At 35.8% G+C, this 288,358-nt stretch overlaps 1 long non-coding RNA gene, 1 other non-coding gene and 1 pseudogene across 2 annotated transcripts; 1 reads left to right on the top strand and 2 right to left on the bottom strand.

The window, feature by feature from the left end:
- Nucleotides 1-51,519: 51,519 nt before the first annotated feature.
- LOC147915785 (uncharacterized) lies at nucleotides 51,520-171,292 on the top strand. The gene is made up of 3 exons (XR_015553727.1): nucleotides 51,520-51,630; nucleotides 107,825-107,939; nucleotides 170,667-171,292. It is a non-coding gene; the product is annotated as an uncharacterized LOC147915785 (long non-coding RNA).
- On the bottom strand, nucleotides 147,699-147,805 carry LOC147915786 (U6 spliceosomal RNA). The gene has a single exon (XR_015553863.1). It is a non-coding gene; the product is annotated as a U6 spliceosomal RNA (small nuclear RNA).
- Nucleotides 171,293-237,441: 66,149 nt separating the features above from the next.
- Nucleotides 237,442-287,527, bottom strand: LOC101391590 (glucose-6-phosphate 1-dehydrogenase pseudogene; annotated as a pseudogene).
- Between the last annotated feature and the right edge of the window lie 831 nt (nucleotides 287,528-288,358).

Genomic DNA, 288,358 nt, shown 5'->3' with positions numbered 1-288,358 from the left:
TCAGTACTTGGGTTGCTTCCACATCTTGGCTATCGTGAATAACACTGCAATGAACATAAGGGTGCATATATCTTTTCAACTTACTGTTTTTGTGTTCTTTGGATAAATACCCAAAAGTGGAATAGCTGGATCACATGGTGGTTCTATTCTTAACTTTTTCAGGAATCTCCATACTGTTTTCCATAGTGGCTGCAACAGTCTAGATCCCTATGTATCTAAGGAACACTCATTCCTTTGAAAGAGAAATGGTCATTAGAAACTACAACCTAGACAGTTGGGGTAATCACTGCTACTGAATTGGCATTGATTCTGGATCTTTATAGGGGGTAGTATTAGTAAGGAATGCAAACATATGCATATATATGTTTACCGTGAATATCATATATAACTTTTACATATGTTTATTTTACTTTATTTTTAAATGAAAATACATATTGAGTTCATATTTATATGTCCAATTCAAATTTATGATTACAATATTTTGTCTATTTCAGAGTTTTAATTAATATAATCTGCATTCATAATATTTTTCTCTTACAGTACAACTCTTATTTGCTTACAATATTAATATAATTGCTTACTTTTTCTCAAATTCATATATATGTATAAATGAATATGTATATAAACATACATACGATTCAGAGGTCTATATTCATATATATATTAATATAACTAATATATTCAGAATAATATCAATATTATTACTAAAATATGGTTATGAAAAAATGTTTAAGTCTTTCTTACAGTTCATTTTGTTTTTAGCTTATATCACACTAAGGATGTGCAAATTACTCTGCTGTAAAATATCTTAGAACAATTAGTTTCTCTGTGGATAAGCCATCAACTCAATACCCAGTTAAATGCATTTGTTTCAGTTTGCTTTTGGTTTTTAGAAATTATTTTTTTAAACTATTTTATTGAGGTCATATTGGCTTAAAACATTGTATAAATTTCAGGTGTACACTATCATATTTTAGTTTCTGTATAGACTGCATCATGTTCACCACCAATAGTCTAGTTTTTATCCATCATCATACATATGTGCCCCCTTACCCCTTTAGCCCTCTGCCCCCCCCCACTCTCCCTCTGGTAATCACTGTTTTCTGTATCTGTGTGTTTGTTTGTTTATTTTCCAAATATGAGTGAAATCATATGGTATTTGTCTTTCTCTGACTTATTTCACTCAGCCTAATACCGTCAAGGTCCATCCATGATATCGCAAATGGCATAATTTTGTCTTTTTTAATGGCTGAATAGTATTCCATTGTATACATATACCACATATTCTTTATCCATTCATCCGTAGAAGGGCACTTGTGTTACTTCCATGTCTTGGCTATTGCAAATAATGCTGCAATGAACATAGGGGTGCATATATATCTTTTCAACTTAGTGTTTTTGTGTTCTTTGCATAAATACTGAAAAGTGGAATAGCTGGATCATAAGGTATTTCTATTCTTAATTTTTTGAGGAATCTCCATACTGTTTTCCATAGTGGTTGCAACAGTTTATATTCCCACCAGCAGTGTATGAGGGTTCCCTTTTCTCCACATCCTCTCCAACACCTGTTATTTATTGTCTTGCTAATTATAGCAATTCTGACGAGCTTGAGGTGGTATCTCATTGTAGTTTTGATTTGTATTTCCCTAATAATTAGTGATGTTGATCATCTTCTCATGTGCCTGTTGGCCACCTGTATATCTTCTTTGGAAAAATGTCTGTTTGTATCTTCTGCCCATTTTTCGATCAAGTTTTTCATTTTTTTGTTGTTGAGTTGTATGAGTTCTTTATTTTGGAAATTAACCCCTTGTCAGATATATGATTTGTTAATATTTTCTCCCATTTGGTGTATTGCCTTTTTGTTTTGTTGATGGTTTCCTTAGTGTCAAGAAGCTTTTCTTCTGATGTAGTTTCATTTGTTTATTTTATTCTTTTGCTTCCCTTGCCTGAGTAGGCATGGTATTCAAAAAGATACTGCTAAGACTGATATCAAAGAGTATACTGCCTATGTTTTCTTCTAGGAGTTTTATGGTTTCAGTTCTCACATTCAAGTCTTTAATCCATTTTGAGTTAATTTTTGTGTACAATGTAAGATAACGGTCTACTTTCATTCTTTCGCATGTGGCTGTCCGGTTTCCTCAACGTCATTTATTTATTTTTATTATTTTATTGAGGTCATAATGGTTTGTTTACAATATTGTGAAATTTCAGGTGTATATTATTATTTATCAGTTTCTGTATAGACTGCATCACTCTCACCACCAATAGTCTAAATTTTTATGTGTCACCATCTATATGTGCTCCTTTACCCCTTTTGCCCACCTGCCAACCCCCTTCCCCTCTTATTGAAGAGACTTTCCTTTCTCCATTGCATGTTCTTGACACCTTGTTGAAGATTAGCTTTCTATAGATGTGTGGTTTCATTTCTGGATCTCAGTCCTGTTCCATTGATCTGTGTGTCTCTTTTTCTGCAAGTATCATGTTGTTTTGATTACTATAGCTTTATAGTATATTTTGAATTCAGGGAGTGTGATAACTCCAACTTTGCTCTTTTTTTCTCAGGATTGCTTTGACTGTTTGAGGTCCTTTGTTGGTCCATAAATTTTAGGATTCCTTCTTCTGTTTTGTGAAAAATGTCATTGGGATTCTGATTGGGATTGCAGTGAATCTATAGATTGCTTTAGGTAATACACACATTTTAACTAGGTTTATTCTTCTACTCCATGAGCATGAACTATCTTTCCATTTCTTAATGTCTTCTTCGATTGCTTTCAATAACGTCTTGTAGTTTTCAGTGTATAGGTCTTTCACCTCCTTGGGTAAATTTATTCCTAGATATTTTATTCTTTTTGTTGCAATCGTAAATGGGATTGTATTCTTGATTTCTCTTTCTGCTAGATTGTTATTAGTGTATAGAAATGCAACTGACTTTTGTATGTTGATTTTGTATCCTGCAACTTTACTATATTTGTTGATTATTACTAATACTTTTTTCATGGATTCTTTAGGGTTTTCTATATATAGAATGTTATCTGCAAATAGTGGCAGTTTTACTTCTTCCTTTCCAATTTGGATCCTTTTTATTACTTTTTCTTGCCTAATTGCTCTGGATAAAACTTCCAGTATTATATTGAATAAGAGTGGTGAGAGAGGGCATACTTGTCTGGTTCCTCTTCTCAGAGGCATAGCTTTCAGTTTTTCACCATTAAGTATGATGTTGGCTGTGGGTTTGTCATGTATGGCCTTTATTATGTTAGGTACTTTCCTTCTATATCCATTTTATTGAGAGTTTCTACCATAAATTGATATTGGATCTTTTCAAATGCTTTCTCTGCATCTATTGAAATGATCATGTGATTTTACTCCTCATTTTGTTAATGTGGTGTATCACATTGATTGATTCACAGATGTTGAAGCATCCCTACATCCCTGGAGTAAATTCCACTTGATCATGTATTTTAAAGTATTGTTGTATTTGATTTCCTAACACTTTGTTAAGGATTTTTGAATTTATGTTCAGCAGCGATATTGGCCTGTAATTTTCTTTTTTTGTGTTGTCCTTGTCTGGTTTAGGCATCAGGGTAATGTTGGCCTTGTAAATGAGTTAGGAAGCATCCTGTCCTCATGAATTTTTTGGAAGAGTTTAAGAAGGATAGGTATTAAACCTTCTTTGAATGTTTGGTAGAATTCACAAGAGAAGCTGGCTAGTCCTGGATTTTGGGTTTTTTGAAGTTTTTGATTGTTGTTTCAATCTCTTTACTTGTGATTGATCTATTCAGACTCTCTATTTCTTCTTGATTCAGTTTTGGAAGGTTGTATGATTCTAAGAATTTATCCATTTCTTCTAGATGATCCAACTTGTTGGAATACAGCTTTTCGTAGTACTTTCTTTTAATCCTTTTTATTTCTGTGATGTCTGTTGTAATTTCTCCTTTTTCATTTCTGATTTTATTTATTTGAGTCTTCTCTCTTTTTTTCTTAGTGAGTATGGCTAAGGGTTTATTAATTTTGCTTATCTTTGAAAGAACTCGCTCTTAGTTTCATTGATCCTTTGTATGGTTTTTAGTGTCTATTTTGTTTATTTCTGCTCTGATATTTATTTCCTTCCTTCTACTGACTTTGCCTTTTATTTGTTCTTCTTTTTCTAGTTCTTTCAGGATAGTGTAAGATTGTTTATTTAAGATTTTTCTTGTTTCTTAGGTAGGCCTGTATTGCTATAAACTTCCCACTTAGTACCACTTTTGCTGCATCCCATAAGTTTTGATATGTTGTGTTTTCATTTTCATTTGTCTCCAGGTATTTTTTGATGTCTTCTTTGATTTCTTCATTGATCCAATACTTGTTCAGAAGCATATTTTTTAGTCCCCACATATTGGTGACTCTCCCAGCTTCCTTCTTGTAGTTGATTTCTAGTTCTATACCATTGTGTTTGGAAAAGATGCTTGATATGATTTCAATCTTCTTAAATTTACTGAGATTTACTTTGTTTCTCAACATATGATCTATCTTTGAGAATTTTCCATGTGCAGTTGAGAAGAATGTGTATTCTGCCGTTTTTAGATGGAATGTTCTATATACATCTATTAAGTCCATCCGGTTTAGTGTTTCATTTAAGGCCACTGTTTCCTTGTTGACTTCCTGTCTGGATGATCTATTCATTGATATAAGTGGGGCGTTTTTGTTGTCACAAATTATTCTTTTTTTGTGTTGTGAGTTTGTAACCAAATTGAAGCAATTAGAGTTATTTTCGATGCTTTCTTTCCCTTTATACTTTATGTTATAATTAAGTGTTTACTAACCTATTCTGATATAGAACTGCAATTTCCTGACTCTATTTATCTCCTTGCTCAAAGCTTTGTAAATCTTGCCTTTTTGTTTCATGTAGGAGGGCTCCCTTTAACCTTTCTTGTAAGACAGGTCTATTGGTGATGAACTTCCTCAGCTTTTGTTTGTCTGGGAAAGGTTTATTTCTCTGTCATATCTGAAGGATAATTTTGCTAGATCAAGTATTCTTGGCTGATAGTTTTTGTCTTTCAGTATTTTGAACATGTCATTGCACTTTCTCCTAGCCTGTAGGGTTTCTGCTGAGAAATATACTGAAAGCCTTCTGGTGGTTCTTTTGTAGGTTATTTTCTTCTGTCTTGCTGCCCTTAATATTTTTTCTTCATCATTGACTTTTGACAATTTTAATATTATATGCTTTGGAGAAGGTCTTTTTGCATTGAGGTAATTAGGAGTTCTATTAGCTTCATGTACTTGTACGTCCAGTTCCTTTCCCAGGTCTGAGAAGTTCTCAGCTTTTATTTCTTTGAATAAGCTCGCTACTCCTTTTTCCCTCTCTTCTTGCCTATTATCCTTGTTACTTTTCCTAATTGAGTCAGATATTTCTTGAAGAATTTCTTCATTTTTTTTAAATCTTAGTTCTCTCTCCTCCTCCACCTTAATCATTTTTAGATTTCTATATTCAAGCTACTAATTCTCTCCTCCATATTGTTTGCTCTATTTTTAATGCTTTCTACATTATTTTTCATCTCAATGTGCTCTTCATCTCCAGAATTTCTGTTTTTTTGTTTGTTTTTAGAGTTTTCATCTCTTTCGTGAAGTACTCCTTCTGTTCAATAATTTTATTCGTGAGCTCACTGAACTGTCTGAGTTTTCTTGTAACTCGTTGAGTTTCTTCATGACAGCTATTTTCAATTCTCTGTAGTTAAATTGTAATTTTCTGTGACTTCAACTTTGGTTTCTGGAGAGTTGTCATTCTCTTTCTGTTCTGCCATGTCACTGTAGTTCTTCATAGTATTTGACGAATTGAGCCTGTGCTGGTGCTTTTATGGTAGTAGCCACCTTTCTTCTTTGGAAACAGCTTTTTTTACTTTGGTTCTGAGTTGTTGCTGGTTGTATTTGAGAGCCTTAACTTTCTACCCTCCACTGTTTCTACTATAGGCATCATCAGTGCCCTCCTAGTGTTGCTTGTGCCTCTGAGGTTGCTAGTGCCTTGCTGCTTATGATGTCATTGCAATCTCATGTGTTACCCCTGGGGTCACCAGGCTGCAAGCACTTCTGCAGCTTCTGGGGTCACCTGGGTCTCATGTTCCTGCACTGATTCTCCATAGGCTCTCCATGAGCTCATATGCTGCTGCCCCTGCACTACCTGTGCTGCTGCTCCCAGGTTGTCTGAGGATGCTGGCTGCACCACTGCCAGAGAAACTGGGTTCATGGGTGTCGATGTTGCTGCCAGGGACCCAGAGACTTGTTTGCAGCCCCTGCTGCTGTTGGAGCTGTTGTTGGGAGTTCTGCCACCGGGGGCTAGGTCACCAGTTCTGCTGTGGTTCCTGAAGCCTCTGGTCACAGGTTCCACCTGCCGCCACTGGGGGGGAGCAGGAGCTAAGCAGGAGAGGTTGTTGTTTCTGCTTGCTCATGCCACCCCTGGTCTCTGGCTCTAGCCAGTGTGTTTTGAAAACTCAGTTCAGGGCAACTGCCTCAGCCAGGAAAATCCAAGTTTTGTATACTTTCCCCACTGTTGGAAAGACACTGTCAGGGGTGGGGGAGGGAATGTGCATGCTGGATCCAATGGAGAATGGTAAGGGAGCAAGCTGTGCCTGTTTTTTCTGCCCCCATAGTGTTCACTTGCAGGCATGTGGGATGGGCAGAGACACCTATTGTTTTTGCTTCCCCAGCTGCTCACAGTTGCATGAGCCAGATCTTCTGGGGGAGGTGTAGGGACCAAGCCACACCTGCTGTTTCAACTCTCGCAGTCTCTATTCACAGGCACATATGCTTGGCCCACTGGGGTGTGGGTAGGGACCAAGTGGTGCCTGCTGTTTCTGCTCTCACAGCGACCACTGGCAGGCACATGCATGCCAGCCTGAGGATCTGTACCCTGGATTGCTGCTGCCAGGGGAGCAGAAGGGGGCTTCTTCCCTAGTTCCACTGTCTCCGGGGGTCCAGTCCATCCATCTTCAGATGTATAGATTCATGGCTCTCTTAGGCATCCTGTTGTGCTGTGTAGGGACTCCTCTGTTGGTCAATGTATGTCTGATCGGTTGTAACTTCAATAGGAAAGACAAAGGGAATAATTCACTCTGCTATGATGCTGATGTGACTCCTAGAAATTGCTTTTTTAAATATTGATTTCATTTTGTTTTGTAATTGTATAAAATTTACTTGGTCTCAATGTCATATAAAAAATGTAGATTCAAAGATGCTGAGTTACCATGCCTGTTCTTCCACCCTATTCCTTCTGTATATGCAACTACATTTTAAAGTATTCATTTTATCCATTGCATTTCTTTTTCTTTGAATTCTCTGCTCTTATTACTTTTCATTTTTTCCATATGATTGTAGGTCTTTGTATTCTCTTTTTATAAAGTTTTTATATATTAGGAATAACGTATTTCTATGATATAAGCTGCAATTATATCTAGTTATTTATCTTTTTTCATATGCTTATGAAGTAATTTTGCCCTTCAAAAATTGTGCCTTCTGTGGGGTTGTTGTTTCTTTTCTCTTTTCTTTTCTTTCTCTCTCTCTCTCTCTCTCTCTCTCTTTCTCTCTCTCTCTGTATCTCTGTCTCTGTCTCTCCCTCTCTCTCCCCTCCTTTCATTTCTTTTTATTTTAGGTCTGTGAAACTCATCACTCTTCCTTTGTCTTTTCAGCATTTTGAGTCATAGGGAAGTTTTGCACAATCCCAGTGTGTAGAAGAATTCACCAATATTTTCTTCTGGTATTATATAAAGTCATTTTATTATATTGTGTCTGATATACTTGGATTTTATGCCTGGAAGGTGTTTGGTATAATCAATTTGATCTCAAGTGACTATTTCTTTCCCTTGATGATTTGAACCATAACCAAGTCTCTCTCTTGGTCTACACAACTAACAGGTCTGAAATTTAATACCAACTGTTGCTAAAAAAGTATTTAGAGAGAGGGAGCACATGCTGCCACTGTAGCTTTCTTATTCATGGGCCTATTGTGCAGTATGGGGGCTGCTGAGGATAGAGACTGGCTGGCCACCACTAGATGAATATCTCTTTCCTAATAACTCTGGTAGAAATCAGTGTAAGGTACAACATCTGAACAGTCTGTATTCACATACCTCTTCCCCAAAACCGCCTATGTTTAATCTCCTAATCTATGCCAATGAGCAAATATTTGCCATTTACCACTAATCAAGAGTTTATGTATATTCTTATATCAGACCACATCTCCATCTATACAACATAGATGCCCAAGTGCACTACTTAAAATTCTACCTACCTGGAGGATTTGTTCCCTCATTATTTTCCTTTGCCATTACCCATAAATAGAACTTCAATTTAGCTCCAGTATTTTTTGATTCCACCATCATATCAAGTTGAACCACCTATGAACTTATGAGCCTGGTCCAAGTTTTATTCTTCCTTTGTCAGTTGGTCATTAACAAAGTACATGAGGCCATTAAATAGTGAGCTAAGAGAGAGAAGTCAGTGCAAAAGTGAGAGGTGACATAGGTTTCTGGACCATCTACTTGCATAAATTGATTGTGCCCTCTGGACTTGTTTGGTGTGATCCTCAAATGTAAATTTCATAGTGTGATGAATTGATGCTATACCTATCTGACCCTATGACTTGGTGTATCTGATAGTTCTGAGCTTATGAGAACAGATGCAATCCCCTAAACATGTGATGCCCATTGTTAGGCACTCAGTCTCTTATAGGGCCCAGTAGCATAACACAAGCTCTTCTTCAAGTGGTTAATGGTTCTCTGCTGCAGCAAGAACAGCCCTGATCCAGAGCACTCTGGGTATGCATTGTGAATCTCTTATTTGGACTTGTCCTAGACTTCACACAAAATCCTTATTCATCTCAAGACACCTCTAGCACCACCAAATCTGTGGGGTCTTATGGCCAAAGCAGCAACATAGCTAGATCTATTCCTGGGTGCTCTTTCTCTGAGCCTACTTCAAAACTGACAGCCTTACAAATTATCTTATTTATAGGCTAGAACAATATTACTAAACGTGGTATATACTGCCGCCAAAATCCAAAAGTACATACAAAACACTGTCTTTTTCTTAGAGGTAGGGAGTACAAAGCAAAATAACTTCACCTTAATTTTAGAGTGCATATTGTGATGTGGACCAGATCATTATCATATCAAAATAATAACCAGTATGGAGGTACCGTAATGATCATGGTTTATCTCTCATTCTTAGCACCCATGTTTTCTACCAAATTATTTGTGATGCTACCTCACCAAATCCAATTCATATGATATTATTAAAACAGAGAACCACAATGATGTTCTGCTGGATGCCAAGATGAAGAAGATCTCCTCATCTAGACAGGATAGAGTTAACCTAGGATCATGAATTTTGTGTATATCTTCCCTGGTGAATTTGAACTACTACTTTAATGCTCTTTCTTTTGAGGGATTAAAAAAGAACACATTTTTCCAGATCAATAAAAGCTTACCAAAAGTTAGAGTATATATTGATCTTTTCTAGTAATGATATTGCATCCAGCACAGAACTGCAATAGGGTTTCCACATACTTAATTTTATGGTTGTTCTCTATCACCCACCAAGATCCATCTGTTTTCTTTTCAAGAACCACATAAGTGAAGTAAATGGAGGCTATAATAGAGTCCAATACCACTGAATTCTCTGTGTCTTTGAGGGAGCATTATCCTGTGGTATCCCACTCAGGAGGTCATTTTACTTCTGACTTACTATTTTTTTCCAGTTAATGGGGATGTGGAGTTTTAGGGCATCTCATATATCCTTTCCTTCCATTATGAATCACATCTCAAAGATTAGAACCAATGTGAGGTTGTGCCAGCTGCTAAGTGTATCTATCTAAATTATGTCCTTAAGTCCTGGGGGGAAAGTTAGGTAGTTCTACAGACTCATGGGATTCCCTTTGAAAGGAACTTGGATCAGGATTCCATTTATCATCTGGGCATCTCTAGTCCAATGGGTAAAATATAATGGCATTTTGGTTCCCCTAGAATCAAGGTAAACTTAGTTTCTGTATATAAATAGCCTTGATGAGATTTGGGTATTCTTCTTTATAATATAGTGACACAGGTCACTGGCTTTAGGTCCACCATTGGAGAAAGATTGAGGAGATAATAATTGTGCATAATTGTAGTGGTATTTTATGTTCCTTTCACAGGGAACTGGATTATCCTTTAATCAACAGTACCTGGGGCTCACTCTGGATATTAGAAAACAAACTATGGTTTTCTATTGTGGTTACTGATATTAGCTTTCTGTTCACCAGATCTTCATGATTTTTGATTATAGCCTCAGTGTCTCCCCATCGATCTCATCTGTAGGACACAACAGTCTATTAATTATCACCCCAGATTCCTGTAGGTCACAATCTAATGGTTGCCATCTGGTGTAGTGGCCCATTATGGTAAGTAATTATGTCCACCTTGTTCCTGATGGTTAGGTGCTAGCAACTTATCTCTCCAATTTTATAATGATATCTGGGATGGTTAATTTTATATGTTAACTTGGTTAGGCTCTGGTATCAAGATATTTTATTTGGTCAAACATTATTCTAGATGTTTCTGTGAAGGTATTTTTTAGATGAGATTGACACTTAAATCAGTAGACTTTGAGTTAAACTAATTACCCTTCATAATGTGGTTAGGTTTCATCCAATTAGGTAAAAGTTATAATAGAAAAATGACTGACCTCCCACATGTTTATATGTAAATAGAACTGATAGGGTATGTATATAAATATATATACATATAATCTCCTGTTGGTCTATTTCTCTGAAGAACTCTAACTAATACCTAATGTCCTAAATTCATAATGCTAATTAGCAAAGCCTCCAGTGTTGATCAGAAAAAAAAATCAAATAACTTAATTGTTTATAGTGGCCATTTTGGAGAGAGGCTTCCATCAATATGAGGAAAAAATAGCAGAATCCCTTCCATCTTGAAGTGTGTGTGTGTGTGTGTGTGTGTGTGTGTGTAGGGTGAAGTTGGCGGTGAGTTTAATGGGTAAAGATGCCAGGGAATATGGTAGTTACAAGTTTTGTTCACCAAATATTTCCATTTTTCTCCTCTTCCATAACACAGCAACAATGCACCTTCCAAGCCCCTTGTGGTAGGGTAGAGCTATAGGACCAGTTTTGGCCAATGAGCTTGGGGTGGAAGTGATATTTCTCACTTTCAGGCTGGACAATTAATTGTCAATGCAAATCTTTCTTTGTTCTCTTTTTTCCCTTAACTGGTAATATTTGAAATGTTCAATCAGGTTCTCCACTGTGGAAACCTGAGTGACTAGAATAAGCACTGTTATAGGTGTTGGATACATTTTACAGGGAAGAAATAGATGTTTGTGGATTTAAACTGTAAAGATTTGGGAATTGTTTGCTACCACAACATAAACTAGAGTATACCGACTAATACATAGAATGTGCATGCAACTGCACATTTAGAGGGAACTGGTGAGGATTAAGTTCCATGGGTTCTGATTTAGGACATCATTTCTAACTCAGGAAAGCACAGAAAAGCAAGCAAAGCCAGAGGCTGTACGAGAGAGCTGAGTCTCAACGCTGTGAAAGCATAAATGAACGCCTATGAGACTGGGACCAAAATGAGCCTTGGTGTAAGTGCCCCTTCAAAGAATCTTATCTCAGAATAAAAACAGGAAAAGTGAGAGAGTGGATTAAAGGGCCAGGGAGGATGGGCATAATACTTTTGGATTGTTGAATTATTCTAATGTATTGAATATCACTTATTTGCTTATGCATAATCTAAACCTAATCTTTGTCCATGAATTCAACAGATATTCTTACAGTGCCACACAAAATAAGGGGAACATACATTTAAATTAGGTTTTGGACATCATAAAATGATTTGAGTCAAGATAAATTCACTAGATTGTATGTATCAAATATTTTTAAATAATGTTAAAGTACTTTAATTAAAAAGTGGAAATATAAAATTTATTTTGAACATGCAAATTATTTTCCTTTCTTTTTTTTTGCTAAACAACTCTCATTAGAAGGCTTGTTTGCTATTTATTTCTTTGCCACATACATATTGTACCTCTAAAACTCTTACTACGGTAAACAGAAGCTATCGACAAATGATAGAAATTGACAAGAGCATGAAAGACTTGTGTGATTTGTAGACTTATAGGTTCTGGTACGAGAATTGAAAATAAGTGGTTATTTAAAATTCACTATCAAAGTAAAAATAAATAATAAAATTAATCATTTTACTACTATGTTTATTGCACTGTATATATTTACTCTGATGTACTACTTCAGAACAATTGCAATGAAATACATCGTTTCTTTCTTTAAAGTATAGTTTCTTCTTTACATGTATCTGGCAAGGTTATTTTGAACTCAAAAGACATACAATCCCCTAACAGAAAGTTGGATTTTGGCACCAGTGATAGTATATCAATCCATCTTTCTGAAATAAACTTCATATAAGAGACAAAGTGGTTTCCTTGAAATTGTTAATGAAATCCATCATTCTAATATATATATTTTAGTCTTTGAATTTTGGATGACTTAGTAAGCAATTGCTTTTTTTTTTTTTTTAAAGATTTTATTTATTTATTTTTTCCCCCAAAGCCCCAGTAGATAGTTGTGTGTCGTAGCTGCACATCCTTCTAGTTGCTGTATGTGGGACGCGGCCTCAGCATGGCCGGAGAAGCAGCGCGTCGGTGCGAGCCCGGGATCCGAACCCGGGTCGCCAGCAGTGGAGCGCGCGCACTTAACCACCAAGCCACGGGGCCGGCCCCAGCAATTGCTTTATGAAATTAAATTTCACAAGAATTTTTCCATTTTCTAGAAAGCATAATATCAGGATGACAATTGAATTTGTAGTCTTTTATTTGATATAGTGCCATGTTATCTATATTGGAAAGATATAGATAAAATCCTCTGTGAAGGAGTTTAATGATTCTTAACATTTCCTTTCTTGTACTCATCAGGTTTTCAATATCTTTTTCTCTCTTATAAGTTTTCTGACCATCAGTTTTCTATCATAGGTAAAGGAATAACAATTCTAGAAATCAGCAAGACCATTTTAGCTGATGAAGGCAAAAACGGATGTCTTGCCATGCTGCTTTAAAGCTAAGTGAGTGTTTCATTCAGATAAAATACTAATCTTTCCGGATTTTTATATTCCTATTTTGTGTCATATATTTTAAAAATGTATTTTTATAAACATCAGGAAGTGGTTAATCGTACTGTGAGGTTTCGAAAAAATATACAAGCCATATAATAACTACTTTAGGTCAATATTTGGCCTATACAATGGTGCTACATAATTTTACATACATAGTAAGGGTCCTACTTATATAGAGAGAAGTGAATGTAGAGTGTGCATAAATAATGGTGGTTTCAGGTAACCTAAGGCAAGTATGTGCCATTTGTGGAAAGATATGGGCTGAATTGTGTCCCCTCAGAATTAATATGTTGAAGCCTTAATTCCTAGTACCTCAGAATGTGACTGTGTTTGGAGATAGGGTCTTTAAAGAGGTAATTAAGTAAATGAAGTCTTTAGCATAGGCCCTCATCCATTAATACCGGATTCCTTATAAGAGGAGGAAATTATTGTGGATGTGAGGCTCTGCCTTCATCAGGATCTGAGGGTGAGGTGTCTCGGCTTTCATGGGTTCACTATTGGCGAATTTAGACCATAAGAGCAGGAATTAGGAAGAGGCAAAGGAGAAGAGGAGTCACTCGAGTGGTCAGTTGGTCAGTTATTTAGGTACCAGGGCTTTCTAAAAGGGGAACTTTATTGGGGGGGGGGGGCCTGGTTCCTTATTTAGTTGGTTTCTTAGTAGCTATGTCATGTAGCTGGCGATATGTTTATTTGAGACGGACGTCTTTGAAATGGATGCCTCGGCAATCAAAAGCTTAATGTCAGGCACTTACACTACAGTAATGATGGCCTCGTCAAATCAGTTTGTAATGGTTCCTTCCTCTTCAATTATTTGGAAGAGTTCAAGGAATGGTGCTAATTCTTCTTCAAATGTTTGGTAGAATTCACCTGTGAAGCCATCTTGTCCTGGGCTTTTTTTTCTTGGGAGATTTTTGCTCACTAATTCAATCTCCTTGCTTGTTATTGGTCTGTTTAGATTTTCTATTTCTTCATAATTTAGTCTAATTAAGTTGTGTTTCTAGGAATTTATCCATTTCTTCTAAGTTATCTAATATTTTTATGTGTATAATTGTTCATAGTAGTCTCTTAGGATCCTTTTTCTTTTCTTTTTTTATTTCTATGACATCAGTTGTAATGTTCCCTCATACATTTCATATTTTTGTGATTAGTCTTTTCTTTTTTTTTTAGTCTATCTAAAGTTTGTCAATTTTGTTGATCTTTTCAATAAACTAACTCAATTACTTTGATAGTTTCTATAGTTTTCCTAATATATATTTCATTTATTTCTGCTCTAATCTTTATTATTTCCTTTCTTCTGTTAACTTTAGGGTTAGTTTGTACTTCTTTTTATAGTTCCTTGAGGTGTCAAGTTAGGTGTGGATTTCAGATCTTTTTCTTTTTTTAATGTATGTGTTTATTGCCATAAACTTCCCTCTTAGTACTGCTTTTACTCTATCCCATATATTTTGGTATATAATGTTTTCCATTTTATTTATCTCAATATATTTCTAATTTTCCTTTTGATTTCTTCTTTGACCCATTGGTTGTTCAAGAGTGTGCTGTTTAATTTCCACATATTTGTGAATTTTTCAGTTTTCCTTTTGCATATCATCTATCCTGGAGAATGTTCCATGTGTACCTGAGTGTAATATGTATTTTGCTGCTATTGGTTGGAGTGTTCTCTATATGTCTGTTAAGTTCAATTGGTCTATAGTGTTGTTCAAGTCCTCTGCTTCTTTATTGATCTTCTGTCTGGTTGATCTATCCATTATTGAGAATGGGGTATTGAAGACCTAATTCAATTATCTTACCATATTATTGTCTTACTGTCTATTTCTCCCTTCAATTCTGTCAATTTTTGCTTTATATATTTGTGTGGTCTGCTATTAGGTGCATATATATTTATAATTCTAACATCCTTTTGGTTAATTGACGCTTTTATTTTATGTAACATCCTTCTTTGTCTCTTGTGACTGCTTTTGACAGTTCATTTTGACTTTAAAATCCATTTTGTATGATGTAACTATGATCACTCCTACTCTCTTTCATTACCATTTGTGTAGAATATCTTTTTCCATCCTTTTACTTTTATCCTGTGTCTTTAAATCTAAAGTGAGAATCTTGTTTTTTTATCCATTCAGTCATTCTATGTTTTTTGAGTGGGTATTTTAATCCACTTACATATAAATTACTGATATGGAAGGACTATTGCTATTTTGTTCATTGTGTTCTATCTGTCGTATAGTACTTTTGTCCCTCTTCTCCTCTCTTGCTGCTTTCATTTGTGTTTCATTAATTCTTTTGTAGTGACATGCTTTGATTCCTTTCTCATTATCTTTTGTGCATATTCTACAGGTGTTTTCTTTGTGGTCATCGTGGGGATTACACAAAAGACCTTATAAAAATCTATTTTAAGTTGACAACAACTTAACTTCATTCACATTTAAAAACTACTTTTTTACATCTCTGCCCCTATACATTTTATGTTATTGATGTCACAAATTACCTTTTAAGAATTTCTATCCAATAACATAGTTTTATAGATATAGTTTTTTTGTGTGTTTTTTAGCTATTTTATCTTTTAAATTCTACACCAGAGTTAAAAGTGATTAATACCCCACCATAATAGTATTATAGGATTCTATATTTGTCTCTATATTTACCTTTACAAGATAGTTCTGTATTTTCATATGCTTTTGTGTTGTTGTCTAGCAGCCTTTTATTTCAACTTGAAGAACTCCCTTTAGCATTTCTAGTGGTCTAGCGAGTCTAGTGGTGATGAACTCCCTTAACTTTTGTTCATCTGGGTAAGTCCTTATTTCTCTTTTATTTTTGAAGGAGAGTTTTGCTAAATATATTATTCTTGGCTGGAAGTTTTTTTCCCCCCAGTACTCTGCAAGTGCTACCATTTTATTCTTTTCTGACTTGTAATGTTTCTGCTGAGAAATCCACTGATGATATTATGGGAGCTCCCTTGTGCATGATGAGTCACTTTTCTCTTGCCACTTTCAAGATGATCTCTTTGTCTATTACTTTTTACAGTATGATTATAATGTGTCTTTGTGTTGGAGTCAGGTTTATCCTGGTTAGAGGATTTGAGCTTCCTGAATCTGGATGCTCATTTCTTTTCTCAGATTTAGGAAGTTTTAGGTCATTATTTCTTCAAATAGGCTCTCTGCCCCTGTCTTTGTCAGCATGGGCTGCTATAGGGGAATATCATAGACTGAGAGGCTTATAAATAACAGAAATTTATTTCTCACAGTTTAGAGGCTAGAATTCTGAGATCAGGGTGCCAGCATGCTTGGGTTCTGGTGAGAGCCCTTTTCCAGGTTGCAGACTGCCATCTTATCATTGTACCTTCACAGGAAGAGGTGAGAGAGCTCTCTGAGGTCTCTTTTATAAGGGCAATAATCCCATTTATAAGGGCCCCACCCTCATGATCTAGTCACATCCCAAAGGCCCGCCTCCTAATACTATCTCATTGGAGTTAGTACTTCAACATATGAATTTGAGTGGAACACAAACATTCAGTCCATAACGGCCGCATTCTCTCTTTTCTTCTTTTGGGATTGCATAATGCATATATTGGTCCCACAAGTCTCTCCAGTTTTCTTCATTATTTTTTCTTATTATTCTTCTGATCAAAAATTTCAAATGATTTGCCTTCCAGTTCACTGATTCTTTCTTCTGCTTAATGAAGTCTGCTGTAAAACCCCTCTAGTGAATTTTTCAATTCAGTTATTGAAGTCTTCAGCTCTAGAATTTCTATTTGGTTCTTTTTTATAGTTTCTATCTCTTTGTTGGTATTCTCATTTTGTTCACACATCATTTTCCTGATTTCATTTAGTTGTCTATCTGTGCTGTCTTGTAACACATTGAACTTCCTTAAGATGATTACTTTGAAGTCTTTGTTAGGTAATTCATAGTTCTCCATTTCTTTAAGATTACTCTCTGGAAATTTATTTTATTCTTTTGATTGGGCCATGTTTCTCTGTTTCTTTGTATGCTTTGTTGTTGTTATTATTTTTTGCTTGGATTTGGGCATTTGAACAAACAACCACCTCTCTCAGTTTTTATGTACAAGCTTAGTACAAAAGAAGACTTCCATCAGTTATCCTGGCTAGAGATTCTTGGGGCCTCTCAAGTCTTTTCTGGGGATGCATCTTTTCTTGGGGTATGCATGTAATTTCCTAACTAGAGTGGTTTGCATATTTCTTTTTCAGGAGCTCTTAGTCCCTTGCTCCCTCTGGTGTCAGTCTTCAGTACTGGAGTTTCTCTGGTGCTGCCATAAGCTGCTGAGCTCGCCTTTGTTCTTAGCAACTCCAGACATGGAAAGCATGCTGTTCCCCATGAGTGCTCTGAGTTAGGCAAGACAGAAATCAGTACCTTGGGAAGTCCCCCAAAAAGCTGGAATGTTGGACATACATTCTGCTCTTTTTTTCCCTCCTATTGAGAGATAAGCTAAGCTACTTTGTAGTATTACTGCCTCAGGATCCTTTGTTTTTCTTTTTGGCCAAGCAGTCTGTGAGGGCCTTCTTCTGACACTAGCTCTGCAAGCAAGTGCATTCCCTAGATACAAACGCACAGAGTCACAAGCAAATGTAAGTTCCTGATATGACTTCCTCAATGGCCCTTGTGATAAGCAGTCTCCCCCACCTCTCAGGGCCTTCTCCCCGTGCACTCCTTAGATTAAGTCCCCTGTGGAGCTTACCTAAACCCCACTCTCTTTGGTTTGAATTGACCAATCTGGCCTTAGCCCAGGAGCCCCCAAACACTCCACCCACAGACCTTACTGAAGGCATGTGCCCTGGATCCTGTCTTTCTCTGCTTGCACCCCACCTTGACCTCCTTGTGTGGCTCCTCAAGGTATGCCAGACACTTCCTCCAGGACCTGTGAGTAATAAACCTCTCTATTTCAATTTCTCTTGTGGTCTTTTGTTGAACAATGACTCACCATCCAGCACTACTTAACAAATATTAATTTAACAAAGTCATAATACCTCCTGAGGAAAAAGCCACAAAGTGGGCATATTCCCTCAAATGCACTGAGCTCTGCTGACTTGGTGGAAGGGTTATCATGGGTGAAATACCATAGCTGTTCTTACCCATTTCAATGCATTTGTTCTTGGCTTTGCACTTGCCTTGGGTACTGTGACTTCTTAATTAGTTTCTGGAAATCTCATAAAAGCTTTTTGGACTATATATTGTTGTTAAGTCAATGTCTCTGTGAGGGAATGAAGTTTGGATCTTCCTATTCTTCCATATTGCTAATCTGAATTCCTAATCTTATTTTTTAAGACAAAAGTCTTAACAGCAGTCAGAGAGAAACAACACATTACCCATAGGGGTAAAACAGCTTGAATGACAGTAGATTTATCTCCAGAAACCATGGAGGCCAGAAGGAAGTGGCACGTCATTTTACAAGTGCTATAAGAAAAAACTGTCAACCCACAATTCTATATCCAGTGAAAATACTCTTAAGGGATGAAAAGGAAATAAAGACATTCTCAGATGAAGGAAATGAAAAGAATTAGTCACCAAAAGACCTATCCTAAAAGAATGGTTAAAGGAAATTCTTGAAACAAAAGGTAAATTATAAAAGAAGAAAACTTGGAATGCGAGGAAGTAAACAAGAACAATGCAGAGTTAAAATATGGGTAAATAGAATAGACTTTCCTTTTTCTCTTGAGTTTTTTAAATTATGTCTGATAGTTAAAGCAAAAGTTATTGCGTTATCTGATATGGTTCTCATTTTATGCAATGAGAATATTTGAGACAATTATATTAAACAGGGACAGGTAAAGTAACTTAAAGAGTGATAAGGTTTCTACATTTTACACAAACTAGTGAAACATCAACCACAATAGATTGTGATAACTAATGTACATACAATGTACTACCTAAAGCCACAACTAAAAAATCTATAAAACAAGGGTACATACACTCAGTTAGTGGTGACCATCAGTTATGGGTGCTGAGGGATAGAGGGGTGAATATTTTATGCCTATAAAGGATGGTATACTCCTATAAAGTAAAGGAGTAGCAGGACAGAGATCTTTGTGGTTATGAAATAGTTCTGTATCTTTTTTGTTTCAGTGTTCACACATATCTGCACATGTGTTGAAATGGCATATGGTACCGATGCCATTTTTCTGTTTTCATATTGAGAAATAGAAAGCAGAATTCAAATGAGCATAGATTGAGGAGTAAACATCCCTTACCCTTTTCCACAGAAAGAGAAAATGTCTCTGAACAGGCCAGTGTATTAGCCAGCTCACACTGCCATAAAAAAACACCATAGACTGGAGGCTTAAATAATAGAAATGTATTTTTCATAGTCTGGAGGTTTGGAAGTCCAAGATCAAGTTTTCAAGCAAGGTAAATTTCATTTCTGAGGCCTCTTCTCCTATCTTGTAGGCAGCTGTCATCTCGCTGTGTGCTCACATAAGCTCTTATGTGTGTGTGTGCAGAGAACGAGAGAGCACTCTCTCTTGTGTCTTCTTATAATGGAAATAATTACATCATGAGGATCCTACCCTCAGAACCTCATCTAACCCTAATTACCTCCCAAGGGCCCCTTTCCCAAATACTATCATATCAGGGCTTAGAGCTTCAACATAAGAATCAGGGGGGGGAGGGGGGGGACACAAAAATTCAGTCCATAATAATCAAACGCAAAATTTGTGTGACTTAGTGTAAAATGAAAATGTGGGGCCCCTATGTCCAAAAAGTAGGAAAAATGTGCCATTAAAAGTACTAAAATATAAAATTTTCCTTTCTTCTGCTATTCTCTCTCTTGTCATGTGTTTTTATACTTGTAAAGTCATTCTAAGTAAACAAAATTAAAAAGTTAAATTATTAGCATGAATTTTAATGTTTATCTTTATTTTGTGCAGTAGTAGTTTTAAACGTAAATATAAGAGCATTTAACTGGTTTGTAGAGTCACTGAAATTGCATAATTTTTATTTCATAATTTGTATATGTATACTTATTTTGTTCCTAACTGAACAGTGGAAACATTACACAAAATTAATTCAAGTGTTTTAACTTCACTTACCAATAGGCAGACACTCTACTAACACTCTCAACCTTTGGCCTACAGGTGAGTAAGAATGACTGAAAGGAAAAGGTATCATAAGTAGCCCAATATTTTACTTCCCTTCTCTGTCATCATTTTCAGTGTAAGTTTGGCAGTTTTTGTAACATGCTTACCTTGTACTCACTTTGAGTCACACTGAACTGCCAAACATCATGGGTCCACCAAAATTCTGAGCTCATGGTACATGATGAGTGCTGTATGTGAATGGGGAGACAAGAAATAGCTGAAGACACACATATTGAGAGTATTTCCTCTGTTAATGTATACGTTCCATTGCCTCACTGGATTTCACTTACAAAACACAAGTTCAAAGATAAAATTATTAAGAATTTTAAGATAGCAATAGCAGAACATTTAACCAAATGTGGGATCCTTCTGAGATCCTCTATAACATGGCAATTTACTTATTTAAGCCAACATCATAGAGAGAGTCTCTCACCGCAGGCAGAGCACAGGCTTCTTTTATGTGTTTACCTAAGTCAGGACCATCTAAAATAATCTCACTTTCGATTAGCTCAAAATTAGCTGATTTCGGACCTGAATTACATCTACAAAATCCTTTCCCTTTTGCCGTATTCTATTAGCTAGAAGCAAATCATAGATCCTGCCCAATCTCAAGGAGATTATACAAGGTATGAACACCAGGGTGTAACAGTAATGGTAGCACCAATGGTCTGACATCCACACCAATGAAGCAGGCTTGACTCTGACTATAAACCCTGTATTCCCCACAGATAAGGGCTCCAGATTCTCACTCCCAGATTTTCCCTCCCCTTTCATTCTTTGCCGTATTGGAGGGTAGGATGAAAAAGGAGTACAAACTCTCAGGTGACCTTAAGGGGAGAAGATTTACTGAAGAACTCATATAAAATGTCAAGTACTTAGAGCCTTTTTTATTTCATGTTTGGACCTTATACACCTAATTGGGGTTTACTAGAAAATGCCCCCTACTATACCATTATGAACATTTTCATTTAATTTCTTAGAATTTTGTGGTGCAAACCTTCTTATAAGCAATCATCATTTTAGTAGCAAAATCATTCAAAGAAATAAATCTGTCCTTTTTTTGTATAACTATATTTTTACTAGAAATTGCTGTGAGAAATTTCTATTGATTTTTTTAAGTGCGAGGATATAAAAGTTTATATTTAAAACATTTTTGTGGGGGCCAGCCCCGTGGCTTAGAGGTTAAGTGCACGAGCTCTGCTACTGGCAGCCCGGGTTCAGGTCTGGGCATGCACTGGCGCGCTACTTCTCCGGCCATGCTGAGGCCGCGCGCCACATACAGCAACTAGAAGGATGTGCAACTATGACCTACAACTATCTACTGGGGCTTTGGGGAGAAAAAGGAGGAAGATTGGCAATAGATGTTAGCTCAGGGCCGGTCTTCCTCAGCAAAAAGAGGAGGATTGGCATGGATGTTAGTTCAGGGCTGATCTTCCTCACCAAAAAAAAAAAAAAATTGTGCTTATAGGGAATTGAGAGTCTACAATCACATTAAGGTTGATTTACTCTACTGGTCAAAAAGAAGTGGATATGATTATTTTTTATTATATGCTTGATTTGTAACTGTTCTGACTCAATGAGATTTATTCTTCAAATACTTTATAAACATGTTTCAGAATAAACTCAAGATGATATTTAGAGAATTTTTGAGTAATTTTTAGTTCATCCTCATTTGCCTAATGCTTTAGCTTCAACTAATTCAGAAAGCTCATTTTGTAAGGATCATGGTGAAATATTCTGGAGAAAATATCATCACAAATATTTTTCAGTACATTAAAATAGAAAAAACTGCAATGAATACATGGAAGCTAAGGAAAGATGAAAAATACAAAGGCAGATACAATTTTAAAGAAAGTAAGATTTTCAAAGGCCCATAAAGTGGGTAAAATATAGATCTAGCACATGAACATTATCTGCTAGCTTCCAACTTACTATCCAATTATAAAACTGTCATTTACCATCTGTCAGACTCCATGTATGGACATTTGTCTCTATGATGAGTCACTGCAGGGACCTATCAGTACCACCATTACTTTATTTAACGAGGATCCTGTTCATGTACACCTTCTCCTGACAACTTGTGTCCATATCATTCATTATTGTCACCTACAATCAAGTGAGTGAAGGCTGCATCTTATGTAGCCATTTCTTTAGAACATGTAACAAATGCTAACTTCCAATAATTCATATAGAGAGAGTCAATTCTTCCTCCAGGCTTTCTCCAATGGATATTTTGCATAGGTTTAATAATATCACTGAAAATGTATGCTTTTCCAAACCATGATATCCCAAATTGTACTTAAACTACCAGGATGATGTTTGTACATAAAATGATTGAGTAATCTTACAATATGAGTCTTGTGCAAATGAACAAGATGGTTCTGCTACATCTAACATCCTTTCACATCCATAGATGTAAAACCTTCCCCAATTCAAGTACATGACAGATCTCAGACCCATCTTTAGTACTTTAGTATTAGTAGAACATAATGAATGTTCTACTAATAAACAAAGAAAAGCCATTTCATGTAGTCCTTGTTATTAGGCTAAAGCCTTGCAATTTTTGATATAACCTATTCTCACTGATGCTAGAGCATTCTTTGGGAACTGCTAATAAATTGTAGAGTTAAATAATTTAAAGGAAAGTAGAAGCTAAGAGTAAATTACACTCTTAGTAAAGCACAAAGTTCTAAAAGTTAACCAATCAGATTAAAGGCACATATACACCCTAATATTTCACAGGCTCTAACAGAGTATTCATTAAACGGCATACAAAAAATCAGTGCCTTATAGACTGAACAAATATTTTTGTTACATCAATTTCTCAATAGTCTTAGTTTCTATGAAATCTCATGCCAAAACAATGTTTTGTCCTTTTCCCCTAAGTTTTAAAAGCTGGAGAAATAGTAGATAAAACTTGAAGAGGAGCAGGAATGCACTGCCATAGCAAAGAATACATTTTAAACAATGAGACTTCAGTGAGCTGAGGGTCTTTGTGAGCATAAAAATATGTGAGTACACAGTCATGCGCTGCATAACAATCTTTTGGTCAACCTCAGACTGCACATATGACAGCGGTCCCATAAGATTAGTAACACATAGCCTAAGTGTGTATTAGGCAATACCATCCAGGTTTGTGTATGTACTCTCTATGATGTTTGCACAATGACAAAATAGCCTAACGATGCATTTCTCAGAACATATCCCCACTGTTAAGTGGCACATGACTATATATGACAAAGTAAGGAAAGCACTGGTGAAACTAGACAGTATCTTAAGGGAGTTTTCTGAAGTAAACTTCTCCAAAAAGGAATGCAAGATACGATATGCTACAAGATTGTACTACCTCTGTTGATCTCTAGTACAGAAGAAACAAGTATGAAGCAGTGTTGAGGAAAGGAGACACCTGTGTCTCTAGTCAGATTTTTTGCTTTAACCCAATCATTTTGTAGAGAAACAAAGAACACATTTAATCATTTTCAACTATCAGTTAAAAAAAATGAGTGGGGAATGTACACTAAAATCTGTCCTCTCTATGTACTTGAGAATATGGAAATTTTAGATGCAGCAATATTCAAAGTTCTCTCTCCAATTCTATACTTTCCCTTTATGTTTGTTTTATCAGGTTTCAAACATTTAGTGAAAAATTATCCATCATGTTATTTCCTCAGACTAGCAAGTCTGAAAACATCATCAACCTGTTGTCTTATTGGTCTTATTGTCTTTCTGTGCCCATAGGGAAAAAAAAAAGGTAGACTTCAGATAAGAGTATCTAGGATGTAATTTTATAATTTATCTATGGCAAGAACTAGCAAGATATCAGTCTTTCAACTTGTCATTCAATGAAAACAAAAAATGTTTGCTCATTTTTAGAGTTTAGGGAAAAAGATCAGGCATTTTTTTCAACGCCATAGTAAATGAGTAACAGGAACACGTATTAACAGTAAGAATATGTTTAATACAAACTGAATTCATTCATTCAACCTTCAGGAGCCCTTACAATGTGCAACTGTGCAAAGTCATTAGTATGAGAATGGTGTCAGCTTGAGGAACATAAGATTTAGTTGGGTAGATAAGTGAAAAAGTATAAAGAGAAAAATCTGCTATAAGCACAGAAAAAAGCATACTGACTCTGCTTGAGGGAACTGGCAAGAACTTCTTGGAAGGTATTAATTTTGTTCTGTAACTTAAAGCATGAAAAAGTTTGCTAGTTAGAAAAAAATTATTAGAATACTTTTTGCTTAAATTGGAAACCAAATTTCAGCACAGTGGTCTATTGCTTAAGAATCCTGGAGATCTATTTTTATGTCCTATACATAGAGTTTCCTAATAATTAAAAAATAAACATATTTATAAAATTAGAAAATAGTGTTATTATTTTATTAACATTTCTTTATATTGAATATTTAATGCCCATGAATTAGTGATTGAATTAATATTAAATAAGCATTAAATATTTAAAAATTTTGAATTTCAAGGGAAAATTCAGTTCAAAGCCTTCATCAACTTTAAGACACCTAAAATTAATTAACTCAATTGGGCTTTGATTGATTTTAAAGAATATAGGTCAATCTGTACTATAAATTGACTGAATAAAGGGAAAAAATTATCTTTTGAAAGAGTGTGAAATTCAGGTACACCATCTAAACTACTACAGTCTACATAGATTCTTTATTTTTATTTATATACATTGCTCAGAAATCAGAATAGTTTGATTACACTTAAAAGAGGAATTAAATCTTCTAAAATCTCCTTGGAAAGATAGAGCCAGTAAATAGACTAACAAAAGTATCAATCTAGAAGCTATTGAACTTGAAAGATAAACCTATTGAAGAATAAAAATCACTGTTTTATAAGACAATGGTTAACTACAACTCTTGACTAATATGGAAACAATTTGCTTTATAAAAATTTTAGAATATAAATTAAAAAAACACAAAAAATCATAACTAAGATGTGTGCTAAAATGCCTGTTATTAGTAGGAAGCACATTACTTGCTGGGTATGAACTCATACCAAATAAATTTTCTTTTTAGAAGGTTGATTATATTATCATACCAAAACTTGGTGGATTCATGCAACAAAAACTTTTTATATTGTTCACAAGTCTGTGGGTTGACTGGGCAGTGGGCAGTTCTGCAGATCTTTGCCAGGCCTGGTTGATCTCAGCTTGGCTCCTTCATGCTTCTGTGGTCAGATGGCAGTTTGGCTGCAGGCTGGCTCCCATAGGACAGCTTCACTCACATGACTGGAGGTTGGCTAGCTGTCTGCTGGGACAATGGGAGTCTCAGGACCAATTGTGTCTCATCATCCAGCAAGCTAGCCCGGGCTTATTCTCATAGGGGCTGGGCAGCAGTCCGAGAGAATGAGCTGAAGCATGCAAGGCCTCCTGAGACGTATGTCTCTTCCACTGCATGCTATTTGTCAAAAGAAGTCAAAAGCCCAGCCTAGATTCAAGGAGTGGCAAAAGCATACTGATTCTATTTCTTGATAGGAAAACCTGAAAAGTCACATTGCAAATATGAGTGATTATAGGAAAAGGAATTACTTTAGCCATTTTTTCAAGCAATCTACCATTTTATGTTATTAAATATTTATGTCACTGTCTATATTTTGCAAAATATATTGAAGGAAGCAGGCTATAGATTATACTCAACTCTGAAATTACAAAATTTCACATCTGCTTTATAAAATGCAGGAATGATATGGGTTACAAAACTAATGTACCCTGGCATTGTGTGAATTTATTTTTAAAATGAGTGACTAACTCTCAAAATATGAACGAGAAAATACAAACACTGACCAGAGTTTCAGAGTGACTGCAAGAAACACTCTCATAGACAAAGGGAGCCTGCAAAAACTCTTATCTAGAGAAGTTCCACTATAGAAGAGAAAACTACACATTTGTAAAAGTATGTTAATTCCGCTAGGAATTATAGTGAGAACTAGGCTACATTATACAGATATAAACTAGCAACTTGTAAATTTTAAAAAAGGCTTTAGTGACACAGAAATTTATACCTCTGTATAATGTTATATTATTTCCCAACCCAATTTAGATGAAATTAAGCTTTACCAAGATGAGAAGTATATCTACTCTACAACTTATAATCACGACATGGGATGGAATATTAAACAGCAAGAATATGAAAGTGAGGAAGAAGGTGTTATTCTTTTCTTAGGGATTTTTCTTCATTGAGAAGCACAAAGCAATTGAGTTGTAGGCAATTAATTGGATCTATGCTACTTATTTTATGTATTAAGTATTATTAAAAATATTATAGATGAGTTTTTACTATAATTCTACTAAAAACAGCAATTACATTGTGCTTGGCACTGTGCCATTTCATATGGTCTTCACAGTACCACTTTAAGGGTGGAGAATATTTTTATCCACATTTTACACAAGAGTAAATCAAGCCTCAGAGAAGTGCACTTTTTTTTTTCACAAGGATTGCATGGTTAGTAACTGGCAATGCCAGGATTCAAACTTTAGCAATCTAAGCCCTGAAAATGTATTCTTAACAGTTACATAATGGCTTTTGAATACTACAGAATAATACTGAGGTACACTAATTAATTTCTTGAGGTTTGCCTATCTTCAAATTTGGCTAAAATAAATGATTAACATAAATGACAGAACCTAGAGTGTACACAGCTGATATCAGTATGCAAGTGGGCATGTACCTGAGTGCATTCTGAAGGCAATTTGACATTATCTTTGTACTCTCTCTCTCCTCTCCCCTCTTTTCTCCTTTACAACATCTTGTGCCTATATGCTGCATTTGGCATAAATTTTTCTCTGACCTACTTTCCACTTTATTGTCTTATCAGTTGTGTGTAGTGTGTACTAGACTCTACACAACACCTAAATTTTAAATTTAATTTATTTATATTATCTATATTTCTTTTTTCAATTCTGCATCCCTAAATATATATTCAATTTTATCCTTTATGTTTTTAAACATAGCCTGGCTATTTCATTTCTTGTCTGTTAAGTCCAATATTTCACATATGTACAGATCCTTTTCTGTTGTCTGTTGTGTCTACTGGTTCTTTATCATAGATGTAGTTTTTTGTGTCTGAATATCTTTGATTCTGTGTTTGATATTGCATTTCAAAATTTATTTGCAGGAATAACTTGAGACATAAAATGAAGATACATTCCTCCAGAGAGATTTTGCATTTGTTTCTACAAAGTTCGTAGAGACACTACTAGTCCAGTGACTCATCAAATTTTAACGTCATATCAGAAATTCATCCCAGAGCCATAATATTGCATGTGTTTTTTATCATTCACTCTTGCATTGAGGGTTTAGATCTTAGCTGTCCAATCTTATCATGGAGAGGGTTTCCTGCTAGAGTCCTTACTTGCACAAGCCCCAGGACATTATTTCAATTCCATTTGTCCCCTGAGGACATCAAACTAAAGGTTTTATTATCCCTTAATCTGTAAATGCCTTTGGAGCAAAAAGTGGTATCTGTGCCTGTTCTAGTGTTCCTTTATTTTCACTTTTAACATGGTAAACTCTTACTCCCTTGTCATTGCTTTCACGCTTTTAATAAGGATTTGGGGTGTTTATTTGTTTTTCAGTAATTTTTAGTTGGGAAAATTATTTGAACTACCTAATCTGCCATTTTTATAAACTGGAAATTTCTGAATTCATATACTGAATGATAAGGAGGCATATTGAAAGGAAGAAAAGATTAAAAGTCTGGTATATCTGAAAGAGAGGAATGAGACTAGTGTTGGAGAGAGGAAGATGGACACAGTAAAGGGAGACTGGAGATTCCAAAGACAGATGTGACAATTTTATAACTTTAATAATTAACTTCATCTATGCTTTGGAATAAATTCTCTTTGGATTTAATTTTTTTTTCTTCTTTGCTGAGGAAGATTGGCCCTGAGCTAACATCTGTTGCCAATCTTGCTCTTTTTTCTTTTGTTGTGAAGAAGGTCAGCCCTGAGCTAACATCCGATGTCAAGCCTCCTCTTTTTTGCTGAGGAAGACTGGCCCTGGGCTAACATCCATGTCCATCTTCCTCTACTTTATATGGGACGCCGCCACAGCATGGTTTAACAAGCGGTGCATCGGTCCACGCCCGTCATCCAACCTGGTGAACCCCGGGCTGCCGGAGTGGAGCGCATGCACTTAACTGCTTGCACCACTGGGCTGGCCCCAATCTTCCTCTTTTTTTGCTTGAGGAAGATTAGCCCTGAGCTGACATCTGTGCCAATCTTCCTCTATTTTGTATGTGGGTCACTGCCACAGCATAGCTCAGAGTGGTGTAGGTCTGCACCCGGGATCCGCACCTGCAAACCCAGGCCACTGAAGCAGAGTGCGCTGAACTTTAACCACTTGGCCACAGGGCTGGCCCCTGTATTTAAATTTTTATAGCACTATTGCCTTGTTTTGAAAAAATGAATGTTAAATGTTACTCTATATTTACACTGTGAAAGTAATTCATCATACTTAAATTAATTGTGTGTATTACTTGGAAGGTTATTCATGGTCAGTTGAGATAATAAGTATTTTATTTGTACGTCAATAACGAAATCTTTTTTATTTCTAATATCCATAGGTTTAACTCAAGCAAATTTTCAGATCTTATTGCCCGCTTAGGTCTAAGATCAATAAATAGTATTTTTGTTTAGGAATAAAGAGCAGAATGACCAAATTTTTGTGAGCTAATCCAGTGGCCTTTTAAAAAATTATTTAGTGCTTTTTTTAGTTTATGCATATTTTTTGATATTCCTACAAGCTATTGGTAAAGGGAAATATTATAGAGAGTTGAGAACTAATATTAAATTGAAGAATATGAAATATAGTTAAAAGAACATTCTTTTATGCCTTGATTGTAGAAGTTAAAAAGACGAAGAAAGTATGATTGTTATTTCTGTTCTAAATAAACGAGACATAAAAAGTTCTGATTTTTAAAATAGTTAAAAATACAGCTCAAGAGGGATGAACACCATGCTGCAAACCTAAGGAACAAGAACCTCAGCAAAGTAGCAGCCTTAATCCCTGTGGACGCCAAGTGACGGCGCTGACTGTGCAGGAGTGGCACTGTTCCGACGTTAACACAACCAAACAAAAATCAGGCAAGTGCTCTGACTGAAACAGAACTAAGTGGGATGGTGGTTTGTTGTCGTTTTTGTTTCAGAAATATTTTACTACTCTGAAAAAACTTCACTGCTAATAGATGCAAGTTACATTTGATTTAATATGGGTATTTAATTCTGTTATTATCATACGTTCAAAACTGTGTAAATATACCCTTGGTTAATCATATAATGAACACTGGGAAAGCACTTGACACCACGATTGCTGATACTATGTTGCCTTCTGTCTACACTGTAAGAGAGAAGAGCCACATGGGCCTTGTGGAGAAATTTCTAGAAATAAATTAGAATCAATGCTATTACGGAATCCTAAAATATTTCATTAACATCAAAGAATAATCCACACTGGCTTTATATAATAATCCATTGTCCAGAAAAGTAGCTTAGGCTTGGGTTCAGGTTATTGGTTTTGGTGGAGGCACAAAGGAGAGGTGCTAAAGAAGTGAGGGGCTGATATGGGGCAGAATTCTCTGGAATGAGGACCCAGCCTAGACATGCTGGGAAAGTCTCCTTGGCACTGCTGGGAAGTAGGTGTGGAATTCGGTATCACCCTGTGGTAAAGAATGCCCAATCTGGATCCAGACTGCCAGGGTTGGAATGCTGCCTTGCATTACCTAGCTATTTGATCATGGGCAGGTGGTTAACTTTTCCTCAGTTTCTTCAACAGAATAATAAAAGAATACTTACTTCATTGTTTTGCTCCATAAATGTGAGGTATATAAAAGAATACACAAGAGGTATCCATAAGTGCAAAATGATTGTCCTAACACTGAAGTTTTTGGGTGCCATAGACAACACAATTTCCTTTAGCCTACTTTTCCTTACTTAAGATCCCTTCAGATATATTTCTATTGAAATTATGAAGCTGGGCTATATTGCTGACCTAAAATTTAACATTGCTATTGGACATGGCTCTAGCATTTGCTTTTGAAGTGTATTACGATCTTCTAAATATGCTCTCTTTACGGTTTTTCTACTCCAAAATCTGTGATATATTTGAATTACTATAATTAAAATAATTCAAGTTACAATTAGAAAGACTACAATGAAATAAACCAAAGCTTCTTGAACACACACAAATTTTCCTAAGTTGAGCAATAAGAAGTAGTCACATTTGCATGGATTTTCTCTTTACTACTTCCAAAGTCATTCTCTAATAATATAACCACAAGAACTGTTTCCTAAAATGGCTTAATTATAAGATGTCCGAGACACTGATTGATTGCTCCACATAAGAAACCACGGATTTACTTCTCTCTCTCTTTAAAACAGGTTTTCTGGGGCCAGCCCTGTATCCTAGTGATTAAGTTTGGCACGCTCCACTCAGGTGGCCCAGGTTTGGTTCCCAGGCGTGGACCTACACCACTTATCAGCAGCCATGCTGCAGCGGTGACCCACATACAAAATAGAGGAAGAACAGCACAGATGTTAGCTCAGGGAGATCTTCCTCAGCAAAAAAAAAGAAAAAAAAATCATTTAAAACAGGTTTCCCATGTTTCAGTTAAGAGATAAACCAACTCTAATGTATGCTTAGAAGTGCCTGACAGCAAGTGTAGTGTGTTTATAGAAGACACTTGAACTGATTTGATTACATACATAGAATTTTCAGCTGAAGAACCAATTCCAGAGTCATAAGTTCTCCAAGCTGGATAGGAACATTTCAATGAAGGTCTTAGCTCTCTAGTCCTCCCTCTACCCATTGCCTCTGCACTACAACTTTTTAGTGACTTTCCGTTGTGGACAGGATGACGTTCTCTACTCTTCGACACTAGGCTCAGCCATGAGTTTTGTTTGCTTTGGTCAACGGTTTATAATCAGATATAATGCAATCTGAGACTTGAAATGGGTTTGTGCACTGGGACTTGCACCCTTCGGACTCTGCTATCTCTATAAAGCCTTATCTGTCTGGGGCGGATGAGAGAGAAGTGGAGCAGAGCTGAGTCTTTCCAGTTACCCCAGCTGAAGGCAGCCTAAGTCGGTCAACAATTAGCCCACCCCCAGCCTTTGGAGTGGCAGTTGCCTATCCAACCCTCAGCTAGCCCTAGACATGTACGCATATTGCATGTCACTGAGATTTTGTGACAGTTTTGCAGCATTACTGCAGTAACATCTAACTGATACATTATAGCCAAATATCCACCCAATTCAGTATTTCCATTCAGCACGTATGGCAATCTGAAATAATTTTACAGCATGAATTCTCCAAATAAACCCAAGAATATGAATAACCACAAAAGCTTATTGAGACATGGAGAAAATAATACACAGCTCTGCAAAGATTTGTGTTTGTAAAAAGGTTACTTCATTGACTGACTTCTGAATACTGGAAAGTACAGTATTTAAGGCTCAAGTAGCAGAGTTTGGAAATGATGGATACCAACACAAAACAGTTTTTAACCTACATGTTCTGTTATAACATAGCTGATATTATTTCTGCATTTTGAAATTAGATGCAAAATTACCCTTACATTAAAATTTCACACATAAAATATGTGTAAAAATAAAAATATTATTATGATCAGAATTAATAAAGCACTGCAATATACAGCTGCAATTTTAATCCCTATGTCTGGATCATGATTTTAGATTTCCATATGTGCCTTCACGTCACACTTTATCAAGGACACACAGACATTTTTCTATACTACATTAAGCTTAAAACACAGCTTTTTATTATTATTTATGCAGAGCACATCATGCATGTAGAAGAGAAGGCCACCTATCAAGTGTGATTTAGAAACTTGACAATGCCAGAGACTGTTCCTGAATATATCTCCCATCGTCTTATTGTAAAGCTTGAAATTATACCTATTAGAGTCATTGCTTTGGGTGAAAGCACTGTTCTTTGAACATTCCTTAACAATATTTCTGCAAGAAGAAACATATGAACTCCTTAGCCTCTTTTGCATATTAACAAGCATCTCTTCATCACTTGGTATGGTAAAGAGAATAATGGCATCCCAAAGATGTCCACATCCTCATGACCAGAAGCTGGGAATATGTTATGTTACATGGCGAAGGGAAATTAAGGTAGTAAATGGAATTAAGGTTGCTAATTAGCTGACTTCGAGAGAGGGAGAATATCCTAGTTTACCTGGCCAAGGCCAATATAGCCACCAGGGACCTTAAACATGGCAGAGGGAGGCAGAAGAGTTAGGGTCAGAGCAGTGCAATGTGAGAAAGACTCAAGCAGTCATTGCTGGCTTTGAAGATGGAAGAGGGGCGTGAACCAAGGAATCCAGGAGGCCTCTGGTAGACGGGAAAGGCATGAATACAGATTTTCTCCGAGAGCCTCCAGAAAGGAATATAGCTCTGCCCACACCTTGATTTTAGCCCAGTAAGACTCATTTTGGAATTCTGACCTCCTCATCTGCAAGATAATAAATTTGTGTTGTTTTAAGCCACGAAGATTGTGGTAATTAGTTACAGCAGTAATATAGAACTAATACACAGGGGGAAGTGGGTAAAAAACCTGAGGGAGTAGTTCAAAGTTTAGGTAACAGTTGATGGAGATATGTGAGAGAGTCAATAACATTGTCAGAAAAGGTCTGAACTGTTGCTTGCCTTCGAGGCCAACCCCAGAGAGGATTTTAGCACGGCTCTGGGTAGCTATGTCATGTAGTCATCCTAGGAAGATGAACAAGGAGGGAAGAAAGAACTATTCTGAAAGCGTTAAGAGGTATGACTGAATGAGCTGAAAATGTAAAAGAATAGAATTATACTTACTATGCAGTACTGTTGGAGATAGAACTTAAATACACTATATACCCACATTGACAAACACACAGACACCCACGAGGTTTTAAAATATATTGATTAAACTAACTATGCATTTTAAAAATCCAAAAAAGGCTATGATAAATTATTATAATCCAAGAAGTCTAGCAGTGTCTACAGAGGATGTATTATGTATTGTTATGAGATAGCTCAGCTACAAAATAACTGAAAGATAGATATTGTCATGCTTCCTATTTTTTAGATTATAAAATTAAGTTCAGGACGGTGGAAGGACTCATTTAAGGGTTCACAATTATTAACTGGGAAAGCCAGGCTACAAGTCCAGGTTTGCCAACAGCCCTGGCTCATCCAAGGGAGTCTAATTATTATGGACTATGGATCCCTGAAATGTCCAGGGAAATCGGCGGGCATGGGAATCTGAGAAATTATGTCTTTATTTTTCCTTCTTTCTAATTGAAATTTAGTATTTTTCTATTAATGAACCAAGGCAACAAATCACAGTAGTATTATGAGTACCCGTAATTTTGTCACCAATAGAAATCATAGATAATTTCATATGACTTTACAATTATTGCAGAAATCTCAAATATCATTTACCTTTACCACCAACTTAAAATTATCAGAACTATGGCTATATCTCACTATTTAATTTATTATTAAAGATTCATAAATGCTACTATATAACAAATTTATATTTTGACATTTATTTCAATAAACATACAGTTGTCCCTGGTATCCATAGAGGATTGGTTCCAGGACCCCCACGGATACCAAAATCTGTGGATGCTCAAGTCCCTTGTATAAAATGGCATGGTATCTGCATACAACCTATGCACATCCTCTCGTATACTGTAAATCATCTCTAGATTACTTATAATATCTAATACAATGTAAATGTTATATAAATAGTAGTTATACTGTATTGTTTAGGGAATAATGTCAAGAAAAAAAAAGTCTATACACGTTCAATACAGACACAGCCATTGTAGGTCTTTTGATTCCATGTTGGTTGAATCTGCAGATGCAGAACCCATGGATACAGAGGGCTGCTGTAGTTGCCTTCATGATTTTGTATTATGGTTTGTGTGTGTATATATACATATGTTGTTGTTCTTGTTGTTATTAATTACTATTATCATTATTCTGAGAGTGGTCACTAGGCTTCACCAGGCTGTCAAATGCATCCATGGCAAAAACATAAAGTGATCAGGAGCCCCACTCAACAGTTATCTTTCTATCATGTTACTCGACTATTATGAAAGTGTTACATTATACTAAATATTTTTTTGTTACTTGGTTCATTACATTACAAAATGAAAATGTTTCAATTTAAATCATTCTTAAATGCAGTCTGAGTCCAATATGGACAATTTTTGTTTTGCATTTGTTCAACTATATATACATAAATTACCTATTCCTTGATTATGCACATATAAAAAACTGACAATAAAATATGCATCTGATAAAATAGATATTAAATACAACTCTCCAGACTCATTTCACCAGTCTTAACAAATACAATTTATCACTGTCCTTTGGGAATCGTAAACATATGAAGAAGACACATAGTAATAAGTTATGTCCATATCAGAGATAAAATAAACAACACATTCCACGTGAGAATGCCAATATTATTGAAATTTGGGAAAAGAAAATTTTCTCAGCTATCTATTCAATGAAATTGTAATTTCCTCTTATTTTCCCTAAATATGGTAAAATAATTTGCAAATGAATGCCTTGATTTATATGACATCATTGACTATCCTGATAGCAAACGTTTAAACTTTGCCTAGTAATGCAGAACAAATAATGTTTGATAATGGACCTAAAGCCATTTAACCATTGATCAGTCTCACTTCAAAGAGGTTCCTCCTTAATTCCATTGCTCTGTTTCAAAGGCCATTCACTGAATAACTTCATGACAAAAATGCCCCACCAAAACCCAGCTCTGGTCTCCCTCTGTCACTGGTAAGTAAAGTAGACACTTAAATTCATAGAGATCCTGATTACTGTTTCCTCCTTCACGCATAAGGAAAATGGGCAGCATTTCTGATTTCCCTCAGCAAGCTGGGATTACTGTGCAACTGGTCAGAAATATTATTTTGATGATTTTTTTGATTCTCTCTTCATTTCAGATGCTCACATTTTAAGACGAATGTGGAAAAAATGGAAAGTGCCCAATGAAAAGACCAAAAAATGATTAAAAGAAGGATGATTTATGAACAAAGATTAAAGAAATTGAAGTTAGTCCAGCACAGGGAAGGCGGAGAGAAAAGTGAATAATTGTTCCAGGTACCCAGTGAAGAGTGATCATCTGACATCAATAGACTTAGATCTGTAGGGTTCCCTGTTTTACTATAAAAATATACTATAAATAAAGGGAAATTTACCTTTAATTGCCCTGCTCCCCAATTTTAGCATGTTTTATAAACAGAAAACAGAGTAACGTTGACCCTTCAAGGCACTGAAGGGGATGGATTAACAGAGTATTCATGCAGAGGGAAGGACTGAGTATGTTGATTGTATCAGGTAGGATAGCTTTGGCTGTACCTCAAATTAACTTGGCATAAGTAATGACAATATTTTATTTTCTCACATAATCAGAATATGGAGTGGCTATAAAGTTGTTGAATTCAGTAGCATAGAGATAGCATCACAGCCGCATCTCTATGTTCTGCTGTTCTCTGCACGCAGCTTACCTTCTTTAAAGATTGCCAGATGGCTGCTGTATTTCCAAGCATCACAGTCAGATGCTTCTTACAGCAGCAGCAGAGGGACTACTTCTTTTGACGTCCTTCATTTTCAAGGACTTCAAACACTTGCATCTACTTACTGGTCAGAATTGCATTGCATGCCCCCATCTAAGTCAAACAATGGAAAGGAAAACGCAAATCCTATTACTGATTTATATTTACTATGAGTCAGTCTCCATGCAAGTTGTGCAGTAAAGGACAGATTCACTAAAATTTTACTTTTCTATTAGAGAGGAGGAAGAGAGAATTGTGACAATAAAAAACATCAACATTGGCTAAGTAGTGGTTTATAAACAGAAAATATGGGCAAATTGGTGGCTGTAAGACATGTTTTCCTCTTGCTAGAAACATCTTCTAACAAAATTTAGAGATATTTTTAATTAAATTCTTACTAAATGACAGACAATGCTCTAACTGTCATACCCACATTAACTCATTTAATCCTCACCATTACCTTATGATAGAAGTACCATTATTATCTCCGTTTTACAAAGGAGATACTTGAAGCACAGAGAAGTGAAGTAAGTTGCTCAAAGTCACACAGTAATAAATACCAGAACCAGGATTTGAACCCAAGTAGTTGGCTCCACAGCCAAACTCTTAAAGACTCACTGTGTTATATATCAAATAGCATATAGGTGTGTTTATTTACTAGTCTTATATTTTATGCAGGATTTCAAATTAAATAGTTGGGAAGATAAACATTCTTTTGCTTTCAAAGTTTGAAGTAAGGCTTATTTTGAACTAATATTTTTGCTTCCAAAAGCTAAAAAGGCAGTACAAAATGTAAGAAATTTCTGCTAGAGGGTATTAGAGACCTAACAAGACAATGAAGAATTACTGATCTAAGATCGAGAAGAGATCCTAGAGAGGACGTCTGGCATTTATGTACTGTAGTTAGTGGAGAGTATATTCTGATCCCAGAGTGGGTGACTTCGAAGTTGAGAAGCCAAGTGGCCCATTTGAAAGCCTCACTGGACAAAAGGATAACGATGGGTGTCCAGGGCCTGGTTGGATATGTGTGGCTCTAGCGGCACCAGAAAGACTGCACTTTAGGAGTTAAGCAAAACAAGAAATTATACAAAAATTCCAGGGATTGCATTTTAGATGCAAGTAATCTCAACTCCTGCAACTAGATGAAGAGGATGCTAGAGAGAAAATGTTACAAGACACCTGGTACAAGCAAAGGAAAAACTCTGGAAGAAGGCAAAATCATTCTATTTAAATATGAAATCAAATTATTTCTATAATAATTTTGAAAATACAATGTTTAGCAAACTATACAAAAATACACAGGCAAATAAGGAGTAAATCAACATGAAATAGAAGGAGCAGAAACCACAGATAACAGAAACTGACAGTCAGGGAAGCAGATAGTCACAGATATAAAGAACACAGTGGTCAGGTTTAGTAGCAGATTAATACAAATATATCAGTTTTCCATGGCTGCATAACAAATTTTGTGGCTTTAAAATAGCACCCAATTATTACCTCAGAGCTCTGTAGATCAGAAGTCTGGGTACAGCATGACTCAGTTGGGTCTTCTGTTTAGTCTCACAAGACCAAAATCAAGGTGTGGTCGGGCTGCATTCCTTTCTGGAAGCTCTGGGGATGAATTCACTTCCAAACTAACTCATGTTGTTGGTCAAATTCCATTTCTTGTGGTTGTAGGACTTGCTGGCTGTCAGAGGGGTGCTTCCCTAAGACACTAGAGGCCTCTGTCTGGCCCATGTGGGTCCCTACATTTCAGAGCCAGCAAAACAGCAGGTCAAATCCCCCCCCTTTTTTTTTTTTTGTGAGGAAGATTAGCCCTGAGTTAACATCTGTTGCCAATCCTCCTCTTTTTGCTGAGGAAGATTGGCCCTGGGCTAACATCCATGCCCATCTTCCTCTACTTTATATGGGAAGCTGCCACAGCATATGGCCTGACAAGTGGTGCCTTGGTGGGCGCCTGGCATCTGAACCTGCGAACCCTCCAGCTGGCCGCAGAAGCGGGGTGCGCGCACTTAACTGCTGCGTGCCACCGGCCGGCCCCTCAAATCTTTTTTATACTTCAAATTCCCAGACTTCTTCTTTAGCAGCATCTCTCTTCTGCCTAATCTCTCCTGTCTCAGCCAGAGAAAGTTTTCTGCTTTTAAGGGCTCATGTAATTAGATTGGGCCCACCAGCTAATCCAAGATAATCTCCTTATGTGAAGGTCCATAACTTTCTTCCCATTTGCAAAGTCCCTTTTGTCATGTGAAGTATTCACAGGTTCCAGGGAGTAAGGCATGGACATTTTGGGGGTCATTCTTCCTACTACAACAACTGAAGGGAGAATTATTTTCAGTAGAAAATACCTATATGAAATTATAGAAAGACAAAAGGATGGAAATGCAAATCAGGGCCACGTAGCACAAGACAGAGAGTATCACACACATTTAATGAGATTCCCACAAGAAGAGGAAAAGAGAAGACATACGTGAAGACATGGTGTCTGAGGATTTTCCCAAACTAGGAAAGGCGTCAAGGCCCTACTCTCAACCCCAAGCAAGGGAAAGAGAAGGAAAACCACACATAGGCACAGCACTGTCAGACTGAAGAGAAAATTCTAAAGGAAGTGGAGGAATAAGAGATCTACATACAGAGGGGCAGCAGTAATAATGACCGTTGATTTCTCAGTATAAAAAAATGGAAGCCAGTAAAACAACTGCCAGGCTAGATTCTCAAACACAGCAAAAATCTTCAAGAATGAATATAAACAACTCTTTTTCAACAAAAGTATAGATGAGTAAATCCTGATACTGGGTAAGATCTCTGATGTGAGGTTGATTTACAGTATAACCCTTTTGTATTAGGCAAAATCCATTTATTATAAAAGGAAAAAGACTGAAGGAAATTTAAAAAGATAAGAGAATAAATGAATAAAATAGAAAATAAATATGAAATGAAGAAGATCAACAAAGCCTAAAGTTGATTCTTGAAAAGATTAGATAAATTCAATAAATTCTTGATGAGATGAACAACAGAAACAAAAAAAATGCATAAACAATAAACCTCAGTAATAAAACTGGGGAGATGAATACAGTTTCTACAGATATTCAAAATATAAAATAAGGATATTATTAACAATTTTAAGCCAGTAAAATTGAAAAGTTAGAGGCAATGCTCAAAGCCCAGAAGAATATGTTCTATCAAAATTCACAGACAAAAAGAGAAAAATTGCACTTCTTATACTTGTTAAAAGTATTAAATTTCACAATTATAAACCTTTCCTCAAAAATAATTTCAAGCTCCTGAGGCTTCACCAGCAAATCCTATCACACATCTAAGAAAGACATATTGCCTATTTGATACTTATTTCCAGAAAACAGAAAAAGTGACAACACGTTTTAACCCATTTTATGACATGAAAAACTTTGATGTGTAAATCTTTTAAAGATATAAGATGAAAGTGACACTCAACAAATCTCTATAGACCTAGATTCAAAAATCCTAAAGAAAATATTAATCAGTGTTGGAAAGATAAAAAGTTTATTTAGGAAAATCAGCTACATTTCTAAAACTGATAACAAAAAAATAAAACAAAAATACACCTTTGGTAATTGAGAGAAATTAACGTGGAGATATACTATATGCCATAATCATTGAAATACTTAATATTTAAAGATATCGATTCTCTCTGAACTGATCTCTGCAAGAATAACAATTCCAATCACAACAGTAAAAGGTTTTTTGTTTGTTTTGAGAGGCAATTGACATGCTGATTTTAATATAATTATGGAAACAAGGGGTGAAGAGTAGTCAAACAATCTGGAAGAAGAATAAGAGGGACGATTGCCATAAATGATGTTGAGATTTATTTTAAAACTTGAGTAATTTAGGTTCAGGAATTGACAAGGAGAGGTGGAATAAAACAGAGCCCAGGAATAGGCAAATGGATGTATAAACACAAGGCAGCATTGCACAGCAATGAGGAAAGACAAATCTTTAAATGTTATATTGACAATTAGATATTCCTTACCCTCTACTCCCAAAGAGAAAAGAAGAATGAAAAAAATAAATCAACTTGATCCCTATCTCAACATTCACAAAAACTCAATTCAAAGTGAATACAGATCTAATATAAAATCAACACAAAGCTTTTAAAATATAATAGAGGAGAATATCTTTGTTATATAGAGGGAAAAAAGATTTTTAAGTCAGACACAAAGTTATGACCATATGGAAAATGATTAATTATACTATGTTAAAAATAAGAATTTCTATTCATCAAAAGATACCAGTAAAGAAGTGAACAGACAAGCCAAGAATAAAAAATTATATTTCTGACACATGTAATCAACTTATGTCATCCAAGGAAATAATTTATGAAGGACTCCTCTAAACCAACCAACCCAAAATAAAAATGGATAAGAGACTTGTACAGGCTCTTCACAATGGAGGATTTCCAAATGGAAATGTGCTTGACCTAGTTAGTCAAAAAGAGATATTCAGTCTCAGTAACAATAAAGGAAATGGAAATAAAATCCACAAAGCAGTACTGCTACACAGTAACCACAATTGCTAAAAGAGAGGAGATGTGATACAACAGAGACCCACCTACAGTTCTACTGGGTATATAATTTAGTCTGATCAGTTTGGGTAATACTCTTCTTATCTTATGACCCAGAAAATCTACTCCTAATTATATATCCATCAGAGATACTTGCACATGTGCCCAGAACAATATAGGTGATTCTCTAAGATGCAATATTGAGCTAAAGCCAGCCATACAATGTCCATATTGTATAATTCTATTCATTTTAGATACATGTTCAAGAAAAAAATTGTAAAAGACTTCTTTTAGTGGAAAGAAGTGGAGTAAGTAGTAATTGTGAGGGAAACAAGAAGGGAGGTTCTTCTAGTATACAGGTAACTGTATTTTCTTGACATTGTTGATGATTACAATAAAGTTATCTTTTAAATTAGTTGTTGAGGATACACTTCTATACAGCACTTTTTTGGGTATACATTTCTATACAGTCATGTGTTGCTTAACGACTATGATATAATCTGAGAAATGTGTCATTAGGTGATTTCATCGTTGTGTGAACATCATAGTGTGTACTTACACACACCTAGATGGTACAGCCTACTACACACGTAGGCTGTATGGTATAGTCCATTGCTCCTAGGCTACAAAATTCTACAACATGTTACTGTACTGAATACTATAGGCAATTATAACACAATGGTAAGTATTTGTGTATCTAAACATAGAAAAGGTACAGTAAAAATACAGTATAAAAGAAAAATGGTACACCTGTATAAGGCACTTATCATGAATGGAGCCTGCAGGACTGGAAGTTGCTCCAGGTGAGCCAATGAGTGAGTGCTGAGTGGACGTGAAGACCTAGGACATCACTGTACACCACTGTGGACTTCATGAACACTGTACACTTTGGCTACGCTAAATTCATAAAACATATTTTTCTTTCTTCTGTAATAAATTAACGATAGCTTACTAAAACTTTTTTACTTTATAAACTTTTTAGTATTTCTTTAACTTTTGAATCTTTTGTAAGAACACTTAGCTTAAAACACAACCATATTGTGCAGCTATACAAAAATATTTTTTCTTAATATTCTTATTCTATGAGCTTTTCCTATTTTTTACATTTTCTTTTTTTTTTTTTTTACTTTTTAAACTTTTTTGTTAAAAACTAAGACATAAACACACACGTTAGTCTAGGCCTACATAGAGTCAGGATCATCAACATCACTGTCTTCCACCTCCACATCTTCTCCAATTGGAAGGTCTTCAGGGGCAATAACACACATGGAGCTGTCATCTCCTATGATAACACTGCCTTCTTCTGGCATACCTCCAGAAGGACCTGAAGGTTTGTTTACACCAGCCTCAGCACAAACGTGTGAGTAATGCATTGTGCTACAACATTACAACAGCTATGCCGTCACCAGGTGATAGGAATTTTTTGGCTCCATTGTAAGCTTATGAGACCATCATCATATATGTGGTCTACTGTTGACCAAAACATTGTTACCTGGTACATAACTATATATGTCATCTATCACAATACAAAGGAACATAAAAATTGTTGGGGAACCAGCCAGGTCCTATATTAATGAAAATGAATTTAAATCACAGTGGCAGTTTGTTTTATAATTGTGGAATGTCGTATCTCAATGCAACCTTGGAACTCATAAAATCAACCCATCTTGACATTCAGAAAGTTACACACTTTCCAGTAAGTATTGCTTCTCCGTCTTTGAAGCAAATCATATATAGAAAAAATATTCCTGTTTTGATCTGATTCATTTCAGGATCACTTAAATCATGATGATTGAACATTTGCATATGTTCTAGATTAAAAGATTTTTGCTATAACAGGATGTGGAAAGCCCTGCTCTCTCATTAGACATTTTCTGTTTACCTTTTGTTTTGACTCTTTTGCTTTAGCAATTACACAAACAAATACCAGTATTTTTATTCCGTTAGTGGGAACAGGTCATTATAACTATGATTTACTGATTTTACACCATCACTATGAGAGTTTAATAGCTCTTGTCAGTAGAGCTTTCTCTCCCTCATCTTGAAAACTTCTGTTTCTCGGAATGAGTAGTTGTCAACATCGGTTTGTCTCTGTGATCCTGAAAAGATTTCTCCCTCTCCTCTATTCCTTTTGCTTGTAACACTTGTTTCTAGCCAGCTAGAATGAAAGCAACTTTTGAATGAACAACAGCTTATTTGGCATTCAAGTTATATTAATGTAAAGAAAATGCATAGTGGGAGATAAAGAGGTCTAGAGTGTCAGTAAAGAGTCACAGGGTTGGCATGTAGAGATGCCTGAATGCTACCTGCTAAAGGGGACCACATGGGAGGCCAATGATGCCTCCTTCCATTTGGAGATATACTCTTAGTTATTGATTGATAACTTTTAGTGGAAAGTCTAGCAGAAGGAAGCATGCATATATCCAGAAAATTTAATGAGTTCTGAGTTGGCATACTCCACCATGAACCAGGGCACTTGTGAACAAGATCCTACAGAAACAGTGGTTTGGGGGTTGTTAACATCTAGAGTTAGTGGTGTTTGAGGATAATGAAAAGTCTCAGAACACATACTTGAGTGGAACTTGACATTAGCAAAACTCCACCCTCAATTACATTAGCATAATCAAAAAGCAAAAGAGAATATTACTGACTTGAATGTATGTTCCATAGTATTACTGCTTGGGCTACCATAGTAGAATACGACAGAATGGGTAACTTAAACAACAGAAATTATTTTCTCACAGTTCTGGAGGTTGGAAGTCCAAGATCAAGGTGCCAGCAGGGTTGGTTTCTGGTGAGATCGCTGTCCTTGGCTAGCAGATGGCCACTGTCTTGCTGAGTCCTCACATGGCCTCTTGGCTATACATATGTGAAGAGAGAGAGATCTCTGGTGTCTTTTCCTTTCTTATAAGGAAGCCAGTCCTACTGGATTAGAGTTCCATCCTTATGACCTCATTTAACCTTAAATGCCTCCTTAAAGGCCTAATCTCCAAATACAATCACATTGGGATTAGGACTTCAACTTATAAATTTTGAGGAAACACAATTCAGTCCATAACACCTACAAACAAGAATAACAAGAATTCTTTATCCTCAGAAATGTGAGATGCTATTTGTATTATGGTTAATATGTTAATATATTTCAATTTTTGTTAATATAAAAAATGTTCAAGAGTTTTTTATGTATTTACTGAAAAAAGCTCAATAAACATATCTCCCTAGCAGTTCCTACTACAAATAAAAAAGGACCATTTGACATCAATTGGCTATTCAGAGAGGGTTGTCACAGGGTTTCCTACCACAAACTGAGCTCAGAGAAAAATTAGAAGGAATACATGAGTTTTTCTTTCCTGGATTGAATGACAGTTTTATGATGTGACTCAGCTGCAGTCAATAAGCTGTGGTTCACCACAACATCACTGATTTTCTTGTCTCTTTTTTCTTGGCTTTATAATCTATGAGTGTGACAACTACTGATCATACTCTCAGTGCAATCAACCTTGGCATTTTACCAAAGGCAAGGTAGTTTTAAAAATATTGTGCTTTAATGTAGAATTTTGAAGCTGATATTAAATATGAACAAACCAGAACACCATTCAAATGCGGTAAGTAAGGCAGTTCTATGGAAAATATAATTTAAAATCACAAAGTTCTTGATAAATTATGATTACACAGAAGAAATGTAAAATAGTGTGGTACAGATATATGAAATATTATCAATTACCTTATTTTATTTTATGTCTGGTAACCTAATCTTCACTATCAAATGTTATTCGTTCTTTCACAAAAGTTTATTGAGTACCTGTTATGTGCCAGGTACAATGTAGATACTGGAATTAACAAAAAAGTAAAGAAAACCAATTACCTGAATTCATGAAGCTGACATTTTATCCTTTCAATAGTAACCAAATATATTATGACTGGAAACATGGAAAGATACAATTAAATTCTAGGACTTGTTCCCTACTTTAAACGACCCAACACAAATGAAATTTGGCATGGAAGTAGATGAAGATGAATGACTAACAATAATTTAGACACTGTCTAATCAGGTACATCTGTACTAAATATGAATATGACTGTGTTTATATAAGCATATATGATATATATACATTGTGCATACTGTACATACGCCCAAATTAACTATAGACTCAAAGAATGAGTCCATTCTGATAATCTCCTTCAACTTTTATGAAGTTTATAAACAAACTGTTTATCACGTCTGGGAAGAGGTCATTAACTTCTTGAAAATATTTTTTGACTCATAGTTAACTCATAATCTCCTGGGAAAAATTATTTCAAAGTTGTTTTAAAAATATTACTAACAGGGGCCGGCCCTGTGGCTTAGCGGTTAAGTGCGTGTGCTCCGCTACTGGCAGCCCGGTTAGGGTCCCGGGCGCGCAACGAGGCACCGCTCGTCAGGCCATGCTAAGGCAGCGTCCCACATACAGCAACTAGAAGGATGTGCAGCTATGACATACAACTATCTACTGGGGACTTAGGGAAAAAAAGGAGGAGGATTGGCAATAGATGTTAGCTCAGGGCCAGTCTTCCTGAGCAAAAAGAGGAGGATTCGCATGGTGTTAGCTCGGGGCTGATCTTCCTCACAAAAAAAAAATATATACATATTACTGACAGACTTTTTCAGATTACTAAAGGAATTCATGCTCTAAGTTGAAAAGAGTATATGAAAAAATTAGGGAGGTAATGAATTGTATAAGAAAAAATATCACCTCAGGATATTCCTCACGAGAAAACCAATTAAGATGTTTTCGTATATCATAATGGATCTTGCATGCATGTATACATGCACAAATTTTATTTTTATAAAAACTTAGTCATGATATTCAGATATTTTAAAACTCTTTTCCCTTTATAAAATACTAAGAAATTCCTAACATATCAAAGATATAACTAGATAAATATTTTGATTGGCTTATGATTCCATTTTTTTAATAAAACACAATAATTAACCAAGCTATTGTTTTTTTGTTTTGTTTTGTTTTTTGTTTTTAATGTTTTGTTTTGTTTTGTTTATTGCAGCAACATTGGTTTATAACATTGTATAAATTTCAGGTGTACATCATTACACTTCTATTTCTGCATAAATTACATCATGTTCACCACCAAAATACTAATTACAACCCATCACCACACACATGTGCCGAATTATCCCTTTGACCCTCCTCCCTCCCCACTTCCCCTCTGGTAACCACCAATCCAATCTCTGTCTCTATGTGTTTGTTTATTGTTGTTATTATCTACTACTTAATGAAGGAAATCATACGGTATTTGACCTTCTCCCTCTGACTTATTTCACTTTGCATAATACCCTCAATGTCCATCCATGCTGTCACAAATGGCTGGATTTCATCGTTTCTTATGGCTGAGTAGTATTCCATTGTGTATATATACCACATCTTCTTTATCCATTCTTCCCTTGATGGGCACTTAGGTTGCTTCCAAGTCTTGGCTATTGTGAATAATGCTGCAATGAACACAGGGGTGCATGTATCTTTACACATTGGTGTTTTCAAGTTCTTTGGATAAATACCCAGCAGTGGAATAGCTGGATCATATGGTAGTTCTATCCTTGATTTTTTGAGGAATCTCCATACTGTTTTCCATAGTGGCTGCACCAGTTTGCACTCCTACCAGCAGTGTATGAGAGTTCCCTTCTCGCCACATCCTCTCCAACACATGTTGTTTCCTGTCTTGTTAATTATAGCCATTCTGACGGGTGTTAGGTGATATCTCATTGTAGTTTTGATTTGCATTTCCCTGATAGTTAATGATTTTGAACATCTTTTCATGTGTCTGTTGGCTATCTGTATATCTTCTTTGGAGAAATGTCTGTTCAGATCCTTTGCCCATTTTTTAATTGGGTTGGTAGTTTTTTTGTTGTTGAGATGCATGAGTTCTTTATATATTTTGGAGGTTAAGCCCTTATCAGATGTATGGTTTGCAAATATCTTCTCCCAATTGTTAGGTTGTCTTTTCATTTTGTTGATGGTTTCCTTTGCTGTGCAGAGGCTTTTTAGTTTGATGTAGACCCATTTGTTTATTTTTTCTATTGTTTCTCTTGCCCAGTCAGACATGGTGCTTGAAAATATGTTGCTAAGACCGATGTCGAAGAGCGTACAGCCTATGATTTCTTCTAGAAGTTTCATAGTTACAGGTTTTAAATACAAGTCTTTAATCCATTTGGAGTTAATTTTTGTGTATGGTGTAAGGTAAGGGTCTACTTTCACTTTTTTGCATGTGGCTATCCGGGTTTCCCAACACCATTTGTTGAAGAGAGTTTCTTTTCCCCATTGTATGTTCTTGGCTCCTTTGTCGAAGATTAGCTTTCCATAGATGTGTGGGTTTATTTCTGGGCTTTCGATTCTATTCCGTTGATTTGTGTGTCTGTTTTTGTGCCAGTACCATGCTGTTTTGGTTACTATAGCTTTGGAGTATATTTTGAAATCAAGGAGTGTGATACCTCCAGCTTTGTTCTTTTTTCTCAGGATTCCTTTAGCTATTCGGGGTCTTTTGTTGTTCCATATAAATTTTAGGATTCTTTGTTCTATTTCTGTGAAAAATGTTGTTGGAACTTTGATGGAGATTGCATTGAATCTATAGATGGCTTTAGGAAGTATGGACATCTTAACTATGTTAATTCTTCCAATCCAAGAGCACAGAATATCTTTCCATTTCTTTGTGTCTTCTTCAATTTCTTTCAGCAATGTTTTATACTTTTCCGTGTACAGCTCTTTCACCTCTTTGGTTAAGTTTATTCCTAGGTATTTTATTCTTGTTGCAATTGTAAATGGGATGGTATTCTTAATCTCTCTTTCTGCTACTTCATTGTTAGTGTATAGAAATGCAACTGATTTTTGTATGTTGATTTTGTATCCTGCAACTTTAACATATTCGTTTATTACTTCTAAAAGTTTTCTGGTGGATTCTTTAGGGTTTTCTATATACAAAATCATGTCATCTGCAAATAGTGACAGTTTCACTTCTACCTTTCCAATTAGGATCCCTTTTATTTCTTTCTCTTGCCTGACTGCTCTGGCTAGGACTTCCAGTACTATGTTAAATAGGAGTGGTGACAGTGGGCATCCTTGTCTGGTTCCTGTTCTTAGAGGGATAGCTTTCAGTTTTTCACCACTGAGGATGATATTAGCTGTGGGTTTCTCATATATGGTCTTTATTATGTTGAGGTACTTTCCTTCCATACCCATTTTATTCAGAGTCTTTATCATAAATGGATGCTGTATCTTGTCAAATGCTTTCTCTGCATCTATTGAGATGATCATGTGATTTTTATTCTTCATTTTATTAATGTGGAGTATCACGTTGATTGATTTGCGAATGTTAAACCATCCCTGCATACCTGGAATAAATCCCACTTGATCATGGTATATGATCTTTTTAACGTATTGTTGTATGCGATTTGCTAGTATTTTGTTGAGGATTTTTGCATCGATATTCATCAGTGATATTGGCCTATAATTTTCTTTTTTTGTTGTTGTCTTTGTCTGGTTTTGGTATCAGGGTAATGTCGGCTTCACAGAATGAGTTAGGGAGCTTCCCCCCCTCCTCAATTTTTTGGAAGAGTTTGAGAAGGATAGGTATTAAGTCTTCTTTGAATGTTTGGTAGAATTCACCAGGGAAGCCATCTGGTCCTGGACTTTTATTTTTGGGGAGGTTTTTGAGTACTGTTTCAATCTCCTTACTGGTGCTTGGTCTATTCAAATTCTCTACTTCTTCTTGATCCAGTTTTGGAAGGTCGTATGATTCTAAGAATTTATCGATTTCTTCCAGATTGTCGAATTGCTTGGCATATAGCTTTGCATAGTAGTCTCTTAGAATCTTTTGTATTTCTGAGGTGTCTGTTGTAATTTCTCCTCTTTCATTTCTGATTTTACTTATTTGTGCCTTCTCTCTTTTTTTCTTGGTGAGTCTAGCTAAAGGTGTGTCAATTTTGTTTATCTTTTCAAAGAAACAGCTCTTGGTTTTATTAAATTTTTCTATTGTGTTTTTGGTCTCTATTTCATTTATTTCTGCTCTGATTTTCATGATTTCCCTTCTTCTACTGATTTGGGGCTTGGTTTGTTCTTCTTTTTCCAGTTCCTTAGGGTGTATTGTTAGATTGTTTATTTGAGACTTTTCTTCTTTGTTGAGATAGGCCAGTATTGCTATAAACTTCCCTCTCAGAACCGCTTTTGCTGTATCCCATAAATTCTGGCATGTCGTATTTTCATTTTCATTTGTCCTCAGGCACTTTTTGATTTCTTCTTTGATTTCTTCATTGACCCAGTCGTTGTTCAGTAGCATTTTGTTTAATGTCCTCTTATTTGTGGCTTTTCTGATTTTCTGCCTATAGTTGATTTCTAGTTTCATACCGTTGTGGTCAGAAAAGATGCTTGGTATTATTTCAGTCTTCTTAGATTTATGGAGACTTGTTTTGTGGCCTAATATGTGATCCATCCTGGAGAATGTTCCATGTGCTTTTGAAAAGAACGTGTATTCTTCAGTTTTTGGATGGAATGCTCTGTATATATCTACTAGGTCCATCTGTTCTAGTGTGTCATTTAAGGCCAATGTTTCCTTATTTATCATCTGTTTTGATGATCTATAAATTGGTGTAAGTGGAGTGTTAAAGCCCTCTACTATTATTGTGTTACTGTCTATTTCTGTTTTTTGTCTGTTAATAATTACTTTATATATTTAGGTGCACCTACATTGGGTGTGTAGATATTTATAAGTGTTATATCCTCTTGTTGGATTGTTCCCTTGATCATTATGTAATGCCCTTCTTTGTCTCTTTTTACAGTTTTTGTTTTAAAGTCTATTTTGTCTGATATGAGTACCGCTACCCCAGCTTTCTTTTCATTGCCATTTGCATGGAGTATCTTTTTCCATCCCTTCACTTTCACTTTGTGAGTGTCTTTAGGTCTGAAGTGTGTCTCTTGTATGCAGCATATATATGGGTCTTGTTTTTTTATCCAATCAGACACCATATGCCTTTTAATTGGAGCATTTAGTCCATTGACGTTACAGTAGCTATTGATAAGCATGTCCTTACTACCATTTTTTAACTTTTTTTTTCCTCAGTGTTTTAGTAGTCCTTCTCTGTTCCTTTCTTCTTCTATACAGAATTGATGGTCTCTTTAGTTTGACCTCTGTCTGAAAGCTCTTCTCTTTAACTCCCCTCCTCCCTCCTTTTATGTTTTTGATAGCATATCTAACCTCTTTTTTGTGCATTTGTATCCATTACGTTCTTATCATGGAAATAGATAATTTTTCCTATTTGTGGTCTTCTCTTTTCCCCTTAAATCAGTCCCTTTAACATTTCTTGTAGCACTGGTTTCTTGGTGACAAATGCCTTTAATTTTTGCTTGTCTGGGAAATTTTTGATCTCTCCTTCCATTTTGAATGATAACCTTGCTGGGTAGAGTATTCTTGGCTGTAAGTTTTTTCCTTTTAGCACTTTAAATATATCATGCCACTCTCTTCTAGCCTGTAAGGTTTCTGCTGAGAAGTCAGCTGATAGCCTTTTGGGGTTTCCTTTGTATGTAACTTGAAGTTCTCTTGCGGCTTTAAGGATTCTCTCTTTATCTTTAATTCTGGACATTTTGATTATGATGTGTCTTGGTGTGGGCCTCTTTGGGTTTATCTTGTTTGGGGCTCTCTGTGCTTCCTGTACCTGGATGTCTGTTTCCTTCGTTAGGTTAGGGAAGTTTTCATCTATTATTTCTTGAAATAGATTCTCTGTCCCTTTGTCTCACTCTTCTCCTTCTGGGACACCTATAACACGGATGTTAGTGTGCTTGATGTTGTCCCAGAGGTCCCTTAGACTGTCCTCACTCTTTTTAATTTTTTTCTCTTTTAGCTGTTCAGCTTGGGTAATTTCTTCTAGTCTTTCGTCCAGCTCACAGATCCATTCTTCTGTATCGTCTACTCTGCTTTTGAGTCCCTCTAGTGAATTTTTCATTTCAAGTATTGTATTCTTCATTTCTGATTGGTTCTTTTTTATATCTTCCATTTCTTTGTTGACATTCTCACCGAGCTCATCTATTCTTCTCCCCAGATCAGTGAGCATCCTTAACACTCTTTGTTTGAACTCTCTGTTGGGTACGTTGCTCATTTCTGTTTCACTTAGTTCCTTTTCTGGGGTTTTGTCCTGTTCCCTTACTTGGAATGTATTCCTTTGCCTCCTCATTTTGCCTCTTTCCCTGTGCTTGTGTCTACGTATTAGATAGGTCAGCTGCATCTCCTGCTCTTGGATAGATGACCTTATGTAAGTGATGGCTTAGGAGGCCTGCAGTGTGCTTCAGTTCTCAGTTCTCAATGTTCCAGGGGTGACCCCTATGTGGGCTACATGTGTCCTTCTGTTGTGGCCTGTTTGCTCTCCCTGTAGGTGCCCAGAGAGGCCGAGTTATGCTCCTGGCCAGCTGTTGTAATGCTCAGCTGCTTGTAGTCGCTGTGGGCCCTTCAGTCTCTTTATCAGGTGTGGGGAGCCCCAGCACAGTTGGCTGCAAGTTCTAATACCACATTTGTGTTGCAGTATTTCTTTTAAGTGAGTAGGCCCCCAGCATGGCATGTTGTTAGGCTCAGGGCCTTTCAATTGCTATAAGCCTCCAGCCTTTAGGTCTCTTGTCAGCTCTCTGAGGATTGCAGCTGGGTGGGGCTGGCCTCAGGCACGGGAGCACCCAATTGTTTCAGGCTTTGGAAGGTGGGGCAAACCCCCTATGTGGGTCTTTGAGAAGCACAAGTCTTCTGCAGCTGACAAGCCCTGCTGCCCATAGGTCCACACACACAGTCAACACAGTCCTGCCCCGTGTGCACTCCCCGACCTCCCGAAGTGGACCCAGTCTCTCCACAGTGGGAGCCCCACACACTCCACCACTGCCCCACACTCTCCACCCGCTCCTTGTGTGCGCCCTCCTCCACTGAAATCAGCTCAGTTGCCAGGCTGCAGAGAATCCAGTCACCAATCTATGCAGGCCCACAAGTTGCCTGAGGGCTTGTTGTTGGGTGGGGCCAGTTGCTAGGGTGGGCTGCCTGCCCTGGCTGAGCTGGATTAAATTGGTGCTCTAGCGGGTGGGGCAGACCCTGGGCTAGCAGGCCTCAGGGAGCACTCCCATGGCGTCTGTGTCAGCACGCCCACACCAGGCCACAACAATGGCCGCCACCAATGTCCCAGTCCCTGGAGAGGTCTCACCTCTCACGAGATGCACTCAGGGCCTATCAGGTGAGTCTCTTTTCACGAAAGCACTATGCACCTTTCTTGTGATTTTAGGTTTCTTTCTGAAATGGGTGAGTTTGCGCGTGGGCCCTTTAAGAGCCGGTTTTACTTTCTTTGTGAACCAGCTTTTCTGGTTTTAGTAGCAGGCAAAGTCAGATATGTGCCGCTTGTCTCCATTGAGCTGGGTCCACAAAATGCCCACAGCGGGGGCGCTCCCCGGCTCAGGTCTCCGCGCCTCCAGGGAGGCGGGCTGCTCCCAGGCGGCCGAGAGGCGCTGCAGCTTGTGAAGGCGGCGTTTTTCCTCTCCAGAAGGGAGTTTCTGCCTCTTCTACCTCAGTTAGGATTGTCCGTTATTGCAGGAGTTGCTCTTATCCAGTTTTCAGTTCTGTCTCAGGGGTAATTTTTCCATGAGTAGTTGTAAATTGGCTGTGTCCGCGGGAGGAGGAGAGTTCAGAGTCTGCCTACCCCGCCATCTTGACTTCCTCCTAACCAAGCTATTTTAAAAAGAAGACTTTTAGTGTACTAAGCAATATTCCTGTGGTCACTTCTTGTGCATACCTTTTTATATTTTAGCTAATAATTTCCTTTTATCAGTTCTTGGAAGTAGTAGAATTAGTCTTAATAAATTCTTAAACTCTTTTGGAGTTGTAGTATTGATAGATATTATCAAGATTTTCTTTAGAAATATACTTACATGAATTTAGAAGTTTATATATTTAAAACCTGTAAATATTGTACAAGAGTATATTTTCCACATCCTAAAGTAGACAGGGACTTAACTATTTTAATTGACAATTAAATGCATAATAATAGTTCATTGAAATCTGCAGTTGTCTCTTTGATTAATAGAAATTTTAATGATTTTTTGATTTTTTTTCTTTTTCACTTAAAATGTCACTTATATGGTATATCAAAATTCTTATATTCCATGTGATTGATCTAACTCCTGTTTTCTACTCTAAACCACTTTAGTATTTACTTACTGTTGCTCCACAAAACATTTTAATATATGGTTGACCAAATCTCTACTATTTTTCCAATATAGCTACTTTACCTATTTCTCCTTTAAAAAATACTTTATAAATATTGAAATCCTATTGATATTATTTTTTAGATTAAATTTATATATTTGAGGAGAATCAACATCTGCATAAAACTGAATCTACTTATTGACAACTTGGTATATGTCTTAGATATTTTATATATCAAAGATATATTGCAGGAGAAATTAGAATAAATCCAATCTGTTGAAGTCTTGGGGAAGGAGATAATGGCTTTTGGATAGTGGTTTGAAGTACAAAAGGACTTGCTTTGCCAGACAAAATTAAAGGATATGATAAATTTAAAGTCATAGAGGTTGTAAATACATATTAAGATCCTTTTTTTTGAGTTGCTTACCAAATCAATTTTTGTGGATGAACAAGGCAATAGTTAATATAGTTAAGATTATTAAGGATTATTCTCCTTATTGCATGGCTTCAGACAGACTTGGCAAATAAAGTATGAATTCTAGATGTACAAGTTCAACAAAGCAAGTTTAGCTGAAAATTGAAAATAAATTATATTCTAGCATTTTGCCTGTAATTAAAAGTTACCAAATATCTGAATGTGGGCCCACATTTCAGGCTAGAAACAACTGACATTAAGAGGTCAAAAAGAGTGAACAAATCTACATAACTAAAGAAGACTGCCCAATAGAAAAATGGGCAAAAACTTGAACAGGTAGCTTACAGATATCCAAATTGCCATTAAACACATGAAAATGTGTTTAACTTTAAGTCATTAGGAACATGTAAATTAAAATAAAAATAAGAAGTTTCAGACTTTGGCAATGGTGGAATAGGTTGTCAGACTAAACTTCCTGCAGACAACAAGTGTAAAGCCTCAAAAAAAATCTATTTGAAGGCACTGTAGTGTCACTATAAGAAGGCAGAAACTGGAGAAGAGTCTACCTGAGAAAGACAGAAATTATATTTAAGGAGATTTATGGGTTTGCAGCTTTTCACCTGAGGGCACTCCCCAGTGCTTACAGCTGGAGCAACAGAGCCAGAGCCTTAGTGACTAGAGGTGTTGGTAAACAATGGGCTGGCATAGCAGCCACATTTTCAGTGGAGTAATCCTGAAATGAGAAAGCTACAGAGACTTTTAGCCCAAAAGGATACTTAAACACTTGCAGGGGCCACAAAGGTAGAGTGTGCATGCCACAGCTTGCTGGGCCGCTTCCAATGCAGCCTGTTGGTTTGGACCCACTCATAGGATGCCAATTTGCAGGTTAGCCAATATGAAAGACCAAGTAGAATGCCAAAGTGAGGCATGTACTGCCTCCAATTCCCAAAGAGTTCAATAAGCTGTTGGGTCTCCTTTATCGGAGTGGGGGTCAAAGAGTTTTTCCTGGACAGCTGGAGGGACTTAGCATCAGGAACCCATCCACAGAATCCCAAGGAACTTTTTTTGGCAAGCAGACTCCCCAGTGTTGTCAGAGTTTATCAGCCATTCTTGCTGATAGATGTGTGATAATATGACATCAGGGCCTTCAGACTGAAGCTCTGACTTGCCAATCATCAGGACATCACCTATAGAGTGAAATGTTGGACGTCGGAGGTGCCGTATATTCTGACCCATCCACTGGTGGCAAATGGCAAGGGAGTTTAGAGAATTCTTGGAGAGAACTGCAAACATACATTGGAGGCCATGCCACATGAATGTAAGTTAATCTTGGTTCTTGGTTGCCAGTGATATAGAAAAAAGGCATCGTCAATGTCTGAGACAGTGTGCCAAGTGCCATCAGTCTGTGTAATGGATTCAGTTACACTCAACATCGGGAACGGCTGGGACAGTAGGAGCAACAAGTCGATTCAGTTTGTAATAATCCTCTGTAAGCCTGCAGCTCCTGCTTTTTTTTATTGGCATGGAGGGCTATTGCATGGAGATATTGTATCTCTTCTTAACTCTACAGCTTTAAGTCTTTAATCAGAGCTGTGATTCTCCATCTCCTCCAAATTGTTTCTGTTGCACCACCTGGGAGGGAACAGGAGGAAGTATTAGTAATGATCTACATGTCCCAATAGCACTTCTAAACCTGTGAATCTAACCAATTTATCATATCCCCTCTACCATTTTTGGGATGGAGAAGTACAAGTATATAACACGTTAATTTCTACCGTATATTCAGATATAGCAGTAATAACAGCAGCACATTGAGCTGGTCCAAAGGGCTCCACTCATAAGGTCACCTTAACCTCCCTTCCTCACTGTGATCCTTGAGCAAACCCCATCAGTTGAATTCAGATGAAACCTTCCCCCATAAGACTGGGCACAATAGCAACTTGGGTTCCTGTTCCGAATGGAGTCATATAAGTTTGATTTTCCCCTCTCCCTCAAGTTCTTGCATATTTGGACAGGTACATATGTCCCTCAGTTCCCCTTGGACACAGATAGACCTCAGCCTTATTCCTAATGACCTTTCTCCTTAAAGCAGCTGAATTCAAGGTACAAGTGTTGAGAGAGATCAGCAGGTACTGAGGGAGAGAGGGGCTCCATGTCAGTAAGCAAGGTGCAATCACTTTCAGTTTTGAGAGGCCCGATGGCTGCCCACAGCATGAAAAAATAACTTCCAATGTTTTTGGTCTACGCATTGCCCTATATTCTCATTGCTGATACCAGTTATTTAAATTTATCAAATGTATGATTTTATGATTTGTTAAACATCTCTATCAACCAGAAAAGTTTATATAAAAAAAACTATTGATACTTACTGAGCTGTATTTCTTCCATTTGCTTCCATTGTTCTCTATACTCTACCTTCCTCTGTGTCTCAGAAAACTGAACTATAGAGGCTGTATCAGTGTATGCTTTATCCTCCAGCTTCCTATTAAGTTCAGCCAGAGGTGAGCACTGATAGAAGGTACACAGAGAAGAAGAGAAGTAGGAGAGTAAGGTCAGTATACTTAATACATGACTCCCTTCACGCAAGATTGCTCAGGTGGGCTATGTCCTTCCCTGAGGTCAAATCTCCTGTTACGTGGACCTTTCAACCTACTCTTTCTTTCTCTTGCGGTTACTTCACCCTGAATTACTGCCCTACATCATGTGGTTTTCCTAAAACCTGGCTAATTCTTTGTGAACAGTCCTTCATAAAACATCTCTCTGAATTAGCCAAGTTGAGAGTGCTTATATTCTTCCTATGGGTGAGACATATTTTATTCATCTATGTATATAATTTTAATATCCACTGTAAAACTTTGAGGGAAGTATGATTAGTATTGAAGAAACTTTGGCCTACAGAGGTTAAATAACTTTCCCAAGGTGATAGAGCTTGAACTCAATGTTAGTTCTGTCTAACTCTATAGCCTACATTCTTTCTACTTAATAAATGTGATGGTAACAATGGATGTTCCTCCTTACCAGCAACGTGCAGTATATCATCTTGCCATTACATTTAGATTTTATTTTTATCATTGCTCTGAAATACATTAATTGGGAAATATCACAAAATTTATAAATATGCAAAATCTAACATGTAGGAAATAATTCTTAAACTTGACAAACACTAGAATATACTTGAGCTCGTTTTTTATTCTCAGAAAATCCATAAAATTACATTCCTTCTTAGATCAGAATCATTGATTTGAGATAAAGAACACTAAACTTGTTTTTCCATATTTACTTTTTAAACATCCAGGTGATTTGGTGTGATTTAAAATTTTAAGAGACAGGTAGTATCATGACAGTACTATGAAGTACGGAAAACAGAATGCAAATGCTAAAAGATTTTGCTGTAGACTAAATCATTTTGTATATAGCCGATCGTATCCTGTTTAAATATCATGTTTATATCCAAGCACTTTTATTTTAAGCATGTATACTTTCCCCAAGGAATAGTGTTTATATTGCTATCTAGCTTCTTGTTATTACAGTTGTTTCGAATTCTGACACAAAATACTGACCTCTGAAGCCCTTTTTTATTAAAGATGCCTTGAAACTTGTTTCTTCCTATTATATTAAATTAGGATTTTCCTTCTTCAAATAGCATACTAGTGTGTTTGCCTAGCAGTAAAGATTCTATTCTATGCTCAAAGGATTCATAACTTTAAAAAAAACCCAAAAAACAAAAACAAAACTGAATGTCAAGGGAACAGAATATGAAGCCTGTGAAAGGAGAATTCATTTCAATTCTTTAATGCCCCTTTCCAGCCAGCCTAGCCAGCACTAAGGATCTCGTAGAATATTATCATTCTATTTGTTCTTCCAGTAATTTAATTTGTCTCCCTGAACTAGAATGAGGAAGGGTAAGGAACTAAACAATAGTGATTTTTCTAGAGATCAAGTCACAAATAAAAATCAATTATTTGTTTCAAAATGCAAATCTGATTATGTCATCTCTGTCTTTAAAATGTACCAATGGGTTCCATATGCTCTCAGGATAAAGATAAAACAAAATCCTTCCCAAAGCTGATAGGCTCTTTGACTCTGCATTTTCCCTCGTTGGTGCTCTTTCAGCTCCACTATTATGCAGTGATCCTTCCTCATTCGGGGTCTCTGCATATTCTGTTACTCCATCTGGAATGCTCTCCGCCTACTCTTCAATTAAATTTTACGCCCTTCTAATCTCAACTCAGCTTTTCCTTTCTAATCATAGTTTAGGTCATGCCTCTTGTTCTAAGCTCCCATAAAACCATGTTTCATATTTTTAAAGTACATATTTCAATTTGTATATGTAGATTCATTAGTGTAATTATTGTTTTAATGTCAATTTCCATGTAGAGTAGGTAAGCTCCAGATACAATAGACTGGTCTTTAGAATGCCCTAAATGTGTTATTTAGATATTGCGCAGTCCAAGTTGAAGTGGGGAACATTCCTGATATCTCATTCTTCTCCTTAAATTCAGGTCTAAAAACTCCCAGCTTGCCTTGATCTCTGACATTGTTAATCAACTACAAAAAAGGGAGGGGGAGATAGGAGAAGCAGCTCAGAAAATAAGTTAAAACCTTCACATTTATCATTATCTCCTCATTCTGGGATGTCATGAGAAATGCTATGAAACTATTTTTATAATTATATTGCCAACATGCTCTGGGGTTGATTCCGAGAATGAACACTTGAAGGGTAAGGAGAGAAGAATCCTGTTTCTTAGTTGCAGGTCAAATACATGGAGTTCATGAGTGTCTTCTGGATCTAATATGAAGGAATGTTTCAACATTAAATCTTATTTTAATTATTGTCTGTGTGCCGAACACTAGACACATGCTTTTTGTATGAAAGCAAATCAGAAAGACATTTTATATTATGTAACGTATTATGTTACATTACAGGCAGGAACTACAGATGCAGAAGTCAGTTTATTTCCTGAGGAAATATATGGGGTGAGGAGAGGTTCATGGGTAATACGATATTTAGAGTGAGACCTACAGATGATTAGGAGATAGGCATGGTGGGGAGGGTGTAGGAGTGTTGGTGAAGGGTGTTCCAGGCAGAGTGATTAGTATATGCCTCATCTAAACATGAATCTGACGGATAAAATGGCCTGGAAAAAGTCAAGTATCTCAGGAGTAAAAAGTGCAAGGTAGACAGTGGCCTGAGTTGAAGCTAGAAACACTGATAATGAAAGTCTTTTAGAGGGATTTTTACAAGTTATGACATGAGTTTGTACTTATTATTACGAAAAGGCATCACTTAAGCAAGAGAGTGAGGTTATTAATCCCTATTAAATATCTCACTCTGGGTACTTTGTAAAGAATGGATTAGAAAAGGCAAGATTGAAGGCAAGGAGAGAATGCACAATTCTGTTGCTTTATTTTTTATGAGAGATGCTTATAATCCAACAGAGAAATGTTGGCAATGAGGATGGATGGTGATGTGCATTTGCAGCAGATATTTTGGTGGTAGAGGGGACAAAACTTAGGGATTGATTACTCAACGGTGTCTCCTCCTCCTTGAACTTCTTGTATAGCCAAAGACTAAGAAAGGTTAGGTTGTGTATATAAGCTATCCAAATATGGCCGGTGAATACTAAAGAGCATACATGATCATGCTACCGAATATATGAATTTATATTCAGTATATAATATATGAATTTATGAATAATACTGGTGGGGATAGGTTGTTGATGAGAAAAATTACTTTGTGGAGGAGGTATAATTCTCTCTTTCCTCCAAAAAAGAGAGAGTTGGGAAAGTTATGAATCATTATATGAAAGTACTTAGAATATCTGGACATAGTTCAGTCATGCGCCACATAACAATGTTTTGGTCAACAACGGACCGCATATACGACAGTGGTCCCATAAGATTAGTACCATATAGCCTAGGTGTGTAGTAGGCTATACCATCTAGGTTTGTGTAAGTACACTCTATGATATTCACATGATAATGGAATCGCTAACGACATATTTCTCAGAACATATCCCTGTCGGTAAGCAATGCATGACTAGAAACAGTTTATATGTACTTATTATTAATTCAGATAGATGATTACTATTTCACAGACCGGTGAAAAGGGTCAACTTTATTAGCTAAATTGATATTGTACTCTTGCACTTGTTCCTCTCTCAGTATTTTTTCTACCCTTTATTGGTGACATTTGTGGTCTGTGTTGTGATTTATCTTCTGGAATATTTATTGCGTTCAGCCAAAGCTGCTACTTTTGCCTTTGTTTTGGTTTTTATCTTTGCACACCCAGTGCCTTATTTTCATTTTTCTTATTGAAGAGGAGAAAAAAACTTACTGACTATGTAATTTTATATCCCTAAACATATCTAATGGTCAATTTCTTCATATCCGACATATAAGACTGTCAGTAAAATTACTTAAAATAATATATGTGTGCCAAATTCTTGACTGACAGACAATAACAAGGACTATTGTTATTCAAGAAAATCATGGGAAAGGATATAATGCATAAGGTAAAACAATAAGTGAAATAATCTGAAACCAGTGAAGGAGCATTTGGGCCACATTAATAATACTCAGTATTCTTATTGCTTTCATATTTAACTCACTTAAATTTTTAATAAGAATATACTATTTTTATCATTCAACAGTTGAAAAATTCAAGGCATAGAAATATTTAGTAAATTGTTCAATGTCAAAAAGCTGACAGGTAATAAACTCAGTCCATCTAATTCCAATCAATGAAGCTAATGTATGTTTACTATATATTGAAATATATTTAAACAGCTTTCTAAACACTCCATAATAAGTATGTGCCAGCTGCTGAATTCAAGTCAATCAGTAGGCAATTGCCATAGAAAACCCTCCTAACTAAGGCTATCTGGAAGTATTATAACATGAGCTTTGTGGCAAGAAATGTATCAACAAATCATGTTTCAAAAAGTAAATTAGATTTTACTTTTCTCAACTTCTTGTATATATATTCTACCACTGGTATCTACAGGCAAGGTAACTCAGGAAATTTGTGCTATAGAAAATAATTAGAAAAGCTGTTTTAAATATTAAGAAAAAATAATGTGTTTGACACACCAGGGAGCTAACAAAGCAGTGAATAAGTCTGAAGAAAGAAAGAAGCATAAAATAGTAAATCTCACATTTGGTGTCACTTATGTCCTGGGGACCAAATACATATTTCTCCAGAGGTGGCCAAAGAATTGAAAAGCTGAGCAGACCTATACAAAAATTCATTGGATTAAAAAAGGCAAATTTAAGTTCAGGGACTACCTACAAAGAGCACTGGGTAACCGTTCTCTCTCACCACCTTTGGTCTGTGGCCCAGAGAGGCTATAAAACAGGAGTAAGAGTGAACTGGAAATAAATTGGCCCTTCCAAAGACTGAAGGCCTGATTGTATCAAAGTAATCTGGAATTCGTAGCAATTCTAGCTTGCTACCTGAGGCAAAGGTAAATCCTTTAAATGATAAATAACACTATACTAGGCCTCAAATTATGTCTATATTTTTTTCACACACAATATTAGGGTTACAATTTTTAAAAAGAATAGGCATATGAGGAAATATGATCACAAAAGAGACAAAAAAAGAATTGAAACAGATACAAAGTGTATCAGAAAATTGAGGTATTTAATATAGACCTTAAAATACTCAGAGATATATAAAACAAGTCTGATGACATTAGCAAATAAGTAGAATATATAAAAAGCAAAACAAATGCAAACTCTAGAACTAAAAAATCAGAAATTATGAATTCAGTGGATGGAGATAGGGCCAAGCCTAACAAAAAGCAAGAGTAATGAGCTGGAAGACAGGTCAGAAGAAAATATTTAGAAGTCTCAAGACACAGAAAAATATAAAATATAGAAAATAACCTAAGGGACATAAGTATTATAACGTAAAAGTCAAAGGTACGTGTAAAGGAAATCACAGAGGAAGACAGGAGACATAATGGGATGGAAGTAATTGAAAAGATAATGGCTTTCCAAATTGCAAAAGATAACAAAGCACAGATTTAAGAAACTCTATAAACACCAAGCAGGAAAAAGAAAAACAAAAACAAAGAAAACCATACCTAGGCATATCATAATTAAACTATATATATATATATTTAAACATATAAATGAAAGAAAAAATCTTTGAGTGAAAAAAGTATGTTTAAAGAGTCAATAATAAGACTGACACTAGTTTTCTCAATTGAAACAATGTAAGTCAGAAGACAATGAACTATTATTTTCAATGTGCTCAAAAAGTTAACTTTTTTTTTTTGCTGAGGAAGATTCACCCTGAGTTAACATCCGCTGCAAATCTTCCTATTTTCGTATGTGAGCTGCCACCACAGCATGGCCACTGACAGACAAGTGGTATACATCTGGCCTGGGAGTGAACCCGGGCTGCCAAAGCAGAGCACACTCAACTTAACCACTAGGCCACCGGGGCTGGTCCTTAAAAATTTAATTTCTAATGCAGAATCTATAGCCGGCTAAAACAACTGACAAGAATTAAGGTGAAAAAAAAGACATGTTCAGAAAAATAAAGAGGAAGAGAAGTTGTTACCAGCAAATTTACATTAAAGAAAATATTATAATGTTCAGAAGAAAAATGATCTCAGAAGGGAGCTTGGAGATGCAAGCAAGAATGAAGAATAACAAAAGTTATATGTGCATGTAATGGTAAGTGCCTCGGGTAGTTAAAGAAATAAAAATAATAATAAAAATATTTTGTAGAGTGAGTCAATGCAAACATATGACGATTTTTCTTGTAGGATGCAAGAGTAAGCTTCTATCAAAGTAATCCTCATGCAGATAATAACTATTCTGAACAAAATACAGAAAATTGTTTATGCCTTTTAGCCCAAGAAGGATAAAAATCCCAAATTAATCAACATTTCAAGAACTAAAGAATGTGACCCATTCTCAACAGAAACTAAAATCAACAGCCCAAATGTTGAAATTAGCAATTAGCAGACAAGGATTTTAAAGCAACTATTATAATTATGCTTGATGAGGTAAAGGAAAATATGTTTTCAGTTAATTAAAGAGTAGGAAGTCTCAGGAGAGAAATAGTAACTATGAAAAAGAAGCCAATGGAAATTCTAGAGATAAAAAAGTACAGTTTCGGAAATTTAAAATATATCATTGGATGTGCATAATAATTGAATGGAGAGAACAGAGAACAGACTTAATAAATTGGAAGAAAGACCAATAGAAATTATGCTATTTCAGGAAGAGACAAAAATAAACAATGTCTCAGGGAATGATTGAACAATATCAAAACAGCGAACATGCACAGACTTGGGGTTCTAGGGAGAGAACAGAGTGGAAGAATATCTGAAAAAAATAGTCTGAATTTTTCCTAATTTGGTGAAAAAATAAATTTACATATTTATGAAGGTCAGCAGACTCCAAAAACAATAGATATGATGAAATCCATGCTTAGGTTCATCATACTCAAACTGACGAAAACCAAAGATAAAGAGAAAATCTTAAAAAGCAGAAATAGAACGTGACAGGTAAATGATAAATCTAAATATTTCCTAATTTCTCATCAAGAACATTGGGAGCCAGAAATCAGCAGAACTACTTCTCTGAGATGCTGAAAGAAAAATTTATCAAGATAAAATTCTATGTTAGGCACATATTCTTCAAGAATTAACGTAAAATAAAGATACATTCACATACAATAAATCTATAATCTGGATATCGTTTATTTCTTGTTCTTCCCTATTGCACTGATTAGCACCCCAGTATAATGTTGAATAGAAGGGGTGAGAGCAGACATTTTTGCCTTGCTCCTGATCTTGGGGAGAAAGCACATAGGATTTTAAAAGTGTCAGCTCTAGGGTTTTGTAGGTGCCTTTGTCAGGTGGAGGAAGTTCCATTCTATTTCTAGTTTGAAAAGAGTTTTAATCAGGAATAGTTGGATTTTGTGAAATGATTTTTTCATCCTCTTTGAGATAATCACACAATTTTACTTTTTCAGTCTGTTAAAATGCTGAAATATATATACTGTTTTTTAAAATTTAAATCATTCTTGCATTGCTGGTATAAACCCCATTTGGTCATGGTGTAGTATCTTATTTACAAATTGCTGGATATTCTAAGTCGTCTAACTCATAAGATGCTGTAAAGAATGTTTTTATTTATGTTCCTGAGGGATATTGGTCTGCGGTTTTCTTTCTTTGCAATACTTTTGTCTGCTTTTGGTAGCAAGTTAATGCTGGCCTCACAGATGAGCTGGGAAGCATTCACTCCACTTAAATTTTCCTGAAGAGTTCGCTATTTCATCCCAAAATTTTTTGTATAATTTACCAGTAAAGCCATCTTGGCCTATGGGATTCTTTTTGGGAAGGTTTTTAACTATAAACTATTGTTTGTTGAGTGAGATTTGATTATATGTGTCTTTTGAAGAACATGTTCATTTCATCTAAGCTGTTGAATTTATTTGCATACATTTATTGATAATATTTTATTTTATTTTTAATATCTATAAAATCAACAGTAATTTTAACTCTCATTACTCATAGCGCTAAGTTCTGACTTTTTTCTTGATCACTCTGGCTTGCAGTTTATCAATTTTATTGATCTTCTTTAAGAGCCAGCTTTTGATTTCATTGATTTTCTGTTATTATTATGTTTTTCATTTCATTTGTTCTCATATGTTTATGCTTTGCATTTCACTTGCTCTAAAGAAATTAAGGTGAAAATTGAGGCCATTAGGGGCCAGCCCGGTGGCGCAGGAGGTTGGGTGCGCACGTTCCGCTGCGGCGGCCCGGGGTTCGCCGGTTCGGATCCTGGGTGCGCACCGATGCACCGCTTGTTAGGCCATGCTGTGGCGGCGTCCCATATAGAGTAGAGGAAGATGGGCATGGATGTTGGCCCAGGGCCAGTCTTCCTCAGCAAAAAAGAGGAGGATTGGCATTGGATGTTAGCTCAGGGCTGGTCCTCCTCACAAAAAAAAAAAAAAAAAAATTGAGGCCATTAGTTTTTTCTTTTTCCACATGATCTTTAAGTGCTATAATTTTCCATCTAAGTACTACTATGGTTTCATCCCACCACTGTTAGAAGTTCATGACTTCATTTAAATAATTCTTAGGAACCAAACTGGGAGGAAAATCTGTTGCCCACAGTTCTGTTTACACAGGCAATAGGGTAATGGCCCAACTCCTCTGGCTTTTTCAAATGTCACCCTTATAATAATTACCCTGCTGATTTTCCTTGCCTTAACTACGATTTTCTAATTTTCTGATCTTGCAGATTTTCAGTAGTTTCTTGAGAAACACACACACATGTCATAACTTGGGCTCAGTTAGCAGTCATAGCTCTGGGATGAGATTTGGAATTTGCAGAAATTTGGGATTCTTTCCATTAAAGTCAGAATTAGGCTTTCTTTTCCACCCTTTTATATATTTTATGGACTAGGGCAGGTATGCCTACACGGAAGGTCCTTGGACGAGCAGAGATCTCTGTCGCCTCATGGTCAGTTCACTTGGAAGAGATGCAGTCATGCTCTAGTTATTCTTCCCAAATTTATCAATCATATCAATTGCTCCAACCCTGCGAATTAGTAAAAGGGTAAAGCGAGGCTAGAAATTGCACATTATGGAGCTTGCTCAACATAAAAAGAAGCATCGGGAATGGAGAAAAATGATTTTTCCAAGATTCCCTAGTTTTTTTCTCTCTCAGTTTACCTATTGAGATTAAACATTAATCTCAAGCCTAAGGTTAACCAGGATTGGGGCTTTCTCCGGAAGCAGAGGCGATCACTTCTGCTTTCCCCTTTTTAAATCCATACTGCCAAAACCAATAACTTCTCTTGTTATATGTTACTGAGATTGTCAGCTAGATTAGATTTTGCCTTAAAAATCTCTGAAATGCATCTGAACAAAATATTAATTCTTTTAACTTGAAGACGACTCCATTTTCAAACCTTAACTTCATTTCCTGTTCTATTTCTCAACTCACATTATGTTATGCTACATGATACAATATGCTTATCAGAGGTTTTACAACAATATCAAATAATATCATAAAGACACTCTAATGAAAATGCACAATGGCACTGTAGGAATACAACAGCAGTTACAAGATGCCCACAAATCTTAGAGCAAAATTAAATCCTAAGAAGCAAAATCGTTTGCAAGTTAAAGTTTCAATACCAAAGAAAGTAAATTCTGAGATCAAAACTTTTCCTTTGTGAGTTAAAAAGACCTTGCTCTCTTTTGCTCCCATCTCCTTCTTATTTTTCTTAACTTCAACTGGAGAAGTTCTGAGTACCTGGTGAAAATCAGGATCATTGCAGCTAAGACTTCCATGGGTTTGGCTGTTGTTCTTTTCGAAGAGCTAACTTTGTATTAATTCAATGTTAAGTCTCAAATGGGCCTCCATTGTAAAGACTCTAAATAATTATTAGGGGATATACTACCAAAGTGCTGAAAACCTTCAACCACGAACTTTTAGAAAATAAGGCAAATCCCGATCGTTAGAATTTTTACCCAGTGAAGTTATCTTTTATGAATTTAGTAATGCCACAAAGACTATTGAAAACTCTCAAAGGTAGGGCCGGCCCCGTGGCTTAGCGGTTAAGTGCGTGCGCTCCGCTGCCGGCGGCCCGGGTTCGGATCCCGGGTGCGCACCGAGGCACCACTCCTCCAGCCATGCTGAGGCCGCGTCCCACATACAGCAACTAGAAGGATGTGCAGCTATGACAGACAACTATGTACTGGGGCTTTGGGGGAAAAATAAATAAATAAAATCTTTAAAAAAAAAAAAAAAAAAGAAAACTCTCAAAGGTAAATAAGAGCAAATGGAAAATATTTTATTTTCCTTCACTAGGTTACCAGACACTTAATGATAGTTGCCTAGCATTACAAGCAGTAACTACAAAGTCAAATAAGGGGGAAAATTCTAGAAAAAGCTTATCTTGATATATACAAAACCTGTTAACTCCATTTCACCTTTGAAAATCATTATTCTTGCACTGAGCACTAAATTCAGTATGAGATCTGCTATAATGCTTCTGCCTTACATGTAAATATCCAAACCTCATGTGTGTGGGAGGAGAGGACCTGTGGCAACCCTTGAGCCATGTGGAAGAACCACATGAATTCGAGGTTATTCCCTCCACTATTCCCCAGGGTTCTCTGATGGCTCCTCAAAACATCATTGAAAAAGAAAGATCATAATTATGGCAGACTAATAATACCACATTTATTTCCCAAAAATGCCATCAGAACTTTGCACCTCACATACTTGTGCTCTGTTGTACATATGATACTTAGATATATGATTTATCTATTTAAAGACTCCTCTGACAGTCCTAGACAAGAAATTCAATAATAGTAGCAAACGATGGTCAACCCTATAATGTCTAAAATTCCTGGATACACAAAGTCTCTCTTTTTCTTATATTTGAATCTTGTCTTTGCTATGCTTCCTTACTGTGACTTTATGACCTCAGCATTTCTAAGGCCTGAGGCCTTGAAAGTTAAAAAATCAAGTGAGATAGATAGATAGACAGATAGATTAGATAGATAGATAGATAGACAGACAGACAGATAGACAATAATTTGTATTTTCCAATATGTGGCAAAGGGCCACAAAAATTTAAAGTTTATCATCCTTACCATGCAATAAGTTTTTCTATTCTGCTTCTATTTTGCTTCCCCAATTTTTACTCCTTATGTATTTCTTACGGATTAAAGGCGAATTAACTAGATAGCAGGGCCTTTGATATTCGGCTCAAAAAATTGCAGCCCACCTGCCTTACTCCGAGGATCAGAGCACAATGCTGCCAAATTTACTGCTTAGAGGAGAGCAGTGGAGATTCCATGCTTTCTCCTGACCAGCCTGCTTACAAAAGAGGAGGAAGGGTTTGACCCTCCAGCAATTTTGGCCTAGGGTTGGTCACCACACAGCAGGGAAAGCCTGCCTCTGTGGCAGGGAAATTTTCTGGACAAAGGAAATAGAGGATCTGAGCCCAGCAACTCCTTTTTTCCCTAAGTGTACTTATCAGAGAAGTCTACCTCTTCTGGGTGGAGAAAGTAAAGGGGCCATGAGATGCTGGAAATATTACACTAACGGAGCTTCTACAACACAGAAGGACAAATATCCAGAGAGAAGATGTGTTCCCTCCAATAGTGCCAAAGTTCTTTCAGTGGAAAGCCTTGGAAGCCAAGGGCTAGATCAGTGACTGTAAGTCACAAATAATTTATCTACATCTTCTCCTGGAATATTAAAACTTGTAGGAACTAACATAGTATCTAGCAATACCTAGTGGGGATAACCTGCCTACACATATACTTTATCTAGTGCAGGATATTGGTACATCTTAGACTATAACTCAATAATCAACTCTTGTTTAGGATTCTTTTCACTGCATCATACTGACTCATAAAACTTCAACGTAAATTAGCTATGCTAGAAGTATAATGAGATTATGAAATGTCTAATTTGATGGTGTGTTTTATTCTGAAGCATGATATAACCAAAGTGAAGAACATACCAAAATTTATCATATACATTGAAAACTTTCAAATTTAGCTGATTCATACGTAAGAACCACCCCAAACAGTATGGCAAGTGAGATGAGCTACAAATTAACCAATTAACAAAAGATGGGAATAAATTATCTAGAACAAATGTCAAATATAACTTTAACGTCCCTAAAGAACTGAGCGGAAACTAGAGAAATTGAGTGTGTATATCACATTTTAATCTCCTATTTTAGTTAATAAATATCTTATTGGAACAGAAAGATACATGAAGAAAGTAAACACATTAAAATATAGATATTGCAAGAAAAAGATTCAAGTTATTAAATGTATATTTATATAAGTATTTTGTATAATGATGAAATTATGTTTTCTCATATAGAAAAGATGACATTTTATGAAGAAGAGAAGGCTGTATTTCAGGAAACTTCATCTCTTTATCAAGAGGATTTTAACTAGGAAGTTGAGAAAAATTCTGGGGAAAAACAGAAAAAATTTAGTGGAGATGCCCATCAAATGCATTCTTCATTTCCATCATTGTGTTTTTGATTACTCACATTTCCTTTTGAATATTTCTTTGATTTCCATCTTTCTGCTTATGTTACTCATTTGTTCTCACATTTTGTGTTGTTTCCATTAGAACCCTTAAATACTAGTCAGAGTTACTTTAAACTCCCTATATGACAATTCCAATATCCATATCATATCTGAGTCTGCTTCTTATGCTTGCTCTGTCTCTTCATTTTGTTTTTCCTTGTCTTTGGTTATACATTGTAATTTTTTGTTGAATGCCAGATACGTTGTGTTGGATAATAGAAACTGAAGTACACAGGCCTTCAGTGTGGGGATTAGTGTTAATCTGGCCAGGAGTTGGGCTCTGTTTAATGTTGTAGCTATAGGTGCCAAAGGCTTTAAATTCCTCTAGTGTCCTTATTTTTGCCTCCCCTCTTGATTTTGGGCTTCCCGATGCACTCCTCCTTAGAGTTGGCGTCTTGTAGTTCTTTCATCTTAATCCACTGTTTTTATACTGGAGCCTGGTTGTTGTGGTGGTAAATTGTGGGGAATGGGGAGCATTCTATAATCTCCCAATTAAATCTCAGTCTTATAGTGGGCCTGTGTCTCAGGGCTGTTACCTTCAGTAGTATTTCTCCAGTGGCATATCTTTTTTTTTTTCCCTCCCTGTCCTCTATTCTCTTCAGCCTCTAGATTCAACTAACAGTTTACATGTAACTCAGAGGACAGATGAACATGGTAAACATACAAAAGAAATTCAATCAGCAAAATCTTGAATGTGAGAAACTTTCCAAGACATCATCAGGGTTTTTCAACAGATAAATTCAAGCAAAAAATTAAAAATAAGAGAAAGACAGAGGGAGTTACATAGATAAAAAGAAACTAGTATGGACATATTAGAAAAAAGTAAATTATAATGAGTTTATCAATATTTCAAGTGCTATATCTATAAGGAAAAGTAAGTAAGTTTTACAATAAAAGTCAGATGTGATCAATCCAAGAAAGGGAGGAGAGGGTTGTGATTTTGAGGTGGCAAGTAGAGTGCTTTTGTGGTGTGTGGTAAGATCACATCTCTTAATTTGGGTGACAGTTACAACAACTTATGGCAGTTTATTAATGGTATATTTGATTCTTGTAGCTGTTTTTGTATCATATTAATTTAAAAAATAATTAAAAAGGAAGAGAAATTTTCTTCATCCGTCTTCCTTCATGTCAGCTGCCTGGAAAGTGGAGATAGCTGTTAACTTGAGCCATTGTATAGAACCACAGGGTGTTACCAAGACTAGAACCATAACTGTATTTCTTATCTGCCTACTTTACGATTCCTTTAGGACAGAAAGAATTAAACTTATATCTTGTTTGAGCCACTGTTACTTCATATTTTCCTAATCCTTGAAGGAAAATCTAATTCCAACTAATACAAATTCTTTGACAAAATTAAACAAATAAAAGAAGGTTCTTCTAGTTTATAAAACACTTTAAGTGGGAAGAGTGTAAGACCTATTTAGCGCCTTACTGTTTTTCTGTAATGCACGAATCTGGGTTATTAAGCAATAAATGTGACACTTTAACGCAATAGATTTCTCACCAATGTTTGGTAGAAAGGGCATGAGAAATATATAACTTAAAGTAAAGATAAATTTTGATTAGTGGAATAAGAAGGATATGAAGAATAACACTATATATCAGAAAGAAAATCCATTATTCAAAATGCAGGTCTTTCATAGTAGGACTGTGGTGTAGGGCCTTTTGCTCTAGAGACAACAAAAGAAATGCAGCAATGATAACGTTATGGACATGTACCAACATTTAGAACATATATATGATCAGAGATTACAAAACTAAATAAATAGAACAGTTTAGTAGAGCTAGGAAGATCTCAAAATATGCTCTGGCAATGCAGTCAAAATTGGTCCCAATGAGAACAGTAAATCAATATGGTTATTCCAGAAAGCTCTTCAATGGGCTTTTTGTTTGTTTGCTTGTTAAATACTTATGGAGGATAAAAACGATCTCACCACCATGAGTAAACCATGAAAAGTTGAGCAGCCATATAAGAGAAAGGCCAGGCAGCTAAAATAAGTACATACTTAACTGAGGCTTACAAAATACTATATCACAGAAATATTTTTTTAAAGTATTCTCCTCTAGGAGTGAAGTGTACAGCAAGAAAGGAATGGGTTAAATAATCTAATAATATTATAATTACATAATATATACTAATATAATAAAATATTAAACATTTGTTTTTTCTTCTCTGTGAAAGATTACGTTTAAACCAGGAACTATATATCATTGTTATTACAAAGACACTGAATCCAAAGAGGAGTGAGATGATAAAGTGAATCAAATATATAGAAGTTTCTTCTAGAGCCAAGGAAATTCCATTTTATGGCAACCAAAGCACTTGAATATGTGAATTCCAAATCACTGTTGTTAAACATGGATAAACTGCACATAATGGTAGAGATTCCAGAGCACGGATATGGGCCAATCTCTCTTTCTCAAGCACACAGACACACAAATATAATGTACATTTGTAATCATACCACATATAGTTTTATAGAAATTTCTTTACCTTTTTTTTACTTTTCATGTGCATTTCTCTATGCTATTTAACATTCTTCAAAAATGTTATTTTAATGTCTGTATTTTTCTATTTGAATACTCATAATTTCTTTAGCAAAGTAGTGGATCCTGTGGTGCACCACCCAGATCACCCTATCAGGACTGATCACTTAGTTCCCCATCCCCTAACGTGTTGATGACTGACTGCTCTCAGCTCTGTTCCTATCAGTACCTTCAGCCCAAGAGACTTGCCTCATCTAAATTCCACCCTTCCCTTGGGGCAGTCTGCATCTAATGACTCTTTCATATGGAGTATAAAGTACCAGCCCCTGGCCTTGGGATGGGACAACTCCAATGGATCATGCAAATTCCAGTGCTCCCTGTCGAGTGATCTCATACCTCTGTTATGACTGCACTACAGTTCAAAAACTGTCGATTGTACTTTCCTCACCACCTACCCCCACAGATATTGATCCTGAAGGCAGTATCCATTAAGCTTCTTGTACACAATTCCACCTTTCAGAATCTGTTTCTCAATCTCAAACAAAGAAAACTATCTTTTCTCCATACTTTACACTTTGAGAGTTGGCAACCAAATATACATGTACCCTACAAATCTCTCAAGGCTGGGATATCTCTCATGTCTCCCAGATACATGACACAATGCTGAGTAAACTGAGGGTTTCTGAGAAAACTTTCCCTTTCCTGATAGAGATATAACCTCATAGTATTTGCCTTCTTGCTTTTCTTTCCCGTAGCAATGAAAAGGGAAAGTAGCCATTAGCAATCATGTGGCAACTAACATAATATTGATAGTCAAGGTGCTAAGGATGGAAGAACAGGAATATACAGATAGCTTTGGTCCTTACAGGGTGGTTGAACTACTTACCTTTAGACTTCTAGTTAAATCAGATAAAATACGTTTCGGTTTGCTTAAGCCAATGTAGTAGGGATATTTGTTGCATACAACTGTAGGTTATAACTGAAACTCTTTAGTTTTTTAGATATTTAATTTGTTTCAAGTTTTTTCATGACTAGAATTAAAAGTGTTGAATTAATTGTGGTCACAGGTCTGTTTCTGCAGACTTTGTTATTTCCTCCTGATATACTATTAAGTATAAAATGACTAAGTGCAAGGGTATGAACATTTTAATATTTCTAAATATGCACTGCCAAAAATGTCTAATGTAGCAATTCATCCTACCTCCTAAGGTAGATTAGAGTTCTCATCTCACAAAACTATTGCCAGTATTATTACCATTAATATTGCTAATTTGATAGATGAAAAATATCTCAAAATTTCAAATTTGGAATACTGCTTATTAGTGAAGTTAAGAACAAAGTTTTTTTGTTTTAGAATTTCCCAAGAATGAATGAGTGAATGAATGAATGAATGAACCAATGCCATATATGTGTCAGGATTTGTTTTCATTTCTGGGTTATAAAATGTACAATACAAACACAATCCTTTCATCACGGAGTTTATATTCTAGTGGGATAGAAGAAACAAATAAACAAATAACACATTACACACCAGATAGCCATAAAAACTCTAACGATGAATAAAGCAGTGGAGGGAGGTAAAGAGTGATCAAGAGGAGCTATTTAGGTACAGCAATCACGGGAGGTATACTTGAAGAAGTGATATTTGATCAGGGACCTAAATGCAATGAAGCGGTCAGCAAAGTTAAGATAATGGGGATCGAGTATTCCTGGCAAAGTAAACATCGTGTGTAAGAGAATGAGAGAGAAATGACCTTCTCAGTGTAAAAAACAACAGAGGCAGCAGCAGCAGCAACAAACAAGTTCATCATGTCTAAAACAGAGTGAGAAGGGGAGAGGATGGAAGGACTTGAATTCAGTGAGGCAAGGACCAGATCACATAGAACCCATATATCCTGTGTTATGGGTTGAATTGTATCTCCTAACCCCCAGTACCTCAGAAGGTGACCTTATTTGGAGATGGGGTCTTTACAAAGGTAATCAAGTTAAAATGAGGTCATTAGGGTGGGCCCTAATCCAACATGACCGCTGTCTTTATAAAAGAAGAAATTTGAACACAGAGACAGACACACATAGAGGGAAGATATGGGAAGGGATGCAGGGAGAAGATGGCCATCTACGAGCCAAGGGGAGAGGCCTGGAACACATTCTTCCCACAGCCCTCAGAAGGAACCAACCTGCTGCCTTGATTTCAGACTTCTAGCCTCCAGAACCATGAGACAACAAATTTCTGTTGTTTAAGCCACTGAGTTTGTGGTACTTTGTTACCACAGCCCTAGCAAACTAATACACCATGTAAAAAGTTCTATTTATCCTATATGCAGTAAAAAGCCATTGTATGATTTTTGAGCAGGAGAATAATATAATACAATTTACAAGTTAAAAAATAAGCATCATTTCTGTTCACTATTTGGAAGATTAAAACAAAAGCAGAAATTTGGAATCAAAGGAGGGAAATCATTAGGGAAGAACTGTGATAATCTAGGTGGAAGACGATAATGTCTTGGAAAAGAGTAAAGCACTGGTCGGCGGTGACACACAAGTGTTGGCTCAAGCATTTTCAGTCTGAAATGGTCAAGCTATGCTTGACACATCTCTAAGCAGAGGTGTGAGTTTCTCAAACTGCTGGCTTTCCAGATCTTGTTTGAGAGAACATTTGAACCAGAAGCAGCACCACCCATTTTGGTGAATTGAGTAAAGCCTTTCCTTTTTGATGCCTTTTAGGCTTGAACCCAACCTCTTTATGTACCACCTAAAGAAAATGAAATGAAAACTGTTTGAATGAATTTTCCCCATTGCCCTTCCTTTTTAATCCTAAAAACACACATATTAGAAATTAGAATCTTATGATGAAAATCTCTCCCCCTTTTCTGTTTTCCCAATTTCCAAAGGTTAAGGGGGAAAAAAGTCTCCAGGGTGTCATGCCTTCACTCGTAATGTGTGGTGGTACAATGTGTCAGGTAGATATTCGTGGCAGAGTTGAGAATTTGAAAAGCGGACAGATTTGAAATTTATTTTTAAAGCTTGTTGATTAGTAGAATATGGGCTGTGAAATAAAGTAAGGATTCAAAAAATAACAGCTACATTTTTGTTCTGAAAATTGACTGGGTTAGGAAAATTTTGGAATCTACAGATGGATGGGATAAAAAGTTATTTTTGACATACTATATATTTTAATATGTACTAGACGGCCAATTGGTAATGTCAAGTGGGCTATCAAATAAAGTCTAGAACTCAGTGACAAGGTCAAAGCTGTAGGTATAAATTTATGAGTCATGGTTGTACATTGACTTTTAAAAGTCCTTAGACTTATATGGAATTACCCAGGAAGAGTAACTGTAGATAGAGCGGGAAAAAAAGGCTGTGAACTTCATCTTAGAGCACTACAAAATGTAAAGATTGGTAAGAGGACACAATAAAGAAAATTGAGAAAATCATGCTTTTGCCTTTTTAGCATATTGGGATCCAAAATCAGTTCCAACGAGTGGTGTGTGAGCATCTGACAAAGGGTAGCAGTGAAAAATAAGAGACAAAGAAACAGAAATTTTTATGAAGGTGATGATTCATAGTCTCAAATCCTCAAGAGATGTCAACAAGAATAAGAGCTAAAATAGGTATTTGATTCAGCAACTAGCAGGTCATATCTTATGCAAAACAGAACAAAATCAGCCAAGTGATGGGGGCAGAATGCAGTCTCCTGTAGATTGTGGGAATTATAAGTGAATATAATTTATGATCTCAAAAACTTCCTCAGTAAAGGAAAAGAGCAATGTGTATAAATTAGAAAGAAGTTCTACTTACGTGTATGTGAAGACGTGAGCATCTTTGGAGACTGAAGGTTTCAGCAGAGGAGTACATTTATGTTTGAAGGAAACTTGAAGGAAATATGATCTTATCTTTATACGGGACATTCATTCTCTGATTCACTTATTACTTGATTCAATAAGCATTTTTGAAGGCCTGTTATATGTCAAATATTACTTGAGGGGCTGGGGATATAACAAAGGGAGATAACAAGCTTTAATTTCAATTGAAATTGAGTTGGGGGGAGTACATTTTCTTCTAGGTAAGATGGAAAAACAGGTACTATATTTACACTCTGGCGTCTGAAAAAGAACTGGACAAAATGAAGCAGCAGTTTACCAGACTTAGAAAAAATACAGTTTAGGACCATGATCCCTGAAACAGGGGAAACAAATGAGAGGAAGCTTACCATTGCCCCACCTCACCTCCTGGAGCTGGTATCTCTGCAGTGCCACAGGGATGGGAAACCCAGGTGGAGCCTGGATTCTCCCAGAGTTGAGGAGACAGAGCTGGATTCTGGAGATGCCACGGCTGCTGGCATTCACTAGGCAGACTGTCAGACAGGAGAAAGCTGAAGAGAAGGAGAGCTCTGTAGTTCTGCACATGGTCCTCTCCCAAGTCTCCAGTTGAATATGGAATCAGTCTATCTATATGAGGAAACCACCCAAAACTGGGGAAAGCACCACCTGGAAAAAAAAAGCTGAGGCAAAAATCCTCTGAGCTAAAACACAGCTGGGAATAGTTTGTGTTTCCATCAGCTAGAGTAGAAACACTTGGAATTCAAGGGAATAGATTAGAGAAAACAGAATGTCATTGCCTAAGTAGTGGTGCAAAAGTTAGCCCTACCTTAAAGACTGTTATGGCCCACATGGTAAATACTAAAGCAAGAATTGCAGAAGAGGACAATAAAACAGTTATTTTAACTGTATTCCATATATTCATGAAACTAGAGGAAAGACTAAACATGGTGTCAAAAATAAACAAAGCAAGACACTAGTTGAAGTGGTCAGGACAGATTTTAATCAGTGATATACTATTGCAGTAGGTAAGTGGGTTCAGCATGAACTAGCTCAGCTTGGATTTGTACAGAAGTGACTGGACATTTTAAAAGGAGAGTGAGGGGGCAGAGGGTGGCAACTGTGGGGGCTTGAGCAGAGTCAGGAAATTTATAAAAATGGAAAGGAGGGGTTGGTCCATGTGAAACCCATCTGGGCTTGCTAACTGGTGCTTATCGAAATGGGCTCCTACCCTCCCATGGAGACTGGGAAACAAGGGCCCTGTCTTCAGGTGTTGGCTAGAATAAACTAAATTTTTTTGGCAGCCTTGAGTTTTCTTGGGCAAGCAATTCATGAGGGAGAAGGATCATTGCAGGAATGTAGCTTTGAGTTGTTAGAAACTATGTTAAAGTTTATTACAGTCTTTTAATAGGTGTGCACGTGTGTGGGTGGGGAGACGGACAAAATCATTTGTGCTGAGAGTCTGCAGTTCTTATAGGCCAAGGTGGAGGCCCAGTTGAGAAGCAGGATGAGAGGAGCCTGACTAGCCTTTCTTTAAGGAGAGAATTACTGTTAGTGGTAAGTATGGAAATAAAAGATCTTTTTTAGAGCCAAATCAAATTCCTAGAAATAAAAACCACAGTGTCTGAGATAAAAAAAATATTAGATGGAATTAATGGCAGATAATACATAGGTAGAAGTAAAGATGTAAAACTTGAAGACATGAAAATAGAAACTGCACAAAATGAAACACAATGAGAAAAAAACTAAGTAAAAATAAAGCATAAGTGAGCTGTGAAACAGCCCCAAGTGGTCTAAAATATGGGAAAATTGAGTCCCCAAACAAAAATAGAGAAATAAGTAGATAAAAATATTTTTTTGAAAAATGACAAAAATGTATCACATTTGATGAAAGCTATAAACTCACAGATCCAAGAAGTTCAATGAAACACAAAACAAGAAACATGAAGAAAACTATAAAAAGGCACAAAACAATCAAATTGCTCAAAATCAGTGATAAATCATAAACACAGTCATAAAAAAATGCACATTAAGCATAAAGAACAGAGAAAATGCTAACAGCTGACCTCTCATCCTAAACCAGGCACAGCAGACAGTGGAGCAAAGTTTCTAAAGTAATGAAAAAAAAAAACTGTCAGCCTAAAATTCCATGCCCGTTGAAAATATTTTTAAATATGAAGGTAAAATTAAAATTCTTTCAGACACGTAAAATTTGAAAGAATTGATTATAATCAGTCCTGCCGTATGAGAAATATAAGTTCTTCAGAAAAAAGGAAATGATACCACAGGGAAATCTAGATCTGCTCAATGGAATGAAGAGTACTAGAAATAGTAAAAGTGAAATATTTTTAATATTTAAGAAAATAATTGTGTAAAAATGTAATAATGTATTGTGGGATATATAAATGTGTAAAAGTAACTACATGTAAAAGTGACAATAATGTCAAAAGTTTGAAATGGGAGAAATAGAAATATACTATTGTAAGGTTCTTATACTATATGTGAGGTGGCATAATATTAGCCAAAGGTAGAATGTAATAAATCAAAGGATACTATACTATATTAAAGGGAACTATAAATCCTAAAGCAACAATAAGAGAAATAAAATAGAGTTGGAGCTAAGCCAACAAAGGAGATAAACTGGAATCATAGACTATATGTAGTAGGAACAAAAAAAATATTGATGGCATGAAAAGAAAAGAATATACTCAGTTAATACAAAAGGAGTAGAAAAAGAATAAGTGAAAAAAGAACATATAAGAAAAATAGAAAACAAATAGGAAGATAGTAGATTTAAACTCGAATATATCAATAACCATACTAAATGTAAAAGTAAATGTAATTATCCCAATTAAAAAGAAAGGATTTTTTAGTTTGGATAAAAAAACAAGGCTCAGCCTATGCTGCCTATAAGAAAAATTACATAAAATATAAAAAACACAGATGAAAAGTAAAAGGGTGGAAAAAGATACGTCACGTTAACACTAATCAGAAGAAAGTTGGAGAGAATGGAATGAAAAAGAGGACCATTCCCCTAACTGGATTTTTTCAAAATAAAATAATAGACACAATATGTGTATTAGCCAAAATGGACTGGGCTGGGTGCAAAATAATCCCCAAATTTCAGTAGCTTAAACAATAATGGTTTACTTTTTGTTCAAACTTCATGTCCCATGTGGATTAGAGGAGGACTGATAATGCAGCCGTGATCCCAGGCATTGTTGGTAGTTACTGCAGAGAGAGAGACCTGGAGTGTCTCATACTGGGAACCAAATGCTTAGCCCTGAAGTGACTCAGCCCTTCCACATGCAACTCTTTGTCCAGAACTGCCAGCAGTTACAGTAAGTTAAGAAAAGAACAACAAAACATCTAGCTATATATGCAATGATTTATTATTACGTACTCCATGGCCAGCACAGTGTATGGAATGCAGATGGCAGTACATGCAAGGAGGAGGTGATAGCGTTAGTTGTGATGATGGGGGCTGATTTTCAATGTTTTCAATCTCCACTAAATTGCATATGTTATTCTGTTTCTCAAAAACTCTTAATTACTTGAAAGTGAGGAGATTAAAGAACAGTGACTTTACATCAAGCCAGCACATGTGTGAAAAAATATAAATATTCCTATAATCATATTTAGTTTTATGTAGACTATCACTGAGAGGATAAGAAAGAAACTGTTACTAGTAGTCTCTGGAAAAGGAACAACTGGTATAAGATTGGTGGGGAAGCAAGACTTCCTTTTCATTGAATACTATTTTTAAAGGTTTGAATTTTTTTCTTAAGTATACATTACTGTTATGGGTTGAACTGTGTCCCTCCAAAATTATAAATTGAATTCCTAATCCCCAGTAACACAGAATGTGACCTTATTCGGAAATAGGGTCATTGCAGATGCATGTGTGCCTATGCCCAAATTTCCTCTTTTTTATAATGATGCCATTAATTTTGGATTAGGGGCCACCCTACTCCAGTATGACCTCCTCTTGTGGTACTTTGTTATGGTAGTCCTAGCAAACTAATACAATTACCCATTTAAAAATAAGCATTAGGGGGCTGGCCCGTGGCTTGGCGGTTGGGTGCGCACGCTCCCCTACTGGCCGCCAGGGTTCGGATCCGGGCACACGCAAACGCACCGCTTCTCTGGCCATGCTCAGGCCGCGTCCCACATACAGCAAGTAGAGGGACATGCAACTATGACATACAACTATCTACTGGGGCTTTGGGGGAAGAAAAAGAAAAAAAGGAGGAGGATGGGCAATAGATGTTAGCTCAGAGCTGGTCTTCCTCAGCAAAAAAAGAGGAGGATTAGCATGGATGTTAGCTCAGGGCTGATCTTCCTCACAAGAAAAAAATAATAATAATAAGCATTAGGGGCCAGCCTGGTGGCAAAAGCAGTTAAGTGTGCACGCTCCCCTGCGGTGGCCCGGGGTTCACCCCTTCAGATCCCCTACACGTACCCACACGCCGCTTGTCAAGCCACGCTGTGGCAGCGTCCCATATAAAGTGGAGGAAGATGGGCACGGATGTTAGCCCAGGGCCAGTCTTCCTCAGCAAAAAAAAGAGGAGGATTGGCAGATGTTAGCTCAGGGCTGATCTTCTTCACAAAAAAATAAAATAATAAAATAAAAAATAAAAATAAGCATTAAAATAAAGAAAACAGATGGATAATTAATGTTCAGTATCCAGCAGTACTTCAGAAGGAATAGAACCAAGAGAACATGTTGAGTTATTCTAGGAAAGGAGGAAATACAAAACTTTCACTGAAGTGGCAGGGAAGACTGGAAGGAAGGAAAAAGGTAGCAATATTGTCGGACTTAATTGAAAGAATTTATAGCTGAAACATGAAGACACACATTTGTTGAGAGACTGGGGTATTGTTGTTGGATATGCGCTTTGTTTTTGGCTGTTATTTGATTTTTAATTAAGCCTTCACAGGGGCCATCTCGGTTCTTAAAAGTGGTTGGATGTTTGACATTCATAATCTTGCAATAGCATTCACTGACACAGATCTCGTCTGATTAAATGTGTGACTGAAAGGAAAGAACATTGGGCCAGGAGTTAGAACACCTGGATCACATCCCGACTTTTATTACTTGGTTGAATTATTTAAGTGTTGGAAAGTGGTAACTCTTTGGAAACTATAAAAAGTTATGCAAATATTTCTGCTTGATACAAAGGTATTATGGGTTTCTGTATTACTGTCATTTCTTTATTGCTTTGAGTTATTAGTAGTTGTTTTTTTAATCGTATCTGTATTATTTGCATCTGTGCTTGAAAGCTAGATAGGGATGGAGCTACTTATATATTTCTTAGCTGTAATAAAATGTGCTCCTAAAATCAACGTGAACTGCCTTTTTATTTTTATATACTATAAAATTGTTAGTGCTCCTCTTAGTATTAACACATTAATATATTTTGAAACAAAGCAAGACATTTCACTTCATAGAGAAGTTGACTATAAGCTCTTTGGCACCATGATAATCTTACTGTCAACTGGATAAATATTCCAAAGCTAGTTTCATCTGTTGTTTGCTTTCCTTGACTGTTTTAAAATTATTTCCACGTCAAAAACTTTGCTGCATGTCTGTGTTTTTGACAAGTTATGTTTGTGAAATATTTTTTAAAGGAATGAAAGCAAAATACCCATTAATTTAATGATTACTTCTCCAGCTGCCTATTTATTATTTTTATTAATAAATTATTTAGATTATACATGGAAAATTACTTCATTTAACACAATGCCATAAAACAAGGAATTGAAGCTCACTTAGAGAGAAAACTTCAATGCAAGCATTATTGCCAACACTTTCCCCAACTGTAGGTTTTAAGAATTTGAAGAAAGAGAGCACACATCAATTAGGAAGATACCTCTCTTCAATGCATAGCGATTAAGGTAGTAAGCTTAAAGAGAAAGCAACAAATAGGGAGATTCAAATTTCACTTCTAACGTATAGATTATTAAGCCCAGTTATTTAAGACCCATGTGTTAGAGGAAATTGTAATTCCAAAGATTAATTTTCTTATTTCTTTCGATGTGAATATGTGAAGTCAAGAAATATGCTTACCTCTTTCAGGAAATGGGCCTTATTTCTGGTTTCTCTTAATATCGCTGGAGAATGACCTTTCCCAGATAATTAGGTTTTCCTGTTAACTGAAGTCTAACATTTTACTACATCTGGGTGTTATTAAATATAATGAACACTGAAGTTCCTTCTCTTAATAAAATATAACTGAAATCAATTAAAATTACAGTCCCCAGGGTCATAATTTTGAAAATAAGTTCAGTATTTTTCTATAAGATAGTAGATGTTGATGCTATTGGACATGGGGTAAATGTTAGTTCAAGGTGATCTGAAATGTTACTTCTTTGAATTAAAAAAAATCCTTTGTGAGATATTAAGACTTTGCTCATTTTTTATCTTCTTCACAGAAGTGTAATATTTCCCTCTATGAAATATCATATGAATATGCTATTGAATTAGAGACAAAAATCGCTTATTGCTAATTTCCACTAGGCACTAATGTTTAATGAGACTATCACATGTCATTCTAGAATACAGTAATGACTTCCACAGCTATTGAGGCAGTATACAGAACTCCATGATCTTTTCTTGTGTTCACTTATATTCCAAAATGCATAGAATAGTGCCTAGCACATAATTGAAGTTGATCAAATATTTTTTAGACCAACATCCTCTGGAGTTTAGCCATCAGGTTCAAAATTTTACTCTGCTGTTTTGTAATATAAGTGTCTATGGGTCAGGTACTTAACCTCTCTGCGTATCCATTTCCTCATCACTAATAAGGTTATCATAGTAGTTCCTATCTCATAGGGTTATTGAAAGGAATTATTGCACTATACATTCATAATTAGAATAATATATTGGAGATGGGAAGTGTTAAAATTATTAAATATTTTATTCATTATTATTGAATAGTTTAGGTTCTCTCAAATGCCCTGGCAGAAACCAGAATGCATTACCCTACTCCCAGTAATGTGCTTCTGGGGATTGGGATGGATGAGTGGTTAGAGCGTTGTTATATAACTGTGGAGACATTTATCTTCTTTATTCTCACTTTGGCCCTTTCTATATTCTACTTTCATGGTCTGTGTTTCTAATTGTCCTGGCTCTGAAACATTTTTCCACTCTTATGGACTCCATCTCTTGATTTCCCATGGTTTGTTGTTTTTCTTCACTTCTCATTTGTCTCTCTTTCTGATATTTTTATCACTATTATACATCAGTCCTATGCACTTTAAATGCAGCATATTGCCAGAAAGTCAGTCTCCAGATAATTGAGGTCTTCCTGTGCTTAAGTTCTTTGGGGATTCTTTGGCTCCTGGCTTTAGTTAGATGAGCTGGTAAATCTTTGTAGAGCTATCTTACTGTGGGCTAACACCAGGCTACTAGCATATCATATAATTAAATGGTTTCTCTATATTTTAACAACCAGATGTCATAATGAATCTTGAAGATGGTGCATATAGACATGGCAATTTATTTCTTAATGCATTTTTTATGGCTGCCATTGCAGGAAGCTGGAACTGGTCCTGACTGAGTGCATTTGATGTCATTAAAACATAATAGAATTAATGAATAAGCAGTACATAAAAGTCCAAAGCCCAACATAACAAAATCAGATAATATAAGCATCACAATATATTTGATACATTTTTATTTCTTTACCAATAATAACTCTTATTAGACAGTATATTGTCTATTTTGCAGAATTGTAGGGCTAAAAGTTTGTCTAACAAAAGAAAAGTTATCTAATGCTTTAAGGGAATCATCCCACACTGAAAATCAGTCTCTCAATCTCTCTCCCTCCCTCCATCCCTCCTCCTCCCCTCCCTCCCTTCCCCCTAGCTACCCAGGGATCACCTAAAATTGAAACAAATATAGAAGTCAGTTTAGTCGTGAGATTTAATGTGAGGTTTGCAACTCCAGAAAGTGCACAAAGAAGTTTACTTGTGGGTACAGAAAGAAAATATCAATGTCTTATTTCATTTGAACTTATATTTTGAGGTACTTAAAATTAAATTTTATATTAATACACTAATACATGAAGATAGTTTATAAATGAAAAATATCTTATATGGCACTATGTATTAATTTTTTCATGATGGAGTACACTGTCAAAAGGATTTGGGGAGCCAGCCCTCATGGCCTAGTGGTTCAAGTTCAGCGCATTTCACTTCAGCAGCCAGTTTGGTTCCTGGGGGTGGAACACCACCACTTGCCTGCCGGTAGCCATGCTGTGGTGGTGGCTCATATAGAAGAACTAAAAGGACCTAAACTAGAATATACAACTACGCACTGTGGCTTTGGGGAGGGAAAAAAAAGAGAGGAAGATTGGCAACAGATATTAGCTTAGAGTGAATCTTTCCCACCAAAAAAAAAAAAAAAACAAAGATTTGGAGATCAATAAAGTGGGAATAGTTGAGAGTTATAATATGTTGTAGATATGCATTAGTCATTTATTCCAAAGTCTTTTCTGAGTTTGAAAGGTCATGATGTATACAGCCTTGTTTCTGGGCACACACTTTTTGTAGAGGTAAATACATAGAGAATCCACAAAGACCATGGGAGAAAAAATGCAATGGGTTCACCAGAAGAAAGAAGTAGCAATCCGTAGATGAAACAGTCTGCCCAGAAATATTGACACATCAGGTAAATCAGGTTTTTAAAGTTTAATATTAATATTTTAGAATGTTCTTACTACATTCACTACAAAATATGAGGATTAAAAGAGCATAATATTGCCTCTTCAGAAATCTTTTATATGAAAACTTACTACACATTTTTCACCAAAAAGCACTGGATAGTGGAATTCATTCATTCATTCAACTATACTAGGTGCTGGTGATAAGGATGATTAAGCCTCACTGTTTTCAATGAGTTTACAGGCTAAATAAAGAGACTATGGAATATGATGAATAAAACAATAGTATTTAAAAAACTATATAAATATCTATGAAATATTTCTGAATAGTATTATTTAATTTTATATAAGGCCAATATATAGGAAAGATAAGCTTGAAAACTAAATTCACCATCACTATAATTTTAGCAAATCAGAGAACTGGTCAGTAACCAGAGGTCAGTTGTTAATGGTTTTACCAAAAAAATAAATATATGTAAATAAAAGCACAAATTAACTGTTTGCTTTTGGAGAACATTTTCAAATTTTGAAATAACTGATTTAAAATGAATTACATAGGAAATATGATACAACCATTTTATCTGACATTTTCTATGCTATTAGGATACTTATATACTTTTGATCACATTAAATTCTGTTCTACAATTTGTTAACCTAAAAATAAAGAGCCAAAATGAGAAGCAAAGAGGTGTTTATTTGGGATCAAAGAATTGCAATTCAGGGAGCACAGACACAGGTAGAAACCCAAACAGTGCACTGCTAGGGGGTAAAAGTCAGAGGCTTTTAAAGGCGAACAAGGGAAGTTGTATTACAAAGAACTTTAATTGGGGTTGGTACAAAAAGCTAATCTTGACTAAACATAATTGATTGCTCAGGCTTTCGCTAGAGGGAGGCAAAAGTCTGTCACTGAGACATGTTGCAGGTGTTCTCAAAATATTTGTAACTTGATTCAGTTTAAAAGTTCATGTTCTGCCTGATGAGGACACGCATAAGGTCCATTTCCTTAATGGATTCCCAGCTCCATTTTAAAGCCCTTAAACTAAGTGACTTCGTTTTGTTTCACATTTCACATTTTCCCCTTTTGATGGAGATTTTGCTCTGAAAGCATTGCTGATCAACCATAGATTTGTTTAGACCCATGTTACTGGGATATACCTATCCCAGAAAGTCACGTTCCATGTTGGGGAGAATTTTTTTTTTTTTTTTTTAATCTCCCATGGTTATGCCAAGGAGTTAGTGTCATAAGAGGCCACATTTGAGTAACAAGAGGCAGTCAGGAAATCACTCTTAGGCAGTTGCCTCTCCCAGGAATTGCATTCAGTTACCTAAAGGTTCAGGTGAATAAGCCTTATCTATCATTTTAATACCTTGAGTGACCATAATCTTGGTGTTTGTAGAAGTTCTGGAGCAAATCTGAGTGAGTAGTAGCATAAGAAGTTTAAATATAAGCACACAATAGCAAAATCCCAATAATAATCACAAACCATGTTTGAAATCCTGATCTTATCCAAGTGCCTACACCTGCAGGAAACCAGCTGAAAATATCAAAAGGGAACCAGAGGGTATCATTAAAATACATTGAACTGGGGAGGTCCTGTGCTAGTTTTCTAATTTTCTGGGTTCTGACTCAACTTCACCAGAAGACTTGATCCAGATACAGAAGGAGGTGTTGGCTATGGCACAGATGCTTCCCTGTTCTGCAAGGAGATAACTGAGTGCTCTTTGATTATCTAATACAAACTTTGCTTGGAGATCCAGGGATCATTGTTGTTGAGCCAAGGCTTGAGCAGTAGAATTCGCTAGTTTAGCTATGGTTAGGGATAAATTTTTTATCAATTGGTCATTATGGACTGCACCAGTCCAAAGGACAAATCCTTGGGCAATGGTAATCAATAAAGAGTAGATGGGGTGTAAAAAGGGGGGGGACCAAGTCTCACCTAGAACTATGAGATTGCAGTTGAGTTATTCTTTAATAAGAACTTGAAATGTAATACTGTGGTATCCCAAAAGGCATTGTCCTGCCATATGCCACTGTCATTCATATGTCACTGACATTCATAAGCCCATGGTTCCCCACTGTAATCACACACTAAGGTGTACCCAGAAGGGGCACATAATATGACACCAAGAGTGCGGTTATTCATATTCTCATTGGCAGATATGAGCTTAGGGATAGGTTCTAACCAAGGATCAGTGCAGCCATTACAGCCCATTAAGGGGCTAGCTAACAAGTATTTGGCCTCATTGCAACAAGAGGCTTGACATAGGTCCTTTCCAATGGGGTTGGAGTGCTGTCTTTCTCTGATGACACTTCCAGAATATCCAGTCATCAGGCTCTAGGCTGTGACCAAGAGGATCCTTTAAATTGGAATCTGAGAAAGCTTCTTTAATCTGTTGATGATAGGCTTGAGTGTAAGACATTAGAGACTTATAGTAGCTGGTAGAGACTTATAGTAGCTGGTCATACCAGCATAAGATAACAAGGGATCAGCAGAAGGTTGTATACCAATAGACATTGGTCTGCCGGTGACTATCTCTGGTGGAGTGAGTTTATGTTTTCCAAAGGGGTACTGCAAACAGTCTGCAAGACCAAAGACAATACCTGAGGCCAGGGGAGTCCAGTCTACAGGTATATAACAACACCTCAAAGACCATTAACAGCACTAGAATCTAACATCTACATAGGTACAAACACAATTTTTCTCTCCATAACTATCTCCCTTTTTATCAAAGGTAATCACAATAAAACTAATTTGTTTGTATTAAACTTGGCATGATTATTTATATAAATGCAGCAAGAATAGTGATTGACCATACAAGCTCTTTTTTAAGATTGCCTTGCTAGAAACTTGAAGGCAAGATATCAGGCCAATTTTTTTTTCAAGGAGTTTCTTAAAGCTGTCTGGTCATATCGGAGTCTATGTATATCTCTCTTGAATATGACATTCCAGTCAAAGCCATCATAATGTAACCAATATTTCCAATTGTGTCCTGTTAAAGGAGAACAGATTTTTATTGAACTGATGCAAATACATACATTGTCATGAAAAATAAGAATATTTAATATGAGTTCCCAAGTTCTGGAATAATCAAGTAGAGATAAAAAGTAAATGTTTCATCTTTGTTCACAAAGGTATCTTACCAAAGAGAAAAGATGTCTTTAAATCTGAAAAGAACAAAATATTAGAGCATCCTCCTTGGTTCATGCAGTCCCATGTAACTAATATTTGTTCTTCTTGGATCCAGTTTTTCCATTAGTTTTCTTGACTTTGTCTGATGACTGAAGGTGATAGGGACAGTGATAATTCCAAGAAGTTTGCAAGATTTTCATGAAGGCTCATATGATTTGCCCAGTAAAGTGGGTGCCTCAATCACTGCAGACTGTGGAAGGTATACTAAAAGTGGGAAATACATTTTTTAACAGTTTCTTTGCCACTAGGAGGGCCTTTAACCCATCTGGAGGACATACATACAATAACAAGAACATATTGATAACCCATACTAAGTTTTAGTTGAATGAAACCCAGCTGCAGATGCTCAACGAGTCCAGAGAGAGGAGGTCTGAGGCCTCTAGTGACAGAAATAGTTTTTCTTAATGCACTATGTTGGGTGAAGCAACAAAAAAACCAAAAAATGGGGTTTGCCAGAGAGCCAGGTGGCTGTCTTGGGTTTCCCATAGCTCTGGCTGTTCATTTAGTTTACAGCCATTGTCTACCCATCTTAATTTCTCTGATTCAGGAGCAGACTATTACCATGTTACAAGGACATCAGATGGCAAAAGTCTGGCAATGAAGGGCTGTTCTTTGCAGAGGCAAAATTGACTTCATCTACATGTGCCACAATCTTTATAGATTCTATTGTTGCTGCCTTTACATGAAAGTCAGCTAGGGCATTTTCCTGAGGCTCAGATTCAGTCCTTTTAGTGCAAGCCTCAATTTTGGTGACAAAGACCCAGTTCAGGTTTTTGACTTTCCTTTCTATAAAACATTTTTGCAAAAGTATCAGAGTAACTATAAATGACAAAAGACTTATAAATGATTCATGATAATGTAATTGAAAAAAGAAATTTAGTTATTTCTGTGACATACAACATTTTAAAATAATAACTAGAATTATGACTGACAACATTATACCAGGACATATCAGATTTTTAGGAATGTCACATAATTTTTAGAATACTTACATTCCTATGCAAATACAACAAAAAAGAAGGCTTAATGTTACTTCTTGTTTGACAGTGTTTCCCATGTAATTCAACATATCAAATGAGCCTAGTTACTTTAACACATCATTTGGAATATTCAGATCAAAAAAGAATTCATTTAGAATCTGATTTGGGGAAGTTTCTCAAAAATATCAAAAAAAGGTTTTAAAACACTTGGTCAAATAGGATCATAGGTCACTGTGAAATAATAGTCAATTATCCGTTTAACCCTTTAACCCTAGAGACAATAAAAGACTTTCAGGCAAATACACAAAGTTAAATGGTTGTAAGAAAATCCTCAGCTTTTGTAGTTAAAGACGTGATAAACACAACAGGAAATTATTTTGATACAACATAAAATCCCTGCCTTTTAGATAGACTACTCAAAAGTAAAGAAAAACCTTTCACAATCTCTTTATCAAGAGCAGACCAAAAGCCCAAGAAAATCTTGTCCTTATAACAGAGAGAAAACTGAATTCTAATTTTGTACCAGCTTACTTTTGATATTAAAACTCATTTACCTAATTAAATTCATTCCCATCTTAGCCAGCTTGACTATGCATAAAGCTTCTTTTCTCAGGTTTCCTTTTCCACATACCTTCTATAATTTTCTTTCTTTCTTTCTTTCTTTTAATTGCGACCATATTGGCTTTTAACATTGTGTAAATTTCAGATGTACATTATTATATTTCACTTTCTGTATAGTTTGCATCATGTTCACCACCAGTAGTCTAGTTTTTACCTGTCACCATCCACAGGAGCCTTTTTACCCCTTTTGCCCTCCCCCAACCCCTTTTCTCTGGTAACCACTAATCTGTTCTCCTTATCTATGCATTTGTTTGTTTATCTTCCACATATGAGTGAAATCATACAGTATTTGTCTTTGTCTGACTTATTTTGTTTAGTATAATACCCTCAAGGTCCATCCAAGTTGTTGCAAATGGCACGATTTTATCTTTTTCTATAGCTGAGTAGTATTTCATTGTGTGTGTGTGTATATATATATATATATATATATATATATATATATATATATATATCACATCTTCTTTATCCATTCATCTGTTGATGGGCACTTGGATTGCTCACACATCTTGGCTATTGTGAATAACGCTGTGATGAATGTAGGGACGCATAAATCTTTTTGAATTGTGTAATTTTCTCTTTTATATTCAGAATTTATCCTTTCCTCTTTCTCATAACCAGTTTTACTTTAGGACAAATTTACTTTCTTAACAAAAACATCTTCTTTGATGTTTTTGTTTTGTTAAGAAAGAAGTAATTTTGTTTTGATGTTTTGTTAAGAAAGAAGTAATCCTTCTTTTACTGAAAACATATGCTTTCTTATAGCAAAAAAATTTTTTTGAAAAGGAATGGGTGGAAATTGAATTGCCTGTAGAGCTGCATTTCCAGTGATGCAAAGATTTGTAAGATGTAACTTAAAGGACATCATAGGTTGATCCATCCCTCTGAATAGACTATCCTCAATTTGCTTCTTTCCCTCTAGGTATAGAGGTTTTCTTTTAGCTTAGGGGGGAAAGCTTAAAAAAAAGCTCCTATCAAGCTCTGAATATTAGCTTCCCATTTGGCCAAATTTCTGATTATAAAGTTATTAAACCCTTTCAAATATCTTATCAAGTTTCAGTTGGGACAAAGAATAAACATTTCTGGCAGTATTAAACAACCCCATTAATTCTAATTTTAGTTTCCCTAGGGCTGTTTAAGGGAATAACATAGCAGTTTATCAGGAAAACCCTCAGAGTCTCATCAACTCCGGGAGGGGCCCATATAGGGGCTCTCATTTGAGAATAGATATGAGGGTGTCTATAAGGCCATTAACTTGGAGGGCTTTTGCTTATAGTTGTGTAGTCTTCTCTTTTACATACCTCTTATACGTTTATTTTTTTCATTAATTTTTTGCAACAAAACTTTCAATGAAGCTATTTTGGAATTTTGAAGCCTTTGCTTTTAAGTGCACTTTTTAAGTGATTTTATCTAATTAGAATGTTCCTTCTAATGGCCACTGTAATTCCCCTGATGGCTGGCAGCAGTTTGGTAGGACTGTAGCAGCAAATGGATTGCAACCCCCATTTCTGCCCAGCCATGTCCAGCTACAAATTTGGTGTAACCCACGTTTCTGTCCAACCATATTTTGGTGCCCCAACCTGATGGTTATCAAGTTAAACTCTCAAGACACGAACAAGCTTACTAAAATTTTGCCATTTTTGCAACTATTTATAGCTTCCAGGACGATACTTCTTAAGCAGGTGTGCTGGAAGGTGGCATGCTTGACGCTTTAGAAATTAAAGATATTATTTCCAGTCTTAAATCCATGGTTCTCAAGTCTAGCGGGCAAAAAAAAAGTTTTGAAAACTCAAAAGAGCCCCAAAGTAGCTATTGTAATTTTAAATCATCCTTAGTAAATTTGTTGCATTAAAATAGACATTTACTAGAGAAGGGACCATAATTTTTGAGCATAAAACCAACTGTTGTGCCCGAGGGAAAAATTTTTCAGGGATTTTTTTTTAGAAAATGAAAGACCTATGGTAAAGAAGAATGTACAAACAAGAATGACAATAAGGATGACAATAGGAAAACCCCTCAATTATGTACATGCCAATCAGGGGAAAATATTCCCTGCCAAGGGAAGCCCCTCACGACGGCAAGCCAAAAAAGCTACACCAGCCCTGAGATATTCATCTTCTGGGAAGTTGTTCCCAATCCCAAAGGAAGGCACTGACTTCAGCCAAATGGAGGGAAGTCAGCCTTGAAAGCATTGAGGATTGAAGGAGTCCTTGATCTGGGGAAGTGGTGAGTGCAAGAGTCTTGTGTAAGTATCATATCCAGTTGCAGAGGATGCAATCCACGAAGGTGAGATTGCTTCAGGTCCCACTTCTGGCACCATGTATTTAACCCAAAAATAAAGAGCCAAAATGAGAGGCAGAGAGGCATTTATTTGGGATCAAAGAACTGCAATTCAGATAGCACAGATTGGGGTAGACACTCAAATAGTATCCTGCTAGGGAGTAAAAGGCAGGTGCTTTTAAAGGCAAACAAGGGAGGTTTGCATTACAAGGAATGTTAATTGGGATTGGCAGCAGAAAGCTAATCTTGGCTAAACATAATTGATTGCTAAGGCTTTCGCTAGAGGGAGGCAAAAGTCTGTCACTGTGATGAGTTGCAGGTGTTCTGCAGTGTTCTCAGAATATTTGTGTCTTGACTCAGTTCAAAGTTTATGTTCTGCCTGATGAGGACAGGCCCATTTCCTTAATGGCCTCCCAGCTCCATTTTAAAGCCCTTAGACATAACTGACGCTGTTTTATTTCACATTTCACAAATTCAAGAAAATGAAAATTTTCTTTAAAAAGATAAAGACTTATGAGAAAAGTTAAAGAAATATAGGATGGTTATTATCAAAAAAACAAAAGACAAAAAGCGTTGTCAAGATGTGGATAAAAGGACACCCTTGTACACTGTTCATAGGAATGCAAAATAGTGCAGTCACTGTGGAAAACAGTAAGGAAGTTCCTAAAAAAATTAAAAATGCAACTTCTATTTGATCCAGCAATCCCATTTGTGGGTATTTATCCAAAAGAATTGAAATCAAGGTCTCAAAGAAATGTCAGCACTCCCATGTTCATTGCAGCACAATTCACAATAGCCAAGATGTGGGAACAACCTAAATGTCCATTGACAGATGAATGGATAAAGAAAATGTGATATACGCATACAATGAAATTTTATTCAGCCTTTAAAAGGAAGGAAATTCTGCAATATGCCACAACACAAATGTACCTGAGGACATTATGCTAAGTAAAATAAACCAATCCCAGAAGTACAAATACTGCCTGATTCTACTTATATGAAGTACCTAAAATAGTCAAACTCATAGATTCAGAGAGTAGAAAGGTGGTTACTGGGGCTGAGAGGAGGAGGACATAGGGAGTTGCTAATCAATGGGCATAAAGTTTCAGTTATGCAAGATGTATCAGTTAGGGTTCTTCAGAGAAAGAGAACCAAAAGGATAGATATAGACAGATAGATAGATAGATAGATAGATAGATAGATAGATAGATAGATAGATAGATAGATAGATAGATACAGATACAGATATAGATTTATTATAGGAATTGGTTCACATGGTTATGGAGGCCAAGAAGTCCCACAGTCTGCCATCTTCAAGCTGGAGAGCCATGAAAGCCAGAGGTGTGATTCAGCCTGAGTCTGAAGACCTGAGAATCCTGGGGCCAATAATGTTAAGTCCTAGTTTGAGTCAGAAAGCCGGAGAACCAGGAACACTGATGTCTGAGGGCAAGAGAAGTTGGATGCCTCAGTTTAAGCAGAGAGTAAATTTGCCCTTCCTCCTCCTTTTTCTCTTATTCAGGCCATGAACAGATTGATGATGCCCACCTGTATTGCTAAGGGCATCTTCTTTTTTGCAGTCTACTGATTCAAATGCTAATCTCTTCCAGAGACACCCTCACAGACACACCCAGAAATAATGTTTTACCAGCTATCTGGGCATCCCTCAGCCCAATCAAGTTGACTTATAAAATTAACCACACACAAGAACACTATATTCTAAAGATCTCCTGTACAATATTGTGCCTACAGTACTGTACACTTAACAATCCGTTAAAAGAGTAGATTTCACATCAATGTTCTTACTATAATAAAATAAAGTAATTTTTAAAAAGATAGCACTGACCACTCTTACAAATAAAACAAAAATTTCAATGGCTTATCAAAATGTATGTGTATTTATTTTTAATAGAAAAATCTAAATGAGATATTCTCAATGCAGGCAAGTCTCTTCTAAGAAAGATTTCATGGACCTAGACTCCTTCCTTTTATCATCTTGTAGCATTGTCATTTCCAAAATGTGGCTTTCAAGTGTGTGGTGCTCATATATATCAGGCCAGTAGAAGAAGAAAGAACAAGGAGGCTTGTGCACCGGTGAACTGTATTGACCAGACCTGGCTCTAGAACCTATCACTTCCATGCACATTCTAAGTAAGTCCCATGGCCATATCTAACTGAGAGGTAGGCAGGAAAATGCTGTCTAGTTCTGTGTCAAGGAAATAGGTGAACAGTAAGCCACTCTCTGCCACCAATATTGTTTGGTACAATTGGAATTCAATGCAAGTTTTTATGGGATTGGTTTTGTAAGATTAAACTTATCATAGGACATAAAGATTGTCTAAATATGAAGTAATTCTCCATGATGATATATGATAGCATTTTTATAGTTTATTAACTTTTAACTCTGAGCAAAGCTAGAGTAATGTTGGGATTATTTGTAATTGTTGGTAACTAGTTAGTACAACAACCTGCTTGAACATATTGTAGAGAATGTGGCGTACTGTATGAAAGATTGACATTTTTCAATATTTTGATAATTTTTAAATAGCAACATGACATTAAGTTGGTGGTAAAATCATAGACCTTTTATTTAGGTGAATATTTTCTTCCATTGTTCAAACTCTCCTTTCTCTGACTTTGCTTGTCTTCCTTTAATATGATGAACATTTCTCTATTTTAGTCACAAGGTGGCATCAAAACTCATATTGACAACTACATTAGGAAGGAAAAAGAATTTAGTCAAAATTAGGAATTTCTCAGGGAAAATAATTAAAAACATTATGAAAAGAAAAAAGGCAGATGCTATTAAACTCAAATACATAGTGATAAATTTCAAATAAAATATGAAGATTGGACTCTAGATTATGAGCAACAAAGGAGTGACTCAGGGAAGTTAATGGGAGTATATCTGACCATTGAAAATGGAATAGGATTTTCTAGAGCTCTCTATTGAAATAAGAATAAAACCCAGATAATACTTATACCTCCTTGAGATCAAATGCAGTTTCTGGGATTATTATTTTTTATTTTATTTTTCAGAAAAAGTTGAACCAGTGGTAGTAAAAAATGTCCCATTCTAATCCATAATTCTAAAGCATGCTACAATAATAGAAAACACATTTGCAGATGGACAGAAAAACAGAGATAGATTGTAATATCTCAAACTCATTTGAGAAAAAGCAATGGCAACTATCCATAACATTTGTATTATTCTTTGTTCTCTCACAGAAAAAAAAATACAACATGGTCAGAACCTACTATTTTAATCATCTATAAGGAGTATAATACTTTTAACAAAGCTTCGCTTGCATTTTGGGGGTTACTTGGTGCAGGAGGATAATAATAAACATTTTAAGATATCTGTTTTTCTTTTTTAATATGGGAAACTATGAAAGGAAGAACAAATACTTGACTATATGCATTTAGTTGTTTACATTAACAAGATTATCTTGGATACCTATAATTTAACTTGCATGTTTTTTTGAAAATGTGACTCATGAAGTTTATTTTTATTTTAGGATGACTGGTGACTTAATTCACTGAATTTGTGAATTCATTGATAATTATACAATTAATCTTTCTGACATGATTTATATGTAACAGTTAGATTTCTAGCTCAAAATATTTTTTTTAAAAAAACAGAATATCCATCATTTTCTTTAAAGTTCAACTTAAAATTTACCTCCTCTCGGGACCCTTACACCAATCAATCCATCTATTTGAGAATTAATCATTTTCCATTTTACTCATCAAAGTTTAAAGTAATATTACCATGTTTTCAAGGAATTTTGCCTGTTCTCCCTGTCATACTACTCCTTAATACTTTTTTCTGTTAATCTTAACCACATTTATGTATCAGGCCTAAAGCAAAAAGGCCTATAGAATTCAGTGCAATGATCAATGAATATTTTTATTTTATTTTGTTTTATTTTATTTTTATTTTACTGTGGTATGGACACAACATGAACTCTAGCCTTTTAACAGATTTTTAAGTGTACAATGCAATGTTGTTAGTTACAGGCACAACGTTGTACAGCAGGTCAGTGATAATTTCACAAGTCACGCCAACTAGGAGAGAGTATGAAAATGCCCCACTGTAACAAACTGGCTACTCTGTTCAACCCACTGTTTCACAACTGCCTTCCATTTATAAGAAAGTAAGAGTATTCTTTGGGATGTTAAAAAAAAAAGGAAAAAATAAAAAAGCTCTTCTTACTTCTCACACAGGAATATGTTTTCCCCAGTTGTTTCTATCATATCTGAATGCATAGCTCTTTTCAAAAAATGCATGTATGACAATTTTCTGCCTCTACCTACTCCTTCTTCCATAGAACACTCTCTTCCTTTGAGTGCCATAATTCCACAATTTGATGTTTTCATTATGTCTCTCCAAGGGCTCCTCTTCTCCTTCTTGATCTTTCAGTTGTGGAGTCTCTCAGAGGTCTGTCTCTTATTATATGTTTTCTATCTTTGATAGGTCACCCACTCCTAGGGATTCAATAGTCCTCTCTTCTTAAAATGTATCTAGACTACTGTTACTCTTCTGATCTCTAGGGTAACGTATCAAATGGCCTACTAAAATCTCCATTTCAATTTCTCGAATGCATTTATATAGAAACAACCAGAATAGAACTCATGATCCCTCCCAAACCTTGAACGCCTCCATAAATCAATAGCAATGCCCTATCAGCAACATACAACAGCTAGGACTCACAGATGATACCTCTATCTCGTATGCTCTCTGTATTTGATTAAATCACCTGGCTCTGCCTTTCTACCAAAGTATCTCAACATGTCAACTATTTTTATTTCAGCTGCCACTATCATGGTCCAAACTACCACAAATTCTCACTTTCCTGTTTCATATTATTCAATTTTCAATTGATTGAAAATGAACTGAGAATAAAGTAAAAAAAAAAATCTTTAAAGACATCTACTCAAGCTTTGCAATTTGACTCTGTCCATCTGTCTTGCCTAATTATGTATACTTCTTCTTGGCTCACTCTGTTGGGCCATACTGGTTTCAATTCAATCCAAAAAACAAATTCTCTTTTCCTCAGCTCTGAGCCATCAAAAACGTATTTTCCATCTACACCTGGAAAACTCATTCAAAACTGATCAAATCCTTATATGTCACTTATTCAAGGAAATCTTCCTCAATCTTCTAATTTAGGCTATTTATACTCAATATAGACTCTCATGTAAACCTACTCTTCTTCATTGTGGCTTTCACTACAATTGAGTCATTAAATGACTCTTTTCCTGCCCAAGTTTAAATATTTATCCCCAATATTTATTATATTTATTATAGTATCTGATACATAATAGATGCTCAATAAATAGTTGTGGGATGAATTAATTGATGAACAAAAAAATAAGTTTGCCAGGCACACATTGAATCTTCAAGCTTGTTAAAAAGGTTCATTTCTTCTTGCACCACCAAGGTCTTTTCCTTTTTGCAGGGGCCAAGTTGAGTGATTCTGTAACTGGATACTATGAGATTTTGATTGAAATCCTTCCCTGTGCCAGAAGTTTCTTAATGGTGCAAAGATTACAACAGACAGAACTCTGATGATAATAATGTTACTAAATTCTCCAGGGACCATTCAAAGAGCGGCTCATTCTAAGCATGAGAGCCCTTGTGGCACACCTGAGTGAAGGTTCTTAAATCTGGCTGCACATTAGAATCACCTGGGGAGCTTTGAAAAACTACCAGTACCAGGCTCCACTCTTGGCCATCAGGTTTTATTTGCTGTTTTTAACATTTCCAGGTAATACTACCATGCATCCTATTTTAAGAAGTATAGCAGTGGCTCCCAAACATGACTGACCATTAGTATGTTTTGGAGTTATTTAAATAAAATAGAAAATTTTCAGACCCATCTCTGGAGTTACTGATTTAGTTGATCTGGAATGAGGCTAAATAGTATGTATTTTAAAAGCTGCCCTGGTGATTTTGTTATTTAGAAAAGATTTATGAAACACTGATCTATAACGATGGACCCAGTATTGAATTTTATCAATAAAAATTCCTCTGAATCCATTATCTGAAAAGGCAAAAAATAGAATTTATAGCATAGAGCAGGAAAGCTCTGCTAAAAGAAACATATTTTTTGCCAATGATATCTCTTCTACATACCATTTTATAAGTTCAAAGATCAGTTTTCTAAAATTAAAGCAAGCGAAGAAGCTAATTTAGGTTTTGGAGGGTTTTAAAAATTTTCTCTCAAAAATATATTAATTGATGGTATTAGTAGGTAGTTTTGGCTAGATATACTAGCAATTTATTATAATGAGGAAATGTAGAATGATGGTCACAGAAGTCCCACCACTTGATTTGACATTTTTCTAAAATGTATATATGATTAAAATCTTAGTTTAAGGTGAACAAAATATTTTACCCAAGAATCATTTGCTGTAAGAAACAGAAATATATTCAAATTAACTTAAGTTTAACATGAAGTGGGAGGCGATGATGATTACTGAAAACAAATGAGACAACTATTACAGAAATGGAAGGGTTGAAAACAAAAAAGCATCAAATTTATTTATTTATTTATTTAATTGAGGTGGGTTTATAACATTCTGTAAATTTCAGGTGTATGTCATTATATTTCAGTTTCTATATAGTCTGCATCCTGTTCACCACCAAAAGTCTAGTTTCCATCCATCACCATACCTATGTCCCCCTTTACCCCTTTAACCCTCCCCTACCCCCTTCCCCTCTGGTAACCACCAATCTGTTCTCTGTATCTATGTGTTTGTTGATCTTCCATATTGAGTGAAATCATACAGTGTTTGTCTTTCTCTGACTTATTTTGCTTAGCATAATACCCTAAGGTCCACCCATGTTGTCAAAATGGCACAATTTCATCTTTATTTATGGCTGAGTAGTATTCTGTTGTATATATATATACACCACATCTTCTTCATACATTTGTCTATTGATGGGCACTTAGGTTGCTTCCAAGTCTTGGCTATTGTGAAAAATGCTGCAATGAACATAGGCATGTGTATACCTTTTTGAACTAATGTTTTCATCTTTTTTGGATAAATACCCAGAAGTGGAATAGCTGGATCATATGATATTTCAATTTTTAATTTTTTGAGAAATCTCCATACTGTTTTCCATAGTGGCTGCACCATTTCCATTCCCACTAGCCACATATGAGGGTTCTTTTTTCTCCACATCCTCTCCAACACTTGCTATTTCTTGTCTTTTTAATAATAGCCATTCTGATGGGTGTGAGGTGACATCTTAATGTAGTTTTGATTTGCATTTTCCCGATAATTAGTGATGTTGAACATCTTTCATGTGCCTGTTGGCCCTCTGTATATCTTCTTTGGAAAAATGTTTGTTCAAATCCTCTGCCCATTTTTTGATTGGTTGTTTGTTTTTTTGTTGTTGAGTTGTATGAGTTCTTTATATATTTTGGAAATTAACCTCTTATCAGATATGTGATTTTGAAAATATTTTCTCCCAGCTAGTAAGTTGTCTTTTGATTTTGTTGAGAGTTTCCTTTGCAGTGCAGAAGTTTTTGGTTTGATGTAGTCCCATTTGTTAAAAAAAGTGTCAAATTTAAAGGAGATTAGACATGGAAAGGAAAGAATTAAGGTTAATCTCTCAGTCTTTCTGGAGTCTCTTGGATTCTCTTTATCTGCTTTTCTTTGCATGTCTGACTCTTTCTCTCTCTCCTTTGTCTTTCTCCCTCTCTCCTGCCCCCTTCTCTTTTGATTTGCTCTTTATTCTTTTCTTGAACAGAGCCTACCTCTAATTTACCACTGAATATCAGATCAAACTATTAAGAGAACAACCTGATCAACCTGATTGGGTTCTGAATAGCCAATGGATTGGTTGATCTTGGTCCTGATCTATTTCAATAAGATGGCCTAAAGGGGAAGAATTATGCCCCCTAGGCTTTTCAGGAGAAAAATATATACACAAGAGAGAAGCAGTTATCTGTCCTTCCCCTCAAGAGAGAAGGGTTGAAAAAACTGCTCCTTTGACATGGGATAGAAAGGATCCCAAACTTTTGGAATGTAAATATCCCTTTCCAAGACCTAGATAAACCCTAGATGTCTCACTTCTTTGAGCCAGAGATGTCTCCAAGTTTGTGCTTTATCTCTTTTGAAATATAAATACCAAGAGAGACAGCATTGCATAGTTCCTAGTGCCTCGGTAGATTAACATAGTGTAAAAGAAAAAATTTGCACCAGACATTTGTTAAAAATGGCAAAACAGATTTATTTAGAGTTACTGCAGTAGGGGAAAGAGACGTTAGAATATAGCTGAGCTCAACTCTGAATACAGCAAAGACAGCTGGGGACTTACAGCCAACAAGCAGAGTGAGTGGTCAGTGAGTAGAAAGTTATTAACAGGAACTTGATCAGATATTGTGCGGGATCAGAACTGGCCACCCCAAAATGTGTCTCTTTGGTTAAGGACAAGAGACTCAGAAAAAAACTTTGACCTTCCCCCTAACTGCCTAAAAGAGTTTAAGATACAAGGCCTGTCCAGGAAGGTACTAATACCATAAGATAACATTGTTTACAGATGGCCCAGCAAACACTTGTTTAACAAACGTCTATATTTCCATCTCCATGTAAATTGCCTTCCTCACCTTTGAAGCCCCAAACCACTACCCCCAACATCTTCCTTTGTCTTTAGCTGAAAATGGTATTTAAGGCGGTGGCTTGCCATTCTGTTGTTACTCAGCTTTCCTGGGTTTTTCCATGTATACATGTTATAAAGCTTTGTTTGATTTTCTCCTGGTATTCTGTCTCATGTCAATTTAATTCTTAGACCAGCCAGGAGGTAGAAGAATTGTCTTTCTCCCCTACGATATCAAGAGTAGGGAGATTCTTGCTAAAATGACTTAGAATTCTTACTAAAAGCAGGCCAAGGACATAGATATTAAGGGTGGAAAATGAAGAACCTGATCAAATATCAAAGGTGGGGATATTATTGCTAACCTGACTTAGCAGAATTCTTTGCTAAAATTGGACAGGCCAAGAGCAGGGCAGCAGGCCCAGATGGAGGCCTAGGAAAGAAGAGGGACTGGAGGAACCTGACTAAAATTTGATTAAAGAGGGAGTCTTTGACACTAGGGAACTACTCTGACTGTAACCATTTAGCCCTATTAGAAGTTAAGAGAAGCTTTATTATCCTTTCATATCAGAGCAATATATTAGACAAATGGATACAGATCTAATTTTCATGACACACGAATAGTAAAATGTTTCTAAGGGAAGTGAAAGCAATCATTCCCTATCAGTATGTGGTCTAAATTTCCATGTCCAAGCAGTACTAAGAAACCCAGGGAAGTTCTGTTTCACTAGAGTATGGGGACTTGAATTGAGTGGGCTATCCCAGAGCGAAACTTGAGCTAGTCCCAACTCAAAACAAACAAAACTTTTAATTTTCCTACAACCTAAAGGGGTAATTAGATATTTTGTGGCGATATTTTCATAAAATCAAAATAACACATTAATTTAGAAGACAGACCAATTAGATTCATTTCTAAAACATCAAAAAGTATTCTTTGTTTTTGATATTCCATTTCTAGCTTCTAAAATGGATAAAGATTATTTTTGACCAATCGATTTCTAGAAAGTAAAGTTTGATGATACCGAGTTTAATGAATTAAGATGCTTTTGACTGCAAGTAACAGATTAGCTGTCCAAAGTGGATTAAGCAATAAAGTTTTTTTGTTAACTCATATAATAAGAACCTATTGTATATGGTTCTGTGATTTGTGTGACAAGTTGGCAACATCATCCAGAACCCAGATACTTTCTAATCTCTGCTCTGCCATTTCCAAGTTGTTGGATTTTCATCCTTATGTCTATCAGTGTATGGTAGCAACATGACTGCTTCAGATCTAATGATCACATTTTCATACCTGACAAAGAGAGCAATCTCTCACTCTGGGGCTTTCCAGCAGATGTCTTCTTTTGGCTAACTTAGTCACATATCTAGTAACTGGCAAAAGAAAATGAAATTGTAATTACTGGTTTAGGCTAGAGATGATACATCACCTTGACCTGAGCACATTGGGGTTCTGTAAACAAAGGAAAAATGAGAAATCATCTTTAGAACAATAAGGTAAACAACAGTGACTTCCACACCAGCATCAGTTAGGGTGTGGAGAAATAGGTATTCTCATCAACTGTTAGTCAGCAGGAGTATAAAATCTCAGACAATTACGTACCAATGTTCCTAAAAATTGAAAATGTAGCAAATGTCATAGAAATAAAGTTAATTGTTGGTGATAGCAACAAATAGAGAATAATAAAATCATTTTCTGAGAGATATTTACTGTCAGATATTGAAGTGAACAGACTGATGACTGACTTACATTTTACAGAATATAGCCTGGATGAAGTGGCCTGAGGCTATAGAGTAGGGGCTCTGAAAGTCAAGGGATCAAAGATACATCGTAATGCCACATGAGTGTTGGTAAGGGGTTGTCTTAGAGTTGACTTGAGAGTTTCACCTGGAAAGAGAAGAAGGCCTCAGCTGAAAGAGTCTGGAGGTTTACAGGCAGATGGCCATGGTTGAATAGCAACTAGCTAGAGAAATGCATGCAATTCAAGAGAAATGCAGGCAAGAAATGTCTAGCAATATGGAGGCCTTTGCAGAACAAAGACACTCCTACCAGAACCAATTTCAGCATCTGCTAAGCTCAGAGAACATGGATGGTAATTTATGAGCATCAGTCAAGTAAGATCTTTCCAGCTCCCTTAAGTCTTCCATCTTTCTGTACTATTTTGACCCCATGGAGTTCAGAAACCACACTTAGAAAGCCAGGATAGAAGAAGAAGGACAATGTGAAAAGATAAAAAGACAAAGAAGCTGACTACCCCCCTTCCCTCTGTTCGCAACCAACCTGTAGCCAGCCCCAACCAGGGGAAAAGAGAAGTTTTCAATTGAAATAAAATAATACTAAAATGAAACTGGGGGACTGGAAGTTACTAGAAGAGTTTTGTTATCTGAGTGAGACTAGAAAATTCATGAGTTTTACACAAGATTCCAGGGAAAAGAGGGAAATAATTAGTTACACAAATAATGTTTAGTAGGAGAGTGGAGAAAAATAAAGGCGCCTACTAATTCATCTAGGAGTATAGCTAGTTCTTTATTCTCTCATTTAATATATATGTTATACGTAATATATATAAGATACATTCATATGTACATTATACTTAGAAACATATAAATAGGTATGTAAATTTTTTTCCTGCAGTAATCACAAAAAACCTTTCAAATCTGTTGTTTTTGAAGGAGTATGGAGTTGTTTTATTTTGTAACTTAGGATTTTTCAACTATATTTATGTATTATACATATACATTTATGCATATGCATACACATTTTGTATATGTACATACTTTATATGTACGTGTGTGTATGTGTATAGGAGCATATGTAAGTGTATACATGCAAATTTTTTTAAGGATTAAGAGGATGAAGTTTTTGTGGTCACTTTGGGGAATATTTTCTTATTTTACATTGCTGAATTAAAGAAAAAACTAACAAATAATGTTTTTAAAAAAATGAAGAAGGTAAAGGAGATAGAAGATGCTCTTCTTGGTCATATAGAGATTCAATGAAATTGAAAGGGAACTGGATCATTCTCCCTTACTCATGGAGTAAAAGTTATCTATATTCAGGGTAAGCATATAAAATATCTATTGGATTTGTCAAAGATTAAGCTTAATTATACATATTCTACATTGTTGAGGATCCAAAGAAATTATATATTTTTCCAGCATCAGATCCTGAGGGCAGTAGAGAGGTATCACAGTGTAAATATCAGATTATTAAGATTGCAATATTTTAAAGATAGAAACATTCTGGGCTGTGTATATGTCAAAGAATTTAATTATTCAATGTTTCAATAGATGATTAAAGAAAGACATATTAAAGGAATATGCTCTCATTGCTGTGAAGAAAATAATGCAAATTAAAATAATAGAGGAAATATAACTTCTGTTCTTGGCATTTGTACCATATCTGTTTGAAAAACAGAAGGATAATTTTATACATATTGTATAACATATGTGATTTTAGTTCTCCAAGCCAGATACACTGCCAATCTGTCTGCAAACACATTTCTTAATCCCGGAAAAGAAATGTGTTAAAGATTATAAATTATACATAAATGGATATAAAAAAGTAAAAGGAATTTCCGGAAACTTGTTTTTCCTTTCATTCAAAATTTTAATTAAATAAATAGGTATCTAATCCAATGTTCTATACATTTTCTGGTTCCATATCATGTCAGTAGTTTGCCCATAATATTTGTGCCATGGTGACATCATACATAGAAATATATAGCATTTATTTTTTTATTTTTACTTTTTTATTGAGATACAATTGACATATAACATTATATTAGTTTCAGGTCTTGAACATAATGATTCACTATATGTATATATTGTGAAATGATCACCACAAGAAGTCTAGTTAACATCAATCACCCCACATAGTTATACATTTTTTGTCTTGTGATAAGAACTTTTAAGATCTCTTCTCTTAGGAAATTTCAAGTATACAATACAGTATCATTAACTATAGTTACCATGCTGTACACTACATCCCTAGCATTTAGTTAAATAATACACACGTTAATTAGCCAGGCTCAGTCATTGATCCGAGGAAAATTTAAATCAAGAGAAATTAAGTGATTCGCCCAAAGTCGCACAATTAATGGCATAGCTACTACCCTCAAACAGGTTTCTTTCTCCCATTAGAGCGTGGCTTAAAAAGAAAAAAATATATATATATATCTATATATATATGCATATACCAATGTTTCTTTGTTCATCAACATTTTTTACATGTCCCAGCACCCCAGTTTTGTTTTCTTTTTTCTTTATTAAAGTTTATTGAAGTTTAATATGCACAGAGAAATCATAAGTGTACATACCAAAACATTTTCACAAAGTGAATACGCTTGTTAACCAGCAGCCACATTAAGAAATTAAATATTACTGACATCTGAGAAGACTCTTGTTTTTGTCCCCCAGTCACTAAAACCCTACAGTAAATCACTGACCTGGGTACTAACAACATAGGTTATTTTTTCTTGTTTTTGAACTTCATGTAAATGGTATAATTTAGTATACACTCTTTTGTATCTGGCTTCTTTAACGCAACATAATGTCTGTGAGATATATACATATGATGGTGTGTAATTATAGATAATTTATTTTAATTGCTATACATTTTATTTTATGAAAATATCACAATTTATTTATCCACTCTACTCTTGACAGGCATTTGAGTGGATTCTAGCATTCGATTGTTAAATTAATGCTGAACCTTCTTGTGTGTGCCTTTTATTATACATACATTGACACACATATTTATATATATTAGCTTAATTCTTTCTTTCTTTCCTCTCTCTCTCTCACGCTCCTCTCTCTCTCTTTCTTTCTCTCCGTCTCTTCTAAGCTTTCTATGGCAAATCTAAGGTAGCCTTTCTGTAGGGCTGGTCTAAGCCCACTATTAGGGTGTTAAGCTATTCAAATGTCTTTATTGAATAATCTATGAGATTTTTCCACTCTGGCTATTGGGTATTTGGATTATTCCATCCCTGTATGAACTCCTAGGAATTGTTTGGTTTAGAGAACACTAGTTATTTTTCATTCTCTCACAGTTATTCTTTGCCAGACCTCATGCAGTTTCTCCCTACACATGACAGAAGACTCAAAGGTGACTTTATGCATAGTTTTGGATTTCTTTTCTGTGTTACTCTCTTTTCTCTAGTACTTACCTACAGGGGCACTAACTGACATGCCCTATCTTAACCATGTGTCCTTCTGGCCCCTTCTGGGCAGGATGCCAACCATCCAGTATTGTAACTGTTTCTCTCAAAGAACATCACATTCTGAAGGAACACAGAGCCCTTCTACATGAGCTACCGATCCTTGCAGTGCTGGCTATGCAAGGACAGCCCCACTTGGCAAGCATGTAGCCTTTGTTCCCCTGCATATAAAAGCAAGCCCCTCCCTGTTCAAGGTAGCGGGTGCAGGTGCACAACTCAGTCCAGCCTGCCACCAATGGACATTCCCCATAAGACCGAATAAACCTTTATGTCTCATAAGCCGTCTCTGGGTCTTTTCTTCAGTCTCTCTGCAACCTATCCCACACTGCTCATGTAACTGGGCATGCGGCCAAACAATTCCCAAACACTCATCTCTGTCTCCTCAACTCAGTGAAATCACCAGGCTCTACTTTGCATGCCTCTCACTTTACTTCAGTCCAGAAATTGCCTTCCAGCAGAGAGCCAGGGTGATCATAGGGTTTATCTTATTTATTTCTCTTTTCTTGGTGTCATGGTCCTCTGCAGCATTTTGCTCAATATCTGAAACAGTTGTTTCATATACTTTGCCAATTTTTCTAGTTGTTAATGGTGTGGGAGGAAATCAGACTCCATAATACTACTTCATTCATGGATGAACATGGATGTATCCTTAAAATTTTTTTATGTATAATATGATATAGAGTTAAAAATTCATTTTTTTCCACGTGGATATATGAAGTATCCAGTACCAATTGTTAAAAATTACCATCTATCGTCACTGTACTACCAATGTCAACTTTATTATAAATGAAATCATTGTGTATATGAGGTCTGTTTCTGTCATCTTTCTTCCGTTTCTTTGAACTATTTATAATTTCTTAATAGACATTCAGATTTTCTATTCCTTTTTTGAAAATTTTGATGAATTGCTTGTTTCAAGAAACTTGTCCATTTTATATAATATTCAAAATTGTTGGCATTAATTTGTGATATCATCCCTTAGCTTTATAATTTCCATAATATCTTTATAGAATGTGGTGGTGTCACTTTTTTCTTTTCAGATATTGGTAATTTATGCTTTTTCCATTTTATTCATAATCAAATCTTGCTAGAGATCTATCAATAGCATTCAACTCTATAAAGATCAAAGTTTGGCTTTGTTTATATTTTTTTATTATAAATGTTTTTCTACTTCATTAATTTCTGTAGCTTATTATTTCTTTCATTTTTTCTTTTTTTGTTTTTCAGTTTACATTGTTCTATCTTTACTTTTCTGAGGCAGTCATTTAGATCACTGGTTTCCACATTTTCTTCATTCACATGTATGATTTAATGTTATTATTCTTTCTTTAAACATATTTTAGCAGCATCTCACAAAAATTAAAATACTGTATTATCATTAAGCTAAAAATACATTTTTCCATTTACATTGTGATTTCTTTTGACCAAGGTGTTCATTAAAATTCTTCTGCTTGGGGCCGGCCTGGTGGCGCAAGTGGTTAAGTGCGCGTGTTCTGCTGTGGCAGCCCGGGGTTCGCCGGTTCAGATGCCAGGCACGCACCAAGGCACCGCTTGGCAAGCCATGCTGTGGCAGCGTCCCATGTAAAGTGGAGGCAGATGGGCACGGATGTTAGCCCAGGGCCAGTCTTCCTCAGCAAAAAAAAAGGAGGATTGGTAGATGTTAGCACAGGGCTGATCTTCCTCACACACAAAAAAATTCTTCTGCTGATTTCCACAAATTTAAAGATTTTCTAATTATCTTTTCATTGATTTCTAATTAAATTCCATCTTTCTCTAAGAACATAGTCTAATGAATTCAATTATTTAAAATTTGTCAAAGCTTATATTATTGGCTCAGAATATGGGCATTCTAAATAGTCTGCATTCTCTTAAAATTAGTGTTTTATACAGTTTTTATATAAATATTGTGTTTTATACAGTATTTTATTCATATGTGTTGTGTTTGTATTCATGTGCATAAGTACCTCAACAAGGTCAGGTGGTTTGGTAAGAGTGTGGTTGACATCTATACTCTTGGTGATTTGTCTGCTGTTTCTAAGTATTTATTGAAAGATATGCATTAAAATCTTTCACTCTGCCAGGAGAGTTATCTGTCTCTCCATTTAGGTCTGGCAATATTTGCTTTCTATACTCTGTAGCTAAGTTAGTATGTACATATAAATTAAAACCACAGGGCCGGCTCTGTGGCTTAGCGGTTAAGTGCGCGCGCTCTGATGCTGGCGGCCCGGGTTCGGATCCCGGGCGCGCCCCAAGGCACCACTTCTCCGTCCAGCGCGGGGCCGAGTCCCACGTACAGCAACTAGAAGGATGTGAACCTATGACATACAACTATCTGCTGGGGCTTTGGGGGGAAAAAAGTGAATAAATAAAATCTTAAAAAAAAAAAAAAATAAAATAAATAAATAAATAAATAAATTAAAACCACAGTATTGTCCTCGTGAATAGAAATCTTATTGTTATACCATGTCTCTATTTCTTGTAATTCTTCCTGCTTTTAAGTTTACTTTCTCTGATATTAGCATATCTCTGATATTAACAAGTTTACTTTCTCTGGTATTAGAATAGTTGCCTGGTACATATTGGCATGTCTTTCTCTGTCCCATAATATTTTCCTAATATTTTATTAGAAAAAATTTTAAACATACAAAAAACTTAAAAGAATTATCCAGTAAAAACCTATATGCCCATCACCTGGATTCTACAATTAATATTTTTATATATTTGTTTTATCACATGTATATTCATGTATCTAATCTTCTGTCTTCTTTAGTACTCTTACTTTTGATGTATTTGAAAGAAAGTTGGAGAAATCAACAAACTTTACTGAACAACACATATGCATGCTTGTCTTTAGGTAGAAATTAATAATCGTTCATGTTTTTGAAATTTAAATACTGTGAACTACACAAATATTACGTGTACCGCTTGATGAGTTCTGTAAAATGAATATACTTGGGTGACCCAGTAGCAATTACATCAGGTAATTGGAATTATAGAGGACAGTGATGTTATGGCCAGGATGTCATGAGAGTTTCCCATAAGTTGGTTGTATTTCTCAAAAAAGAGATCTCATCCATCTCTGTTACTAAGCTTCAGGAACAACTTTCTATCCTCAGCCTTTTAGCCTTTGGCTAGTAAAACTGTCCTATTGTTACAAACTCTGAGACATTATACCAATCCTTACGTTCTCTTTACATTTGGGCTACACCTATGTTTTACATAGGTATAGTCCTTTTATTAAACCTTTTATAAACTATCTTCATTTGAGTGTACCATATTTTATCTGCTGGTAACTTAAAGTTGCAGTAATTGGTATCAGTTGTAGACTCAAAAGCATATGCTTAAAATGAAATTATGGATGTATTATTTAATTTTTGATAAAAATTTCACCAAAACTTAGCAGTTTAAAGAAACCATTTATTTAACTTAGGATTCTGTGGATTCGTAATTCGCGCTTGGCTCAATTGAGCATCTCTTCTATTAGTTTTAGCTGGGCTCATTCCTGCATCTGCAGTATACTGCAGGTCAGCTATGTGACTCTTTCTGGAGTGCGATTGCCTATCAGATGGGGTAATGAGGGTAACTGAGCCACATGTCTTTCATTACCGAGCAGGTTAGCTCAGGCTTCTTCACATGAAAGGGGTATATTATGGACTGTTTGTTTGTGTACCCCTCCAAATTCATATGTTGATGCCCTAACCCCCAAGGAGGTGGGGCCTTTGGAAGGTAATTAGGGTTAGGTTAGGTCATGAGAGTAGAGCCCTCATAATGGGATTAGTGCCTTTATAAGGAAATGAAGGGACCAGAGAGTGGGTATCAATCTCTCTCTCTCTCTCTCAGCGTGTAGGGATATAATGAAAAGACAAGAAGATGGCTGTCTGCAAACCAGGAGTGAGTCCTCACCTGACACCAGATCTTTCAGCACCTTGATATTGGACTTCTAGCCTCCAGAACGGTGAGAAATAAATGTTTGTTGTTTCAGCCATCCAGTCTGTAGTATGCTGTTATAGCACATGAACTAAGACAGGGTGGAAGCAGTCCTGAGTGCAGCAACAGAAAAAAATCTCCAATGTTCAAATACTTCTTAAGACTTCATTTGCATTATCTTTGCTATTATCCCATTGACGAAAACAAGTCATGTAGCCCAGCACAGAGTCAGGTGGGGAGGGTGAGGACACAGGGAACATGATCAAATTAGAGGTGATTATTTCAATTATCTATCATATGCTGTTTGGATTACTCACATATTCAAAGAGCTCTGGGATACTCTTTTTTTTTAGGTGAAATGGGATTTTAATAATCTATAGCTCAAATTGATCAGTACAAAAACTAACCCCAAACCTGTCTTACCTGCAAAAAAACAATGTCTCAAAAGTGTTTGTTGAAACTTTTAAACCATTTTATTCTCATAATTCTGAAACATTTATAAAGGTAACATAATTGCAATCATCATACAGTTAAACAAACAAAGAAAACTACAAAATAACACCAATGTTTAAGGGGAGAGCATAACAATGCACTATTTTCATAAACAGAAAGATTAGTGGTAGTAAGAAATGCAAAAACTAGAGGAGGGCTAGCTCCAAACAATTTGCTTCAGGAGCTAGGCAGTGGGGATTTGCGTGTGTGTGTGTAAGGGCGGCAGTGATTAGAATTATGTAGTCTCTTATATTCTAATATAATTTAACCCTAAGTATATTTTATATTACATGGATATTTTTCATCAGAATTTTTTTTTTTTTTTTGCTAAGGAAGATTAACCCTGAGCTAACATCTGTGCCAATCTTCCTCTATTTTGCATGTGGGTCACCGCCACAGCATGGCTGACAAGTGGTGTAGATCCGTACCCGGGATCTGAACCCGCGAACCCAGGCCACCAAAGCAGAGTGCATGGAACTTTAACCACTAGGCCACGGGGCCGGCCCCTCATCTGAAATTTTTAAAAAATAATGCAACAATAAATTATCTCATGAGTATTAGAAACTCATGTCCATGAAACTATCTCTGTTGGTGATTTTATGCTTCAAAAATGTAATGCCAAGTATTTTTTTTAATCACTCTTTTCTTTTCCAAAAGATAAAAGGCAATTTCCATTATCTAAGGGAAGCATATAAACTTTATAGCTGAAAAGCAAGACCAGTAATCTTTAATTATCCCTCGACTCTAGGAAATGTTCATTCTCATACAATACAGGATATAGCAAACTTCTTCAGATGCCACTCTCATAATCCTACCAGATACTTCTCCCTTTGAGCTAAAATAAGAGACAGACACTCTCATCACTCCAGTAGTTAGTATTTAAGGTACTTGTCAGTAACAGTGCTTTCCATAATAAATGACATGGCAGTTTTATACAACTTATAATAACAGCAACAAGAACTAACATTTTTTAACAAGTTTCTGTGTACTGGGCATTTTTCTAAGTTATTTACATGTACTAGTCATTTTAATCCCCATAATAATCCCATAATATAGGTATATTTCTAACCATGAGAGACAGAAAGTTACATAATTTCCCCGAAGGTTATATATATCTGTTCTTTAATTATTGATCTAATCTATCCATTTCTTTCCAACCCAGTGTTTATCCTCCCAGCCTTGGTCTGCCTATCAGAGCCTGAAGGAGCATTTGAAATCTTTTTAAATCGAACAACAGATATCTATCCATAGGCGCCGTACAATAAACCCTCTTCTTTGGCTTATTCCAATTCCGGGCTAAGGTACTAACATATTTATGATACATTTGTTATTGAACTCTTTTCTCCGAAGTAATTTTACTAATATACTTTAGGATTAGAGAAAGTAGTTTCAAGTTTTCTAGATCAACCTCTGCTAATATAAGGGATGTAGCTGTGTAGAGAAGCATATCTTAGTGCTGGGGAGAATCCTTCTGCAGTCTTAATGTGCATGATTTTATAATGACCTCATCTCTATAAAAATAATTTTTTACCTATATTTCTGAATTCATATTATGCCACGTTCCTCCTGGCTACTAAAGATCAGTTGTTTATACCTGCCAAGCTCTTTTCTGACATAGATACTTTGCATGTGCTCCTTCTTTTTCTGCCTGAACTGCTGTTCCCCAGTTCATTGCAAGTCTCATCTTGACAATTATCTACTCAGAGAATGAAGACTGGAAAATCTATCTCAGTGGAGAGCAATAATTTGTTTCTTTTCAATTCTTCCCAAAGAAAATGAATATCATAGTATGATTGCTTAACCATCAGAAAATTGCATTTATTTAATTACCAGAAGGTTGATTGCAAGTTCAAAAATAATAGAATATGAGCTTAATGAATGGAGGGAAAGCCAGAATTCATGGAAGCTTGATGTTCAGTTAAATTTCTAGCTTTCTTGTTTAATTAAATAGAACTACTAAAAATAAAATAAATCTAAAAGTAAGTCCAATAAGCACTTGTTAATTCAGCACATTTTGTACATTAAAAGGATAATCATACATTTGTCATTGACCTATGTTCCAGTAGTAGATCCTCTGTTATAGAAGAAATATGTAAGCATGAGAGTTAAATCAATAATAATATGATAGAAACCAGATATTAATATATTTGGCCCCTGTGAGATAGGCTGCTAAGATGATCCTTATTTCCCTCACCAAATCAATGTAAATATACTGTAGCATCTACCTCTGCTACTTCTCTGAAGTTTTTCTTGAAGAATGGTTGTAAATAGGCTTGAGAAAACATAGAGCAATCACTACATAAAAGGAATAACTAACCTTTGGGCCCTGCTTAAATTTATCCTTGCTATATCTCTTCTACTCAGTGATAGAGAATCTAGGAATTACTCATATAGGCTAATTTATAGAGATAATCAGATATAGAAATAATCATTAAAAAGAGTTTGGTATCTGACTATTTTCCATGTCTCTCAAGTTCCTTTTGTTTTTGGAGATACTATATTTAGGCATAAGAAATCAATTTGTAAGAATAAAATTTGTTCTCAGAGAATTAACAACAACATCGAGTAGACCCAATTCAGCAATAAAAGGGAACATACAAAACAACAAAGTTGGATTTCACAGATGTAATGCTCTATGAGGGAAATCAAACACAAAACAAGTAAAACTATATTAAACAATTTAATTGAAGTCCTACAATGGGCAAACTAATTTATGGTGTTAGAAAGCAGAACAGAGGTTACTTGGGGAGGAAGATTGACTGAGAAGAGTCATGAGGCAGTTTTTTGAGTGGTCAAATGTTCTATATCTTGAGAGGAGTGTGGGTTACAGTTTTGCTTTTGTCAAAACAGATTAGATTTATGATCTGTGCATTACAATGTAGATAAATCATACCTCAACAAAGAGGTATGATTACATTCATACAAAATGTGGATAAGCAATATTCATGTGTGTGCTTTGGTTTAGATGGCCTTTGATTGAGGAAGTCAGCCTCTAGAATGGAGGTTTGCTGAGGAAGGGCTCTATCTGCACCGGTTCTGCATTAACTACAGTGGGCATTGTTCATCTTTTGTTTCCATTTGGCCAAGATTGTCCCTATTTATGTATATTTTCCTGATGGATTAGTTAATCTTAACTTCTGATAACCCTCAAATGTGTCCCAGTATGGAAGATAAATAATATGGTCACATTAGAGTTAATTAGCCATAAGAGGAAGCAAAACCCCAGTTGGCTTGGCCTGGTCCTCAGCCAATTTAATGCAATTTGCATAACCATCTTGTTCTCATTTACTAACTCCTAATCCCTAGTGCTCATTATCAGAAATACCTCCTGAGACATTCTTACACTTTTCCCCAGTCAACCCTCTATTTGCGTCTCTTAATGTGCACTTTCAGATCTTTATTCAATTAAAAGGACTACCCTGAAAATCTGAACTTGACAATCAAATAATTACAGGAGGCTGATCACGTTGTTTAAACTCAATCAATGCAAAATGCTAATAACATCTTCCTCCATGAACCAGCTTCTCCTATGATATCTAATATTGTACCTAGTTGACAGTGTGTTAGAGTCGCTTAACAAATGGACCTAACATATAATGGGTCAACAAAAATAAAAGTGTGTTTCTTGCTTGTTGTTTATTTCTTGGTTCCTAGTTAATGGGGAAGAGCAGTCTTTTGATAGCAGTCTCTGCCCCATGTGTTGATAATCTTTTTGTTTATTGAGATATAATTGATATATAACATTACATTAGTTTCAGGTATACAACATAATGATTTGTTATTTATATATATTGCAAAATGATCACCACAATAAGTCTAACATCTGTCACATACATAGTTACACATTTTTTTCTTGTGATGAGAACTTTTAAGATCTACTCTCATAGCAACTTTCAAATATGCAATACAGTATTATTAACTATAGTCACCATGCCGTATATTACACACCTATGACATTTATTTTATAACCGGAATTTTGTACCTTTAGAAGACCACGCTCATAGATAATCTCTTTATTGGTCTCCCTAATTCTCCTTTTTCCTATGGTCCATTATTCATATCACAGACAGAGTAGAATTCTAGTAAAATGTATCACATTGTTACTTTGTTGTTTAAAACTTTTCTTGGATTCCCCACTAGATTTATGATATACTCCAAATTCTGACTGACAGACTGTAAAACCCTAGATAGGTCCTCACCAACCCCTCACACATTATGCTCCAATGACATTGGCCTTCTCTCCATGCCTTAAACTAACCTAGTGGGTTCCCAGTGTAAGGTTTCTCCATCCATAAATTATAATGGTTATAAGTGTTATAATTGTGTTCAACAATGGGTAACCAAAACTTCCATCACAATGGTTTAAAGGAAAAAGGGGTTTCTTTGTCTCATACAGCAAAAATTTAAGGGCAGTGTGTCTAGGAATGATCTGGAGGTTCGATCATATCCTAAAAGATTCAGGATCCTTTTAACTCTGCATAACCATGTTTTGTGTCTCTCTTTTATTCTTATGGAAGAAAGATGGCTGCTCTACCTTCAGGCATCACATCCATGTACAGGCAGGATTAAGGAGGAAGGACCCAAAGTCTTTTCCCCGTAAGCATTTGTCCATATATTCTGATAGGAAAGCCCAACTTTCATATTTCCTCCTTCATCACATTGACACCTCTGGATGGAAAGAAGGTTGGACTTTTTAGCTTTTGCAATAGTAGAAGCAGGAACAAGAAGTGTTGTAAATAGTTTTTGAGTCACCAATTCACTGCACCTTCCAAATCCCAGACCTTTACAACCCTATTTTCTGCTAGCCATTCAGTTTTAGATTAAATGTCACCTCTTAAGAAAGGCCTTCTGTGCTGCATATTTTCCATGTGCCACTCTATACCATTCTTTACCTTGCTATGTCCCTAAGAGACTGATCTTTGTGGATTTCCTCAATTGGATTCATTGGCCTTTGACTTTGATTAAGGAAAAAATTTGGAGAATGACAAAAGGCTGACCTTGGTTATTCATCTCCTATCTCCCTCCCTGCCTATCCTCAGGTGTTCTCTTTCGCAATGTCCTTCAGCTCCTCTCTGTCACTCATCTCCTACAGCTGCTTTTTCTGGGGTTCTCTGACTGTTTCCTCTACATACCTCTTCAGACTTGGGGTGGTAATGGCTCCTTAGTTCTTAACCCGAAGGATCTTATCCAATACTGTTAGTTTTTCTTACTCCTGCCCTCATCTTACTTTATAAACAGTCCCTCTATTAAACTTTGCTCAATTGCCTTGTTTGTGTGGGCCATTTATTTCTTGCCAGCATCTGGCTAGCATACTTTTAAAGCTACCATGTCTAAAGTAGGTCTCAAGTAGCTTTCAGTCTCATCACCCTATTTTAATGACCAGTGCAGCACTTACTACTATCTGAAATGTCTTGATCATGTATATACTGTTTACTTCCCTCTAGTAAAAAGTAGCCTCCTTGAGAGTTGGTACTGTTTCTGTTTTGTTCACTGTTTTATTTCCAGTACCTAGAATACTGACTGCCACAAAATATTTGTTCAAGATTTGCTGAACGAATATTAAGTGCTAAATTTATATTTGTTGATTGAATGTTGCCTAGAGTGCCTCTTTCTCCAATAACCCCAGCCCTTCTATGCACTGAGCTCACCTTTATGCTCCCTACAGTTTCACCAAGAACGTCTCAACATACCCAAAGTATCTGCAGTTGAAGCCTTTCCTGGACTTCCAAACTCCTGCTTATCAAAAAGTTTATGATAGCTTCTGATTTCTATTTGAATCCTCTCATGAAGATTTCTGAATTAATTCCTTTTGTCTTCACTGCCATCAGATTGAATAATCTTTGGCCACGTAAACTATCACCAAGCAGGGAGTCTATTTCAGAATGAAAGGAAAAGCCATGCATTAGCAATGTGATTGCAGGTGATAAATGACACAAAGGATACCCGTACGTTTACTTAGTTGTGGACAAACTGATGCATTTTTTATTCTCATAACTAATATGGCTTTGTATATGTCATAGTTTCAAATACCATGTCAAGGACTGCTTTCTTGCATGTTCAGGAATGAATTAAACATTCCATCACACTTCTAGGAGTATTAATTGATTCACTTTCTGCTCAAGGCAGTTTCTTAATAACTACCTTTCATTGAAATACTCTCATACCCAGAAATTAAGATTGCACAGAGATTAAACTATGCTCTGAAGAGTGAACATTCACACCACAAAACAAAACAAGCAAATTTCAGAGTTTAGGATTGACAGGGTGTATGTCTCTTGGAAAAGACATAAACAAACTGTAATCTAACACGGTTATAACATTTAGGATAATCACAACTTAGTTTAAGTCTGCCATATGAGGATTTATCTACCTTGTCATATTGTTATTATTATATTTTATTACCTCATGTTTTGGGTGGAATGTTTTCCTTCCAATTAGTAGTTAATAGTGTGAACATGGAAGGATATCTTAAGAGATATCAGCTTGAACTTATTGGAAAAAACAGGGAGGTAAGAAATGCTATGTGAATTTATGTTTGGATGCATAAGGTGATGAACAATAAAGACAGTGCTAAATAACTCCAGGTTTACGGTAAAAATAATCAGTAGCTTCTGAGAAGAGCCAACATAGAAGGATAAAGATAAGAGTGATTTTTATGAAATATTTACAGGGTTTGGCCCGTCTGTGATCAGCAGCTTGACTGCTTGCGATGTCTCATTCTGTTTAACTTCTCTCTCCTCCACAATTGCGTATCACTTTTCAGGGAAGAATCATCATTTATGCAAAGGCGGGCAGAGGATTAACATGCTGTCCTGCTCACCTGATGCTATAGTGGAACTTTCAGCAAGGTACTCTCTGACTCTTGTCCCACTATAATTTCAAAACAAGAGATCAAAAATAAAATTAGAGGGGGCTGGCCCCGTGGCCGAGTAGTTAAAGTTCCACATGTTCCACTTTGGTGGCCCAGGTTCACAGGTTTGGATCCCAGGCATGCACCTATACCACTCATTAAGCCGTGCAGTGGTGGCGACCCACATACAAAATAAAGGAAGACTGGCACAGGTGTTGGCTCAGGGCAAATCTCCCTCAACCAAAAAAAAAGAGGAAGATTGGCAATAGATGTTAGCTCAGGGCAAATCTTTCTCAGCAAAAATATAAATGAATAAATAAAATAAAATTAGAGAAAAGTATTCCAAAGGACACTGAAGAGGTAGAAAGAGAGAAATTAAAGCAAGAGCATGATGTTGATAAATCCATTTTTCAATTAGGTGCTACCTCAGTGTATTTAAAACTTATATTAAATTTTGAAGTAAATGGTTAGTTTCAAAATGACAGAACAATTCCATTCAACTTCAAATGAAAATTGGGTCTATTTTTTTTCTTTTTATTCTTTCCACTTCTCTTTTACTTAATTACTGTTTTCCTTTGTGTGTGTCTCTGCTTTTCTGGTGCTATCAACCTATAAATTGGATGCATATGGAATTCCATGGCTCACTGAGTTTTATACCACATAACTTCACAGGAGGTCATTAGCAGTGCTATTGACCAATTAAAGGATGGTTTATATTTTTTGCAGGTTGGGCAGCTCACTGGATCTCCCCCTCCTTTCTGATTCACTCCACGTCAAGACCTTAGGATTTGCAAGTGTGTATATATAGTGTGTTCCAAATAGAAGGCATTTATCCAGCCAGCTGCATGTTGCTCATGGCATGCACCACATTTCATGGTGTGCAAAGTTCAGAACTGAGAAAGATATAATCCTTCTATGTGCAGGGACCACTGCATACTTTAAATTAAACCAAGAAGAAATGGAGATCAAAAGATAACAGAGTTTTGTATTCTCACTAAGCAGGTAAATGACTCCATGTAGAAGAGCCAATGAGCCACGTAGAAAGCACATTAGGATATTTCTTCCTCAATTTCTCACAACATGCAAGTTCCTAATTTACAGAATAATACAGGAATTGAAAACTGTAGGAAAACATTTCCCTCTACATAACTTTTTGAAAACAGTTTTTGGACATATAGAAAATAGAAAATTACCATAACAGAAAAATCTTCCAAAATTATAGTTTATTATATATAGTGTGTATATCTCATATATGTTTTTTTAAAGTAATTTTTAATGCAAAGTAACGTATAATAGGTAAAAGCAACTAAATAAAAATAGTCCATCACCCAAATATAATCCTTTTTCATATTTTGGTAGTCTACTTCCTGATCAGTCCCTTACCTATCTTTTTAGTCACTAATTTATCTCTCACAAGCGTGAGAGGGCTTTTTTTCCTTTTCTCGAAGTATGTCTTGCTAAACTATGGGATTAGAGGTGGGAATAATCAGACTTAGGGAGCCATAGGTCCATCATATATGAACATAATACAACTGTAGCACTTCACCAGGTCAGTTTTCCCCAACCTAGCATACGCCATCTAAAGATGATGTATTGCTTTTTTATTTTTACTCAAAGATCAGAAAGCTCTCTCAGAGTAACATAGGAATAGAGTAGGAATAGGGCAGAAAGCAAATTTGCTCATTCTCTTGTACCACAGTACTAGGAGGATTGCACAGCCCACCTTCATTGCCCTATTTCAAGCATTCAGTATTGGTGTTGAACGCATTTCACTCAGGAAATTGCACAGAAAGAAGAATCTGAGCCTTTGAGTCCAGCACTTCAGGCATCAGCCAAATGCAAATGTAGACTTTCCCTGTCTGCACGTTAACTCTGCAAGACAAGTGAGCAAAGATTCAGAGGCCCCTTTCATCTTTCCAACAGTGAGAGCTGGTTTTCAAGTTATCTGTGAAGTCAGTGTACTCAGTAAAGGTAGCAGACGACAGATGCTATACCTCCAGATACACTGAGATGAGTGTCACCAGGATAAGCAGAGGATTTCTTTAGAATTTCCTAAGATCTCTGGTTTCTAATGGGTTTTAGAGGTAACCTACCTTTGAAATACGCAAATAACTGAGGAGTGGTTTGAGAGACACTGTAGAGTAAGAGGTAAGGATCTGGACTCTGGAAGCAGACTGTCTGGGTGTGTATCCCAGCTTCACCATTTATTTACCACGTAGCTTTTGGCTATTTAACTAGCCTCTCTAAGTCCAGTCTTTTCTTACTGTAAATTGGATGTGATATTAAATGTCACCCCCGGGATATTTTAACTTCCTCATTGCTGTATCCCTACCACCAAATGTAGTCCTAGGGACACAGTGTGTGCTCAATAAGTATCTGTTATATGGATGGCTGAAGAAATTAAGAGAATTTGGTAAAGGAAAAGAAAGTATCTATTAGATATATTTATATGGAGGTCATTGGTAATGCTAATACCAATTAGGTAAGCACAACATCAGTGTCCTAGGGAGACTAGAAACTAGAAAAAGAGTGTGAGGTGATAAAATCAAATTTGGAGTAATATGTTTTAAAAATATGTTAAAAGAGGAAAGTAACTAGCATGGAAAATAGGGGTTAGGAGATGTTTTATGCTTTATAAAGGAGTTGAGTGATTTCATATATTGAAAAATCAGTAGAAAGGCTGAAGATAGAGAAGATCGTGAGGAGTACAAAAGGCGAAATGGGATACATAGCTGCATTCTTGACACTGGAGTCTGACCCCTCCTAGGAGGACAAATACATTCTACTGGGGACTGAGACAGAGATGGTTTTAAGGGAATCAATTTCAGACCCTCACGGTCTACATGTACTTGTTCCTGAAGTCAGTGCCTGATCAATTTTCCCCTGGTTCCTTTCATAATCATTCTCCTCCTATTCACATCAAGGCACATTGCTCCAGGGAATATACATGTCCAAAGGAAAACACAATTCCCAATATTGGTGTAGTACTGAAAATAATGAAAGATTCTTATGACCGGGTAGTAAATTACTCTGCAATCAGAAGTTTTCCAATTCTCTACTTTAAAAAAATTGTATTACCTAATAGAACTGTCAGCTGATATATCATTAAAAGTAAATGTCATAATATATCCCATAATGAATTAGCATATCACTTGGAAGGAGGTTCTCAGACTTTGTAACAGCATATAAAAAATAGTGATAGAACTCATGATGAAATGACTCATTCTAGCAAGTGAATTAATACATTTATTTTAAAGCTCCATTCTTCTAATTATATGGTAAATTTCCAATTAAAATTTTCAATAATAAATATTATAAATGTTTGCTTTATATTTAATTTTTAAATTGTCAGTTTGATTAATTTGTGGTATTATAATAGTGATGATAATTCAAACCAGAAGAAAAAATTTCACTCCTAGAGACTTATGGCAACAAGACTTTAAAAAAATAAAAAATCTTATGTTGTGTATAAGAGTACACATTTATTGCCAATTAATAAGATAATTAAAAAAGTGTTACTATAAGGTAAACATTTTGGGAACAAAGTAATGAAAATACAAGTTTATGATGACAAAAGGGAAATCATCAACTTTCTGTTTATAGAGACCCGCTTGTTGATTGGGTTCACTTGTACTTTGTTAAATATGATTAAAAGACTAATATAACATATGCATTTTAAATTATGAAAATTTGCACTGCACTGGAAATTAAGAGTATTTCAACGATTTTAACACACAATAAAATATTATTACTTAAACTTAAATATATGTGAGGGAATGCACTGTTTTTTAAACATTAATATGTAAAGGAATTTTTAAAATTCTTCTATCAGACACACAAAATAATCTTTTGAAGACTACTAATATAAACCATTACCAAAGTGGTTGATAAATTTCTTCCATGGGAAGAAAAGGGAAGATGGGAAGTTTAGGTGCAAATGGAGCCATGGTGGATGATGAAGGAAGAAAAAACTTATAAAAGTTTTTGTCTTATGGCTTTAATTTTTTCAATGAAATCAGTAGCTGTAAATGCTGGGAGAGCTTTTATTTTAGTAAAATAAGTCACACTTTGGTTTAGATGGTGAGGAGAAAAGGCAAGGCAAGTGACTAGTGTTGGGAAGATTTAAAGACAATTAGACACTTACGAGATTTCTCAGGTTAGAACAATGAAAGAGCAATGACACCAATCTCTTTTATACAATGTGACATTTTCCCAAGCAGTTCTTAGAACCTTGGGTTAAACCCAGTTACACTTAGCACACTGACTGCTACATAACACACCCACAGCAGAATGGAAAGATGGCAGAATGGCTTCAGATACAGTTAAGATTTTGTAGGGCTGTGTTTTGTGTGATGAAAGATAGATTATAACCTGATTTCTGCCTCCAAAGACCTCATAAACAAAGTTGTAAATACTTGAGTTGTACTCTACAGCAACGTTGCAAAACTATCATTGTTTCAGAATCCACAAAAGAGAGACCCACAGAAGAGAGGCCATGGTGGAATGATGTCTCATTCCAGTCAGTGAATTGAGGGGAATTGAACAAGGGAAAGAAAATCAACATTGCTGAGCACCTACTATATAGGCAAAGTGTTTAATGTTCATTATCTTATTTAATTCACAAATAAACTTATGAGGTAGGTACTGTTGTTGCCCCTTCCCCGTTTTGAAAGCAAGGAAACTGAGGCTCACAATGGTTTAGTAAATTACCCTGTGCCACACAGGTAGTATGAAACAATACTGAGTCTAGCCTAAGACTTTCTGATACCCTAATCATCATAACAATCCTACACAAGAGCAAAAAAAAAAAAAAAAAAAAAAGAATAAACTATTTACTAAGTCAGATGGGGTATACCACTGTGGAAAATCCAAACATACCTGAATTATGGTGGACTGTCTTCATTAATGCTCTGTAATCTGGGCTGCAGAGCAGGCAGCTGTTAAGTATTCATAGCTCAACTGACGATGGCATCTTTTTGAGTTTTTTTCCTAAGTGTTCAGAATTTAAAATTACTACTGAAGAGTTATAGAGAAAAAGGAATGTTTTTTCCTTGCTTGATTATGAGACATGCATTGCATTATTTTAGTTGCTGTCAATTAAACATAAATGAAGCCATGATTTCTAAATCCGTAAAATCACATTCTAAATTGGGATACGGGCTTACTTATTTTATTCTCATCTCTGACACACTTTAATTGATACATAACAAAATTAAAATATATCAGTGGGACACAGGGAAGTGAGCTGTTAGTTAATTGTAAAAATGAAATGTCTTTCTCATTGAGTCTCTCTTGTAACAGACTTGATGACAAGTAGAGTACTTTATTAATTTCATGGATGTGTACAGAGTAAAACCAGTAATTAAAATGCTCATTCACAGAGCCAGCTTATTTATATGCAGTTCTGGCTGTCAAGCTTAACATTCATTAAATTGAGAACAATACATAGGAGTATTACAGCAGGATTCATAACATGATTCAAAAATTACCATGGGATTATAGAGTCATATTTTGGAGGTTTTTAGACAAAACTGGGAGAGGAGGATGATTTTGGTGATATGTTTTCTACTTTAATCTTGTCTAAAGAGAAGTATTATTATGTAATTCCTCCAATAGTCAATATATTTTGGATTGTGCTACAGAGTAAGTGCAACGTATATTCTACAGTAAGGATATTTAAATGTTTTATTATTGGTATGTACTTACACCAGTATCTTAAACCCAAAACAGACTGAATAATTATTTTCCTATATGAAATGTACTGTTGTTGTAGTATATTTATATAGAAGCATAAGAAAAAAATCTTCATAAATTGGAGAAAATGAAAGATGTGTGTTACTGATCTAATATTTGATAATTTGCTCTCCCGTTGATACTGTGTTCATCTTTATTTTCTTCATCACTATTTTCTATCTAGCTCAAGTGATTCTGAAGCAACTATAGTTTGATGTATCATTCTAAGATTACTCAAAGAAGCATTTGTTAATTTCTCCACAGTAAAATACACGTATTTTGAAATTCTAGTGCAAGTTACATGTTTAATTAATAGAATAACAGATAAACATTTTTATAACATAACACAGATAGGTTCCCCCTTGCTTAAGGACAATCACCTATAGCCTGATTTTAGGTAGGAATTCTAGATTCAAAAAACCAGATTATATTGCTTGACTGTAAATGCTTAGATGTTGTCATGCATGTGTTTTCTTATTCCTTCATTCTAGTTCAAGAGTTATATGGCCAGGAAGCTGCCAGTACAGACTTATTGGTTGGATGATGTAATAAATGGGCTAAATGGGGTGAAACTCTACTTCTCCAATCACATTTTTAAACAAAATAATTTTTCAAAATGAACCTTATTATACACATATGACCAAAAAAAAACAAAACTAATGGTAAAGAATACTACTTGGGAGGAAGTCAAGATGGCGGTGTAGGCAGACTCTGAACTCATCCCCTCCCGCGCACACAGCCAATTTACAACTACTCATGGAAAAATTACCCCTGAGAAAGAATTGAAAACTGGATAAGAGGAACTCCTGCAACAACGGACAATCCTGATTGAGGTGGAAGAGGCAGAGACTCCCTTCTGGAGAGGAAAAATGCAGCCTTCACAAGCCACAGCGCCTCACGGCCGCCCGGGAGCAGCCCACAGGTACGCAGCCCTCCCTGGAGGCGCGGGGCCCTGAGCCGGGGAGCGCCTCCAGGGCATTTTGTGGACCCAGCACAATCGAGACGAGTCACAGAATATCTGACTTTGCCTGCTACTAAAACATTGGGGAGTACCAACCAGAAAAGATGGTTCACAAAGAAATTAAAACCAGCTCTTAAAGGGCCCACGCGCAAAGTCACCCATTTCAGAAAGAAACCTAAAATCACCAGAAAGGTGCACAGTACTTTGGTGAAAGGAGACTCACCAGATAGGCCCTGTGTGCATCTCGGTGAGAGGTCAGACCTCTCCAGGGACTGGGACATTGGCGGCAGCCATTGTTGTGGCTTGGTGTGGGCGTGCTAACACAGACGCCACTGGAGTTCTCCCTGGGGCCTGCTAGCCCAGGGTCAGCCCCACCAGCTAGAGCACAGATTTAATCCAGCTCAGCCAGGGCAGGCAGCCCACCCTAGCAACTGGTCCCACCCAACAACAAGCCCTCAGGCAACTTGTGGGCCTGCATAGACTGGTGACTTGATTCTCCACAGCCTGGCAACTGAGCCGACTTCAGTGGGGCAGGGCATGCACAAGGAGCGGGTGGAGAGTGTGGGACGGTGGTGGGTGTATGGGGCTCCCACTGTGGAGAGACTGCTTCCAAAGGTTGGGGCACGCACACGGGACAGGACTGTGTTGACTGTGTGTGTGGACCTGTGGGCGGCAGGGCTTGTCAGCTACAGAAGACTTGTGCTTCTCAAAGACCCACATAGGGGGTTTGCCCCAACTTCCAAAGCCTGAAACAATTGGGTGCTCCTGTGCCTGAGGCCAGCCTCACCCAGCTGCAATCCTCAGAGAGCTGACAAGAGACCTAAAGGCTGGAGGCTTATAGCAATTGTAAGGCCCTGAGCCTAACAACATGCCATGCTGGGGGCCTACTCACTTAAAAGAAATACTGCAACACAAATGTGGTATTAGAACTTGCAGCCAACTGTACTGGGGCTCCCCACACCTGAGAAAGAGACTGAAGGGCCCACAACAAGTACAAGCAGCTGAGCATTACAACAGCTGGCCAGGAGCATAACTCGGCCTCCCTGGGCACCTACAGGGAGACCAAACAGGCCACAACAGAAGGACACACGTAGCCCACATAGGGGTCACCCCTGGAACATTGAGAACTGAGGGGAGCACACTGCAGGCCCCCTAAGACATCACTTACATAAGATCACCTATCCAAGAGGAGGAGACGTAGCTGACCTACCTAATACGTAGACACAAAGACAGGGAAAGAGGCAAAATGAGGAGGCAAAGGAATACATTCCAAGTAAGGGAACAGGACAAAACCCCAGAAAAGGAACTAACTGAAACAGAAATGAGCAACCTACCTGACAGAGAGTTCAAACTAAGAGTGTTAAGGATGCTCACTGATCTGGGGAGAAGAATAGATGAACTCAGTGAGAATGTCAACAAAGAAATGGAAGACATAAAAAAGAACCAATCAGAAATGAAGAATACAATACTGGAAATGAAAAATTCACTAGAGGGACTCAAAAGCACAGTAGAGGATACAGAAGAACGGATCTGTGAGCTGGATGAAAGACTAGAAGAAATTACCCAAGGTGAACAGGTAAAAGAGAAAAGAATTAAAAAGAGTGAGGATAGTCTAAGAGACCTATGGGACAACATTAAGCTCACTAACATCCGTGTTATAGGTGTCCCAGAAGGAGAAGAACGAGACAAAGGGGCAGAGAATCTATTTCAAGAAATAATAGATGAAAACTTCCCTAACCTAACGAAGGAAACAGACATCCAGGTACAGGAAGCACAGAGAGCCCCAAGCAAGATAAATCCAAAGAGGCCCACACCAAGACACATCATAATCCAATGTGCAGAATTAAAGATAAAGAGAGAATCCTAAAAGCCGCAAGAGAACGTCAAGTTACATACAAAGGAAACCCCATAAGGCTGTCAGCTGACTTCTCAGCAGAAACCTTACAGGCTAGAAGAGAATGGCATGATATATTTAAAGTGCTAAAAGGAAAAAACTTACAGCCAAGAATACTCTACCCAGCAAGGTTATCATTCAAAATGGAAGGAGAGATCAAAAATTTCCCAGACAAGCAAAAATTAAAGGACTTTGTCACCAAGAAACCAGTGCTACAAGAAATGTTAAAGGGACTGATTTAAGGGGAAAAGAGAAGACCACAAATAGGAAAAATTATCTATTTCCATGATAAGAGAGTAATGGATAGAAATGTACAAAAAAGAGGTTAGATATGACATCAAAAACATAAAATGAGGGAGGAGGGGAGTTAAAGAGTACAGCTTTCAGACAGAGGTCAAACTAAAGAGACCATGAATTCTGTATAGAAGAAGAAAGGAACAGAGAAGGCCTACTAAAACACTGAAAAAAACAAAAGTTAAAAAATGGCAATAAGTACATACTTATCAATAGCTACTTTAAACATCAACGGACTAAATGCTCCAATTAAAAGGCATAGGGTGTCTGATTGGATAAAAAAACAAGACCCATATATATGCTGCATACAAGAGACACACTTCAGACCTAAAGACACTCACAAACTGAAAGTGAAAGGATGGAAAAAGATACTCATGCAAACGGCAATGAAAAGAAAGCTGGGGTAGCGGTACTCATATCAGACAAAATAGACTTTAAAACAAAAACTGTAAAAAGAGACAAAGAAGGGCATTACATAATGATCAAGGGAACAATCCAACAAGAGGATATAACACTTATAAATATCTACGCACCCAATATAGGTGCACCTAAATATATAAAGCAATTATTAACAGAGAAAAAACAGAAATAGACAGTAACACAATAATAGTAGGGGATTTGAACACTCCACTTACACCAATGGATAGATCATCCAAACAGAAGATCAATAAGGAAACAGTGGCCTTAAATGATACACTAGAACAGATGGACCTAGTAGATATATACAGAGCATTCCATCCAAAAACCGAAGAATACACGTTCTTTTCAAATGCACATGGAACATTCTCCAGGATGGATCACATATTAGGCCACAAAACAAGTCTCCATAAATCTAAGAAGATTGAAATAATACCAAGCATCTTTTCTGACCAGAACGGTATGAAACTAGAAATCAACTATAGGAAGAAAATCAGAAAAGCCACAAATACGTGGAGTATTCAGTAACAACATGCTACTGAACAACGACTGGGTCAATGAAGAAATCAAAGAAGAAATCAAAAATACCTGGAGACAAATGAAAATGAAAATACGACATGCCAGAATTTATGGGATACAGCAAGAGCAGTTGTAAGAGGGATGTTTATAGCAATACAGGCCTATCTCAACAAACAAGAAAAATCTCAAATAAACAGTCTAACAATGCACCTAAAAGAACTGGAAAAAGAAGAACAAACCAAGCCCAAAATCAGTAGAAGAAGGGAAATCATAAAAATCAATGCAGAAATAAATGAAATAGAGACCAAAAAAACAATAGAAAAAATTAATAAAACCAAGAGCTGGTTCTTTGAAAAGATCAACAAAATTGACAAACCTTTAGCTAGACTCGCCAAGAAAAAAAGAGAGAAGGCACAAATAAGTAAAATCAGAAATGAAAGAGGAGAAATTACAACAGACACTTCAGAAATACAAAAGATTATAAGAAAATACTATGAAAAGCTATATGCCAACCAATTCGATAATCTAGAAGAAATGGATAAATTCTTAGAATCATACAACCTTCCAAAACTGGCTCAAGAAGAAGTAGAGAATTTGAATAGACCAATCACCAGTAAGGAGATCAAAACAGTAATCAAAAACCTCCCAAAAATAAAAGTCCAGGACCAGACGGCTTCCCTGGTGAATTCTACCAAACATTCAAAGAAGACTTAATACCTATCCTTCTCAAACTCTTCCAAAAAATTGAGGAGGGGGTGAAGCGCCCTAACTCATTCTATGAAGCCCACATTACCCTGATACCAAAACCAGACAAGGACAACACAAAAAAAGAAAATTACAGGCCAATATCACTGATGAACATTGATGCAAAAATCCTCAACAAAATACTAGCAAACCGCATACAACAATACGTTAAAAAGATTATACACCATGACCAAGTGGGATTTATTCCAGCTATGCAGGGATGGATTAACATTCGCAAATCAATCAACGTGATACACCACATTAATAAAATGAAGAATAAAAATCACATGATCATCTCAATAGATGCAGAGAAAGCATTTGACAAGATACAGCATCCATTTATGATAAAAACTCTGAATAAAATGGGTATAGAAGGAAAGTACCTCAACATAATAAAGACCATATATGAGAAACCCACAGCTAATATTATCCTCAATGGTGAAAAACTGAAAGCTATCCCTCTAAGAACAGGAACCAGACAAGGATGACCACTGTCACCACTCCTATTTAACACAGTACTGGAAGTCCTAGCCAGAGCAATCAGGCAAGAAAAAGAAATAAAAGGGATCCAAATTGGAAAGGAAGAAGTGAAACTGTCACTATTTGCAGATGACATGATTTTATATATAGAAAACCCTCAAGAATCCACCAGAAAACTTTTAGAAGTAATAAGTGAATATGGTAAAGTTGCAGGATACAAAATCAACGTACAAAAAACAGTTGCATTTCTATACACTAACAACGAGGTAGCAGAAAGAGAAATTAAGAATACCATCCCATTTACAATTGCAACAAAAAGAATAAAATACCTAGGAATAAACTTAACCAAAGAGGTGAAAGATCTGTACACCGAAAACTATAAAACATTTCTAAAAGAAATTGAAGAAGACACAAAGAAATGGAAAGATATTCCGTGCTCTTGGATTGGAAGAATTAACATAGTTAAGATGTCCATACTTCCTAAAGCCATCTACAGATTCAATGCAATCCCTATCAAAGTTCCAACAACATTTTTCACAGAAACAGAACAAAGAATCCTAAAATTTATCTGGAACAACAAAAGACCCCGAATAGCTAAAGGAATCCTGAGAAAAAAGAACAAAGCTGGAGGTATCACACTCCCTGATTTCAAAATATACTACAAAGCTATAGTAACCAAAACAGCATGGTACTGGCACAAAAACAGACACACAGATCAATGGAATAGAATCGAAAGCCCCGAAATAAACCCACACATCTATGGACAGCTAATCTTTGACAAAGGAGCCAAGAACATACAATGGGGAAAAGAAAGTCTCTTCAACAAATGGTGTTGGGAAAACCGGATAGCCACATTCAAAACAATGAGAGTAGACCCTTACCTTACATCATACACAAAAATTAACTCCAAATGTATTAAAGACTTGAATGTAAGACCTGAAACTATGAAACTTCTAGAAGGAAACATAGGCAGTACGCTCTTGGACATTGGTCTTAGCAATGTATTTTCAAGTACCATGTCTGACTGGGCAAGAGAAACAATAGAAAAAATAAACAAATGGGACTACATCAAACTAAAAAGCTTTTGCACAGCAAAGGAAACCATCAAAAAAATGAATAGACAACCTAACAATTGGGAGAAGATATTTACAAACCATACATCTGATAAGGGGTTAATCTCCAAAATATATAAAGAACTCATGCATCTCAACAACAAAAAAACTACCAACCCAATTAAAAAATAGGCAAAGGACCTGAACAGACATTTCTCCAAAGACGATATACCGATGGCCAATGGGCACATGAAAAGATGTTCAACATCATTAACTATCAGGGAAATGCTAATCAAAACTACAATGAGATATCACCTCACGCCTGTCAGAATGGCTAGAATTAACAAGACAGGAAACAACAACTGTTGGAGAGGATGTGGAGAGAAGGGAACTCTCATACACTGCTGGTGGGAGTGCAAACTGGTGCAGCCACTATGGAAAACAGTATGGAGATTCCTCAAAAAATCAAGGATAGAACTACCATATGATCCAGCTATTCTACTGCTGGATATTTATCCAAAGAACTTGAAAACACCAATTTGTAAAGGTACATGCACCCCTGTGTTCATTGCAGCGTTATTCACAATAGCCAAGACTTGGAAGCAACCTAAGTGCCCTTGAAGGGATGAATGGATAAAGAAGACGTGGTATATATACACAATGGAATACTACTCAGCCATAAGAAACGATGAAATCCAGCCATTTGTGACAACATGGATGGACATTGAGGGTATTATGCAAAGTGAAATAAGTCAGAGGGAGAAGGTCAAATACCTTATGATTTCCTACATTAAGTAGTAGATAATACCAGCAATAAACAAACACACAGAGACAGAGATTGGATTGGTGGTTACCAGAGGGGAAGGGAGGAGGGGGGAGGGTGAAAGGGATAATTCGGCACATGTGTGTGGTGATGGGTTGTAATTAGTATTTGGGTGGTGAAATTGATCTAATCTATGCAGAAATAGAAGTACAATGTACACCTGAAATTTATACAATGTTATAAACCAATGTTACTGCAATAAACAAAAAATTAAAAAAAAAAAGAGTACTACTTGTATTTTCACTCATTAAAAACTATTTATTAAATTTTGTAATGTGAAAATAAAAATTTACTAATTGATACACCTGAAAGATATAATTCATCTGAAAGAAAGTTTCTCCCAGAAGGCCTGAGAACCTCCTTTGATCATGTAATTACCTTGCAAATATTCCTTGTAAGAAAGGTTAGAGAATTATTTCCTTCACTTCTTTGTACATTCCACATGTGAAAGCGTTTGTTGTGCTTGAAGAATATCTCAAAAAGACAGCACTAATTTCTTAAAGAATTAGAAAGATTAATGTTTAGGATGACTGATTTTCATTTCAATCACTGTTGAATTTGCATAGCAAATTAATTTATTTTGTAGTATTTTCAGCAACTGAAAAAATAAATATTGTTTAGCGATGTCTAAATAGCACACAAAATTAGCACTTGAAGATAAACTGTGTGGGATCTAAAAAAAAGTGCAAAACAGCATCTGGAAAGCAAATGAGGTAACAAAGCGTATATAAAAATAAGTGAAAAACAAATCCTTTGACCAGATAGCTTTCTAATTCTATTGCTTGAGGAGGAACCATTGATCTAAAACAGAAGTTCTCAAACTTTTGGGTCTAAGGAATCCTTTAAATTCCTAATATTTACTGAGGTCCCCATAGAGCTTTTGTTTCTGTTGGTTATATCTATGGATATTTACCATTTTTATAATTAAAAATAATAATTAAAGAAATATTGAATGATTGATTTAAAATAACATTAATAAACTCAGTAAAGGTTAACATTAATTATGTTCATGAAATTTCAAAACCAAACAAAAAATTACAAAGAAGAGTGACATTGTTTTACATTTTGCAAATCACTTTAATGTCTTATTTAACAAAATACAACTGGATTCTCATATTGCTCTTTGTCTCTACAAAATGTCATAAAATCCTTTATACAAGAAACCATTTTTTTCAAGTTATATCCCCAGAGCCAGGCAAAGAATAAATTATCCATATATCTTTTATGAAGGAATGAATCAATCAATGAAATCATGTTCAAGTGTATTGCTTTTGTTCTTGAAAACTTCCTTTGACAAGATTATTCAACGCATCTTTCAGGTTTCCTGCCTCATGGAATGCACTCTGTTGATTTGAAATCTGATACTAGCATAACAAAAGCAAAATGGTTCTTCAATTTGGTTGGTTTTCTAAAACACTTCTACTCCCTGTTAGATTTTGACCTGCATGCAGGAAGAACTCAGTGAGCTGAATAGGCACAAGATGATTATCTGTTGATTGCTAATTATTTAGTGTATAAGAATTCATTGTTAAATTTACTTCCAAATCACATTCCGCAATGCCAGGTGTCACTAGTATACTGATTAGGACATTCTATTGCTTAGCCCTGGAGAACTGATTAATTGTAGGAAAAACTCTCACATATTCAAATATATTGTCAAACATATGTAACACATTACAAGTATACGATTAAGTATCTCACATCCATTTCATTCTTAGATTCTTTTTTTTGGACTGGCAATGAACCAAAAGATTATCTACTTTACCCCCACTTAGTTTTCACATAAGACTAATTTTTTCTCAGAAAATAAGATCTTAATAGAAGTCACTGACATTTTACATAGATATTTACTAAGTTTCTAAGAGATTATTTTAGACAGAATTCAGTTCGGTGGGTTTTTATTTTGTTTGTCTTTGCTGAGGAAGATTCGCCCTGAGCTAACATCCGTTGCCAAACTTTCTCTTTTTGTATGTGAGCTGCCACCACAGCATGGCCACTGACAGACGAGTGGTGTAGGTCCATGCCCAGAACCGAACCCAGGCCACTGAATCAGGGCATGCCAAACTTCACTACTAGGCCACCCAGGCTGGCCCTGGTGGGTTTTTTTTTTTAAACATGACTTTTCCACGGAAAAACATTTATTCTCTTTTTTGTTTGTTTTTTGTTTTTGTGAGGAAGATCAGCCCTGAGCTAACATATGCCAATCCTCCTCTTTTTGCTGAGGAAGACTGGCCCTGGGCTAACATCCGTGCCCATCTTCCTGCACTTTATATGGGACACCGCCACAGCATGGCCTGACAAGTGGTGCGTTGGGAGCCCGGGATCCCAACCCCGGGCCACTGCAATAGAGCGCGTGCACTTAACCACTGCGCCACCAGGCCTGCTCCAAAAAACTTATTTTCTAAGAACTATGCTTACTTTGCTTTTTAAGATATTCAGCTGAAGAATATACACGTGGCTGTTTAGTGCCTTATTTCTATTAGAAATGCTATTCGTGTTTAGTAAGCTTAGTACTATTTTATTTAAAACTAAATTAACATTTTGAGCAATGAGCATACTGTTTACTAAATTACAATTGCATTAAATTAAACCAGAAAGTGATCCTCCTGAAACTCCAGCTCTCAGTGCACAGACTAAATTCTGACTTGGTGTTTTCTAAATTCAGGTGGAAGAACTTTATTGCTCCACCTAATACCTGCACAGGTGCAGACTGCAGGGCAAACGTTTTAGAGAGCAAATAAATGAAGGTAAATCAGCTTCCTTGTCATTTACATCTTTCCATTTGGAAGTCAGAATTTGAACTGAGGGCAATTTTCAATCCATTGTCACCTCATTTGTTTGCGAAATATCCTTGCCAAATTTACCCAAAGAAAGATGTATGGGTAGTTTATTTTTAACATAACATGGGATGTTTTTCATATGAGCTACTCCCCCCTATTATAAATACTTTTAATTGAAATGTCTAGTTTCATTTTAAAACATGTAGCAATATTCTTAAATTAATCTGAAAATTAAAAAGAAATCGTTATTTTTAGGTTTCTATTGCAAAGTAACATGTACCTCAAAACAAAATATAACACATAAGACAGCATTATGTGTATTCCAATAGGCCAAAAGATGAAACAATAGTTACTGAATATTATATAGAAATTTCCAAAGATGGTTTTATCTGAATTCAATCCAACATTCATTTGGCCCTTCTGTCCCACTGAAATAAAACAATTTTTATTCATTTATAACTTAAATAGGTAAAATTATATTTCCTTATTCTGAGATATTCAGCAATTTTTTATGAGAAAAAATAGTCACTCAAAGCAATATACTACAAACTGACCTTTCCCAGGCAATAAAGTTTGTATTTATGTATATGTATATGTGTGTTTCTATTCTATTCTGTTCTATTCTATTCTATATTAGAAAACTGATAAATTACTTTATCTCCTTAAGCTGTGATTTCTTCAATGGGTGTCACAAGATATAATCAGTTATATGTGTTAGGAAAGTATTTAAAATAAAAGCATATTGCACCTTAGGTATTTGTTTCTCAAATCTTTTTGAACTTATTTTATGAATTGAACTTCAATGCAAATTTCCAAGGACTATGAGAAAATTTTCCCCATCATCTTAATCTTTGGATTTAGAGTCATATTCTAAAACTCAATTTGATTAACCAAAATTATATTCATCAGACATGATCTTAAAATATTTTTGTTGTTTTGAAAAATGTAGTCAAAGCTAGGGGCTGGCCTGGTTATCTAGCAGTTAAGTTTGCATACTCCACTTCGGCAGCCCAGGGTTTGCAGGTTCAGATCCCGGGAGCAGACCTATGCACTGCTTATCAAGCCATGCTGTGGCAGGCATCCTACATATAAAATAAAGGAAGATGGGCACAGATGTTAGCCCAGGGCCAATCTTCCTCAGCAAAAAGAGGAGGATTGGCAACGGATGTTAGCTCAGGGCTAATCTTCCTCACCAAAAAAGACAAACAACAAAAATGTAGTCAAACCTCAAAGTCAAAAGTTTGCCAACACTGATAATATTTTTTAAAATAAAATTTTATAAAAGCTATGGGTTAAAAGTTCAGAAATATGTTGAGAATCAATGCTATCATCCTAAGACACATACTGACTTTTATTAAAACGTACTTTTAAAAGTATAGATGGATTTGGAAATCTATTAGGTTTGGCATAAGGATATTAACATGATAATCAACTACAAAAATATATAGCAAGAACTATTAAAAACAGCACTATTCCAGGAAGGTAGCAAAGGCTTTTTCATTTTTCTTGCTCCCAGAATCACTATAAAAACAGAAATTACTGCTGGTATAGGAAATTTTAAAAAGGCATTAGAAAAGTTTGCATATCTACAATCCTTAAATCCTTCTCTCACTTTACGTGTCTAGAGAATGGGGCAATGGGAGGAAGATGCTCTGGGGAAGTAAGAAGGCAAGTGACCTGGTCTGTTCTGCTTCTAAACTTACTAATGGTAGGCTTCTTTGGAAACAAACTAAATGGTTTCTGTTAGCAGGAGAGTCATTATCTATGGAATGCTTACAGGAGAATGTGTCTGTCTTATGATAAAAAAAAAGTGTATACATATAATTTAAGTAATAGAAATCTATGAGTTATGGCTCTCCCTGGAAAATGTCCTATGACTTGTTATTATCTCCAAAAGTATGGAGATGCTTTATAAACGATACAGCACCTTCTGTGAACTTGCATAGATGTATGATATGAAGAGAAGCTTGGGAGTTAAGCTGTTCCATATGTGTATCTTGGTTACCAGTACTCATGAAATTCTTAATAGAGCTTGATTTTGGAAAAGATCTTATAATTTGCATGAATCTGATTTGACATTCTGATCCTTCGTGTTATATCAGATAGACACTGTAAGCAGAATTGTCTTTCAGACTTTTAAAACTGAGTAGCTACGACACATTATGGCAAGAAAAAACGGAGGGTTGGAAAAACAACATGAGGACTAGATGCTAGGATTTCTGCTTATCCATCTGTGGCATGAAGTGACTACATTTTTGAAGTAGGCTCACTAATGAAATTTGGAAACAGACTTAGACCCAGTGGATCTCTCTAAATGGATAGAGTGAGAAACCAATCCAAAGGGAAATTAATTAAAAAAAAAAAACAAAGTTGTGTTCTCTGGCTATTGTTAGCATCTCTAGTAAGAGCAAGACTTACAAAAATGTAGGAGATGTATGCAGTAGAAAAGTCAGTGTATCAGTTTTTCCGGTCACTAGAAGACCTTCTCACTCATTCCTCTGGAACTACTGGGAGAGAGAGAATCTTCACCGGCAAAGTAACTCAGTTAAAGCAATTGATTAGCAGAAAAACAATAGACTGAAACTCTAGACTATAAACTGAAAACTGAACTATAGACTTTAAACTTTAAACTGAATTGTAAAACTGGAGACAAGAACTATAGACTGGAAACTAAGCTGAAACCAAGTTCACGCTACTCAGAATCTCATGTGTTTTCTGTTGAAATTAGGACATTTTACTGAAAAATGCCAGCAAAGCCTGTGAAATCATTTTGGGCTTGGATTCTTGAAGTTAGTGATTGGGGCTTTCTCACAAATTTTAGATCTTACTAAATTTATGAAATTCTTTGGGTTGCCAATTGGTCCTCAACTGGCCTGCACCCTTTTGTGAGCAGATGCTTCAGGATGATATGACATAACCTCCTGCAGTGGGAGAAGGCATGGTCAACAGCTGTCCTCTGAGAAGGGTAACTTGTCCCTAACCACAAAAGTAGTATTCCTTCCGATATGGTTGAAATGCTACAAGTACAAGCAGTCTTAGATGAGCTCTGTGATGATTAGAGAGACAAACTTAATTCAGAGCCACTGACACAGATGAGGATATACTGATATAGGGTCTCCTCAGTATTGGACGCCTTACTCTTAGCAAATCAAGAAAGCATTCCTGAGGCAATAACTGGCTTGCTGGTTGGTTATCATATATGGGATGCAGGAAAGACAAAAATTTCTTTGCAACAAAAGAAAGTGGGTACAAAGGGAGAAATAAAAAACTGGGGGGAGTAACATGAGGAAACAATAGCCAGATGATCAACTTGGTTGACTGGTAGAGATGGCTTTTAAAGAATGGGATTTAAAAATGGGGAATTGAGGGGGCTGGCCCAGTGGTGTAGTGATTAAGTTCGTGTGCTCTGCTTGGGTGGCCCAGGGTTCGTGGGTTCAGATCCCGGGTGCAGACCTACACACCGCTCATCAAGCCATGCTGTGGAGGCATCCCACATACAAAATAGGGTATGACTGGCACAGTTAGCTCAGGGATGATCTTCCTCACCAAAAAAATAAAGGGGGGAAATTGGTAGGATATTCATTAAAGGATTGTTAGTGCATTATTAATGTTTGGAAGGTGAGGAAATAGTTCCAACCCCACACTCAGCTCTTAAAAGCAGCAGGTCAAATATCTGCTAACTATCCTAGTTTACAGGAATTCAAATCCAAGTATGAGGATGTGATTTAAGAACACTTGAACAGGGGGCTGAATTTATCTTCTCAGTTAAAGCCACAGACTCTGAAAACTACCTAGTTTGATGTTGAGATCTGCTCACTCAATCCTACATGCAAAATTTGGTTGAAATGACGTTGGTGAAGGTATGTAAAACTTCTTCATTGTTACCTATGGGAACTCAATATACAGTAATCCTTAACAGAGATAGGAAAGGCACTCTAAAAGGATAAAACTGGAATGAATAAAGATATGGTATTGTGGAAGGAACTAATGTAGGAATGAAGTTATTATTCAGAAAGTGTGACTGGAGATGCTATTTGGTGGTGAAGTCACCTTAATCTGCATGATAATGCATGCTTGGGATAGATATTATATGTGAATAGCCATGCTGCCTTTACCCATCTTATAGGGGGCATTGCTGAGATCACCCTTCACCGACTTCTAATTGGCCACTCTAAATGGGAATCTTTAGAACCGTCGGATACTTTCTTGGTAGTAAGCATTGAGTCATACAGAATTCTAAGAGGATAATGTAAGGTCATTGCTTTGACTAGGGAAATGATTGGGTGAGAGTTTTTAATATCCCCTAGCTCATATTTTAATAGTCTTACCTAGCCAGTGCACAAGGCAGGTACTTCCTAGAAGGTAACTATAAATTATCAAATATTAACCAAGGTGTTTCCTCTGAATACTAAACTGTAACTATGTAGATAAAGACTATGTAGGAAGTACAACAGGTGAAGGAGAGCTTGTATAACATTATAGATCTGGCTACCACTACTTTATGATCACAGTTTTGAAAGACAGTTAGGCAAAATTTGTGTTCTTATGTAATGGAAAGCCCAGTATACATTTACTAAGTGACAAAAGTATATCTAAATTTCATGGTATGTTGGCATAATTTTGTGGGGCAGGGTTTGAGTTGAGCTGGAATTGAAAACCCTTGGGTGCAGGTCAGTATACGACATTAATGATATCATGGTAACTACATTCCCAGAGGAAGAGTTTTAGGAGGAGGTAAGGACCATAGTCACCTTTGTGACAAATCATGTGTAGCTCATAAACCCTGCTGAAATTCAAGGACCAAATGATTCTGTAAAATTCCTGGAAATTAAAAGAGCCAGAGCAACCAAATCTAACAATCAAATTATGAGAAATTAATTATTATTTCTCAAGACTCTGCTAATAAAGAACATTAGAGACTGGCAAGTTTATTTGCTTTTGGCAAAATTATCATCCTCATCTAGGAATCTTATTGTCCCCTCTTTCTAAAATCAACATAAAGAAGTCTGAATTTACATGTGGCCCTGAGCAGAAACAATGTTTTATAGAGGTAAATGGCACAGGCACTCCAACTAGGTACTTAACGATCTATCTGCTCAGATAACAGTAGACAATATATGCAGATGGGAGCGTTTGGCCTAAATTGAAAAATGCTACCAAGTGGAGGCTTTCTGGGTTCGGGATTCTAAGCTACATGAGGAAGTTATTCATTATACCTCATTTGAAAGGTAATTGTTGGCATATTACTTCCATTAGTCAAGACTGCTCTCATTATGAAAGGGCATTAGATAATTCTGAGGTCAGAAAATTCCATCATGTCTTAGAAGATGTCAGAGAAGCATCAGAATATGGAACGGGCAGTGTGACAGAGTTTAATTTTGAATTGGAAGTGGTATATTCATGAACACAGTATAAGGGGTAAGTTGTGGGGGGTAGAGGGGGCAGTTTCATCATATATACAGGGTGGTTGCTTCATTGCACATAAGGCCAACAACAGAGCACTCTGAGGACCTCTGCACCCACACTGCTGTGTGGTCAGAACCCTATGATTCTCTCCCAGCTGTGCCAAAGTAAACTGCCTGGTTCACAGATAGAATCCATGGATTAGGTCCATGCCATTTGGAAATCAGCAATAGGTCCTGCAAATGCTAAAAACTTCACATAGGGGGCAAGGGCAAATCTGAAGAGTGGGTGGAGCCCAGACTGTTTATTTTTAAGTTGATGATGAGTTGGGCGACAACACTAAGGAAAGTATTTAGACATTCAATGGCTTTGCTGTATGGTCAGGCATAAGGGACTCAGATAAACTGGATAATAAAGAACTTGCCTGTTTGAGGCTGGAGAGGATGCAATTACACAATTTGTATCTTTCCCACCTGAAGTAACACTTGAGAGAGTAGATTTCAGGTGCTATCACCACAAAAAAGTAAGTGTGAGGAGATAGATATGCTAATTAGCTTGATTGTAGTAATCATTTCATATCAAAACATGATGAACACCTTAAATATAGGCAATTTTTATTTAGAAAATTAAAAAAAGAAATCTAAGAAATAAAAAAAGCTCAGATTATCAAATCAAATTCACAAAAATCATCAATCTTATCTAACATGAAGTGTTACAAATGTTAATAATAATTTCAAGGATACAGGCAATCAAGCAAATGAGACAAAGCAAAGTGGTCTAGGACATCTCGAGTATTCCATAGGTCCTTCCTTCTCACATCAGACCTATGCTGCCTGACTTAGAACAATATACGATTCTGAATGTAAGGATTTTAGGAATTCCTCAGAAATATTTGCATTATGAAACATCCCAATATTTTTTTGATCTCAGAGATTTGTTTACTCACGAGTTATTTTCTAGAGAGATGTGCCTCATAGATTCTTTGCTTATTTACTGTAAGTAATCTTCAGCACAGGACACTCTGCTAAAGACATTCAATAGATAAGATCTCTTCCACCTGAGAAATACCACTAGTCTATTTACCCAGAAGTTCAAGTAACCGGGTGATCAGATGCATCGCTTTTTCTTTTCTTTTTGCTGGGGGAATATCCTCCAGTAAACCAAGGGAATGGATCACAGGCCAGCTGCTTTAACTCCTTCCTCTCATCATCTCATGAAATTTTTTTTTAATTTTGCCTGGTACACTGTACTAGGCCTGGGTTCAAATTTTCGTGTATGCAAGAGATGTGCTACAAATGCCCAATAAATGACATTTAAACAACTGCCTTTGAAAAAGTGTACTTATAAGGCTTATTTAGGTGTAATTCTAACACCTTCCTAGGTAGCTAAATTTAGCTAGCTCTGAATGTAGCCCCATTACTCAATGGGAAGGAAAATCCAGATTCCTTTCATGTCAAAACTTATGATATCTGCCTAGAAGTGGGGCTGGGGAGAAGTGTGAGCTAATCTGCTGTAATTATCATCTTTGTATGTAAACAGTATTTCTGCTGAGCTAGAAAGCCCAACCATGGAAAGGTGGAAGTTAAAAGAGGTAATAAATGGAAAAAGTAGGAAATCATAGCATAGGGGAAAGGAGGCTCTTAGAAGTCTATTACAATCACAGGGGGAGGCAATCATTCCATTTTCACCAAATGCGTGAAGGACTGTAATAACACTCCTACCTATCACAGATATGGTACTGACTAATGACCAAAGTTGGGAAAAACTGGAACTGTTCTCTCTGGAGAAAGGAAAATAGACTATTGCTGAATTACAAGTTCCATCTAAAGAGTTCATCTCAATAATCTTTAGTAAAGGAGTGACAAAGCACCCTCTGATGATGCAACTTTCAGGAGTCAAATACAGCTATTACCTGGTTCACAGCTCATAAGCCGTATTTATTAGTTTGGTTAATTATCATATGATCTGAAAGAAATATTGCCAATAAATTGGACAGAGCAGAAGAGGCTGAACAACAAAGCTTCTACACTCTGAGTGGCTATAAATAAAGATGGAACATTGTTTGCTGAGACAGCAGCCTCAATAGGATGAAAAGCAGAATGAAGCTCCTGACCAGCATGTCACTACTAGTCTGTGAAAGTGAAGAGAATTTATTCAAAGACAATGGAAATGGAATGTGGACAATTTCAAAAGAAATGGCTTTGGGTGTGATTTGGTGGCTCAAAGTTACAGATAACTCCATTCCACAGGATGAAAAAGCATTTATGGGAAGACTTACGATTCCCCCAGCTAGAGCTGTTATAGGGCTTAGAATGTACCCAAGTGACAGTCACATGAGACATGAGATGTACAATATTTTTTGGTGCACATCATGTTTTTAAATAGTATGAAATCCATTAGTGTTCAATGGCAATGGCATACATGACGGCTTGATCAGCACTGGTCCCACTGTGACACGGGTATGTTAGGAGCTGGTCTTAGGGTACTGATCAGTTATTTTAGGATTTTCATCATGATATAAAAATCTTGCAAATGCTCATAATGATACAAGAGGGAGATCTCTTCTAGGAGACAGGACACAGCTGGAAATTGGTTTAGAGAGACAATAAAGATCTAACTGAATGGATAAATAGAATAATGACTCTAATGGAACATCACTTCTGTCAACAATGCTGAGAGCAGGCTTGTAATCTCACCCAGGGAAGACTATTGGATATTGTAATCACTATGGAATGGAATGTATTTAAAGTGGCTGGGAGTTTTAGAGAGCCAAGCTAAGGAAGACCAACCATGGGAAGTCAGTGGTAAACCAAAATTATGGCAAGTTGTCACTGGACAGTATGGTTTATTGTCCTCCAGATGAAAATAAAATTTGTCTTACCTATGGTACAATTGATTGTGATTGCAAAGATAAAGGGAGATATTAAGCGAGGTAGATGGTTGATGTTATGGCACAATGACAACTGAAAGTTGCTGATTGTAGAAACTTACTTTACAATCTATAGTTACATCCACAGACCGGATGGAATCCAGAATTGACAAAATAATATCTTCTACTCACCACTGTAGTCACTGGGAATGTGTGGTATGTGGGAAAATGTTGCTTCTATTGGAAAGGAATGGAAAAAGACATTCTAATCATATTAATGTATGATGCGGCAAATGTTATTTTAATCTCTCTGATACGGTTATATAGTGTAACAAAGGATTTGTACATTTATCAACAGAACTAAATAAAAACAAGTATTATGTAGACTAGGAACAAATAAACTACTGCCTTTAGGCCAAATATGGCATGTACCATATTTTTCTACCATCCATGAGCTAAATATGATTTTAGCATTTTTAAATGGTTGTAAACAAATAAGCAAACAAGCAAACAAAACAAAGAAGAACAAGTAAAAAAGACTATGACTTACAAAGCCTTAAATATTCACTATCTGGCTGTGCTAGGCTAAATAATGGCCTCCCAAAATGTCCATGTCCTAATCCCCAGGACCTGAGAATGTTACCTTTTATGGCAAAAGGGACTTTGCAGATGTGATTAAAATCTTAAAATGAAGATTAGAATCTTAATCTTAGAATCTTAAAATGGAGAGATTGTCTTGGATTATCCAGTAAGACCCATGTAATCACAAGGGTCTTTATAAAAGGGAAGCAGGAGATGAGAGACTGTAGGAGATATGAAGACGAAAGCAAGGGATTGTAGTGATCACAAGTCAAAAAATGCAGGTGGCTACTAGAAGCTGAAAAAGGCAAGGAGATGAATTCTCCCCTCAGGATCTCCAGAAGGAACTAGCCCTGATGACACTTTGACTTTAGCTCTGTTAGATTCAAGTCAGACTTTTGACTTGCAGGACTGTAGAAGAAAAAATTTATGTTGCTTTAAGCCGCTAAATTTGTGGTAATTTGTTACAGCAGCAACAAGAAAACTAATACACAAGCCCTTAGAGAAATAGTATGGATGATGGGGGGAAAAAGTAATTCTTCTGGTAAAAGAATGTCAAAAGACATGTGAGGGGATATGGTCAAGATGAACAAGCTTTACAGAGGGAAATCCTACTCACTATTGGTTGCTCTAATTATAGTGTTCGTTGGGGTGTTAGTAAGCATATTTTTTTTTATAAAATACTATAGAAAATGTTGAAAACTAATAATGAGAAATATGTTGCAAGGAGATATTGACCAAATTGAGAAAAGGAATGTGAAGGAAGTTGTTAAGCGGCATGTATACAATCCATTTTCTCCTTTTACTGTGGAGAGGTCCTGGCACATAGACAACCAACCAGCCTGGATTATTTCAAATGGAGCATGGGTTCTTCCAAATACTGGTGCCCAAAGAGGGATCAAGAGAACACCAAGAGAGAAACATGTGCAATAGGTGTTTCACTGGTCTCTGGTTGAAAATACATCCTATATGTCTATAAAATGTTGAAAATAAGAAACCCATGCACGTAACACAAACATAACTTCAACCAGCTACACTCTGAACTCCATTCCTCTAGTTTCACAAAAGGTTCAGAAAAAGTATTTTCCTGGCTAAATGCATACCCATAGCTATTTCAGGGAACTCTAAGAGACCATTCAGTTCAAAGCAAGAATAAGACCAATTAGGGTAAAACTAGTTTTAGTTCTATCAGCAGCAGCAGCCCTAATGGTAACATAAGGGTTAACAAATCAATTTAACCTTTCTAAATTAATTTGTTATATTACGTTCTATTGATCTTTTCTAATGCAAATGCATTGCTGGCAAAATACATTGGAGATTTGTTTGACCTCTTTATTGTTGTAGGATATGGCAATTAATTTTTTAATTGAGATTCCAATTAGCTTTCTGCTCTTACAATGTTTTACCTAAATCTTCCTTTAAAGTTCCCCTAAGGTTACCAGAAAAAGATCATCTAAGCATGACTGTATTAAAAGGTAGAAGTAAAGAAAACATTACTTACGTTGTGTACAAAATTGAGGTTACTCCAGGTTAACTGAATCAGATTCCTTGAAGAGATAAAGATGCTCTAAATCATGAAGCATTAATCAGAAAATTCTAATTGAAAAACAGGACCACAGTAGTCTATTATAAAAGGAGAGAAAGTGCCAAATTAGCACAACAGAGCAGGGAAATCTGAAAGAAATTTTACAGACCATTGCCATCATGACCCTTGTAAAAGTGTTTCTAGAGAAAAAACAAAGAAGAAAGCCCCAAGGAGCAGGTTTCTTGATTAGGACCACCCAAGGAGAGTCTGTAACAAAAGAAAATTGAGTTCTGTAATTGGAGGTGGTTTGCATGTAAAATTTTCAGATGTCCCTGCAGACACCAAGACAGGGGGTGAAGTCTCAGTAATTACTGAAGGACAACTGGGAGGAAGGTTACAGGAAAATATTACAGACATAACAGTGGAGTGAGAACAGCTTTCAAGTACAGCTCTGTAACAATCCCAGCTAGTACCAACCATTCAGGTTAAAAATTAACAAGTACATTAAAAAGCTATCCTGTTTCTACTGCTGATCTCCCTGGCATTTACTGACCTTGAATAAGATGATGAGAGAGTGGCTGAAAAATAAAAAGAAAAAGGTGGGGCAATCTTAAAATGTCCCTTGTATGCTCAAATCAAACCATAGGACATTCACAGTAAAAGGGAACACCGCTAAACCCGCCTAGGCATTTTTCAAATCTGAATCCCTCAGCTCAGAGGGTTTGGAAGAGCGAAGAGAAAGAAGAGAGGTGTAATGTGAAACCCCAGGGTATCCCATTCTTGTTATGGAACCAGGTTTGTTTTTGCTGGTTGCCCAGAAAGTCAAACCCTGAGACGATGAGATTGCACCATAGAGAGGGTTTTAACCACAGGGCAGCCAAGTGAGGAAGCAAGAGAATGAGTCTCAAATCCTCTCCCTCGAAAATAGGGACTCAGAGATCTTTATGGGGTAGGGGGCAAGGTGGTCTGAAATGTGGAGATAGATGATTGGAGGTGAGGAGAGGTGAGGTAATTGGTGATCTGTGCAAGCGTAGTCAGACTTCATACCTCTTCATGGGAGGCATGTTCACAAAATGGCAGCACCAGTATCACCTGAAGGTGGAGTTTTTAGCCTCTTGACATCAACGGACACCTGCACAGGCCCAGTTGATGGGTTGGTGGCCTCAACTGGCCTGAAGTGGACAAGGGGTTCTAACTCCTGAAAAACAGCTCAAACACCCATTACCATGGTGACCCAGGCTCCAGGGAGATGTCGTCTACAGGAACCTAGTGGGAGTTAGATAGTATATTGCCTAAACAGCATAGTTAGCAATGGGTGGGGGAACAATTTAAAAGCTATAATCAGTAATTACAAAAAGGAAAAAAAAAGTTAGTTACTAGCTACTTAATCATCAATGGCTAAGTGTTCGCCGGTTTCATTCTCATACCTAAATCTCTACCCTGAGGTCTTTTACACTTACAAAATGAGAGACTAAAATTGGATTAAATTGTAACTTCAAATCAAGTTTTCATTAATTTGATATCTCTAAGTATACAAATTCTAAGCAAGTTTTGCTTGTTGTGAAGGGCATTAACAATTTATTATTTAAGCATTTACTTTTGAAAAGGAAAAAAATCTGACATAATTTAGTTTTATATTGCCAACATGTTTGATTATCCCTTTATATCTGTTCTTCTTGTACCAGGCATATTGAGTTTTTTGGCTTATAAAAAATTGTGTGCTTTGGACCAGACCACATTTTAATCTTAGATATGATTCAAACATCAAAATTTATCATACAAAAGCATTAATAATTTCACAGCAGTTAGGCATTTGCCATTGTCACTGAGGCATTAAGGTTTAACATTGAATTACTACATTCTATCACTAAATTGAGCTAGTTTTTGGCATATTCCTAATTCATGCCAGTTTTTAAAAAAATCTAATTAGCTATATCATTGAGAAAATTCTGAAGTCCTCAGATTCTTCCATTTCTAAGTACAAGTCAACACTTAGGTTAATTTAGCATATCATAAAGCTGCCATATAATCCATGGTAGTATTTTTATCTCTTGGAAACTGTCAAGCCAATTTTAATAATCAAAATATTTACTTTATCAGGAAAAAGGATTTCAAAGCAAGATGTTTAGTTTATATCTCCCTGGAGAGGACAGAAGTTTTAATGTACATGTATTTTTATTAGACCACATTTGAAGAGGGATTTAAATGGAAAATGCCATGACCTAGCAGACAACCTAGCCGCTCTTTCTTGTCTTCAATCCATTCCCATAATACTTGTTTCTCTTTGGGCAGATAGAATAAAGTCTAGTAATGAGTTATCTTATAAATGTGTTAGTCGTGGCTTTACAATTAAATCATAAATTCCTTATATTTAGGGTTTATAGCAAGACTTCTTTATAAACTTCAGCTGTCAGACAAAGAATTTATTTAAAATTTAAGCTCTTTATTTTACTTTTGGAATATACTGAATAATAGTTACTGGAACATGTGAGGACATCTTCATGTGCTTTCACGGGATCGTTCAGTTTATTCCAAGGCGAGGAGTAAGGAAACTCATCATGTAGTATGAAAGGATTTGGATTTTAACCGTGTAGACAGAAGTGTCTTAAGAAAACAAAAAGAGAATTTGTTAGGATTTTATATGGTAAAGGCTACAATAAAAATAAAAAGATTAAACAGTCTCTGGTAGGTTAGATTATTTATTAGCTATGCAAAAGTGAATAAACTCGACCTAGTATAATTCCAAGTGTTTTATGAATAATAAATTGTTTACGTTAACATCATTCTCGATCATGTAGGAAATTAGTGTTTGATAAAAATTATGCTCTTCAGTGTTCATTCTTATAGGAATTTCTACAGAATGAGATGACATGTCTCTCTACTTAAGAACCTTGTAATCCAGAAGTAAACCTACAAGCAAATCCAAAATACAGACACAAGAAAACAAACTTAAAGCACTAAATTAGCCATAGATTTAAATGCAATGCAGTTTAGGAAACAAAAAGTAATTGGGCAGAAATTTTTCTATATGAATCAAAGAAACTATTCTCTGCTGGAACTTATCTGGAATGCCTACGTGTAGGAGACAAAATAGAGACTTCAAAAAGGGCAGGGAAAGTATTTGAAGCAAAATTATCTACTTAGGAAAAATAATAATGATCATATTTAGGTTATAATAAAGGAGAAAGAAAGTTATTTGTGCTTAAAACCCAATGGTGAAGTGTTTTGAACTGTTAGGACAACTAAGGTAATAGGAAGCCGACTAAGAAGAAATATTGAAGTCACAGACTAAGAGTTTTCAGGGGCAACTGGGAGTCACTCTAGAATTCCAAAAAAGGAGAATGACTAGTTGATATAAAAACGCTTAAGCCTGATAATTCTTATGACTGTATGTTGATAATTCAGGCAAAAATAACAAAAATGCCCTTTATGGAGCCATGTATAACTAAAAGTTTTAAGAGTGCAAAGGGGTACACTGTTATTGGAGACTATGTGAAAAGAGAAGAATAAGTATGAAGTCGCCTAACTAGTGATTCAAACTTTTAAATGGATAGATATACTACATATATAAAACATGTATATATACGAAGTATATAATGAAATATAAAATAGAAAAGGAAAACTAATTCACAAGATAAGAATTTTATAATAATGATTGAAAATTAAAATGTGATTATAATGGGAAGAAAACATAAATCTGAGAAAGTATTCAGAATATTCTCAGAAGGTTATTATAAATAACAACTATGAATGTTGATATCTCAACACGCTTGTTGGAGGAGGTGTGGGACCACCAAAAGAGAGAGCTAACTACTACAGAATAGATGTTGTGAGAATTCTCAGAAGCATGGAATAGTTTGCCTCCATTTTGTATTTGGTTGCAAGCATTTTTCTTAAAGCTTGAAGGTCTCTAATTAGAATACAATAAGAAAAGAACTATAACCCAGGAGAAAATCTTTATAGCAGATGGTTTTTGAGAAATTTCACTGTAACAAACATGATAAGTCTGTAAAAGAGAAATACTGGGGCAAAAAGTAGTCAAAATCTGTCTTTATTTTTAAATTTGAAAGTTTGCAACCCTGCATTAATCTTAAATGTGTCTAATATTATTATTTTATAATATTATGAAGAAAAAATTTCTTTAGGAAGACTAGACACTTTTATATCATATAATATACTAAATAATAGTTCCTTTTAAATTAAACAACTTTTTATTACCCGATGGATATATCACTAGGCTTGGAATTAAAACAATGCAATAATATACTGCTTTCATCTGTAATTTGTTAACGGATTTCCAAATATGTGACTACATAATATATTAAGTGAGGAGAGTATCAATTATAAAAAGAAAATGCACTCGAAGAATGCCATCTGTAGTTAAAAGTTATGCTGGAGTTTCTTAAATTCATGGTTTTAACATTTACATTGGAAATTAAATTAAATATCTTTATCTTAAAAATATTTGAGTTATTTTTAAATGTCAGTGTAATAAATTATCTTCTACGGAAATTGTATATAAATCACATAATGTTTCTTTCTCCTGCCCTCTTATATTATTACATTCTTTTAGTGACTTACCATGGGAATATAATAAAGAAATAAATGTATAGTGGTAATAGAAGTTTTTTAATTTTGGCTTAGTGTCAAACAGTTTCATTAATGTATTAATTTCATATGCCTCAAATTTGGATAGCCATGTCTTAGATCAAAAACTTCATAATATTTATTAGATATTGAAGGGGATCAGAATACGCCACCCCAAAATATTCCACTTTGGCATAAGAATTGTTTTGAGCTGAACACAATTAGCTCTCTGCCCTCCTCCTTTCTGTCTAAAAGCAAGACATAAATTTCCATTTGTAAAGGTGTCTCCCTCTCCTGTACCAGGAAGAGGAGGATGACTCAATCACTGAAGACAACTACTATCGATGGAGAAGGCATCAAGTAGAGGCCGCATAAGAAGCCTTACTAAATAACTCTTATCTTCCATTAGTTACCCCCATATATTTACCTTTCCCAATTTATTGCCCCTAGAAGCACAATCCCCCTTTCTTTGTCTAGTTACTTCCCACAATTTATTGCCCTTTGTTAAAATGATATATAAGACCCCAGGTCTAACCAATTCTTGGGGGTTTCACTTCTTTTTTGTGATGCTCCCTGTATATGCGCAAAATAAACCATTTTCCTGTTAATCTATCTTTTATCAGTTTGACTCACAGGCCCCAGTTACTGAACCTAAGAGGGTAAAGGAAAGGGAGTTTTTTGGTTGGTTTTTCTTTATTACTTTCTCTACAATATTAAAGGATGGTGAAAAAAACTATACTTTGAGTAGGAAACGAAGTCGAGAAACCCAAGATAAACCGGATTGACATTTCTCTCTCTTTCCATATCTTGACATGTATATTAAATCTCTTATTAAAAAGAATAAATCCTCATTTTCTATTTCATCAACACCTAATGGGAGAGAACCCTCTCCGGGAATATAATAGGTCAGAACAGAGTCATCTGGAATGCTTAGAGAATAAGCAGACAACATAGGGAAGGCCAGATAATTCAGTTTCAAAGAGAAGGTAATATAAGGAGGCAACAAAATACAGTATGGCATAATGATAGAGAAAGAACATCATACTGACTAGGCAAGATTACTGACTGAGCCGCTAAAAATCTATGTGACCTCATTTTCTTTTCTTAACAAATGTTTTTTGGGCACCTGCAATTGCCAGACATGGATGTGGATGATATACATGTACTTGTAAACACTTTACTTAATTTCTGCATATCTTGATCAAGTAACTGAGCTTCTATAAGCTTCAGTTACCTTGTATGTAAATATGTTAATACTAGTAAGTAGCTCTTAAGGTTGCTATGAGGATCAAGAATGCAAATATAAAATCTCTATATGAGTCCCACAATAAACAACAGATATCATCGAGAATGATTTTGGATAAAGGTCTATAGTTCTCATGGTACTGGATTGTGCAATTTGAAAGGAAATAGCATACTTGAACAGTATCGAGATGGTGACCTTGTTGCTAGAGCTGATGTCTGGAGATTTAAACACAAAGAATAAAGAAGTGGTTAACTTATTAATCACTCAGAACAGACTCCTGAACCTCTAGCTTATACTTCAGTGCAAGGATTAAGTTTGGCACCAAACTGCCTCAAGTTTAAATCCCAGCTCTGATTCATATTGACATTTTAAACTTTTGGAAAATTTTTAATGTTGTGAGCCTCGTATTTCTTATCTGTAAAATGTAATACTCATAGTACTCTTGAGATAAGGCATACAAAGCATTTAAAATAGTTTCTTGCACTTAGTAATGATCTTTAGTATTGGCAGTGGTCCATCACTTTTTTTTTTTTTTTTTTTTAAATATGGAACGCTTCACGAATTTGCGTGTCATCCTTGCGCAGGGGCCATGCTAATCTTCTCTGTATCATTCCAATTTTAGTATATGTGCTGCCGAAGCGAGCACCATCACTTTTGAAAATTATATGCCACAGTTTCCATCTTTAGAGCCAGTGTCCCTAGGGATACTGAAAACTCATAGAGTCTATGAAAAATCAATATACAGAGAGCCATTAGTTAACTTCTAACTTCCACGTAGAGTAGATATTGATAATAGCCTCTGGAGTTCAAGCTCAGATGATCTCAAGTCCCCTCCTTAACCATAAAACTACCAAACTAGGTTTTTTAAACAATCCCTGACTATAACCAGAATTGATCCCAAACTATGAGATGGTACTGAGATTAGCCAGACTCCAAGTGGCACCAATTGCAGTGATTTTTAGAAATTTTGTGAAGTTATTCACTGCTATTTATTTAAAAATGGAAAATTTCTATTGTTTTTTAATAGTACAAGTTGCCAAAAATTCTGCTTTATTTTGTCTTATGTGTGTTTGTCTTGTAGTTTTAAAAGTGTATGTTATCAGTAGAGATACATTAGCATTTTCTTTGTTGGCTATTTTGTTTGTTACATTTTCCTTTTAAAATTTTTAATTTTACTTCTAATTTTTATAACAAAATTAACTTATATTTTCCCATTTTATTGAAATTTTATTATTTTTTAAGGAATGTTAAAACAAGCAAATGACTAGAGGTATTGGCTAAATAAATTTCGACCTTTAAATATCCAATGTGATCAGCATAATGGTATTGTAAAGGAAGCAGGAGAATTGCATTCTAGTTCTGTCCTGTCATCATTAACCATCTAAACTCTGAACCTCATAATAAAGTCTCACTATTCTCATTGGGTAGGCAAGGAGGGTGAAATAAGGGCTTTTTGCTACTCCCTGTTCAGGAAGGAAGATTGTGAGGGCTGTTCCCAGGCTATGAGCTTTGCCCTGGCAACCATCACTGTCTCTGCCTCTGTCTAGGGTCACCTGACACTCTGAACTAAATGACTTGTCACATTGCTTCCTATTTACAGAGGCTGGCAGTCTCTGTAGATAAAAGAATATTGCCTATGTCCCAATTACCATAGGAGAACAAAAATGAGTCGTGTAATTGTAATGCTTCTGATGATGATAAAGTTCTGATTGATTTTTTAGAGAACATGACAATGCATCAGAATCTTTAATTGAACAAATCCCAGTTCAAACATCAACCCAAACAAAACAAACACAAACAGTGAAAACAAGTAAGTATATTTAGGAAGTAATTTAAGTAGTTTATGAAGTCTCAAAACACTAGTCACAGTTTACATTAGTAACAGCTTTCAGTAAGAAAAGAGACTTATCAGAGAATTGCTATAAGAGAATAATAATTTCCATACATTTTGGAGGATAATAAATCTGTCTGGAAATTTTTCCCCCAACATTTTACTGTAAAAATTTTCAGAGAGAAAAGTTGGCAAAATTTTTACAATGAAGACTTCATATATCCACCAACCAGACTCTACCATTGCATTTTATCACGTGTGCTTATCACATAACTATCCGCTATCCATTCCTTTATCCTTTCATTACACCATCTCATTTTCTGTTGCATTTCCAGTCTCAGACGTGTCAGTTATTTCCTTTGAATACATGAGCATGCACATCATAACATAATTAATATGTTTATAGCTTTTCTTTTGATATAAAATTTATATACAATAAAATGAACAAATATTAACTGTTTATTCCCTGAGCGATGACAAATGCACACACGTGTGTCTTAGAGCTTATAATGAGCAAACAGGGAGAGTAAATTTTAGATTGTTAACGTTTAGCAAAAACACTAAGACTAATAATGGAGTTTAAGAAGCAGTATTCTAAGGTTGAAATTTTTTCAAGAAAACATATCTAAAGAATTTTCTGCATCTCTGAAACTACTTAAGTAACTCAACATGACCTGGAAAGGAAGCAGTGGGAGAACAGGAGAATGAAGTACATGTGCACATTGACCAGATTACCAACATAGCAGCAGTACTAAGGAAGAAGTAAGCCATAGAAATCCATAAGCTGGCAAACAAAAAGAAGAACAAAAATATTTTTCAACTTGCAAAATAAAATAACTCTTTGAGAGAGATTCTCCAGAAAACAGAAGAATCATTCCTGAACCTTGAAAATATAATTCAAAATAGGTCAAATTTGCCAGAATTGATAACTAACAGTGATATGTGTCTTAGGTGGGAGATGAAAAACTTTGGATTCCCTGAACTTGATTTGAAGAAATTCAGAGAAATTCTCCCTGGACATCAACGTCAATATGTTCATTAGATATGTTTTTATATCATCCCAGTTACTGCAGGCAGCTTTTGACAATGTTTTTTAAGATTTTATTTTTTTAGAGCAGTTTTAGGTTCAAGGCAAAACTGAGGGGAAGGTACAGAGATTTCCCATATACCCTCTGCCCGCCCCCCCACACACATGCATAGCCTCCCCCATTATCAATATCCCCCATCGGTGAGGTACAATGGTTAACAACTGATGAATCTACATTGACAAATCATAATTAGAGTCCATAGCTTACCTTAGGGTTCACTCCTGGTGTTGTACATTATGTGGGTTTGGACAAATGTATAATGACATGTGTCATTATTATAATACCATACAGTGTATTTTCACTGCCCTAAAAATTCTCTGTGTTCTGCCTATTCATCCTTTCCTCCCTTCAACCTTTGGCAACTACTGATCTTTTTACTGTCTCCATAGTTTTGGCTTTTCCAGGATATCATATAGTTGGAATCACATAGTATGTAGCCTTTTCAGATTGGCTGCTTTCACTTAGTAATATGTATTTTACTCTATGTCTTTTCAAGGTTCAATAGATCATTTCTTTTTAGCACTGAATAATATTCCATTGTCTGGATATACCACAGTATATTTATCCATCCATCTACTGAAGAACATCCTGCTTGCTTCCAAGTTTTGGCAGTTATGAAGAAAGCTGCTGTAAACACCTGTGTGACAGTTTTTGTGGGGACATAAGTTTTGAACTCCTTTGGGTAAATACCAAGGAGTGAAATTGCTGGATTGTATGATAAAAATATGTGCTGTTTTATAAGAAACCACCAAACCGGCTGTACCATTTTGCATTCCATGAATGAGAGTTCTGGTTGCTCAACATCCTTGACAACATTTGATGTCAGTGTTCTGGATTTTGGTCATTCTAACAGGTGTGTAGTGGTATCTCATTGTTGCTTAATTTCCATTTCCCTGATCTGATGACAAATGATGTAGATTTTTTCATATGCTTATTTGCCATTTGTATATCTTCTTTGGTGGGTGTCTGTTAAAGTCTTTGGACCATATTTTAATTGAGTTGTTTATTTTCTCATTGGTGCATTTTAGGAGTTCTTCGTATATTTTGGATAACAGTTCTTTATTAGATGTGTCTTTTGCAAATATTTTCCCCCAGTATGTGACTTGTCTTCTTATTCTCTTGACATTATCTTTTGCAGAGTAGAAATTTCTGATTTTAATCAAGTTCAGCCTATCCATTATTTCTTTCACAGATTGTGCCTTTGGTGTTGTAACTAAAAGGTCATCGCCATACCCAAGGTCATCAAGATTTTCTCCTATGTTATCTTCTAGGAGTTCTATAGTTTTGCATTTTTATTTAGGTCTATGACCCACTTTGAGTTAACTTTTGTGAAGAGTATAATATCTGTGTCTAGATACATTTTTTTTTTTCCATGTGGATGTCCACTTGTTCCAGCACGATTTGTTGAAAAAACTCTCTTTGCTCCATTGGATCCATTGTGTTGCCCTTGCTCCTTTGCCAAGGATCAGTTGACTATATTTATGTGGGTTGACAATTGTTTTTAAACTACATGAGTCATCATTTTTCCAGCCTCCAATAGCAGTTTCTTCATTGCTTTTCCAACATAGACTGTTTATTTGCCATTTTTCCCACCTTCACCAACTATTTCCTTGTGTTTTCCAGCCTTCACCTCCCACCCAGTTCCACAGACTATGCCATGTATTTTAGATTTTTGCTATATTCCCAATTCTAGTCATCGATTTTTTTGTTGGTTATCTATTTCTCCCTAACAAACTACCCCCAAACTCAGGGACCTTAAACAATCATTTACTTAATTATAATTCTGAGGGTTTACACTTTGGGGGATATTCAGTTGAGATGCCTCCTTTCTTCCACATAGTGTTGGCTGGGCTTTTCATGTGTTTGGGCTTCCACTGGAATGATGGGTTGGCTGGAAGTACCAGCACTTTTTTCCATTTGCTCTCATTTTCCAGGAGCCTAACCTCACTTTTTCACATGTTCATGGAAAAGTTTCCAAAAATAAGAGGGCAAGTCCTATAGCACAAGGAATTTTCAAGTGTCTGCTTGTCATATATGCTAATATCCCAATGGCCAAAAAAAGGCTCATGAGCAAATTCAGAGTCAATGTGTAAGGGGATGGATACAGGAGGTATGATTCATTGGGTGCTATTACCTTAACAGTGTACCACAGATAACATTTAGAAATGGCAGAGGCCAATGGCAGCATTTAATCAGAAAAGGCAAGATCATTATGGTAATTTTAATAGATTATGGATGTAATAAACTTTCACTGTAGTTTCTCAGGGTAAAGCAAAATTCGTAATTATTTGATAACTTCCGATAACTCTGAAGAACCTTGACCATCCTACAATCATGATGTTTCAAAGTGTTGACAACAGTGTGCTTAGAAGCTCCAGTAATCCAGGAAGTAGCAATATTCTACATACCTGGGTAAGAAATATGAACGCCAGAAAGTAGGAAATTAAGCTCGGGAACACTGAGGGGCTTGCCATCTCTGAATTTTCTGGAGGTCCAATGTCAGTCTATACTCCTAGAAGTGAAAGATGAGGTTCTGCCTCTTGTGCTGGCTATCACTAAGAAATAGCCACATAATTTGCTGCACCTTTTTAAATTTTTGATGCAACATTTACCATATTGGTTGTGTTGCTCCTCTACATCTGCTGAAGAACCTATCAGACTGCCTGCTTCAGGTGGTTCCCAGGACGAAAGAATGCTGTTTTTTCATATTGCAGGGGAAGCTGAACTGCCACTTGAACTTCACTTTCACTCCTCAGCAGATAGCATGGAGTTCAGACTATCAGTGGAAGGTTTGTAGGCATTATAGTGCCTGTAATATGCCCCAGTGTACAGAAGAAAGGCCACGCAGTGTCTTGTTGAAAAGCAATGTTCCCTTTGGCAAATAATTATTCAAGCTTTGCAGAACAGTTGCTTGTTGAGTTTTACAAGCAAGACAGAAAGACCTAACCATAGGACACCATGTGATGATTGAGTTGACCAGCCCAAAAGAATGTAGATATTATCTTATCTTCCAAGTCTCACATATGTGCGCATGCAGCAGAACTCCATCATTAGGTGAAATTAGTATATTTAAGATCAGGCTACAGCAGGTTCTGACAGCAGTGTAACAGCACAAAAAAGTTACATTAGCTGCTCATATTCCTGATATACCTATTTCTGCCCGTATTTTCAAATAATGTTTCAAATGATTGTTACCTAAAAAGAAAATATTCATGTCTGGTTTATAATAAATCATGCAATATATCGTGCTATTTGTCAGAAGCAGACTACCATAACATAGCATTCCCATTTAGGAGAAGCCCTGAAGAACAGTAGGGGAGAAAAATCATTCGGGCAGATGGAACTTGGAATAACCCATCAAGTTGTTTATTTTGCTTGTAAAGATATATAGACAGAGGTATATTTATAGGTTTTTCATGATTAGTTACAAACAAGGTTGCAAGATGGTGAGGAAGTTGAAGGAAACAAGTTGGAAGGTTCGGCACAAGGAGCCCTCAAACTGAGGTAAATAAAAAGCCCTCTCAGAATGCATCCAGGCTTTGGCAATATTTCTAACCCATGTGGGTGCTTAAAAAGGGCTCCTCCTTCAGAAAAAACTCTCAAAAATAAAATAACATAGGTAATATGCTGTAGATTTATAGCAGCCATCTTTTGAAACCATATCAGTATCAGCTCAAAGAGCTCATGAATATAATGGCCATGGTGGCAGGGACAGAGGTTATGCATGAACTCAACAACATATCCTCTTCAGCAAACCAGAACTAGCCTCTACTCCTGCTTGCTGCTTAATTTTTGAACAGAAGAGACAAATGCTGCATCCCTGATATGGCACCATGCCCTGGGATGTACCAGCCTAGCATATCTGGTGGTATGTTGAATAAGTGGATCCTTTTAATTACTAAAACAAACATTTATTCTTGATATAGATTCTCTAATTTTTCCAGCCTGGTATCCCGGTTAAAGATTTCACTGCTTAACTCAAAATAGTGCTAGAGGATCCCCCATTATAGTCATGTATCACTTAATGATAGGGATAAGTTCTGAGAAATGTGAAAAAAAGAAAAGGACCTTGGATACTTGGGGGAAAAATTTTCAATTTCAAAAACTTTCATTTTCAATTAATTTTTGCTAGCCTTGTTCATTTACTCTCCCCTAAACAAATCTCAAATTTATTTATCTCCATGTTAGTCTGTAAAAGTTGTTGCCATCAAAACCCAATAAAACTACCACTTACTTTGGGAAAGCTATTTCTAGCCAGTGATGATGTTTCCTCAAAATTCCAATACTTTCAGCACATTAGTTGTCTCTGCATATTATCAATATTTTGATATAATACATATTGCATTTTATATAACATTTAATGGATTTTTTACATGTCCTAGCATAACAAAATCCAAATTCTCTCTTTTGATTTTTTTCTTGTACACAAACAGGAACACAGTAATAGGTGTTTACTGTATGTGTTCGGTAAATATTTGTGGAATGTTTTAATTATTTTTTTTAAAGGTTTTATTTATTTACTTATTTTCCCCCCAAAGCCCCAGTAGATAGTTGTATGTCATAGCTGCACATCCTTCTAGTTGCTGTATGCGGGACGCGGCCTCAGCATGGCCGGAGAAGCAGTGTGTCGGTGCGCGCCCGGCATCTGAAGCCAGGCCACCAACAGCGGAGCGCGCGCACTTAATCGCTTAGCCATGGGGCCGGCCCATGTTTTAATTAATTAATTTAGAAAATGATACATTTTGAGCAATCAATCTCATGCTGTGTCTATCTTAGGTTATAGCTTAAAATCTAGCCTAATAGTTGTGATTAGAATAAAAATTATATACATAGAAACATAAACACATACACATAATTTTAATTCAATAAAATTTAAAACTCCAATGCATATGTTTAAATAATGTAGTTTTCAAAAACTTGTACAAATATTTGTACTAGAAATACATAGATTTATGTACATTCATATGTATGTCTATGATTTATATTAACTATAGTAACAGAAATATAAATAACATAAAATATATAACAATTCAAATAAACTGCAAAAATTATATTTTTGATACATGAGAAAATTTGAACATGAACTGGGTTTAGTTCATATTGAGGAATTTAAAAAAATTTTGAATGGGCAAGAATGCTGTTGGGGCCCAGGGCAGGCCACCCCAAAATATCCACAATAACATATTAATTATTTAGAATTAAAGTTACTTGAGAAGGAAAAAGGGCATTCTGACCTCTCATCTCTGTTCGTCTGAAAGCAGGAAATAAATCTCCCATGTGAAAGGTGCCCTCCCTGCATCCTTATCACCAGAGCTGGGGAATTCAGGGCTAAGAAGCCTGCATAAACAAACCTTGCTGATTTACTACCTCAAGCCTAAACTCTATTTAAACTCCTCACTAATTACGGACCCCAAACCTAAGTTTCTTTGTCCCGTCAATTTTTCACAAATTTATGTTTCTTTGTGTAAAAGATATATATACTTCTTGTTTTGTTCACTCTCAGAGCATCATTTCTCTATGATCTCCAATATATATGTATTAAACTGGGTTTTTCTCCCGTTAATCTAGTCTTGTGTCACTTTTACTATTAGTCCAGCCACAAGAACACAAGACTGGAAGAAAGGGGACTTTCCCTGCCCCAACAACGCTATCATGGTTATATTAAAGAAGAATAATATCTTGTAAGGTATAAATATTTGATTAAGTGTAAAATAAATAGTTTTCTTGAATTTGCTTTTAAATTCTCCAACAATAATGGATTAACACAGGATCGGTTCAATTACAGCAATTATTACAGCTCAGAGATAGATACAAAAGGGTACATTTATTATTCACTCTAGTTGTGTGTGTGCTTGAACGTCACTGTAATAAAATGTTTAAAAAAGTCACTCATACATAAATTGTAGTAGTTTAGTATGAGAACATAAAATAATCATTAAAAAACTGAGTGGGCAGGTGATTTTACAAATGCCTATTTGCTTTACAATTCAATAAAATAATATTTATTATACAAAGATGAAAACTCCAAGTCCTTATGTTTTTTTCACATATGTTAAGGAGAAGAAAATAAATGAGTTCAGGCTGAGAAGAAATGTATTATATAATTTAAAAGGTCTCCTTTTTAGGGGCCGGCCCCATGGCTTGGCGGTTGGGTGCGCGCGCTCCGCTGCTGGCGGCCCGGGTTCGGATCCCGGGCGCGCACCGACGCACTGCTTCTCCGGCCATGCTGAGGCCGAGTCCCACATACAGCGACTAGAAGGATGTGCAACTATGACGTACAACTATCTACTGGGGCTTTGGGGGAAAAAGTAAATAAATAAAATTAAAAAAAAAAAAAGGTCTCCTTTTTATATGTTGGAAAAATAAGATTTGTGTTGATGCAATGTTTTTCTATTCACTTGCTTAAATTATGTACCTCAAAAGGCCAGTTCAGTTATTTCCATTGAACCTGGATTTTCACGTACTAGCATATTGATGAGCGCATTGACTTCACATCAACTCTAACATTTCAATCGTTTATTACTAAAAAAAGACTTTGTTCCCTACTCGATATCCTTTTCTTCTACCAATAATGGTAACGTTTGAATATATTACAAGAATGAGTATTTTTTCTCATATTTACCTTTTTTCATATTTACCATGCTCTATAGTTAAGATTTCATATGTGAAATTCAGAATTATGTTTACTTCAGCTTAAATGAAAGTCTTATCCTGAAACTTGTGCTTTGACCTCAATGATTTCGATGTAAATTTAGCCGATATGTGTATTTTATCTAGAAATGATAAAAGGGATTTTGGTAGTTTTTCTTGGATTTCTCTAACATTATCCTTAGCATATTGTGTGTGTATGCTCTAGCATTTTTAAGCAGTTTACAATTTAATAAAGAAAAATGGAAAGATGATATCAAGCCTTTTGAAATTTAAAAATACGACAGTGGTAGTTCTTTTTGTTATAAGCTCATGTGACTGACCATGGTGGGAGTGAGAAGAGGGACAAGGTTATCAATAACTTTTTTCTTAGCAACAGAATTTTAATATGAACAAGTTTTGTTTTTCTTACTTCTTTCTTGAATAAACTGTAAATAATCAGGATCATTTACAACAGAAAAAGGAAATAAATATGTGTCATATATCACATCTGAGAAGACTTAGATGCCTTCCAACATTCTGTTGATTTTACAGTCAAGATGCAATCTTTCAATAACTCAAATGTCATCAGAGAAAAAAAACTTTTCCTGGGAAAACATCAAAGCAAAGCAAGTTTCATTGGCTGGAAATGTAATACTAGAGCACAAATACCAGTTATTATTAAGAAAGCACTTACAGTTAAACTTTTAAAAATATTAGGACAAGTAGCAGAGAATGATGAGACATATATTCTCATATGTGAATATACTGTCTTTATACGTATTACAATGTCTTATGTTTATAGAATGTCTTTAAAACTCAATTCTGTCTTTAAGGTAAGAAAAAAATAAACTTAATAGAGTTCTGAGGAATTTTTCTTATATTTTGAGTGCTTGTGTTAATTGACCAATTTCCTAAGCTTCAAATGATTTAATAATGATGTGTTGAATAGTTTTAAAATTCATTCCATTTTCTATTTTTGTTTGTTTCCATTATGTTTTTCTAAATGAGTTCCCAGTCCTTGCTTCCCGATTTCCGTTAGAGGTACCATCATTTTAATGCCACCCAGATGGAAAACTCTAAACCACCTTAATTTCTCCAGCTTCCTTCACTCCCAGTCAGCATTCACCCCATCACAAGCCTTGTTCTTCTGCCCTTCAACATATTTCTTGAATATTCCTGTGCTTTTAACCTCTGTGCCTAGTAGCCTTGTTCATTACCTAACAAGGTAGGAGCTGGCACTGAAAGTTACTTAAATCTGGATTGTTAAATTCTCGAACAATTCCATTCATATTTTATCCTCTCCTACCAACTCTCAAACCATTCTGCCTACTTCGTCCTTGTCAGAAACTTTCTCAGTACCTATGCCTGCATCCAATGGCTTTCACTCCATGACTACTCACCACGGCTCCCTCCCCCTTCCAGCCATGTTTGCATACTTGAGTGAACATCCAAACATGAGTAATATTCTACCTGATCTAGAATATTACTCAATAACCAGTATAGCTGCAGCAACTGAATAATTTCTTTGTCACCTAAACTGCAGCAGTTTTCTGTTTTATTTTTACATTCCTTCACAAAGGTTCTGTTATTATCTTGGCTCCAATTCACTATTTTTCTTTCACTGTGAATGTCTTTTGTTTTCTTCTCTGCTACCAATGACTCTTTCAATAGATCTAAGTCTTCTTCATTGTCTTTCTAATGTAAGTCATTTTTCTTTAAAGAACTATGTTATAAAACCAAAATATACTGAATCAATTTTGGTTTCTGAATAAAGACTTAGACAATTCTTAATGTGAAAACTAAGTGAATTAAACAGTGTACTTGTTTATTTTACAATAAAAGGAAAAAGCTGAGTTTACTCCCTGAATAACATTCAATAGAATAAAATGTCCATGTCCATGTGTGCATAAGGTTGGATTTCCATTATTATAGTACATTCAGGGAAATTAATATTTATCACTGTGATATTTGAGGCAATGCAATTGTCACTTCCATAAAACTAGCACATGATCCTGAATTTAGTTTTGAATGATTTTTCTATTCCCTTAGTACCCTCTGACTAATACACTAATAATATTCATCAATCATGCTTTCTATTATCTATTTCACTGTGTAATACCCTCACTAGTGTAAAATACTTGAAAAGAGAACAAATGGTTTTGCTTTTGTTTTTTGGTTGTTTGTTTCATATTTTAAATCTCATGCAGTAAAGTGCTTAGCATGTGAAAGATGTCCCACATATATTTGTCAGATGGATGAATGCATGTTTGAATAAATATTAATCTAGTGAATTTTTCCTCTACTAAGAGTAGATGTTTCCGGACTGTGTGATTACATTTTGAGATTACGGAAACCAGAAAACCAAGCTATATTACAAGTTAGCCTAGGCACTGTTTAATAGTCACTTTCATCAAGCACAGTCTTGTTCACTTGTTTATTGTTTATTTTTTTGATCAAAGAAACGTATATATATACCTTAGAAAATTCTACAGTGAGCAATAGCTCCTTCTCCAAATCTTCTCACTTTTAATTTTCTTTTCCAGAGCCAACTACTTTATCGTTTACCTGGGTTAGTTATTCTAGTCTTTACTCCCATATCTGTGAATAATATGCTTGTACTTTTATATGTTGATTTTTATACTTTTGATCTAATCTATTATCTTCTACTTTTATAGTGAGATTTACCTCATTTACACAACCCTGCAACTCTCATCTCCTTCCTTTTTCCCAAAATAATTATGATATTCTCAGTTCTTCCACTGGTCATCACTAAAACTTCAAACTACATATTTATATTTCTGCTTCTTGTGCCATCTCTTATTGGCTAAGATAAAACATATTCCCATGGTTTTCTGAACCATCAATCTTACTGTTTACTCTATTGAATTCCTTATCTACTCTTGAAGTCTTTCAAAGTTTTGTTCCCTGTGTTCCAAACTGTGATGCTTGCTCTCTAGTCCTGTTACCCAGGTGACATCTGAAGACTTCTGTCTCTCTCCTTATGGATCCACAGTTATGGGATCTCATACATAATTCTTGAATTATTCAATTTTTTTGAAAACATCCTTAATAATCCCCTAAAAAGTAGTACATAGAAGATAAACTTTGTCTTCTTACACTTCTGAAAATGTTTTTATTCTGTTCTTACACCTGATTGTTGAAATATAATTCTAAGCTCAATATAAATTTCCATGAGAATTGTGAACACCTTGCCCCATTTTCTAGTATTTGATGTTACTGATGAGATATTAACATTGGTCTTATTCTCATTATTTTACAATATAGCTATTTTTTCCTCTGAATACCTTGAGAATGTTCTTTAACTTAGTATAATATTTCACAATAATGTTCACTAGAATTGGATTTGTTAGGGCTTAAATATAGTAGTTTCACATAAATAACAGCTACAAGGATGTTTGGTTTTTAAAAAACGGAAAGTTTGATGTAGAGTGAACACATAAATTTTAGTTCAAACTGGGAAATTTGAGAGAGTAGAAGGAAGCACTCAATAATTATGCTCGGATAACCAGGTCAACTAGGACAGTCCTAGGCAAAGCAGAATACATATTTGCCATGATTACAAGACACGTGAAAGTTCTCTCTTCACATATAAAGATTTCTTGTAAAAAAGAAGGAATAAATAAGCATAATTTAAGATTGAAGGTGCTATTCATTTGAAAAAAATTTCCTCTCCTTTCTCTTAACTCCTCTCCTGGGGCCCTTTGTTAGATGCTTGATATCCTGGCATCTATTTCCTTATATTTTATATCTCTCTGGTTTTTTGTACATAATTTAGTGGGTAATGAGGAGCAATTGAGGGGTTTGAATAAAGTAGTGATATTATTAGTGATGGGTTTAGGGAATATTAATTATTTTCTTAATAATGATGTGAAGATGGATTGGAGGAGATAGCCAATAGGCATGTGATACCATTAAATCATTCAAGCAAACGTGCTAAGATATGAATTCAGCTGGTAGCAGTGGGACTGAAGAGAAAATTGGAATGGTTTGTCTTGGGATGTAGTAGATAATGCTTAGGAAAAAGTTTCAAGAGGCTACTAAACATTGTTGTGAGAAGCAATTCTCCCTGCAATTGGAGATACCAGAGTTTAAATGTTTGTGCTATCAATATCTAGCTTTATATTTTCATACAAATGGAATGAAAATGTTCAGAGAAACTTGTAGTTCTCTGTGTGCTCCTCTTCAGTTTAATTTCCTTCTTTCTCTCCCCAATAATAAGCACTGGCAATCATTTTATTTTTATCATTTTAGTCAATTTATTTTCATAGCGACTTGATTATACTAATGAAGGACATAGAGAATTATTCTGTATATTATTTATTTATGTAAATTATACATGTATATGCTATTCTGTGTGTTGCTTTTTAGTATTCAATTTCATATTTTTTGAAAACTGTCCACATTGATATCTGAAGATCTACTTTTATTGATTTGAACTGTTGAATATTATTGTCTATGACTCTATATCACTTCTATACCCTACTGTTGATATGGATTTATGTTGTTTCCAGATTTCAAATTTACAAACAATGCTTCATCAAGTGTTCCTTTCCTCAGGACTGAGACACTCAGTCTCATTCCCTCATCTCCTGGGAGTGCTGATGCTCAACAGCTTTCACCCAAGTCCCTCTGTGATATTTGCCATCAGGTGGAGAGACTTCTCATTCAAGGATATCTCCCATTCCCATGACTGGTCCATGTGGGACTAGCCCCAATTGCGGACAACTTTAAAGAGCTACTTCAACTCTAGATCATAGTTGTTTGTCCCTCTGCAGAATCCTATCCTATCCCTTCCTTCCCCCACTGGTGTTGACCCTGAGATGACTCTCCGATAAATGTTGCACACAAATCTCCCTCTCAAAGTGCTTTTCAAGGGACCTAAACAGTTGGCACCAGAAGTGGTTTAAGAAAGCAGACTCTAAAATAGGATTTTGGAACTGGGTCATCCATCAGCTGCCTGGTAATAAAAACCCCATCATATATGGTAGTTAGAGAACACATAGCCTCCAGCATGTGCAACTGGTGTGATTATTAAAATTTTACTGGAGGTGAATTACATTAGTAGCAGAAAATGCCCTGGTGCAGGCAATTTATCAGGCATTTGAGAAATACTGGAAAAAATAATTATAAAGATTATAGAATGAAATGGGCTTTACTGGGTATTAATGATGAATTAGAAAAAAAAAGACCATGAAAGGATGAGAATGATTAATCACTAATTTATTGCAAAATGTGAAAACCAGAGGGTCTCCTTGATAGCATATGAAGGGACTCTCATCTCCTGCTAACAGAGGTCAGAAAAAACCTTCAGGCTTAGCACTTGATTCTAAGGGTAGTGTTGCTCCGGAGAAAGTTGAAATCTCAACAATGATAATTATGCTATATCAATGTCAGGACCCTGATTGGAAAATGGTGGAATTATTAGGCATGGGATGGGGAAATCTGGGTCATTGCACTAAAAACTGTAGGCTTCCTCTATTAAATGCTAGTGATTCCAGCTTCTGTGAAGATGATGCAGATGCCTCTGCTTATCAAGGCAATACTTCCTTCTAATCTTCTCACACTCTTCCTCTGGTCTACCAGACCAATTAGAAGGAATAAGTCACAATATATATCAGAGCCAGATAAGCTCTGCGTTTGCTAAGAGAAGAAAAGGGCTATAAGAGTATAGATCTGTGGGATATTGCCAAATATCCCAGTAGGAGCCAGGAGAATACATATGGGACTGGAGAGGCGTGACATAAAATTTGGCAAAGGCAATCTTATCAATATGAAAGCCTTCTTCCATGATTCAGAATATAATATCCTAGCAAGAGACTCCAGGAAAATGTAATAACAAACTGTTAAGATGGCCTTTAGGAGCTTGGAGAAAGTTACAGCCCGTAGTATATCAAAGAGAAATGTCAAATCTACCATGAGAGATGTTGAAGGAAGGAATAAAAAGATTCAAAGAAGTGGGCATGCTTGAGTAGGTATTATTACATAAGGGCAGAAAAACCCACCAGATGAATATGGTGCCTGAGTGGTCCCCAGAAGACACTTACTTTATCAAAGCGATAAAGAATGTATTGGTGCTATGGACCCTGAGAAGGTCAGTGGTGGATGCTCTCTATAGGCCACAGCTGACAGTATGATATGCCACTATAGAATTATAGGATTGACAGAATCCTGAAATAATAGAGGCCAAGTGGAGGTGCTTCACCATCAGAAGTACAAGGTGGCCAGGATTATCAGAATGAGCAAAAATCTTCAGAATTTCAGAGTATCATTATCTATAGAGAGAAAAGGAGTTGGTTAATATAACAGCATCCCCAGGGGCAAAATAGATGAGTTTCTGCGTAGAATGTGGTTCAGAAAAAATCAAGGATGGATAATCAGGAAACTATGGCCAACCACTCCAAATAAAGTTATTATCTTTTGCCAGTTTCTGGATCTGTGCCAGTTTTCAGACCTGGAACCTATTGAGTCTAAGAGAAGCCTGGTCCCAAGATGCAACGATCTTGCAACACCATGACAAGGACATTTGATAATGAGTTCTAAATCCTTTCCAAAGGGTTATATGTCCTTTTACTGTGGTATTCATATCTTGGGAAAGAGGAATACCCAAACATTTGAGGACTATTGGACACAGGATTCAAGTTAATGTTGACACCAGAGGATCCACAGAATTTTATGGATTTCTATTGAGAGGGTGTGTATCGGGACTAGGTAATAAATTGAGTCTGTGATAAAATCTGGTTCACAGTATACTCAATATGTCTACAGAGCCCCTGGTGGTAATTCTCTGATTGCCAAATGCATAATTGAAATGGATGTATTCAGTAAAATGTCAAAACCCCATATTGGTCTCTGGGGTATGAACTATCACAGGTGAAGGTCAGTTGGAAGTCTCTGAAGTTACCTCCTTCCCATCCACAAATAAAATAAATCAAAACCATGCCATATTCTGAGGGAGAAGCAGAGATTAGTGCCAGTCTTAAAGACCTAGAAACAGCACTGAATCCACCATGTGGCCCATCAAAAGCCAGATAAATCCTGGAGGAAGATAATTGACTACTGCAAACTCAAACCATCAGTGTCCCCTCTTATAGCTGGTATGCCATAGATGATATCTTTGCTTGAACAGATTAACACAGCATTAGACACATGAAATGTGGCCACTGATCTGGTAAATGTATTCATTTTCAGTCCTGTTGATAGGAGTTTCAGAAATAATTTGCATTTACTTGAGACAGACAACGGTCTGTCCTTACATGGTTTCATGGGCTTGCCCCAAGGCTATGTTATATCTTCTGTCCTCTGTCATAATGCACTCTAAAGGGCCCGGGAATAGCTGGACGTCTGCAAGAACAGCACATTGGTATACCCTAAAAATAACATCATGTTAATAAGATTTATGAACATGAAGTGACAAGTCTATTGGAGTCCTTGGTAACACAGACATACTTCAGAAAGTGCGAGACAGATGAAGACCAGGATATTGCCACATCACTGTAGATTTCAGAGTAACTGAAGGTCTGAGGTATTCGAGAACATCTCCTGCAAATAAGGGGCATATCAGTGCATCTTGCAATTCCTACCACTAAGAAGGAATCACAATATCCAGTAGGCCTCTTTGGATTTTGGAGAAAGCATGGTTCACATTTAAGAATACCATTCTGACCCATATGCCTAATGACACAAAGTGCTACGGTCACGTTACAAATTATACTGTATATGCACCATAATCTCTTTCTATACTCTGAAATTTTCTGAATTCCAAAACATAACTGATGAGATTTCATTTCTACGCCAATTATATTTAAAATGTAATAAAACTCATAAATATATTATTTTTAAAATGGCAGCAAAACCTGAGTTCTCTTGGGGACATTATTTAATATAATTTATTAATCTTATTTCTAAAACAAGGATATTATTCTAAAAATTCTTTGAAGCAATACAAATAATTTGGCCATTATATAGTTTATTTTAATACATATGAATTATGTAACAAAGATAATGATTTGGAAAGGCAGAAGGAAGAAAAGACACACAGAATAAAATCGTTAAGGACTTATGGTGCCCCAAATTCTATAGCCTATAAATAAAGCTATCTTAACTAGCTTCGTATGTATAACCAAGCATACGTGGTAAAATCATTGATCTTTTAGTATGTCAATTCATTGGTTTTACCCAGGCATTGACTTGATATCTATTATTAATCCATGCTGCTTGGCTTCTGTCTTGTCATTTTTCTGTTCTCTAACTCCCTCTTCTCACACAATCAATAGTTTTTAAAATTTCAATTTAATTATTTATTTGGTAAATAATTGTTCTGTCCAATAGTTTTGTGTTCATATAACAAATGGCTGTATTGAGAGGGTTAAGCATTACTTCCCAGCTCCTTTACACTAATGGTTTATTTAGGTAAAGTAGAGTGTGAAGTGAAACAATGAGGAGTGTCTGTGTGGAGAGACCCTTCTGAATGAGGAATAATTAGTGGGGTGCATATACAGAAATGTCATGATAAAAAAATCTCTGAATTTCTCAGCATGTATCAAACTCTGCAAATTAAGCTCTCTATATAACCTCCAATTATGCCTTTTAAGTGAATATAATATTAATATTAAACTTCTGATTGACACCACCATTTGTCACATAGGCCATCCTACGTTTAGTGCTCATTTGCAATCATCATCCATATAGTTTTTAATCTATTTGTTATAACTTTCATTTATTGGATAACAATTATGTCATTTTATTGAGGGTATGGTTTATATGTTTAAATGCAACCTATCTATAATATGCAATATTTCAATGACACATAAATGACCACTTATAAACCAGCACACTAACAAAGAGAACAAATGATTAATTAAAATGATACTACAATTAAAGTATTTAAAGAAGATGCTTTTGCTATACCTGGGTCATGGTACATGAGTGTCTATGATATTATTTTATGTAATTTTTTGTATATTTTAATATTTTATAATAAAATTTTTGAATATTTCTCAATATGTAAGACAAAGATGTTCTCCCAAATTAATTGGACCAATGTTTTTATATAGAAATTATTCTCATAAGGCTTTTAATATCTAATTTTACATTTTACAGTATTTCTGCTAATAATTTTTTCACTTGTGGTTTCATTTGTGGTCATTTGTAGTTTCATTTAAGAGACAATAGCACTGCAGTTTGTGAGGAATAGTCCAAGTACCTATTTTTTTCCGTTAAATTAACTTCATGGCAATTTAATAGAAATAGTAAAGAACTACTATATTTGTAATTTAGCATTTATATACTGTTGTATTCCATCTGGTCTAAAAGGTTCTGCTCTGTTTTATTAGCTGGAATCTGAAATGCTACATGTCTCCTCCTTAGTACTAATTTTGCACCTATGTTCTCAAATACATTTTTTTGAAAAGTGCTCATTGTGATTTTTATTCTCTCTCTCTGTCTTTCTCTCTGACTAGAAACATGCTGTGATCTAGTAAGTCATAAAATCCTTTCATTGTCTCTGGGTTTCCTAATATATGTATTATTTTCTATAAATCTACTTGAACAATAGCCCTCAAACATGTTCACCTCTCTCATATTTTAGACACCTTAATCTAATCAAAATGTTAAGTCTGCCTTGGAATTGGCCACTACAGTCAAAATGTATTGGTAAAGATGTGCTGATTATGCTATATTCTAGAGAGATCCACAAAAACTGGAACCATTAGGACTTCCTTCCAATCTTATGAAGCCTGCTCATCAAGTGTTGTTCTGCACCGCCACTTTCTCATAAATCAACTCTTCACATATGTGTGTTGTAGCTGAATTCTTTATTCTGTTTCAATCACCAACTGTCTATCTTTCTGACAGAACAGCATTGTCTCAAATGGTATAACTTTATAATAAGTCTTTTTCTCTGGCAATGTAAGTGCCACAAGAAAGTTCTTTACCTCCAAAATGTCTTGGTTATAGTTTCTGCTCTGTATTTCCATATAAAACTTAAAAACAAGTTGTCAGTTTCAAAATAACAATATCTACACATTTCAATTTTACTTATCTTTTCAACAAATGGTGCCAGTCAATGACAATCTATAATGAAAAATTGAGTCTTGTTCCAAAAATTATGCTACACATAAAAATCCATTCCCAGTAGATTGTAAATTTAAATGTTAAAGATAGAATAAATCTTGTAGAATAAAAACATTACACATAAGTCAATATTTCTTAATGAGTACCAATATTAATAAATTGGACTACATTAAAATTAAGAACTTTGTTCATCATTGAAACACCAGTGAGGGGGAGTAAGGCAAGAAAAAAAAAAGGATGAAGCAAAATATTTGAAATACATAATATTAACCAAGGACTCTCCCAGAATATATCAATACAGTTGAAAAGATCTAGTGACACAAACATTCACTTCAAAAAAAAATTCAAATGGCTAATAAATTTCAGAAACAGTACTCAACCTCATTAGTTATCAGAAAGAAAAAAATAATTAAAACCACAGTGCAATCTCACTATGTTCACAATAACCAAAATTTTTCCAGAAAATATTTTTGTGAATCTAGCATTAACTTGACACCAAAGCTGTAATAAAATATTACTAGGCAAGAAAACTAAAGTCCAATAACACATGAAACTAGACACAAGGATAAATAATAAACTTTTAGTAAATTGAATCTAAAAATATGAAAGAGCATAAAATAGTATGACCAAGTGTGGTTTAATCTATGGAAGTCAAGGCTGTTTTAATATTCAAAGATTAATTGATGCAAAGAAGAACTAAATAATGGAGAGATATTCTATGTTCATGGAAAACTAGACTCAACATCGTCAAGACGTCAGTTATTCCCAACTTGATCTAGAGATTCAGTGAAATCCCAATCAAAATCCCAGCAAGTTATTTTGTGGGTCTTAACAAAATGATATGGAGAGGCAAAAAAGCTAAAACAGCCAACACAATATTGAAGGAAAGAACAATGTTGGAAGACTGACACTAACCAACTTACTATAAAGCTACAGTAATTGAGACACTATGGACTTGACGAAAGAACAGACAAATAGATCAATGGGACAGAATAGAGAGCCTAGAAATAGATGCACATAAATACTGTCAACTGATTTTTTACAAAGAAGTAAAGGCCATAAAATGAAGCAAAGATAGCCCTTTCGACAAACAGTGCTGGAACAACTGGACATCCATATGACAAAAGTAGATCTTACACTCATCACAAAAATTAACAGAATGGATAGTAGACCTAAATAAAAATGCAAAACTATAAAACTCCTGGAAGATAACATAAGAGAAAACCTAGATGACCATGAGTATGGTGATGACTTTTTAGATACAACACCAGGGACAGGATTCATGACAGAAATAATTGATAAATTGAACTTCATTTAAATTAAGAACTTCTACTCTGCAAAAGACAATGTCAAGAGAATGAGAAGACAAGTCACAGACTGGGAGAAAAATATTTGCAAAAGACACATCTGAGAGACGACTGTTATCCAAAATATACAAAACACCCTTAAAGCTCAATAATGAGGAAACAAACAACCCAATTTAAAAATGGGCCAAGGATCTTAAGAGACATCTCACGAAAGAAGATACACAAATGGCACATAAGCATATGAAAAGGTGCTCCGCATCCTATGTCATCAGATAAGAGAAATGAAAATTAAAACAATGAGATACCACTATGCATCTACTAGAATGGCTAAAATCTGAAACACTGACAACACCAAATGCAGGCAAGGATGTGGAGTAATAGGAACTCATTTATTTCTGATAGGAATGCAAAATGGTACAGTAAGTTTGGAAGGCAGTTTTGTGGTTTCTTACAAAACTAATACTCTTACCATATGATCAATCCAGCAATCATGCTCTTTGGTATTTACCCAAAGGATTTGAAAACTTAGGTCTACACAAAACCTCCACATGGATATTTATAGCAGCTTTATTTATAATTGCCAAACATGGAAGTAACCAAGATGTCCTTCAGTGAATGGATATATAAACATGGTACATCCAGACAAGGGAAAATTAAGCAGCATTAAAAACAAATGAGTTAACAAGCTATGAAAAGATATGAAAGAGCCTTAAAGGCATATTACTAAGTGAAAGAAGCAAATCTGAAAAGGCTACATACTGTATGATTCCAATTCTATGACATTCTAGAAAAGACAAAACTATGGAGACAATAAAAAGATCAGTGGTTGCCAGGGATTGGGGATGGAAGGAAAAGAATTAGTAGGTGGAGCACAGAGGAATTCTAGGGCAGTGAAAATACTCTGTATGATAACCATAATGATAGATACATGTCACAATACATTTGTCCAAACCCATAGAGTGCAGAACACCAAGAGTGAACCATAATGTAAACTAGGGACTGTGGGTGATTATGATATGTCAGTGTAGGTTCATCAGTTGTAACAAATTTACCGCTCTGGTGAGGGATGTTGATAATGAGGAAGGCTATGCATGTGTGGGGGTAGTGGGTATATGGGAATACCATCTCCTCAATTTTTTGTGAACATAAAATTGCTCTAAAAAATGTCTCAATGAAAAAATTAATCAATATTTATTCCCATATTAACGTACTAATTAATAAAAACCATATTATCATCCTAATTTGTGCAGAAAAATAATTTGGCAAAATCTAACATCAATTTCTGATAAAAAGTCAGCAAACTAGGAACAATAGAGAGCTTCACCAACATAATGGGACATCTATGAATAGCATACAAATGATATAATTTTTAACAGCAACAACCTAACTCCTTTCCCTCTATAACTGTTCTACTTTTAACAGCTTTATTGGTATTTAAAGGACATATGCAAAACTGTACTTATTTAAAGTGAACAGTTTGATGAGTTTTGACAAATGTGTTCATATGTAAAACCTCAACACAGCCCAGAAACTGAATATGTGTGGGTGACCCCTTCCAAATTTTCTCATTCCTTATAGATCAATTTGTATTTTCTAGAATTTTAAAGATTTTATTTATTTTATTTTTTCCCCCCAAAGCCGCAGTGGACAGTTGTATGTCGTAGCTGCACATCCTTCTAGTTGCTGCATGCGGGACTCGGCCTCAGGATGAACGGAGAAGTGGTGCCTCGATGCGCACCCGGGATCCGAACCCGGGCCACCAGCATCGCAGCGCGCGCACTTAACCACCAAGCCACAGGGCCGGCCCTATTTTCTAGAATTTTATGAAATCAAATAATAGAATATATTCTTTTGTTGTTTTTGTTTGGTTTTGTTTTTTCACTCAGCATAATTGTTTTGAGATTTTTTGATGTAAGGCTACTTCTGTGCCTACATGACTTATTTATTGATACCTTTCCAATTGCATAATACAGTTATACCAAGCCTATTGCAATTTGTTGAGTTTTTTTTTTTTTCTATTTTCTATTTCTTCTTTTGCACGATCTGTTTACTTGGTCTTGAAAGTTCTTCTTTAGCTACCCAAAAAGACACTAAAATTCTTAGAAACCTAGTAAATATTACTTACATGTGATGCCTTCCTATAAAAGCTTGTTCTTAAAGTAATACTTCCCTACTCAAAGTGTCTCTACCTCTTATGGACTACTATTTTAAAATTAATGTGACAGTAATTCACACACATATTTTTATTACTCCATAGTAATTTCACTGAACACAGAATCCAATTTTTTTTCACTTTTCCATTCTCAGTTTAGTATAGTTCTTTTCATGCAGGCAAACCCAGATCCTTTAAAATTGAACAGAATATTATTAAAAGAAATAAAATCTTTTTGTAAAGAGAGTGTTATGGGCTGAATTGTGTCCCTCAAAATTCATATGTTGAAGTTCTAACCCCCAGTACCTCAGAATGTGACTGTATTTGGACATAAGGTCTTAAGAGATAACTAGTTAAAATGATGTCTTAGGGTGGACCCTAATCTAATATGACCTCTGTCCTTATAGGAAGAGGAAATTTGGACTCAGACACATACAGAGGAAAGACCATACGAAGACATGGGGAGAAGATGGTCATCGATAAACTAAGGAGAGAGTCCTCAGACCCTGCTGAAACCTTGATTTCACACTTCGAGCCTCTAGAATTATGAAAAAAGAAAATTCTGTTGTTTAAGCCACGCAGTATGTGGTACTTTGTTAAGACAGCCCTAGCAAACTAATGCAGGAAATTTCTACTGTAAGCCACTAATCAAATGATAGATTATGTCTATTTTGTCAATATTTAGCAGTGAAAAATTATCCATAGCCTAAAAAGCATTGCTTCCCTTTTCTTAGCAGTTTTGCGTTAGCCGTCCATATCACATAGACTTTTGCATATGAATTCTGCCACCCAATACTGCATGGAAGCCTAACGTTTCATTCAAGTTAACCGGAACAATTGGACAAATTATGTTTTGTAAAATAAGGTGCCTATTACAATTATCTGTAAAATTTGTATGTTACATGCTTCTGTTGCAACTTTTAAAAATTTAGACAATCTCATTTATATTCAGTAACAATGTCTGAATGAACATATCTGGTTGAGTTGAGTCTCAGTGCTCCAAACACCTTAATGGTTCTCTTTAAAAATAAAACCCGTTTAGTGTTTTGAGAGTTTGCTTCTGATCATATTTACTTCCTTTACCTCATAAAAATTAATCTTCACTTAATCAAAGACAGCTATTAAACACATGAATTAGAGGAGCTTCATCTTGCAGATCGTCACACCAATCAAATATTACTATGAGGACATGAACCCACGATTGATAATAACCATAAATTAATCAGTAGGTACAATGAATAATTCATTCCTGGTGGATCCCTTGGTTTGCTATCCTTTCATTTCTCTCAACTCAGTGCTCTAGGAGAATCACTGGGAAGAGATTTCGCCTGACAGCAACACACCTTTGTCTCTGCGCGGGAGTTAAGGTGGTTGTTTCATCAGGGATGGCCGCTGTTCTCATTTTACTCTCCTGAATGTTGACTCTGTTCTCATTTTACTCTCCTGAATGTTCATGGGCACAAAAGCGTTTACAGCGCTTCCTGTCTGTGGTCTACTGGCCTCTTTTGATTAAATACATGTTTAATTCATTTTTAATATATCAAAACATTTAGAATTTATATTAAATCTCAACATCAGTAAAGAGGTATAACAGGATATACAGGGGAGGAAAAAAACTTTTTTTTCCAACACAAGAATATAATAATTAAAATTTGCAAGCTAGTTTTCTCCTGATGGACTTTTATATTGACCATAATTGATATAGGTAATTGGGTAACCGAGAACCTGAAACATGGTCAAAAGTAAAAATTAGGAAGTGACCAAAGAGTATACCAAAATCTGCAAGTGCATCAGGAATGAGTGCCCGCAAATTGGGAACAGGAAGAAAGTCACACGCGGGTGTTTTAAGTTAAAGCAGAAAAAGAATAAGGACACATATTGGAATGACAAGTGTCCAGCATCGCATAGCTAAGAAATGTGTTCAGGGACCTGGGTATCAATTGCAGCCCATCTGATGATCAGGAGATCAGAAGATCAGGAGAGCAGAAGCAAGGGAGGGGCCTTCCTCCAACAAATTGTACTTACCATTAATGGATATTTCAATTCCAGTGAAATAACTTGATAAGTCCACAAAACTAGAAAGTTTAGTAAAGTCTGCACTTAATGTCTGCTCTCTCAGTTTTTAGTTTTTGATGTTTTTACTGTGCTACAGTTGTCACACTCTAACCATATTTAAAAATATATTTTTCTCCTGGGACGGAGACTGACCAGAGAGCATGTACTTCTTAGGTCTTGCAAATAGAAGATACGTGATAAAATGTGAGTTTAGAGTAGGAAATAATGGCAGATTTTGACAGTCTTTTTATAATATGTCTAATGATAACATTACTTGAGAATATATACATAATAATGATAAATGCTTGTGAATAATTTGAAGATTATATTGTCTTTGTCCATTAAGAACAGATATGATAATATGACTGTAATATCTCTAAAATCCATAATTGTATCTAACTAAAATTTTATTATAGTTGGGGGATTGACTATTCTATACCTTTTGGAGCTAAAAATGTGTTAGGGTTAGAAAAAGCAGCAGATTCCAAGTCTGCCTAGACTGACACTCTGGGTCCAGTCTTCCATCCAGGAAGGAGCAAGTGAAAACAAAGGCTCAGATGACAACTGGAATACCCCAAGCTTATAATAAAGGGCAGCTGATTACCATCAGTGAATTGCTATGAGGGATGAGGGGGTCAGCTTTTGAGAGAAGTATGGAAGTTAATACACAAAAGATGGAGCTGGAAATCATGAAAAGACTTTGCAGCAAGCCCTAACAGCAATAAAAAAAAAAAGTCAAGCATATACTATTAAAAAATAGGTGAAATTAAAAAACGAGAAAACAAAAACACCTCAGTCAACACATCAAACGTAGTTCAAATTTTATTGTACTAATTTTATCTTCTTTATAATTTACAGTACCTCAAATTAAAAACAGTATTTGAATCAAAATATGCTATATTATCAGTAACAATACTTTAAATTCCTGTTTTAATTTTTAAGAAAAAAATTAAATAATAGATGCATATTTTAAAAGAGTAAAGACACTGAAAACTAACTAGAAGAACCACTCAATATTCCACCTTCTTAGACTAGCCTTTGACAATATTAGGTGAATCATCCCAATCAACTGTTCATGTACATACAGACAGAAGCGTCGTTAAAATGACGGAGAGGTAGGGAGATAAAGAGTTTGGCAGGAATCGTTGTTCTCAAATGGAATATTTCTCAATATGCCCGTTGGAACTAAAATATGAAATATAATTCTATTTGAATGCGTCAGAAACAACAGAAATAAAAGTAAAACTGAGGTAATTACTGAATTTTAGATAAATGTTTCTTCAAAAACAAAAATATTACTTTATACTTTACAGAACACATTTTTAACATAAAAACCTGAAGAAAATATTATAAGTTATCATATGTTTTTCTGTGACAAATTTCAGTTTTAGACATTGCCTATTAATTTCCTGCTATGAAATATGAGGTTATATGCACGCTCCTCAACTCATCTGAACTATAAATACTGACTTTATTAGAAAATATTTTCACTGTTACCAAGATTTTGTCTACTTTTTTGTAACTATAATGTATATATTTTTTCATTTTTACTCTATATTTTAACATTCAATGTTCATAACCAGTGCTTTTATCCTAGTTTTTCTATTCCTGAGTTCTTCACCTTGATTTATCTATTGATTGGCTAGATTTCATTATCAAGAAAGGTTTTCTTTGTTTTCAAGAAGGGCTTAAATGTGCTATATTCCTTGGATTATTAAAAGTTTAAATATCTGTTTGCTATCTTTCACTTGAAAGAAATTCTTGGATCCTATAGTCTTTCATCCAGAACCTTGTAGATGTTTTCATATAATCTTCTTTAATAAAATCTTAAAGTGGGGGCCGCCCTGGTGGCACAAGCCGTTAAGTGCTCGCGCTCCGCTGCGGCGGCCCAGGGTTCGCTGGTTTGGATCCCTGGCGCGCACTTACGCACCGCTTGTCAAGCCATGCTGTGGCAGTGTCCCATATAAAGTGGAGGAAGATGGGCACAGATGTTAGCCCAGGGCCAGTCTTCCTCAGCAAAAAACAGGAGGATTGGCAGATGTTAGCTCAGGGCTGATCTCCTCACAAAAAAATAATAATAATAATAATAAAATCTCAAGGTGAAATGTGAGGCCAACCTGAGTTTTTTTCATTTACAGATTATTCCAGTAGTTAATTTTTCTACTTAGGTTTCCATAGGTTTTCTTCCCTATATGTCAGCCAATTTACCTATATATACCTGGATACCAGTCATTCTGTATCTTTTGTCTTCATACAGAGAATATTCCTTTGATCCATAGTTTCAAATATTTCTGTTTCAGGAAATTTGAGGCAAGTTTTCCTCTATTTTCTTAAAGAAGAAAAATTCTTATAATATTTTTGAATATATTTTATTTTGTTCTACTTCTCTGCACATAATTTGTGTGTAGATCAGATCTTTTTCACCTATTGTTCATGTTTATCATATTCTATCCTATCTCTTATTTTTTGTTATTTTCTGTTTTGATTATGTGTACATTTAGTCTTCCATATACTTGTATGTTTCTTGGTTCAATATTTTCAAAATTCTTTCTTTTTAACTTTTCGCTATGAAAAATTCCAACCATATTCAAAGTGGAAAGGATAGTATAATGACTCCCATCCTATCACTGAGCTTTAATAATTATCAACTCATGACCTACGTTCCCATTTATACAATTATCAAGCCAAATTGGATTATCTGGAAGCAAATTCATAAATCTGGACTAGCCTCATGAGTGTGCAAACTTTGTAGTCATACAAATTCTCATGCTTTGAAGGGCCCCACACTTGGTTTAATGCTTTGATATCACTGTCTTGAAATTTGCAGTCATTTTCAAAGGAGCAGCCCTGCAGCCAGTCTTGATCCCTATTAACTCTGATCTGAGATTTGCACGATTTTAGAGCATATAAATTACCCCAAAGTAAGATTTAGTCCTTTAAGATATGCTAATGATTTTATTGCTAAGAATAATAGGGAATTAGAAAAGAAGTTGTAAGATTTTTATTTGTGATATCATCACACACACTCTCTTTAATTTTGACTTGTGCCCTGTAAGGGAAGACAAAATTAAAGATGCCTGCAAAATTTAAGGGAAAAAAGGTGATATACTTTAAATTACATTGAATTGGGGTTAGAAAACTCTAGTTTACATTCTGGCATTGTCATTTATATGTGAGTCTCAGCAAATCATTTCCTCCTGTCCTATTTTCTCATTTGCAAAATGGGTAACATAATTTCTATCACATAAAGTTATTAGAAGACTGTACATAAAGTATCTTGAAGAGTGCCTCACATGTAATAGATGTACGACTTATCTCATTTTTTTGTATTTTTATAATAGGAAATGTTTTGTGGTTTGGATGTTCTGAGTAATAAAAAGGACAGGGCTCTTTAATAGGGGTTGAACATGAAACAGATTTCTGGGATGTTGCTAATTATGTGCTGTGTTAGTGATAGCAAATAATAGTAACTAGAGAGAAATGCAATGTGTGTGAGAAAGGGTAGTCTTAAGTAATTACCTGTCCTTTCCATCGTCTTCCATTCTAACCAAACACTGAACTGAGAAGCCAGAATAGAACAGAAGCAAACTTGGAAAGTATAAGAAGCTTGAAGTAAGTGATTATAAATAAGTTTATGATTACAAATAAGAAAACAGCCAGGAACCAAGGGAGGTTTGCCAATGTATAGCCAAGGGCACATGGTAAGAAGAATTAGCTGAGGATGCCATTTCTGGCACTTATTGTCCGTGCTAATTTTGAACGCTTCTGTCAAGAAGCATTCAAAACCACGACCATGGACTATGTCACAATCATTACTAAAAAGAATTATCTCTTTATAAAACAGAAAAACAAAATATTTGTCTATAACTATCCATCTGCTTGTGTGTATGTATATATACATATGTATGTGTGTAACACTATATATATATATATATATATATTTGTGTGTGTGTGTGTGTGAGGAAGACTAGCCCTGAGCTAACATCTGATGCCAATCCTTCTCTGTTTTTTGCTGAGGAAGATTGGCCCCGGGCTAACATCCGTGCCCATCTTCCTCTACCTTATATGGGACGCCACCACAGCATGGCTTGACAAGCAGTGCGTCAGTGCACGCCCGGGAGTGAACCTGCAAACCCTGGGCCGCCAAAGCGGAGTGCATGCACTTAACCGCTGTGCCACCAGGCTGGCCCCAAGACTATATATATTTTTAAACAAACATACAATAGAAGATGTACTAAAATGTTAATAGATCTTATGCCAAAGTGGTAGAATTTCATCTTTCTTCAATATATTCATCTGTAGTGTTAAATTATTTATAAGAAGTAGGTTGTTGTTAGTGCCGTGAAGTCAATTCCAACTTTTAGGACCCTGTGTGTAGCAGAAGGGAACTCTGCCCAGCCTTTTTCAGCAATCCTCTCACCTTCCAGTGCTATATCAGACAATGTTCCACTGCTATTCTAGAAGTTGGTGGCCAGGTCCTTCTTCCTAGTCTGTCTTAGTTTGGAAGTTCCACTGAAACCTGTCCACCATGGGTGACCCTGCTGGTATTTGAAATACTGGTGGCATAGCTTTCAGCATCACAACAACAGGCAGCTGCCACATTATGACAACCAACAGACTGGTGGGGTGGTTCTCTGACTGAGAAATGAACTTGGGCCACAGTGATGACAGCACCGAATCTTAACCACTAGACCACCAGGGCTGGCTACAAGAATTAGGTAATACTTATATAGTTAGACTATCAAGGAAATACATTTCACTGTAAAGAAAAATAATTTCACTCTAAAATCAGCCATTTTTTATAAGGCTAAACACACTGATTACATTTTAAAGTTGACAATGACAATAATCTATTTCATAAGTCTCTAGATACTATGGGTCAATACAGTACAATCCTACTATATAGATATAATTTAGAATTATATATAGATCAAGAACAAAGATGAAAATGACTTTTCCCACTGTTGCTGTGTGTAGGAAAATAAAACTATTATGATGGGAGTGGTCAAGGAAATTTGGGACCCCAAAGGCAGGTAAAACTTGTAAGAAGATATTTTAATTGAGTTTTTATGAGCTGACTCCACGGCATCAGTTCTAAGACTTGTCATCCATGCTACAATACACAAATCACCACTGTATGATGGGCTATGGGAAGTTGACAAAGGGAGGCAAGAAATGAGAAGACTAAAGGGTTCCCAGGGGCCAGTTATTCTCCAAGGAACTCAGTAGAATTCATTAAAAACTGTGGGCTGAGCATTGCACTGCTCCCATTGAAGAACAGTTTTGAGAGCAAAATATGGTGACATTAGTCCAGTGGGAAGTGAAAGAACTTCAGAAATAATCTGAATCTGAGGATTTATTTGATCCACGGGAACGTAAGCATCAATTCCAAAGTGAAACCTGTGCCCACTGCATCGAGCAGAATACAGCAGATTCCTGTAAGGCAGTTCAGAGCCATAAGCTTCATGGAATACTCTGCACTAGCTTCCTGCCCTTAGAAACTGATGGCCAAAATCCAGAGGAGATATTAGTCATGTCTAATAACTTTACTGGTAGAGAATATGTTTATATGATATGGCACATTAGGCACATACCATTTCTCAGGCACTTTGGAAGTGATAATTTTACTATCTATTCAGAATTCAGAGAAACTTCCACCACAGTATGAGTTTCGGCCCTATGAGATGAAGAAATTCAATACTGTATCAGCCATGTCCAAAGGGAGACACCCAAGAGGACCTGGAAGTTTAACTGAATGCTGCTTAATATGCTGGAGAAACTTCTTCCCAGAGGATGAGGGACAATGGAGCCAATATGCAGAATTCCCAGTGCATGCCTGTGGTGACATTATGAATGCAGGTATTGGTTTTCCTTCCTGTTTCTTAACGTTTAGGCAGGAATCTAGGCTATATATTGATCACTGCTTCCAGCTGGTTGAGAGAAGTAAGGCCCTGAGATACTTTACTCAGTAAGTAGCTAACCAGAGGTGCAAGTTGCAGGAATAATTTTGGTTAGCTACTGACATTATCTAAAGCAATATTAGAAAGAAGAAAAAGCAATGAAATGATGTCAGGCTGACATAAAAAGCACTAAAAGAACTTTCATTAGTCAGTATGGTCTCTAGATTATGCTGTGATAAACAATAAACTCAAAATGTCCACAACTTAAGGCAACAATGTTTTGTTTCTGACTCATGACAAAAGTCCATTGTGCCACCTAATGACTTTTCTCTGCTCCATCTTCCTCCTGTTAAGTAGGCTGATGAAATGGCGACTCTGGGAGAATATTGCCCTGTACCACGAGAAAGGGAAAGAGTACACCATACCTAGAAATGTTTCACATCACTTAAGCTCACATTTCCTCGATCAAAGAAAGTCATATAGCTGTGACCAACTTCAGTGCATCATATAAGTGCATTTCTGCCTCATGCCTGGAAGGAGAAATGGAATATTTGAAACACCGCTCATGACTACCATAGAAAGGGACCACTGTTAACTACTATAGTACTGTCAACTTTCAGGTAAAAGAAACGATATCTGAAAAATCTACTCTCTTTCTTGTATTACTTGTATACAAAATGATAAATATTGAGACAGGCTAGTTTGTTATCTACTGAAAAATCAATTGCTCACAGATAAATTCAGAGGGTAATGTTCTCATTTATTCTATCCTTTGTAGAGATGTGCCCAAGGGAGGGGCCAGTTTCTCAAAGAGAAAGTGTATGTTTTATCTCCTTCTTCTTCAGAGATGAGAGAAGAATTGAACAATAAGATACTTTAGTAAAAATGGAACTTTTCTTTTTCTGAATTGGAGAGAAAGCTCATTTACGCTCAGAGCTAGACTTATACTAATATTTTGAGGCAAGATACACACTTAACGATAAGCCAGAAGTTTATAGGGGTCCCAGAAGAATTAAGACCTTTGAAAGCCATAAAGAGGCTCAACCACAGGTAGAGGAGTCATGAAATAGCCAGTGTATAGGTTCATCTCCACTACATTTGAGGAGCTTGTAATTGACACAGTCACATGCTGCATGGTATATGGAAGCTACTGCTCTGACAAAATGTGTCTAGGTAAGAGAGTGTCTTTATCTTCAGCATGGTGGGTAAAAAACAGGTGGTATGGTAGAAAGCCTAGTGAGAATAGTAGTGCTCTAAAAGTTAATGAAATAGAGTGTAACAAAAATACTTACTTAAAATATTGTTGAGGGAAGAGGTATAGTCAATAAGAGCACTTGACATTTTCTAAAAAAGAAACAACATTGATATATCAGAATTCAAAGAGATAAAAAATTTCCCTTTTAACTGAAATCTGTTAACACAAAAAATGCACAGATCTCAAGTGATCAGTTCAATGAGTTTCAACAATTGTATACACCCATGTAGCCATTATCCAAAATAAGATAGAGAGTATTTCCATCACCCGGGAGAGTTTCCTCACACCTCTTTCCAATAAACACTCTCCTCCTCACCCAAAGGAACAACTTACTGACTTCTATCACCACTGAGTAGTTTCACATGTTCTTGCATCATATATATCTACATTTCTATCTACCTACCTACCTATCTATCTATCTAATAAGTATATATAAGTATATATTATTTGTGCTTGGCTACTTTAGTCAATGACATTTATTCATGTTATTGACTATATCAGTAGTTTATTTCTTTTACTGCTGAGTAGCATTCCATTGTACCATTTTACCATAGGTTGTTTATCCCTTTTTCTGTACTTGACATTTGGGTTTAGGGATATTATGAATTAGCTGCAATGATAACTCTCACACAAAACTTTTTCATGGATATGTGCTTTCACTTATTATAGGAAAATACTTATGAGTGGAATTGCTGGATCATAGTGTAAAAGATGTATTTAACTTTGTAAGAAACTTCCCCCTTTCTTAGCTTTAAAAATAGGCTCATGAGGGGCCAGCCTGGTGGTGTGGTGGTTAAGTTCGCGTGTTCCACTTTGGTGGCTGGGGGTTCGCGGGTTCGGATCCCAGGTGCACACATGCGCACCGCTTATCAAGCCATGTTGTGGCAGGCATCCCACATATAAAGTAGAGGAGGATGGGGCATGGATGTTAGCCCAGGGCCAATCTTCCTCAGCAAAAAGAGGAAGATTGGCAATGGATGTTAGCTGAGGACTAATATTCCTCACCAAAAAAAAAAAATAGGCTCATGAACTTCACATAAACTTACACATTTTATTTTCATAAAGAATTCTGTTGAGAGAAAAAAGACTAATAAGTATAAAAAGGAAATCTCCCCCTAAAGGAGGTCATTTAGTTCCTGTCCTAATAATAAACTAGAAAGAAGATAGAGGAACTCTCCTTCTGGTCTATTTCTGGGGACAATAGATGAGGGTCATCTGGTCTGAAAATGGGAAAGAGAGCTCTATCGGATATGTTTTTAGTGAAGGTTATAAGGACTGGAGAAAGAAGAGTTTGTTCCTTTTGGGGGTGGACCACATGAAAAGAAGAGTGAGGGGCAAAGGACAGCTATAAAAAAACAAAACCAATGCCTATAGACTGTCTATAGTTTTGGTCAGTCTGGTGTATTCCAGGTATCACCTAAGCTGCTTGTAAGGTTTTTATTTCTTCTCTCTGGTGAAGCGATACACTTTCAGTAGCCTCCACTCAGCACACTGCCCCTGGGTCATTTAGAACTGATTGTCATTTGTGCTTTGCAATTTTCTGATCCCTACTGAAAGTCTTATATGGAGCTTCCCCCTTTCAGTGGCTTAGGAATGTATAATCTTTCTAACCTCCAAAACAGAAGAGAGGGTCTGGATTCTGAGAGGAGTACTAGTGGTTTGAAAAGGAAAGTCTCCATCGTGTGTACCTGACTAAGACTCCCCTGTGGTAAATGCTTCACCCCATTACACAGAGCTTTGATATTTGGTTGGTATTTCTGGATCCTAGAGGTCAATACACAAGCTTTTGAATGACTCTATTAATGTAGATTTACTTAAACTTTGATTCTTTTCTCAAGTAAAATGCAGAGCAGAATTGTCTGTTTTGTGGAATGCAGCCACTACTGCTTTCTGTCTTTATGACTATAGAGAGAGAGCCAGCAAAAGAATATGTTGGCTGAAATGTGAACATTTTTTTTATAGCCAATTGAGAGGTTCTTGTTTAAAAAAATCCAATCAACAGGTGGTTTCTCAGTATTAATTTGATAATGTAATATAAATAATTTTTCATTTGGATCAGTAATTGATCTAGTCAACAACTGATTTTTTTTTTTTTTGGAGGAGGGTTCCATTCAAACTATAAAGATTTGGTCTATGTCATGCAGGGTTCCTGATGTTGTAGAAATAACTTCAAAGCAAGTTAAGGCAACATTTCCTGGATATACCTAACAAATTAGGTATACCTAATACCACTACTTGGCTTTTACCAAAACAATAAAATTCAATGACACATCATTATTCACTTAGAAGGTAAGGACATTTAACACTAAAGGGATCATTTAACAAGAGGGCACTCTGGCAATTTAATGTTGTGTAGATGAATGGAGCTGAATGAAAACCAAAAGTATCACCTATGCATAGAAGAATGTAGTAATGGTTGGTTTTATTTTACAGCCATAAATAATTTTAATCTTCCTGAAATGAATTGGCTCTTATAAGGATCATAAATGACTTTCACATTGACAAATCTAATAGCTATATCTCATCATATTATTCAACTTCTTAGTAGCCAAATTTGATTTAGTTGACCACTTCTTCCTAAAATCATTTTCCTCTCTTGGCCTCTTTGACTTCACACTCTTGTCTTTTCCCTATTACTTCATTACGTTCCATGTCTCGGGCCAAGTTCCCTAGAAAACAGAACTTGAAACAAAGATTACGTGCTAATGTTTTATTAGGGGATGCATTCCAAGAAAGCAAGAGTAAAGGAAATTGAAAGTGAGAAAAGAAAAAGGGAAAAGCAAATACAAGGAGATAAATTACTAAGCTGAAGACAGTTTGTCAAGAAACATAGCTTTTTTAAAATTTACTTTTCCCCAAGGAGGACATCACAGGAGAAGAACTTTATCTGAGATCAGTGCATTGTCAAAGAAGAGACAGCAAATTATCTATCAACTTATCCAGTGTCCTGTCACTCACTGTTTGAAGTCTGTCCTAAAGGAAATCACTTCCCGGCACTTACAGTATGTGTTATCCAGCCTCTCTGGGCAGTTCATGAAGACAGAGCTTCTGTGGGTGCAGTCAAGTCTGACATGGATTCTGGAGTTGCTGAGGTCCCAAGCTTATCGAGTACAATGGAAGCCATGCTGCAGCCAGCTCTTGCCTCTTAGGAAGAATGGAGCAGTCTGAGATAACGTTATGGTGCCAGTGGCCAGAGTTTATTTTCTTAGTTCCAGAAGCATGGCAAGCAGTCAAGACCAGGGAGGTAGGCTGCGGCAGTATGGATGAAATGAATACTTTTTTTATTATTCTATTGGAATCCCTTTATGGCTTTCTAGCTTTCACTCTTCTTTATTTTTTCCTAGTAGTAGTTGATCTAGAGATTGAAATATGCACCTGCAACTTACTCGAGTCTACCTTAGAGACACAGGCACATAGGGGTTGGCAAGGTTTAATGGTGGAGAATCTCATTTGTACTCTGAGCTCTGGATGAGTAAAAGGCAGTGATTGGCGGCTGCTAGAAGCAGACTTGAAACCCACTCACACCTCAGACTTTATCTGATATGCAGCAGAAGGTGTCTGTCATAGGAGGAAGGGCAGGAAAATTGCTCACTCTTGGAAAATGACCTTTGACAGGAAAGTTGTCTGCCCCAAGGAGAAGTGCAGGAAATTCTCCCTCTTCTGGTCTTAGGTGAGACTGTTACACTGGCATTAGCAAAAGTCATGAAAAAAGGTCTGCTACTGGAAGATGGGCAGGAAAGCCACTCATAATCAGGATCTTTTACTAACACAGTGGAGAGATCTGCAGGAAAAGTGGCGCAGGAAAAGCGAATAAAAACTCACCAACATTCCAAGACTAATAAACTAACACTAAGAGCAAGGCAGCAACAGCCAACAGCTTGAGGGTTTTGTTTTTTGTTTTGGTTTAAACAACAGAAATTTATTTTCTCACAGTTCTGGAGGCTAGGAGTGGAAGATAAAGATTTGTTTCTACCAATGGCCTGAGGGCCTCTCATTGGCATGCAGATAGCTACCTTCTCACTGTGTCCTCACATGATTGCCCCTCAGCCTCCTTGTGTCCTTATCTCCACTTCTTATAAGGATATTAGTCATATTAAATTAGGGCCTACCCATACGACCTTATTTTACTTAAATTACCTCTTTAAAGAAATTACCTTTCTCCAAATACATTAACATTCTGAGGGTTAGGATTTCAATATATAAATTCGAGGAGGACACAAATCAGTACATAATAGAGGGGGTGCTAAAGAAAATGATCCAACAGTTGTAAAATATGCTAGATAAGTGACTGACAGAAAGACTTCAAAGAAAACTTAACTCAGTTTACTCTCTCAAGAAAGAACTTTTCTCAGAATTGATTTTCCTCAAACTCAGTACTCATTCTTCCCATCAATCTGTTCTTTTTTCTCCCAGCTTTATTGAGGTGTAATTGACATATGATATTCTATAAGTTTAAGGCTTACAATGTGATGACTTGATACGTGTATATATTGCAGAATGTTTACCACAACAGGTTTAGTTAACACGACCTTCACCTCATATTATTACCATTTTTTGTTGTTGTTATGATGAGAACATTTTAGATTTACTCTCTTAGCAACTTTCAAGTATACAGTAGAGTATTATTAACTACAGTTACCATGCTGTACATTAGATCCTCAGAACTTTTTCCTCTTACAATTGCAAGTTTGTGCCTTCAGACCAACATCTTCTCATTTTCCCCACCACTCAGCTCCTGGAAACCACCATTATCCTCTCTATATCTATGAGTTTGGCTTATTTTTTAGATTCCATAAATAAGTGAGATCATACAGTATTTGTCTTTCTCTGACCGACTCACTTCATTTAGCATAATGCCCTCAAGGTCTGTCTTTGTTGTCACAAATGACAGGATTTCTATATAATATATATATATATATATATATATATATATATATAATATGATATATAAATATATTTTCTTGATATTGACATATATAACATACATTGCTATTTCTTGATATGGATATATATATATCACATTTTCTTTATCCATTCATCCATTGATGGACACTTATGCTATTTCCATGTCTTGGCTATTGTGAATAATGCTGCAATGAACATGGGAGTGCCATTTATATCTTCGAGATAGTGATTTTACTTCCTTTCAATATATACTCGGAAGTGGGATTGCTGGACCATATGGTAGTTCTATTTTTAATTTTTTGAAGAACCTCAATACTGTTTTCCATAGTGGCTGTAGCAATTTACATTCCTACCAACAGTATTTAAGGGTTCTCTTTTTTCCACAACTTCACCAGCATTTATTATCTGTCTTTTTGAAAATAGTCATTCTAATGGGTGTGAGGAGTTTCACAGTTTCAGGTCTTACATTTAAGTCCTTGTTCCATTTCAAGTTAATTTTTATGAGAGGAGTGGTCTTGAAGAAGATCTCTCTGAGTTGAATTTGTTTGGGGACCTATAAGCTTTATGAACCTGGATATCCAAATCTCTCCCCAGTTTTGGTAAGTTCTCAGCCATTTTCTTTTTCTTTTATTTATTTATTTATTTTTTGGTGAGGAAGATTGTCCCTGAGCTAACATCTGTGCCAATCTTCCTCTATTTTGTATGTGGCACGTCCCCACAGCATAGCTTGATGTGCGGTGTATAGGTCCATGCTAGTGATCCGAGCCCGCAAACTCCAGGCTGCCGAAGCAGAGCCCACAAACTTAACCACTACACCATCAGGCCAGCCCCCCATTATTTCTTTAAATAAGCTTCTACTCCTGTCTCCCTCTCTTCTTCTTCTGAGACTCCAATAATATGTTGTTTATTTTCTTAATGATGTCCCATAAGTCCCATAGGCTTTCTTCATTCCTTTTCATTCTTTTTCTTTTGCTCCTCTGCCGGGATGGTTTCAAATAATATGTCTTCAAGTCATCGATGCTTTCTTCTGCTTGGTCCAGTCTGATGTTGATGCTTATCTACTGAATTCTTCAGTTCAGTCATTGTATTGTTCAGCTCCAAAATTTCTGTTTTGTTCCTTTTTATGTTTTCCATCTTTTGTTGAACTTCTCATACTGTTCTTGTATTATTTTCCTGATTTCATTAAATTGTTTATTTGTGTTCTCTTCTAGCTCTTGAGTATCTTTATAACAATTATTTTGAATTCTTTGTCAGGTAATTCATGCATCTCTATTTCTTTGGGGTCAGTTACTAGAAGTTTTCTGTGCTCTTTTGATGGTGTCATTCTTCCCTGATTATTCATGATCCCTGTAGCCTTGTGTAGGTGTCTGTGCACTGACTGATTTTGGTAAGTAAAGATCTTCACCTGTAGGTGGGGGAACACTGGAGTGCGCTGTGACCCCAGGTCTAATGGTGCAGGGTGCCAAGTGCAGAGGCATGTGGGAGCTCTGGTTCCAGGCAGACATAACGTCTTGTTATCTCAGGCTGCTGGGGTACACAACACCAACAACTGCATGAGCCTTCACGAGTGCTATAGGGGGTCTACAGTGGCTGTAAGGACTGTAGGAGTCCTCAGCATTGTCTCCAGTCCAGCAGCTAGGGACCAAGGCAGGCAGTGGTGGTGGCCAGAGCTGGTGGTGTGCACACACTCAGCTGCAGGGGCTGGCTGCATGTGCCTGTGTACTGGTAGTGGCTGGTTGTAGAAACATGTAGTGGCAAGGGTCACAGTCAGCAGCAGGGGCCAGGACCAATTGCAGGCGCATTAGTAGTTGTGAGTGCCTTTGTTATTGGGGTGCATTCCTGTGGCTGCTGGGTATCACCACAGCTGTACACACAGCAGTTGAGGCCAGTGACAGGAGTTTAGCTGGTGGTGTACAGGTGCACGGCTAGAGGGAGTAGGTTTAGGTAAGCCCAGCAATGCAGGCCAATGACAGGAGACAAGGCCAGATCCAGGATCACAAGCAGCTTGGAGACCTTGGCTATTGTGTGCACTCTTATGGCTGCAGATTCTTGCCATGGGCACACACGTGGCAGTGGAGGCCGCTGATGGGAGTCAGATTGGCTAGCTCTGAGAGCTCACCTGGCTGTGGACATCAGCTGCAGGAGTCTAGGCTGGCATCTTGCACGTGTGCAGTCACAGAGACAGAGCTGGCTGTTGGTATGGATCCCAGGCTCCAGTGGGGGTGGGAGTGGGAGCAGAGTGGGGACTAACTCAGGTGGCTGGCATCTGCAAATTTGAAAACCTGTGGGCCAAAAACCTTAGTGAAGTCTGCAGTGTGTCCACGGCAGCTGTGCTGCCTGTTGGTTTGTTCAGCAGTGAAAGCTGCTGGAGTCCTATGCAGAGCAGGCCACTGGGAACCACCACAGTCGCTCCTACTATGTTGTTGATATTGGTAGCCTCTGCCCTATTTCCTGGTTCCTGGCCTTCTCTAGATGTCTTAGCCTTGCCAGTCTCTAAGTAGGGTGAAACTGAAGGGAGTCCTTTATGCACTGCCCTGAAAGGCTGGGGCAGCTGGTCACTCACCTACTCTCCCCTTCCCAGCGAGGGAAACTCTTGAGCCAGGATTCCCCTCTTGGGAGTGCTGGGCTGGGAGATGGGATGATGCAAGTAAATGAAGTTGTTCTTCCTTCCCTTTTTGTACTATGATTTTCAGATATTTTATTCCACTGTGTTGCTGAAGCTTCTTAAGTAGACTCCTGAGTTCTCCCAGAGCTGTTTCTGTTCATGAATAGCTGTCTAATTGTTGATTTTTGTGGAAGGATAGAGGCTGGGATCTCCTACTCCAGCATCTTGGTGGCATCGCTCTCCTGGAGTAATCTGAAGATGCTAATACTGAAGGAAACCATGACAGCAAATATCCAAACCCAGCTCAGCTCAATTCCCCATGCTAAGAGTCTGACACAAAAAGAAGCATACCCACATCCAGTCAAAAAAATGATTTACCTCAATCTCTATTTTCCTTTTACATACCATCTCCAGAATTCAAACAAAAATTACAAGACACATGAAAAAAAAAAAATGGCCCTTTGTTAAAGCATGAAGGAGTCAATAAAGCTAGACCCAAACATGGCCTGGGTATTGAAACTAACAAATAGAGATATTGAAATTCCTGTGAATAATATATAAAAACATCAAGTGGGAAATGTGGACAACATGCAAATAAGGGGAGATTTGTGCCTGCAAAGTTTTACCCTCTATGGCTGGCCCCTCCTCCACTTGTCCCTGTCTAAACCAGGCATGCACTCCCAACACTCTGCTCGCCTATGGAGGGCTTATCCTCCTTGGAACTTGCCTTCAACCATGGCTCTTTTTTAACACCCTAGAAAACTTTGACTATTTTATCTGGTTTTGTAATATTGAGAACATGAGAGTAAAAGTTTTTTGCATCATTTTTATTATAACCAAACTTGAAGTCTTGCTTGTTGAATCTGGAGCAATGTATATAAGGAATTTGCTATTTTCTGCTTCTCAGTGATCTTTGGGAGCTAATTCTGCACTATCTGGCTAGTTAATACCATTCAGTCATGAGACTTTTAATTTCATCCATATGTTTATGACTCTCAAATTCTTATCTCTAGTCCTGGCCTTGCTCTTGTATGCCTGTCTTCTATATGTAATTGCTTATTCAGAACCTCCACTTAATCTAAGATACTTCAAAATTAACAAATATAAAGTAGATTTTATTTTTCTTAAATAGCTCCTTAGCCTATTTCTCAAAACTTTTTTACCTCAGTAAATAGCACTACTTTCTATCCAGCCATAAAAGTCAAAACCATGAAACTCATCGCTAACTCTTGTCTTCATACCATTTCTTATTCCATCCATCAGAATATCCTGTAGATTTCAACTCTAACCATATTGTGAATCCACTTCTCTCTGTTTTCACTATGACTTTCACCCGGACAGATGCAGTAATGAAACTTGCATCCTTGTTTCTATTTGTGCCTCATTCATCCATTCTCCAAATACCTGCAAGAGTGATTTACGAAATATATGAGTGCAAGCATATTGCTCTCCTACTTAAAATCCTCCCTTTGCTCCCTCCCAAAATTAGAAAAAAGAAATAGAAAAAAATCTAAATCCAAGCTTCACAGCACACATGATCTGGGGCATGCCCAGGGCTCCAAACTTAAGTGTTTACTTGCTCCCTTTGATCTAGGGATCACGTCTCTGTGTTTCCCAAAACTACCAAGTCATTCCCCGTTTAAAGGCTGTTCAATAGCTCTTTACTTTGCCTGTAAGGCTGTTCTCCTGTTTTTTGTTTTGTTGTTAGTGTTTTTGTTTGTTTATTTTTGAGTTTGACTCCTAGTCTGTTGGTAAAAGCTACTGAAAGGTCTTTACTAACCACCCAAGTAAAGCTGTTCTTTAGTCACTGTCTATTTTACATTCCTAACTACATCAGTAATATTTTTCTTTTAATAATAGCAATAACCTTATTTTACATGTTTTTTTAAACTTATTTATCTAATTGTTTATTGTGTGCCACCCTGCTATTGTAGGTAAAAGTTTCATAAATGTCAGGGTTTTCTGTGGTATTTCCAATTCTGTATCTCCAGGAGTAATAACAGTCTCTGATATACAGTAGTACTCAATAAATGCTTGTTTAGTCACTAAATTTCAATTGTTTGAGAATCACACTATTTACTGCAATCTTTGACATAATTGCATTTCATAAAGTTGTTCCTACGTTGCTTTATTTGTTTCTTAAATACTCCTCCAAAGCATCTTTGGCTTTTAAAAATAGTACAGATTTTCAAGTCTTAAGAGGAGACTCTAGGGAGAATTTATTCTCCCAAGTTGACAATAACCTCCTTCAACATACAAACTGTGCATCTATAGGATAAGCAGAAGGACAAAAATAAAATACAAGTCATTAGTATTTTAGGAACTTATTTGTTAAGCATTGTGGAACATTTATTGACATCAGTAAAAAGATTTTGTTGCTGTTATCTGAGCTCACATTAAAGTGACTTTAATTCAGTATTACGTTTTTATTTTTATCTTTACAGTTTCAAGTTGAATACCAACACATAGACTAACACTACTGGCAAACATTAAATCATATTAAGGACAAGATTTTCTCCATAAAGAGTGGGAATTAACTTCATATATTTACAATATTATATCAAATTAATTTCCCTTAATAAAATAGGATCTTCAATTTAGGCAACTCTGTCATTATTTCAGCTGAAGGAGACATAATTACTGCATTATAATTATTACATTAGGACTCAATTTATTACTAGAACTTAAATTCCTATTTAAAGATTTTATTTATTCAGTTTTTTCCCCCCAAAGCCCCAGTAGATAGTTGTACGTCATAGGTTCACATCCTTCTAGTTGCTGTACGTGGGACTCGGCCTCGCGTTGGACGGAGAAGTGGTGCCTCGGGGCGCTCCCTGGATCCGAACCCGGGCCGCCAGCGTCAGAGCGCGCGCACTTAACCGCTAAGCCACGGAGCCGGCCCTAAATTCCTATTTAAATACGTACTTATTTACGTGTGTTAAGGAATTAATGGGAGTAGTTGGCTCATACCATATACTTCAAATAAATCCACAAGCATCTAAGGCCACAAAAATATTTTTAGGATATAGATTTAGCACTGAAATGGGTTAGGAACACTTCATATTAAGCAGGAGAGACTTCAGTTTTTCATAAAAATATTTTACCTTTCAGAAAGAAAAATAAAGAATGGTTCTAAAAGAAGGGAACATATCTTTGATCTCTGGGACCCCCAGAAGACGTATCTTAATGCCTTGCATATTGTCAATGTTTAAATGTCACTAATATTACTATAGTATTTCATACAATTTTTTCCTTGTCCTATGATTCATTTAAAATCTTGAAAAATATTTGCATACATTTAAAATATACTTAATCTAATTTATTTATACTATCAAGAGACAAGCTCAATTATATAGACAATTTTAGTTAAGAATTCAATAAGCATATAATTGTAGGTTTGAAACACAACTAAACATAAAAAGTTACATTTTACTCTTCAAAAAAAATCTCAAAAATCTTCAAAAATGATGGATATCTGAGAGTATCCTGTCCTCTGGGTATAACTGCTAGTTTGTTAATGCTGTCTGCTAAGATTACAAATATCAAACAACTGGCAAGTAAAGAATGAAATACATAACTTGATGTAAGAATTGTGATAATCTTGTTAGGCTAAAATTTTAATTGTTCCCTTCAAATCTTGATTATTTTCTATTCTTTATATCCTTTTAATGTTCTCCATTACAATATTTAATTCATTGTTATCCTATTTAACACCCACACTATTCTTAGCCATAAAGATCATAGCTTTTCATAGTCTTTATTTAGTTCAAGAAATGAAAGCAATTTTAATATTATAAGCAATATAGCATACCAGGAAAGAGAAATTTGTTGAAAAAGGCTCTTAAGAAGCAAATATGGATATATTATTAATATCCAATTTTAGTTAATGGTTCTTCTGAAGGAGATTTAAAGCCTTTAAAAAATAAGAATACCTACTGTGTTTTTCATATTTCTTATATTTATCCTCAATATTTTGTAAATATCTGAATCAAGAAGAAATTGAAATTGAAGAAGAAGAGGGAAAAAAAAAGAAATCTCTCCATAGCAGTATTGTGTATTATGGAAAATGTAGAAGAAAACAGATGCTTTGCTAACAATTTTGCTATTTTGGAATGTGTAGGAAAAGTGTTATATACAGTAACTTTAGGTTATTCTAACAAGAGCTTATGGAGCCCTGGACCCTACATTTTTTACTGACTATTTCTATAAATTACTTCCTATCCCAGTATTATTCTGTTCACCACATCGTGGAACTCTGAGCCCTTTCTCTGTTTTACTACACGAGAAATTACTCAGGTATGATCATAGGCAGAGCATTTTCTCTCTTCATACAGAAACACACCTTATTTAATTATTGATACATATGAATGTGCTTCTCTATTTTCGCAGAGTATCCCAATGAGGAAAGCTTTATATTATGAATAAGTTTGCCTGTGTTTTAACAACAAAATTTGGAAGAGATAGTAAGTAAAAGGATGGGAAGATTAGGGAACAGAAATGAGGTGGGGAAGAGTTGAATGTGTTTCCCATTTTAAGTCTAAGGGTCTTCCAAGTATGGTCTTTAAATATTATACCAAAATAATTTTTGATAAAAGATTGTAATCTTTAACTACAGGAGATTTTTTAAAATATATAATACTGATAATTTCAAGAGTTATTACCGAAGCTTCCCTTTTACTAAGTAAACTATGGTCAATTGTAAGGATTTTATACTTTTGACAAATTGTTTCTGTTTAAAAGCCTAACAAGGCTTAAAGTGGCATTAACATACCATTGTTAGTGGAATGGTTTGCATTCATTTAGCATAAATTAAATTGTCCCTGTCAAGTAAATTATAAATCCAAGATATGAAACTGGTGCATATAAAAAGGTTTCAGCACACTGTAAACATCAGGGCCTCTGATGCACTCCCATCTGCAGGATTGAGGAATGTGGATCATGGAAAACATTCTCCATCATTGTGAAGCAGTTTTGCTTCTAGAAATTGCATTGCTTCCTTATGTTCTATTCTTCATACATAATTTTAGCATAACATTCATACCCTTCTCTTTCTTAATGCACACGGCAGAGTTCCAAATGTTCTCTGGAGTAGAACCAAAATCAATACACCTTTTCTAAGACATACACCTGGCTATGCACTCTCAGTTTTATTTTGTTATGTTTTTTCAAACCCACTAATCCCTTTTCCCCAGCAGATTTATTCTTTACATTCTTATTGTGCCCCTGTGCCCACCTTAGACGCTGAGGTGATCTCACTAACATCATGTTACACATATCATTGATCTACCTTTTGAGAATCAGCTCAAAAATTTTTCTTCCACTAAGAAAAAGTGATCATGGTATTTTATTTGGTGAAAAAAATGACAGAAGTTATTTATCACTGATTTATCCCAATAATCATATAAATTTATACAAAAATTAATCTTTCACTAAATTAATATATGCTTGTCATTTGTTCATATATATAAATACATATTTATTTTTCACTAGATTGTAGTTTAAACGTATAAATAGGTATATATTACAAATAAGATATATAAATACAAACAGCTTATAAACATGTAGAACAGAATTTGTAAAACGATGGAGAAAGGTAGGACTTTCAAATATCTGTAAGAATTATCTATTAGAATTATCTCTAAACATTTAAAAGTGGGAAGTTTCCATTAAAATTTTTGTGTAGTATCTGTTTCCTTTAAAAGTCAAACGTTCTGACCATATTTTTATGTATGTATGTGCATGTATGTGTGTTCTTGTCTCTAATATTCAAAGAACATTTTAAATATATTACATTCATTTCAGTTACTTCTCTCTTTTCTGTGATCTTTTAAATTTGTGATCCTTGATATACACAATGGTGGAAATATTTTTGCACAGAATACTTGGGAAAAGTGTTCTGTAGAATATATTGAAGATTTCTCAATAAATAAATATCAGATAAGAAAAAGTGGAATGACTCTTTGCACTCTCTTCACCTGATTTATTTTTAACTGTAAATTTCCCTTGTATTCTACAGAAACTGAAATTAATTCTCTTATTATGAGAGTATTTTTGAGTTTGCTTAATAGGAGATAATAATACTCTGCATCTTTTTCAAGTGTTCAAATGAATATAAATAGTTTTCCAATAATTCTATTTTGTTATAAAATTTCTAATATGAAATCAGTGTCCAGTATTTTTATAGTATGAATATCTGCTAATTTTTTTTGAAGGGGTAAGGGGATTCTACTCTGCATAACTTCTTTAAGGGCAATCTCCTCTCTCCTCCCCCAATGCAGCACAGGCTGTAGAATTTAGTATATGCCTCAAGCCTTTCCAATCAGAATTCTTTTTTTTTTTTAATAAGGGAGATTTATTATATTAAATATGAGATATGTATTTTTTTGGCTGGGAAAGATTCACCCTGAGCTAACAGCTGTTGCCAATCTTCCTCTTTTTTTTTTTTTTCCTCCCCAAAGCCCCAGTACATAGCTGTATATTCTAGTTGTAAGTCCTTCTACTTCTTCTATGTGAGCCACCACCACAGCATGGCTACTGACAGACAAGTGGTTTGGTTCCATGCTTGGGAACCAAACCCGGGCCACTGAAGTGAAGCGCACTGAACTTTAACTACTAGGCCATCAGGGCTGGTTCCCAATCAGAATTCTTAATCCTTTGGCCATCTTGACTATTGTAGGTGCATTTGAATTGAGTTAGGGAAATGTTTCTTATTCTAACCTTTTTGTCTGGTGCTATTAGAAAGATATTTCCATTCTTTTCTTGGGTTGCTAACTATAAAGATGATATTAGTCAAGAATTTCTGGTCACGATTTTCTTGAAAATAAAGCCAACACAGAGGAAGGCAGAACCCACTTCTGTGGCCCTTGTTCCAAATGAGCTTGATCCAACTAAAATCTGGTTATTCCATGTATATGGGCTATATTAGTTTCTTAGGGCTGCCATAACAAATGGCCATAAACTCAGTGGCTTAAAATGGCAGAAATTTATTGTCTCACAGTTCTGAAGGTTAGAAGTCTGAAACCAAGGTGTCAGAGGGTTGATTCCTTCAGGGTTCTCTAAGGGAGAATATATTCCATGCCTCTCTCCTAGCTTCTGGCGCTTGCTGGCAATCCTTGGTGTTCTTTGGCTTGTAGATGCATCACACCAATTTCTGCCTCTGTCTACACATGGCATTCTTCCTGTGTGTCTCTGTGTCTGTCTCCTCTCATCTCCTTATAAGGAAATCAGTCATACTGAATCTGGGGCCCATCCTAATCTAGTATGACCTCATCATAACTAATTACATCTGCAAAGATTCTACTTCCAAATAAGGTCATATTCACAGTTTCCAGGGGGACATGAATTTTTCAGGGGGACTATTCAACCGAGCACATGGGCCATGATATTTCATTCCACTATGTTTTTTTTTATGTAGCTTATTTTGACTTTCTAAAACTTAAAACGGAAAGCATATAAACCTACATTCACAAACCATCTCTTATATTTTAAAAAATAGCTAAAGCGGATATTTTTTCTCTTATCTCTCCATACATTAACTATAAACCTAGTATCACTTTTGATTGTTCTTTGAAGTTTCCTTCTCATATATCCTAATGGTTCATATTTACTATAAATCATTAAAGCACTGTTATATACCTCACAGACTATATTAACTTATGAAATAATTCTTTTATGATCCATATTAGATTCAGTTGAATTTATAAGAGTTAGATGAATTTATCACAAATAAAACTCTTTTAGTGTTATACATGACTCCTCCTTATTCTTTTATTTTTATTTTTTTTGCTGAGGAAGATTCGCCCTAAGCTAACATCCACTGCCAATCTTCCTCTTTTTTTTGGTGAGGAAGACTAGCTCTGAGCTAACATCTGTTGCCAATCCTCCCCTTTTTGCTGAGGAAGATTGGCCCTGAACTAACATCTGTGCCCATCTTCCTCTGTTTTATATGTGGGATGCCACCACAGCATGGCTTGATAAGCAGCACGTAGGTCTGCGCCTGGGTTCTGAATCTGCAAACTTCAGGTCACCGAAGCGGAGCACGCAAGCTTAACCACTACGCCAACAGGCTGGCCCCTGATCTTCCTCTTTTGTTTTTTTTTTGTAAATGAGCCGCCACCACAGCATGGTCACTGACAGCCAAGTGGTGTAAGTCCGCGCCCAGTAACAGAATCCGGGGCCACTGAAGTGGAGTGGCTGAACTTAACCACTAGGCCACCAGGGCTGGCCCCTCCTTATTCTTTTAAATAGATCTTTCAGCTCATGCTGAGTTACAATACCAAAATAATAAAACAAAATTCATGTTATTCCTATTAAATCACATGCGTATTGTGCAGCTGGAGAATTTCATTCTCCATTATTATCACTCGTCACTCTTAATTTGTTTGTATTTATCTAATATGCCCCAAATGAAATGATTGCAAATGTTTGAAATATGTCTGAAGTGAGTCTCATTTTTCCCAAGTGCTCTTAGATCTTAATTAGTTGATCCTGAGGCTATTTCCATTTTTACTTTGTATTTGAATAAAGAAAAAGAAGTCACGATTATAAGTTTGAATTTTGATTTTAGTTTTAAAATCTGTATCTTGATTCATGATGAACATGAATCAAGATAAAGAATTATTAATAATCACCATAACCGGATGTAGAGATAAATGATTTTGCTTTTCATAAAATCAATTATATATTTATAATATAAATATATTAATGAAGTATTGAAAATAGAAGTTACTATTCTATATTTCTATTTCTATTTCTACATATAGAAAATAGAAGGGGGCCGGCCTGGTGGCGCAAGTGGTTAAGTGCGCGCTCTGCTTCGGCGGCCTGGGGTTCGCTGGTTCGGATCCCGGGCGTGCACCGACGCACCGCTTGGCAAGCCATGCTGTGGCGGCATCCCATATAAAGTGGAGGAAGACGGGCACGAATGTTAGCCCAGGGCCAGTCTTCTTCAGCAAAAAAAAAGGAGGATTGGCCGATGTTAGCTCAGGGCCAATCTTCCTCACACACAAAAAAAAGAAAATAGAAGATACTTTTGGCCTGTGCTTTGCATGGTACATACAAACTGTCAACAAAGATTCTTCAGCATTTAAGAATAGGCACAATTAACAATAAGTTTCTTTAGCCAAATGAGAAAGTATCAACTGGACTGAAAGGAAATACAATAAATGTACTTCACACCTACTAAGAAATTTCATTCAGTTGGGTAACAATTAGGAACCAGAGATTTGTATTTTTTTAGAGAAAAATTTAATTCCTATGTACATTGAAAACTATAGCCAAAAGTTTCTGCTTCTGCAGAAAGACAAACACTGTATGACCTCTGTCATATGTGGAAGATAAACTAACAACAGACAGAGAGAACAGTTTGGTGGTTACCAGGGGGAAGGGAGTTCAGGGGTGGGCACAGGGGGTGAAGGGGCGCATTTATGTGGTGACTGACAAATAATAATGTACAACTGGAATCTCACAACGTTATAAGCTATTATAACATCAATAAAAAAATTTTATAAAACAAAAAAACAAGGTTCTGCTTCTGTTTGAATTTACATAAGTCTATTTACCAATGCTAGAAGTTTTAATATTTTAGTTCTTTGATAACAAAATTGGATAATTTTCAGAGTGGAATATACTATTCCAGACGTATTAAATGCAATAAAAAATTTTTCAAAGGAAATAAATTGCTATTTATCCTAATCATATATCATTGTTGATTAATTCATGCCTAAGTTTTGCTTCTAGCTGTATTACGTTTTCAAGCAACAAACATTCTTTCAGGCATGTCTCATTAATCATTTAATTAGTTTATAAGACACTTTACTTTCCTGTCATAGTCAGTATGAGATTAAAGAGAATTTTAATTGATGACAGGAGAATTTTTTAAAGTTGAATTTAAAAAAAGTAAGGGAAGTGGGAGCAAGAATGAAAAAAAATTCCAAAAAAAAAAAAAGAGAAAGAGAAAAAACTAAATTAGGTGTTAATAAGACTAAGACTTCAGTTGCTTTAATTTTTCTAAGTAAAGGTCCCTAGTTTTCATTATTAGTACTGAAAGTAGTGCACGATAAGGAAACCAGCAGCTAATTTCACGTAAACTCAGAATTTTAATGATTGGTATTGCTAAGATAAAGAATAAATTTTAAGCTTAAAATTTGAAAGGCACATTTATAACACATGAAACTAAATACCATTTTTCTTGTTGCTGGGACTTTCAAAGTTATTGTTGAAATTAGGAAAACCTCTATAAAATATAATATTAAATTAAGGCTCAGCATAATGTATTGATTCTATGTCATAATTCATTGGATCTTTATGTTTTAGTTCAAGGGGAGGCTATTTGTAGCAGGGAAGTCTGACAGCACTAAATTTATTGTGTAATAACATGCAACTTTAGGAAAATTATTTAAAATTTCTAAGTCACAGTGTCATTATCTGCAATATGGGATAATAACTGTCCTGCCTCACAGAATTGTGATGAATATTGTTAAAAGGAAAATAATGACATAATACATGGGAAGCAAAAAAAGTAGTACCTGGCAGAAGTTATGCTGTAGTCTCACCTGATTACATGCTAGAAATTGCACCTCTCCCCTACATGCTCCTCTCCACGCTTCTAGTTGAAAAGGAACCCAGTGCTTAAAGAATTTTTAGGAAAAAGATAAAGATAAGAGAAACCAAGATACATGAACTTGACATTTGTTCAATTTTTCCCTTGAGTCAATATTCTATAAAGCAAAAGACACAACTGAGAAAATGAGAGACTGAGCTGGTGGACAAAAATTAACTTTTAGAAACTATAAAAAGCTTAGTAAGCAACCCAGGGTTTTGACTGGAAGACTGAGGAGCAATATCCTATGCCATCAACTGAATTGTGTCCCCCTAAATTCATATATTAAAGCCCTAATTCCTGATGTGATGGTATTTGGAGATGGGCCTTTGGGGAGATAATTAAGTTTAAATGAGGTCATGAGGATGGGTCCTTCATGTTGGGATTAGTGCCCTTAAAATAAGAGGAAGAGACACCAGAGCTCGCTCTCTCCCCCCATGCACATAAAGAGGTCATGTGAGCACACAGTGAAAGAGCAGCCATCTGTAAGTTAGGAAGAGGCCCTCACCAGGAACCGAATCTGCTGGTACTTTTATCCTGAACTTCTCAGCCTCCAGAACTATGAGAAATAAATGGCTGTTGTTTAAGCCACCCAGTTACAGCGGCCTCAGATATCCTAGGAGTAATATGACCTCAAATAACACAAATTCAAATAATTTCATTTCCTGATTCAATTAAATTCATATTTCCTAGATTTGTTCCTGCCAGAAGCAAAAGAAAACTACATCCAGAGCCTCAAATTATCCCTATTTCTTTTAAATATAACGTCAGCACTCAATTAAATGTAACCAAGCACACGAAAAGATAACAGTTTAATTGAAAAACAAGAGAAAAATAGACAATAAAAATAGACACAGAATATGCAGATATTGATTTTATCACACATGCAATTTTATATAACTATGACTAGTATGTTGAAGGAATTACATAACAAGATTCAAAATTTCAGCAGAAAACTAAGATACAATAGAAAAGAGCAAATAAAAATTTTAAAATGAAAATTACAATAACTGAAGTTAAATAATCAGTGGATCTGGTTAATAGCACATTAGGCATAGCTGAAAAAATAAAATAGTGAACTTAATAATAGGTCTGATGCTGTCTCCATACTGAGGCATGGGAAGGAAAAAAGGATGCAAAAAGGAAAATAAAAAACAGAAAAGAGTGTAAGAGACACATAAAGGCTAATAATTTGCATAAACTGATAAAGGACCCAGAGATTTAAGAATTATGAGCGAACAAAACGTATGTGTCTTAGTGAGGTCCAGCTGCCATAACAAAATACCACAGACTGTGCAACTTAGACAGCAGAAATTTATTTTCTTATAGTTCTGGAGACTAGGTAGTCCAAGATCAAGGTGCCAGCAGATTTGGTTCCTGGTGAGAGCTTCCTTCCTGGCTTGTAGAAAGCCACCTTCTTGCTGTGTCCTCACATAGAGGGAAGAGAGAGAGAGAACAAACTCTCTGGTATCTCTTCTTATAAGAGCACTAATCTCATCATGACGACCCCACCCTTGTGACCTCATCTAACCCTTATTACCTCCCAAATATCATCTCCAAATACCACCACATTGGGAGTTATGGCTTCAATATATGAATTTGGGGGGGGACACAATTCAATCCATAGCATATGACTGTCAAGTCAGATTCATTTGATCAGATATCTTTCCATTATTCAGGCTGTACAACTAATTTTCAGAATACAGGCTGTAGACATGCTCACATAAAGCAGAAAATGATCTGAGACATTACATGCAGGTTTCAGGTTCTTCATGCACACAGCAGAAATGGTGTTCTTACCCAGCGTAGACAATGTTTCTAATAAGGACATGGCATATCACTTCACCTCACCTAGTGGAGAATGACTATCTTATGGATATCTCCAGTTTACACTGCAGTGTATGTGACATTTTTCAAGGAGATAAGCATAATAAACTACTATAGATTCTGGGTTTATTTACTCTCCACAATCCTTAATCAGAAATACCTGTTAAGAGCCTTCCATAAATAAGGACCCTGCTCCTAGCAAATATCATAAATCTACTAATCCTTAAGTTCATTTATGATTCTGTCAATGAGGTTAGACTGGATCACTTTCCTTCTTTTTTTCCTCTGAAAGCATCCATCCTGTAATGGAAGTAAATAATAGCATAACACCATTAACACCCTAGTGATCACCAGAATTTGTTTTCCAAAGGGGAGTAGGAATTTCCTCTACAAAACATATGAATTGTTATTTACATCTCTTCATAGGTTTACTGATATTCTTTAGTTGGCTGAATTACTATTTATGCTCTTACCTGTAATTATTGAACCTTTGTATATATTGCTCTCTTACCTGTAATTATTGAACCTTTGTATATATTGGAGGCCTTTGATTGTGTAATCTTCCTAAAGCCAAATTCACTTCAATTGGTTTCCATAGGTATTATACCAATTCAAGACTTCATCTCAGTTTCCCAAAATATTTTCTCATCCTGGGGTCACGGTATGCATAAATCAGGTTTTCAAGTAAAAGAACTTAAAGCTCTTTGTTACCAGATTGCTATGATAAAGAGATTAAAGTCATATTTTTCACACTGTATGTCAATTAGGATTACAGTAACATATTCCATCATTTCCCAAAGTAACTTTTTCTGTATTAGAAATGTCTGGGTTGATGATGAGAGGCAATTTTTCAGTCAATTCGTACTCTATGCAGTGTGTGGACATAAGTATCTTCCAGATAACACTGTATGGGTTTTAACAGATACCAGCTTGTTTTTTTTTTTTTTTTTTTTTTTGCTGAGGAAGACCGGCTCTGAGCTAACATACATTGCCAATCCTCCTCCTTTCCCCCCCCCCCGAAGCCCCAGTAGATAGTTGTATGTCATAGCTGCACATCCTTCTAGTTGCTGTATGTGGGACTCAGCCTCAGCATGGCCGGAGAAGCAGTGCGTCGGTGTGCACCTAGGATCTGAACCCGGGCCGCCAGTAGCGGAGCTCGCGCACTTAACCGCTAAGCCACGGGGCCGGTACCAGCTTCTTCATGTCATCTATCCCCCAAAAGCATAACACTGTGTTGTTCCCTTTTGATTCCTAACCTGTTGTAACCTGGGGTCCAGGATATACATAATAGACAGGCTCAAAGGAACAAGAGAGGAACTATGGAAATCATTCTTATCTGTGGCACTTGGGTCATTAGAAAACAATGAAAGCCACACTATCCAAAGATGGCCTACAATAATTTAACCTTACCAAAGTTTTCACATAACTATATCCCTCTGGCTGGGGTTTCTAAGACCCTGACCACAGAACTTTGCAAACATCAGATTTCACAGTGATTTGAGTATCTAATAGTTCTCCCTTGGAGAGGTAAGGAGCTACTCCCAGAACTGGTGACAAGTATGAATACAATAATCAAGCCATTATTGATCGTTCTAGTCGATTAGAACCGTGTTGTCTCTCCATTCTGAAAGAGAGTTCCATCTGATGACTCTGTTTAGATTAAAAAGTCTTTTTCTTCATGATAAAAAGCCTCTAGTTAACATTTTTTCAGCCTCACTTTTTGTACCATGACCAGCTCCTAATATCTCCACCAAACATTTGGCCCCCTGGGGCAGATGCTGATCAAGGTACCACATATTTTGTTCCATTGTACATTTACAAAATTGTAAAATTTGGGGAAATGGTCTGAACACCCAAATATTGGGTACCCAACAACACAGTCAATTGGGTGTATTCCACCTCTGAATACAGCTTCATCTGGGCATACTGAAAGTTTTCCCATAAAGGCTCTTGTGTAATTCTGAGGGGAGATATCTATACTGTCAGACCATACAACCACATCCATACCTAATACCTCTGAGGCTGTCCAGGTTCCATTTCCATTTTCTTTAAATAAATTCCATGCAAATTCACAGCTGACTTAATCAAAGGATCACAGAAAACTGTGACATATTGGGCAGGCAGTCTCAATCTGCTTTCTATCACATCCAGGCAGCTGTTTTAGCAACATCTTATCTTGATTTATGGCCTTAAGGATGAAGAGGCTCTACTCTGTAGCATCCTCCACTTTATCCCATTAACTTGACTTTGAGTCAGCAGGGTGTGCTATGTCACATCTTTTCTTCAGATTCACCGAGTAGAACCTTTAAACAGTGCTTGAAGATTAGCAGAAATCCAGTCTTCTTTGACCAGATTAAATCCATCGAGGGTTTCTTTCCACACTGGCTATTAGTCAAAACTAGATCTCAGAGAGAGAAATAAGAGTTTATTCTCTCAGTCTGAAGTGCTAACATGGAAATGGCGTGATTGCATTTTTGGGGGGGTATTTAAAAAGCCTTGTAACTATCTTTGCCATCTATGTTCTCTCCCTTTTTTTTTTTTTTTTCACATTTATTACCTATTTTGACTGAGGCAATTTATCCCATAACCAGAGTTTCTATTTCAGCATGGGTGCTGTTTACCCACAGATCTGGTAAAAATCAGTAAATAGAAAGACAGATAGAATGATAACAGACATTTGGTAACAGACCTGCCTTCATGGGGCTTCAAGAAGGGAAAGGTATCACTCACCCCAAAGTACCTTTAGGAACACAAATGGTGACTTCAATGCAATCAATATTGTGTACTGCATTAATTTCAGCTTTCTTGATAAATATAAATTTAAACTTGATCCTGGAGCTGCTGGATCAGGCCAAAGAAAATAAAAATTTTGTTAGGTTGGAAAGATGCTTGGTTGTAGAATTACATTTTTGCCACCTCCAGATCCTAGAAACTTTTCCATTGTGCAACAAGTGTTTCAATCATCCATTCCAGTTTTCAGTGAAGCTACTGCTCTAAAGTTGATGAGGCATATGGTAGGTTTGTTTCCCTGTTTACATCCCTACTTTCATAGCAGTGAAATGCATACCTTGATCAGGAGAAAAATCCAGGTGGGTCCAATTGATCGATAATTCTCTATTCCAAATCTTTACTTGTATTCATGGAATTGCTCCAGACAAAATTTGTGAACTCTAGAGGAGAACAGGTGTTGATCTCAGTTAACATTCACCTATCACACTCTGTGGTTACTGGTAGAGGTCTACTGTAATCCATTAATCTAATCTGGTTTTGATAACACTGAATAAAAATTTAGCAATTGTCTTTCATTTGGGCTTTTAACAGCAGCTTCCTCAGGCAACTTTGGAGTAAAAATACCAAGAGGCATTCATTGAGTAGATCATTTCAATTTAGGCCAAAGACTCTGGCCTGCAATATTGCAGTTGCAGACGCTTCTATATCAGCTAACCAGCTGGATCATCAAGTCTTAGTTTTACTGCATGGGCCATTACTCTCCATAAATCTTTTGATGCTATTTCTCTTCAGGACCCCTGAAGAGGTTTTGTTGTTGTTGTTGTAAGATATTTTTATATTGACTCTGTGAATAGAGTTCAAAAGGACTCTTACATGAAGAATATAATTTCATCAAAACCTGAACAACCTGAGTAGCATCTGAGTTTCTTGTTTCTTGGCAGGGTCTATGAGAGAGAACAATGTAGTTGTCACAATTTGAAGAGTGTGTTCAGTTGATCCAGTCCACGTAATTTCCAGAAAGTTCATAGATTGGATTGGCCTTTTGATTTTAGCTGGATTCATCAACCAGCTTATATTTGTCATATGAGCAACTGTGGTCCTTATCTCCTCTTGAGCTGAGGAGGCCATATCATTAACTCATTTCCATTCCATGAGGATGCAAATTGTGCTCGGCTGTACTCCTCAATTAGAATGGAAAAGAAGGTGTTATCAGTTCTTGATGGCATATTGGTTCTCCTTGACCTATTATTGTTCCTATACAGATTTTACCACATCAAATACAGCTGAAACAATAAGAAGAACCATATTGTTTAATCTTCAATAGTCTACTATTAAGCCCCAGAAAACATCTCCTTTATGTACTGGCCAGAAGGATTGTCATAAAGGGAGTTAGTGAAAATCAAACTCCTGCCTCAGTCAGTTCTCTTGCTATTCTCCTTGAATTCTGTAGTGCTTAATGTTTACTACTGAGGAGAGCTCAGGCTATTCTAAAATTTTCACTTGGCAAGGTCAATTAAAACTGGAAGAGAAGTGGACTTAGTTGATATCCATGTAATTATCAAAGGCAACATGTACCTGCATTAGCTTCCTATCGCTGATATAAAAAAATTATCACAAACTTAATGGCTCAAAACAACACAAATTTATTATCTTACAGTTCTGGGTGTCAAAAGCCTTGGTAGCAAGGCTCTGTTCCTTCTGAGGCTCTAGAGAAAAGTTTGTTTCTTTGCCTTTTTCCAGCTTCTAGAGGCTGCCTCATTCCTTGGTTTCTGGCACCTTCCATCTTCACAGCTTGCAATAGCATCACAATGACTCTGCTTCCCTTGTGACATCTCTTTCTTTGACTGTGGTACTCTTGTCTCCCTCTCATAAAGACCCTTGTGATTATATTGCCACCCCTCACCCCTGACAATCCAGGATAATGTCTCATCCTAAGATCCTTAACTTAACCACATCTGCAAAGTCCCTTTTGCCACATAAGGTAAGATATTAAAAAAGAATTAAACTGCCAAAAAGGACACACGAAAATCAGAAATCTTATTTACTTTGCTAACAATTTCAATGACATAAGGAACCAAGAGGTAGTGGAAAAGCAGAGAGAGTCTAGCTTATACCACACGACTTCTCATGTCCTTTCTTCCCTCATCAGACATGCTGTGCAGCCCACAGTGGCAGACAAGATCTCTAAGTGAGATCTGTCACTATTTTTTTATACCCAGGTTTTTATACACCTTACTTGAAATTGTTTGGAGAACCATGACTCATAAATCCATAGATTCTAGGATTATTTATCATAAGCAATTACAGGCGAGGGATATTCTATTAAGAGGTTTTCACAGATAAGGATTCTCCTAACAAATATCATTATTCTATTTATCAAGAGGTCAGTTATCAGCAAGTTTACAAGGATATTAGACTGCAACCTTTCTTTCTTTCCCCAATAACACCTCCCTTCCCATAATTGGAAAGAAATGGATGACAGGCCAGCTGCTTTAATTCCTTTCTCCCCAAGGGCAGTATATTGTAATTGGTAAGACTGGAAACCCTAGAATAGGAAAGGTTTGAATTCATATCCCAATTCCTTTATTTACAGTTATCTAGCTTTGAAAGAAAAAGAAGATAATTTTTTTGGATTCAGTTTTCTGATATGTAACATATGAATAATAATAATACATAACTCATAGATTTAACTTATATAAAATGCTTGATGCAGAGTTTGAAAACAGATGTATATTCAAAGAAATTATAGCCTTTAAGAAATTATAATAAATAATCTCTTATATTTTGATTCATTAAAATGTTTAGGGGAAGACATTTCTTAAACTGTCAAGGATCCCCAAAATAAAACCAGTAAGATTAAATACATTAAGTTAATGATGATAAGTAAACATTGGCTTGCTTAGAGTATCTTAATATTGAATTGAAAGAGCCCTAATATGAAATAAGAGTTTAATTCCTGGAAGAGCTTTGGAAGAGAGCAGGGGAGATTTCTGAATTTAAGCCTCCTGTGGACTGAAATATTTGTGCTCATGTTTGTTTGTTACATACATGTTGGATATTAAATACACAATCATGCAAAGAAAATCTTGAGAAATACAAGTCCTTATTTGGAACAGATTTACAGTTATTTGAAATCAAGTCTGTATATGTTTTTCTCAGGGTGTAGTAGCATGTGTGTGTTCTGATTAAAATCACCCATAAGTTATATTCTAGAAACAGTAAATAAGTGCTGTGACCAAGGAGAATCAAATAATCGCTAACATATAGTTGAAATAACAGAAGGGGATAAAAGAAACAAAATGGAGAGTTGAGGTACAATTCAAGAAGTTCAACAAAGCCAAAGCACACTAAAACATTAAATACATCTGAGTACACAGTAATCAAACTTCTGAAAATCAAGGATAGAGAAGAAGTCTTGAAATGTGCCCAAGGAAAGAAAACACATTACCTTAAAAAACTAGTCATATGAATGACAGTTGACATCTCACCAGAGACTATGGAGACTAAAATATCATTAAATGCTATCAACAGAGTACAAAAAAACAACAATTCAGAATATCCAGTAAGAATATCCTTAAATATTAGGCAGAAATAAAGATGTTTTCAGACCATGAAACTTGTGAGAATTTGCTACTAGCATGTCTACACTAAAAGAAATGCTAAAGGTGTTGTTTAGATTGAAAAAATAATACAAAACGGAAATCAGCTTTTACAAAAGGATTGAAGAGGATGAGGAATAAGTAAGTTGATAAAATATAAACTATATAGATATTATTTTGCCATTATTTCCTTAAAAGGCTACTGACTGTTTAAAGCAAAAATAATGCTATTGTAATGCAAGTTTTATAAAGTATGCATAAATAAAAACTACGATGACAATTGTTCAAAAGGTGAGGGAATGGGTAAAGAGTTTTTAAACTGCAAGTTTATGCCATTTGTGAAGATGGAAGTAGCAAATGGGAAGAACACACTTGAAAGTACTGAACGTGAAACAGATACACCTGTGAACAGCAAACAAACAGATAGTATACAAACAGACTTCAGTGCAGTGACATTATGTCAGATTTAAAGGATAACTACAGATTGATAAATGGCAAACGAATAGATGAATTAAAATTTTATATTAAAAACATGTTGAAATTGAAATGGTTGAAATGATAAAATATGTCTTTAGTAATTTATTTTATGGATTTTACTTTGAAAACGTGTAAATGCTTAACATAATTATAAAAAAAAATTTAAGAAGGATAGAAACAATTGATATAGAAAAAGGAAACAAAGGAACTGGTATTGATTAGGGGGCATTACTATACAAAGCGAAACTATTTCAAGTGACTTGGGCATAATAATTTGTTCATATCCAGAGTACTTTGTAAAACAGTATACACTAATTTCAATTTAATAAAAGAGAATGTCTTTGTAAGAACAAAAAAGTCTAAAAAAACTAGAACTCTACATTACCATTTTTCATATTACTGGTATTATTTTGAAAATATGCTATATTTTATGTATATAAGCTATCAAAAACTATTGAAATTATATAAACAGAGATAAAAGTGAGTTAGAAGAGGGCCGGCTCCGTGGCTTAGCGGTTAAGTGTGCGCGCTCTGATGGTGGCGGCCCGGGTTCGGATCCCGGGAGTGCCCCGAGGCACCACTTCTCTGTCCAACGTGACGCCGAGTCCCACGTACAGCAACTAGAAGGATGTGAACCTATGACATACAACTATCTACTGGGGCTTTGGGGGGAAAAAACTGAATAAATAAAACCTTAAAAAAAAAAAAAAAAAAAAAAAAAGTGAGTTAGAAGAGACTCTCATTGAACATAAAGGTCACAATTTTGGCACTGATAATGAATATTTTAAAACATACGAAATAGATTAAAAGCTATGAAATCAGAAAGATATTTTTAAATAGTTGTCTTGAAAATGTTAAGGAATACACTCATTACTCTAAAATTTTGTAAATAAAGGGAAAAAGTAAAGCACTTAACCTACTATTCTTGTATATCTCAGAGTCAAATGATGAGAGAAATTTTCTCCTTATGAAATTATATTATCTACTAAATACCTATAAAATAATAATTAGGCTTTGCAAACTCTAGTGAAATAATGGATATAGGCAATAATTATTAATGGCTACTAACATCACAACAGGATGTTATGTGCTCCCAAGTACACACAAAACCATCTATAAATATTCTCAACAAATGATTAAGCCTGTACCAGTTCGAGCTTCTAGATCTAAAAACCAGGAAATACAGGAAGTACAGGGTACAAAGGACTATGTTCAACCCATCACTGAACAGGAAAATATGAATTTAGAAACATATACATATATACACATGTATATATATGTACTATACATATATACATAACATATTTAAGGGTATGTGTGTGTGTGTGTGTGTGTGTGTAGTAATGGTATATAACCGTTTTATTTTAATTGAAAATCCAAATACTTTAGCCTCCATTTTGCACAGAATTTCTTTTTATAAGAACAATTTGCAAAGCTGTAATACAGAAGCAGTGCAAGGTAGATTTTATTATTTTTGTTAGTAATTTCACCTGCCCTCCCTCTATTAGGGTTATGTGTTTCCCTACCTATTGTTGTGTGACTTTCCCACCTCCAGTGGGAAGAACGTAAGTCCCTGCCTTATTGATTTTGGGCTAGGACATGTGACATGCTTTAGTCAACTGACTTTGAGTTTATTTTATGAACACCACACCTGAGCAGAAGTGCTAAGTGACATTTTAATTTTCTGCCAGCTCTCTTGCTCTCCATCTCTGCCATGAGGATGGGCATGCCCCATATATAGAGCTACCCTTTCCTTGCTTCCCTCAAGGAGAAGACACAGAGTGGCCACCTGGTGCAGAGTCACACCTCACCTACAGCCTGCATATAATGTGAACAACACATACAAAAATTGCTGTTGAAAGCTACCGAGATATTGGGGCCATTTGATGCTGTAGTGGTACTGATTAATACACCATGTTTATGATAAACTTCAAAGGATGTGAAAAACAAAAGCTCCCATTTTCTTGGAATTAAAAGTTTTCTTGATTTAGTCTAATATATCAACTGCATTGATGGACCACATGTCTTGTCTTCCTTGGTTACGGTGATGCTAAATTTTCTATTGCTGCTGTAACAAATTACCATAAACTTGATGACTTGAAAGCACAAATTTGGGGCCAGCCCCATGGCATAGCAGTTAAGTGTGCGCCCTCCACTGCTGGCGGCCCAGGTTCGGATCCCGGGTGTGCACTGAGGCACCGCTTGTCACGCCATGCTGTGGCGGCGTCCCACATAAAGTGCAGGAAGATAGGCATGGATGTTAGCCCAGGGCCAGTCTTCCTCAGCAAAAAGAGGAGGATTGGCACGGATGTTAGCTCAGGGCTGATCTTCCTCACAAAAAAAAAAAAAAGCACCAATTTATTATCTTATAGTTCTGCAGATCAGAAGTCCAACAGGGATTTCACTGGGTTAAAATTAAGATATCAGCAGATTGTATTCCTTCCTGGAGACTCAAGGAAAAAAATCTATTGCCTTGCATTTTCCATCTTATAAAGACTGCCTACTTTCCTTGGCTCATGGTCTTCCCCCATCTTCAAGGCCAGCAATGTCAAGCTGAGTACTTCTCATGCTACCATTTCTCTGATTCTCTACCTCCTTCTTCTACTTTTCAGAGCCCTTGTGATTACATTGCACCTTCCAAGATAACCCAGGATAATTGCTCCATCTAAATATTATTAACTTAATCATATCCACAAATTCCCTTTTACCATGTAAGGTAACATATTCATAGGTTCCAGGGATTAGGATGTGGACGTATCTGAAGGATCATTATTCTGCCTACCAGGATATCATTGTCTCACTTTTTGTCTTTCATTTGTGCAAAACGGTTATCAATATATACGTCCAAATCATTTGGAAGATCAGTAAAGTGTGCAAATTATAAGATTTTGAAATTTGATCTTCTATGCAAAACTTTCTGCTTCTTTGTCAAACTACTAAAAGATTCACTGAATTAAGCTAGTCCATTTTCTAGTTGGAAGACTCACTCTGACTCACTGCTATTTGAGTTTGCATTTTAAACTATTTTTAATCATGAATTTGCTTTAACTGTCCCAATCCAAATTTAAAAGTTTTTATGAGTTATGAAACTCCATTTTTCTCAGAAAGTCTATTCTTTTTATGAGTCTACAATAACATATATTAATACTTGACTAAACATTGAAATTTTAATGTTTTATATACCATTATATTATATATACATTTCTAAATATCCACCACTCTCTGCTACTGATAGCCTTTGTGGTGCTTCTCTGTGTTGAGCCTTAACATAAAAACCCCCATGAGTTTATACTGCAGCTCACTCAGCCCAGTGTATTTGGCACTAAAGGCTTACCAGTCAACACAAGGAAAACAGCTGACAGGCTTATATACTTGTGGAATGTGATTAATACAGCACACTCCATAAAAGCCAAACTGCTAATAAAGCTGGCATTATGTAGTAATGCACAAATCTATTTATTGCAACATAGCCTTTAGCATTTTAGATTGAGACAGAGGCAGCTGATGCCAGTGGAATTGGCTTGAGAAACTCATTGAAATTAGAAGGATTAGATACTAATTACTGGAAGGAAATGGAAAAGATTCATCATAATCACTAGCTGGTACCTTTGCTTTAACTGAATTGTCTTTTTTCCTCAATCCAAATCCATATATATTTACATCATAGCTAAAATTATGCTTTTATGTACTATAAGGATTTTCCAATGACTTCTAAATAAAAGTCTGTCTTTTCCTCAATGCCCTTTTTGAAAACTAATTGATGTATGTCACATTAGCTGACCTCCCACACATTGAGTCCTAAATAAATTACAGTTACTATTGTTACTATCTCATCCTCTCCTATTTCTTCTATGATATCACGACACCAATTATGTTATTATGTACTTTCATCTTAATGCTTTAATCAACCAAATCCTTTTTCCTCCTCCCTATAAATGTCCACTTGTTTCTTTAACGACAACAGGAAGAAAGAAAGAAAGAGAGAGAGAGAAAGAAAGACTGAGAGAATGACTTCTACTTCTGCCCATTAAGAATTAACTGCTAGAAAACCTGCCATTTGGCCACAAGCAAATGGAGAAAACAAACAAAAACTTAAGCAGAGGTTTTCAGACATCGGAAAACAGGTAGTCAAGGGCTGTAATCCCGGACGGAAAGGACACAATGAAGTGAGCCCTATTATTTCACCGAATTACTTCCCAGCATCAGTTTCCAAGTTGTAACTCACAGCCGGGGAATCACAAAAGCCTGAGGAGGTTGCTGAATTAAAGAGACAGAAATCAGTTTGGAGAGGCTGGACCTGTCAGAATCCCCAACATGAGACTGGAGAGAAGGGAGCTACACAAAGAGAGAGCATGGGAAATTTGTAGAGGCCTGCCTGAGTCTTTAGATGATGATCAGGGTATCTGTGAGATGACAGGATAGAAACACTGGAAAGCAGTAGGCCAAATGATTGACATGAGGCTGGAAGTTAAGTTCTCAACAGCAAACTGGAGACCTGTATCACACAAGGATGGGGTAGAGTCCTCATAAAGGACATATACCTTTGTAGAGAGACCAAAGTAGCGCTAGACTGAAGATTATTCCAGATCTGCCATAGAAAAACCTAAAAGTAGCCTTCTAAGAGACAAACTGATCCTCAAACTGCATAAAAGCATGCCTATCAAAATTCAAAAGTATTTTATGAAATCCAACAAAATGTAGCACTCAACAATATAAAATCCACAATGTGAGACATCCACAAAAAATTATACCTCACTATCAATTATATCTCAATAAAGCTGGAAAAAAAGATTAATTAGTATATGTTTTATAGCAATTACATAACAGTAGCAAACCTAGCTTGATAAAAAGACCTATGAAAATAAGTGATATTTGTATGTCAATGGGGATGTAAGATGGATATCAGTTTACTTCCAGTAAAATGTAAACCTGAAATGTGCTGTGCCATAATTTAATATGCAATATAACGCTATAAAATGATCCACCTTGGAACCACTTTTGTTGCATTTATTTTTTTGAAAAATCAAAAACATTTTTTGTCACAAGTCCATTTTCCCTAGAAGGTAGTCTGACGGCACAGCTCATAAAGACATCACGAATTAGTTAACCTTACAATGCTAATGAAGCAAAGACCAACATTATATAGTCTACTTGTGACTGCCAACCCAGACAATGACATGCAACTCATCATAAGAGCAACCATCAGTTTGAAAGTGTGGATGGAGCAGTTCAAATTCATACTCACTTCTGAAAATAGCTTGAATTTTATGGCTTTCTGTTGATAAGCCAGCAGCACCACTTTTGATAAAGGTAGAATAATTTGATACTAGAGGTTTAATTTGTATTTTGTAATTTTAATCTCTTAAGAATATTACTGGGACTTGAGAACTATTTAGACACCGGGTTGAAAACTGTAAGTATTAGGGATGAGGGCAGGAAATGTCAACAGTGAAAAAATCCTGGTTAAGTGGTATGCATTGGATGCAGCAAAGACCTGGTGATATACTGACCACATCCCCACATTCAGTGGTTCAGCCAAGCCCAGGCAGGAGGTCAGTTTTGCAAAAGCGATAAGGCATCCTTTCTTAGGTTCCCTATACCGATTGGCATAGTCAAAAGAGGCAGATCTGCATGAGAAGTGGAAAACTGTTTCTAGGTAGTGGAGGTCTTTAGGTGGCGAGAACTGAACTGACACAAAGAGTAAATAGGAATTGTATTCTCCCAGTCAGGGTATTAACTCAAGGCCTTTGGGAGCCTATTGGCCCTGGCCTTATATCAGCCAGTACGGACTGCCACAAGGGAAGCACACTTACCTGTGCACATCTTTTCTTTTGTACTAGAGGTGTGACAGGTTATTATTTTTCCCTTGGTTGCTTCAAGTTATCCCATGAAACTTCCTCCATTAGGATAGCTTGACTACAAACTCTTCACGGCCTCGGAGAAGGACCTCTACTCTGGAAAGCAGAGAAAGGCTCCAGAGCCTCAAGTCTAGACTCTATGCTATAAGTTCCTTATCCTGTAACAAAAAAATGACTAAGAGCATGTAAGAGCTTGGCATGGAAGGAGAAATGAGAGTCTAGAGGGGTCTTGGGGACAGAGTCCGAAGATAAGGCCAGAATAAGAATGTCCACAGGATATTAGCATGGAGAGATGACTCTCAAGGGTAAAACCTTCATGCTTCACCAAGGACTTGGAATTAAATATAACTTCAGGGAAAATTTTGTAGTTGTGGGTCAAGAATGAATTGACTGAGATTAAATGAGGGGCTCAATGTAGAAATAAAACTGAGTCAGTGGTCACCTGAAATTGTTGGCTGAGATTTTTTTCTGCTACAAATATTTAATTTCTTGATGCAGAAACTGTCTTTCTCGTCTTTTCTATCTTCACACCACCCAGCATATTTTCACCTACTTAATAGATTTTTATTTAGCACCTGCTAAGCGCTAGGGAAATTAGAATTAGTTCTTGCCCTCAGGCAACTCCAAGTTAGACTGCAAGACATGCAAGACATACACATGGGCAGATATTTATAATTTGGTGTGATCAACACCATAATAGATAGGTGCTCAAGGATTAATGGTAACACAAAAGATGTGATGATTTACTCTGTGGACCAAAAGTGGAGAGAAGTCTGGGAATACTTGGGAGAAGACAGCCTTTAAGAACTCTTTAAGGAATGAACAGGAATTTGCCAAATGGTCCAACAGAAAAAGGTTTTTCAGGAGTGAGAAACAACATTAACAAAGGCGTAGTCACGAATAGAGTACTATTTTTTTTCAAAGAGAATGGAAGCAAAAATTACTAATTTTTTTAAAATAAATGCAACTGGTATTATTATTTTTTTTTGAGGAAGATTGGCCCTGAGCTAACATCTGTTGCCAATCTTTTTCTTTTTTCCTTTTTTCTCCCCAAAGCCCGCGGTACATAGTTATATATCCTAGTTGTAGGTCCTTCTAATTCTTCTATATGGGATGCCACCTCAGCATGGCTTGATGAGCCATGTGTAGGTCCACGCCCAGGATCCGAACCAACAAACCCTGGGATGCCGAAGTGGAACGCACGAAATTAACCTCTGCACCACCAGGCCGGCACCCCGAAATTACTGTTTTAAGCATGATGAAACTGCTTCCTATTTGACCTTAAATTGTGAAATGATGATGAAACCCAAAGAAAATAATGTTTGTAAAACTCATCTGAAACTACACAAATGTAAGGTTATGGTATTATTATTTAATGTAATATTTACTAAATAAAGATCAGAAAAAATACGCCTCAATAAACTTAAGAAAAAAATACTAAAGAGTCCAATAGGTAGAAATATATAACCTTTTATCAGAAGAAAACTCAATCAATAGAAATCTAATGCAGGAATAACAGGGGTCATAACATAAATAGACAATTATCTTAAAACAGTTTTTATAAATGTTTTATATGTTAAAGGTGGAGGAATACATGAACATGCTGAAATGAAAAATGAATCCCTTACTTTCCTGAGGCTGCTGTAACAAAGTACCACAAACTGGGTGACTTAAAAAAGCAGAATTTATTCTCTCACAGTACTAGAGACCAAAAGTCTGAAATCAGTTTCACTGATCCAAAATCAAGGTGGGCTGTGCTTCCTAGGGAATCTTTATGGGAAAATCTATTCCTTGCCACTTCTGATGATGGCTGACATTTCCTGACTTGTGGCCACATCATTCCCATCCCTGTCATGGTGGTCATACTGGCTGCTCCTCTTCTGTCCATGTATCAAATCTCCCCCTACCTCTCTCTTACTGGATACTTGTGATTCCCAGAATAATCCTGATAAATCAGAATAACCTTCCTATCTCAACATCCGTAACTGAATTACATCTGAAAAGAACCTTTTACCTTGTCAGGTACCATTTACAGATTGCAGGAATCTTGACCTGGTATCTTTGCATGCCATAATTCTGTCTACTATAGATGATATACTTAAAAACTACATGAAACTTCCATAAATTAAAAATAAAATATATAAAGTGAAAAATACACTTGGAATAAGAGCAGATTATATAAAATTAAAGAAAACATCAGAGGACTTAAAGATATAACAATAAAACAAATTCAAAATGAAACACAGAAAGAAAAAAATAATAGAACCCCAGAAGTTGAGGGATGGGTAGAAAGAAAAAAAATTAAAGAAATAATGTCCAAAAGTTTTCAAATTTGATCAAAACTCCTGACTAAAAATCCAAGAAGCTCAATGAAACCCAAACAGGAGTAACATATAAAAAAGGAAACCTGAAATCATATGAAATTGTTGAAAATCAGTTATGAAGGAAAAAATCTCAAAACGCAGCACAAAAAAATATATACAAAAAGAGAAAGACAGAGAAGGGCCATTCTAGAATTCTAAATCACAGAGAAAATGTGTCTCTAAAATGAAGATAAAATAAAAAATGTTTAGAAAATCAAAAGCTGAAATAATTCACACCAGTACAGCTGCACTATAAGAAACATCAAAGGAAGAATATAATCCCATTTACAATCCCAACAAAAATAATAAAACACCTAGAGGTACAAGGTCTGTACACTGAAAACTAGAAAACGTTGTTGAAAGAAATCAAAAAAGACACAAATGGAAAGATAGTCCCTGATCGTGGATTGGAAGAATTAACATAGTTGAAATGTTCATACTTCCCAACGTGATCTACAGATTCAGTGCAATCCCTACCAAAATCCCAATGACATTTTTCACAGAAATAGAACAAAGAATACTAAAATTTATATGGAACAACAAAAGACCCCTAATAACCAAAGCAATCTTGAGACAAAAGAACAAAGCTTGAGGTATCACATGCCCTAATTTTAAAATATACTACAAAGATATAGTAATCAAAACAGCATGGTACTGGCATAAAAACAGACACACAGATCAATGGAACAGAATCAAGAGCCTAGAAATAAACGCACACATCTGTGGACAGCTAATTGTCAACAAAGGAGCCAAGAACATACAACAGAGAAAGAAAAGTGTCTTCAACAAATGGTGCTGGTAAAACTGGACAGCCATATGCAAGAGAATGAAAGTGGACCATTATCTTACACCATACACAAAAATTAACTCAAAATGGATAAAAGACTTGAATATGAGACTTGAAACCATAAAACTCCTAGAAGAAAATACTGGCAGTATGCTCTTGAGCGTTGGCTGTAGCAGTATTTTTTTGAATACCGTGTCTCATCAGTCAAGGGAAACAAAAGGGAAAATAAACAAGTGAGACTACATCAAACTAAAAAGCTTCTGCCCAGCAAAGGAAACCATCAACAAAACGAAAAGACAACCTAACAACTGGGAGAAGATTTTTGCAAATCACATATCTGACAAGGGGTTAATATCCAAAATATATAAAGAACTCATACAACTCAACAACAAAAAAAACCAAACAACCCTATTAAAAAATGGGCAGAGGGCAGCCGGCCCTGTGGCTTAGTAGTTAAGTGCTCACGCTCCGCTACTGGCAGCCCAGGTTCAGATCCCAGGTGCGCACCGATGAACCGCTTGTCTGGCCATGCTGGGGCGGCATCCCACATACAGCAGCTAGAAGGATGTGCAACTATGACATACAACTATCTACTGGGGCTTTGGGGAGAAAAAGGGGAAAAAAAGGAGGATTGGCAATAGATGTTAGCTTAGGGCTGGTCTTCCTCAGCAAAAAGAGGAGGACTGGTATGGATGTTAGCTCCGGGCTGATCTTCCTCAATAAAAAAGAGGAGGATTGGCATGGATGTTAGCTCAGGGCTGATCTTTCTCACAAAAAAATAATAATAATAATAATGGGCAGGGGACTTGAATAGACATTTTTCCAAAGATATACAGATGGCCAACAGGCACATGAAAAGATGTTCAACATCACTAATTATTAGGGAAATTCTAATCAAAACCATAATGAGATATCACTTCACACCTGTCAGAATGGCTATTACCAAAAAGACAAGAAATAATAAGTGCTAGAAACGATGTGGAGAAAAGAGAAACCTCATAAACTACTGATTGGAATGCAAACTGGTATAGCCACTATGGAAAACACTATAGAGATTCCTCAAAATATTAAGACTAGAACTACCATATGATCCAGCTATTCCACTTCTGGGTATTTATCCAAAGAACACAAAAACACTAATTCAAAAAGTTATGTGCACTCCTATGTTTATTGCAGCATTATTCACAATAGCCAAGACTTGGAAATAACCCAAACAACCCTAAGTGGCCATCAACAGATGAATGGATAAAGAAGATGTGGTGTGTATATATATATGTATATATATACATATGGAATACTACTCAGCCATAAAAATGATGGAATCTTGCCATTCACAAATATGGATGAAACCTGAGGGCATTATGCGAAGCGAAATAAGTCAGATGGAGAAAGCCAAATATTGTATAACTTCACTCATATATGGAAGTTAAAAGAACAACAGCAAACACACAAATAGATAACAGAGAACAGGTTGGGGGTTACCAGAAGGGAAGAGAGGAGGGGGGAGGTGAAAGGGGTAAAAGGACACATGTGCACAGCGACAGATGGTAATCAGGATTTGAGTGGCGAACACGATGTAGTCTTCACACAAATGGAAATATAATGATGTACACCTGAAATTTATATAATGTTATAAACCAATGTTACCTCAATAAAAAATTAAACAGCAAAAAAGGAATGTTTTTTTTTTTTTAATTTTATTTATTTATTTTTCCCCCAGGAGATAGTTGTATGTCATAGCTGCACATTCTTCTAGTTGCTGTATGTGGGACGCGGCCTCAGCATGGCCGGAGAAGCAGTGCATCTGTGCGCGCCCGGGATCCAAACCCGGGCCGCCTGCACTGGAGCGCACGCACTTAACCACTAAGCCACGGGGCCAGCCCAAAAAAAAGGAATGTTGATGGGAGTTTTTTTTCAGCTAAAGGAAAAGGATACCATATAAAAATGTCAAAATTTAAAAATTGTTGATAGAAATAAAATACATGGTTATCACATATTTTCTTTAAAAGAAAACTGCTTAAAGGAAAGAAAAAGCATATATTGTGTAATATATAACATATGTTGAAGTAAACGTAAGACAATAACTAACAAAGAGCATGAGAATTGGAGAAATGGATGTATAGTCTTAAGATTCTCACACTATTCACAAAGTGGTATACTATCAATTGAATGTAGATTAGGATTAAAGATGTACAGTGTAAACCCTAAGCAGCTAAAGAAGAATGAGACTTAGTTAATGAACAAATAGTGGAGATACAATGAAATTATACAAATATTGAACCCAAAGTCGGCATGAAAAGAGAAAAAAAGTAAAAACAAAAAATGAGACAAAGAGAAAGACAGTAGTTTTACACCCAAATATATCAATAATTACATTTAACTACATTTAGTTAGAAGGCAGAGGTGGTCAAATTAAACTAAAAAGGCAAGACCCAACTATATAGTCTATACTAGAAACTCATATATAAAGATACACACATATATTATATATTTATAATATATATATTACACACACAAGAAGTAACTTACAAGTAAGAAAGTAAAATGATAAAAAATATATTTTAAACATTAATCAAAATAGACTTCTTATATTAATAAAAGGAATATTGGACTTCAGAATAAGGAATAGTACCAGAGATAAAAAGAAATTTTTATAATTAAAAATGTACCAATTCATCAAAAAGAAAAAAAAATACGAAATGTGCATTTACCTAAAAATAAAACTTCAAAATACATGAAGCAAAAATTGATAAAACTAAAAGGAAAAATCGACAAATGTACAGTTAGAGAATAAAAGTTAAAAAAGAGAGAGAGATAGAAGACCTTGACAAACTATCTTCAATATGATGTAATTGATATCTATAGAACATTACACCCCGAATCAGTGGAATATATATTCTTTTCAAGTGTACTCGAAACATTCACCAAAATAGAACATGCTGTGCTATAAAACATGTCACAATATTTAAAATGTTTTCCATCACATAGAATATATTCCCTCATCCCAAAGAAATTAAACTACTATATATTAGTTATATATCTCTCTATATATTCTATCTATCCATCTATCTATCCATCTATCTATCTATCTACCTATCTATCTATCTATCTATCTATCTGTTATATCTGTGTATACACACACATATATATATCTGGAAAACCCACAAATATTTGAATATTATATGACAAGTTTCTGGTGAGGAAAGAAGTCATCAAAAGGGAAACTGGAGGGGCCGGCCTCTCCAGTTTCTCTTAACCATGGTAGCGTAGCGGTTAATTGCGCGTCCTCCACTTTGGCAGACAGAGGGTTCACAGGTTCGGATCTATCTATCTATCTATCTATCTATCTATCTATCTATCTATCTATCTATCTATCTGTTATATCTGTGTATACACACACATATATATATCTGGAAAACCCACAAATATTTGAATATTATATGACAAGTTTCTGGTGAGGAAAGAAGTCATCAAAAGGGAAACTGGAGGGGCCGGCCTCTCCAGTTTCTCTTAACCATGGTAGCGTAGCGGTTAATTGCGCGTCCTCCACTTTGGCAGACAGAGGGTTCACAGGTTCGGATCCTGGGCACACACTGATGCACCACTTGTCAGGCCATGCTGTGGCGGCGTCCCATATAAAGCAGAGGAAGATGGGCATGGATGTTAGCCCAGGGCCAATCTTTCTCGGCAAAAAGAGGAGGACTGGCATCGGATGCTAGCTCAGGGCTGATCTTCCTCACAAAAAAAAGATACTTTGGCTCTCATAAAAAAAATAAAAAAAAAAGGGAAACTGGAAAATATTTTGAATTGAATAAAAATAAAAACCTCAAATATAAAAATCTGTGGCATGCAACTAAGGCAAGACTTGGAGACAAATGTAGAGATTTAAACATATATTAAAAGGGAAGAACATCTTAAAATCAGTATCCGCTTTTTTTACCTGAAAAAACTAATAAAATAATAGGAATGGAAATATAAATAACCAAAGGAAGAAAATAACGAAGACAGAAAAATAATGAAACAGAAAACAAAAAACAATAATATAACCAATGAAGACAAAAGCTGTTTCTTCGGAAAAAATCAATAAATTTTATAAATCTTTAGCCAGGTTTATCAAGATAAAATAAAAGAAGATAAAGATTACCAACATCAGGAATGAAAAAGAGAATATCATGGCAGACCCTATAGTAAACTTTATTATGAACAACTTAGATGAAATAGTCAAATTCCTTGAACAACGTAAACTACTACATCTCACTCAAGAAGAAATAGATGACTTGAAGAGGCCTGTATTTATTGATACAATTAAATTTTTAATTAAAAACCTTCTCACAAAGAAAACTTATGCCTAGTTATTTTCACTGGTGAACTCCACTAAATATTTAAAGAAGAAAAAATATCAATGACAAACACAATCATCCAACAAATTGAAGATGAAGGAATACATTCCAACTCATATTCTGAGGCCAGCATTACTCAGATACCAAGCTAGACAAAAACTTACAAGAAAAGAAAATTAACTCCCAATTACTCCTATGAACATGAAAATACAAACCCTTAATAAAATATTGGCAAATTGAATCCAGCTACATATAAAAAAAATAACGCATCATGACTAAGTGGGGTTTATTTCATGAATACAAGATTGATTTAATATTTTAAAATCAATATATGTAATCCATTATGTTAACAGATTAAAGTAGAAGAATCTTTTGATTTTATCAAAAGATGCAAAAGGAAATTGACAAAATTTAATAATCATTTATGGCAAAAATTCCCAGCAAACCAAGTATATAAGAAATCTTCGTCTATCTGAAAAATGACAACTACGATAAACAGTAGGCTTACAGTATACTTAATGGTGAAATGTTCTTAAGATCCAAATCAAAGTTAAGGGTAACTTCTCTCACCACTTGTATTTTTAAGGCAATTAAAATAAATACAAAGCACACAAACTGGAAAAGAAGAAATTTTTTTTGTTTGGAAATAATCTTCTATATAATAAATCATACGGAATCTAAAAAAAAAGCTACTAGAAATAATAATTCTATCAAGGTCACAACTTCACCTCTTTAAAAGACATTGTTAAGAAAATTAAGAACACTGAAGGGCAAGGCAAAGACTAGGCTAAATATTTGTGAAACATGTATCTGATCATTTGTATCCAAAAATATATCGAACACTTCCAATTCAATAACAAGATAGACCACTCAACTCAAAATGGTAAAAATATTTGGATTTTACCAAGGAAGATATATTAATAACTAAAAAACACATGAAAAGATGCACAATATTTTTACTCATTAGATAAATGCATATTAATGCTGCAATGAAATATTATACACCCAATATAATGTCTAAAAATAAGAAGACTCTTGCTACCAATTGTTGATGAGGATATGGAGTAAAAACTCGCACACATTTCTCTCAGGTATTTATCACAAAGAATTGAAAGAATACATCTACAAAAACACTTGAAAGTTAGCGTTTGTGTAAGCTTTATTAAAATAGCATCAGAATTGAAACAAACCAAATATCCACCATCAAGTGAATGCATGAATAATTTTACAAAACGGAATACGACTGAGCAATAAAAATTAATGTTGTTTATTCACAAGATGAATGAATTGCAAAAGTTGCCATGAGATAGAATTCAGATAGAGAAGGCTAGTGATAATTCCATGCACGTAAGTACAGTTCAAGAAACGGGAAAATTATAGTGACAGAAAGGAAATCAGCGTTTTCCTAGGGTCACTGGGGGGAGATGGTAGTTACTTGCAATGGTTAGGAAGGAATTTTTGAGGTGATGAACATATTTTATAGCTTGTTTGTGCTAGTATCATGAAACTATATATATATTTGTTAAGATTCATCAAGTCATACATTTAAAATTGGTGAGTTTTATTGCATGCTACATGTTTTACTCTTCAAAAGATACTGTTATGAAAATTAATATAAGTATACCTCAATAAAGTAGAAAGAAAGAGAGAGAGAGGGAAAGAGAGAGAAGGTAGGGAAGGAGGGAGAGAGTGAAATAGAAAGGAAGGACCTTGACAATATTGCATTCAGGAGCTGAAACCCTACTGTCTTTCTTCTTTTTGTAAGAATAACAAAAAAAAAATTCACTTTTTAAAAAAAATATTTAAAATACACAATTTACTGAAATATGGCTTTGTCATTTGCTACAATGATGACATTGAGTCTTGAATGTTAGCAGTATTTTTAAAGGTCAATTCTAGTATTTTTATCTAAATCCACATACATTTGATAATCACTGTCTCATTGGATACAGCTGATCACTCTTTTCATTTTCAAAATTCTTACTTTCCTTTTGAAACACAGCAATATGCTGGTTCCCCTTCAAATTCCATTTTTTCAGGCTGATTTCTCCTATGTTGACTATGTTACTTTCTACCCTCAATTTTTTCCTCCTCTATCCTTAACTCTGTTAAAATATTCTGCATTGTTTATCATATTTACAATCCAACTTTATATTTTCTCTCATCTTGAATATGCCATGCCTCACAATCTTCCCAAATGTAGATTCTTTCCTGTTCAACAAAATGTCTTAATCCCACTAAATTTAAATTCAGATCATATATCTACCATTGGAGAGTACACTAATTGTTCTCGAGATGTGCTCTTCCCTTTCTACTTAGTAACAAAACCTTTGATATTTAGCTCGGCACATGACCACCTAGAATAACAAATACATCTCCATCTCCAAGCCTCCTTTGCATGTAGGGGTGGCTCACTGACTATATTCTGGCTAGTGGAATGCGAGTGGAAGTGGTACATATAAATCTAGTGACACGACACACCCTGCTTCCTACTCCCTTCTGACTGGACTGGAGACTGGCAGAAGATACATAAGATCATGAAGTCACCTTGGGAATAAAATGCAAGCATGACAGTGTAAGAAGATAGAAGAAGTCTGTGTTACATCATAGAACATCATATCCTCCCTGAATTGACAACCTCAAGAATTCTTGACTATGAGGCAGAATTAACTTTCTATTTACATTTTTTTTTTTTTTTTTGGTGAGGATGATTGGCCCTGAGCTAACATCTGTGCCAATGCCATCTTCCTCTATTTCGTATGTGGGATGCTGCCACTGCACGGCTTGACGAGCAGTGTGCATGTCCGTGGCCAGGATCCAAACCCACAAACCCCAGGGTGCTGAAGCGGATCACGTGAACTTGAACTTAACCACTACACCACCGGGCTGGCCCCTTAACCTCTGATTTTAGAGTTGTCTGCTACTCACAGCTGAATCCAATCCTAATAGTACTATGATTCTCAGTTACCTTCAATACCTGCTTATTTTCCAATAAATACAATAAAAACACTTAGTCTGTTGTGAGTCCATCACAATATGGTCTAGATCTATTTTTCAAACTTCGTCTTTCAGTGCTTCCTCTCTTGAAATTAAGCTGGTTTGCGTTTTTGTGTGCACACATGTATATATTTGCATGAGTTTCCTCTAAATGTGCCCCATTAACTCACAGCTTAGTAATTGCTATTCTGTTCTCTCCATGGATATCCAAATACCAATGACTGACTATATCAATCTCTAAGCATCCTTCATCTTTGCACAGCTTCAGTAATCTCTTTTCTTTGACTTATTGTAGATTTCTATCTGCACTTTCACTAAGATATGAAAATTTACTGCCTTATTTATAATTATTTGAGGATCTCTCTTTTTACAGCGATCTGTTCTGTGTATGTGTGTGTGTATGTGCAAGTCACACGTTAGAGACTGAATAAAAATCATTGTGCAGAAACACTATTTTAAAAAATTAACATGTATTGAGCAACTGAATTCTCAGAACTATTCATTTTATCAGGCACTATTGACTATTTCCTTTGTTCTTACTGTTTCCAGTCAATAGAATAAAATGTTTTGCATTTGTCTTCCATTTTGACAGGATGATTTCCACTGAATTAATTTTTGGCTAAAACCTATCTGAATTTTCTGTTATTTTTATTGACACAACGTGATGAATTGACTCCATTTTTGCTGCTTCTTCATGGTGTCAATTATTCAAGCTAAAATATGTTATTTCTATTTTATCAGTAAACATAATTTTAGTACTAAATTTTTCCATTCTTAAAACTAATAAATAAGCAATAAGGTTAGTAGTAAGTGGTGGATATTTGGGTGGACTCAGGAGAAAGTCTATATGAGTAAAAATCCTCACTCTACAATTTTCTATTTATAAAGAAAGAAATAGCATTCATATTGTTTTTAAGCAACAGATTATTCATAGGATGCTATGTAATTTAACATTTTAAGTAGTTATAAGACTAAATTTAAATTATATAATGTCTCTAAAATGCATAGACAAGCATTTGGCCCAGGATAGGTATTTAAGAAATATTTATTATTGGTTTTGGCGACACTAATGCATTTGAAAAATACAAAACATCTTCAAGGGCCAGCCCCGGTGGCCTAATGGTTAAGTTTGGCACACACCACTTTGGCAGCCTGGGAGTTTGGTTCCTGGGTATGGACCTACACCACTTGTCAGTGGCCATGCTGTGGCAGTGCCTCATGTGCAAAAGGAGGAATACTGGCAACAGATGTTAGCTCAGGGTGAATCTTCCTCAACAACAACAACAAAAAATCTTTAGAAGAATATCAAAATTATCTGCATCCCCACTATCCTTTGAAATGTTTTCTTCATAGCTTAGTGCATTTAATTCCAATGATTTTTTTTTTTTTTTAGAAATTATAAAATTAACTGTGGATTTTTTTAAAATACGAATTATCAAAATTATTTGATTTTATGTATTCTATTTATTTTATGTATGGGTAACCTTGTCTGCTAATTAAATAATCTCCAAACTTCAAATACCCAAACTTCATTTATTGTGATTATTATACTTTTTTTAAAAAAGATTCAAATTTCATACATTTCCTTGAAAATTTCAAAATATCTTTAAACTTCAAGTCATTTTCTAAACTAAAAATTATTTAATCCTTTGCATTCTATTTCTTGGGAGGAAAAATGTTGGTGTGATCAAATGCCACTGAACAGAATCTACTAAAAAATTACAGTTGTACAATAAATATTAGTTATAATGATTAAAATTGTGGGAACATAATGTTTAACACAAACAGGTATTCTAGTCAGCAAGGAACAGAAAATTATCAAATTCAATGGCATTTTACTTATTGACTTCATGCCATCTTGCGAAAATCAATTTGCAGAGAATAATTGGAAATTATAAAATTAGAATAAACTATAATGGAAATATTTGATATGTACGAAAATTATATAATCAGCCTCAGGAACAAATTTAATTCCAAAAAATTCTGAAACATTACACTTAGTATTAAATTAATACATATTACCATTTAATAAAATACAGTAATTATTTGATGTATTTCCAAACCTGGTAAATGGAGGAAACAGGAACATGTCTTCCTAGCACTGGGAAGTGTGACTTCTTGACTTTCTTCCTAGAAATTGTAAAATCAAAATCAGTACATAGTAGATCTGGTTAGAAATTTATAAATTGGCATTAAAAAATGAAATAGTGGCTTCTAACTGAGCAATACTACTTTGTAAAATAAATGATGATATATTTTAAGAAAATTTGTGTCCATGGAAATCATTTGAATCAAACTGAAAGGGTCTTAATTGAACATCGTTCACCTGAGCGCCTTCCAACAGAGAGAATTTCAATGCCTACAGACTTCCAGATTCAGAATTCTGGACAAATGTTTCCCTTTTATGAAGACTGTATTTATAGGCTTTATAATATTTGGTCTGTTTAACTGCTATATTCCCAGTGTCCAGACTAGTGCCTGACCTAGACTAAGCTCTCAGTACATATGTGTTGCCTGTTAATTGACTGAAAAAAGTTACATGCATATGAAAGAAAGAGTTCCATACATTTATCAAGGGTGGTTGATTTTTTTTTACAGAAGGAGATTATACTGATCTGTTTTCATTAATATTTTAATTTGGTTCATAATAATATTTCTCAACGGCCGTGAAAGCAGAGAAAGTTGACAAAGAAACGTGCCCTTAAAAAATATGCCAGCCTTATGCTAAATAGCTAACTAGGCAATTTTTTTCAAATTTTCAGAACCAATAGTTAAAATGATCCCTAAACAATTCCAAAACTATACAAAAAAATGAAAGCTTCTGAGGTCCTGTCTTATCATAATTACAGAACTGAAAACTACTATAATGCATAATATTTCTCAACTATTAATTTGGCAAATATTTAACATATTGATAACAGCCAGTATTGGTGAGGATGTGAAAAAACTTGTGTTTCTCTTAGACTTTTAGTATGAATGTTCATGAGTACACCTTCTTGAATATCAGATCAGTTTGGAAATAACATATATATATAACATATGTAATATATAATATAAAATATAATATATAAATTCCTAACCCAGAAATTTAACACCATAGAATTTATTCTATAAGATGTATCCACACGTTTGTAATGATATATATACTAAGATATTGGTTACAGCATATCTGTTTCATTAAAATTCGTAACAAACCCAATAATGATTTCAAGTATACTGGTTACACGTGTATGACAAAGTATTAAACATCTGGAAGAAAATAGTGTGGGAAATATGTATTTCCCACACTATTTTTTACCTGGCAGGTAAAAATAGCAAGTTTCAGAAAAATATATGCTATACAATCCTTTTTGGGAAAATATATATGTGTGCATGCATACAAATACACGTACAAACACATATATAAATATATGTATCTATTTATATATTACATATAAATTATTATCTATATATTTATATTATATATACACATATATCTGTGTGTATGGATGTATGTGTGAGATACACATACATATATTGCATGCATATATATCTATTTGTGTGTATGTGTTTATTTATTTACATAGGCACTCCTTAAAAAGTGATGACTTTTGGGAAATTGAGTGAGGAAAGAAAATAACATAAATTATTCTTACAAAAAAAATCTCATTTATAAATAAAATACTTTAAATAAAAAAAATTGACTTGGATATGAAGTTAGTTTAGGAAAATCAGAGCAAAGAAAAGGCAATACCAACTTATCAACTACCTGACTATTTTATGGTGGTTAGCCGGACCTTATCAGGATAAAAAGAGATAGAAAACATATGTATAAATGAACTTGTACTTTTGTATTTATGTTTCCATTTGACTTTCCATAAAATCAATTTTGAAAATAAGTTTAACTTAAGAAGTAAAGGAAATGACTTTGCTCTCCACCTTCTCTCAATTTTTATTTTAAAGAACCTCAAGCTTACAGAAAAATTGATAGTACAGCAGAAATAAGTCTTTTCTGAACCACTTGAGAGTAATTTGCTGACCTGATGTCTCATCTTTCTTCTTTACTTCAGTATGTATTTTTTACAAACAGGGACACTTTCCTATATAACTAAAATACACTGTCAAAATCAGATAATTAACATAAATACCATCGGATTCTTCGATGAATTCAGGTCTCAGGAATGCCTTTTAGAACAAAAGGTTCCAGTTGAGGATCATAGAGTGCATCCTTGCCTTGTCTCTTTAGTTTTATTCAGTCTGGGTGAGTTCCTCAGGCTTTTCTTGACTTTTATGACCTTGATATTTTGAAGTTTACAGGCTAGTTGTCTTGTAAAATCTTCCTCAGGTCGCATTTGCCTGATGTTTCATCATGACTAGATTCAAGCTCTGTATCTGAGGCAGGAATATCATTCCAAATGTTGCCGTGTCCTTGTTGCAATTTATGGGTTGTCACTACATTTCAATCTGCCCTATTACTGATGAAGTTCACCTTGCTCACTTTATTAAAGTACTTACTGTCTCCCAGATTTCCCCACCATAAAGTTATGCCTTTCTGGGAGAGGCATCATAATTATGTTAAGTCCCCATATTTCATTAAAATTTCAATTTATTCAACTATTTGCATCTATACGCAGTTGTGATTTTCTATTTTATTGAATGGGTTATTTTTTATTACAATCATTATGTATTTTGATGCTCAAATTGTCCCAGATTTGGGCAGGGAAATTCTATTATTTTGTGTGCTTTTGTCATATTCTTTCTTCATTAAGTATTGCCTTTCTTTCTGGCAGAAGACATTCCATGTTGTTTTGTATTTTCTTTGCCCCAGTCCATGAATTAGCAATTTTTCCCAGTAGCTCTGCTTTGTTTTGGGGGAAAATGTTAAGTAGAAACCAAGGTACGGGCACCAGATGTGCTGATTTTTATTCCATGCCCCAAGCCATCTCAGTGGACATAATAAGGCTGTACACGTATGTATTCACACACACACATTTATACACACCCATTTTAGTATCTATATTTCTACATCTATGTCTCTATATTAAAAGTCATGGGCTCACACAGAAACATCCCATTTAAATCCAAACTACAAGGTTCATTCTAGTTTTTCTTCTTTCTGAGTTTCTCCTAGAGTGTGGTTTCCTCGCTGCACTTGGGTTCCGCCTCTCTGTGTCAGGCTGTCCTCCTCACTCTGCTTGGGCTCTGACATCCTATAACAGAGTGCCCTGCTCTGTGGAAGCCCTTCAGACAATGTTTGGTCTCTGACACCCCACACGAGGACGTCCCCACGGACGCAGGACCGCTCACTGCCATCATGCTCTGGCAGCCCACGTGGCCGGATGCTATCCTCACCGCAATCAGGCTCTGTTTGCCTCCTGTGTGAACGCTCTCTTCACTCTGCTTCCTCTCCCCTAGCTTGCGTCCCTCACCTTACTGCATCACCCGATTGCATGCTTCACCTTTTTCGGTTCTGACTCGAAATGTCACTCTAAATGTCATGACCCCATTGGAGATGGGTGCACTCCTCTCCCTGATCATATTCTGACGTCCCATGCCAGCCTGCTCCGCTGTGTGTACACCCTTCCCTCCCTTGCTTTCGTTGTAACGCCCCATGCCTGGCCTCCCCTGCCCTCATGGAAACTTGCTTCCGCCCACCCGGGCTCTGACGGGACACTCAGAGCCGCTGCGTCCCTCCCCCCGCCAACTCCACCCTACAGTGGCTACTGTCCTCGCTTTGCCCCACTTAACAGTTTTATGCCTGAATTTCTCAGGAAAGGAAGGGAAGAGAGCCAAGAAGAGAAAGAGAAGGATGAAGAGGAAGATTTGTGGTTTTGAATCTTAAACTCATCGTTCTTTGTGCTACTATTACTGTAAGTTAAGAGGGTCTTCCCAATTCCCCAGGAAGCCATTTATCTGTTCAACAAACACATACTGAACCCTTATCATTTGCACAGCATTTTAGATGCTTTTGAAGTTCATGCATTTGTTCCTTTGAACAAAGAAAACTATTTTCCTCAAATATATTTAGAATCTCATGACAAAGTGAAAAATTCAGTAAATGGTATACTGAGATTAGGATGCACAATTTCATTGATAACTAATCACTAGGAATAACATTAAATTAAATCCATCCATTATATTTACTTCTGCTTGTATGTACATGTTTTAGAAAACTGGCTGTTAATAGTTTGGAGACTAATTGTGAGCTAGAAGCTATTTGAAATAATATGATTTTCTACATATTCCTTCATCGAATCACTATCTCTTTTAGCTTCAAATTGACTCTCAATATCATAACAACGGCATATACCTATACCATTGTATGCAAGCAATGGTATAGATTGCATACTAATGCTATTAAGTAGGTATTTTTATTATCACATTTAACAGGTGGAAAAACTGAAATGTTAAGGTTATGTGATTTTTCTAAGCTCACTGATATTGTAAGTGATCGGGCATAGAATTAAACCTGAGTTGTTATAGTTACTTACTTAAAATTCTTAATCTTTATTTTTCATGTTCTGAGATCCAATCCAGTTCTCATCAGAAATTCTATTTCATCACTTTTCTTTATTATATACCTCAAAAATATCAAAAGGTGTACATTTATAATTTTTACATGTGGCTGTTCCCACTGTTTTGAACTTTCACAATGTACACCTCCACCTCTATAATTTTCGTCATTAACTCATTCTTGTTAAAAATCTAAGACAGGAATCACCACTTCATTTTGAAAACCAATGCTGACTTCTTGCCCACCTCCAGATTGGTAAATTACACTTCCTATATACTCAAGTATAAAATATTCAAATGAAGTTGAATATTTTTAATATATTCTTAGTTGTTGAGTATTTTGTGAACTGTATTTTTATAGCCTTTGTAAATCTACAATATGATCCTTTTCATTTTGGAGTTAACTGCCAATTTACCTTAACTTCTAGGGTGTTCCAACAACAGTGCTTTAGAAAGAGCAGATGGTTATTTACGGTATAGAACAGTAAAAAATGAGTGGGTTTAATTTTTGGAAGGACATGATCTCTAAACCTGGACAACAGAATGGTCATTATGTATGAATTCATCCTAGCAGCTAGGAGAAAATGTTTGTTCCAAAATAAATGTTTTTAATGTAGTTTAGATTATGTTTAGCTACAATGAGTGAATGTGTTGCTCATTTTCTTCTTAGCATTTTGGCACACATATTGTAAGTATTCCATACTTGAGGAATGTAGTTCCTCTCGTTGGACTAGTAGTTTAAAGAGAGAAAGTAAGCCTGTGGGTAAATCAGTTTTTGCACTGCAAAATACAAAATAGTCTATGGTGTGTGACAAATTCTAATGTAAAGTTGAGCAATTAACGCACACAAAAATGATATCATGATGCATTAAATCTGTGTTCACTCCAGGACAATTAACCTGTCCTTTGCTTGTGAACACAGCCTGAGATTCTGGAAGAGAGTAACAGCTTGCAATCAGTAAAGAATATTCCAGAATAACAACAGATCAAATTGATCATCTATATCGATCGCCAGACTGCTTCAAATAATTTCTCACGTGACTCTAACGCCTTTCTGATCAAGAAAGGAAAAATCCCCATTTTATCACATATATCTGAAAGAAATTATTTTTTTTCATAACGTAGATTACAAATTGTTTTAATAAGTGCTGTAGTAACAGTGCGGTATCTGTTCCCATGCAATTTTTCAAATATACATATATTTGAAACATGACAGAAAACATGACAATATTGTTGATAGTAATTTTATATACAGTAATTTGTATATATACAGGCTATCCATAAATAGATGTTAATATCAATATTTGACATTTCACTTTCTATATGTCACTGGATTTTCAATTTGAACACCACCTTTACTTCTGCTTCTCAACTATATTCTGTTTTTGAATTTACCTTTTTCTTTCTGAAGTAGTAAATGCTATTCACTGATGCTTTGCCTCAAAATGGTAAGGACATATTAATGAAAATGAGTCTTTGTATGTATAATTGGATCCTAGGTAGGTACTTTATTTATACTGATCACATAGAGACAAGATTTTTAAATGTTTGCCATTAATTTTAGGATTATAATAATTATCTTTTTATATCCTAACATAAACAAGGTTTAGCCACAATGGGCCCAGAAGTAGACTTATATAGCCTATATCTGTTTATATCTGACTTACAATAAGAAATAAGATTTATAGAAATCTATCATGCCAGATTATATAAAAGACTTTAATTGAAGAAAGATATTTGGGATGCATTGGCTTAGTAGTTCTCAAATTGTGGTATTTGGGTCAGCAGTATTGGTATAAAATGCAAATTCATGGCCACATCCCGGAAGACTGAATTAAAATCTCTGGGAATGTGGCCTAGGAAATTGTTTTAATAAGTTTTCCATGTGATTCTGTTGAACACTAAAGTTTGAGATCCAGCAGTGAAAATCTATCCATCTATCTATCTATCTATCTCATCTCATCTGATTAAATAAATACCTAAAATTGTGGATAAATATTTTAATATATAAATAGTATTTATTCATATATAAATATTCAATGCTACATCTAAATATAAACCTCCATAGCGCTCTAATTGCTGGGTGTTTGTGTGCTCTAGATCACATAGGCATGGCTGGCATCTCTTGGGAAGATAAGAGATGACTGTCAGTGATTGCAGTGAGTCATGTTGGGGGAAGTATGGAACAAATATGCTTCTCATGACCAGAGTCTAAAAGTATCTGGGGAGAGAATGTCAGTGACAGGGTGTAAAAAATTCAGGATCTCACTGTTTTGGAGACAAGAATAAAAGGATCACATGTAAGAGTGACCCTGTGTTACTAATTGAGTCTCCTGTAATTGTTCTGAGGAGACACAAACAAATATAATCAGTTGATTTTAAGAAAAGCTTCTAAAATATTTACTTAACCTTTTTAAGGATAATCCATATTTATATTACTTAGAAATGTTTAAAGCATTCACTAAACTTTTATTTTTATCTTCATTTTTTTTAAAGACTTCATTTTTTTTAGAGCAGTTTTAGGTTCACAGCAAAATAACGGCAAGGTACAGAGATTTCCCATATTCCCGCTGCCCTACACATGCATAACCTTCTCCATTATCAACATCTCCCACCAGACTGGTACATTTGTTAGAACTGATGAACCTAAATTGACACATCATAATCATCTAAAGTCCACAGGTTTGCCTTTGGGTTCACTCTGGGTTTTGTTCATTCTATGGGTTTGGGCAAATATATAATGACAAGTATCCAACATTATAGTATCAAACAGAATATTTTCACTGCCCTAAAAATCCTCAGCGCTCTGTCTATTCATTCATCACCCCACCAACCCCTGGCAACCACTGATCCTTTCACTGTAGCTATAGTTTTGGCTTTTTCAGAATGACATATAGTGGAATCATATAGTATACAGCCTTTTCAGATTGGCTTCTTTCACTTAGTAATATGCATTTAAGGTAGCTTAAAAAAGCTTGATAAAGCTTTTTTTTTAGTGCTGAGTAATATTCCATTATCTTGATGTACCATCACTAAACTTTTTAAAAGTTCATATTTTGAAATAATTTATATTTACAGGAGAAAACGAAAAATATTCTCATATAAACAAAGTGTTCCCATATAAACTTCACCTAGTCCCCTAATGTTAACATCTTACTTTCTTAGTTTTGATAAATGTAACCTTGGTACAGTAATCAAAACTAAGAAAATAACATTGGTACAATGCAATTAACTAAACTACAGACTTTATTTGATGTCACCAGTTTTTTCACTAATGTCTTTCTTCTGGACAGAACCCAACTCGTGATATCACGCTGCATTTAGTCATCATGTCTCCTTAGTCCTCTCCAATCTGTGACAGTTTCTTTGGTCTTTCCTTGTCTTTCATGACCTTGACATATTGAAGATACTGGTCAGGTATTTTGTAGAATATCTCACAATTTGGGTTTATCTGATGTTTGCTCACTAATACAGTGGGGTTACGATATTGAAGAGAGAATACCACAGTGGCAAAATGCTCTTATTGTATCATATCAGGGGATACATGATATCAACATATTTTATTACTGGTTGCTGTTAACTTGATCATTTGGTAAGCTGGTGTCTGGTAGTTTTTTTCACTGTACAGTCATTTTTTCCTTTCCATGCTTTATTTTCTAGAAGTGAGTCAATATTCGGCCTACATTCAAGGAAAAGGAAGTTCCACATCCTGGTGGAAGAAATATCAAACCATTTGTGAACATATGTTAAATACACCACAGTAATTAATAAATAAGTTGGAGAAGATAATCTGAGGCTATGCAAATATTCTATTTCTTCTTCAAATTTTGCTGACTAATTTTAGCAGCCATCAGTGGATTTTGCCTACTGCAATTATTACTATAGTGCTCAAATGGTGAATTATTTTTCTCATGGCTTTTATATTTATTAATTGGAATTCTTTGGTAAGAGATTTATCTTTTCTTCCTTATTTTTCTATCATTTTAATATCAGGATGGGCTCACCTATTTTTTTTAATCATTCTTTTAGTTATAATACAACAGTAATTTATTTTGTTGCTCAAATTTTTCCAGTTTTGGTTTTTAGGAGATCTTTCAGGTAGACCCCTCCTTTTAATTCTTAGCACTTCCTTATTTCTGCAACTACAAGATGTTCCAGGATTACCTTGTATTTTTGCTGCCCCAGGCCTAAAATAAACCATTTCTTCAAGGAGCCATGATTCCTTTTATTGGAGAATGGTATTTAAAAACCAAATCTGAGTGGCATGTATGTTCATTGCAACTGGGGTGAACTGTTCTCAGAGGAGAGAAATAGGAAATATATATACATTCATAACAATGCAGATATTTATAGTAACCCACATGTACCTGAACCTATATTTTATTTGTGTACTTTTTAAAATAAACATAAATTCATACTGAACTCTCTAATTCAGCACCACAAGGTTTGATCAATATTTCCTCTCTTGCTTATTTGTAACTTCTTTCTCTGGCAGTGAGACAACTGGCTCCTATTATTGATAACTTATTTACTTCAACCCTAGTGTGTGTTTAAAGGGTTTTCAGGACTGGTTACCATACCCTTGTATGAAACACATTTACCAAGTAGATTACAGTGTTTTAATACAATAGTTTATTTGCTCTGAATATCCAATCAAAATGCTGTTTTCCAAAGTTGCTTAGTTCTGCTTGTTTTTCCTTCATGTCTTTAAGTGAGGTGTATGATAGTAATTGTAACACAGTTAAATAGTTTGTCAGGGACTAAATTTCATCCCACATTTTCCAAATATCCTGGTTGATGTTTGTGTTGTTATTATGGTTGCTGTTTGTTTGTTTTTAAAGTTCACTCTTTGCGGTGTACAGTTCTACAGGTTTTGGGAAATATATATGCCACTTGTACCACCCCTGTCCCTAAAAGAACAGTTCCATTGCCCTAAATATTCCTTTGGGCCATCCGTTTTTAGTCATATACTTCTCCTTTCCCCAATCTCTGTCAACCACTGATAGGTATTTTGTCCCAGTGGTTTCGAGTTTTTCATAATGATGTGTAAATGGAATCATACAAAATGCAGCCTCTTGAATCTTAGAAAATGCTTTTAAAAACCATCCATAAAAAAACTCATCTATGTGAAACAATATTTTACTTCTTTCTATTCCTGTGTAGTATTAAATTGTATGACTAGACAAAGACTATTTATCCATTCCCCTGTTGAAGGGCATGCGAGTTGTTTCCAATTTCCAGCAATTTTGAATAAATCTTCTATAAACTTCAATATACAGGTTTTTTTTCCACCAAAAGTATTCAATTTGCTTGGGTAAATATCTAGAAGTGAGACAATTGGTTCAAATGGTAGATGATTGTTCAACTTTGCAGAGAACTGCTAAAATATTTTTCAAAGTGACCACAGCATTTTGCATCCTAACTAGCCCTGCATCCTCCGTGATATTTTGTATTCTCAGATTTTTTTCCCCATTTGCATTGTTTTTATGTATTTTTATTTTAGCCATTATAATAGATGTGTAGCAGTATCTTATTTGTGCTTTTAATTTTCATTTACCTAACGATTAATGGTGTTGGACATCTTTTCATATGCTTATTTGCCAACTTATTTATTAAGATTCTGTTCAGATCTTTGACCACTTATTTCTAGGGTTTTTTAAAATAATTTTAAGGGTTCTTTAAATGTTATGGATACGTATCTTTATCATATTTCCTCTGCTTGAAGGATTTTCTTTAACTTACTTTAGATCCAGTCTGCTGACAGTGCATTCCCCGTTGTTTCTTTCCCCTTCATTTTGAAGAATATTTTTGCTGGACAGATAATTCTGGGGTGAACAGATGTTTTTTCCTGGCAATCTAAATATATCACTCCATTGTCTTCTTACTTGTGTGGTTTCTGATGAGAAGTTTACTATAATTCTTATCTTTGTTCTTGTGTATACAATGAATCTTTTTTTCTTTGTCTACCTTTAAGATTTTTTTGTCTTCATTTTCAGCAATTTTAATAAGTTATGCCTAGGTGTTTTTTGTCTCATTTTTCTTTTTTGTGTCTTTAATCTTCTTGGATCAGTAGTTTGTGGTCTTAATTTTGGAAAAACTTGACCATTATTTCTTCCCCATCTTTTCGCACTTCTCTGTCTGGGATTCTGATCACACCCATGATAGTTTGATATTGTCCTGAAACTCTAGTTAATTTGTTCTGTTTTATTGACTTTTCTTTGCATTTCAGTTTGGATAATTTCCAGTGGTGTATCTTTAACTGTATTCTTTCCTCACCCACTTCAAGTCTTCTGATAAGCCCATCAGAAATATTCTTCATTCCCATCACTGTTTTTTTGATTTCTAGCATTTCCATATGCTTCTTTCATATAGTTTCCTTTGCTGATGAAATTAACTAATTCCTCTTGCATGTGCCTACCCTTGAAATTGCAGCCTTTAACATATTAGAGTTATTTTCAATTCCCTAAGAGTTTAAACATCTGTGACTTGTTTATATCGTGATTTTTTTTGCCTTTTGTATGCCTTGTAATATTGTCCTTGTTGAAATTCAACATGTTTTATAAAATGGTAAATGCTAAGGTAAACACTTTTTTACTTAGAAGATGAGCTCATTCTTCAGCTACGTCTTTAATGTGAGGGGTTGTGTTAATCTAGCTAGAAATTGGGCTGAGTTTTAAATATTTATTTCTGTGGTCACCCTGAGTGTCCCACAGTTTTACCCTGCATTTCTCTAGTGATAACTTGTGTTTGTGATGTGGGATAATATATCAGAGGCTTTATCTCAGTAAATGCTCTCTGCACTACTTTGGGTCTCCCCCCTTGACTTGAGGTCTTCCCTTTGTGTTTCTCTACAGGAGGAGCTATCTCTTGCAGCAATTCCAGCTGTTTCACTCTTATTTTTACTTGATTCTTATTAGTGTGGCAGTGAGGACATGTAAGTGTATGGTTTTTTAAAACCCCCTCACATGAAAAACCTCAGTCTTAGGTAGACACTGTGACACTGGGTGTCAAGTCTATAACTGCCACCCCCCTCGTATTCTTGCCTCTCCTCCAGACTAGTGCTAGGCTGGGCCTAATATCCCTGCCGTTCTCCGGGGTGGAGATTTTTTTTTCCTATTTGTCTCTCCCAGCTGCCATGTGTTTTCATGAGTACTCTGTCTACAATTTTCGTGTTTTTCTTTGTCTTACACCCTGCAGATTAAGGTTGTGTTCCATAAAGGATAAAGGGAAGGTGTTCTGTGGGAAGTTTCTGCAGTGGCTTCTGTCCTCTTCCCCTAGCCAGCACCACCAAGAGCTTTCTCAGGATTCTCTCTGTCTTCCCTGTGAGTGGTTGGTGGGGTTTCTGGAGAAAAAGCAAGACGGTGCAAACTCCCCTGTATCTGCATGCCCCTAGGCACACTCCCATGCTACTCCACATTCATCCTTAGCAATTTGTCAAAAATTTACTATCCAAAACTTCTTAAGGATGAGTGTGGTATCTGGTGGCATATGACCCAGGTAAACAAATGCTCTGTTTCTTCCTGAAGATTCCTTTCTTAAAGTCATACCTTACTACCACATAAGTCTTCTGCCTCATTATCCCAATATTTAAATGGTCGAAGAGCTCCACTGGATAAGCATTTCTTTTGCACATGACACAGCATCTTTGCACTGATGGCTCCAAACGTGAAAACCTGTTCTGGATTTGTTTGAAACTATCATAAATGTTTCTTTCAAGAACAAAAAAACACAAAAATTACTCTTTTTATTTCTGTTTGTGGATGTAATGGCAAGAAGTTGAAGTGGGGTATCCCAGCTGCTGCGTCTGCTTTTTCAGGATGAGGGGGCCACCTGCGTGTTGGGTGGGGGTGGCCAGGGAGTGCAGAGTTGGGGTGGTGGGAGGGAGCTGGTGGGAGCTCCGTGCCTCGGGCACAGAGGATTGCTGGGCAGGACAGAGGTCCTTTCCAGCTGGTGACCAGGAATGTCTAGTGGCAATGAAGCTGAGGTGGCCGCGGTTGGATCACAGCCCTTGGAAAGCGCCTCCACATGAACACACTCGCCCCTGACCCCCAACTTCTGGGGAGCTTACTCACAGCCAACAGGGGCGTGGGTTGGCCACTGCCCCAGAGGCCCACTCACTGGCCCTCCCTGTCGTCCCTAACTCCTGTCCTAGGCCGAGGAGCCTGACACTGACAGAAGGACCACTGTTCTCTTTCCTTCTGTCGGGGCGCAGTTCCGTGGACAGAAGCTGGCTCAGGCAGGGCCTGCGGCGGGGGACGGTCACAGAGCCGGTCTCCAGGGCTCGGTGGTTGAGGACTGCAGCTGGCCTGGAGCGGCAGCTGCAGGGGGCGGGCTGGGTTGGCCTGAGCCCGGGGTGGGAATGGAGGCAGAGGTCTACGGTCCTGAAGTCCTCTCAAAGCAGGCTCGGAGGTGGAAAGGTGGGAGGGACAGAGCCAGACAGTGCCAAGTGGGAGGGGGGCTGGGGTCCCGGGGCTCCCAGTTCGCGAGGGTTAGCCTACCTGTAAGTCTCCTGGCGCTGGACGCACACTGCCCGCCTCAGCTTCTCTCCCTCCACGGGCCTCGGCTGCCGTAAAGGTAAGCGATGGGCTGGCCTTCTCGCGCCCCATCTAGTGCAGCAGTGGCGTGAAGACCCGCCCGGCCTCCCGGACGCGAGCGTCTGGCTCGCACGGCAGACGTCGGGCGTGAAGCGCTCAGACACATTCCCGGCTCTTCACGTTCTTGCATCTGCAGCCGTATGTCAGGTCCAGCGCTGGCTCTTCGGGGTTGAAGAACACGCCGGGCTTCTTGGTCATCATCTTGGTGTACGTGGGCTGCACGTGGATCACCAGCTCGTTGCTCTGGCACTGCTGCTGGAGGCTCTCGCCGGGTACCGCTACGTCGCGGACCTGCAGCCACACCTCAGCCTTGCGCTTGCTCAGGGATTTGCCGAAGCGCAGGATGAAGGGCACCCGTCCCATCTCTCATTCTCTACATAGCGGACCATAGCTGCGAAGGTGGCAGTGGTGGACCCGCGGGGCACCGTGGGGTCATCCAAGTACTCTTTGGTGGCCTCGCCCTCTCCTTTGGAGTTCCCCACATACTGACCCAGGACCACGTTGTTCGCCTGCGCCTCTGAGATACATTTCAACACCTTGACCCTCTCGGCATCATCTGAGTCCCTGGAGACGGGCTTCTCCGTGGCCACCCAGCACAACACCTGCATGAGGTGGTTTTGCGTCACGTCTAGGATGATCCCAAATTCATCGAAGTAGCCTCTCGCGGCCTGCAGTGCCAAAGGGCTCCTTAAAGGTAAGGATGACGTAGACGATGTCCTGGTTCCCGATGGGGGCCGGAGATCCTGTTGGCAAACCTCAGCACTATGAGGTCCTGGACCATCTCCTTGCCCAAGTGGTGGTTGATGCGATAGATCTGGTCTGCGTGGAATAGGGACGAGATGTGGGTGGACAGCTGGTCCGGGTGCCGCAGGTCCTTCCTGAAGGGCTACTCTGTGGTGACACGGTTCCAGCCTGTCTGGTTCATGCAGGTCTTGCAGATGTTCTTGGTGACAGGCTCATCGACGGTGGTGGGCAAAGCCAGGTAGAAGAGGCAGTTGGCCTTTGTCCCTTGGTGGAGGGCGTTCATGTGACTGTTGAGACGCTTGTAGGAGGCCACGTCCTCCTACGGGCCAGCCACATAGGAGTTTCAAGCAGAGAACTCCTCCAGCTTGGGCTTCTCCTCTGGGATGGCTCTGAAGAAGAGCTCACTCTCAGCTTGATTCCTTATGCAAATTTAATACTTGAAAATCACATGACCATCTAAGTATATTTTCGATTTCTTCTTATTTTCTCTGTGACCTCAGTTCCCTGATTGGTTTTAAAAGGTTGTTAATTTGCATATTTGTAGCTTTTTTCCTTGTTGTAAAGATGGGAGCAATGTTCTTCCCCACTTCGTATCATATGAGCTGAAACCAGAAGTCTTATTCATTTATTTTTAATATGTTTTAAAGGAATCTTAGGTACCAAGTATTGTGTAATCAGATTATTAGTGAAATTTTCAAATATTTATACAAATACTTATAATTATGGCAGTTGGCATTTGTAATGGTTATATTTTAAATAGTTTTCAGTTCATATTTGTAATGGAGAATTTATGCCATTTTTATTCTCTTCATGTCATGAATGATTTGAGCTCAAAATTATTTCTGATATTACCAGTGTATCGGATTTAGAGTTAGATTGTGTGTGACTTATAAGGGAAAACTTGGCCTTAAAAGTCTTGTGGCATCCGTTGAAAAAGAGAAGAAATTTGAGAGGCAATAGAGAGAGAAGTTACAGAAGTAGAAAATATAACAGGCAATGACTAAAGTTGTGAAAATGGAGGTGGGTATGATTGTTGTGGAAGAGATAAGTTTTAAATCTAGCTTGCATGGGGTAAAAAGTGATTGCACTTGGGAGAACTGAACATATATCTTAAGAGAACAAAATAAGAATGTAAAAGAATGCAGAAGAGTGTTGAGTGCTACCTAAGTCCCATGGAATTCCCTTCTTATAGAGAAGAGAAATTGTTCGTAGATGCTGAATATACATTAAATGAGAGTTTATTTTAATGAGAAGTTGTGGAAAACTTAGGTAATTTTGGGGGGAGATTGCATAAAGACTGTTTTGGACATAAATAAGCTTCTGAATAAATTTAAAAAAATTTTAGATATATTATGAACTTTAGCACTTACTTCTTATTTAGTTTTAGTGGATCCCAGATTGAGTGATAGCTTGTCATATTATTCTAAAATACATTTGATAGCTTTCTAATTTTATTTTAGCAACAATTTTCCTCATTTTACAATCACAAGCTAGTAAATTACTCAAAGTCAGGAAGCTATTTTATTTGTGTAGAAAGCACATAAGCTCCAATCTAAAATATATTGGGAAAATTCATGTGGTCAATATTTAATAGTCATTCTAAAATTGTAAGCTGGTATGGTCAGAGTTAAAATAACATATTAAACACTTGATGTGACTAGAAGTTACTTTGTTTAATCTCCTTTTTAATTTGTTTATTTTTTAAAAATACTAGATATGATAAGTATATTAGGCACAAAATGCTGTCTCAGAAATTCAGTTTTAGAAAATTATATTGCAAGTAAACCAAGAAAATACTCTTACTCTCTAATAGCTCAGAAGATACCCTTTCTCTGAAATAGGCCAAAAGTCCATTTCACTCTTTTAGTAAATCTTGAAAGACAAAGGTACTGATTTAAAAAAAAGATATTTTTGGTGAGACAGCAGATATCAGCAATCATTTTCCACTAGAGGGTAGAGTATCAATTTGAGAGCCTATCTTGAGTCGCAGAGTCTGTTTTCTCTATTTTTATACAGATTATTGCTAATTATTAGGGAAAATTGTTTTCTCCACCTTCACTTAATTGTCTATTTGTCTTTAGCCTAAGGATCAACTACCACAGAAACACATCTGAAAACTCTGCTGTATCAAGCTAAATGATGGTTACTTGACTTTGCCATTTTCCACTCACTTCTTACAGATGTTGGATGGCAAGAGACAACAAGCTGGGATTTTGTGAAGGGGAGGCAATGGTTATGTGACAGTAAGTGTAAGGAAAATAACGTATGGCATTTAGGAATGTGCTGGTAGTCAAATACTGCATCTGAAGTATACATGGATCTGTAATATGTTGCTGGGGAGTGGATTAGCTTGCTAGGGTTGTCATAATGAACATCACGGACTAGGTGGCTTGAGGAACAGAAATTTCTCATGGTTCTAGAGGCTAGAGATCTTAGATCAGTGTGTCAGCAGGGTTGGTTTCTTCCAAGGCCTCGCTCCTTTTGTAGATGGCCTTCTTCTCCCTGTGTCCTCACATGGTCTTCCCTCTGTGTCTCAGTGCCCTAATCTTCTCTTCTTATAATGACTCCAGTCATATTGGATTAGGGTCCACCCTAATGACTTTATTATTACTTAATTATCTCTTTAAACACCCTATCTCCAAATGCAGTCACAATCTGAGGTACTAGGAGTTAGGACTTCAACATAGGAAATTTGAGGAGATTCAAGCCCAATAATAGGGAGATATGGGGGTATTTGAAAAATATGTTTAGATCTTTTAATATTTTAGAATAATTATCACAAAGTGACTATCATTTACTTGTAGGACACATGGATATGATATAAAAATTTAGTTTCCAAAGATAAAGTTATTCTGTAAAATACATTTATTTACTTATACAGAATATTTCTACACTGAATACCAGGTAATTTTGTTCAGAAAAACACGCCTGAAAATGAAAATTAACCTATATCACTGGCAAGAGAGCATTTTTCATGGGTAAGACTACATACAGTTTTCAAGTGTTGTCGCAAGTTGTCTCATATTCTGTGTGCTTTAAATACAATGTGAAGTCTGGCATTTCTAAAATTTCTCACTTAGCAGCTGGTAGAAACACCCTTACTTAATAGTAGATTTAGAAGTAATCCATGTAGTGAAAAGAACAGGAGTCTGATGATTTTACTTAGTAGTTGTATAACTGTAGATTAGAAATTAGCTTCTCAGAGCCTCAGTTTAATTATCCCTAAATAAAGAATAATTGTATCACCCTTGTAAGAATCTAGATTATGATTTCTCAACCTCGGCACTACTGGCATTTCGGACAGGATAACTGTGTTGTGGAGGCTGTCCTCTGCATCGTATGATGTTTAGCAGCATCTCTGTCCTCCACCCACTGTATGCCAGTAGCACAACTGTCTCACCCTCAATTGTGACAATCAAAACTATCTCCAGACCTTGCCAAATGTTCCTCTGGGAGGCAAAATTACCCCTAGTTGACTAAGCCAAACAGCAGAAACAAATATTCGTATCTGATGAAAAAGGCAGTAGTTGCAAATGAAGTCATACCATCGGGCCAGTTAAACATCAGCTCCACTGAGGCTTTAAAAAAATTAAAATTATTCTTTCTAAATCCTCTGTAACCAAGAGAAAAGCCTCAAATTTTCAAGAAAATTGTTAGGGACTATTATTTAGAAAGCATTCAAGATCTTGACCAAAAATCTTGAGAGGAATGTAGATTCTGATGGGCTTACAGTGAGGACTGGATATGTCACCCTCTTTCCACCATTCTCCTCATTCTGCAGAGATGCCTCCAGTGCAGTAAATTTAAGAAAAATACAGGACGAAGGCACATACGAGAAAAAAATCACAGCTGAAGCAATTTATTATAGGTATAAGGACTTTAATGTAGGAAAGGAGAGCTGTATACGATCTTTGCAAGTGCGGATGGAGCAGCCACCAATAATATCAGTGAGAAACATCTGCTTTCACATCTGTGTACAACTGTCCCCAGAGAATATTAGCCTCCCCGTAGCCTGCTGCCTTCCAATCTCATGTGGCTGCCTCTCATTAGCAAACTCTGACCAGAAACCTGTGGGGAAAAGGACACAGGGAATCTGAATGAAACCCATGGAGAGCAAAGAAGGAAGATGAGATTGAAGATGATTTAACTTCAGGCAATTGAACCCAGTCCAATCCTTTTTTAAGTCAAATTTCATACATGACAATTTTACCAATATTTAATTGGGTATAAAGAGAGTAGCATCATGCTTTTGCCTGTATTAATGTAGTTAAGCCTTATACAGATGAAGACATTCTCAATCTCCAAGGTATTGCCACCCAAATTGCACCACAATTGGACTTCAATAGGCTATTCTAACCTTCTATTATGCCAGCTCATTTGGGGTAAGGAGACATTAATAAGGTTAGTAAATTAATGAGCATGAGTGCATTGCCACCTTCCGTCATTATAAAATGAGTTCTTTGGTCAGAAATGATGCTGTTTAGAAAACGATGGTGAATGAAGCATTCTTTAGGTACTGGGTGAGCAGGAAGGAAATTCATATCTACAGAAAGTGTTTATTCCAGAGAGAATAAACTGCTGCCCCTTCTGTTATGAAGAGTTTCAATTTAATAAACTTGCCTATACTGCCCTATTAGAGGCTTATCTTGCCCACAAGATTATTGGGAGCCTCCTCTGCAGGGCAGGCATTTTGAGAGTATTCATATGGACACAAATACCTTGGTACTCATTTCTAAAAATGTATCAAAATATCTCTTTCTCAAACCTACTTGTTACCAAATTTTCAGTTATATCACTTATATGTCTCTTAATGTAATGGTTAATTTTATATATCAACTTGGCTGGACCACAGTGCCCAGATATTTGGCCAGACATTATTCTGTATGTTTATGTGAGTGAGTTTTATGGATGAGATTAACATTTAAATTGGTGGACTTTGAGTAATCTGCGTGGGCCTCATCCAATCAGTTGAAGGCCTTATTAGAACAAAGACTGACCTTCCCCCAAGCAAAAAGAAATTCTGCTATCAGACAGCCTTTGGAACTGAACTGCAAAATTCACTCTTTTTGGGTCTCCAGCCTATGGACCTTTCCTGCAAGTGTTGGACTTGTCAGTCTCCGTAATTGAGTAAGCCAGTTCCTTAAAATAAATCTCTCTCACTCTCTCTCTATGTATTTTTTTCTGGAGAACCCTGACTAATATAAATACCATCCAGTGAATCAGTGTAGATCTGTACCTCTAGCTATTTTGCCTTAAAGGCAAAACTTAACACCCAGGTGTATTTCTCAAAGTTTTGCAGAAAGGATTTATCTTCTGCATTGTTCTTCAGGGACACCATGAGTGGGCTGTAATTTTATGACTGTTTCTTTTCTGATTTTTCCCACTGTATTAGGCAGAACTGTATTTGAATAACTCCTTGGTTGGATATGTTGCACGTAATCTTCTCCTCCTTTTCATTCTCTTAATGGTGTCTATTAATGAACAAAAATTCTTAGATTTAAATTAGTACAATCATTTTTTCATTTATAATTAGTACTTTTTTCTATTTAATGAATCTTTGCCTGTGTTGGAGTCATGAATACATGTTTTCTATGTTTTATTAAAAATTTTCTTTGAGGTCCTGGTAATGCAAGTGTGTGGAAGTTGAGCGAATCCCTCAAAAAAAGTATAAAACTGGATAAAATTATTTAAAAGAACCATTTCAGTGCACTAGAAATAAAAGGTGACAAGAAGTTCAGAAGCGCTTATACATGAAAAGTTTCAGTGGAAACTTTGTAAGTTTCTTGTCTGGATGCTTTCCCATCTTGCTACCTCACCCTCACTCCCAGCTCAGGCTACAAAATCCTGCCCTCTTTCTGGCTGGAGGGGATAGACTCACTTCAGTATGGCTGATAGAGCAGCTAAAAAACTATTTAGGAAGTGAGAGGGCTATAGATAGGTTGCGTTAATAAACTCTCCACACATCCCTGGCTGACCACTAACTGGCTTCGTGCTGGCGACCCCAGATAACCCAGAGAAAATTGGAAGTCTGGGTAATTTGCAAACTTGCTGAACCATTGTTGACCCTCAACCTACAATCAGCTTAGAAGATTCAAGGGGGAAGCTTTACTGACATAAAATATCTTAGCATAACCACTGCCCAAATTACTAGCTGCTAAATTACGCAGACACGAGGAGATACCTAGGGGTGCCAGGCTTAAACAAAACAAACAAAACAATGTAGAGGTACTAGTGGTTGTACATTGTGGGGAAGCAGATTCCACCTTTGAAATTCAGGCGAGATAATTGCTTACTAAAACCAACAACATTTAGGAGAACAAAACAAAATTCAGAGATGCTACAAAACAAGGGTATGCACCTGGACCATTTATATTCAGCAATTTACTAGAAAGCTTAGGTGGTACAATAAGGCAAAAAGGGAAAAGATACACAGATTGGAAAGAAAAAACTAAAACTTTATTTGCAAATGACATAATTACGAAAGTAGATACTTCTAAGGCATCTATAAAGTAGCTACTAGAACTTTAGGTGATTTTAGCAAGGTCATCTATATTTATAAAAGATAAAGATTGATGTACAAAAAAATCAGTTGTAATTCTATTATAATTATAAAGTTTTTTATTTTCTAAATTGTATTACCTAGTCTCAATCCTTTGGATTTCCATGTAAATTGTAAAATCAGCTTGTCAGTCTGCACAGAAAATTTGGATGGAAATATGATTGGAGTTGCATTGAATTTATAGATCAATTTGAAGAGTAAATATCTTTATTTTTAAATTTTTATTTGTTTTAGCTTTGAATCCTATAGTTTATTTATTTATTTTTTCTTCATCACATTGTTGTGACATTTTTTTTTAATTGCAGTAACATTGGTTTATAACAGTGTATAAATTTCGGGTGTACATCATTATACTTCTATTTCTGCATAGATTACGTCATGTTCACCACCCAAACACTAATTACAGTCCATCACCACACACATGTGCCTAATCATCGCTTTCACCCTCCTCCCTCCCCCTTTCCCTCTGGTAACCACTAATCCAATCTCTGTCTTGATGTGTTTGTTTGTTGTTGTTTTCATCTACTTATGTGTGAGATCATATGGTATTTGACCTTCTCCCTCTGACTTATTTCGCTTAGCATAATACCCTCAATGTCCATCCATGTTGTCACAAATGGCTGGATTTCATGGTTTCTTATGGCTGAATAGTATTCCATTGTGTATATATACCATATCTTCTTTATCCATTCATTGCTTGATGGGCACTTAGGTTCCTTCCAAGTTTTGGCTATTGTGAATAATGCTGCAGTGAACAGGGGTGCATGTATGAAGAGTAAATTTCTTTAAAATATTGTCTTAGAGTACATGAAAGACAACTCTCTTTTTTTTTAGGTCCTTAATTACTCTTCCCAATGTTTTGCTGCTTTCAGTGTTCAGGTCTTGAAAGAATTGTCTTAATTTATTGTTAAGTATATCATGGTTTTGAGGTCACTGTAAACGGTGTTTTTAAATTCCTCTTTAAGATTGTTTGCTGCTAGTACTGTATATAGGAATCAAATTGATTATAGTACACGGGCTTAATTTTGGCACCCATGGTATGATCACTTGTTAGTTGTAATAGCTTATTTGGATGACAGTTGAATCTTTTTCTGAGATTTATAGTTAAAGTGGAGGTTAATATATCCAACTTCAGCAAACCCCATACTCTCACAAGATTTTCCCCTGTGCAGTACAGTGTTGCCGTAATTCTGGGGGAGGTGAGTCAGGCTTCTCCCACTGCCTGGTTCTTTATCACTTTGTACTGATGGAGCATCCTCAAAACTGAAACTCCTAGTGTGCTCTGCCAACATATTTCTTCTTGTCTCTGCCAGAAAGAATAGTGTTTATTAGCAAGAGTAGGCTGTTACAATATATAACTGGCTGTGCAATGATGACTAAAATGAGGGTTGAAGCAACAGCGCATCTGTCTACCTTAAACAGTGGCATCATCCTGAAAGAGAAATGGCTGTCACTTTTCCATTTGATGCAAACCAAGCCGGGGGCCTTTGTGTTATGATTTAAAAACTGTCCAGGCCCTGAGGAAGATATCAATATATTTCTCAAATTTCCAACTCAGCCCCATTTTGTTTATAATTGTAAATACTAGAAACTCCTTCCAAATTCTGAAAGGATATTGTATTAGTATTTTAGTTTTCCATTGTGTTGTGAGTTTTGTCTTTTAATATTTTTCTTCATGTTTTTTACTGAGAAGGTGGGAAAGCCTCCATCAAGAGAGCATGTTAGTTTCTAGTCTAGAGATGTACATGGTGCCTAGTACAAGGTGAGGTACCAAACCTCACCTAGCACCTGAAGGGTGAATAGAAGTTAAAGGTAAGAGTAGGAAAGAGTATATAGCAGGATGAGGGAAAAATATGTTCAAACAAAGTCAAAGCATGTTTTAAGTAAAAATTTCTATCTCTTAATTAGCATCCCTTGCTGTGTTTTATGTATCTTTGTATGTCTCTTAAAAATCACTTTTATAAGGAAAACATAAATAAGCAAATAAAATGAAATCATAGTATATAAATTTTATCCATTAAATGAAAGCAATAATTAATTTTTATTTTATTAGAATTTTGGCACTCATATTTTCATATAAAATGTGAAATAGTGGGGGCTGCCCGGTGGAGCAAGCGGTTAAGTGCACGCGCTCCAGTGCGGCGGCCCGGGGTTCGCCGGTTCGGATCCCGGACGGGCATCCACGCACTGCTTGGCAAGCCATGCTGTGGCAGCGTCCTGTATAAAGTGGAGGAAGATGGGCACGGATGTTAGCCCAGGGCCAGTCTTCCTCAGCAAAAAAAGAGGAGGATTGGCATATGTTAGCATAGGGCTGATCTTCTTCACACACACACAAAAAAAGTTAAATAGTTTTTTTTAATCAGTTAATATTGTGTATAAAATATAAGGTACTTGAAAAATAAGCTATAAAAATAGAACCTAATAAGACCAGGCACAGTGGCCTAGTGGTTTAGTTCAGCGCACTCCACTTTGGTGGCCCAGGTTCGGTTCCCAGGCACAAACATACACCACTTGACTCTCAGTGGCCATGCTGTGGTGGCATACGGCTCACATACAGAAAGAGGAAGATTGGCATCAGATGTTAGCTCAGGGTGAATCTTCCTCAACAACCACAAAAACAGAACTTAATAATACTATTGCTGATGTATGCTATTTCGTTTTTTACTGATTTAATATGTTTTTATATACTCATCTGGGAAATTGATCACTATTATGTATTTTTAAGGAGAAAATATGAGTTGTTTTTTTTTTTAATCTACTAACAAGCATGCAAGAAGCACATTTCCCTGTGGCAGAGTCACTAGTATTAAGAAAATATAAATGTCTTTGCTATTGTCATGTTGGTTCTGAGATGAGGAGAGAACCTTGTCTTAGTAGTTCTTAACTTGAAAAGGTACATTCATATGTTCATTATACATTTCTCAGAGACCTCTACATAGGTTGTAAAAGTTTATTTTGTTTTTAAAACAAACAAAAAGCAAACATAAGAATACAATGGCATGCATCTTGATCATGATCGTCTCTGAAATGATTATCTATGTCTAGGTAAACGGCCTAAATATTGGGCCTAAACCATCCTGCTGAAGTCCACAGTCCACCTGACGGCCTCTACCCACAAGCATGGCCCTGTCCTAAAAGGGTCATTGCTACATGTGGACTGTGCTTACTATCCATCTAACCCTGCTGAAAATCCTACAAGGTAGTGTTACATTCTTTTTTATAGGATGGAGAATGTCCTACAGGGAGGTTAATGACGAACCCTGATGGCTATGAATCCAGGACAAGAACCCACCCAGTGGGGATCCAGTGTCTACACCTGTAACTTCTATGCTGCATTGCCTCCATTAGTGTGATCTGGGGCTTCTTAAGGGCCTTCTCATGTTTTCAACCCTCTATCAGTGAAACCAAATATATTTTTCCAAAAAGTTTATTATTTTCAACTCATATTCTAGTCTATTTTAAATGATAACTTATTCTGAAGTTTTATAAGTTTCCACTGATTGTTTTAGGCCTTAGAGAATTCACAGAGATACATTATCTGCATGTTGAGAAAGAGAGAGTTTTTTAATAAATATTGTGAGGTTCAAAGAGAAGCCCTAACATTTTTCATCTAGAGAATTTTAGGCTTAGAACATAAAATCTTAATCAAGTTTCAATTCATCTATTTTTTATGCATTTCTTAATTAACAGTTAGAAATAATTAGTGCTTTTTAAAACTGGGAGAATTTGTTCTTTTTTTCTTGTCCTCAGTGATTAAGAGATACTTTATCAGAATGCTCTAGATGTCTTATATCTCATAATCTCCTGACAGTTAGATCACAGATGGAGCGTTCTTTGCTAGATGTCTTATTTAACGAAAATACTCTCTTCCCCTCTTCTTGCTTTGTATGGCATCTGTTTTTCCAAGATGGGTAATAAGCTTCTTGTGATTATCTCTGTAGTTTGAGAAGAAATTATTTTGAAAAAGAAAATTTTAAATGAAGTATATTTGACAGAGATATTTGCTAATATTGGCTTTCTTTGAGTTTCACACACCTTATTTATTAATGTCCTATATATGTGCAGACAACTGTACAGTGCCACTGCTAGTTACTCTAAAACTTTTTACATTGATCCCCACCAAATTCCCCAAATGAATGGTGAAATTTAGTGGCCACAAAAAAAAGGAAACATTTTATTTACCCCTTCCTGTTACTTCTTTAAGATCAACTCATTGTGTGACTACTAGGTGTAAGATTTTCTGCTAAACAAAGAAAAAAAATTCATGTTTGCTAATTAGTTAATTAAGTGTATACAAAAGTAAGTTTAATACAGGGCAAAATGTGATTTATGTACATGAAGTTCAAAGAGGTGTGAGAATTTAATAGTAAAATGATAAAAGATCATAATTCAAGGAAGTGATAGCATATCAGATGGGGCTTGGAATAAAGGTATGATTTGTACCAATCCATTGAATTAGAAGAAAATACTTACCACATTCAGGCATTTCTCTAGGACTTGGAAGAAAATGCTAAATGAGTCACAGCACAGTCTTTATCTAAAGAAATTGTCAACTTGCTAGAAGAAACAGAGACATAAACAGAAAAATACAATGCAATGTGTTAGTTTCTGGTGTAGAGATGTATGTGGTGAGCTGTCACAGAGTTGATGACCTCATACTTGGTGAGGTACCAAACGTTGATTAGAACCTGAAGGATGAATATAAGTTAAAGCTAAGAGTGGGGCAAAGAGTGTTCCAGGATAAGAGATTATATGTACAAAAGCCAAAATGTGAAAGAGTACATAGATTCAGCTACCCTAAATAAGGTACATATTATTTCAGGGCATAAAGTGTAAGACTTGAGTGGGAAGACATGAGGCCAGTGAGGCAGAGTATAAACAATGGTGTAAAAAATGCGGAGGAGTGTGCACTTTCTCCTAAGAAAAGTTGATTCCAACAACGAAAGGGTGATATGATTAAATTTGTACTTTAGCAAAATCACCGACTGAAGAGTCTGAAATAGATGAGAGAAGGATAAAGTCTGTTTAGATAATTCAGGTTCATAAAGAAAGTGATCAGGAATTACAATGGCATTAGGTTCCTCAACGTAAATTTCTTCTAGAATATAGAAGAAAATAGGGGAATTCCATCAAAATTCTAAGGGAAAATTATTTTCAACCTACTATTATATACCAAGGTAAAGTTTCAATTGTGTGTTAGGTGGAAACATGTTTTTCAAAAGTGGAATGTCTCAAAAATTATCCGTCATATATCAAGAAGCTACCATAGGATGTGATTCAAAAATGAGGGATTAAACAGGAAGGAAGGGAGGGAGGGAAGAAGGGAAAGGAGTAAGGAAGGGAGGAAAGAAGAAAGACATAAGATCTAGGAAAAGGGAGATGTGATGAGAGAGAAAAATAAAGAGATTCCTATTCTTAGAAGTGAAGAGAATGTCCAAGATGAGAGAAGGGCAGCTCATACAATTAGAGTAAAAAGGTGAAGGGCTCCTCAAGAAATCCCTTTAAGGAGGAAAAAAGGAATGGATCAATTACCTCGCATATCTGACCGTACTGGGAGAGTCCTGTAGCAAGATTTTCATTTTCTCATGTTAATTATTGGTGAGTAATTAAGTAAAAAAAATAATAAACTAAGTTAAAAGATGAGGCAGTTAACTTCAGAAAAAAGATGATGACAAGAGGGAAAATGTAATCATATTGTACAATGTAGGTCAGCACTGAACAACATTTACTAGTAAAATGATGCAAATAATGAATATTGATTTAACCATAAATTTTTAAACTAACATTAGGAGAACAGAAGGATCGTATGTTTTTAGGAAAAGGGAACAATGATATAAAAAAGCTGAATTTCCCTCTTTTGTATTTGAAATATATTATAAAGTACTGTCTAATATGAGAAAACCAAGTAGTATTTATTATGTAGCAGAAAGAGTTAAGTAAAAGGAGAAACATCTAGAGAATGCAAAGTGGTTGACTGTGGATGGTGGACTTTGCAGGTGGAAAGAGTGGGATAATGTATTGATAATATTTTTTATTTTAGGCCATGTAGAACTCTTTGGCTTTTTGAACTAAGTATTACAATGATAAAAATTAAAAATAAATTTAAAACTAAACAACTTATAGGCATAATAATAACTAACTTTCTGAAAAGTTTAGTAGCAAAGGATCAGAAATGGAGGAAAATAGCTTGAAATGATTACAAGTTATTTTCTAATATTTTTTAATATTTGAATATCTGAGCATACTTGGAGGCAGAGGGAAAGGAAACAATGGCATTGGAAATATTAAGATAGAGAAGAGAATCCGGCTAATTGATTGAAGTCCCCTGGAAAGCGGGTCAGACTAGAATAGGCATATGCATTTTTTTAATCATAGTTCTCTTTGCTTCCTTCAACTATTGTTTACTAACAGTAAAGAAAAATCTGCCACTCTCCTCCTTTTTTCCCATTCCACTTATCTTGTAAATTAATAACCTTAAGCATGCCACTGAGTTTAAATGCAGTGCTAGGTCTATATCTAACAAAAGAAAAGTTACTGCTTGAAGTGAAAATAGTTATAGGAGCCAAGAGTATCATTTGATGTGCAAAGAGATTTAGGAAGACAAGTCTAAATGCAGTGTGTAGGGTGAATATGAAAGACAAAAGTAGTTCAAAGAGATTGTTCTGACTCCAGGGGAGAAAGCTCTCACTGAAGTCATTGAGGAGGTGAGACTTGGAGAAGCTAAGGGGAACAGATAATGCCTGCATATATAGGAGAAAGATAAAAGATTGCAGGAGAAAAGGGAACTTTTCCAAAGGAAAGTTTATGCTGTATTTTTCCCTTCTTGGATCTTTAGTGTTCCTGAAAAGCCTTCATATTTTGGTTATAAGAAAGGGGGCTCCCATGAGGATCAACTTTTCAGTTTTCCTATAGAAGTTCTTCATTTTGTGAAACTCAGAAATATGAATGTTTTGCATATTCTTTCCTCCATCAACCTCCCTTGAGGAAACCATCTTTTACCCTCTTCTTTTCTCCAGAAGTACTAAAAGAGTCTACCTTTGCATGTCTGGTGATTTCCTTTTTTCACAATAAAATGGACTCTCCCAAACATCGTTCTCAGAAAACAAAGAAAATGGCTGTACTTTTTAAGTCAAGATAAATCTCACTTATTTTCTTCAGCAACTTCATTGCTAATTAGCCTATTAGCTATTTTTCAAAATCCCATATTTTGTATATTTGGACAAAAATTTCATTACTTTCTGTTATTTATGTATTAGGTTAGATTTTGCCTTGTTTTCTTTCAGAACATTTCTATTGGATAAACCAGAGCAGATTCATCCGCTTGCATGTTTCTCTAGGGTGCAGGAAGGTGAGTTGCAAAACACAGGTTTGTTGACACAGACAGACCTGGGTTCCCATTATGGTCTTACCATTTATTAAATGTGGCCTCAGGGATATCATTTATTTTCTGTGAGGGTATAATATTACCTGTCCCAAAGGAGTATTATGAAGATTGTGTTCTCCTTGAAGGCTGGTAGGGAGTCTCATTTATTTCCTCCCTCCCTCCCTCCTTCCCTTCCCTCCTCCCTTCCTCTCCCCCACTCCCTCCCTCCCTCCCTCCCTTCCTTCCCTGCACCTATCATGAGACCTCACACCTAGTAAGTAACTCAATAAATGGCTTTTCCACTTAACTACTGATCATGCCTGTGATGTATAAGTGGTGTTTGGCACAAGTTAGAGGTTCCATAAGAAGTATGCCTTTCTTTCCCTCTAGAATCATCTTCTATGACAAGGCTACACGCTAGTTTATTCTATTTTATTTCTTGGAAAAAGTAGGTTATCCCTCTGTGGCCTAGCCTGATAAACTTTTGAGATTATATTCTTTCTGTGAAGAGTAAAAAAGTATTTTGAAGTACTATTGTACATTGTTTAAAAAATATGATTCTGTTTTTAAAATGGAAATTGTCTCAGTTATGAATAAATAACCAGAGGTATGTTCTCTTCTCTCGACTTTTTATATTATATACATATCAGACAGTATTGCATTGAACGGAGATTCAAAGTCATGCTTTTGAAGCTCTGTGAAAGGAAACCAATCTCCCTTCCAATGTCCAAACTCATGCCAGTGCAGAAGACCTAGACTGCAAGAATGACGGAGAAGATTTGTGTAAAGTTGGGAAATCTTAACTCTTGTAGCCTTTGGAGGCTGGATTGTTGTAACCATGCCAATCTAGAAGCAAGCAAAGGCCAAGGGACATGATAGAGAATATGGCATATTTGTGAGGTTAGGATAGGGTTGTCTGAGGAGGTAGATAAAAGGCATAACATAAAGATAAGAAATATGGATGTAATTTATTTTTAAAATGTTGAATACTTGCTTTGTGCCAGGCATTCTGCTGGTCATTAGACAAAACAGGCAATCCTCATCAGTGAGCTCACATCTAGTTAGGGGGGAGAGGAATAGGGACAATGCATTATGATAAGTGCTCCTGTAGAAAATGTTTTTTAAAGTTCTATATGAGGAAATACCTAGTCTTAAAGAATCAAATAAGGTTTCACTGGGGGACAAGAATCCCTAGAAGAAGAAAGAGCGCTTGCAACCATATAGGGGCTTCAAGAGATAAAGCAAGATACATAAGCAGTGCTCTGATGACGTGACCCTATAGGCCATGCAAAGGAGTTTGGATTTTAATTTATTGAAAATTGGATCCTGGAACAACTTATTATTTTCCTTTATCTTTTAGAACTAACACTCTGGCAAAAAGGTGGTGTATGGGTTGGAGGGAGGTAAGAGTGGAGCCATGAAGATAAATTCCTTGGCTTTAATATTATTACTTAATTCTTTTGCCAGACAGCTATTGATTGCTTACAATGTGCTGGGTACCAGGTAAGGTAAATTTTTAAAAGGACTTTAATAGAAGCAGTTACAGTGAATCACAGGGTTACTGAATATTTAGAAGGTAGAATTAACAAAAATCTGTCATCATTTCTATATGAGGTTTGTAGGAGGAAGATCAGATTTTCCGAGGTTTGAGTCTGGCCACTTAGGACAGTGGTAGTGGGCAAGATGTAGAAGTCAACATCTGAAATCTTAGGTTAATTGAAGGAGGAAATTGTTACAGTCTGAGTGGGCAAGCTGACATAGATGGGTAAAGAACACAACCAGGAAATTCAGCCAGAAAAATACATGGTATTGGTTTTCAGTATGAGATCAGCCCTAATAGATCCAGAGTGAGCTGAGTGTAGTAAATAGAAATGAAATCCTGCTATGTGATGAGAGAAGTACTACTTCAACACTCAGTCTACGATAAGGGACCATTAGAGATCAGAGGAGGGAGGGAATTACGAAAGAGCATGTTGGAATCCAGGTGCCATAGGACCACCATGTGGTAGAGCACAGCTTTCTTTGTAAGCATCCTTTCTGGAGGGAATGAATGAGAACTAACAGGTGTGTAGGGGTTTAGTGTGTGTGCTCTGTGTGTGTGTGTGATTAGAGCACTGACAAAAGTCTAAACCACCTAGTGTTCTTGTCATCCTTACACCTGATGTCTACAGTGGTGCAATGCCCAAAAGACTAAAAAAAAAAAAATTTATGGCCAGGACATTCCTTTGGTGTGCACAGTGAGCCTTAATTCCCAGCTCTCTGCACTTCCATTAATCCCCGTTGTGGGATGGAGGCTAGAGTTTCCCCTGCTGACCACCTGTCTGTGTTTCCACTGTGTGGAGAATTTGGAAAATGCAGATGGCGACTTTCTTTACCTCTGAAGCCAGAAGAATGTTTTGTGTGGCCTTCTTGAGTGAAAAGATTGTAAGATTTAAAAATGTTTGTGAATGCGGTAGCCATGTATAAAGATTACATCTGTGACCATTGGGTGTTTATGGGGAAGCTCTTGGAGTTTTTCATTTTCTCTGTCCTTCCATATTCTCTCCCTGCCTACCTGCCTCGCTAGTTCCCTAGCTCACTCAATCAATTCCTCCTTTCCTTCCTTTTTATTAAGAAATGCATTTTTACCTACAAGTTAACATAATTTTAAGGATATGAGGATAAATATATTCTGGCCTCAGGAAGTTCTCAGACTTGTAGAGAAATGGCATGTGAGTACCGCAGAAAAGAAGGGACTTTTATGATATGAGAATCACTAGTGGCATGAATGACTGTTCGTAAAGAAATAAGAGGACACTTTACAAAGAACAGAACTTTTAACCTAGATTCTTTAGTAGCGTTTTTCACACTAAGAAGGGAGCGAAAAACATCCTAGGCAGTGAACAGCAAGGAAGAGAAGTGTGACAATGTATGATGCTTTTGAAAAGGATTTGCTAGTTTTGTGGTGTTGGAACAGGGTGTTGGAATATGATTTGAGGGCGTGTTATAGGTTATTCCCAGATTGTGAATGACCTCATTTACCGTGCAAAGTAGTTGCTATTTCCTACTTTAAATAATAAGCAGCTTACAAACTGTTTTACAGAGGGATACATGATCCAATTCTGCGTATATGATTTTGTTTCTTATTTCTTTTCTGAAACCTGGTCTTTAGATTTGACGGCAAATCCAAACAGCATGGCAGGGAATGTACTGCAAGGTGATGAAAGGAAGAGGACTGACTCTGGGCAGGTGTTTCTTAAGTAGAATGGCCAGGAATAGAAGGATGTGAGAGAGGGATAGTTTGAATATCTGGGAAGATCAATTATTTCATTTGGGTGTTCTTGCAAGAGCTCTTGCCTGTCTGCTAAGTCCCAGGAACAAGAAGACGCTAAGGATAAAATGCTGACTAAGAAACCACACTAGCCAGCCCTGTGGTCTTGTGATTCAGATTCGGTGCTCTCACCTCCATGGCCATGGTTCCTTTCCTGGTCAGGGAACCACACCAACCTTCTGTCAGTTGTCATACTGTGGTGGCTGTGTGTTGCTGTGATGCTGAAAGTTTGCCACTGGTATTTGAAGTCTGGCAGGGTCACCAATGGTTCACAAGTTGTCAGTGGAGCTTCCTGATTAAGATAGACTAGGAAGAAGGACCTGGCCACTCACTTCTGAAAAAATTGATCATGAAAACCCTATGAAGAGTAGTGGAGCATTGTCTGAGAGGATGGCGCAAAAAGACCAGGCAGGGTTCTGCTCTGCTGTACACAGGGTCGCTGGGGATTGGAATCGACTCGACAGCACTAACAAAAGAAACAATACTACTCTATTAACCAAGCCAACTAAAAGCCTTGATAAATTATATATGCAACCACTAAGGACCAATCCTAATTAATTGAATGCTGCTGATGCTCTCATGCACACCATTTTGACCTAACTTATGATTTCAGCCATGACTGCAGGGGACGGTTTTTAAGCATTTCACTTTAAGCATATGCCATATGTAACTTCACCTTCTTTCCTGAGGTTTCTTATATGGTGTGAAACTTGCAGGAGTCCTCTCCCCAGACATTCATGACTGAGAGTGAAGAAAATCTGGAATGAGTGGTGTAGAAGATGGAGACAATGAGTATCAAAGACAGCCTTAGTACCAGTTGCAGCTGGATTATTTTGCTAACCCTCAATTACTAAGTCTTTTATAGAGACTGTGACTCACAGCTCCCCTGCACTTTTGTTCTGTACATGTATGCTTGAGTTAACACCTCTGGTTAAAATCTCAACCAGAGGGAAGAGGATCTGGTGGATAAATACTTCTCAAGGTCAGTCCTTAGGTTGGTAATTCTGAGAAGCATCTTTTCCTCTGAAGCTCCTAAACAGTTGGCTTCAGTGTTGACTCCAGTACTCACTCTTATAGTAGCTTTTCTTTCTTTATCTTATTTCTGTGTTCATTCATTCTCAGGCTCTGCTTTCATATGGATCTCTAAAAAACACCAGATATAAAAAGCAGTATTTATGTTGGACTCCAAAATGCTATAAAGGCTACAGACGATATTGAAAAGAGGGGATTTTATGAGCAATGTAAGCTAGTATGTCTTCAGTTGCTAGTTATTTTGGTACACAGGGCAGACTGCTCAGATGGGCTTATCTCTAGACACCTTCTAACTTAGAATGTTTATAATTCCTGTTTCCCTCTGTTTTTAATTTTATATCATCGATAATTTTCCCTGCTGAAAATAAAAATTCTACATTTAAATTATTTAAGGGACTTCCATTTGCAAGTCATTTTCTTATGACTTTGGGTTATATAAATGTCAAGATTTTTATCAAACTAGTTAAACTACAAAAAGTAATTTGTTGTCAAAAAGGTGACATTGACAGTAAGTCTTTTCCCACCCTGAATTACATGACGACAGCTTTATAGAGAATTTTCCCAGATGTGGAAATTCCTTTGGAACTTTTCAAGAAGTATGAGTATCAAAAAAGTATCCATCTATGTATTCCCACATATTTGGCATCCTTTATAAGCCTCTACCATTAAATGTAAAGAAATAAAAAAACATAATATGCTGAAATTCAGAGTGCAAATATTAAAGCTAGTAAGCAAATTTTAAATTATTGGGTTATATTTGCATGTTTGCTTTTTCTCTCTCAGAGTATTTCAGAGATTAGAAGAAAAAAGGAAAATTGATATTGTCACACATTTTTTATTGTTGAAGGAAATAATGGTATTACAGACCATGAAAAATGATTTTCATATGGATGATTTTTATGGTGATACTTGATAAAATCGGAGAACTTAGTGCTGAGTTATAGTCTGTAAAACAGACTATAAATGGACCATATTTAGCAGGCAAGGCAATCATGATATCCACATTATTTTGATACTGCACATATTCCATCGTGCTTTGGAAGCCACATTTAAAGTGCAGAGCAGAAATGAGGTACAATATTCAGAAGCAGTAAAAGACCTTCATACAATTTAATCATTAGATTTCTGCTCCTATTTAAAGGGTTATGACTTTATTCTATAACAAGAATTATTACTTCCAGTAGACGTTACTGTAATAAAATCTATGCCAATTGTAGAGTCAAAATTCTCTCAATTCAAATAGAATCAAAATCTAAGAAGGCACTAACAATATATATGAATTTGATTGGTATGAAAATATTAAGGTTTACCTAGCCATTGCGTCTTCATCTTTTGTTTCCTCACATTTTTGTATAAAGCAATTTTAGTAATCATCTGTTTTAATATGTAGCAATTATATTTGGGAGGAAATTTAGGATGTTTTTCTATGTTGAGTTGTATCACACTGACAGCCATTAAAATGACAAAAAATACAGTTTAAAACTTAAAGAAAAACATGATTTTCCAACTAAGTCTTTCAAAATACACTTAGTCTAATATTTTAAATTGCATCTGAAATGTATTCAGAACATCAACTACTACTGTGGAGAATTTCATACCCACATTAAAGAAGCGATTATTTCCAATATATGTCTCCTGTCCTCATCTTTGTTAAGAACTCCAGATGAATTTATCTTACTGTATATTTATTTCTAATTAGGTATATAATAGACATCTTAAAATTAACATGGCCAAAACTGAACTTGATTATTCTCTAACCTACCAGTCCCCCAGTCACCTCCTTGTTAGTAAATAGTGCCACTGGCCAGTCTGTTAAATCAAAAATATGTGACTATACTTTATTGAAGTATAGTTGACATACAATATTGTCTTAGTTTCAGGTGTACAACATAGTGATTTGACATTTATTTACATTAAAAAATGATCACCCTGATAATAAGACGTTATCATCTGTCGTCATACAAAGTTGTTACAATATTGTTGACTATATTCCCTATGCTGTACATTACATCCCTATGAATTATTTTATGACTGGAAGTTTGTACTTCTTATCCCCTTCATCTATTTGGCTCTTCCTACAACCCCCTCCCCTCTGGTAACCACCAATTTGTTCTCTGTATCTATGAGTCTGTTTTTGTTTTGTTTTGTTTTTTGTAAATTCCACATGTAAGTAAAATCATACTATATTCTTCTTTCTCTGTCTGTTTATCTCACTTAGCATAATACCCTCTAGATCCACCCATGTTGGCACAAATGGGAAGATTTCATTATTTTTTATGGCTGAGTAATATTCCATTGTGTATATATACCATATCTTCTTTATCCATTCACCTACCGGTGGATGCTTAGGATGCTTCCATATCTTGGCTATTGTAAATAATGCTGCAATAAACATAGAAGTGCATATATCTTTTTTAATTAGTGTTTTCATTTTCTTCAGATAAATACCTAGAAGTGGTATTGCTGGCTCATATGGTAGTTTTATTTTTAATTTTTTGAGGCACCTCCATACTGTTTTCCATAGTGGTTGCACCAATTTACATTCCTACCCACAGTACACAAGGGTTCTCTTTTCTTCACACCCTTGCCAACACTTGTTATTTGTTGTCTTTTTGATAATACCCATTCTGACAGGTGTGAGGTGATATCTCATTGTGGTTTTGATTGCATTTCCCTGATCATTAGTGATATTGAGCACCTTTTCATGTACCTGTTGGCTATCTGTATCTTCTCTGGGAAAATATCTATTCAAGTCCTCTGCCCATTTTTTTAATTGGATTATTTGTTTTTTTGGTATTGAGTTGTATGAGTTCTTAATATATTTTGGATATTAACCCCTTATTGGATTTATCATTTGCAAATATATTCTCCCAATCACTAGGTTGCTTTTTTGTTTTGTTGATGGTTTCCTTCACTGTGCAAAAGCTTTTTAGTTTGATGTAGTCCCGTTTGCTTATTTTTGCTTTTGTTGCCCTTGCCTAAGGAGACGTATCCAAAAACATACTGCTAAGACCAATGTCAAGGAGTTCACCGCCTATGTTTTTCTCTAGGAGTTTTATGGTTTCAGGTCTTACATTTAAGTCTTTAATCCATTTTGAATAAATAATTTATTGTTAATAAATAATCCATTAATGGATTAATATAAATATTATAATTTATTATAAATAATCCTATTTTTGTATATGGTGTAAAAAAGTGTCCAGTTTCATTCTTTTGCATGTAGCTGTCCCGTTTTTGCAACACAATTTGCACACAAAGACTATCTTTTCCCTATTGTATAGCCTTGCCTTCTTTGTGATAGATTAATTGACCATAGAGGTGTGGATTTATTTCTGGGCTCTCTCTTTTGTTCCATTGATCTATGTGTCTGTTTTTACGCCAATACCATACTATTTTGATTACTATAGCTTTGTAATAAAGAAAATGTAATGGGTAAGCTCTTTGACATCGGGCTTGGAAGTGATTTTTTGGATATGATACCAAAAGCAAAGACAACAAATGCAAAAATAAACAAGTGGGACTATAATCAAACTAAACAGCTTCTGCACAACAAAGGAAGCCATCAACAAAATGAAAAGGAAACCTACAGGATGGGAGAAAATATTTGCAAAGCATATATCTCATAATTGGTTAATATCCAAAATATGTAAGTAACTCATACAACTCCATAAACAAAAAACAATCTGACTAAAAAATGGGCAGAGGTACTGAATAAAATTTTTCCAAAGAAGACATACAAATGGACAACAGGTATATGAAAAGGTGCTCAATATCACTAATCATCAAGAAAATACAAATCAAAACCACGAGATAACATCTCAAGTTAGAATGGCTATCAAGAAAGACAAGAGATAAGTGTGAAGATATAGAGGAAAAGGCGCACTTGTGTACTGTTGGTGGGAATGTAAATTGTAGCCACAAAGGAAAACAATATGGAAGTTCCTCAAAAAATTAAAAATAGAACTACCATGTGATGTAGCAATCCCTCTTCTGGCTATAAATCCAAAGGAGATGAAGACAGGATCTCAAAGGGGTATTTGCACTCCCATGTTCATTACAGCATTATTCACAATACCAAGATGTGGAAACAACATAAGTGTCCATCAATGGATGAATGGACAAAAAAATGTGGTGTGTATATATATGGATGACGTGGATGGACCTTGAAGGCATTATGCTAAGTGAAATTAGTGAGACAGAGAAAAGTGTGTGAGATCACTTATGTGTGGAATCTGAAAAAGCTGAACTCATAGAAACAGAGTCTAGAATATCAGATAGATACTAGAGGCTGGGGAATGGGGGAAATAGGGAGATGGTCAAATAGCACAAACTTCCAGTTGTAAGATTATTAAGTTCTGGGGATCTAATGTACAGTATGGTGATTATACTTAATGATACTGTATTAGTAGATCTTAAATGTTCTTACCATAAAAAAGAAATGATAACTATGTGACATGATGGAGGTGTTAGCTAATGCTATGACTGCAATCATTTGTAATATATAAGTGTATCAAATCAATATGTTGTACACCTTAAACTTATACAACATTATATATCAATTATATATCAATAAAACTGGGAAAAATGCTTTATGATATATTAACCTTTATTAAATTGCTGCATCCCTATTTTCACTGCCTGATCGATCGATTGATCGATTGATCTATCTCACTATCTCATCTATTAATTAAATAAGCACCCTGAGAAAGGAAATTTGTTTGTCTTGTACACCAGTGTATACCCGGTACATAATAGTTGTGTACAAATATTTATAGATTGAGTTTATAAATACATTTCTGTCTGGCCCTTATCCTCATTAAAGTACTTTCTTCATGGAAGATAAAGCACTTCTTCTCACAATGTGGAAAACTGTTAGTTAAAAAGTATTAAATTTCTTTGTATTGCTGGTGTCCAAGATGAACTCAGTATATTGAAGAACAAAATAAATGTTTGTTTTTTAAGTTAATTAAATTTAAATTGTGTTATTCTAGTTTAATATAGATGATCAAAACACCAATAGTGTATCATTGCTTCTGTTTGTTTACACCCCTAAGAAATGAAACTAGCTTTTTGAGATGCGGAGGGCACAACTCTCTTACAAGATGCATGAGTCATTTAAGCTGGTACTAATTAAAATACATATCTATATCCATAAAATTAAAATTCATAATTCATACATTCAGGTTAAAATTTCAGTTCAAATTCATAAATTGATATAGATTTATAATGACGTTTACCTGATGGTTTTTCATAATTCAGATAAAAATATGATTCTAATATTAGATATGACCATAGACAATGGGAGACTGAATTTCCTCTCAGTAGTAAGAAAGATATCACTTGCCCTGGTCCCTGTCTTCATCAGGGAAATAGTAAGTATTTCTTGTCCACATTGCAGAATCTGACAGTTCAGTAGGTTAGATTATACATGACATTATCTAAAATTTCATAAAATGAATTAATTGTTGGGAAGAATAGCTTGAGGATGAAGGAAAATTAATATTTGTTTTATAGTTGTATATAAGGTATTGATATATATCTTATACATATATAAGATACTTTTATATATTAGATTCTTACGTAAGGTATTATATATCTTATATATCTTTGGCCATGTTAAGACTTTAATTGTGTTCTGTTCCTTAACACAGAATGTCATCCTAATCATAGCATCTTCCCCTCAAATTTATAACTTTGTTCACATAGGGGGTGGAGTGTTGTTGATTCAACATAAATCCCACCATGTCTAGAAGTTTTTTTGAAAATATATAAAATACAAATAAGGTCAGAAATGAAGAAATGAAGACTGTAATAGGAAAACAAACCTCTTAAATTTTAATATAATTGTTTAAATTAGATTTTTTAGAAGTGTTTCTATAACCAACATACTTTGTATGAAGTTTGAATTCCCTAGGATGTTAAAGTTATTTAATCTCCAAATCAATGATTTGTTATGAACAAGTCACATGCCATTTATTAATTGCACAATAATGAGCACTTTTGAAGCAAAATGCTTAAAACAGCAAACAGAGAAAAAGTCACTTTGAAATTTGGATATGAAGAGAGGCCAAAACAGGACAAAGCAACCAAGGCATAAAACCCTATTCAGGAATCAAACTCTTTGGGGAAATAGGTGAGAACTGAACAGGAGGAGGCAGTGAAATGGGAACTGCTAATATCTTTTTTCACTTTGCATGTTTTCTTTCCTTTAAATTAAACTCAGGATCTCTTAATTTTCAGTGGAAGCCTTTCAATCCTACGACAGCAGAGAGACACATTTTGTGGCTTTCTTTGACTTTATATAGAGCATTATATAGCATTGAGAATTAAATGACAATGAATATGCCATAATATAATCTATAAAAATAAGCTTTGTTTAATTTTCTGCCTCTGAATTTTAAATAAGCAAATAAATGGACAGAGCCCCTTCAAATACTACCTCATATGCTTTATTTATTTTTTTAATCTTTCTTAAACAGAATAAATTTTCCATCTTTATACCAGGCTAATACTTAGACTACTTATTTGGCAATTAACTTTGTTTTGCTTTTATTTATTTGTGTACTTCTCTCATCTCACAATTAGATTATAAGTCCCTTAAGGTCTTAATTTTAAGCACTTCCTCTCCCTGCTATTGTATCCTCTGCTTAGCAATTGCTCAATAAATATATTTGTTTAATCATATTAGTTAAATAAGATTCAAACTGTAAGTGTTTTAAACAATGTAAATATATTAATACTTTCATGAATTAACTTGCCTAGATACTGATGAATACCAAAAAGAAAAATTTATCATGATTACAACTGTTTTCTAAACAGCTGTCATTCTGATTTTAATTAGTATGATAAATATAGGCAGCAGACATATCCATTTATTATGTAATATTATTTACATAATAATGTAATGTAATTACATAATAATGTAATTAAAGATAAATTGGAAGATGTATTTATAGAGTAAAATGTATATTTTTCTTCATTTAAATATCAAAATCACAATAATCTGTTATTTATGTTATAGACCATTAAAAGCATTCATGCTTGCTCTCTCTTGGTTGCATATGAGATACCAAAATCTTAATGTTACGTTGCCTTATTGTTTGCTTGTTGAGGGAGAGACATGGAAATACTTCATTTTTGCAAAATATAAAGCAATTGCTTGGCAAATGAGAGAAATTGATTAGAGAATGGAATTATTTCCAGATAAATTACTTAAATTCAGCTATCATATTGCTTTGCATCTTTCCTCAGTATTTGAGGCACAGGGAAGGATATAAGATATGTTAACTAAATTTTATATTTTAGCTAATCTTTCATCAAAGAACAATATTTTATCATTTTTTCTTGCCCGTGTATTTTGTGTCCTCTGGCACTAATCTGCTGTTAACTCAAAGCAATTTTATCTTCTTCACTGAAGATGGTTTAAATCTTTACCTTGCGCATCTTCACTTGAAAATGTCTGAATATAAAGGAAGCAATTAGCAGTAATTCACTGAACACATACACATATGTGAGCAGTGTTCTGGAGGCCACAATACGTGACCTCAGGGAGTTTATAATATAATTCAAAAAATTAGAAATGTCCGATACAAGGTAGCAGAGTTTCAGCTTCTTGGGAGATTTTTATCCTGAAATAGAAAGAATGTTAATTAGTTGGTTAGGTGTGAGATCATTGTATGGGGATATGTACATCATTAGTTTACTTGGTTGCAACTTGCAGATGTAGTAAGGATATACCATGTTTTATTTATCCATTCATCAGTTGATGAGCATTTGGATTGTTTCCGCTTTTTACCTGTTGTGAACAGTGCTGGTATGAATATTTGTGTGCCAATTTTTGTGTGGATGTATGTTTAATTTAATTCTGTTTCAAGGAGTGAATTTGTGGGTTCATATGGTAATTCTGTTTAACTTCTTGAGGAACTGCCAAACTGTTTTTCAAAGTGGCTGCACATTTATATATCCCTTGAGCAATGTATGAGGCTTCCAATTTCCACACATCCTCCCCAATACTTGTTATTGTGTTTTTTATTTATCTTTTTTTTATTTTTTGAGGAACATCAGCTCTGAGCTAACATCCATTGCCAATCCTCCTCCTTTTTTTTTTTCCCCAAAGCCCCAGTAGATAGTTGTATGTCATAGTTGCTCATCCTTCTAGTTCCTGTATGTGGGACGCAGCCTCAGCGTGGCCGGAGAAGCGGTGCGTCGGTGCGTGCCCGGAATCCGAACCCCGGCCTCCAATAGCGGAGCCTGCGCACTTAACTGCTAAGCCACAGGCCGGCCCTGTGTTTTTGATGATAGCCATCCTGCTGGTTAGGAAGTGGTCTGTCCTTGCTTTCACTTGGATTTCCCTGATAGCAAACATCAAGCATATTTTCATGTGGTTATTGTCTCTTTGTATATCTTCTTTGGAAAAATGACTATGAACATCTTTTGCCTATTTTTAATTAGGTTGTTTGTCCTTTTATTTTTGAATTGTAAGACTGTTGTTTTTTATATTCTGGATAAAAGTCTTCTATAAATATATGATTTGCAAATATTTTCTCCTGTTCTGTGGCTTGTGTTTTCACTTTCTTGACAGTGTTCTTTGCAGCACAAAATTTTTTAATTTTGATGTAGTCCATTTTATCTATTTTACTTGGGTCATTTGTGCTTTTCTTGTTGTCTTTAAGAACCCAAGATCACAAAGATTTACTCTTATATTTTGTTCCAAAAATTTTATAGTACTGCCTCTTACATATAGTCTGTAGTTTATTTTGAATTAGTTTTTGTGTATGGTGTAAGGAAGGACTGCCTTTATTCTTTGGCATGTTGGTATACACTTGTCCCAACAACGTTTGTTGAACAGACTATCCTTTTTCCATTAAATTTTCCTGACATCCCTGTCAAAAATCAATTGACAGTAAATGTACGGGCTTATTTCTGGACTCACAGTTCCGCTCCGTTGATCTACATGTTAATCCATATGCCAGCACTACACTGTCCTGATGACTCCTGCTTTGTAGTAAGTTTTGAAATTGGAAAGTGTGAATCCTATAACTTTGTTCTTCTTTTTTAAGATTGCTTTTGCTATTCTGGGTTTCTTGCAATTCTGCATGAATTTTCAGAAAAACTTGTCATTTTCTGAAAAAAAAAAAGCTAGAATTTTGATAGGCATTTTATTGAATTTGCAGATTAATTTAAGGAGTACTGCCAACTTAACAATATTAAATCTTCCAATCAATGAACACGGAATGTCTTTTCATTTATTTATATCTTACATCTTTTTAAATTTCTTTCAGCAATGTTTTATAGTTTTTAGTGTACAAGTATTGCACTGTTAAACTTATTCCTATATATTTTATTATTTTGGTGATATTATATATGGAATTATTTACTTTGGAATTTTTAATTGTTAGTATGTAGAAATAAAATTTATTTTTGTATGTTGATCTCAATATATGCATATATCCTTTAGATTTTCAAATATCCACTTATGTGTTTCTTATTTGAAGTCTATTACATTGATTCTTCATCTGTTCAAAGGACATCTGCAGCTATTTTCTAAGTGATTCTAAAGTATCTTAATCATTCAAGCCTGTAAATATTGAAAATAAACACTTTAATGTAGAAAATACATGATGAAACATTCAGAAAGCAAGTTTGATTGAAATATACTACATAAATACAATAGAAAACACATCATTAAAAATATATAAAGAAGTGTTCAATTACATAGGTTACCTACACAGTTGGGCAAGCTGGACTAGATTTATTTGTAACAAAATTGCAAAGATGTCTTTTGTTGCTTGTGTCCTCAGTCTTTCTGAAAACACCTAACCATTTAGCCCCAGCCTCATCCTGGAGCAGCACTGCCCCAAAGTATTTAGCCACATCAAAGCCATAGATCCCATATGCTTCCCCAACTCTAAGAACAAAAAAACCCAAAACACCAAAGAAAGAAAACGGTGCTTACAAATTGGATTATTTTTCCTTGATTTACTATCCAGCATTTCTGCTGCCTATGTGGGCCTGCTCATTCTTTCTAAATCTGCTGAACTTTTGAACTCAATTTGCCTGTATTCTGGACACAGAACCTAAGAGTTAGGAGGAATCTTAAAGCTGCTTTTCAGTCCTCTTGTAGTAAGATAAAGGATGTCCCTTGACTTTAAGAATTAAGCAGGCCACACTTAAGCTGTAAGAGAATTCTGTTCAGGAAAATGCCATGCCCTGGCCTCTCATGGCCCACTGCATTGTCCAGTATTCCAGTGCATTCCTTGATTATCCCATCATTAGCCAAATCTTCCATCTCTGTCAAAATCTCTAATTGCTCTAAATCTGCTGTGTCTCTCCCTGATTCTAATATCTCTCACCATGAATATGCCTAAAATCATCCCCACACTCCATCAGCTCCTCAATGTCCTCTCAAACTCCTTAAATTTGTTTTTACTTATAAATATACTTATTTACTTCATATTCTCCTATATGGCATTTTCCAATATTGGCCAAAAAAAAAAAAAATCCTCTAACATTCTTTCAAATGTACATGCTTTGAAAGTTGTTTTCAGTTTGTTTAGTAGATTGATTATATTTAAAGATAATTTCTTTTCCTCTCCCGCCTTCTGTACCTTACTGCCAAAATCAAAATGAGACCACTTAAATAGAAAAATTCCTAAAAGAGGAAAATAAGACAAGAATATTTTAACATTTAGTGAAGACCAGCAAGGGAAATTGGACTACAATTCATTATTTTCCGTACATTGTTATATTCATTGAAGAGTAGAATTAAAGTAAAAGATGTGAAATGACACTTGATCCAAATCTTTCGCTGTAAGACCTAACCTTTCATCATTTCTTTCAAAGACATGAAAGCTCATCTTAAGAAATATTGAGAGAGAATCCCTGAGAAATAAGAATCTAAAGTTGATACCAAAAACTGTCAGCCACTAAACTATGATTAAATATATTAGGTCAAGCACTGTTTTATTAGCTATATTACAAGGGAGATGACATATTGAAAATCTTTACACTGGTTTCCTGTCAGTAGTGAAAAATCTTATGTTAACATGAAATCTACCTCTCCATTCCAGGAGTTATTTATCACATAGATTAGATTGAAGTTGGTTACCAGATGACCAGTAAAATAGATTGATTTTGACAGAAAACCGCCTGGATAAAAAATGAGTCAGACAAGAAGGTGAATTGTCACCTAGGCTGAAGCCAGCTTCGAGACACAGAATGTTTAGCCAGCTAGGGAGGATAAAGTGTGGAGTCCTTTGAGGATTTCCCTATAACAATGTGCAGTTTGATCAGTGCACAAAGGTAGCCAACTAGTGCGACAAGTGGGAGTCTAAAGTGCTGAAGTCCCTGATACTCATCCTAGGCACAAGCAGGTAGTCCATAAGCCCTGCTGCATCGACCTGTCAGTGGAGGGAGTAGCTCCTTTTGGTATTGAGAGGCTCTTTAGTGACCTTCCTACTCAGAGAGGCGACCATTACTAATAGGTGTGCTTAGAAGATGTTTGTATTCGTGACTGTTCCAAATCATTTATAAGCAACATGGGCAAGCTCCAAGTAAAGTTCCATTACTGGAACACATTATTGTTTTTCTTCATATAAACATCTCATGCCTTTCCCATGTTACGGTGACTGTTTTAACCTCAGACCTTCAATTGTACTTCTTAGACTTCGTTCAAGTAAGTCTTGAACGAAGACTTGTCATTTTTTCCCTTCTTCCTCACAGGGAAGACAGAAGACATCAGATTTGAATTCATTCCACACCGATTCACAATGATCCTTTTCTCGTCTGCAGTTACAATGGATGTAGAGTCTCCTTTCTGCCCAAGACTGGTCTTCATAATTGTGCTTTGTGCAGAACACTCTTCCATCCTCAAAGATCTTTTTCTACTCTTTGTTCTTTTTCCTGTGTATTCAGTTTCCACCTCTTTACAGGCTGCATATCATCCCTATTTTTGAAAAATACAAACCTCTTAATCTTTAAAACGTATTAAACATAGAAAAAATAATTTGTTCCCTTCTATTCCCATTCTTGGTGCCACATTAACTCTGCTTAACGAAATTTCTCAAAAACAGTTATCTAGACTTAAAGTCCTGACTTCCTCATTCCCCATACATTTCTCAGCCCACGTCTGTCTGCCTCCTATCCCTCACCCCCCGGATGGAAACTGTCCTTGCCAAAGTCACCAAAGTGTTTTTTTTTTTTTTAAATTATCAAATAAGTCTAATACCTGTTTCTCAGTGTTCACCTTTTACTGACTTTTTACAGTATTTTATTTTATTTTATTTACTTTTCGTGAGGAAGACTGGCCCTGAGCTAACGTCTGTTGCCAATCTTCCTCTTTTTGCTTGAGGAGGATAGTCCCTGAGCTAACATCTGTGCCAATCTTCCTCTACTTTTTTTTGTGTATAGGACGCCACCACAACATGGTTTGATGAGCGGTGCGTAGGTCCGCGCCCGGGATCCAAACCCACAAACCCTGGGCCGCCGAAGCAGAGTGTGCGGACTTAACCACTGCGCCACTGGGCCGGGCCCTACAATATTTTAAATTGATTTCCACCATGTTTCAGAGGTTTCTCATCTTCTAGTACCCACTCTTTGGCTTGCTTCATTCTACTTGCATGACCACTGTCCTCATTCTGTCACATATTTTTGTTTTTCTTGGTGTTCTGATGCAAGCTATCATATTTTTCCTCTTGCCTTTCACATATTTTATGGAGAAGTTCTTACGTTCTCTGACTATGGTGACGATCTCCTTACTCTTGATTTTATATCTCAATCTCTGATTAAGATCCCACTTCAGGGATACGAAGTAGCATATGTTACTGCCTTTAGGACATATCCACTAGGATATCCCAGAGGCATCCCCAACACATAATTAACAGTGAACTCTTCAATAGACAAATCCTATTCAGATCTGCTCTTCCTATCGCTGTGAATGGTATACCACAATATCTAAGATTAATTGAGCATATATCCACCAGGCACTGTGTTAAGTGCTATAAACACATTAACATATTTAATCCTTTCAATTAATCTTAGAGATAGGTACAGTTAGTATCTGCCTTTTCCAAATGAAGAAGCTGATGTACAAACAACACTTGGTCAAAGTCACACATCTGGTAAGCAGTGAAGTCTTGACTCACACTCAGGCAGTGTGGTTCCAGAATCCATCCTGACCACTCCTTTATTCTGCTTTGCTCAAGTTGGAAAGCTAGTTACATACCTGATGCTTCACTCTCTTCTACCCCAAATAAATAAATCACCAGTCATATAGAACTACTTACAGATGTCCAAAAGTGCCATGTTTTTCTTTTCTTCTTCTTGTATTTTACCTAACATGCTCTTATTTCTACCACTCTAAATATCTTCCAAATCCATTGGTTCCCTCCAGTTGTCGTTGCTAGGAATCTACTTTCTGCTCCTTACATCTCTTACCTGGTTTACTATAACAGCTTCTTAACTCTTGTGTCTATATTTTTATTATTTCCAGTACCAATCTATGATTTTTTATCCTATAGTTAGTGTGAATTTGAAACAAAAGTACATCTGATTATACTATACACTTGAACAAAAGAGTTCAATTACATTTTGAACAAAATTTGAAATTCTTAACAGTTTATAATATCAGTCATAATCTTCCCCCTGCAAGCAAAGGAAAGCATAATTCAAAATACTATTTAGAAAATGGATTTTACAAATAGTATTTTTTTTTAATTCTTCTTCATTAGCATCAATGCTAGAGAATGAACTGTACCATAATTAAATTGAACTAATTTATTTTTTTAAAAAGTGTAGATTAAAAGTAGATTTTTATTTGTATAGAGACAGTATTTAAATGAGCGATCATTTCATAGTTAGTATATTTCCTTGGTGTTTAGGAGTAGAATTCTGTTAGGACAGTATATCTGATTGAGTTCCTCAATTAGGAATCTACCTTTCTTATCAATCTAAAGGTATTGGTACTGACAAGGAAAGTGTTTTAAACATTACTTTTTTTCCACTTCTTGGATTCATTCAGTTTGGAAATTTATATGAGTATTTCAACCCTAATAAAATTGATAAATATAAATTTTGAAGTTGAAACAATGCTTTAATAAAAGCAGTTATTAAGTGATTGAGAATTTGGAATGGTGACAGTAATTGAATTGAAGGTAAAATTCTAAATCATAAGAACCATAGCTGGGGCTAGCCCCGTGGCTTAGCGGTTAAGTGCGCGCGCTCCGCTACTGGTGGCCCGGGTTCGGATCCCGGGCGCGCACCGATGCACCGCTTCTCCGGCCATGCTGAGGCCGTGTCCCACATACAGCAGCTAGAAGGATGTGCAACTATGACATACAACTATCTACTGGGGCTTTGGGGGAAGAAAAAAAAAAGGAGGAGGATTGGCAATAGATGTTAGCTCAGAGCCGGTCTTCCTCAGCAAAAAGAGGAGGATTAGCATGGATGTTAGCTCAGGGCTGATCTTCCTCACAAAAAAGAAAAAGAACTAAAAAAAAAAAAAGAACATAGCTGATCATTGATATGGTAAAAATCAGGATACTTATTTTTAATGGTTATCAGTAAGAGTTAATACATGAAATAACAAAATCCTCATTTCAACTTTAGTTAGTGTGTGTGTGTGTGTGTGTGTGTGTGTGTGTGTGTGTGTTTCTTTAGCCAAATAAACATGGAAGTAAAATGCAGGCTCTGAGAGAAGAAATATGTTCTGGTTCAAAATCCCCTGTAGAATACAGATAGAAGTTGATTAACAAATGTAAATCATGTTCTTTGTCCTACAATTTACCCACAATTATATCTGTTTTGGAATAATTTATCAAAAATGCAAAAAGGAATTATTTTGCTGTGTGGTTCTGTTTTATGAGTCTAGTTAGTTTTACAATACTACAGTTTTCAAATGCCAAAAGTATACTGTAAAATTCCAAACACTTTTTAGTAAAAATTGTTCTAAATTGCATTTTGATATGATATTTGATATTTATAATTAATCATTCAGGATGTATTTTTAGATTTTGATATTTATTAATATAAAATATAAGTGTACATAGAGATCAGTTGCAATATTCCTCTGCCAAAGAGATAACTACAAGCCTGAAATTGCAGAGATTTTGGAAGGTATATACTAAGGATTGTGTGCTTGACTATGACAATCACCAGACAAAAGTTGGTGGTTTTGTATAGCTACATTTATTAACTGTCATATTAACTTTCTTGGTATTCTGATTTACAGCTCTATGTAGTCTGGAAATGTGCTTCCTTTATTATAGTAGATCTTAATGTCTCAAATTGCACGGCGCTATTATGAGATATAAGTAGGAAGGTGTCTTAGTTCTTTCAGGCTGATATAACAAAATGTCATAGACTGGGTGACTTGTAAACAACAGAAATTTATTTCTCACAGTTCTGAAGGATGGGAAGTCCAAGATCAAGGCACCAGCAGGTTCAGTGTCTGATGAAGGCCTAATTCCTCCTTCATAGACAGCTGTCTTTTCTCTAGTCCCTACATGGTGGGAGGGTGAGGGAGCACTCTGGGGCCTCTTTTATGAGGGTGCTAATCCCATTCATGAGGGCTTCACCTTCATGACCTAATCACCTCCCAAAGGCCCCACGTCCAAACACTATCACTTTGGGGATTGGATTTCAACATATGAATTGCAATTCAGTTCACTAAAAAACGGATAGTTTTACACACACACACACACACACACACACGTGTGGGGAGGCCACACGTGTGTGTGTGTGTGTGTGTGTATTAGTTTACTCAGGCTGCCATAACAAGATTCCATAGAGGTAGTGGCTTAAACAACAGAAATTAATTTCTCACAGTTCTGGAGGCTGTGATCAGGATGCCAATATGGTTGAGTTCTGGTGAGAGTTCTCTTCCTGGCTTGTAGACAACTGCCTACTCACTGTATCCTCACGTGGCAGAGAGACAGAGCAAGCTCTCTGGTCTCTTCAAAAGGCACTGATCCCATCCTGAGGACCCACCCTCCTGAACTCATCTGAACCTAATTATCTCCCAAAGACCCCATCTCCAAATACCATCACATTGAGGATTAGGGCTTCAACATATGGATTTTAGGGGGATACATTTCAGTCCATAGCAACATATATGGGTGTGTTTGTCTCTAGATAGATAGATATAATATATAATATACATGTATAATACAATTTTTAATTGTAGCCTACCTTTATCTTTTTCCCAAGCATCACTAATTTAGAATTGAAAGTATCTCCTCCAGTAGATAGACAGGAGAATGCGTCTTTTCAGACTTCAATTTTTTCAAAGTTTAAGGACAGATGAAAACAGAAAACTGAATTTTTTGTTGTTGTTGGCTTCTGGGACTTAAGTCTGTGGTAGTGTAGCTTTGAGCCAAAGAATCTGAGCTGCCTCATTCGGCTTATTTCACAACTGACGAAAAGAAAGATTTATAAACAAGCTGTGTGTATGTGTTGTAATTTTCTTTGCTTTCAACCCATTTGAATTATGGTATTTTGTTTAAAATAACCTTTAGATCGCTTCGAAAACAAAGCATTTTTCTTGATTACTAGAGTGATAGTAAGAACTAGCAAAAGGAAAATATGTCCCACACTGATTTCCTTTGGAATAAAGGGTGCTTCAGGTCGGCAAAGAAATTAAGAAAGCAGTTTTTCTGTGCTGGGGTCAGATTAAATTCACGTTTAAGCTATAGTTCTTTCTTAACTGTTTCCAGAAATATCTTATAAAAATGTAGTCATATGAAGGAGTGACTTCATGTGAATTATTTCCCTTATACCGAGGCTTTTGTTTCCTTTTTTTTTTTTTTTTTTTGCTGAGGAAGATTGGCCCTGGGCTAACATCCATGCCCATCTTCCTCTGCTTTATATGGGACGCTGCCACAGCATGACTTGACAAGCGGTGTATCAGTGCGCACACGGGATCCGAACTGCGAACCCTGGTACTCTGAAGCAGAGCGCGCACACTTAACCGCTGCACCACTGGGCCAGCCCCTTGTTTTCCTTTTTAAAGTATTTCATACTTTAAAATAATTTATTATTTATTTCAGAAATGAAATACTAACTGAAAGTTTCATCAGGGCAGTGAAGATAGTCCCTCAGGTAATTTGAAATGTGAGTAATAAGCTGCTATAATACATGTTCATGGCTTCAGTAGACATAATCCAAATCCTCTTTAAATAGTGAGTATGTTGGTTGCTTGACTGCTGTCTTTCCTAGCAGTTTTCTAGATGGGCTCTCTCTCAGTGAAGTCAGACGCTCCTCTTCCTATTGTGGGTCACATGTGTATCAGCAGACTTGTTAAAGCTCAAAGTGAGGTGAGAGCTGCCAACCTTGCTAAGTACAATTTCATTTTCATTGCCAGTAGGTGAACTCTCTGTGGGTCTCTTATTAAGGTCAGTCTGATTCAATAGCCTGCAACCTCCTTGAAGCCGGTCTGCTTTCTCTCTTTTTTTCCTTTTTTTTATTGCTGTTGTCTGTTAACCAGGTAGATGCCATAAACAGACTTTTGCCCAGGGACAGATATCAGAATTTAATCCTAATATTTTCTGTGTAATATTTCCACTTATTTTCAGATTAAAATTGTGCTGCTAATAACCATTTTGGGATTTTTCTGGATTATTTAGGTCATTTATGGACAATTCTTAATAATTCAGACACATTAAATGAAATAGCAAGTGAATGTTTCCCAGATCAATTCTATTTCCTTTTATGATATGTCCTAACTGGTTTGATATCCTGTGTAGAAGTAAAGTCTGTAGTCAGTTGGCATTAAAGAGACTCTCTTCTATCCCTGAAGTCCCCTTTTTGGAGATTAAAGTTTAATGGTGGGGGTGGATCTCAGAGATTGAAAAATTGTGCGGCAATAGAGTAGAAATAGTGTAGAAAACAGCAGAGCACATGAAGTTAAGGAAAATGTACAATTCAGGGTCGATTATGATAATTTTCATTATGTAAATAACGGTGTTCAAGTTCTGTTTGACCTTCATGTGGTTGCCCTTTCCTTCATGCCGACCAAAGAGAAGAGATTCAGCTCCTCAGTGAATGAAGGAATCTGCTATGAGGAAAGGAGAGAGAAAAATTCTTTGAAAGAACAGAAGGAACAAGTAAAATATTTCATTTAGTTTTGTCACTTAGATTGAAGTACTTGCTAATTGTGTGGTACTTTTGAAAATCTCTGTAGATAGAAACATATTCTTTTTCCTCCAACCACCAGTACTCTCACCACAGTAAATACCTCAATAAATACTGGACACTAAACCTTCTTTTTAATTACTAAGAATCTCAGTTCAATCTTGTCTGAGTGACAAGGAGAACTTGTAATGGTCTTAGGACATTTCATAGTTAGGGCCTATCTTCTACTTTTTTTTTTTTTTTTTTGCTGAAGCAGTTCCAAGAAACTGTAGTGGTTCATCCTAAAATTTGCTGCCCTTCATTTTACCATACAATGCACATATTTTTCAAACACTTACAAAAAAAAAAAGAGGATTCTAGGTGTATGGAAAGAAAGAACTAGACTTTTCCTGTAGAGAGGCAACATGAATTTAGTGGTAAAGAGTGCATATTTTACAGTGAGACAAAATTGGATTCAAATCCTTCATGAATTCCTTGTAATGTTGGGAAGACAGGTTATATAAAATCATCGATACCTAACTTCTTGATGCTGAAAATGGGAAAAAAAAAATTACTGTATAGTACTGTGGTAAAGACTAAATAAGATAATCTTACTAATACTCAGTTTTAGCTTTAATTTTAGCCACCACTGTCAGTTATTGTTATGATTTTAGATTTAGTTTGTTCTCAAGCTCCCAACTCATTTGAAATATAACATTTTGTAGATGTGATACAAGGGAAAGAGGTTAATATATCAGGAGCTATTTAAATTGAGATATTTATTCTGCCTGATTTTGACCTAAAGAAAAAAGAATGTTATTTTGGGGGGGGTCAGATGTTTTATTTTTCCTCAAAAATGGCAGAAGTGAAGTGAAAAAATTATACTTTATTCTACCTTTAAATCCTGTCAGCATCCCTGCCCATCTGAAACCACATTGATTTTGTATATAGCTACTGTCATAATGGGAAACAACTGAGGTGAATATAGATTAGTTTTAATGGTCATTTTCAAGAGAAGTTCTCCCGAAAATAAGCATCAGCTTTTTCACTAAATTTTGGAGATTCCCATGTTCTTGAGTTTTCCATAGGTAATATTATGGTAACATAAATAGCGTATTTGCAAATTATTAATGATTTTTAGCAACAAGCAAACATCTCTAGTCATGTCTTCATTTTCTTAGGTTTCATTTCAGAGAGTATCTTTTTCTGTATCTGTATAGAAGGAAAGGTAACTTAGTCAGGAGTCTCATATTTACTAAGTACATCTTGTATTTTGGGGCTTGTAATTTTGGGGTGTTTTTTTATTTTCCACTGATTAGTTCCTTTTTAGAATGGAGGGAAGTTCTCAGGGAAAGATGAACATTCTTGAATTAAAATTGTAAAAGGATAAAGAGAAATTTGATAAACAAAAAAATCTCTTCATATTAGGAATATATATAGTCACAGGAAATCCTGTGAATCTAAAATTAACCAAAGAGTGTTAGAATGACAGATATAAGATTCTGTCACACTGTAAATATGTTACCAAAATAAAGAAGAACAAAAGATTTTACCAGAGCAGTGATGCCAAGTGCTCAGTAGTGTTTGGGGATTACTTGTTTTTTGGTTTTCTCTGAAAGAAACAAGTTCTTATAGAATAATTTTGGAAAGGAAAGGGCAAAGTAAATTTGTTTTACAGAAGAATTTTTTTGCTTGTCACTTATCATTGACTTAGAGTTTAAATGTATGTTTAGATTAATAGAAGCAATAAGGATAAGTCAATAATAATTTTCATAAAATTTTTAAAAATATTAACAGCTCAGAGAAATCATTAGAACAACAAGATCAATGAAATGATGGTGGATAATATCAGGGAAAACAATATTTTTAAAAACTTGGAAAAATGATTTTTAAATTAAAATTAAATTTAAACCAAAATTATTTTTTAATTAAAAATCATTTTATTTTGATTTCTTTCTTGTTCCTTTCTCTGGCATCTGAAAATCCCTCTGTGATTGGGTTATAAAATCCAAGGAAGTCTAAGAAAGGAACATTAAAAAATACTTAATTAAAGGCTCACTGACCACTGAAAAGTTTCAAGATAACATGAAACAAAAATAGCTAATCAATATTCTTCAAACGTGTTGAGGTCATAAAAGACCAGGAACGATTGAGGATCTGTTATTGTTTGATTTTTGAATTTTATTTTATTTTATTTTTTTGCTGAGGAAGATTTTCCCTGAGCTAACATCTGTGCCACATATTTTATATGTGGGTTGCCGCCACAGCATGGCTGTGGATGAGTGGTGTAGGTCCAGGCCCGGGAACCAAACGCGAGCTGCCAAAGCAGAGCGCCCTGAACTTAACCGTTAAGCCACTGAGCCGTCCCCTGATTTTTAAATTTTAAACACATTATTCATTCATTCATTAAACCTACCATATACTGTCCTTTTTTTATGGTGCTATATTTGCTAGTATTTTGTTCCGAATGTTTGCATTCGTGTTTATATTTGTACTTCATTTTCTTTTCTTGTATTGTCCTTCTCTCTTCTTGGTATTGAGATGATGCTGGCTTCAACAAGTGAGTTGAAAAGCATTCCCTCCTTGTTTATGAAAGGACTATTGGTTTTACTTCTTCCACAAATATTACATAGAACTCACCTGTGAAACTGGTAGAGTTTTCTGTGTGAAAAGATTTTTAAATATTAATTCAATTTCTTTAGAAATGTAAGGCTATTTAGATTTTCTATTTCTTTTGGGGCCAGCTTTGGTAAGTTGTGTTTTTCAGGAGTTTTTTTATATCATCTTATTTGTCCCATTTATTTTCAAAAAAGTTGTTCATGTGATCATATTTTATCATTATAAAATCTAAAATATGAAACAATGCCTCTTTTATCATTCCTGACATGGGTAAATTTTTTTGTCTTTTGATTTTTTTCCTGTTTGTCATAGTTAGAAGTCTGCAGCCATCTCTTACAGATATCAAATATTAGCTTTTTATGTTTTTTCTATTATTTTTTTGATTTTCTATTTTATTGATTTCTGTTCTTCATTGTTTCCTTTCTCTTGCTTAATTTGGTTTTAATTAGCTCTGTTTTCTAGCTCTGAAGGTGAAACCTTAGATCATTGATCTTTTTATTTGTGTATTATTATTAACTAACCTGAGTTGGAAAAACTCACTCTTCCTCCTGTATGTTTGTCCTTCACTCTTACACTGCTATCACACTCACAATACTTCTGACACCAAATGTGTGTTTTTTTCCCCCCACACCAAGCAATTCTGTGACATCAGCTGAGTGTCCTATAATTTAACTCAATTCTGACACTATATACCTGAAGATAGTGTCAGATCCACCAGGTTAAGGGCTCAGCCCCACAAGATTGCCATCCCCCTTCAGATGCCACTTGCAAGTCCCAGATTGTCACCTGCTCTTCTCACTGACTGGCTGTAAATCAGGGTTCCCATAGCCCCCTCCTTGGGTTTGATCATTTGCTAGCATGGCTCACAGAACTCAGGGAAACAGTTTACTTACTGTCTACCAATTTATTATGAAAGGATATGATAGAGGATGCAGATGAATATTCCAAATGGAAGAGATGCATAAGGCAAGCTATGTGGGAAGGAGCGTGGAGCTTCCCTGCCATCTTGAGGTGCGCTGTTCTCCCAGCATTTCCACGTATTCACCAACTTGGAAGCTCTCTGAACCTCATACTATTGATATGTTTATGGAGGTTTCCCCACATAGGCATTATCAATTATTAACTCCATTTCTAGCTCCTCTCCCCTCTATGGAGAATGGGAAGTGGGGCTGAAAATTCCAAGCTTCTAATCATGGCTTGCTCTTGTTGGTGACCAGCCCCATCCAGGAGCCATCCAGGAGCTGACCTAGAGTTGCCTCATTAGAACAAAAGACACTCTTATCACCCAGGAAATTCCAAGGGATTTAGGAGCTTGGTGTCAAGAACCAAGGACAGAGACCAATATATATATATATTTTTTCTATTATATCATATAACCTTATTCAAATTTCCTCATTTTTTAAAAAGTCCTTTTTATGTTCCAGGAATCTATCCAGGTACCACATTAAATTTAGGCACCACAACTCATTGGTCTCTTCTTGATTGTGCCAGTTTCTATAGACTGTTCTTGTTTTTGATGTTCTTGACATTTTTTAGGAGTACTGACCATATATTTTGTATATTATCCCTATATTTGTATTCATCTGATGTTTTTCTTATAATTAGACTGGAGGCATGTCTTTTTCAAAGGAAGACTATAGAGCTAAAGTGCCATTATCATCACTTCAAGGATACCTGCTATCAGCATGATTTATTACTGTTGCTGTTAAGCTTCACCACCTGGCTTTTATCAAGTTAGTCAGATTTCTCCACTGTAGAGTTCTTTTGTTTCTTCCTTATATAATGTATTCTTTTCAGGGAAGTTATTTTGCGAATCCCACACTTAAGGAGTGGGGAGTTATGCTCTACCTACTTGAGAAAAGAGTATCTACATTAATTTTTAGGAATTCCCCTATATGGGAGATTTAGCTACTCCTTCCATTTATTTATTTTAATCTTTTATTTATGTCATTATGGACTCATGGACATTTATTTTATACTTTTTTTTTTTAATCCAGTACTGTTTGACTCATTCTCTTTCTCAAGTGTTTCAGCTTTGGCCATTGTGAGAACTTTTATTGGCTCCTGTGCTCTTTGACATTTTTTAAAGCAATTTCTTACTGTTTTGCACTACAAGTGCTCCAGGCTTATTTTGTATATTTTCTCTCCCAGTCCTAGAATCAGCCATTTCTCCAATAAGCCCTAGGTTTTTTTTTTTTTTTCTTTTTTTTGGAAACTGGTGTTAGACTTGAAGATCTGGATGCTTGGTGTGTTTATTACTACTAGGCTGTCATTGCTTCTGCATTACGTCAGGTTATAGTAAGGAAATATATGTGCATATTCATACCTGTGTATATACACACATCGGTAAATATTTCTACATGTGACTATCTATACCTGTATAAAGCTACACATGAGTTTATTCTGATGTCTCCAACTCTAGTCCATTACCATATGGATCATTCTAGCATCCTCACCTTGCTTATTTATAAATTCCCACTCCAACAGTGAAGAACCTGGCTCCCACAAGCCATTACACATTTTCTTAATTTTTCAATTCAAATATCTATGTATAGTGGGATTAGGATTGTTAACTCATTCTTCCATGGAAAACAACTTTATCAGCAGGGTACGGTACTTATCTACACTTCCTTATGCCTTACTTAGACTTACAGACTCCTGTCATTTCCAAAGCACTTATTAATCCTGCCCCCTCCAGTTAAGTTGCCTCATACATTTGTAATACATTTACATTATTTTCTCACATTTTGCATTCCATCAGAAGATTCTCCAGCCTGCTAAATGAATTTTTAAATTTTCGTACATTAGTGTTCACTCTTTGAGCTGTAAAGTTCTATGGGTTTGACACATGCATAGTATAAGATATATACTATTACTATATCATACAATAAGTTTTACTAGCCTAAAAAAATAACAATCTGTGTTTCACCATTTACCTCTCCCTCCAAACGCCTTGCAACTGCTGATCATTTGTATCATCTCTAGTTTTACCTTTTACAGAGTTGGCATTATCTAGTATGTAGCTTTTCAGACTGGCTTCTTTCACTTAGCAATGTGCATTTAAGATTCAGTATGTCTCTTTGTGGTTTAATAACTCATTTCTTTTAATTGATGAACAATATTCCATTGTGTGGATGTACCACAATTTTTATTCGTTCACCTATTAAAATATCTTGGCTGCTTCCAGTTTTTGCAATTATCCATAAAGCTACTATAAATATTCATCTGCAATGTTTCATGTGGATGTAAGTTTTCAAATCTGGTAGGTAAATACCTAGGAGCACGACTACTGGATCCCATGGTAAGGTTTGTAAGAAAGTGACAAAATGCCTTTCAAAGTTGCTCTACCATTTTGAAATCCCTGTAGCAACACATGAGATTTCCTGTTGTTCCACATCCTTGTCAGTATGTGATATTGTCAGATTTTTGGACTTTACTTATTCTAATGTTTGTAGTGATATCTCATTGTTTTAATTTGCAGTTCCCTAGTGAAAAGTGATGTTAAGTATCTTTTCATATGCTTTTTTGACTTTTGTCAGTATTCTTAGATGTGGTGTCTGTTCAGAGTTTTTGCTCATTTTTAATTGGTTGTTTATTTTCTTATTTTTATTTTTAAGAAATCTTTGCATATTTTGGATACAAATCCTGTATTGGATATATGTTTTGCAAATATTTTCTCCCAGTCTGTGATTGTCTTTTCATTCTTGTAACAGTACCTTTTAGAGAATGAAATTTTTAATTTTAATAATGTTCAAGTATCAGTTTTTTCTTTCATGGGTTGTATTTTTGGTGTTGAATCTAAAATCCCATCAACAAACCCAAGGTCCCATAGATTTTTTCTTCTAGAAGTTTTATAGTTTTGCACTTGACATTTTGGGATTTGATCCATTTTGAGTTATTTTTTGTGAAAGTTTTAAGGTCTCTGTCTAGTTTCTTTATTTTTATAATATCTGCATATCTAATTATTTCAGCAACATTTTAAAAAGGTCATCTTTTCTCTGTTGACTGGGCATTGTTCCTTTGCCAAACACAAAAGTTGACTATATTTGTGTTGGTCTATTTCTGTGCTCTCTATTCTGTTCTATTGCTATATGTGTTTATACTTAACACCAATACCACACTGTCTTGATTATTGTAGTTTCATAGTAAGTTTTGATATCAGGTAGTGTCTTTTTCCTTTGTTGTTGTTCTTTAGTATTGTATTGTCTATTCTAGGTCTTTTGCCTTTCCTTATAAGCTTTACAATCATTTTGTTTATACTTGCAAAATAGCTTCCTGAGAATTTTGATTAGGATTGCAATGAATAAGACAAATAGGGAAGAACTGACATCTTATCGATATTAAGTCTTCCAATTCATTTATCCATTTATTTAGGTCTTTGATTTCCTTCATTAGTGTTTTGTGATTTTCTGCATATAGATTCTGTACATGTTTTGTTAGCTTTATACCTATTTCATCTTTTGATGTTATTGTACTTGTTCTTGTTTTACTAAATTCAAATTTCAATAGTTTATTGCTACATAGAAAAGCAATTGAGTTTTATCAACTTTGTAACCTGCAAACTTATTATAAACATTTATTATTTCCAGGAGTATTTTTTTGATATATTCTTTGGCATTTTCTACATAGGGCATAATGTCATTTGTAGATAAAGACAGTTATTTTTTTCCTTTCCAAGATGTATTTATATTATTTCCTTTCTTTTCTGACTACGCTAGCTAGGACTTCCAGTTAAGATGTTGAGTGAGGGTAGTGAGAAAGGATATCTTTGCTTTGTTCTCAATATTAGGAGGAAAGTATCTGGTTCCTCACCATTAATGATGATGTTAGCTGTTAGATTGTTTTAGAGGTTCTTTAACAAGTTGAGGAAGTTGTCCTATAATCCTAGTTTTCTGAGAACTTTTACCATGATTGGATGTTGATCTTTTGCCAAATAATCTTCCTGTGTCAATTTATGATGGTATAATTTTTCTTCTTTTGCTTGGGATCTGGTGTATTACACTGACAGATTTCAACAAACTTAAGCAAAACTTATCAAATTTAAGCAAACTTGCACACCTAGATTAAAAATCACTTTATCGTGGTTGATAATTCTTTTTATACATTGTAGATTTGATTTCCTAATGTTTGTTGAAGATTTTTGCATCTGTGTTCGTGAGACATATTGGTCTGTAGTTTTCATTTCTTGTAATGTGTTTATCAGAATTTATTATTCTAGTAATGCTAGCCTTATAGAACAACTTAGTGTTTCCTCTGCTTCTATTTTCTGAAATACATTTTGGAGAATTTTTTTATTTTTTAATTATTATTATTTTTATTTATTTATTTATTTTTCCCCCCAAAGCCCCAGTAGATAGCTGTATGTCATAGCTGCACATCCCTCTAGTTGCTGTATGTGGGACGCGGCCTCAGCATGGCCGGAGAAGCGGCGCGTCGATGCGCGCCCGGGATCCGAACCCGGGCCACCAGCAGCGGAGCGCGTGCACTTAACCGCTAAGCCACGGGGCCGGCCCTAATTATTATTATTTTTAATATTAATTATAAATATAAATTATAGTGTATATTTATATTTAATTTATTAAATTATATTTATAATATATTAATTTATATTTGAAAATAATTATAATTATTAATATAAAAATTATAAAATAATTATAATTAATATTAATAATTAAATTATTATTTAATTTTGTTCCAAAAATGTTTGGTACTGTTCACAAGTGAATCTGTCTTGTCCTGTTGTCTTTTTTGGAAAGGTTATCAATTATTGTTTCAATTTCTTTAATAGGTATAGGCCTATTTCAATTATCTATTCCTCCTTGTATAAGTTTTGGTAGGTTGTGTCTTTCAAGAAATTGATCTATTTTATCTAAGTAATCAAATTTGTGGGCACTGAGTTGTTCATAGTGTCCTTTTTTTTTATCCTTTTTATGTCCATGGGATCAGTAGTAGTGACCCCTCTTTCATTTCTGTTAGTAATTTGTGCCCTCTCTTTCTCTTAGTTAGCCTGGCTAAAGTCTTTTCAGTTTTAATGATCTTTTCAAAGACACAGATTTGGTTTCATCAATTTTCTTTATTGTTTTCTTGTTTTCAGTTTTATTGATTTCTGCTCTGTATTATTCACATTTTTCCAGTTTTATTGATATAAATGACATACAGTGTTGTATTCATTTAAGATATACGATATAATGATTTGATATATGTATATTTTGCAGAATAATTACCACAATAAGTTTAGTTAACATCCATCATATCACATTGTTACAAAATTTTTTTCTCGTGATGAGATCTTTTAAGATGTACTCTCTTAGCAACTTTCAAATTTATAAATCAATATTGTTAACTATAGTTACCATGCAGTACATTATACTCCCAGGACTTGTTTATCTTGTAACTGGAAGTTTGTACCTTTTGAACACCTTCAGTAGTTCTCCACTCCCTAGCAACCAACAATCTGTTCTCTATTTTTGTGAGTTCATTTTTTTTAGATTCCACATATAAATGAGATCATACCGTATTTGTCTTTTTTGTTGGACTGATTTCACTTAGCATAATGCTCTCAAGGTCCCTCCATGTTGTCACTAATGGCAGGATGTCCTTCTTTTTTATGGCTAGATAATATTCTATTATATATATATATACACACACACACATACACACACACACACACACACACACACACACACCACGTTTTCTTTATCCATTCATCCATCCGTGGACACCTAGTTGTTTCCATGTCTTGGCTATTGTAAATAATGCTGCAACAAACATGGAAGGTGCAGATATCTCTTCGAGGTAGTGATTTTGTTTCTTTCAGATATATACCTAGAAGTGGGATTGCTGGATCATATGGTAGTTCTATTTTTAATTTTTTGAGGATCCTCCATACTGTTTTCCATAGTGGCTGCACCAATTTACATTCCCACCACTGCTCTAATTTTTATTGTTTCTTTTTTTTATGCTTTATAGTTTCAAATATATACATTAATGCTATAAATTTCCCTCTAAGTACTGCTTTCAACGCATTCCAAAAATTTTGATAAGTTCTACTTTGATTTTAGTATAGTTCAAAATAAGTTTGTCTTGGCACTTCTTTGAATCATTTTTTATTTAGAAGTGAGTAGTTTAATTTACAAATATTTGGGATTTTACAGCTATCTCTCTGTTATTTATTTTTAATTACTTTTGTTTTGAAAACATTATATATGATTTATATTCTCTTAAATTTATTAAGGTGTGTTTTATGGCCAGAATGTGTTCTATCTTGATGAATAATCCATGTGAGCATGAAAACAAAGTGTATTCTGCTGCTGTTGTGTGGAGTATTCTATAAATGTCAGCTAGATCACATTGACTCAGTATTGTTCAAGTCAGCTGTATCCTTCTTGCTTGATTTATCAATTATTGAGAGTGATGTTGAATCTCCAACTATATAAAATAGATTTGCCTGTTATCCCTTTCAGTCGCATCAGCTTTTGCCTCACATACTTTGATGCTCTGTTGCCAGGTGCACACAAGTTTAGGATTGTTATGTTTTCTGTAGAATTGACCTTTTTATCATTATGTAATGCCCCTCTTTAACTCTGATAATTTTCCTTGATCTGAAGTCTGCTTTGTGTGAAATTAATGTAGCTACTTTGGCTTTCTTTTGATTCGTGTTAGAATGGTATAACCTTCTTAATCTCTTTACTATTGAACCATCTGTATCTTCATATTTATAGTGGGTTTCTTCTAGACAACATATAGTTGGGTCTTTTTTATATACATTTGAACAATCTCTGCCTTTATTTGGTGTAATTACACTGTTGACATTTAAGGTGATTATATAGTTGATTAATAGCTACTGTGTTTTTAATTGCTTTCTTTACATTGCATTTATTCTTTGTTTCTCTTTCCCCTCTTTTTTTCTGCTTTCTTCTGATTTTAATTGAGCATTTCATATGTTTCCATTTTATCTTCTCCTTATTATATCAGTTATACATCTCTTGTTTTATTTTGTTTTAGTGGTTGCCCTTGGGTTTGTAATATGCATTTTTAACTAATCTATGTCTACCTCAAATAAATTCTGTTATTGTAAATCCATCTGTGGTACAGGTTCCTTATAACAGAGTATTCCCGATTCTTTCCTTCCTTCCCTTGTAGCATTACTGTCATTAATTTCTTTTATTCATATGCTATGATCACCTAATATGTTATTGTTTTTATTGTTATTTTAAACAGTTATTTGTTAGATTAAGAATAGGAAAAATATATTTTACTTTACCTACACTTATGTCTTCTCCAGTACTCTTCCTTTCTTTATGCAGATCCCCGTTTATGCCCTATATCATTTTTTCCTCCTTGAAGAACTTCTTTTAACATTTCTTCCACAGTCTGCTAATTGTGAATTCCCTCATTTTTAGTTTTTCTAATAAGGTGATTATTTCTCCTTCATTTTTGAAAGATAATTGTGTTACCAATTTTGCTTCCCTCTGGTGGGACTTGAACCCACAATCAGACGGGACCCGAGGAAGAGCCCATGGCCGCTGGGCCTTGAACCCACAATCAAACCTTTTCTTCCTCGGAGGGTTCTTTTCTGTTTGGTGTTGTGGATTTGAAATGAAACCGAAGGTGAGCGTTTAACAGCACAAGCTTTATTCAATGGCCAAAGAATGGAAAGGTGGGAATTATGTTCACAAATCAACTTCTCAGCTCTTAGGGTCATCTGGCAGCCGTTATAAGGGGTCAAGGCAATGAAGGGGAGGAATATTCATAGCAATATGGGGAAGTGGGCAGGCTTTTCTGGAGAATGGGGTTGCCACCCACATTTGGTTCTTATGTGGTTTGTTTCTGTCATTGTCCTGGCAGTTGTAAACTGTCTTGGCACCAGTGGGTGTGTTATGTAGCATGATAGTGTATTACAATGAGCATATAATGAGCTGAGGAGTCTATGTCAGGTCAAGTCAGACTGCCATGTTGCCTTCAACTGGTTTTAACTTGTTTTAACTATATGTCTCAGCCATCTTCTCCTTCTTCTCTTTGTGGTTTCCTGTAAGCTAAAGATAATATGTTAGGCTTGTTCCAAGCAGGGTTGTGATTAACATCTTATAGGGTCAGTGGTCCAGGTAACAGTTTAACCTGCTATAAAATTCTAGATTGGTGTTTTTAATTTCAACGTTTTACATATTTCATTCGAATGTCTTCTTTCTTTCATGCTTTCTAATAAGAAGTCTGCTATAATTCTTATCCTTGTTCCTTTAAAGTTAAGATATGTTTTTCCTCTGGCTTCTATTGGGATATTCTTGTGTGTCTGTGTTTCTACAATTTCAATGGCATGCCTAGGTGTAGTTTTTTGCTGCTGTTGTTATTTATCCTTTTGTTCTCTGAGCTTTCTTGATCTATGATTGATTGTCTCATTAATTTGGGAAGTTCTTGACCATTAATGATTTAAATATTTCCTCTGTTACTTTCCCTCTTCTTCTGATATTCCAAATATGCTTATTTATGCCTTTTGAAATTGCTCTGTAGTTCTTGGATTTTTCTGGGATTTTTTGTCATCTGTTTTCTCTTTCAATTCTGTTTAATAAATTTTACTGACATATTTTCAAGGTCATTGATTCTTTCCTTGGTCCTGTTCAGTCTACTGATGAGCCTATCAGAGACATTCTTTATTTCTGTTACAGTGTTTTGCATTTACTTTAGATTCTTCCTTAACAGTTTCCATCTCTCTACTTATATGCTATATCTATTCTTTTTTTGCTGAGGAAGATTCACCCTGAGCTAACATCCCTGCAAATCTTCCTCTATTTTTTAGTATGTGGGCTGCCAGCACAGCATGGCTACTAACAGAGCCAAGTGGCCAGGGCTGGCCCTACTGCTATATCTATTCTTAAGTGTTGTCTACTTTTTCCATTAGAGCCCTTAACATACTGATCATAGTTCTTGAAATTTCCATGTTTGATAATTCCAAAATCTTTGTTACATCTGAATCTGATTCTTATTCTTGCTTTGTCTCTTCAAACTGTGTTTTTTCTCACCTTTTGGAATGTCTTGTAATTTTTCCGTGAAACCTGAACGTGATGTTTTGGGTAATAGGAACTGAGACGTGAGATCTTTAGTGTGACAATTTACATTATCCTGGAGAGAGGTTGAGTATTGTTTAATCTTTGCCATAGCCGAAGATTCCAGAGGCTTCAGATTCCTTTAATGTCCTTGTTTTTGTCTTCTGCCTTGACTTTGGGCCTTTCTGGGCACTCTTCCTAAGAGCAACTGCATGTCACAGCTCTTTCAGTTATGCTCCATTGTTTTTATACAAAAGTCATTTTTCTGTGGTGGTCAGGTGTGGAGAAGGAAAAGCTTTCTATAATCTTATGATTAAACTGATTCTTTTAGTTTTCCTGTGTTTCAGAACTGTGACACTCGTAATTATTTTTCCGTTGGTATAGATTCCTTCCCACCCAATCAGCCCTCTGCTCAGGTGAAAATGCTAAAAGGGAATAGAGTGGGAGGAAGGCTCTTCCACAGCTGGGATAAGGCTGTGGTAAAATCAGTTCTTCTGGAGACTGTGCCTTTGTTATGGAGAAGGCTCTAGGAGTACTTCACAGTAATTACTTTTCTCCTTCCCCTGTCAGAGTCAGGAAGGTAACTTTCTCAGATCTCCACCATGAAACCTCGTGGAAGTCCTGGAGGTAAAATCTGTAAAAGTGTGCAGATACCACCAAGCCTGCTGCTCTCAGGAACTTCTCACTCAAGAGAGTCCACACTCAACCCTCAACAATTTGTCAAAAGAATCATTTAAATTTTTCTTCCAGTTTATGGCTCAAACTTCTGCTCCAGTTAAGCAGATCTTTTCTGTGGCTCTCTTGATCTGCCTTTCTCTCCAGATTTATGGGTTGTGATTTGTTTTGCAAACTTAGTTCTGAGGGGTCCAAAAATAAAGTAGTTTATTTTATGTTTGATTGGCTTTTTCTTGTTGGTACATTGGAAATGACAACTTTCAAGCTC

Source organism: Ceratotherium simum, chromosome 12 (assembly GCF_057802395.1).
Source record: "Ceratotherium simum simum isolate JZ-2026a chromosome 12, ASM5780239v1, whole genome shotgun sequence".
In the NCBI taxonomy this organism is placed as follows: domain Eukaryota; kingdom Metazoa; phylum Chordata; class Mammalia; order Perissodactyla; family Rhinocerotidae; genus Ceratotherium; species Ceratotherium simum.
This window is presented reverse-complemented; position numbering and strand designations above follow the sequence as displayed.